Source organism: Sminthopsis crassicaudata, chromosome 4, assembly GCF_048593235.1.
Source record: "Sminthopsis crassicaudata isolate SCR6 chromosome 4, ASM4859323v1, whole genome shotgun sequence".
NCBI classification, from domain to species: domain Eukaryota; kingdom Metazoa; phylum Chordata; class Mammalia; order Dasyuromorphia; family Dasyuridae; genus Sminthopsis; species Sminthopsis crassicaudata.
Genome location: NC_133620.1, coordinates 227,335,353 through 227,604,935, shown reverse-complemented (window position 1 = coordinate 227,604,935; position 269,583 = coordinate 227,335,353). Strand labels below are relative to the sequence as shown.

Sequence of the window (269,583 nt, the reverse complement as noted above, 5' to 3'; positions counted from 1 at the left end):
GGTAGGACTTAGTTGGGATACAGTCTCACAAGTCACTTATGACTTACCAGAGAAATTCTAAAAACTGAAGTTTAGTTAAGTGACTTTTTTAGGGTCACATGATTAATAAGTGTCAGAGACAGGATTTGAATCCAGGTCTCCTGACTCCATTCCAGAACAATATCTATTCCACTAGGTTGTATGAAAGATGGAGCTGAATTTTAGCTGGCAAACCATATGCTCTTCATTTAAAAGACTTGGCCTCGCTCCAATAAAATGCAGAACATACCCACCCACCTTATCTTTCCCTAAAGATAATAGACTGTGAGAAGGGATTTGCAAAACAGCCAAAAAAAAAAAATTCAATTTGCCTAGAGTTAAATCCTTTCTTCCTCCATAAATATGAGCCGGTTGAACTAGATGGGATCCGTAAGGTACCTTCCAGTTCTGCTAATCTCTAATTCTATGAAATCTATCTCTGCCTACAGTATCAAATTTCAGATTTTAGGCCTTCATGCTATTCTCATTTGTCAGTATTTGAAATTTAGTTATTGCTTGCCCCTTATCACTAATGCTCAGGAAAGTAAAATATTCAATCCCAAAGAGAAAGAAAAAAAGAAATACTGATTCACTGGAATCTTTTAAGGTCACCCAGGTGATTTTCTTTAAGCTTCACCTTAAAGTTGAGCCTAAGGCAAAGGAGGTAAGGGCTTTCAGGATATTACTGTAATAGTAATATTACAGTCATCAAAAAGAGACAAAATTGTAAAAGTAATGATCTGTGATCTTTTAAGTCCCTTCCAGTTCCAAATCCCATGATCTTCAGATCACTGGTTGTCATTTCTTTATCTTGTTCATTTGTAGAGAGACCCCCACTGCCTTGAAGCATTATTTTGAGTCCTAGGTAGAATAAGGAAATAGGCCTAGTTCTGCATAAGTCTCTGATTTATGGTCCTTGGCTCATAACAATATGAAAAAACGAGAATTTTCATTTTGCTCATTTTATTATATGGATAATGTTATGAGGCTATATCATAGGATCCCAGAATGAGAGATTTTGAATTGTAGAAGTCACTGTACAGAGAAGAAAACTGAAGCTCTGGGAGGTATAATCACTTGCTTGAGATCCTGGAAGTAGTAAATGGCAGACCTAAAAGTAGTAAATGGCAGAGTCAGAATTTGAACCCAAGTCTTCTGATACTAATCAAAAATTATTTTTTTCTATATCAGTTTGTTTCCCTAGGAAGCATGGTTAAGTTCTTTAATTCTGAAACTTTTTAGTTTTAAGATTCCTTTGCACTATTAAAATTTATTGAGGGGTTTTGTTTCTATAATATATATTTACATATATGTATATATATATATATACATAAACACACTTATATATGTGTATCTCTGTACATACACACACATATATGTATATGTTGCTGTTTGCTCATTTCAAGTGTTTCCAACTCTTCATGGGGTTTTCTTGGCAAAGATACTGAAATGGTTTACCATTTCCTTCTCTAGCTCTCTTTACAGATGAGAAAACTGAGGCAAACAATAAAGTGATTCGGGGTTCCAAGCCCAGTTCTTTAATTACTATATCATTTAGCTGCCTCCACACAATTATAGACATATATTGGGATGTATGGTTATTTAATAAGGACTAACATCTCTGGGTAAAGGCTTATCTAGTCCTTTTCAGGGCAATTCACCCACTTTTGGTCTCTATCAAGCACTCAGCTCTCTCACCTGTGGCTCCAATAAGTTGTAGCAGGTACAGCAGCCACTCCCCAGTAAAATCATTTCAAGCTAACCCAGCTTGAGAGTCACCTATCAGTGATTTAGTGGGGTATCCATCCCAGGCATGTGACTTTTCCCAACAGAATGGCAAGATGAGAGCCATTTATTCCAGTGACCATGAAAGCAGTAGAAACAGGTGCTGTGGAGTATTTAGGGTTGGATCAGGAATCAAAGACACCAAGGTCATCCATTGCATCCCAGGCCATTGCCAGCTATCCTGATTTTTGTTTTATCACTAGATTTTGATGACTCTAGAGGAGACAGTGAGGCTGACCATTTAAACCCAATTTACATATAAGTCAAGACATTGTCCTATGGTGTCCTTAGTCTTCTTAAAAAATGGAAGACTATACATATATATGCTAAAATTGCTTTCTAGGCAGCTCCATAGTACTACAATGGATGGAGTGTCTGGCCTGAAGTCAGGAACACCGAGTTCAAATTTGGCCTCTGATGATTACTAGCTCTGTGATCTTAAGTAAATCACTTCTAGGTTTTCCTCCATTTTCTCATTTGTAAAATGAAGATAATAATAACACCTTACAATTAATACAATACAATTAATGTCAACATTTCCCCTTCATTTACACTCACTGTGGGATCTTTGTGTGAAGCTTCTCAGATTGAAATGCATGAATTTGCCCCCACCAAGAGGGGAGATGAGCTGGTTAAAAAGAACTCTGAACTGGTAGAGTATTTTCCTACTGGGGTCACCACTAGAGAGGAAAATTGGAGACATGATTACATTCGATAATATAGGAAGTGTGTTAATAGTCATTTTGTACCAGGTAAGAGGGCAGTTTATTATATTTCCACATGAATTATGCTGTGAAAGATCAAACAGATCAAAGGGGAAAAATCATGAGAAAGAAAAAACAAATTTAAAAAAAGTGAAAATAGTATGCTTCAATCTGCACTGTCTCCCTAGTTCTTTCTGTGAATGTGGATAACATTTTTGATCACAGAAAGAACTAAGTCTATCAGAGCTGATCATCACATACAGTGTTGTTACTGGGTTCATTGTTCTGGTTCTGCTCACTTTATCAGTTCATGTAAGTCTTTCCGGGTTTTTCTGAAATTTACCTGCTTGTCATTTCTTATAGAATAATAATATTCCATTGCAATCATATACCAAAGGAGTCTGTTTTACAACAATGATAAAAAACACACATTTCTATAGCACTTTAAGGATTGCAAAATTCCCAGGAGACTTGTTTTCTCCCCTTGAGAGGTAGCTAAGCAGTAAAGTAAACAGAGCACAGGGAACTAGAGTCAGAAGTCCTGATTCTGATATTTACTTGCTATATGGCTCAGCGCAAGTCACCTAATCATTTTCTACCTGTTTCCTCCTATGTAAAATGGGGATTATATAGCACCAACTCCCAGGATTGTTGTGAGGACCAAAGGAATAACCAGTGACTGGTATATAGCTAGTAGGCATTTAATAAATGTTTGTTTCCTTACCCTTTTGTCTCCAAAATATCCCCAATATGCACGCCTGTCTTGTACAACTAATCTTCATGTGCTTCTTATGAGTAGGAGTTGTTTTATTCTTTTTATTTGAATCCCTAGTGCCTAATACACAGTAGCACATAATAAATTCTTGTTGATTGATGGATTGCTGATTGCAACTTTTGTATAACCAAAGTACTGTTCTTTTTTGTGAGATTGTCATGACAAGGCCTATCTTGATTGAATATTTCATCCCTTGTAGTTTTTTTTGTTTTTTGTTTTTTAATATTGATGATGGAGGGTTCCTATAGATCAGGCAAACCAAATTGTCTTTCATGGCTCATTCTCAAGTCTGCCTTTTCAAAAAAAAAAAAAATACAACACTGGGAATATTGTGAATTTCTGAGCCAAGTTCCTATTTGGGGGTGTAGGTATGGTTGTGTGTTCTTCTGAAAATAGCTTTCTTGCTATGAATGCATAGTGTTTAATTCTGTGTCTTCTTGACCACTTATAAAATCAAGCATTATTAGGACTGGTGGATTTTTACTAAGGAATGGAAGGACTGACCCGTTTTCCAAAGTTCCTCCACCAGACCTGCCTAGTACGTGACTACTGGACAATTAACCATTTGGGTTCCATAAAATCAAAGGAAAAGTTATTCTGGTCTCAGCTTGTCTTTTGGGACAACTTTCCTGATCTATGTCTTTGGTGGCTATTGCTTTCTAGTTCAGTGAAAAGCATGTGGCTTTAGTGTCCCCAAACCTGGATTCTAATCCCTTTTTTTGATTCTGCCTGTATGCCTTTGGGCAAGTAAATTTATTTTATCACCTCTAGGATTAAATATAAAATCATCTGTTTGGCTTTTAAAGCTCTTCACAACTTGATATTTTCCCATCATTTCAATGTTCTCCACAAACTACAATCTAACAATAGTGGCATTTTTCTTATTCTCCACACGTGTCACTTTATCTCTCAATGCCTTTTCCGTCTTCCTCTTCTCGTTCCTCCTTCTTTTCTTCTTCCCCATCCCCTTTCCCTTCCTCCCCCTCCCCCTCCCTCTTTTTTTTTTTTTTTTCTTTTTCTCCTTCTCCCTCTTCTCCCTCTTTACTTCTGTCTTCTGGCTCAAAAGGTTAGCTTCAAAACTAAGCTCAGATCCTATTTCTACAAAATGCCTTTCCTAGTATCTTCCCAATGTTAATGCCTTCCCTCTGAGATAACCATCTATTTTGTGGCTCAGTCGAATCCTTTGTTCTCAAGGAGGTCCATCAAACTGTACAAATAAGTTTTGGTGTTGTTCAGTTGTTTTAGTTCTGTCTGACTCTTCATGACCTCATTTAGACAAATTCTTTTTCCTGCTCATTTTACAGATGAGAAAACTTAGGCAAGAACAGTGAAGTGTCTTATCTAAGGGCACACAGTTAGTAAGTCAGATTTGAAATCAAGAAGATAAAAGTCTTCCTGACTCTAAGACCTGTGCCCCATCAACTATATCACCTAGCTACCCACCTCCTATTTATTCTGAATATATCATGTTTGTGCAACTAGATGGCATAGTGGATAAGGCATCTGTTTGCTTCAATTTCTTCACCTGTAAAATGAGCTGGAGAAGAAAATGGCAAAACATTTTAGTATTTTTGCCAAAAAAAACCCCAAATAGGGTCATTAAAAGTAGGACATAGCTAAAACAATAGAACACCACCACAGATATCTTGTTTGCATAGATTTCAAGGCATATTGTTTTCCCTATTCAAATGTGACCTCCTTGAGGACAAGGACAAGGCTGAAATGACTGAAGAACAAATAGGAGAACAAGTACAGTGTTTTTGACTTTCTTTTTATCTCCATCATTTAGTATACTGACTGACAACTATGCTTGCAAATAGTTGGTTGATTCTCTGGTTTCAGTTTCTTATCTGAAAAATGAGACAGTTGAATTTGATGGCTTCTGGAATTTCCTCCTATCATCATCATCTTCCCATCTCTGCTGCCTTCCTAGAGTATAAAGTCTAAAAAGCTAATTTGCTGTTGGTCTTGGTTTTAGTATCCACATGAACTGAATTTGGAAATATTTAAAAATTCACAAATGCATGAATTTCCCTTCATGGATCTCAACTATGATTCGCAAAATTAACCTGGTAATAGTCACGAATCATTCCAAAGGAAGACAGCTTCATGTTGGCTTTAGCGTACTAAGATCTCCACAAAGTAACTTTTTATATGATATTTTATTTTCCCCATTACATGTTAAAATTATTTTTAAACTTTTTTTTTCAGTTTTGAATTCCAAATTCTTTTCCTTTCTTTCCCCCACTTTAAGATGGTAAGCAATTTGATATAGGTCATACATGTGCAATCATATAAAGCATTTCCATATTAGCCATGTACAAGAAAATTCAATTTTAAAAAGAGAGAAAGAAAGAAAGTGAAAAATATCATGCTTCAGTCTAATTTCAGACTGCATCAGTTCTTTCTCTGGAGGCAGATAGCACGCTTCATCATGAGTGCTTTGGGATTGTCTTGGCTCATTGTATTGCTGAGAATAGTTTAGGTCACCATTGATCATCATACGGTATTGCTTTTACTATGTACAACTTCCCAACTTTCTCCTGATTCGGCTCACTTCACTTTGCATCAGTTCATGTATCTTTCCAGGTTCAAAGTAACTCTTAATACAATGAATTTCAACTAACATTTGTTAAGACACCTAAATTCAAGGTAATGTACTAAGAGATGGAGGACTGGAGGGGAGCTATAACTAACACTTTTTACACCTGGGGAAAATAAGGTGTGAGTTTCACCTAGTTTGGTTCACCTAGGAATGGTTGGAGGGAAATTAGCTACACTCTATTGTAACAGAAGTTTCTATGTTGCTGAAGGGTTGCTTTGTGCTCAAGAGTGGGAAGGAGTGTAGGAACAACTCAGCCTGCAATGTGCCCCCAGACAAAGCCAATGCCCCACTGTAAGATAATGAGGCTCATTAAGGAAGAAACTCAAAATGGTGTTTCAGTTGCCCTAAAAATTTCCTGGCCTCAAGGGGTGAAGAGCATGTAACAGATCAAGATCACTACCCCAAAGATATTGGAAGAGCTAACAGGTAAGTGAGCCCATCTTAATGGTTTTGTCAGCATCTTAAGATCCCAGCTCTTGGATAAAACTCTAATAGTCCTAGATAACTATTCAGTTGACTACAGAGACAAAAGATGAATAAAGCACTTTGATTCTCTTTGAGAAAGGATTAAAAACTAGAGGAAAACAAACCAGCTGCTTATAGACACATGCAATCCCAGGTTTGATTGCTGCAAACCCAAGGAAGATAATTATAGATAACATTTACACAACACCTGTTATTGGCAAGTATTGTGCTAAGCATTTTATAACCATTAATTCTTTAGATCCTCACAACAACCCTCTGAGTTGGGTCTAATTATTATCTTCATTTTTCAGAAGAGGAAACTGAAGCAAGTTGAGGGTAAGTCACTTTCTCACAGAACTGGTAAGGGTCTGGCCATATTTGAATGCAGATTTTTTTAACTCCAGGCCTGGCACTCTTTACTGTACAATTTAGGTGTTAGGCAATAGCAAGTAATAAATGGAATAAAATTAGATATACAAAATTAGATATAAACTAGATATAAAATTAAATATCTATTATATATTTTTGATATATTTTATATAATATACAATTATGTTATATATTAAATATCTATATTATATATTATTTTATAATAAAAATTTATTTTTTAAAAAATTATAAATTTTTTGTATTACCTTTAATTTTTGATATTTTCTATCTGCTTCTTCTCCCTAGATATCTGTACTAATCTTCCTATCAAAGAATAAAAAAAGAGAGAGAAAAATTCAATAAAGTTAAGCAACTGGTCAACCAAGTTGAAGTTATATGGAATATATGTCTTTAGATCCCCTATATCTACAAAGAAGATATGGAATCACATTGTCTCCTTTCTTCATTATATAGGAATCATTTTCATTGGAAAAAAACCCAATGAAAATATTTTAAAATAATAATTTAATCAGGAGAAAAAGCACAGGACTAATTAGTTTAGTTGGCATATGTGGCATCTCCCAGGATCCCTACTTGCAATGAAAATATACTCCATGTAGCTGCTTTTTTCTCAGTATGCTGGGCACCAATTTCCCCTCTTGTGAGTTTTACAGAAGCATGAGCTTTGCATCTGGCATTGAGCTTTTCACACACCTTCTGCCCAGACAGCTGAAAGCCTGGAGAGCTCACAAATCACAGTTGATTACAGCTTCATGATTGGCATCTGATCCTGTCCCCAAATCCTAGGGAACTCTCATCAGCACTTGGCAGCAATCTCTGGCATTCTCATCGGGATCCTGGTCATGAATCTGTCTCAGAAGCTGGAAGAAATAAGAATTGATTTTTAAACAATCTATTTTTTTTTTTTTTGGTCTAGAAAACAATCCCTCCAAGTTTGTCTGACTTATGAGTTAAATGATTCTGCTTGGCTCTCTAGGGAAAAGAGATCTCTATCAGTTTTCTGGTTTTGTCTGTGTACTTCCAAATTTGGGTATTTTTGGTAACTGCAGTAGGCAGGAGCACATTGACTTCTGGGTTTAATCAAGAGAAGGCTCTACTTGAGTTAGAAAAAACACTGACTATTCATGCCTTTGAATTGTGCTAGTGGTGTCTCTGGGGAAGAATAAAGAGAAACTAATCATTATAAGGGCAAAGAAGAAACTTTTTATAAATTTTGAATTTTATCTTAGAATAAAGAAAAATAATACAGCATAGAAAAAAAGAACTAAACTTAGAGGCAAAAGGCCAAGATCCATCCATTACAGGCTGTGGCACATTAAGCAAATCATTTAACCTCTAAAGAGCCTCAATTTCCTCATTTGTAAAATGGAGATAAGAACTCTTGAATTAGGCAATGTGGGGAGAACTTAACATTTGATATTAAAACATCTAGGTCCAATGACCATTTCTGCCAATATTTTTAAACTGTGTGAACTTGAGTAAACCATAGGGATGGATCATAGATTCAGGAGGAATCATAGATCTATGGAAAAGGATGAGAGAGACCATATATTCTAACCATTTCCTTTTATAAATTAGGAAAATGGAGTCCAGAGAAGTAAAGTCATTCAGTAAGTTTTAGAGGTTCAAATCTATAAGTTCTGATTCTAAAACTCAATGTTCTCATGTGTAAAATGGGGAGAACGATACCTACACAAAAGATTCTCCAAGGTTTCTTTGAGCAACAAATGAAGTGATGCATGCTAAATACATTATAACCTTAAAGCATAAAATTGTTTTTTATTGTTATTAACACAATTAATTACTATCGTTTTAAATTACATTATTACTTATTTTTCAGTGTTATTATGTTATGAGGAAAGCACTCTACAGATATTATAAACAAATTAGAAGAACATAGGATAGTTTACCTCTTAGATCTGTGGAGAAGGAAAAAATTTGTGACCAAAGAACTAGAACTCATTATTGAATATTATTTTGATTATATTAAGTTGAAAAGTTGTTGTACCAACAAAACTAATGCAGACAAGGTTAGAAGGGAAACAATAAATTGGGAAAACATTTTTACATTTAAGGGTTCTGATAAAAGTCTCATTTCTAAAATATAGAGAAAATTCAAACTTATAAGAATTCTAGACATTCTCCAATTGACAAATTGTCAAAGGTTATGAACAGTTTTCAGATGAAGAAACTGAAACCATTTCTACTCATATGAAAGAGTGTTCCAAATCACTACTGATTAGAGAAATGCAAATTAAGACAACTCTAGATACTACTATACACCTCTCAGATTGGCTAAGATGATAGTAAAAGATAATGACGGATGTGGGAGGAGATGTAGGAAAACTGGGACACTGATACATTGCTGGTGGAGTTATGAAATGATTCAATCATTCTGGAGAGCAATTGAAACTATGCTCAAAAAATTATATCCCAAAGAGATCTTAAAGGAAGGAAAGAGACCCACATGTGCAAAAATGTTTGTAGCATCCCTTTTTATAGTGGCAAGAAATTAAAAACTGAGTGGATGCCCATCAGTTGGAGGATGGCTGAATAAGTTATGGTGTATGAATGTTATTGTTCTATAAGAAATGACCAGCAGGATGATTTCAGAGAGGCCTGGAGAGACTTACATGAAATGATGCGTAGTGAAATGCACAGAACCAGGAGATCATTTTACATGGCAACAAGATTATATAATGATCAATTCTGATGGACCTGGCTCTTTACAACAATGAGATGATTCAGATCAGTTCCAATGATCTTGTGATGAAGAGAGCTATCTACACTCAGAGAGAGGACTGTAGAAACTGAGTGTGGACCACAACATAGCATTTTCACTCTTTCTCTTGTTTGCTTACATTTTGTTTTCTTTCTCATTTTTTCCCTTCTTTATCCAATTTTTCTTGTGCAGCAATATAACTGTATAAATATGTATACATATATTGGAATTAACATATATTTTAACATATTTAATATGTATTGGATTATCTGCCATCTAGAAGAGAGGGTAGGGGAAGGAAAGGAAAATTTGGAACACAAGGTTTTTGCAAGGGTCATTGTTGAAAAATTACCCAAGCATATGTTTTGTAAATAAAAGACTTTAATAAAAAAGAAAATAAAAAAATAAATAATGACATTATGATGACCCTACCAAAAAAAAAGTACTTCACAGACTGTAAAATGAAAGATATTAAAAATATGTGTGTAATTTTTTTGCACTCTTTTGTGCTTTTGGAACTTTTGGAAAGAATTTCATTGTCCAATCTTCATCTAATCTGATAGCCTGGAATAATGGATAAACCACAAAAACAAAGCAAAAACCTTATGACACAATATAGCCATAAAGAGTTGCTTCCAGTTTTTATCAAGTCAGATCTCTCATCAAGTCAGATTCTTTCTTGTAGCGAGCTGTCGTCTCCAGAAGCTGCTGGATCGCTCTCTGGGAAGAGATCTGCTGTGTCTACTCAAATCTCTCAGACAGATTCTTCTTCTTGTAGTGAACCGTTGTCTCCAGGCAGTTGCTGTTAACTCTTGTCCAGAGAAGTGACTTCCCTTCCTGCAGAGAGCCCTGTCAGGCCTGATGTAATGCAGAGACCTCTTCTATCTCTGGGTGTCCTCTCTTTTATCCTCCCAGAGAATGGGCGTGGGATAATGCAAGGGCTTCTGGGAAGAACCACTTCAGCCAATGAGCTTGCTCCTTCTATCAAGTCAACCTGAGTTCTCACCTTGTAATTGTCCAGACAACCTGAATTCTCACCTTGTCACTATCCAGACAACCTGAGTTCTCACCTAATAATCCTAACACTTTCTAGTTTTAAAATGATGCTTATCTTAATTGGACAAATGTGTTAGCCTGTGCAACCAAGAGTTGGTGTACGACAAGCCTGTCCATTGGAACCCATGATGATAAAAAAAAATTCTCCATATCTTTAATTACATTTCCATGAGTGTAATTAGGAAAGGGAAAAAAAAGATATCCTATCTTACTCATAGGACTAAACAAAAGCCTTAATAAATTAAGAGAATTAGTGTGCTAGAATCAGGACTAGAATGTAAGTTATAGACTACAAATTTTGTGTGTGTGTGATCCATGAGATGAAGGCTGTGCTGTGAGGATGTCAAAACATTTGGTTAACATAATTGTCTTTTGTTCTACAAAATATTCATATACATAACAAAATTTGATTAAATTGTTTCATTTACTTGATTGAATTGAAATTACAGATCTAGAAAGGACTTCAGAGGCAATCTAAGTGAGTAATATATAGATGAGGAAACTGAGGCATAGAATGAGTGACTTAACCAACATTATACAACCATACAGAGATGAACTTTAACTCAAGTTTTTCAAATCTACAGTTAGAGCTCATTCCTGGTATCATGCTATTTTGACAATATATAGATGCCTATGTATCTGAAAGGGCTTGAGTGATCTTTTACTCCATAAACACATTTAAAGTCCCTGAGATCTACTCTGCAGTGCAATATAAATTTTTAAAAATAACTTACATGTATATATATCATGTTAAGTTTACAAAATATTTTATTTCCATTTTCTTATTTGTTTTTCCTGGGTCTTCCAATTTACTCAAGAATGCATAGGTAATATTTATTTTCACAGGATACATTGGATTGATTATATTTTTGTTGTTCTGCTCAGGAATTATGATTTAACTAATATGAGCTACCATTACATGCAGATGAATATCAAATCTTTACCTCTAATTTTGTTCTCTTTTTCTGAACTCCAGGCTCATATTTCAATTTTATTACAAGCTATCCATCCTTGGATGTCCCATTGGCACCTCAAACTCAACATATCCCCAACCAAGTACAACAATTTTCCTTCTGAATCTTCTTCTTGTAATTTTATTTTTTCTATCTTGATATCATGGGATAGTGAGGTGGAATAGTGGATAGAAAGCAGGATGAAGAAAGATCTAGGACTTACCTCTGACTGTAAAGCACTGGATTAGAAGTCTTGAAATACCAGATGAAGAAGTTTAGACTTTGCTCAGGATGTAATGGAAAGTTGATGGAAATTTTGAGCAAAAGAACAAAATTCCCTTCTTGTATACTTTCCAGTTCAACTGGACCATTCTCTGTCTCTTATATTTGAATTGTGCCTCCCCCTTTCACCCCACTAGGCCTCTCATGAGGTCATTCCCTGTACTTGTAATTTTCTGCTTTTCAATTATTACTTATTGAACTCTTAACCATTTTCAAAACCTAAGTCAAATACCGTCTGCCCCAGGAAGTCTCCATTTATTACTATTCTTCCTTCCTGCCTCTTTTAGAGGTAGCTAGAAGCAAAGTAGACAAAGTATTGAGCCTGAAGTCAAGAAGACCTGACTTCAAATCTGACTTCAGATAATTGATAATTGATGTGTAGCAAATTAACCTCTTTTTGCCTGTTTCCTGAGGCAAATTGTAAAATGAAAATTAAAAAAAAAAAAAAAAACATAGTTGACAAGATTGTTGTGAGGATTAAGTGAGATAATAATTTAATAATTTAAAGTACCTTAGCACGGTGTCTAGCACATAGTACTATATAAATGTTAGTTAATATTATTATTAAAAGCATAATGCATGTACACAGTAGGTACTACATAAATAAATGCTTAATCCTTTTTCATTTTCCCTCTTCCTCACCCATATTTCCGACATTTAATTTTGTAATCTTGTATATAACTATAGTTCTCTGCAATGAAGTCATATCCTTATTAAAGTCTAAGTTGTTTTGAGTAAAGGATTATTATATGTTATCTAAACTTCTTATTTATCCTAAATCTTGCATAGTACTCTTCACAAAGTAGATATGCACAATAAATGCTTAGTAAATATTTGCTGGTTTTATTTACTGCTAAAACACTTTGGTCAAATTCTTATCTTACTATTCTTTTTGTTATCCTGGCATATGAAAATGTTTCCTCTGTTTTAGACCCAACTTGACTTTGCTCCCCAATGAGACAAGCTTGAAACACATAAGAATAAGATTATCTTTCTTATTAACTCTCCCCCTCACCCCATCACCCTGAAAACCAGACATTAGGAAAAGGAAAGTTAAGAAGTATGAGCCTCATCATTGATAAATATGACTCACCATTTTTCTGGTATTTGTTTTTTTTCATTTGCAAGTGCTGAAGCTGTTTGCACATTTCATAAGATGGTTCTTCATTTGCATAAGAAAAATTCAGTGATTATACTGATCAGCCAAGTTATATCACAGGAAAAAAATCCCAACTAAACTCTTAGGAAAAAAACCACCTAAACTCATAATGGAATTAGAGAAAATGCAAGGATGTTTCAAGGCTCTGGCACACTTTAGTATTCTGTGAAACAAAGAAAAAATTATATGCTCATTATAAAAAACACCCTATCTTTTAAAATAAAAAATAATTACTGCTGTATGGTTTTGAGAAAGTTACTAGACTTAGTTTCCAGCTTTTAAATGCTATGAATTTGATTTTAAGCCAGATAGCTTTAGTCTATTTCCCTAAAATAATCTGCAAAGTATACTAAACCACATAGACAAAGTAGTTATGTTAGAAATGGGAAAGGTATTTTCCCCTAATGTTTCATTCAGTTTTAAGGAATGAGATATCATAATCTAAAGTGATTTTTTATCTTTCTGGGGCAGTATTGATATTTAACAGAAAATAATATGATTTCACAGAAATAACAAGCTTTGGATATATGTTCTAGGAAAGTTATGTGATTTCATGATTTATAATTAAATTATTAATTTTGAAATAAGAACTGAATTTGGTGTTTTATAGTTTGATACAATTTGGGAAAAGAAATTTATCTTTAGAGAGATGTCATTCTCTAGTAACATGGGATTCCCTCTCTTTTTGTGGGGAACAGATTTTTAAAGAGGTATAAGAAGAGACCATCTCATAAGTGTTTCCTACATAAAATATTTTTAGCAGTTGCCTCTTCTCACTTGAAAGCTCTCCTTTTCTAAATTCTCTTTAAATTCTTAAGATTGCAACTGGGGGAAGCTTCACATGAGTTCTAATCTAACTTTAACACCGACTAATCTTTTTTCTAACAAACAGGGTATCTGGGAGCAGGCTCATGACCCTCTGTAGGCAGGAACAGCAGCAGTTTGTGTATATAATGGTAATTTCAAATATTTTCCATAATACAGTTAAATCTGCCAAAAACATGTTCCCCAGCTGTTTTCTCTTTTTGTTAACACAGTGTTCTGGGCTGAATCAGCATAAATGAATAGGCAGGAGATGAATTTTTCATGTTCAGCCAGGTTCACCTGAGCTGCTAAATATTTGGAATCAGGTGACAGGTTTAGTCTGCCTATGTAAATGCATGATTATAAGAAAGTCATTTAAATTTTCTTAATCTCAATTTCCTCATTGAAAAATAATACTATCACTGCCTCCTTACACTGGGCATGAGGAAACCACTTAGAATTTACAAAGTTCCATTTTAGCATCAGCTAGCCACAAGAATTATAATTCCCATCATACAGATGAGGAAATAGTGGGCACATAGCTAGTAAGTGTCAGAACTGGGCACTATGACTTTAAATTGAGCAGCCTTCCCACTATATCATGATGCTTTTGTTAAACCTTAGTTACATGTTTCTCAAGACTTTCAAGATGGCATTGCCTTTGCTCATCCCTTCCTGAAATCTGGAGTTGCATATCCACATGACCTCCCACAAACAAGACCATGAGGGACAGAAGATAAGGAAAAACACATGTTCTTAGCTGTTTTTTTTTTTCCCCTGAGAATCAGTGCCCTAGAAGAATACCCTGATATAGAGAGGTACATATTCCTATTCAATACTGATTATGTTGGCCATACTGCCTCCTTGTCCAAAATGCTATCTACTTTCTTTTTCTTCTCACTTTTTATTTCTTCATTAGTAGAATTGTAAGATTTCATATTCTTGAAAAGATCTGCAACTAATTCATTAAAACAAATAGATAAGTACAGAATACCAGAATAGGTCTTCATATACAGAAAGTTATATTTAGGAGTGCACTTGAGCCAGTTTGTTAAGTCTAACATAAGCTGACAGTTAAATTTTCAGTGTGAGCATTTATATGTCAGAAATAAACTACAAACCAGAGCCTGATTTATTGTTTTGTTGATTGTCTAGATCTAAGAAAATGATAGAGAAAGTGTTAATAATTCAAATTAAACTTAAAAATATGTTGCATAGAAATTGCTTTCCCCCAGGAGCTGGTTGTTAAATATTCTCCAGCACAGTGCTGACATTCATCTGCTTCCTTCCTACCATGTTCAAGTGGTCCTTTCCCACTAACAGAAACTATTCAAGAGAACATATAAAGCATTCGGAGTTTTGAGTCTTGAATTCTTGAATCCAGAGTAGGGAGTTTTAACCTGGGATATCCAAGTAGATTTTAGGGATCTATGAATATGAATGGAGAAAAATGACATCTTTATTTCCACTAATCTCATTTAGCTATACGTTCAATGAATTAAAAACAGTATTCTAAGAAAGGCATTACCAAACTACCAAAGGGATTCATGTTATTTAAAAAAAAAAAAAAAGAAAAAGAAAAAAGATTGAGAATCCCTGATCTAGTGGGCACTCAGCTCTCACCTGTGACTCCAAAAAGCTGTAGTTTTTGCAATAGCCATTTATCCCAATAAACCATCTCAGCAGATGGACTAAACTAGGTTGATGGTAACATGTAACCACAAACCTGTCAGTGAGTTAAGGGGGTCTTTACTCCAAATATATGAAAACTTCCCATGGCTATGCTCATTCCTTTGCTTTCCTATCTCCCAAAGGAATATCGAATTAGAATTATATATAAACTACCATCCTGGAATTAACTGCTAAATTTTGTGGTTTAGAATAAAAGGCATTTTTCTTTAGTAAGCTGAAAGAGAACTTACTCTGTTCAGCTTAGCTCCCTTCCAACAAACCCTGATTATACAAAAGACAATCATGAATAGCTAGTAAATCACTTTACCAAAAAAAAAAAAAAAGTAATAAAGAGAAATTGGATAAATTATACAGATTAGAGTAGATGAATGAAGATGCAAAAGTAAATGAATCCTTTTTTGGATTGAGATGAGGTCTCAATTTAAATGACAAAGAAAGTTAGATTGGGGAAGGCAAAGTCTGCATAGAGCAGTTTCTAAGGTTGCAAATACTGGAAGCTAAAGGACATGATTAGGGATAGAATAGCTTCCCCACATGTTTATGGCTCCAGGGAGATCTCCCCTCCACTATTAGCTTCTCTTCTTAAATTCCTTCTTTACTTTCTAGCAATCTCTCTGAATCTGAAATACTACTCAAAGCTCTCCACCAATCAGAAGTCATAATTTTCTATTCTCCTTACCTCAAGAAGCATAGAGAGAACAGGATTATCCTTTAGGAAACTATCTCACACTTGGGGGCTATGAAATTTGTTGCTCTTATTTTCAGTCAAGTCCAATCCTTTGTTTTGGGGATTTTCTTGACAAAGGTATTGGAGTGATTCGTCATTTCCTTCTCCAGCTCATTTTACAAATTGAAGAATTGAAGCAAACATTAAATGACTAGCCCATACAGCTAATAAATGCCATTATAAATTGAATCCAGTTATAATCAAATATCTCAGATCAACAGAGTTAAAAATTAAGGACTTCTGGTTAAAGGAAGTGAGTATGTATCACTGAAATGAACACTGGCTGAGTACTCTAAGAACCTGGGTTCAAATATGATTCTTCTACTCCCCACATGAGCCTAGGCAAATCGCAATCTCCTCAGGCCAGTTTCCTTACCTGTAAAATGAGAGTTTTGGATCAGATGAGTTTTAAGGTCTTTTCTAGTTCTGCTTCAACAATTGTATGTTGTTGGAAAACACAAATATTGCTACGGGTTGGCTTTTTGATGATCAAATAATTCAAAGTCATGCCCATTGTAATAAAATGGATGCCTTCTGTAACATTAATAGATTGGCATTATGATTCCCATCATTTTTTTGTCTTTTTTTTTTGTTGTTGTTGATTCAAATTTTATTTTTCAGACATCAAATTAAACTTAAAATGTAATAATTATATTGCAAAAGATAGGGAGCAAGCCAGCCCTGATGTCTTGGGGTCCAGTCCTTCCTCTAACTAGCTTCTAGTTGTACAACCCTCAGAAAGTGCCCTCAGTGTAGGTATATGTCTAAGAGAGTAAGTTGTAAAAAAAAAAAAAAAAAAAAAAAAAAAGGTATACTATTCAATGGTAAAAGGAGTTTCTTCCCTCAGAAGTCCCATATACTAATAAAATGACCTGATCATATGGTGAAATCTGTCTCATTAGAGTTTCACTCTCTCCTCATAAATAAGTGTCACACATTGCCAGAGAGCCTAAAGATTTGTAGAGTACTTTCCTTCTAATCACCTTGAGAGATTGGGAGTTCAATGATTAAAATCTTTATTTTATAGATGAGTCTAAATGAAAATCAAAGAAGGAAAATGGGAAAAACAGATAATAAGTGTTCAAGCCAGGAGGGCAGCGTGATTCAAGGGAAAGAGCACTGACTCTGGAATCAGAGGACCGCTGATATTTATTACCTGAGTGACAGGCAAATTACAACTTCTCTGGCCCACAGTTTCTTCATCTGTAAAATGATGAAGTTCAACTCAATGACTCCTGCGATCCTTTATAGGCTGAGATCTATAAATTCTAGGAGTAGAATCCAGATCTTCTAGCTATTAAACATGATGTTCTTTCTACTACACTTTTTTAGCTTCTTTCCTTAGACATTCTAGTGGTCCCACCAGTGATCAGGTGACGGTGTATAGATGGATTGGTAGAAATGGATCATCTAAACTAAGAAAAAGCTTAAATTCAAATGACAAAAATGTATTAAGCAATGCCAGGCAAAGATAGTTCTCAAAGAGCTTACAATCTAATAGGAGAAGACAATACAGAAAAGTAAACTGAAAAGCCGGGGGAAGAAGTTAAGGAACATACCTGATGGAGGGGAGGGGATGCTGAAGGCCCAAATTGTGCAGCCAAAAGAGAAATGAAGAGATAAATGAAGGCTTTGGGAGAAACTCTTCATTTAGCTCTCCATCTAGAGAAGTGAAAATGAACTCCTTACTGGAGACAAGAACATAATTCTCCTTGGAAGCTACAGAGTGTCATTTATCTTTGAGACTGAACAAAAATCCAAAGAAGCATCTTCCAAAATTGCCATTGACCTATGATTTGTGGGTAAACTTTGAAAGAAAATTTTTTTTTCTAAACTGGTTATCAAAGGTCCCCTTCCCAAGGAAATGGAAACAAAATATTTGAATCATAGAATCATAGACCATCTTGTGCAACCCTCTCCTTTCACACTGCTGCTGGTTATTTGATTCTTTGTAACCCCCTCAGGGGTGAAAGCATGCCAGGCTCTTCTATCATCCATCATCTCTCAGAGTCTATCTAAGCCCATATTCACTGTTTCCATGACATTAACTTTCTATCTATGTATCCTCTGCTGTGCCCTTCTTTTCCCTTCAATCTTTCCCAATAGGAGGGTCTTTTACAATGAGTCATGTTTTCTTATTAAATGATTCAATTATTTAAGCTTCAGATTCAGTACTTGACCTTCCAGTGAATAGTCTGAATTAATTTCTTTAAGTACTGCCTGATTTGACCTCCTAGCTATTCAAGGGACTCTCAAAAGTCTTCTCTAGCACCACAATTCAAGTGTTGATTCTACAGCACTCAGTTTTCCTTGTAGTTCCACTCTCACAATCATATATTACTACTGGAAAAATGATAGCTTTGACTACATGGTCAGACTGCTATTTTGTCACATAGATGATATTTTTTTAGTATGCTGTCCAGATTTGCCATGGTTTTCCTTCCAAGGAACAAGGGTTTTTTAATTTCATGGCCACAGTTGCTGCTTATAGTGATCTCTCGTATATAAAATCTCATACTGTCTATTTGCCAGGAAGTAATGGGACCAATTGCCATGAGCTTAGTTTTTTTAATATTAAGCTTCAAGCAAGCTTACACTTTACACTCTCCTCTTTCACCATCATCAAAAGTCATCCTAATTCTTCTCACTTTGTGCCATTAGAATGAAATCATCTGCATATCTGACATTGTTGATATATCTCCCACCATCCTTAATTCCAGTGTTTTATTTGTCTAGACTAACATTTCATATGAAGTGGTCTGTGGAAAACAGTACAAGGGGAAGTCAGAGTAGAGGGAGACATGACCTTAGCTTTAAACTTCTTTTTGAAACAAGAATGCCTTCTAAGAATTAGTGGCTTCATCACACTACAAGAAAAATAGGTTGATTACAAGACAAATGAAAAGGTGCTCTAAATCACTGTTAATCAGAGAAATGCAAATTAAGACAACTCTGAGGTATCACTACACACTTTTCAGATTGGCTGAGATGACAGGAAAAAATAATGATGAATGTTGGAGGGGATGTGGGAAAACTGGGACACTGATACATTGTTGGTAGAACTGTGAACGGATCCAACCATTCTGGAGAGTAGTTTGGAACTATGCTCAAAAAGTTACCAAACTATACCTACCTTTTGATCCAGCAGTGTTACTACTGGGTTTATATCCCAAAGAGATCTTAAAGAAGGAAAAGGGACCTGTATGTGCAAGAATGTTTATGGCAGCCCTCTTTGTAGTGGCCAGAAACTGGAAACTGAGTGGAGAATGGCTGAATAAGTTATGATATATGAATGTTATGTGTGTTTCTTATGAAACGACCAATGTGATGATTTCAGAAAGGCCTGGAGAAACTTACATGAACTGATGCTGAGTGAAATGAGCAGGACCAGAAGATCATTATATACTTCAACAACAAGATTATACAGTGATCAATTCTGATGGATGGGGCTCTCTTCAACAGTGAGATGATTGATGCCAGTTCCAATGATCTTGTGATGAAGAGAACTATCTACACCCAGAGAGAGGACTATGGGAATGGAGTGTGGATCACAACATAATAGTTTCACTCCTTTAGTTGTTGTTTGCTTGCATTTTGTTTTCTTTCGCTTTTTTTCCTTTTTGATCTGATTTTTTCTTTTGCAGCAAGATAATTGTAGAAATATGTATATATACATTGGACTTAACACATATTTTTAACATGTTTAACATATATTGGATTACTTACCATTAGGGGAGGAGTTGGAGGAAGGGGGAAAATATAGAACACAAAGTTTTATAAGGTTCAAAGATGAAAAATTATCCATGCATATTTTTTGAAAATAAAAATCCTTATTTTAAAAAAATTAAGTAAACTTTCATACCCTTTGACCCCAAAATACTACTATAAGTAGTTTTTGTTTTGTTTTTAAAGGAAAAGGATCCACAAAGAGACAAACATTTTTAGCAGCTTGTTGTAGTGGAAAAGAATTGAAAATTAAAGTGAAGTAGTTTAAAAAAAAAAGAAAGAAAAAGAAAAATAGGTTGGATCTTTACCAACACCAACCTCATTATTTTATGGTCAAATGGCTACTCTTGCTTATAGGTGTAGTGACAGATGGAGGAGTTACTGGCACTACCTATTGGTAGGAAGCTGAAAAGATTTAGCTAATTTGAAATAAACATTTAAAGGTCTACAAAGAATAACCACTATTTTTGGTTAAAAGATTTGTAGAGCTAGAAGGGATCACAGGGGTCATCTAATTGCCTTTGGACTATATTGGTATTTATTAATATTGAATGCCTTCCTTTTACATTAAAGAAAATGTCTTTGATTTTTACACCATATACAGTTTCCAATACAATTTACCCCTTTCCCTCAAGCTTATATAGAACTCTCTTGTCACAAACACTTAAGCAATCAAACATAGCAAAAAGGTTCACAGTGCATGGAACATTTGTACCTGTAGCTCCACTCCACTCCTATCCAACTGTTCTCCTAAAATTATATCTTCTATTTACTATTTCTCTCTCTCCCCCCTTTTTCTCCCTTCTTCCTTCCTCCTTTCCTCTCCCTCCCTCTCTCCCTCTTTCTCCCCCTCCATCCCTCTCTCTATCTCTCTCCATTCCTCCTTCCCTCCTTCCCCCTCCCCCTCTCTTATCTTCTCCTCTCCCTCTCCTTTCCTTCTTCCTCCCCTCTCCTCTTCTCTCTCTCTCTCTCTCTCTCTCTCTCTCTCTCTCTCTCCCTCCTTTTCTCCTCTCTCCCTCTCTCCCTGTCCCTCTCTTTTCCTCTCCCTCTTCCATTCCCTTTTCCTCTCCCTTTCCCATTCCCTTATTCCTCTCCTTTTCCCTCTCTTCTCCCATTTCCTCTTTCTCTCTTCCTCACTCACTCTCTCCCTCCCTCTTCATTCCTCCCTCCCTTTTTCCTTTCTTCCCTCCTTCTTTTCCTCCCTCCCTCCCTCCCCCTCACCCACACACATACACAGGTATACACAAACATACACACACACACTTAATAGACTCAGACAGCATAGTACTAAAACTTGTCAGTTTGTAAGTAAACAGAATTTGAGAAAATGGAATGGAGAGGGAATTTCAGAAATTGGACTGTGCTGCTAACTTATATGACTTGGTGTTTTTCTAAATTTAATCTTTCAGGTTCTAAGTTTCTTCATTTTTCAAATGAGGGACTCTGATGAATGTTTTAAATCCCTAACACTATTAGAACTCAGTAAGATATCTAAACTCAAGACCATTCTGTTTTCCTGTGTTGATGCCAAGGTTCTCTGTATTTTGGAGAATAGAAACTCATATGTCAGACTTAGGGAGAAAAAGATACAAGAAGAATAAGAAAAAGAGATTTTAAAATGTTTGCAGAAGGACTATGATAATAAAAGTTTTGGATTACACAATATCTATTTATTTATACTTGATAGTGTTTAATTATTTTTATAATAAAGATAGTTTTCAACATTCATTTTGGTGAGATTTTGAGTTCCAAATTTTTCTCCCTTCCTTTCTTCCCTCTCCCCTCCCTGAGAAAGCAAATATCCAGCATAGGTTATATATATTCAATCATGTTAAACATATTTCCATATTAATAATGTTGTGGAAGAAGTATCAGAACTAAAGGGAAAAATCATGAGAAAGAAAAAGCAAAAAACTAATTAAAATAAAGAAAAAAGAAAATAGTATGCTTCAATCTGCATTCAGACTCCATAGTTCTTTCTCTGGATGTAGATGGCATTTTCCAACACAAATCTTTTGGAAATGCCTTGGATCACTGTATTGTTGAGAAAAGCTAAGTCTATCACAGTTGATCATTATACAATGTTGCTGTTACCGTGTACAATGTTCATTTGGTTTTCCTCACTTTACTTAGAATTTATATACATTCTTTTACAGATTATCTTCTCCCATACATTTTGCAGTTAGAACACATAGAAACATCTAAGAAAATGATGTTCCTTTTCTTAATTCTTGCTTGTTTCCTGAGAATTCTGGAGCCACTGCTGTATCTAACACACACACAAAAGGAATGGGCTTATTTGTTTCTCAAGGAAAGAAATATTTGAGTGTTGGAACACAAGGCTGATCGAATGGGTCATTTCTCACTTTCTGTTATAGATTCTAAATGTTTTTTTTAACTGACATATCAGAGCGGTTCACAAATATATCTTCCTGACTAAATGTAAAATACAAGAAAAATTGCATTAGGTGTTTTGGCTGACTAGTGCCAAGCTTGTGGGTAGAGGCCTGCATAATTTCATTCTTGAAGGAATAAGATTAGCAGCAGAAGAGAAGCAGATGAATGCTCTGGAATGGGTAAGAAAGTCAGATGAGTATATATGCACAACTCTGAGGCATTTTGTGTGTGTGTGTTTGTACTTTGAAGCAGAGAAGGGAAGCTCAGAAATAAAAGACTAAAATTCATTCAGTGTTATGCTTATTTTTGAAAAAGCAGGAATAAAAAAAAAAATCCAATTCAATAAGATGGTCCAAAGAGCTCTTCAGACAGTGAACTTGGGTTTAAATTCTGCCTTTCACATTTACTACTGAAGGCATTGGACAAAATCGATTTAATAATAATAATAATATAGCACTTAATAGCACTTTAAGATTTACAAAACACTTTACAAATGTCTTTTTTTCAACTTCAAATTCAATATGCACTTATTATGCATTATTATATTATGTTACTAAATTATCAGATACAAAAACAAAACAATTCTTGAATTCAAAGAGTTTAAATTCTACTTCAAAGTAATCACTTTGGAGAAGTAAAAACTCATCTCTCCCTTTCTATTGGCCATTTTTAAGTCATTTAGGGTTCTCTTCTTTGGGAACTTCCAGCAGAGGTTGGGGAATAGGCTTTTTTTTTTTTTTTTTTTTTTTTTTTTTTTTTTTTTTAAGACAAAGCTCTTTATTACTACTACTCTATAGCTATTCACCAGTTACATGTAAAAAACAATTTTTAACATTCATTTCTAAACTTTTGAGTTCCAGAGTCTTTCCTTTCCTCCTTCCCCATCCCCTCATTGAGAATGCAAGCAATTTAACAAGATTATATGATGATCAACCGTGACGAACTTGGTTCTTTTCAACAATAATTCAAGACAGTTCCAATAGACGTGATGAAAAGCACCATCTACATCCAGGGAGAGAACTATGGAGACTGACTGTGAATCAAAGCATTGGATTTTTACCTTTTGTTGTTGTTGGTGGTGTTTGCTTTCTTTTTTTCTCTCTGGTCTTTTTTTCCCTTTTGATCTGCATTTTTTTTTTTTTTTTTTTAAGCAGCTTGACAAATATGGAATTTTTGTTTGGAATAATTGTACATGTTTAACCTATATTGGGTTGCTTGCTATCTGGGAGAGGAAGAGAAATTTGGAATACAAGGTTTTGCAGAGGTGAATGTTGTAAACTATCTTTGCCTGTTTTTGGCAATTATTAAAATTATTTTAAAAAGAATGCAAACAATTCAATATAGGTTATATATGTGTAGCCATGCAAAACATTTTAATAAAAGTCATGTTGTAAAAGAAAACAGACAAAAAAACCCTTAAGAAAAATAAAATTTAAATTAAAAAAAGAACCACTTTACAAATGTTAACTCAATTTATTAGGACAACCACTCTTTGAGGTAGATACTATTATTCTTATTTTACATATGAAGAAACTGAGGCTGAAAGATTAAAGTGATTTTCCCAGATCCACAAAGCTAATAAATGTGGAGGCAGGATATGATTTCAGGTCTTCCTAATTTCAAATCTAGCACTCTTTCCACAAGTTGCCACATTGTTTCCTCAGTTTCCTCATTGTAAAAACAAGAGGAAGTTGAACTAGACCTTTGAGGTTCATTCTAACCTTAGCTTTTTTGTGTTACACAACCCTTTGATTTTATGGAGGAATCTGTGGATGCTTTACAATGGGGGAATAAACATTTATTTAGCACCCACAGGCACTATTAAATGCTTTACAAACATTATTTCATTTGATTCTCTCGATATTCTAGGAGGTAGGTGCTTCCCTGACCTCCACTTTACATTTTAGGAAACTGAAGTAGATAATATTTGAACGACTTATCCAGAGTCACAGAATGATGTTTTTAAATATGCATAGAATAAAACATATAAGATTACAGAGAAAACCAATAATGAAATATACTTGTTGAAATTAAAAAAAAAAATCTTCATAGAATTCAGGTTTAGAACTGCTACTTTGTGATATATTATTGTGATTATATTTGTGATCCTATGCAGTGGGATTTATTAATTAATAAGAAATTATCTCTGAGAAATGAGTTATCTCCATAGTTTAGTCAGATAACAAAAACTGGCTACATGCGTACTTTAGATTTTAGTGTTGCATGATTAAGTTTGTATTCCCAATTGGATATAGATTTAAAGTGAGTAGCCATCTTAAAGACCACCTAGTCCAGTTACTTCATTTGCAGATGGAGATCTCCAGAAACTTGTTCAATGTCATCCAGGTTATATGTGACAAATTTGGGATTCAAATCTTCTGACTGAATTTAGTATTGTTTCCCCCAGGAAATGTCACTCTCTGGAATGCTATAGAATTGGATCCACTTGTGAGTAAGACTCTATGTAGCCTAAGAAGAAAAGCTTTCAAAACAGAGACTATTCAGATATATTTTAATATATAGATAATGTTATTGTTCTTCCTTCTGCTTATTTTCTTGTCTGATCTTTCTGCTTCTATAGGACTTGCTAAAAAAAGCAGTTTTCTCCTAGACCTTCTCCTAATCACCTCAGCAGTTCCTCATGTAATCTTCCCTGAGGCAGGACTGAATTTTGTAATCCATTTTGTAAGACAATTCTGGCACTGATCCTAATGACCTGAGAGTGGGGTGGGGCACACAGTTAAACCGATGAAGTCCCAAAATGGAGTACTCTGATTTTCTAATCTGCTCAGTGCCTGCTGGTGGGCTTCTAGCCAATAGGCCTGTGCCAAAGCCAAGGGCACTCTTTTCACTTTCCTTCTCAGCCCCTGTTTCGTCCTTTCCTTTGTAGTATTTCTTCCTGTTTTCCCAGAATATTCTATCAGTGCTACTAGTTTTTCCTCCCTCCCCCCCTCCACCCTTCCCAATTGCCAAAGCCTGAATTTCTTGACAGCCAGAACACCTGGGGGAATCAATTCTGAGGTTTTGTGGGATTTTATTTTATACCCCCCCACACACATATATGTATACATACACTCACACACACACATATATATACAACTCATATGTATATGTGTTTTTGTATAATTTATTTTCTCATTCCCAGTGAAAAAACTCATTTATATTTTCAACAAAAAAAAGTTCTTTCACTGTTCCTTTAATGTTGTCTTAAAACACTATGGTCTCTAAGGTATTAAAAGTCACCAGTGAAGCAAAGGACAAAGGGGAGACAAATGGTGGGCACAAATATTCTGTAGCTAATTTCCAGTAATTACCTAAAATTAACACAAGGTGTAAAGGGTACCTAGGAGGCAGAGGCATGCCAGAATCAACTCATAATGGTATTCCAGAATTTATTGTTATATTTTCAATGTGAGTATTAACACCTCAGAATTTGGAAATGCTACAAATGGGGTCTTTAATGTTTTGTTGATTGCTGAGACTTAAGAAAACTACAGTAAAAATGTTAATGATGCAGATTAAATTTAAAAGTATGTTTTGCATATATCTCCCCAACACCCCCCAGCCATTTGCTAAATATTTAGCAACAGAGTCCTTTGATGAATAAATGTAGCAACAGAAAAGTCTGTGAGCCAGTGTATATGTGTGTATATGTATATGTATGTGTACATATACACATCTTATCTTCCCAATTAGAATATAAATTTGTGGTATTAGATATTATTTCATTCTTTGTCTTTATATCCCAGGTCATAGCACAGTGTCTGGCATATAGTAAATTTTTAATAAATGCTTATTGATTGATTGACTGAAATATATTTTGCAATTGTGTTCAAAAAGCATAGAATAGCTAGTCTTAGCTTGAAGGGGTTGATGACAGTGTGATGAATTTTCCAATTAAAGTATAACTTCTAGAGGGCAAAGTCAATGTCTTACATTGCTTTTGAATCCCTCTCAGGGCCTAACATAATGAGGATGGAGCTATTTTTTTCTGTAACTTCTACATGGAGACTATAACATTGGGGAAGTTTCACCTTAATGGATCCAGGACCTTATTGGTGATCTCTTCTCTGTTGATGATCCCTCCATCAGACCTGTTATGCTTTTTCATGTATGTTTCTCTGTAGGTCCTTCAAAGGTTCCACCCAATGTCATGGAGACCTTGCTCTACATCTTTTACATTCATTGGTACAAATGGAGCTCTTAGGCTATTCTCTCTCATTGTGGAGGCTTTGTAAGAATTTAATACACAATAATTAAGTACCTAAAATATAGAATTCAAATAAAATTTTAAAAACAGCACGCTGGGAAGAAATGATATGGTTAAAAAAGAAAAAAGAAAAAAAAGAGTACTGGCCTTAGAATCATAAGAAAACCTGAATCTAAAGACTAAAGGGTCACAAAGCTAGAAAGTATTTAGTGTCTGAGGTCAGATTTGAACTCAGGTCCTCCTGAATTCAGGGCTGGTACTCTACTGCACCACCTAGCTGCCCCTAAAGACTTAAATTTCACACTTAATCACATAACATGTATATAACAAATCCCTTTTAGGTGCTAGGCTATGGGAATACAAAGACAAAAGACAAGGTTTCCATTAAAAAAAGGCATTTTTCAAATCTTAAAACAATATACAAGTAGTCTCTGCCCTTAGGAAACTTATATTCTCCCAGAAAAAATAATATGCAGAGTTACTAGTTCTAATACTGTGGACAAGTCATTTTGATGAAGTTTGAATCCCCTCCATTCCTGGTGGAATAAAATAAAAGAGTTGTTAAACTCTAATTTTAATCGGCCACAGGTTTAGAGTGAAAAAATTCACTTATTCCGGAATTATTAATTGCAAAATGAAAGTTTATTGTTGGATAGAAACTAGTTTGTCAAGAGACTGACTTCTATAGTGGCAAAGACCTATTAGGGAAATGGAATCTTATGCTAAGACAATAAGTGGGCAGGGTCCTAGCAAATTGCTTGGACCTTTTGCAAGGAGCTGAGCCGAAGAAGCCTGCTAGATGGGCATCGTGGTGGGGGGTTGGGACAGCCTGGGCTGATCATACCAGGATTTCTCAACTGAATGAGAATTTAGAATTTCAAAAAGATCTATGGGAGTTGATTTGCCCTTGAATAGTTTTGTTTTTCTTATCCTGGGAAGATGGGCCTTCTCTAGATTCCTTGAAGCTTGGGAGATCCTGAGCTCTGAGATCAGAAAGGAGACACAGTCTCACAGTGATAATCTTAAAGGGAATACAGCTTCAGTAAAGGGAACAGTTTCCCTCCCTTTTCAGTTTCAACCTCTCTGATTTGGGAGGGTGATAAATAATAGCAAAAACAATAACAGGTTTGGATACAAATTAATTTGTAAAATCTTATAAAGAAGGATGACATATTAACAAAAGCAGCATTTTCTCATAAAGAGAAGCTATGGAGAGTAAAAACCAGTTTAAAAAAAAAACAAAAACAAACCTAAGCTAGGAAAATACTCAACTGAGTTTTCCAGTAGTATTTAGGGATAAAAATGGAAAGCTAACTATAAACTAAAGAAAAAAGGAAAAGATTTGTAAAAAAAAGAAAATCACTTTACTAAACTGTTTTCTGCATCAAAAACTATGGATTCATCAAATTTGGACCTTGAATTCATATGTCCAGATGTGTTTTTAGAGACAAATGATATAAAAGAGAAGAAAAAGGGAAAAGTAGCCAAAACAAATCAACTATAGGAATATGTATATCTCTATATATACATATATGCACATATATATTAATACATTCATATGCACCTTTACATGCATATATAATGTTTAATTTCATATATATATATATATACATACATGAGAATGTGATAAAATTATGAGAGCACAGAGAGACTTATATATAAAGTATCTGAAACATAATATCACCAAAAATAAAACAAAATAAGACCCAGGTGTCAGAGAAAACATTAAAACCACTGTCTTATAAGCCTAGTGTCCTAATATCTTTATGAAAGTTATCAATACCAAAAATTGAGGACATTCTCAGTGGGATCATTAGTAGGTAGAAATAAGGCTTTCACAAATAATATTGAACAATGGACCACGTTTTTGTAATTTCACAATTAACTGAAAGCTACAGAAAATATAAGATCTCAGATGTGTTTATAATTAAAGCATTTGATTAAGTAGAGGAAAATTCTACCTTAAAGGTTCTTTAACAACAAGGAGTCTCCCATTTATACATCAAGATCATTCAGGAAGTTGTATGTTCATTGATTTTGATAACAAACATTTAACAAGATATAAAACAAGTCAATGTATGATTACCAAATGGATTTGCCACCATGATGGAGGAGATCCAACATTCAAATTGAAGAGGGATTCTTTTTAGAGGGTAAAGTCATTTAATAACTTTTCAAAGCTTTACTTTTCTTATTAGTAAAATGAAGACAATAATTTTTTTATTCTCTACTTCACAAGATTTTTGTAAAGAAGGCACTTTGCAAAGCTTAAAGCAATTCTGAGCTATTTCTTGTTGAATTTTTTTATGTTGGTTTTCAGGAAGGCTTGCTTTAAAGTTCAAGGGGGTTGCAGAGGTCTTAGGTCAATAGGTACATTTGCTCTTATGTAAATGGCTAGTATCAGCTGAAAAGATTGGGAAATGGGCTACCTCAACCAGAGGGCTACTAATGAAACTTATGACTAAGAAACTTCATAACCTGAAAACTTGAATGCCTTCACAAAAGTCTCAGTGATAAAAGAAGTGTATACACTTGTTCTGTCTCTCTTCTTTCCTGAAAAAAGCACAGGATAATTCAATTCTATTGAATTGAAAGTCTATTTCAATTCTATCTTTGACTCTGAAGCAACTAGCCTAGTGCCAGGTATGGCTTAGTGAATATTTTCTGAATGAGTTGAGTGAATGAATAGTTATGGGAGAAAGAATAAAGGGTGGCCAGAGGAGGGCACTATCCAAGTAGAAGGGACAGTGAAATTGAAAAAGATCTTCCCTCATGTTCAAAGAAGGGCACTATGTAATATTGTAATGCTATGTAATGCTCTGTTAGGCAAATGTGGACAATGAAACTTCTTGAGATCTATAAGTAGAGATGTCAGGCTCTGTGACTTTGCAACTACTGTCCACCCCCTCCATTTTTTCTGTCATCTTTCTGTCTCTGTTTCCTTTTCTCTTGTTAGAAAATGGTTTCAAGAGTCAATCTGTGTTCTATATAGATTATATTTAAACTCATTATTTATCACCCTGCAAGTATGAATAAGTTCATGGAAATTACTCTTCATTGACAGCCCCACACGTATAACTCTATCCTTGTCCAAATAGTCAGTCTTCTAGTTTGTTACATAAGGTAAAAAGATCATAGATTTGCAGCTAGAAAAGACCCTCTGAGGCTATCTAACTTGTTTCATCTCACACATGAGAAAACTGGCCTGGGGAGGAAAAGTAACTTGCCCCAAATCACAAAGGTAGGAAGCAACCGAAGTGGTATTTAAACTCAGGTCACCTGATTCTAGTGTCTGCAGCCTTATTGAACTCTCAGCCTCCTGATTGGTTACTTATGTCTGGATGGGTCCGTTATGATAGTTTTCAGAGAAGGTGGGAGAAATCTATCTGTTTTATTCTAGGTCCTTTTCATTCTTCTTCCAAATAGAACATTTTCTCCTGAGATCTCTGATTATTCTCTTTCCATCATACAGTCTACAACCTTCTCATCTTTCTGTCTTGAGGATCAATATTCTGAGATGACTTTAGGTTATCATTGTGGATGATAGAGATCAAGACTTTGTTGTTATTTTTGTTGTTCATATCTTTATAATTCTCTCTTCAGTGGCCAAAAGTGTATGGATGTGGTTGAAACCAATCCAAACCATTGTGACAAATGAATTTTGGCCTCTAGTGCTATTAACATTGATTCAGGGACCCAAGGCATGCTTCTTGCTGATAAATGAATGAATGTGGCTTTCAGCCAAAAACACTGCTATCAGGAAGTGCCTGATCGTACAAAGAGGAGAACATCCAGGACTTGGAAAGTGATTGCCTGTTATATTCAGCTTTGATCAGACTACATCTGGAATTTTGTGTTTACTGATGGGTGACACCTTTTAAGAAATATAATGATAAATTGAAGAACATCCAAAAGGATGTGACTATGGTAGTCTAGCAAGTGTATTTGATGAGGGCTTGGCTTTTTTCTTCTTGCTTTTATATCTATTTTTTTTTTCAATGAACAAAAACCTACTTTCCCTCCTTTTTATTCCCCATTGGAAAAAGAAAAAGAAAATTATTGTTAACACATATTCATAGTCAAGAAAAACAAATTCATTCAAAAGCCAAGTCAAAAAAAATACATGTCTAATTATGTACCTCAAGTCTATCACTTCTCTGTCAAGAAGTGACTAATACTTTTCAATGTCAGTTCTCCAGAATGGTGGTTGGTCATTGAAATAATGTAGAATGAGACTTACATTTTGTTAAAACTATTGAGAGAACACATATCCCCAAATAAAGAGCAAATAAATTGGGGAAGTTATAAAGATTAGAATAAACCAAAAAATAAGCTCTAGTGAATGAGCTCTTTCTTGGGGATTAAGAAAAATTCCCTGAAGTCTTTTCTTTTTGTTCAGTTGTGAAGAATAGAAGGGAAAGAAAATAAATACTTGTAAAAACAAATTTAAATTTCAAAAATTAAAAAAAATTAAAAGAGATAGAATTGAACAAGTCTGTTCAAGGTCCCTTACAATTATCATGCCACTCTTTTTTAACTCCTCTCAACAACAACAATAAATTCTGAAATAAAGCTATCTCTTATAATATATAACACATAGAATTACCTGACTAGGTTGGAAGCAGTAATCAAATAGAGAAGTTATATATGAATACAAAGAAGTAAAATAATTGTTCACATACTATTATCATATATTTTAAAAGTGTAGCATACTATTTAGAAAAATATGCTACATATCACATATAAGAATATATGCCTTGGTTACATACAAGGTATACATTATATGTATTTTAGCAATAAGAATTTTCTGGTTCTGGTTTAAATAATTTATTGTACCCATCAAAATAAGTCATGGTCTAGTAGTCCATCTGAGATTGGGGAAGGGGCCATTCTTGCAGCTCTCTTTGCAGACTTTCCACAATTTTTTACCTTGGTAATCAGGTAGTCTGATGAACTTTTCATTAAGCAATAGATAGAATGATACATTGAATTGTTAGGGTTCCAATCACTCTGATTTTTTTGTAGTTTTGTAGTCTGAGTCATCCAATCTGTCAACAAGTGGCTTTCCTTAGGGTTACTGCCATGTATATTTTTTGTACACTAAGATTTCTTAGCAGAATCTTATCTTATTCTGGAATTCCTGATAACAAATTTAGCATGATGGCATGATTTGCTTTTCTCTGAGTCAAAGTCAAAGTCAAAATAAGTAGTAGGTTTCCTTTGGAAAATCTTTCTAAATTTCAGCTAAAAGACATCCTAGTCATCTCTTCCATCTTCTGAAGCTTCAAAGCATAAATCAGTAGGTAAAAATGGCTCTCTTCAACACTGTCAGGTGTCATGATTCTAATCTTGGCATTATTACAGGTGTCTCTCCTTCACTCTCTCTGTCTAAGAATATGTCTCTATCATACCCTTAACTATGGATACTCTGAAAAACTTTTTCTTTTTTTGCATGGCTAAACCCTCCCAAGATATCTTGGGGATTTCCTGGCTAGATTTCTTTCTTAAGGACTATTCCTTAAACTCAAACCATTCTGATTTTCATTGATTGGGCAACAACAGGTCAAGCCCCAGTAAATCTTTGACTCAGAGTGACTGTAAATAGCAATAATATTGTTTTTACCAGAAACCTTGAGGGTCTTCCCCTTCCAGATTTATTTATTTTGGATATTTTTTTGACTAGGTGAACAAACCTATTCTTTGCCTCAATTGTTGAAGTCTATAAATTGTTACCTGTTAAAGACTTTATCTTTAAAAGGCTAAGGTCTCCTATTGCATTCAGGGTCATCTTCAGTCGTCTTGACCTATGTCTGATCACTGAACCCAGATGGCTGTGGAGGAGAAAGTGAAGCTAGTGTCTTTGCACAACCTCACTTAAACCCAAATCATTTACATGTCATGGTATCACCACCTTGATGTCTTGAAGGACAAACACTAACAACTAAAAATGCCATATGTTAATCCTGCTGAGTCATCATGTTCAGAAGAGTTCCATTAAAACCCTCAGTTTACTGATGTCTTTGGGTTGAGAAGGTGTGGTAACCCTCTTCTTTGTTATTGCCAAAATAAACACCTTCCTTAAGTAGTGTACTCTCCTAGTCTCTTTTGTGGTCACCACTAAGGACATTGCTCATTTCCTCCTTTCTTCTTCCAAAAATTAAAAGGTCTTTATTTAGAAATAAAAAAGACTCTTGAAATCTACTCTCTTAAAGTGTGAAATATGACTTGGTAATATTTTATTTTGAGCATGTCAAGCACAAAACTTGTATTTTTTTAGAGAAATTGGCTACCATATTGGGTCAGTAAAAATCTATTTCTTAGCAGTTCTGGATTTCTCTTGAGAGTATGAAATAATCTTGTAGGCTTCCCTGGAGGTTTTGTTTAGCTTCTGCTATTTCTATCCATCAATTTCTCGTCACTCTATATTACTTCAATATTATATACATATACAACTGTAATGGGAATTTGGTGCATCTTTCACTTGCATAATGCCATTAAGTGGTCTGGGTATGTACATGCTAAGTCCCTATTACAGATGACTTAAATTATCTCTTCCCAGAAGAACACAGAGACAGCCCCATATAATACTCCAGAAAAATTATTAATTTCATTCAGTAAATTCCTTGAATTTGTCCTTGCAGGTATAGAGTCTGATCTTCATTTAAACTACTATGCCAGGTTTTGTCTCTTTTTAATATTCAGCTCACTTCATCTTCATTCCATCTTTCTCTGCCTAGGAAGTTTTTAAGCCATCTTGCTAAGTCTCATTTTCCTTAAAGGCTCTAGCAACCAATTTACAGACATCCTCTTCAATCTTTACCTCTTTAGGGACGCTAGAGAGTTCTGCTGCATCAGACAATTAATAATACCAATGCTGTTTTATCTTCATTATCTTATGCACTCTACCTAATACTGTATAGTTTTCTAGCCTGTCCATACTACTTCAATAATTTCACTGTAATTTTAAATACACTGAAATTAACAGTCCTTGACTAGAAAATCTCACTAATACATATCAATTTTCTAAAATAGCATAGTTATTTCAGGATAGCCCTGTTCCAATCACGTGTCATACAATATAATAATGATCAACAATAACAATAGTTATGCTTTATATATCACACTAAAGACTTGCAAAGTATTTTATAAATCTTCACAACAATCCTAACATATAGATGCTATTATTATCTCCATTTCACAAATGAGGAAACTGAGACAAACAGGTTAAGTGATTTGCCCAGGATTACATGGTTAATAAGGGTATGAGACTGGATTTGAATTCATGTTTTCTTGACTCTAGGTCCAGTACTCTATTACTCCACTAAGTTGCATATATGTACCCAGCATAAAAAAAAAAAAAAAATCACTATTGTTTGACATTAGGGAGGTGATGCCATGAATCCTGGCCAGGGAGTTTAACTACAATAAACAAAATTAAACTTGTCCAATAATATGGAATTGGCTGCTGCCTCAAAAAATGCTATGTCAAAGTATCAATAATCACACTAAAAAGTTGAATCTCACTGAATGATAATGAGATGACAAAATTCCCTCATGCAATAGATATGGAAATATACTGTAAGAAAAGTTGTGCATTAGTCCAAGTACAATGGAAAATAATGCAAATATACAAGTTAAAAACCCCCCAAAACTTTTACACTTTTGATTCAAGAAGTCTTACTATTTGGATTATATCCGAAGAAGGTTATTGACAAGATTTTTAAAAATTCCTCTTGGAATGAAAATAGTCTTACTTGGAAGTCTTATTTGCTAGATCCTAAGCTGTGCTGAATCTAATAAGCTCTTCAATAAAGTACTCTTTATATAAGATAACAAGAACACAATTTAATGAAGATTGATTTGCTGTTAACACACCCAAATTTATACATCACTTTTTTTTGCCTTTTATGAAAACAATGAATACATCCCTTAATGCTAAAAGTAGCCCTCATTCTAAGTACATTTTGTCTTTATTTTCATTTTGTAGATAAAAACATAATATTGGATTGTAAAAGGCATCATGAATACTAAAAATTCTTGACATCTCATAGGATTTGTAGTGATTTGTTTCGAAAAGGGGCACCCAGAGAGAATGAGATCGACAGACAGACAGACAGACAGAGGGAAGAAAAGGGAGAAGGATGGAGGGAGGGGGAGAGAAATGATCTGTCACTTATAATCTATAAACAAAATCCAAAACAATTTCTGGGTACTAACTCAATACTCAAGTAGGCTTTCTCTGGCTGTCCCATATATAGATCCATGCATAAAGAAATACACATTTAAAAAAAAAAAAAGAAAAGAAAAAAATTCTAAAAATAAACTTCCACAAATAATAAATTCTGCAGGTTTATGGACTATCTCATTTTTCCTGTTATTTCTGGATTCAAGATACTCTGATTGATGGTGCCATTACCCATAAAAAATCACTGCTTCCTTTTTGATCCAGTTATTATTAATAAACCACTTAATCTTCACATTATAGTTAAAAATGAACAGTTTACTTCAAATAATGAGCATCAAGAAAATTCACCAGTGTCCAACTCTCCAGCTCTCATGCTGTTTAAGCTAATCACTTTTTTTTTTTTTAACTCCCAAACATCAACCGATAAAAAGTTGTGAGTCCAGTTTAGTCACAGTTCTGCAGCATTTTCCTAATTCTCTGAAACTAGGAAAACTAGAAACTTTTGTGGCAACAACTTTTCTATTACCACAGAAACTTCCCTCAGCACAGGAAAGTTTGCCCCATTATGAGGATGGGTGGGATCTACACGGAAACAGCATGGCATAATAGATAACATGATAGGCTTGGAGTCAAGAGAACTTAGATTTTTAATCCTATCTTATGATCAATTCTGACAAATGTGGCTTTTTTCAACAATGAGGTCATTCAGGCCAGTTCCAATGGTCTTGTGATGAAGAGAGCTATTTGTACCCAGAGAGAGGACTGTGGGAAATGAGTGTGGATTACAGCACAGTTTTTGCTTGATTTTGTTTTCTTTCTCATTTTTCCCTTTTTGATCTGATTTCTTTTTTTGTGCAGCATAATTGTGGCAATATGTATAGAAAAATTGCATGTGTTTAACATATATTAGATTATGCAGGGAAGGAAAAAAATTCAAATTGCTTAGCCTGGTATTTTAAACTCTTCCCAATCTGATTTCCTCCTATCCTTCCAGACATACCTTATTATTTCTCTTCCTGCTCTTTATACATTATTTGTCTTAGTCAAATTGGTTGACTAAATATTCTAGGAACTCATCATACTACCTCCCATATCTGTGCTTTTGCATAGGTGATCATCCTGTTTGCTTCAATTCTCAGATTCCACCTCCTACATGAAGAATTTATTTAAACTCAGTGTACTTTCTGTGGCATCAATATGGCACATTCTTTATTTTATTTTTTTTTTATTAAAGCTTTTTATTTACAAAGTATATGCATAGGTAATTATTCAATATTGACCCTTGCAAAACCTTCTGTTCCAATTTTGGAACTGGTTTGAATCATCTCATTGTTGAAGAGAGCCATATCCATCAGAATTGATCATCATATAGTCTTCTTCTTATGTATAATGATCTCCTGGTTCTGCTCATTTTACTTAGTATCAGTTCATGGAGGTCTCTCAAAATCTCTCTGATATCATCCTGTTGGTCATTTCTTATAGAACAATAATATTCCATAATATTCATCTATCATAATTTATCCAGCCATTCTCCAATTGATGGGCATCCATTCAGTTTGCAGTTTCTAGCCACTACAAAAAGAGCTACCACAAACATTTTTTACACATGGGAAGATCTCTTTGGGATATAAGCCCACTAGAAACACTACTTGGTCAAAGGGTATGCACAGTTTTATAACCCTTTGAGCATAGTTCCAAATTGCTCTCCAGAATGGTTGGATCCTCACAATTCCACCAACAATGTACCAGTGTCCCAGTTTTCCCACATCTTCTCCGACATTTGTCATTATCTTTTCCTGTCATCTTAGCCAATCTGACAGGTATGTAGTGGTACCTCAGAGTTGTCTTAATTTGCATTTCTCTGATCAATAGTGATTTGGAGCACCTTTTCATATACTAGAATATAACTAGAAATAGTTTCAATTTCTTCATCTGAGAATTGTCTGTTCATATCCTTTGAGCATTTATCAATTGGAGAATGGCTTGAATTCTTATAAATTTGAATTAATTCTCTCTATATTATAGAAATGAGGCCTTTAAGGGAACTTTTGAATTATCTATTTTATGATCAATAATGATCTCTAGTTCTTCTTTGGTCACAAATTCCTTCCTCCTCCACAGATCTGAGAGGTAAACTATCCTAGTTCTTCTAATTTGTTTATAATATCATTCTTTATGTCTAGATCATGAATTCATTTTGACTTTATCTTGGTATACAGTGTTAGATGTGGGTCAATGTCTAGTTTTTGCCACAACTAGTTTCTAATTTTCCCAGAAGTTTTTGTCAAATAGTGAGTTCTTATCCTAAAAGCTGGGGGTTTGTCAAATACTAGATTATTATAGTCATTGACTATTTTGTTCTGTGAACCTAACCTATTCTACTGATCAAATACTGTGTTTTTTTTTTTAAGCCAATACCAAATGGTTTTAATAACTGCTGCTTTATAATACAGTTTTAGATCTGATACAACTAGGCCACCTTCATTTGATTTTTTTTTTCATTAATTCCCTTGAAATTCTTGACCTTTTGTTTTTGCAGATGAATTTTGTTGCTATTTTTTCTAGGTTAGTAAAATAATTTCTTGGGAGTTTGATTGGTATAGCACTAAATAAATATATTAATTTAGATAGTATTGTCATTTTTATTATATTTGCTCGATCTATCCAAGAGCACTTAATATTTTTCCAATTAGTTAGATCTAACTGTATTTGTGTGGAAAGTATTTTGCTTATATAGTTTCTGACTTTCCCTTGGCAGATAGATTCCCAAATATTTTATACTATAAACAGTTATTTTAAATGTAATTTCTCTTTGTATCTCTTGTGTTGGATTTTGTTAGTGATGTATAAAAATGCAACTTTGCTAAAGTTGTGGATTATTTCTAATAGTTTTTTAGTTGATTCTCTAGGGTTCTCTAAGAACACCATCATATCATCTGATATTTTCTAATTCCTTTAATTCCTTTAATCTCTTTTTCTTCTCTTATTGTCAAAACTAGTATTTCTAATAAAATATTGTATAATAGTGGGCAATCTTGTTTCACCCCGATCTTAGTGGGAATGGTTCCAGTTTATCACCATTGCATATGATGCTTGCTTATCGGTTTTAAATAGATGCTACTGACTATTTTAAGGAAAAGTCCATTTATTCCTATACTCTCCAGTGTTTTTAATAGGAATGAATGTTAGATTTTATCAAATGCTTTTTCTGCATCTATTGAAATAATCATGTGGTTTTTTGTTAATTTGGGTTATTGATATAGTCAGTTATGCTAATAGTTTTTCTAATATTGAACCAGCCCTGCATTCCTGGTATAAATCCTACTTGGTGATGGTGTATTATCCTGGGGATGATTTTCTGTAATCTCTTTCCTAATTTTATTTAAGATTTTTGCATCAATTAAGGAGATTGGTCTATAATTTTCTTGCTCTGTTTTCATCCTACCTGGTTTAAGTATCAGTACCATGTCTGTGTCATAAAAGGAATTTGGTAGGAGTCCTTCATTACCTGTTTTTTCAAATAGTTTATATAGTATTGGAGTTAATTGTTCTTTAAATGTTTGGTAGAATTCACATGTAACTTCATATAGTCCTGGGGATTTTTTCTTAGGGAATTGATTAATAGCATGCTCTATTTCTTTTTCTAAAATGGGACTATTTAAGTAATTTATTTCCTTTTCTGTTAATCTGGGTGATCTATATTTTTGTAGGCATTTCTCCATTTCACTTAGGTTATTTATTGGCATAAAGTTGGGCAAAGTAACTCCTCATTGTTGCTCTAATTTCCTCTTCATTGGTGGAAAGTTTTCCCTTTTCATTTTTAAGACTAACAATTTGATTTTCCTCTTTCCTTTTTCTAATCAAATTAGCTAAAGGTTTATCTATTTTGTTGGTTTTTTCATAAAACCAACTTTTAGTTTATTTATTAATTCAATCATTTTTTTACTTTTAGTTTTATTAATCTCTCCTTTTATTTTTAGGATTTCAAGTTTGGTATTTGATTGGGGATTTTTAATTTGTTCCTTTTCTAGCTTTTTTAATTGCAAGCCCAATTCATTGATTTTCTCTTTCTCTACTTTATGCAAGTAAACATTGATTTTTAGGTTTTTATGCCCTAACACATGGTCAGTTTTTGTGTAAGTTTCATGAACCACTGAGAAAAACTACACTTCTTTCTGTTTCCATTTAATTTTCTCCAAAGATCTATCATACTTAACTTTTCTGAAATTTTGTCTACCTCCTTAACTTCTTTATTATTTACTTTGTGGTTCAATTTATCTAGTTCTGAGAGAGCAAGGCTGAGATCCTCCATTAATATAGTTTTGCTATCTATTTCTTCTTACATCTCTCTTAACTTCTCCTCTAGAAATTTCCATGCTATATACCACGTGGTACATATATGTTTAGTATTGATATTGCTTCATTATCTTTGGTACCCTTTAGTAAGATATAATTTCCTTCCTTATTTCTTTTAATTAGATCTATCTTTTCTTTTACTTGATCTGAGATCAGGATTGCTACCACTGCTTTTTTTTTTCTCACCTGAAGCATAATATATTCTGCTCCAACCCTTTACCTTTCACTATGCTTTAAATGTATTTCTTGTAAACAACATACTGTAGGATTCTGGCTTTTAATCCAGTCTGCTATCTGCTTCTGTTTTATGGGAGAGTTCATCCCATTCATATTCACAGTTAAAATAACTATTTCTGTATTTCCTGCCATCTTATTTACCCTAAGTTATGCTTTTCTCTTTCCTATCCTCTTTCCCTCCTCCCCAGTATTTTGCTTTTGATGACCACCTTCCTCAAACAGTGCTCCTCCTTTAGAGTCCCTCCCTCTTCTTACACCTTTCCCCTAACTCTTGTTTTTTTTTCTATTAGTCTTTCTCTTTCTTCCCCCCCTTTCCTTCTTTCTTTCCTATAAGCTGAGACAAGTTTCTTTATGACACCATATATGTTTGATAATCTCTCTTAGAGCTAAATCTGATGAAAGTAAGATTCACACCCCCTCCGTTTTCCCTCAATTAATAATAGGCTTTCTTTGCCTTTTCATGAGATGTAATTTCCCTTATTTTATCTCCTTTTTCCTCTTCTTCCAGCATGATTCCCCTTTCCACCTCTAGTTTCTTTTTCATATTATCATAATAAAATTAAATTATACCTGCATTCTCTAAGTATATCCATAACAGAAATATAGTTCTCAAGAGTTCTTTCCTTTTTACCTTTTTATGCTTCTCTTGAGTTCTGTGCTTGGAAATCAAATTTTTTTGTTCAGTTTTGGTCTTTTCATTAGAAATAGGTGAAATTCACCTGTATCATTGAATGTCCATCTTCTTTCCTGAATAGAATAAGCTGTCCAGCTAAAAACTATATTGAAAGATAATGTTCATTTTAGCTGGATATTTTATTCTTGGCTATAGTCCAAATACCTTTGCCCTTCAGAATATCAGATTCCAGCCTCTTTGATCTTTTATTATAGAAGCAGCTAGGTCCTGGGTAATCCTAATTGTAGCTCCTTGATATTTAAATTGTTTCTTTCAGGCTGCTTGCAATATCTTTTATTTGTCACGATAATTCTGAAATTTAGACCTGATATTCCTTGGTGATATAATTTTGGGATCTCTTTCAGGAGGTGATTGGTGGATTCTTTTGATAGCTATTTTACTTTCCAATTCTAAAGTCAGTTTATGATTCCTGTAAGATAATGTCTAGGTTATTTTTTTCATCATGGGTTTCAGGAAGCCCAATAATCCTTAGATTGTCTCTCCTACATCTACTTTCCAGGTCAGTTGTTTTTCCTAGGAGATATTTCATATTTTCTTCTATTTTTTCATTTTTTTGTTTTTGTTTGATTCTTGAAGTCTTATTGAATTATTCACTTCCATTTATTCAATTCTAATTTTTAGTATATTATTTTCTTCAGTTACCTTTTTTAGCTCCTTTTGCAATTGACCAATTAAATGTTTTTGTTCATTACATTCTTTTTCTATTTTTCCCATTCCTTCTTTCAATGATCTCATTTCATTTCCCAATTTTTCTTCTAACTCTCTTTTAAGATCCTTTATGCAATCTTCCAAGAAAGCCTTGTGAAATGGGGACCAGCTCATGTCTTTCTCTGAGACTTCTTCTGGAGTAGCTTTGCCCTTAGCCACCTCGGAATTTTAGGTCTGTTCTCTCTCTCTATAAAAGTTCTATAAAGAGTTCTTTTTTGTTTGGTTGGTTTTTTTTTTACATTTTTTTAAGGTTTGAGTTCTGTTCAATGAAAAGGAGTGACAGCTGCTTTTAATTTGCCCTGGGGCAGTTCTGCTGATTGATTTCCAGTGCTGGGTAATGGCAGCTAGGTTCAGCATTCTTTCAGGGCTCTGTGGTTCACAATTTGTCTGTTACAAAAGGCAAATCTGTTAAACTACCTGCTTGCAACCAGGACAGAGTGGCCTACGAGGCTCACAGAAGGATTTCCAGGTGCATGGAATCTACAGCGCTCTGACTCTCCACTCCAGCTTCTTGCCCTGGTCTCTCTATGCTGCAGTCTGGGTTTGGCAGACTGTGCCTCTGCTGGATTGAAACAGACCTGTTCTGAAGTTCTTCTAAGGTATCTTCTTCTAGAAGTGTGTTGTACTCCAAAGATTTGTGGATTCTTTGACTTCAAAACCAGTTTAGAGGCTTAATCTGCTGTTGTTTTGAGAGAAGGTTAGAGGAGGTTAGAGGAGTGTCTGCTCTTCGCCATCTTGGCTCCTGGGCACATTCTTTAGAGCACTGGACCTGGAGTCAATCCAGATGTCAGAAATTTACCAGCTGTGTGACCCTGGGCAAGTCTCTTAGTCCAATTTGCCTCAGTTTCCTCATCTGTAAAATGAGCTGGAGAAGGAAATGTCTTTTTAGTATCTTTGCCAACAAAATCCAAATGGAGTCACAAAGAATTGAACGTGACTAAAATGACTATTTCTTTCTGCCCTGAAATTACTTTGAATTTATTTATCTATGTATCCCTCCCTTATTTGGCTGTTGTAACTCTACAATAGAATACAAGTTCCTTGAGACTGTCTTATTTTTAATTTGGCATTCCCATAATCTAACACAGTGCCTGGCACAGAGAGACAATTAAATAATATTTGTTCTGCTGAACTGAAATAGAGCATGGAAAAAATGATATTGTTATTGTAAGTTCTATAGACATATGACATTATTTAGAAAGAAAGAGATGGAGATGAGGCAATAAGTTATAAACACTTGCTGAAAACACCATTTATAAAAGCTTTTATCCTAAGTGGGATTTGAGAACTTCCTCAAGATTAATCCAAAATAGTCTCTTGAAAAATAAATGGTTTGGTAAGACACAGACATGCTCAGAAAAGATAAAATAGACTATCAATTGCATGAAATTGACAAGGCTTTGTGCTAATAAAGTGAATGCAATTAATATTAGAAGGAAATATCTGTTGAGATTCTAATATCCAAAATATGTGACCAAAAGCCATTCCCTAATGAATGTGTTGTTAAAAGGATATAAATAAATGATTCTTAAAAGGCCTGCTACTCTTGGTAGCCATGTGAAAAGTTGATCCAGGTCACTATTTAAAAAAAGTGCAAATGAAAACAATTCTAAAGTATTTACCACAACCCCCAAATTGGTGAAATGATAAAAGAGGTAAATAGTTAACTATTATATGTTATATAATAATTGTTACTGAAGGAGTTGTGGAAAGATTGACACATTCCTATACTATTGGAGCTGTGAATTGATCCAACCATTCTTGAAAACAATTTGGAATTATGGGACAAAAATGACTAAAATGTTTATGCCCTTTGACCAAACGGTCATACTACTAGTCACATACTTTAAAGATGTAAAAGATAGAAAAGTCTAATGTATACTAAAATATTCCTAGCAACACATTTTTTAGTTAAAAAAAAAGAATTGGGAAAAAGTAGATGACAACTGACAGGGGGATGTTAAACAAATTGTGGCAAGTGAACATAACAGCACATTATTATACTAATGGGAAACAATCAACCCGAAGATTATAAGGAGACATGAGAAGACAGATAAACTAATGCAAAATGAAGAACAATAACATATACAATGACCACAACTATGTAAATGGAAAGAAGAGCAACAACGGAATTAAAACTGAATGGCATGTAATTGTAATGTTCAGTTGTAATATCCTGAAGAGATAAAAGGTTACACTTTCTGCTTTTTAGCAGAAGTGAAAACTGAATATATAAAGGTCACTGAGCCATCCCTGGCATTCCCATAAAGCACTGTGCATACTTCTGGGAATGTTGATATATTTGTTAGTTTTGCTTCTTTTTCTTTTTTATTCTGTATTTTAAGGGATGGTTTTCTGCTTGGGGGTGGGATATATTGGGGAATAAAGATAATGTAAATTTGAAAGATACCAGTTTTAAAGAAAAAAAAGAAAATAAGTATTTGTATGTGTGGGTATGTGTGGGTGGGTGGGTTGTCTGGTATTGTTATTGATCGATAGAACCAAGAATATAAGAAAACTTGAATTACACAATCTATTCTACTCCAAAGGAATAGAAAAAGAAGCCTTTGGTAAATAATGTCCATAATTTATATTAAGGAAGGAAAGACAGACTATGATTCTTTGACTTTCTGAAAATCACAATGCAGTGTTGATAGTAGAACAAGAAAGTGGAGGAGGGAATAGATTATATGGTATTTTGGAAAAGGAACTATAGCAGAGTGGAAAGATATTAGTTTGGACTCAGGAATACCAATTAGCTTTGTAATCTTGGGCAAGTCATTTAAACTTCTTTGAGTTTCTTAATTTGTAAAATGGAATTGATAGTGTTTGACACCTCCTCCCCCAATCTAGATGTGCAAGGTATATTTAATTAGTATGTACTAGAGAATTTTATTTATTTTTACTTTTCAAAGGGTTTATTGAACAATCATAAAGCATTTTTTCTTTGTCAAACAAATCAAAGAAACCAGAACTTAACTAAATTGAATTTTAAAAAATTAACTGACATTTACTTAGAATAAACATGAAATATAAAATATTCATTAGGGGAAGGCACTAGAGTACACCTTGCCATAAACTATTCTTGCCTATAACAATCTACCTCACAAGGTTCCTATGGCTGAGCCACACACTGGAGCACACAAACTACACACACATTTGCAGAAAGGTCAGCTTTCTCCCCCCACCTCCTCCAGCAGGAATATTTCCATCACTGTTTATTTACCTTACTTCTAGTAAGAGCTGAAAGTGTGTGTGTGTGTGTGTGTGTGTGTGTGTGTGCTATTTTAGCCTTATTTAACTAAGTATTATTACTTCTACCTTGTAAGGGAATTGGGGAGAGAGAAATAATGAGATAAAATGTTAAGGTTTTTATGGTTTGTTGACAGCTCTTTTGGGGCTGACTACGAAAAAAAGCTGAGCTTAGTGACAAAAATGGGAATTTGGGGCTTGGTTTATCTATGAATTTCAATTTTCTACATAGTTGGCTTTCATGCCCCTCCTTTTAGATCAGATCTAAAATTGACCAAGCAGACACATTGCAGAGCTAGGGGGGACAGAAAAAGAGACAGAGACACACATCTGCAGATTGTAGCTCTGAAAGTGAGTCAATCTATCACTGAAGCTTTTTTAAATTTCCTTTCCTTTTTTTTTTTTTTTTTTTTTTTTTTTTTTCTTTTCTTCTTCCCTCCTTCTGCTCCTATCTTTGACCAAAGAGGAGGTATCTCTGCAAAAGAGGTGAGTGAACAAGCTTTGGGCTACATTTTCTTCTACTGCCTTTCCTACCCCCCGGGAATCCGAGGGGTTCTCAAGGCTCAGCAGCTTGGGATAATAGTCCCCTCAGCTGGAAGATCTCCCCTTTCATCCTTATCTCCTACTTCACAGCAGGCGGCTCCCTGACTCTCTGGAGGTTAGAGGTGCCTACTGACCTCCCAATTCGCGCTTCTTTCTTGTCTTGCTCCATCTCTCCATCTCTCCAACCCCCAGCCATCCCCCGCCCTCCGCCCTCCATCCTCCCCTCCCTCCACTGCGGCTCGGAAGCGCGCACCTCCCCTGGCCGGGAACAACTTGCTCAAGGCAGCCCGCTAGAGCAGCGGAGGCAGCAGCAGCAGGCGATCACATCTGGAGAAAGCCAGCAGACTAGCAGGTAGGTCCGGCAGCCCAGCTCTGACAGCTCTTACTGTTGCAGACAGCAGTGCGAGGGACCTGCCGCCTAGGGATGGGGGCACAAGTGCCGGGGTACTGGGAGCTAGTGCAGGCGTTTCCGGATTTAGGGGCAGTAGGTTGGCTTTTGTAACATTAAGGATGTGTTTTTTTTTTTTGTTTGTTTTTTTTTTTGGAAAGCAGGTTGTCTCCTTTTTTGATGGGAGCAGAATGGGCTAGAGTGGAAGGGGAACCAAGTTGACATTCATCCCTTTCAGCCCGAGATTTGCATTTATACACTTCAGGCCTTCGGGGAAATAGGCTGGAGAAGGAACCCTAGGGCTCTAAGTCCAGGGCTTCGGGTGTCCGTGGTCCCCCCACACACGGAAAGAACTTTTCCTGCCTTTCCGGCCTTCGCTTTTAAGGGACATGGCTTAGCGGTTCCAGAGGACCCCTTGTGTGGCTACCTCGGCCCTCAGAAAGTGAAATGACCCAAGGTGGAAAGGCGGGCGTGGGTCACTCGCCCTCTGCGGCGGTCCTGGCCAGTGGCCTCCAGGCTATCGACTGCAACTCTTTCGGGACGCCTGCTCCGTGGGTGATTAAACTTTGGAACTCCCTGAGATTTCCCTGACTTGACCGTGCACATTTGTTTATTTCTTTTGGGAAGCCTTTGGGAGGGGGCGGTGCTGAAGTCTGCTAGTCATTCTTAATGATCTTTTAAAAACAGATTGTGGGCTTCATCTAATTTTTTATGGAGGGAAGTAAGGAGAGCAGTCTCCGAAGGCTCAATTAAGAAGAAATCGTAGAATTTGAATCTGGAAGGGAATTTAGTATTCAATCATCCGAGTCCAAACCCTGATTTATTTTATTTTATGTATTTTTATATTTATTTATTTATTTTTACGGATATAAGCTTCATCCCGAAGAGTAAAGGGACTAATACAAGCTGATAGAATATGAGCAGCAGCACGGCTGGATTCGAAATCCAGGACTCTTTCCACTCTCCTGCAGACAGGCAATGTGATTGCTTTCTGGAATAAGCTACTGATCTGGAGGAAATACATTGAATTTATGGTTTTCTCCTTGGAAACAACTTTTCCATTTCTTAGGGTTCAACACTAAGGATGCAATGTAAAAATCAGAACAGAATAAGACAAGTCATACTGTGATACAAATATAAGTTTTTTGAAATTGTAGAGCTTTTTGCTTTTCTAAATTTATGATGGCAGCTAAGCAATAGACATATATTAAGCATCTACTGAATGCCAGGCATTGTGCTAAGTACTTTAAATTTAAACTATTTAAAAATATCTCATTTTATTCTCACAACAACTCTAAGAAGTAGGTCCATTTTACAGATGAGGAAACTGAGGCGGATTTGCCTTAAGTTAAGTGACTTGCCACTAATCTGAGGTCACTTTTGTATCATTCTTATCCCAAGTCCTCCAAGGCTCCAGCTATTCGCAGCCATCTACTTCAATCTTAACAAAAAATCTTAGTGGCACCCTCTTGCCAAAGGGGATTGTGGAGAATGAGACAGAATTGAAATGACTCAACAACAAAAACATATTACCTTGAATATAAAATATAAATATGGTATTTAATGACCACCGGAAGGGAGCAAATTATCTAGTTTCAAATATTGGTTCCTTCTTTTATTCCTTTTATGACTTTGTGCAAACCACTTCACTTCTCTGACTTTTACTTTTCTTATCTATAAAATGTGGGTGAGGGATTGACTATGATCTCCAAGATCCCTTTCAGCTCTAAGTCCATGATCTTTATTTTGCTTCAAGACACATATTGGCAATGTGACCTTGAACAAGCCTTTTACTCATTTATGTACTAGATCACTCTCTAAGAATATAAATGGCAGAAAAGGTACTGATCTACATTAGTAGTGGAGATTCTTCACCAGGACTTCCACACACAAACAAAATCCAAGTATAAATAAACAAAACAAAACAAAATAACAAGATGAGACTACAAAGTTAAGATTTTCAGATTTGGAAATAGAACTAAAGACCTCCTGACTAGACAGCCAATACTATCTCTATTAAACCATTCCTTTCAATAAATGATTAATCTTGCATTATTATTATATCTTACATAGTATAATATATATTATGGCATATAATTTATAGTATATTACCATGTAATAGTACTTATTTAATATATAGTATATAATATGCTAATATATAGTATATACTATATTCACATATAATGTAATAATGTTATGCTAATATAATACAGTATGCTAATATTATATTACATATTAGCTTATAAATTAGTATATCCTTTAGCTTAAAATTTAAGGATAGAAAACAAAATTCCATTTCCTCTTCTTTTCAATCACATTTAAAGTGTCACTTTATCTAAAAAATTGAATACCTTTCTAGGTGAGAGATATAGCTAGGTTTTTGGATTAGGCAGTTTATCCAAAATGTTTCTAAAATAATTAGGAAAGAAACATCCCTCAGGTAAAAGAACTAATTCAGTAAGTCTCCCCCAAATCTGAAGAGGCAGAGGGGAATAAAATCAGTGTCAACAGGTTAGAAGAACTTAACACAAAAGGTTATAGATTTAAAGCTGGAAGGAATTTTAGAGATCACCTCTTATATTGTATTTGAGGAATTTGAAGCTCTGAGGAGTGATTTGTAACTTGTCCAATGTCACATAATTGCTATCAGAGTTGGCATTTGAACTGAAATCCTCCATTTTCTTTTCCAACTGTTCATGGTCTTTCCACTTTCCCATTCATGAGAAGAATAAGAAGAAACCCTATCCAGCTAGAACTCTGCAACATATGTGATGGTCTTTCCATATGAACCTTTTGAAGGGAGCAGAGTTCATGAATTCAAATCTCAAGTCTTACTACTTACTAGCTTTATGACTGAAAAAATTACCTAAGTAGTTAAGGCCTCCACTTACTCATCTATAAATGGAAGGGGGTGGACAAGATGAAATCTAAGGAACTTTCCTGGATCCTGCTGTAAGCATCAACTCTGGTTTTAGGGAACAATAATAATTATAATCAACAAACATTTATTTAGCACCTGCTAAATGTCATGCATTGTGCTGGAGATACAAAAAGAGGCAAAAGCAATAAGGATTCACAGATTGGAAGCCTATTTCTGACCACAGACTGGAGGAAAAACCCAATGGTAGTTGATGACTCCTATTCAAATGTATGGAATTGTTTGTATGTAACTTTCTGGGATATGCACTCCACAGGTAAGAAAGATTCATCAAACCCAGTGACTAACAACACTCTTTATTTCTGTTGATTTCCTTGGAAATGAATGACATCAGCAGCAGAAACTTGGGATATATCTTCAATGACTTTGAAGCTCTCGGTGAGAAATTACAGGCTTGGGACACACTAGTAGGTGTTCTTGTTGAAACAAAAGAATTTTGATGGGAAAAGGATAAGAGATATAGATGTCTGACTGTCTAGATTTTATTTTTCTTGACCATGATTTATGATGGGTACCTGGAAAAAAACCCAGAGCACATTATATGACTGGCTGAAAATTTTATTTGGCAGGAGATGCTTAAATTAATTAGGATAGCTAGAAACTGAATTTGAGAGGACCACCAACATTTAACCCTTCCCATATAAACCCAGAATCAGTTATAAAACTATCACAGTACCCTGAAGAACCCTCACCTCTTGATTAGGAATTCCTTCTTTGAAACCAGCATTTTAGGAAGGATTCCCAACATATTTCACCTCACTCATACATTATTTCTCTCCCAGGATTTCTTAATCTTTTCCTTCCTAATTATACTCTATGCCTTCCCTCTTCCAAGTTCCTTTTCATTTATTGTCTTTTTCAGAATGGAAGTTTTTTGAGGGCAGGGACAGACTTACTTATATGCAGATCTCTAGGATTTAGCAAAGTACCTGGCATATAGTAAGTTCTTAATAAGAACTCTATGTATGTATTCACCTTTTCTAGTATCTTCTATCTAACTGTCTATCTATCTATCTGCCTATTTATCTATCGATTATTGGAATATGGCAATAAAAGGGTATAACTTATTTAAAGAAACAAATCCAAAGGGAATGTTGGGAAAGTAGCATTAATATTGAGTGAAATAATTTTTTCTCACTTATTAACAACTAGTTATTAAATTAGGATGAAGTTTTTTCCCCTTTTTGCTTTCTTATTCAAAAATCAGTCCTTGTAGGTTGTACTGGCAACCTTGTAAGTGCAGGGCTGATACTGAAAGGAAGAACTGAGATCTGTTTAAAAGGTAAAGACAGGTGAATTGTTGGTTTGTGGCCCATTATGTTTTACTCAGATAGGTGATATGATTATAGATAAGTCCCTTTGACCAAGATTGAATGATCAAAGTCACCTACCTCAGATCCACCTTAGAATAGGTCTACCTCTCCTCATAATATTTATTCTTTCATTAATTGTCAACCAATCAGAGTTGATTTCTACCCTCTGGAACAACCACTCTTCAAAAGGACTATAAGCATTGAGTGAATTCCATGAGGAGGTCTCATTTGAGAATGACCTTCTTTTATTAATTATATACTAGCATCATTAATAAAGTGATCAATTACACAGAAAATATGTCTCTTAAACTTTTTATTATATTACGATATTAGGAAAATTATAATTGTGTAGAAATCCCTGAGTTTGAGGATGAACATTTTAGAAAGAATTTGGATAAAGATAAATGAAGTGACAGAAATGATATTGTTACACAGAAATAGAAGTGTATTGTAGATTATTCAGTTATATGGAGAATGTGGATCATGCTTCCTAATTACAGATTATTATAATAGCATAGTGGCAGGATAATTATCAAAACAGAGGGCTTCAACTAGAACATCTGATTCTTTTACTTGACATATTTCATCTTTCAAAACACACCAGAAGCAACCAGGGAAACTGTTACTCTGTACTTAATCTTTACCAATAAGAAAGATTTTGGTGACATATATAGCACTTTTCAATTTATTCATTCACTGAGAATTATTAAATGTCTGTTCTACATGAGAGGTAGCTAGGTGACATAGTTGCTAGAGTGCTGGGTTCGAAAGTCAGGAAGACTCACCTTTCTGAGTTCAAATCTGGCCTCAACCACGTAAGTTTGATTCTGAGCAAGTCACTTAATCCTTTTTACCTCAGTTTCTTCATCTGTAAAGTGAGCTGAAGAAGGAAATGGCCAATCACTCTAGTACTTTTACTAAGAAAACCCCAAATGGGGGTCATAAGGAATAATAAATGACTAAAAGGACAACCATAATTAATCTATATTTGAGACATATAATAGGCATTTCATTAAGTGCCTGCTGATCACTGCCTATTGGTTTATTGACTAATTGATTCACATTCTATTTGTAATCATGAATAACTTTTAAAAATAGGATTACCATATTTAACAATTAATCATATATAATATCATTTTTGTTTTTATTTTATTTTAGACTTGTACTAATTTTGACCATGGTCTAATTGACTGCTGCATTAGGAATAAATTAACTCCTGTCTTTTCAAATATAACCAATTTCATTTTCGTGACATTATTCAGTACTTAACACATCCAACATCTACTAGTTTTCTTCTGAAAAGAAAATTGTTCATGATAATAGGCATGAAGCTTGTTTGTAATCTGTCTTTATTTTTTATTTTTCCTTTTTCCTAATCCATATGTGATGAAATTGAGCAGGGATAAATGCTTCACCTAAATAAATTGAATGATGTTTATAAAGAATTGAGGAGACGCAGATTACTAGCCATTCATGGAAAAAAAAGTCTTGGAATCTTTGTATATAAATTCAAAATGAAAAAAAAAGTGTCATAGAACAGCTAAAATGTTACTAAAGTTTTAGGCTGTATTAACAGAAGTAGAGTCTTCAAATTAAAGGACAAAACTGTTTCCCTTTCCCTCTGTGTAGCTAGCATACTACCTGCAGAATTTAATAGTTTTTGAGCACAGCCCTTGAGAAGGAATGTTGGCAAACAAGAGAAGTTAGCCAAATGCAAACAAGATAGAGGAAAATTTGGAAACTCTGATATATAAGTTTAGTCTGAGAAAGAAAAAATGGAATAGGGTATCTCACATTCATCTAACACTTTAAAGTTTGCAAATTACTTTTCATGTTTTTTCATATGATACCATGACTATCTTCAAATATTTGAAGGAATGTCATAAAAAGATGAAAATGTGGTCTTTGTTGCTTTCGTGGGCAAAATTAGGGTAAATGACTAAAAATTATAGACTGGAAAGAAGTTTTATCTCTCCATATGGAAGAACTTTGTAACTTTTAGATCTGTCTAAACTAGAGTATATGTTTTCAAAAAGAATAAATATTATCTCTCTGGAAATTCACAGTTGCCTAGCAGATTGATGACAACTAAGCAACCCCTAAAGTTTCTTCCAATTCTGACCTCTTATTTTATGGTTCTTAATGAAAAATATGAAAAAAAATTGGGTAGGTGTCTTGATAGTTTTCTCCAAATATAGGAAGTTTTAGAATCTTGGATTTTAATGTCAGAATACACTAATACTCTCAAATGATATAACACTTACCCCATTGTACACAGAAGAAAATTTTGTGCATCTTAGTATAGCTGGGAAGTATGTGAAGGAGCTTAATCTCTCTGGAACAAAAATTATTTGATGGTTTGAATTAGGTAATTCTTAGACACATTTTATAATTTAATTTTATCATATTTAATTTAGTTATCTAGATTTATGTCGTCACAATCCATACAACTTTGCTTCTCTAAATATTTGTTAATACAAAAAGAAACCACCATGTTCAAAAAATTTTTCAGCTTCATATTTTATTTCTTTCTTAAGAGAGATAATATGCTGTAGTAGTCTCGGAATCAGGAAGTTATGAATTCAAATCCTGCGTCTGATACATACTGACTGTGACCTTGTGTAAGTTACTTAACATCTTAACATCCTGGGCATATTTCTGTAAATTACAGAGAAGATGCTGACTTGCATTGACATGGGGAGTTTTCTTATCTGAAAGTTCCTTATATCAATAAAATGACAGTTCAAGTCTTCATACTTGAACAGTAAAATTTGCTTTCTTTTAACATTGCCTGGGCAACAGCTAGCCACCTCAAGCCAAAACAAAAGAACAAACAAAAAATAGCTGGAAAAGCATATAAAAGGACAGTGATTCTTTTAATTAGTTTATTGGCCTGCAGTGTTTTCTGGTGCAAAGAGACAGAGCAGGAATTGAGAAAGAGGACACATGTAGACAGCTGTAAGGTTAATGGTAATTATACTACGAGGTTGGCATTTGCTTGCAAATATTGTGCCAGGAAATAGTTTTCTCTTCTATGAAATACTGAAAGGAGGATATGGAGAGAGAATCAGTTTATGGTGTAAAGTAATAGAAATTATACAGTGTGAGTAACTAAGAGAATAGAATGATAATATAGGTACTTGGTTTTTATATTTAAGGTTTTTTAAAAAATCTGTTTTAAGAGACCTGAGAAATATGTCCTTTCTATCCATTTTTCTTGTCTGTTATGAAAATGACAGCTCACAATTGTAAGGCAACTGAAATATAAATCTATTTTTAAGTTTAAAATCAAGGCTAGACCACGTCAGTATTGAAGACATAATTTGCCCGTGTACATGTCTTGTTTTACGCAGCCATGTACTTATTATGTTCACATTCAGTCAACAAGCATTTATTAAACATTTACCATGTTCCAGGTACTATGGTAAATGATGGGGATGCAAAAAAAAGACAAAAGTGGTTCCTGTTCTGAAAGAGCTTGCATTCTAGTGGGGGCAATCCACAAATAACTGTTTACAAAGAAGATAAATGGAGAATATACTGGAGACAATCTCTGGGGGAAGATTAAGATTCAGATTCAGACTAAAACTAAGGAAGATTGGAAAAGGTTTCTTGCAATAGGTGAAACTTTATTTACTTTTAGAATAATGCAGAACACATTTCTGCATTAAATATACTTCCCCCCCCTTCCCAAAGGAAAACAAAACAAAACAAAACAAAACATGCTTCAATCTACATTCTGAGTCTATCAGTTCTGTTTCTGGAAGTATATAGCATTTTATATTGTGAGTTCTTTGGAATTGTGGTGGTTCATTGTAAAGATTAGTTAGTAAATCTTTCAAAGTTGATTATCCTCTCAATATTGCTGTTACTGTGTAGATTGTTCTCCTGGTTCTGCTTGCTTCACTTTTGTATCATTTCATAAATGTCTTCCACTCTCTTTAGCTGGGACTTGAAGGAATCCAGGGAATCAGTGAATCAGAGAATAGGCTAGCCAGTAAAAATGCCTAGAGGCAAGGGATAGAGTGTCTTTTGCAAAGAACAAGGATGTCACTAGATTTCAAAATACATGGAGGGATGTAAGGGATTAAAACTAGTTCTGGTCCTGGAGTCAAGAGGATTTGAATTCAAATTTAAGTCGTTTAATCTTGATTGCTTCAAAAAAGAATAATATTGGCAGTATAGGAAGTACCAGATTATGAAGTATTTTAGAAAGAAAATAGCAGGTAAAGATAATGAGGACCTACTGGTGTTTATTGAATAGAGTGTGACATGATCAGATCTGTGCTGTAAGAAAATCCTTTTGATAGCTGAGTAGGTGATGGAGAAACTTTGGGAGAAACTTGAAGAAGGTTCAACAATCTGAAGTCTATTGCAGTAGTCCAAGCATGAAATTTTAAGGGTCAATACAAAGACAGTAGCAGTGTCAGAGGAGAGAAAAGACGGTACATGAGAGATGTTATAAAGGTAGAATCCACAAGATTTGACAACAGATTGCATATGAGGATGAAAGAGAGTGAGGCACTGAAGACAACACCTAGTTTTTGAGCCTGGGTGACTGGGATAATGGCGGTGCCTTCAAAGGTAATATAGAATTAGGGGAAAATTAATGAGTTCAGTTTTGAAATAAGTTGAGTTTGAGATATATATATATATATATATATGTAACAACCAGTTCTCCTGATGTCCAATAGGTAGTAGTAGATAAAAGATCTGAGGTTAGTAGAAAGGCTAGGAATAAATAGACCAGAGGATTATTAGAATAGAGATTATAATGGATTCCATGGGATGTTATGTAATTACCAAGTAAAAAAAGAACACTAAGAGAGGAAAAAAGGCCTAGGGCAGAGCCTTAGGGGACAACTATGGTTAGTGAGCTTTCCTTAAAAGGCAAGAAGTGAGAGGAATCAACCAATCAAAAGAAGGGGCTCCAAAGGTTAAAGGATACTTCCAGTATGAAAAATCTATGGAAGAAATGAGCATCCAGGGAAGAGATGCAGAGAATTGGTAGTAGAACCTTCAGGAGAATGAAGATATAACTTGGTCAGGTTAGGAAGGAACAGGACTGAGAAAAAGCCAATTAGATTTGACAATTAGGAGATAATTGTTATTGTTGGAAAGAGCATTTTCAGGGATGAGATAGGAAAATAAATGAATCCAAGACCCTGTATTTTAAAGAACAAATAGGAAATAAAAATAAAGAAGAAAATCCTGACAACTGGAACTGACCCTCTCTGGAATGAGGTGCTTCAGGGAAGTTTCTTTTCTCCAGAAATCTTCAGGCGGAGATTGGATGACCACTTGTCAGTGAAGATGAGTCTTGTTACATGTGGGTTGTAGTGGCTGATATATCTAAGGCTCCTCACTCTGAGATTTTATAAGACTCTAGAGTATTTTGAAAAACATCCTGAAGATAATTTGTTTTTATACCTGCATTTTCCTTGATTTCATTGCAACGTTATACACTCTGTAGTTTTCTGTGGTTATACATGAATGCAAACAATAAAATTATGGAATTCTAAGGTATTTCATTGCTTTATTATTTTTACAATAGCAAATACATAGGAAGACTATATTCATGCAATAACAAAGATTGGGATTTGGGTCTCATTACTTTGGCTAGACATTTCATTTTCTGATACATTTATTTACTCATTCAACAAAAATTTAATATAGAACTTTTACAAGGTATCCTACTAGTCATTGTGTCTGACAGACAAAGATGAGTAAGATATAGTTCTTCAGATTCAATTACTTTACAATTTCTGTAGTGGAAAAAAATACACCACAATGGCAGAGAAGTTCCATACAAATCTTTTTATAAGTCTGCAGTCAAAAAGGCACAAAGAATTATGGGAGCTCAGGGGAGGCAAAAATAACCTCTGGTTGAGGATTCAGAGAAAACTCCATGGAGTAGACATCATTTGAACTAATTATACTTAAATAATTTAGGAAGAGATAGTATGAGAGAGACCATTCCAGATGCGATGCACAGTGTGAGGAAAGGTATTGAACCATTTATTTGTGGGCAGGCAAACAGGGAATCAAAGGACAATAAATAGTTCATTTTCCACTTTCCTGTATTACAAGGTAAATGAAAAGGAGGATTGTAGATTTAAAGTTATGAGGAATCCCAGAGGTCATCTAGTTCAGCTCTTCTATTTTACAGATGAAGAAACTGAGACTCAAAGATATTAAGTAATTTGTTCAGAGAATGATAGAACCTGGATTATAATCCAAGTCTGCAACAACAACAACAACAGTCCGCCCTCAGAGCCTCTGGTCTTTTTACGGAAAAAGTAGGAGCTAACACCATAGCGTTTGGCAGTGATCTGAAGGCAATTCTAGAGAAATTTTCTATTTGTTCAACATCACACAGCTTTAATGAAGGATGCTGTCTCTCTCTCCTAAAAGCCCAATTCTACTGATAATGAGTGGCATAACTAGTGGTGTGCCTGTGCAAGGAAGTTGCCATCTTTGGCACCCGGTACAACTTGAGAAGGGCCTAAAGATAATATCATACTGAATGTGAAAACTCCACTTCGTCCTATTTGTGTGATAGGATAATTATTCATCAGGGTGACTTGTTAACTTTTCTGGACCTCAGTTATTTCATTTGTAAAACGAGGGAGTTGGCTTTAGATGAACCTCTGGCATCTCTTTCATCTTGGGAATTTGAATTTTTTAAGGTAGTTCTAAAGGAACTGTTGAATATATTGGAGCAGGTTAGCAACATGATTAGAACCAAATACATCATTTATCTTGTCTCATCTTGGTTCATTTCCCTACTTTTTTTTTCTTTTCCAAATACTACTCATTCTTGAGAGACTAGACAAAAAAAAATTCCTCCATGAAGTTTCTCCATAGTATTCTAGTCTACACTGATCTCTTCCTTATGCATCGTATAAAACTGGGTATGGGTATCTTTTTTGAGGGACTATTTAAGCATAACTGACTTTGTTGCTAAGTGCTTCTTGTGTACATTGATTGACTTTCAATAAAGCAATAAACTCTGAAGTTGGGAATGCTAACTCTGTTATCTTCCCTACTAAACCTAGCACAGAATCAGCTCATGGTAAATTGAGGGAATTGTGCGGATTGAGTGAATCACATTGACTCCATTTTGTGACTTAATTTTAGATCTAGTTCAGTTTTCTTCCTTTTGAATTATAGATGTAATCCAATTTCTGTCTTGTGAGAAAACTTTATTTCATTGTTTGAACCTAGCCTGTGTAGCTGACAAGCTAGATCACCTCTATCTGTTGCTTAGAGACCCTTAACTAAGAACCTATTTTTTCTTCCTGACAAGAAATTTAATGAGATCTGAAGATTTAGCAAAGAGTATATTCAAAATTATACATCGCAAGCAACTCACATCTTATCTGAAAACTGGTTAACTCTTAGTGGGTCAATAAGTCACTGTTTCCATGTTCCTTTTATTGAATATGTATACTTGGAGGGAATGGAACACCTCTTTTTTTTGGTGTCAGGGAATTGTACCAGTTAGCTCATCTCCTTCCCAAATCAGAAATCCCCAAATCTTCCCTCAAATTAGAAATCAGATTACCTAATTTTGTATACTGGCTAATTGTTTACTTTAATTAATTGGCCTTCTTTGATTAATTATTTTTAATGAATAAATTTGTATTCAAGCTCCAGTGCCAAACTTGAGGAGGTCCAATTTGTATGCCATTGGCATGCATTATTTAATAAATGATTGAAGAAACAAAAGTTCAAGCTTCCAAGCATATCTGTTTATTAAATAATGCAGTTTCCTCATCTTTAAAATATCTCTCAGGATTGGCACGAGGATCAATTGAGTAGATTATTTGTAAATATAATCTTAGTATAGTGCCTGGCATTCAGTAGCTACTATAAAAATGATACTTATCATCATCATTATTATTTTAATTATAAGAATTAATTATTATGCAACATTATTATGTTATATATTATATATCATATTATATCATTATATAATATAATACATTATAACAATAATTATTATTAATTACTATTATTACTTACCCTAAAGCTAAACTCTCCTACATGTTTTGCCTTTGTCTATTAGAATATGATTGAGCTCCTTGAAGACTCTCTAACTTTTCTATTTGTACTCATAATAAGCTTAGTATAGGACTTCGCACAAAATAAACACTTAATGAATTTTCTTATTAATTTTCCCATTCATTTATTCACTACAATGTCAAGGAGTAGTTTCTCTAGCAACCCTAAACGGACATGACAAAAAGTGGGAATAGTCAATGTTAGAGGAACTTGGGAGACAAAGGCATATAAATACACTGTTGGAGGAATTGTGAAGTTATTCAACGAGTCTGATTATCAATTTGGAAGAAAAATGGCCACACTGTCCACTTGCAAAGCATTTACTCTAAGGAAATTTATATGGAAAATATCTAAATATTCATGACTGTACTCTTTATGGTAGCAAAGAACTGGAAATAGTGAATGCTCATCAATTGGGAAATGGATGAAAATGTTACAGTATGTGAATGGAATAGCAAATTATTATGCATTAAGAAATGGCAAATATGAAGAATTCAGAGAAACAAGAGAGAACCTGTATATCGACCGAAGGAGAATGAAACAACCAGAACCAATAAAACAATATACATAGTGGCTTTTTTCCCTATTCTGGGTTACATCTATGTTTCATTGATATTGGCAACTAACTTCTGGTGAAATGCTCTATACTTATGCAGACTGATACCCACTCTGAAGTTTATCACCTTCCAGGATTGCAATGACACCGAGAAATTAAATAATTTGACTAATTGATGTGAATCAAATATAGGATTTGAATCTAGGTTTTTCTGACTTCAATTAAGGCTCTTTAGCATTTTATCATATTACCTTTATATGGAATGTAAATGAAAAGATCATGAAAAAGAGGTCAAATTGTGAGTAGTTTTAAAAATATAAAAATTATATCTGCATATAACACATAGGCATAAATGCAGACATGTAGATATGTATAGACATATATAACATGTGGATACATCTACATAATACACATGTGAATATTTCGTGTGTATGTGTATATGTACATGTATATACATAATTTGTTACATAATTTACATTATATATGTGTATAATATGTTATATATATGAATATATTTTGTGTGTATGTACATATGTAATATGTATACATACTCATTATCCTCATTTCTCCCACAATAGTATGTTTTTTTCTTTGTCATTTCTATTTTGAATGGCCACCAGAGGAAGACTTGGGCCTTACTCTGCATCATTTATTGCAAAATAAATTATTATTTTTATTATTATTTTATTTATATTATTGCAAATAAATTATTATTGTTTATCCAGAAGCCCATTTGGTGAAATGGACCTGCCTCCTCCTGGCAGAAAGGTGAAGGATTAGGAGAGAATATTGTCCATATCGACAAATGTGGTCTTTATCAGATTTTATTTTTTTCATAATTATTTTCCTTTGTCACAAGGATGAAATGACAAAATGTGCCAGCATAGTGTTTTGTTTTTCAGAGAAGATGCTTTGGGAGGTGTTTCATCCTCCTTTGCAGTATCTTTTCTTCCATTCTTGTCTCCAAACATTTATAGGGCATCCTTCTTCAGCATTAGCTCCCCTTGCTAACCTCAACAGGGTTAACTGGCTCTTCACCAGGCCTTTGGATGTCACAGCTTCGATTATCTGAATCGAAGAATGACCTCAAGAGGCCCCCCACAGAACACCTGGTACACACGAATATGCAGCAACAAGTCTTTATTCTATTACTTCACTATATTCAGTTCCCTCTCTAGAATCCTAAGGAATAATGAATCTAATGAATCCCTCCCCTTTCTGCAACCCCTTTTTCTACAGGTCACATGTCAGAGAGTGTCAGAGCCAGGTGCATAATCAATCAAGAGTGAGGAGGGCTTCCATCTCGTTGGATGTTGTGATAGGGGTACAGTATCTCCTCTTTCATGAGCTTTCCCTTCATCTATTTATTTCATTGCTATTGCAGGTTCATTTGTTTCAGTCATGGCTGACTCTTTGTGACCCCATTTGAGGTTTTCTTGGTGAAGAGATTGTAGTGATTTGCCATTTCCTTCTCAGCTCAATTTATGGATAATGAAATAGGAACAAACAGGGTTAAGTGATTTATTCAGGATTACCCAGCCATTAAGTGTCTGAGGCCAGATCTCTGAACTGAGGAAGATGAGTCTCTCTGACTCCAGGCCCAGCTCTCTACCCATTTTGCCACCTAGCTGCTGTATTCATTTCATTAGCCTTGACCTTTATCTATTCTTAATAATGTTATTTACACTAAAGTAAACCATGAAAAGACATGAAAGAGACCAATAAAAAGTCCCTTGCTTCTGTGATTGTAGAGTATTTTAATGTTGATATTGAGTTAATTTTCATTCTTTAGTTCAGATCAATCCTATGGGGAAAATTGATATGATTATACCTTTGATGGCCTATGTGATGGGGTTTACACATACATACAGTGTGGGAAGTTTAGACACTTCAAGCTGTTTATCCATGTCAATAAATGTGAATCATGACAAATTTCAAATATGAAGCACAAAAATATAAAATCAGAGCATGCTAGATTGGAAGGAGTCTTAGTTTTAAGTCTTAAGCTAAATCCTAGGTAAGGCAGATAGAGAAAGAATTTGCTCAAGAACACACAGCAAATTACATGGTGTCTTCATGTGGTGAATGGGCAGCTGGGTGGCACAGTGTATAAAGCACTGGGCTTAGAATCAGGAAGATTCATCTTCATGAATTCAAATCTGACCTCAGACACTCACTAGCTGTGTGATGCCGGGCAAATCACTTAACCCAATTTATGGCAGTTTCCTCATCTGTAAAATGAGCTGGAGAAGGAAATGGCAAACCACTCCAGTATCTTTGTCAAGAAAACTCCAAAATGAAGTTGTAAAGAGTTGTAGCCAACAACTGAAAAACAAAATTCTGTGGTGAACAGAACATTGGGCTTGGAGGGGAGAGAACACAGGAGCTATGCTTATTTTTATAGGATACTGCTTAGACAGAGCACCACCATCTTCATCTTCCCCATGATTCTACATATACATAATATGTGTGTGTGTGTCTTTTTTTTGGTCATTTCTATTTTAAATGCTTACTAGATGAAGACTTGGGCCTTATTCTGAACCATTTATTACATTAGCCACATTAGTGATGCTGAATATATAATTATATATTCAGAGTTTAGTTCATTTTTCTTTTTTAAAACATGAAATCATTAGAAAATTTTTGACAGTTGTGATTTTCAAATAAGTCTAAATTATAAGACATAGGTTCTGGCAACAAAGGTTTATAAAAGAGAAAAATTATATCTTTTAAAATTAGACATTATTTTTCTGACTTTTTGAAAGGACATAGAGTCCTGTTTTCTATGAAGACTAATCCATATCACAATTTGATTGGGGAATGGGGAGTATTGCTGGATGAACGAAGGAGTAGGGTAAACAGAAGGACAAATTTAAGTCTTATTGTCTAGTTTTTCCTTGAATTGCATGTTTATTCATAAAGTCTGTAAAAGCACAGAATGATAGCATTGGAATACAGGTTAGCTGTCCTATTCAATGTAAAGCTCTGGAAGCAGGGAATGTTGTTGAGTCATTTTCCAGTTATGTCTGGCTCTTTGTAACCCCGTTTGGGGTTTTCTTGGTAAACATACTGGAGTGCTTTGCCATTTCTTTCTCCAGATAATTTTTGTCACAGTTCAGTCATTTTTCAATTGTGTCCAACTCTACATTGATCCCATTCAGGCTTTTCATGGCAAAGGTATTAAAGTGGTTTGCCATTTCCTTCTCCAACTCATTTTATAGATGAGGAAATGGAGGCAAGCAAGGTTAAGTGACTTGTCTAAGGTCACACAGCTAGTAAGTGTCTGAGGCCAGATCTGAAATCAGAAAGATGAATCTTCCTGATTCAAAGCCCAGTACTTTCCCTGCTGCACCACCTTGCTTCCCTTTGGGCAAGTCACTCAGCCAGCCTCCAGAGTATCCTGCTCTACAAAATGAGGAGATTGTAGTAGAGTGTCTCTAGGAGTCCCTTTTGGCATTAAATCTCTGATATTGATCCTATGACCATCAATTCCACACTTATACCTCAACCCAAATAATGGAGTAATGTTCCACTTCAACATTCCCAGTAAGTGTTCATCTAGCCTTGGCTTAAACCTTTCCAAGGATGACTCATGAGACAGTTCATTCACAGTGAATTTTTCAAAGTCCAAACAGCTTCTCTGGATTCCCTTAAGTTCTATTCAGATCTCAGGTAAAGATAAATTTTTAATCTTTGGTTCAGTTCTATTACTTAAACTAAATAGTTACTTTTCTCTCTCTTAAAATTCTTTTCCTTCTAGGAGAAAAGGATTTGGAAAAGATGATAAAAGCCCCATACTACTTGAGCTCTCAGTTTTTCATTTCTTTAGGTGACTGAGCCTGTTGAAGTTGGGGAGAACTTCTAGTTCAAAAGATAAAAATATCTGTGGTTATGCTGTCATAATAATTGCTAAATTGGAAATTTTTAATATAGATAGAATGATTGAAGATAGATATTCAAAGCAAAGAGGAGCTTTCCTTATCCAATCTTGAGGCTTCTATTTTCCAGATCTTATGAATCAGTAAATTAGTTTATCTTCCCAAAGGAGGCCATTTTCCTACTAATGCTCAGCTTTACACGCTGGTACTTTCTACACTGACTCAGCTTTTTTAACCAGGGCTCAAAATCTATTGAAAAGTTCCAAGTCAAATTGGAAACTTTTATTCTTCTCTTGTTCTGGATGGACAGAATGGGCAGTGGGTGGTAACTCTCACAAAGGATGAGATAGCAGTATACAGTATTTTTCATAAGTGATAGGTAAGAGTCCATTGCAGCAATGATTGTTTTCTGTGCCAATGGAAACTGGTCCAGGTTAGTATTTTTGGCTATAGGTTTTTGACTTTTTCTTTTTTTTCTCCCTGAGGCAATTGGGGTTAAGTGACTTGCTCAGGGTCACACAGTTAGGAAGTGTTATGTGCCTAAGGTCATATTTGAACTCAGGTCCTCCTGACTTCAGGGCTGGTGCTCCAACTACTCTGCCACTTACCTGCTCCAGACTTACTCTTTAAAAAAAAATTGTAGTATTATAGTATAAAAGGAATAATAGTTGCCAGAGGAAGTGTATGGAAAGCTTTCAAAATATGGAAGAGTTGAGTATTGTCTCTGATATGGAGAGTAAGGTAAGCAATTCCAAGAGAAGGCTTATTTTAATAATAATAATAATAATAGATTATATAATACTTTAAAGTTTGCAAAGTGTTTACATATGATCTCATTTTACCTTCACAACAACCCTTGGAGGAAGGTGCTATTATAATCCCCATTTTACAGATCAGAAAACAGAAGTTAGGCTGACCCATGTCCAAGGCTGGATGTGAACTGTTGTCTTCTTGTCTCCAGGTCAACTTCTCTATCTACTGCCTAGACATCTCTCACCTTGGCACTTGTTTGGCATTTTGATGTTTGCAAAGTATTGTCTATATGCTATTTCACGTTGTCTTCACAACACTCTGTGAGGTGGATGTTATTATTATTTCCATTTTACAGATGAGGACACTGAACTTGAGAGAGATCAAATGACTTTCCTGGGATCATGTAGTTAATAAGTTAGTAATCCTTGGGCAAGATTTGAACTCAGGTCTTATCCCAAGTCCGGCATTTCACTAGTTGGTCCTTTCACCGTGGAACTTGCAATGTCTATTCATTTTCTTTTGCAAGTCTTATTGATGTCTTTTGTTTTAATACCATACAGATTATCTATTTGCCCCTGTCTCTTATCACAAAGAAAAACAATGATATAAAACTGATATAATAATAACCAGTAGTTATATAGTGCCTACTATGTATCAGGCACTGTGTTAAATGATTTATGTTTACTATCTCATTTGATCTTTACAAGCCCCCTGGAAGATGAGTTGCTATTATAATTTTCATTTTACAGATGAGGAAACTGAGGCATCTATATGACTTGCCCAAGTTACAGTTCTTATAAGTGAGTGAAGCCAGATTTGAGTTCTTCTTCACTTCAGGTCTTGTGCTGTATCTGCTAGCAGCTGGTAATGACCATGTCTTGGAGTGCAGGCAATATCAGCCTTCTTAGTCCTCTACTTCTCTGCTTAAGATGAGACTAGTACATTTGATCGCTTGTCCTCTGAAATCAATCTCAGACATTGCCTTTAACTATCTTTAGGCAGCCTTTTGGTGTTTTCATTTCATTACATTATTGTAGCTGTTATACATGACATTCTCCTGGTTCTACATTCGTTGGTTTATGTCAGTTCATACAAGTCTTCCCACGTTTCTCTGAATTCTGTGAGGAATTTGTCATTGGCACAATATTTCATTACTCTCATGTACCGCAATTTGTTCAGCCATTCCCCAACTGATGGCAACTTTGAATCCCAACTTTTTGCTTCCATTAGAAATGACTTCTATTAATATTTTTGTACATGTAGTAACTTTTTTCTGTAATCTAGAAGTTTGACATTGATGCAAAGGACTATGATTAAATTAGATATTGGTATTCTAGGACAATATGGATTTTGCCATGGAAAAGTTGACTTTTTTTCTTAATAGATTAATAGAAACGCTTGTACTGCTTGATATAATTAACTTTTTGTGAGACTATCTCAATAATTTATTCTCTCCTAGGGAAGTTATTGAAATTCAGTGATTCTATTTCGCACATCTCCATTATTTTATCTACTTTAATTCACCCTTTAAACTCTCAACTTCTTAAACCCTTATTAATCTGATCTAACATTTTTATTTGATTTTTTCCTTTCAAAAGTATAACAATTTTTAGCCTTCTGCAATGGAATGAGAAACATCTCCTCAGTATTTCTTTGTGTTTAAGTGCTTTCTCCTCTTTGGCCAAAAGTAATAAAACTATGCTTTGATTAAGCTGAAAATCAACTACTTTGAGTTAATTGTTCACCAACTGCTTAATTATGAATTTTACTTTCAAGGTCCCATCTTTTATGATCCTCTACTATTTTTAGATATGATCTTTTAAATTTCGATCACTTGTTTATTTGGTGCTTGATGTAGTTTAATGGAATAATATTCTGGTCTAAACATAATTTCATTTAAATTGGTTTCTAATTTCACCAAAATCTTGCTGAATAGGGAGGCCTTGCCTCAAGAGTTTACGTTAATGAACATGGTTTTATGTATGTGAGTTTACTTCTTTCTTTTCTAGTCCATAAGTAGAATATTGGTTCCTTGTCAATGGAGACTAGTCTTAGTTTAATGTGCATATTCTTTCTTCATAGCAGGTGATAAATATTTGTTGGATTGGATTGTTCTACCCATCTTTTTATATTTAGTTAAGTACCTGGTAATTTTAATAATCATTACTTTATAATCAAGTTTGATATTTCATTGTACTAGACCATTTTAATTCTTACTCTTTCCCCCATTATTTCCTTTTAAATCCTTGACTTTTAATTCCTGAAAGCTATCTATGTTAGCCTTCCTACAAAACATATTTTGTTTGTTTTATATGAAATATAAATATGCTTGCTTTATTTATATGATTCATACTTTATTACGCAATTATAAATTCAGTCGCTATTATTAGTTTTAATTATTGTTCATTTTTCTGTATGCTCTTGACATGTGGAAGAGGTTTTTTTTTTGGGTCTCTCAGAGAGCAGGGACATTGTGTAACAGAATTTGTAAAGTACCTTGAATCACTGAGTTACCTCATCAATGATTCAAGAAGATAACCTTTTTGAATTAAGTAAAAAATACAGAGAGTTTATTCTTTGCTATTGCTGATGACTTAATAGATCCTGTATTCATTTTTATTCATTTGCACAGGTAAGAGATGTCTGTACAGAGGTTAATTTCCAACAGAACATCCCAGCCATCTTCATCCAGTTCTGATTATACTTGGGAATATGAATATTATGAAATTGGACCAGTTTCATTTGAAGGCCTGAAAGCCCATAAATGTAAGTCTTGCTTGAAGGATCTACATTGTAAATATAAAAGGCATTTTCATGTCTTTCCTTCTACTTCCCCAGTCTGTGAAATAGCTTATTTTCATTCTTATTTATTATGACTGCTTTTTTCATTTCTAATTTGGGTGATGTGTTTTCTCTTCTCTGTTTTTTACTAGTACAAGAAAATCTATTAAAGTGTAAATAATCATGAATGTGTATCTAATTGGTTTTGTTGTTGTTTAAAGTTAAATGCATGATCAATTCATTAAGTGAAATAGCTCATTACTGAATTCTTTCATATAATGTTGTTTCTCTTCTCTTCATCTCCGTCCACCAGCCCCTAAACAAATTTTTAAACAATCTGATAAAGAAATAAAACCCAGACCTGTAATTGGTCCTATAAAATATTTTTGAAATGAAACATAAAACATTGTGTTCTACTCTGAACAATGGAATTGTCAAGCCAGTTCAGGTTTTTTGCAAGAAGCCTGTAGTGTATAGATCTTGGGGCATGGGGGGAGGAACTTATTTATTTATTTATTTTTGCATCTTCAGAGTCTGGAACATTGGAGACACTTAATACGTGGTGGTTAAATGATCCTTTAAAGGATAAACTTATTAATGACAATTCACATTTGCACAGTGTTTTAATGTTTGCAAAATACTTTTTTTGGTGCAAAGCTTTTTTTAATTTTCATTTTACAGATGAGAAAACTGAAGCTTAGATAGATTGAGTAACATGCCCATGGGCACACACTTATTAAACATAGGAGACAAGGATAGGAACTCAGGTTTAGCGCTGTCGTCATGCATGTAAAATCTGCTGAAATGATATCCCCTTGAATATCATAAAATTTCAGATTTAGAACCGGAAGGGGTTCAGGGACCATCTTTTTCAACATCATTTTTTGATGAAGAAAGTGAGGTCTAAAGTCACAGAGATGGTGTCAGAATTGAGATGTAAACCAACCTACTCTGACTACAGCCATTGTTTTTTCTACTGCATTGACTTCTTAGAGTATAAAAGGAAGATACCTCCAGGGGACAGAGAGCAAAAGTAAAGCATTTTCTGTGCTTCTTGTCCAACCTTAAGCCAAGAACACAGCCTAGTATTTGGCAGCCTGCCTGATTCGAGATCATTTTGTCAGCTGATAGCCAGGAAACAGTTGTATGAAGCTAGGTAACAAAATCCACACAGAAAAAGACTGGGAGCCCATAACTTGAAGGGATTTTTGCTTCTTGTATATAATGTCTGACCTTGAACATCCTCTCAGAGAAAAAAGTCTGTGTGTGTGTGTGTGTGTGTGTGTGTGTGTGTGTGTGCGTGTGTGTGTGTGTGATTGGAATGACTGGCTGAGATTTCTTTCTCTGTGCTACAACCATGAATTGTTAAGGGAGATATTGGTATAATTAATGATCCAGCACATAGCATGGAATGCCATCCAATGAAAACACAACCACTCCACAGCCTGATCCTAAATGAGCCCTGGCTGCCAAGAGGAAACATTATCCTTGTTTCATTAAGCACAATTGTGGTAGCAGAGGAGGACCCCCAAGCTGCAGAGAGAAATAATCATCATCTTGTGCCCTTCCTGGTTTCTTCAATAAGAACCGCTCAAATGTTTGAGATGATGCTTGCAGCTGGCTGCAGCTGGAATTCACATTCATACTGTGCACCAAGGGTTTACAAAGAGCAACCCTGTGGAGGAGACAGACGCCATTAGAGCCTGCCTGCCTCACAACTTGCTGGAGTTGTGCATAAAGGCATATTCTAGGAAATCTGAAAGAGATGCCAGGGGCAGATGGAAAGATGGAAATGTGGTCTTCCTGACTCAGTGGGGCTATTTAACAGCTGATTCTTGGGCGATGTCTATGTTGGGAGTAGATATCTGATATGAATTTCCTAATGGAAAGTATTTCTTCAAAAACAAAGCATAAATCTCTCAAATTAATGCTGGGGCTGCTAAAAAAAAGTAATGTAGGATACTAGAAGTAGGACTTGCCCTGAAATCCTTATTTCATCATTAATTACCATAGACAGGTCACAATTAACCTAATGAAAGGACAACAATTAAAAAACAAAAACTTTGAAAGAAAAACCTCAGAACTCTAACCAAAGCAGTGAGTACTGGTGACTTCAAAAAACTGGAATTCGTTTTTCTCATTTATATAATAAAGTAATTATACTAATAATCTCAAAGGTTACTTACATCTCTGAATCTATATTCATGCATACCAATTCTAAAATGAAGAATTTAGAATTCCCTATTTTACTAAGAAGGGATACAAAGATAAAACCTGAGCTTGCTGTTTTCAAAAGTCATTGTTCACATACATGTATATGTGTGCATATATACGTGTGTGTATAACTCCTAACTAAAATTCCATCTCAAAGTTTCTGGCCAGAACATTGACTTTTTTCAAGAAGGAAGGAAAAACAACAGAAGAACAATATCCTGCCTTATACCTGAAGCCTTTCTTAACCTCTCAATTCCAGTGTCTTTTCTCTTGATTATTTCCTATTTATCCTGAATATAGCTTCTTTGTATATATTGGTTTGCATGCTTATCTTTCCTGTAAGTTCTTTGAGGTCTGAAACTGTCTTTTGTCTCTTTTAGTATCCCTAGAGCTTAACAATGCTTCTGGCACTCAGTAGGTGCTTAGTAAATGTGCGTTGATTGATAATTACTGGTTGCTAGGTGAGAGGTAGTGGAGTTGTAGTGGTTAGGAAGTACTTTGTTAGGATACATCTTATTGCATCAGAAGAGGAAAGCTTGGGAGTTCAGGTCTTGACTGAACACATATTGGCTGTGTGGCTCACAGAAAATCACTTAAACTCTAGGGGGCAACTAACTCTTTAAGATTACAAACTACATGTGGACCACAACATAGCATTTACATTCTTTCTGTTATTGTTTGCTTGCATTTTGTTTACATTCTTTCTAAATCTGATTTTTCTTATGCAACAAGACAACTGTATAAATATGTATACATGTACTGTATTTAACATATAATTTAACATATTTAACATGTATGGGACTACCTGCCATCTAGGGGAAGAGATGGAGGGAAGGAGGGGAAAAGTTGGAACAGAAGTTTTTGCAAGGGTCAATGTTGAACAATTACCCATGCATATGTTTTGTCAATAAAAAGCTATAATTAAAAAAAAACAACACATATCTATAGTTATCCTCTTAGTTTCCTCTTTAGGAAGCTAAGATGTACTTTATAGAAATAAAGAAAAATACTTTATCCTCTTTTTTTAAAAAAATTACAAACTACAAAAGAATTGCTTTTCTATGTTGGTAAAAGGAATTTTCTCAATTAGAACTTCCCACACTAATGAAATCACAGGTACAGATTACCTCTCCTCTTAAAAAAAAAAAAAAAAAAAAAAAAAAGGTTATAAAAAAACAGTCTCTGCTCTTAAAGAACTTCCAGGTGAGGGAATATAGCTTGAACACAGGCATAAAAATCTGATAAGTTAAATGTAATAAGTCAAAAGAGAAATTAGTATTTTAAAAAATTTAGAAGAAAAAGATCAGTTTCAGTAAGAGTATGTCTGTGTGGGATGTGGGGCATGATATCAAAAAGACTTCATGAAAGAGATGGTACCGGAGCAGGATTTTGAAGGAGGAGAAGGGTTTCCAATAGACAGAGATGCGGGAGTGAGATGAGATCAGGGAATTAGAGTTCACCTGAAATATACAATATTGTCAAGGAATGCAAAATAATTATATAAAGGTAATCCAGAGCCAGACAGTGGAGAGGCTTGAATTTCAGCTTAAGGGGTTTATATTTTATCCTGTAGCAATGGGGAGCAGTTAAAGGCTTTTGAGTAAAAAAATGGTATAGTCTGATCTGTGCCCAGGCATACTGATTTTGGCAATTATGTGAAGGATGAATTAGAGAGAGAAGAGTCTCTGAGTAGAAAGACCGGCTAGGAGACTATTCCAATAGCCTAGACAAAATGAGTTTGGGTAATGTGATTAGGGAGAAGGGAACAAATACAAAAGATATTATTGAGGTAGAACTGATTGGCCTTGGGAAATGATTGGATGTGGATAATGGAAAGAGAGAAGAATCAAAAAAATTTATGATTTGAACCTTATCTCTATCTTTTATGTAGGTCATTCCATGTCCAAGCTAAATACTTATGCTCTTTACCCATCTCCCTGCTAGAAATATATACCTGAATATCCAGATAGTTCCTCAAACTCACATGTCCCAAACTGAACCTACCATCTTTTAGAAATTTTTTTTCTTTTTTATACTTAATAGTATTTTCCTAAACTACGTGTAAAGATAGTTTTCAACATTCATTTTTGTAAGATTTTGAGTTACAAATTTTTTTCCTCCCTCCCTCTCTCCCCTCCTTATCCCTACCACAATACAGCAATTGACAGACAACAATCTGACTTAGTTTATACATGTACAATTACATTAAACATATTTCCATATTAGTCATGTTGTGAAAGAAGAATCAGAACAAAAGGGAAAAACCATGAGAAAGAAAAAGCAAAGTGAAAATAGTATGCTTCAATCTGCGTTCAGTCTCCATAATGCTTTCTCTGGATGAGAGAAATTTTTCACCGAGGCCCTTGGAAATGTTTTGGATCATTGTATTGCTGAGAAGATTAAAGTTTATTATAGTTTATCATTGTACAAGGTTGCTGTTACTGTGTTAACTCCCACACCTGCCCCTGCTTCCAAGTTCCCCTATTTCTTTGAATGCTACCACATTTTCTTAGCCACTCAAGCTTACAGTCTGGCCTAGGAAAAGTATTGGCTTTGTGATCATTTTCCCTATTTTGAAAAATAAAAATATAAAAAGGTGAAACATAATTAAATTCTATGTCTGGTCTGGGGCTTATGAGAGGAAGAAGGAGGATCTGAAGAAACACTAAAATCCAGTAGAATAGAAATGAATAAGTAATAAAGAGAGAAAACTCAGAATTATTAGACACTTGAAACTATAGAGCTGTCATTTTTTTTCATTTATGTCTCTTTTTATTCCATTCAGTTGAAAGTTAGAGTAAAGGAAAATAAATGATTTTGTCATGATCCATTCCTCTTGAAATTCGTCAGGGCCATTTCTCTCATTCTCTCCAATTACACTGTACAAGCATGTTTCAATATTTCATTTTTAAAGCTGATGAGGTGAACTGATTTGGATCTCATATCAGGAACATTGTGAGTGCTTTATTTGCTTAAAACCAGAATATATAAATTGTTAGAACTGGAAAAATCCTTAGAAATTCTTTAGTCTAATTCCCTTAAGATCCTTGACCTTTCTGCTTCACTTAAGTTCCATGGCTCAGGATATTGTACAATTTCACTTGAGACAATATAGTCAATCAATATCCAGGGACAATTTGTAAGGGACAAACTACGTGCCAGACCCAGTGGAGCTTACTTACTTAGCTAGGAATCAAGAAACTTGATTTGTATCTCCAGGTCTATGAACTAGTTGTGTGACATTGGGGAAAAGTCATTTGACCTTGTTATTCCTTAGTTTCTTTATATAATGAGAGGTTTGACTAAATGATCTCTAATGTCTCTGCGGGCTCTCCCATTCTGTGGAGAGGAATTACTAACTGGGAATCCAGTGGCCTTGGCTATCCATTTATTCTTGTGGTATTTCTGCTTTTGATTCATTTTATGACTGAGAGTATCATGTAGTATGGCCTCTCTTGTTTGGCTTCAAAAACTCTTTCTAATCTCTAGCCAACTGTTCCAGGCTTTTTTACATCACTTTCTGTCTTTTGTATATTCTGCATTCCAACCAAACTGCTTTCCTTGCTGTTGCCCACATGTAACATTCCCATCTCCTCTCCCTGCCTAGAGTATACTCCTTTTTTACCTCTACCTCTTAAGCTACTCATGTTGTTGTTTAGTCATTTCAGACTCTTGGGGTTTTCTTGGCAAAGATATTGTAATGATTCGTCATTTCCTTTTCCAGCTCATTTTATACATGAGGAAACTCAGTTGAATCTGATAAAATGTTTTATTTGATGAAAACAAAAATAAAGAAAGCATCTAAACAAGTATGAAATATTGTAGGAGCATTAAGTAAACAGCTAGAGAGTGTTTGAAGTTCAGATTTGAATTTAGGAAGTTAAGTGTTCTTTACTCCAGGTTCACCACTCTATCTGGATGAATCTCTTAAGCTCCTTACTTCTTTTAAAGCTCATGTCACATGCTACAATCTACCTAAGGCTAATATTTCTAAAGGTTAATGATTCCCTGAGGGGCAGCTAGGTGGCACAGTGGATAGAGCACCAGCCCTGAAATTCAGGAGGACCTGAGTTCAAATCTGCTCTCAGACACTTAACACTTCCTAGCTGTGTGACCCTGGGCAAGTCATCTAACCCCAGACTCAGAAAAAGAAAAAAAATGATTCCCTGAAGTTACTTCAAACACAGTTAGTTTGTGTGCATGTTGCCTCTCCGATAGCCAGTATGTCCCTTGAAGGTGGAATGATTTCATTCCTCTTATCTAACAGTATCTAGTACATAGTACATGCTAAATATATGCTTGTGGATTGGTATGCCTGTTTTTCATGAACTTCTTAGGAGCTAAAAGATGGTAAAGTCAAAATTAAGGCAGTGGAATGGAAGAGAAGACCAAGGGGGAATAAATGCAGTCTTTGGACTTAGAGTTTAATGGTGAGCCTACTAAGCGGTTAAATGACTTGTCCAATATATGTTAAAAGTACAATTTGAACCCAGTCTTCTTGATTGTGAGGTTAGCTCTTTATCTTCCATGTCATTCTGCTTCTAATAGTAATAATCATGGCAAAAATGGAAATTGAAATTTGCTGCCAATCCAGAGGTCAACAATAAAATAGTAATATTGTTATGTAGCATTGAATCTCAAACATCAATCTCAAATCTTGAAAGTCCCTAGAAAGCTTTTAGTGCATATGTGTGTGTGTGTGTGTGTGTGTGTGTGTGTGTGTGTGTGTGTGTGTACATATATCACTAAAGTAAGTCCCTGTGATTTTTTTTTCTTTCTTTTTTGCTTTAGGGAGTTTATGGAAAAGTTAGGAATACCTAGGCTCCATTTCTGATAGGGTTATTTTTAAAAATTCCTTTAACTCTAAGGACATGATTAAGAATCTTAGACACAACTTCCATGCATACGGTAGGAACATGAACCAGGAAACAGTTGTTCTTATTGCTCTATGCCACTGGTCACAGAATTTAGTCCATTCCTCTCCTTCAACAAAAAGTCCTATGCAACCGTGGACTGCCAGGAATAAAGCCCATCCCTTACTATGACTAAGGTAAAGAATTCTGATAAAAACAGATATAAAGAAAGCATGTGAACAGTTATGAAATATGAAGGAGCTTCAGTCTAATTCTAGTGTGTCATTTCAGAATATTCTTCATGATCTAGTTAATCAACAATATTTACTGAACACCCACTGGGTACAGAGCATTGTGTGCTGAGCTATATCATTTATCTCTGTGACATTTCTTTGCAATCTCTGTTTCCTTTAATGACTGCTCATTTTTCTTTCCTAGGAAGAAAACCTTATTTCCATCCGTCTTGTTAAACTTCATAGAATTTGAGGATTGAATTTTGTTGTTTAGTATTTTTTCAATCATGTCTGACTCTGTGACTCCATTTGTGGTTTTCTTGACAAAGATATTTGCCATTTTCCCCACTAACTCATTTTAAAGATGAGCAAGCTAAAGAAATCAGTTATATGCTCTGCCCCAGGTCACACAGTTAGGAGGTGTCTGCAACTGGATTTGGACTCAGGAAGATGAATCTTCCTAAATCTAGGCCCAGTGCTGTAGAATTTTAAAGATCACCTAATGCAGCCCCTCATTATTTTGTGGTTGGAGAATGAAATGATCAGTCCCAGATAACCAAGACAGCCAGTGGGAAAATTAATGACCATTCAACTTTCAGGCCAGAGTTCTTTTCACTAGTTATTCTGTCTAAATCTTTGTAGCATCTCCCCTCTTGTCTCTTGGATCCTCATCTGAGGCTGTGGATTGGGTGAGCATCCACTCCAACCCATAGTTCTCCCAAGAGTTTCCAACCTCCCCATCCAGTATGCTTACTTGTACCAGTCAATAAGAAGATATGTTTAATCAAACAGTGTGGCAAATTGTAGTGAGCTGTCGTCTCCAGAAGCTGCCGGATCAGAGAGCCCCGTCAAGCCTGATGCAATGCAGAGTCTTTCTTCTTGAATCCTGGCTCTGAATCTCCTCCAGCTCTTATCCTTCTCCAGGCCGATCTGCTCTCTGAGCCCAATGCTCTCTCTTTTATCCTCCCAGAGAATGGGCATGGGATAATGCAAGGGCTTCTGGGAAGAACCACCCCAGCCAATGAGCTTGCCCCCTCTATCAAGTCAACCTGAGTTCTCACCTTGTAATTGTCCAACCTGAATTCTCACCTTGTCACTATCCAGACAACCTGAGTTCTCACTTAGTAATCCTAACATCTCCCCCTTTCTTTTGATTTAGAACATAGGACAGTCATGACCTTGAAACATAAATCCATCAATATGGGAAGTATTACAGATAATTACATAAATGACCTTGAAACATAAATCCATCAATATGGGAAGTATTACAGATAATTACATAAATTACATAAGCATATAGTAACATAGTAACATAACGCATGCTAGAAGTATATAACATAATCAAATAATCATAAATTGAAAATTTATAAATGTCCATAAGTCCATTGTCCATTAGTCTCATCTTGTGTGAGGAAGTCCAATGATTCCTGCTGGTTTTAAAGTTCTTTAACAGTCTTTTTATTAGCCATGCTCTTTCGGTGTAAGATGTTTCTTAGATCTTCTCCTTTATTTTGAGGTCTTTCTCTTTTTCTGTCTCTCTCTGATGGACAAGGCGAATATGACTCGTTGGCACCCATCTGATTCCTTCTCCTGCTGAAGAAATACAAGCAAACCCTCTCCCCCAGGCAGTTAACCTATCTAATTACCTTCTATTTACCACTTTCTAAATCTCTTCTCATCATCTGGCAATTACATTGGAATTGTTTGCACTGGACACAGCCCTGTTGGTTTAAAAGGCCTGTATTCTCCCCAAGTGTAATCCATTTTTGCAATCTGATTGCCTTTTGGCTCACTTATCAGGTAATCCCTTTCTGCCATGTGATTGCTTTTCTGCTGGTTGATTAAATCAGAGTCCTGGCCTTCTAAAGGCTCTTTGGGTTTAACATCAGCTGCCATCATGCCCCAAGTCTTTTTTGCCTGGGGCCCTGGATCTGGGCCCCTCATCCCATTTCCCTGAATTAGTTTATACTCTGATGCCCAATGGAGTCCTCTATTGCATTTTGGACATGGGGTTTTAGGTCTTCTTTCACCCTGTCTTCTCACTGTATCTCCATATCTACACTGAGCTCTTAGATGTCCAATTTTTCCACATTGAAAACATCGCTGAGTTTCTCTAGAAGTCCCTTGCCAGGAGGGACCCTGTCTTTCCACATTCATCATTGTCCGGGTGTAAAAAGCATTTGTTCCCACTGTAGCACAATGTCTTATGATCTACTCTAAAGGAGCATCTTTGTCTAATCCCCATATAATTCTTTTGCAAATCTCATTGGCATTTTCCTTAGCCAGATGTCTGGTCATTATTTCTGTAGCTGCATTTTCTCCAATGGTTCTTTTGACAGCAGTTTGCAAACGTCCCACAAAATCTGCAAAAAGTTCATTGGGACCTTGCTGTATTTTAGTGAAAGCCTCTCCCCGATCTTTCTGTCCAGGGAGGACACCCCAAGCTTTTATTGCAGCCTTAGCAATTTGTTCATATATTGTCATGGTATAATGAATCTGTTCCGAATTCTCTCCATACTGACCTTCACCAGCTAAGTGCTCAAAAGTGAATTGTGTGTAAACTTCTATTTCCAAATTGCATCTGACTTGAATTTTACATAATTCATGAAATTCCGCAAGCCATAATAAATTTTCTCCAGGTTCCAGACATGTCCTTGCTATGGATTTCCAATCATTCGGGGTTAGGACTTCATAAGACAAACCATCTAGTAACATTTTGACATAAGCTGATGTAGCCCCATAAAGGGTACAACCTTTTTTCAAATCCTTAATTTTATTCAAATCTAAAGGTGCATATCTTCTCCTTTTTTTACCTACAGAGTCAATCTCTTCAATCACAGGATATGCATGTATAAAATCACTTATATCCTGTCCTTCTCTCTTAGCTTTAACCAATGCTTTTTCTAATCTTGTCATAGGCTTAGGCTTCTTCACAGGCAATTCTGTTTGTGTTTCTGCCTCTTCCCCTCTTTCTTCCTCCATCTCTGAAGGTGGGGTTGATGTGGGCCTGTCAATAATCTGTTCTCTAGGCAGGGTTGAAGCTTCTTCAAGAGAATCATACCATAATTCCTCATTTAAATCCTCTTGCTCTAGGGAAAGATCTTGATCTTTCCTTTTTTCCTCACACTTCCTCCTCTGTTCATTTTTAGAACTTTTCCTTCTCCTACAACTTGCTTGATAGTTTAAGGCTAATTGAACTATGTTGTAGATATAAAATACTTCTGCAGAAATTGAACGAGGCCCATTTTTTGCTTGAAATTCTTTCATTTCATATCCCACTAGCTTCCATTTATCTACATCTATCTTTTCTTCCTCTAAGAACCAAGGGGATGTGCGTCTTAATGCAGCCAAGAGTTTAGCAATCTGTACCCAGGTTACAAGTAAACTCTGCTCCTCAATTATCTTGATTATACTCTCTATAGTACCACTCCTGAATGGGGGTGGAGCTGAGGTTGCTTCTGGGGCTGGGGTTGAGTCGGCTGAGGTCCAGGGATTGAATATAGCTAACATCTGCCCCATTTCAGCTATAAGAGATTCCTGGTTTATCCCTTAACAAGTTAAGTTCCTTATTTATCTATTAGCACGCTCACTTAATCTTTAACAAAGTTTCCTCGTTACTCACGGTTCTGGGTCAGAGAGACTGAGATCTGGATGGGAGGCTTTTCCACTGGAATCAGGACTGTGTCTGTCCCTGTTCGGGCGCCAAATTGCAAAGGTCTGGTCTAGCTCCTCTTGTCAGGATAAGCAAAAGTCCTTGCCCCACGTTGGGCGCCAAATGTAGCGAGCTGTCGTCTCCAGAAGCTGCCGGATCGCTCTCTGGGAAGAGATCTGCTGTGTCTACTCAAATCTCTCCGACAGATTCTTCTTCCTGTAACGAACCGTTGTCTCCAGGCAGTTGCTGTTAACTCTTGTCCAGAGAAGTGACTTCCCTTCCTGCAGAGAGCCCCGTCAAGCCTGATGCAATGCAGAGTCTTTCTTCTTGAATCCTGGCTCTGAATCTCCTCCAGCTCTTATCCTTCTCCAGGCCGATCTGCTCTCTGAGCCCAATGCTCTCTCTTTTATCCTCCCAGAGAATGGGCATGGGATAATGCAAGGGCTTCTGGGAAGAACCACCCCAGCCAATGAGCTTGCCCCCTCTATCAAGTCAACCTGAGTTCTCACCTTGTAATTGTCCAACCTGAATTCTCACCTTGTCACTATCCAGACAACCTGAGTTCTCACTTAGTAATCCTAACAGCAAATGAAAGACAAAGAAATTCTTTTCATTTCCCATCCCCAATCCATCATGGACTCAGAGACCATTTTCACATAGGTCGACATATCATCAGCGGGGGAAGGCACACATGAAAAGAACATACAAAGCCAGGGAACATACATAAAACACACACACAAAAACACATGACCAAGGGGAGTGCATAAAGAAGAGCTTGTCAGGAACTTGTATTAGCAAGGCATTCATGAAAATGCACACATATTGAGATGTGTCTAGGGATCATATATGGAGAATATAGAACAAACACACTGAAAAGTTTGTGTCTGAGGCATAATAATGGCTGGGGCAGTTCATCGTTCTAAGAGTAAAGAGCTAACCATTGTACTCTATTGATGCTTTTGGGATGTTTTAGGTCAGAATGGCATCTGGGAAAGATTATTTTAGCAGTTTCACAAAAGGTAAAAGAGATCACTTGGATTACATGAAATAGAAAAAATTTGGTCCAAACCAAACCAACCCATCTAGAATAGAATTCTGGCATAGCTATCAAATGAGAGGGAAAAACCTTGGCATTAAGGGTCTCCCATAGTATCTGATAGGAATACATTTTCATTGGTGTGAAGAGAGCCTGAGAGACCTCCCTCTGCCAATGCAGGTTGGCACCTGTTCTGAGGTTTATAATCTTAAGAGTCTGTCTTGAGTATGGTCAGACTCAGTATTTCAACCTAGATCTTTCTAGCTCCAAAGTTGTCTCTGTATTCACTGTGCCATCTTACTTGTCTGAAATCCAAAATATAAAGAAAAATAAAACAAATATCTAAGATGAAGAGTTATTCTTCAATAGTTAGTTAAAATATGAATACATAATTATTAATTATATAATTATTAATTAGGATATTAATAACCATAGAAAACATTATTCCAAATCACTAAAAATAAGAGAAATTAAAATTAAAATAAATCCAAATCTTCATTTTATAAGTCACAAATTGGGAATAATAACAAAAGATGAGAATAGCAATATTTGGAGGTGTCAATAGAAAACCAAGCTCATTAACAGTTGGTGAAATTATGAATTAGTCCTACCATTTACCATAGCAGTTTGTAATTATTCTAAGAAAAAGACAATTTCCATATTCTTTCACTCCAGTAAGACTGAGTTTTCTTGTCCTTCCAACTTATAATGAACTGGAGAACTGCTTCATTCCATCTCTTCATAGGCTCTATCATTTGAAACTCTGTTCAGAGGCTCAGCTTCATATAGTTTTTGAGGGAAAATGGGGGAACTTAAGCAGCTTCACTCCACCATCTTGGCTATGCTCTGAAACTGAACCAATTTCCATATTCTTTCACTGAACTTTTTATGTTCCAGGGAAGTTCCATATATGTCCAAATATTTACAGTATCATTTATTGTTGCAGTTGGAAACAAAATAAATGCCCATCCATTATGGAATGAATAAACAAATTGTGGTATTTAATATAACGAAATAATACTGTGCTCTAGGAAAAAAAAACTTCTTAACTGTGGTTCATAGCCTCACATAGGGTCACAGCTGAATGTAGGGGTCTTGAAATTATGATTTATTATCAGCAAATGTTTGATTTGTATATTTATATATATTTTATATATTTATATAACCAACATCTTGTAAAAATTTCTCAGGTAAAAAGTGGATAAAGTTTAAGAAGCCCTCCAATAGGAAATTATGCATATGAAGAATCCAGAAAAGCATAGAGACATTTATATCAACTCATATAAAATGCAGTAAGAAGAATCAAGAAAATAATGTGCATAATGACTACAACAAGATATCTATGTATCTATGTATCTATCTAATTATATCTCCCTTCCCCTCCCTAAACAACAAAGAATTATGAGGCCATGAAGGATAGTGTGCAAAGGAGTGCAGAGACAGGGAGAGATGTGAGATATTCTATGGAGGTGAAACTGATAAGACTAGTTGGTTATAGGAAAACACCTCCTATTTTAAAGAAATTCTTCCTTCTATTGAGCTGAACTCGGTAATTTCCACTTATTGGTCCTTGCTCTGCTCTATAGGGCAGAACAGAACAAATGTAATCTGTCTTCTATGTTAAATCTGTTTGCTATAGCATCCCTTTAGGCACTTGTAAACAAAGTTTTAGAAGCAATAAAAACCTGGCTTATTTAGAAACCAACCAACTAGAAATCCCTTTATTCACTGAATCTTTTTCTATGTTTGACTTTGGAGAAAGAGGTTAAATGACAGGAAGACAAACTGATATAAGGGATTCATTCAAATGAAACAAATAAACAAATCAAATCAGAACTTTCTAGGGCCTATCTATAAGGAGAATCGATTTTCATTATCATGACCCAAAGTAGTCATTGAAGGACTTTTTCCAATATGGTAGCAAAGCAAACTAATATATTGTGTTTTTGTTGAGTAACAGAGGTCACAACAAAACAAAACAAAAAAGAGTTTTAAGGACAGCTCTTATTAATTGAAAAATCCAGTGAAACAGAGAATTTTGCCATCTGAATATTCCAGTTAATTGATGTTTTCCTTTATTTTAACATTTGTACTTATGTAAACTCTTTGTAATCTAATTCCCTCCTCCTACCTTTGCATTCTCCTTACTCTCTACTCCTCAAAACACTCTCCTCTATGTGGAATCTGGGCTTGTTACACATAACACCCCTTTACCTGTTCCAATTGATTACATCCCATCTCCTATCTCGATGGTTTTGCGTGGGTTGTCTCTCTCTCTCTAATTCCTCATGCCTGAAATCCACTTCTTTCCTCAGTGCCATCTCTTGGAAATCCTAGCTGCTTTCAAAACTCAGCTCAAGATTTATCTTCTCCAAGAGGTCTGTCCTTATCCTTACAATTGCTAATACTTTTCCCTAAAATTACCTTGAATTTAAATCTGTGATTCTGGGTAAATTTGTTTTCAAAGATTAATCCTGTCCCTTTCTCTTGCCTTTCATTTCTTCCTTTACTGAAAAGCCTATTTATCAGTCTTTAGTTTGCTTTTCATTCTGCCATTTATAGGAAACTGTTGTCTTCAAAATATAGCAGTTTAGAGGCTGTTTCTTCCTGTATTGATATGTTTGTATGCCCTTTAAAATTAAATTGAGGTGGGTGAAAGCCTGAAGTATGGTTAAGCATACAGAAGAGAAAGTAAGAGATTTTATACTGTAATATATTCATCTGATAAATTGTTTGACATCAGCTGGGGACTCAAAATTAACAAAATAAATTTTATTCATATTCATATAAACTTCCACAGTGGAGAATAGGTGGGCCTGGGTTCTACTGGACAAAAATTCTAATAGTTCTGTTGAAGAGGCAATAGAGAGATAGATAGATAGAAAAATAGATGATAGATAAACAGATAGATGGATTCATAGATAGAAAAATAGATAATAGATAAACAGACAGAAAGATGGATGATGGATAGATAGAAAAGTATAATGATGATAGATAGATAGATAGATAGATAGATAGATAGATAGATAAGAGCAAACATTTTAAGTCCTGTGTGTCAGTAACTATCTTAACTGCTAGCGATATAAATACATGAAAATTTCTTTTTTCAATACTACATTGTAATAAGTGAAGAAAAAACATAAAGAGGAGATGGAAAAGAGGAGGTAGGAAGATACTTGGTCCTGAGGGAGAAGGGTCAAGGCTGCAACAATCCAGAGAGAGTTGAGTTCAGAAAAATGAGGACAAATATAGCTCCTCAGAGGTCCCTTTGACACTTCTGATTTTCTCAGCCTTTAATTTTGTAAGATTTAAGGATTTTATCTCCTTGTCCTCCACTGGGAGGAAACTAAACTGGTAATTGGTAAAGAATAGTCCTTTGCTAAAATGAGGAGTAGAGAACAAAAGTCACAAAGGTGGGGCAGCTAAAAAGCTACTGTCTAGTTGTAACCTTCTTATCTCAAGGTATATTGCCACAATTTCTTTTATTTTAAAAAATCGAACTTCATTTACTCATTTTTAAGATAGCCACACTCAGAATTACTGCCTTGGCTGGAAATGTTATTTTCTAAATTGTAGGATTCCATAGTATTGAACTTATTGAAGCTGGACTTAATGTGAATTCAGAGTCAGTAGATCTGACATAAAGTAGAAAATCCAAAACAAAGAACAATTTCTATAATAATTAGAACTATTCAAAAATAGAATGTAGAAGATGGAATGTGAGGAGGTGGTGGGCTCCCTCTCTTTGACCATTGGGTATGTTATTGTTCTAGGGTAAAGGCAGCTAGATAGCACAGTGGAAAGCATGGTAGACCTGGAGTCAGGAATACCCAAGTTCAAATATGGCCTTAGACCTTAAGCAAATCATTTAATGTCATTTTCCTCGTCTGTAATCTGGGGACAGTAATAGTCTCTGCTTCCCAGGCTTGTCTTGAGTATAAAATGAGATATTTGTAAAGTACTTTGTAAATCTTAAAGTTCTATATAAATGTCAGCTATTATTATATTATCAAGGCCAACCCAATGCATATGAGTTGGACTAGATGTCTTCTACGATCTACCTCTCAAATTCTGTTATTCTTTTTGTCCCCAAGGCTGCCATTTGATGACAGCGGGTAAATGGTAAATATAATTATAGCTTGGATTTCAAGAGGATGTGACCTCCAAAAATGTCATAGCAAGTCAGGGATGGGGCTGGAAATAAAATAATTATCGATTCCTTATTAGACCAGTATGCCATACTACTGGTAAATCATGAAAATAGTCATAAAGAACTAAAACCAAAGCATTTAGTGGTGTTTACTGAGAATTTAATGGCCTCATATGCAGCCAGCTCACACAAACAACACATTTAATTCCAAAGAAATGATCTGTGGGAAGATGAAGAATTGAGGAAATATCTTTTCAAAATTTCATTAATTTTTTTTTACTTTTCATGCTTTGGTCATAGGCAGACAGTACTAGAAGTGGTCTAGCAATGCATCTTTAACAGCTAACCTTATTATGTTTGTATTATCATTTTGCTAATATTATCTCATTGTGTTTTCACATTAACCCTTGTGAAGAAGACATGTTAAGCTTTTTTTTTTTTTTTAAATCTCCTTATCACAGATGAGGAAATTGAAACTCATTGAGGTTAAGATACTTCTCCTGAGTCAGACAGTTAGTGGCAGAGCCAGGACTAGAATCAAGGTGTTCCTATGCTTTTTCTATTACCAGTAATGATGATTATTCTCCATTAAAAAGTTGAGATGAAATATTAATTCATTTATCAACTGTCTTACAGATTCCATTGTCATTGGATTTTGGGTTGGTCTCGCTGTCTTCGTGATATTCATGTTTTTTGTATTGACCTTGCTGACCAAAACAGGAGCACCACACCAAGAGTAAGTCTGAATGTTATATAGAATAAACCATATGCCACAGGTTGCAATCTGCCTCATTGGAGGGGGTTCCCATGTAAGGAATTCCCTATGTAAACCTTAAGAATGCTTTCTTTTGTTGTACTTCTTTGTCTAGCACTTAACATAATGCTTGATACATAAGTGCTTATTACAAAATTATTTTTCTTATCAAACATCTGCTAAATTTTCCTTTCTCCAGTAACTAAAGTCTTTTCTTCTTTTAAAAAATTTTAAATAGTATTTTATTTTTCCAAATACATGCAAAGATAGGTTTCAACATTCACATTTGCAAAACATTGTGTTCCAAATTTTTCTCTGCCTCTCCCCACAAGTTATCCAATATAGGTTAAATACACTCAATTCTTCTCAACACATTTCCATATTTGTCATGCTGCACAAGAAAAATGAGATCAAAGTGGGTAAAAATATCTGAAGTCTTTAATGGGTAGCTATATGGCAGAATGGATAGAATGCAGGGCTTGAAGTCAAGAAGACTCATCTTCCCGAGTCCAAATTTGGCCTCAGACACTTACACAGTAGCTGTTTGACCTTGGCCAAGCCAATTAACCTTATTTGCTTCAATTTCCTTATCTGTAAAATAGGTTTGAGAAGAAAATGGCAAAGCACTACAGTATCTTTGCCAAGAAGACCCCAAATGGGGTCAAAAGAGTTGTACACAACTGGAAAATGACTTATGCAACAAAGAAGTCTTTAACATTTTGGAACAATCTTCTCTTTTCAGAACTATCTCATATTACTCCCTTGTAGGTACTCTGTACCTACGAGGTTAAATTCAACTATGCTTTCCCCAACTCCACTCCTGAACATATCCTCTACTTTCCAATGCAACTTTGCACATTGTATCTATGCCTGCAGTGTGCTCCTTCCACTTTTTTAAATGCTGAATTATTGATGGTTCATAGTTGTTAGTCCTTTGTTTGTGAAGAGAAGCAGATATCAAGGAGATGATGCCATGACATGGATAGGGTGAGAGATTGTGGCCTTTTAAAGCTAAGATTTTTAATAGCCTTAGTTTGCCTGAGGCAATGCCAATTTAGTGATAAAGACTAGTGAGGCAAAGAACTGAGTGATTTGGGTTTAAGACATGGTCCTTAAAGAAATCTAGCTGCTAAATTCCAAGATATTTTGGAAGGTTTCAGCATTCAAAAAAAAAAATACACTCATTTGGGCAGAACACCAGCAGGGAAGGGTATGATACTCTATGTGGATGGAAGGGAGGAAAAGAAAGGGAGAGAGGGGGAGAGAGAGAGAGAAAGAGAGAGAGAGAGAGAGAGAGAGAGAGAGAGAGAGAGAGAGAGAGAGAGAGAGAGAGAGAGAGAGAGAGAGAGAGAGAGAGAGAGAGAAGAAGAAGAAGAAGAAGAAGAAGAAAGAAAGAAAGAAAGAAAGAAAGAAAGAAAGAAAGAAAGAAAGAAAGAAAGAAAGAAAGAAAGAAAGAAAGAAAAAAAAGAAGGAAGGAAGAAAGAAAGAAAGAAAGAAAGAAAAAGAAAGAAAAAAAAGGAAGGAAGGAAGGAAGGAAAGATGGAAGGAAGGAAGGAAGGAAAGATGGAAAGACAGAAAGACGGAAAGGAAGAAAAAGTCACTGTATTGTCCAACTGAGCAGTTCATTTGGGTCTCCAGTACTCATAAAGGTTGTTGCTTGTCCTTTGTTCTTGAAGAGGACTATGATAACAGAGAGTGATGCTATGACACTCCCTCCTCAAGCCTCACATAGACTCTAGACCAGTCCTGGAGTCAGGAAGACCATGGTTCACAACATTCTAGCCAAATTGCCTCAGTGCCCCAGGCAGCTCTCTAAGGCTATATATATATAAATTGAAGAAAAAAAGTACCAAAATGATAGAAGATATTTTCACATTGGAAATTATTTATACAGATTTGGTTAACTCTCTCCTTTTTGTGTCTCCACTCTCCCAGTAACCCATTTAATTTAAAAAAAATCATTCTGATACTCAAATAGATCAATAATTTCATTGATGGAACATTGATGGAATGATTCAAAATGTTATCTAACTGTACCTGTCCGTGTCCTCCTATAACTGTTACCAGGGATCTATCCAACCTCTTTCACTTTCTTCTGATACCAGTGGATCCAAGGATCCACTTTCTCCAAAAATTTTAGTGAAAGTTAGAGTCCATCAATTCAGAAATTATGCTACCTTTCTGAATAACACAGTCACATATTGACTTTCAGTAGGCTAATTTAAGGTTATATTTGAGAAGTAATATCCAGATACACAATGGAAAGAGACTGCTAGAGTATCACCTCATTTTATAATTGACAAGCTTGAAGTCTAGAAACATTAAACCACTTGCCCAAGTCACCCTACTAATTATTGATAAAGCTAGGACTTGAGCCCAAGTCTTCTTGGTTCTAAATATAAGCTTATTCCTTTCTACCACGCTGCAGCCTTCCAATTCTAAAGTTATTGCTGTTTTATTTTATTGTAATGTGCAACCAGCCAATGAAATGATCTTCTATTCCAAGGTCTAGTAGATTAATTGAATTCCAAGCACCAGTGGATTCTGGGAATCTTTCAGTTTATCTCATTGATCACAATACAGGCAGTTTTAGGAGTGACACAATTACTGAAAACTAAGTGATCCTTGGCAAGGCAGGAGAGAGAGAGAGAGAAAGACTGCTACTATAAAGTTAATGTTGCTTTCTATAAAGCTATTAAGCAAAGGAAACTGCAGACATGGTAGTTTTTTGCCATTATACAGGAAAATACTTTTCTGGGAGATTTTATGGAAAATGAAGAAGTAGCATTTTTCTCTCTCCTTTTTCATCAAGAATTCTCGTGATGTATATAAAAGAAAGGGGCTGGGATAGTTTTTTCATTCTTTAGATTTCATATCTGAAAAATAAAACCACCCGCTTCCCAATTCATAGTACCATAGACAGCAAGCTGGAAAGCACTCCAGCTGTCATCAGTTATGAACCTCCTATTTTACAGCTGAGGAAACAGGTCCAGGAAGGCCAAATGACTAATCAAACATTTATCATACCCTCTCTCAGTTTTGAGCACTGAGATTTTGTCCACAACAAAATAAATTAATATTATTTAATTGCATCTCATCCTTGATTTGGAGTACTGGACTCTAGTTCTTATGAACATTGATAGATATGAAACCAAACTTCTGTATTTATTTCTCCATAAGCTGTCATTTAGCTAAACATCCCTTTCCTTCATCCCAAAGTCTAAGGAAATCCATCCCTGGAAGCCTTGATGAGGAAGACGTGCATTCCAGAAAAGAGAAATACAGAAAAAATGCTTGGAGTTTTGTTTAAGGAATAGCAAGAAGGTCAATGTCAAAGTGAATCACTGTATGTAAGTGTGTGTGTGTGTGTGTGTGTGTGTGTGTGTGTGTGTGTATGCGCACGCGCGTGTGTGAGTGAATGAGTGAGTGAGGAAATATATTCCAGACATGAGGAATACAGACAAATTGACTGTAGTCATTTAAGAAACAGCAGGAAGGCCAATTTCAATGAATCACTGTATGTAAGGGTGTGTGTGTGTGTGTGTGTGTGTGTGTGTGGTTGGGGAAATGGATTTAAGATGTCAGGAGACTGAAAATGTATTTGGTATTGGAGGGAGGCAGTTCATGAAGATCTTTAAATATCAAGTAGAAAATTTTATTTTTTGATTTAAGAATTTATTTAGAATTTATTTTTGAAATTATAGGGAACTAGGTAGAGGGTGCATAGAGATAAATGCTTTGGAAAATGTTTATTATGTCTACCATTTCCTTTCTCTACTTCTGAAATCATATTCAAACCAATTTTGCCATTTTTCTTTTAAGGGGGGTTTACCAATTAACTTCCCTACAACTCACTCTCCTTGTAAGTTTTAGGACCAAAATATTGTCATGGCGACCATTTCCCTATAGTGGTTGTCTCCCCCAACTAGAATGTAAGTTCCTTGAGAGTAGGGACTATTTTTACTTTTTAAATTTATATTCTCTTACTTTGTGCTAGTAAATATTTCATAAATGCTTTTTTCATTTATTAATTTTTATTGAATCAAATGTTCCTACCCAAGAGCTCTGGTAAGACAGTTGTGGAAGTGAACTCCCTGATGAACAGAAATGCCCCTGAGTGGAAGCCAGTTGGTCCTTGAGAAGGCTTCATCATACCCCAGTGTACAAACAACCATTAAGACCGATGTGTGAACTGTTCTTGTAGATGGGCAGCTAAGTGGTGCAGTGGATAGAATTTGGATATAGAGTCATGAAGAGAGCTTCAGATACTTCATAGTTGTATGACTTTGGGCAAATCACTTCACACTCTTTGCCTCAGTTTTTTCATCTATAAAATGACCTGGAGAAGGAAATGGCAAATCACTCACTTTGCCCAGAAACCTCCCAAAAAGAGTAACAAAAAGCCAGATACAACTGACAACTAAACCACCACAACAACCTCCTAACAGTAGTCATCAAAAGTAATGTGTGTCTAGAAGCATGCTTTTAGCATAAGACATGACCTTGACCTCAAGGAACCTTGTTGAAGAGAGACTAAATTTGAGTAAGCATTCAAAATGAGAGAATAATAAAACTGTCTATGTTTGGTGTATTATTAATTTTTGTTAATATTTTTCATCAGTCATTAAAATAACAGAAAATTCCTGGACAAAAAGTTTTCTATATGTTTTTGAATTTTCATTGAACCAAGAAATCTCCAAAGTGCACAGGAAAGCTGAAGTCCTTAGAGATGATGGTTCAGGAAACTCAGGTTCTGCTCAATCACCACCCATCTTATGTTGGTTGCATTAATTGTCAGCATGATGAAACTTTTCTCTCCTAAAATCCTTCTCTGATATTTTACCATGTGGAGATAACCTTTGGGGCCTCAAAGACTATGCCAAGAAATCACAAGCTCTGGCAAGACCCACCAAACTGGAAAGCCTTCATGGATGGGCCTGTAATGGATTGTTTGTCTATATCCCACAAAGACTCAAGTCTAATTATGCTCAGAAAAGCTTATCACAAGAAAGTTAGCTGAAAGATGACGGATTATTATTCTTATTATGGTCACACCAAATCATGAATATGATATACCATGGTTTAAAGAATTGCAATTTGCCCTATTGATGTGAGTACTAGCATTGTTGAAATTGTGCTTTTCTAATTAGTGAAGCATAGGAAGAATAATAATACATATTTGGCAGGGATGATTGTATTAGTGCATTGAACTCCTGACATAGAAAGTCTCTCCATTAATGGGCTCAACAAATTATCTATGACTTAAAGGTTGTTGTTTTTTTTAAATTTAGTTATTTTTAATAATAGTTTTTTATTTTCAAAATATATACAAAGGTAGTTTTCAACATTCACCTTTGCAAAACCTTGTGTTCCAAATTTTTCCCCTTTTGTTGCCCCCACTCTCTTCCCTAGACTGTAAATAATCCAATATATTTGGATTATTACATGTTAAACATGTGCAATTCTCTACATTCCACAAATATTCCACAAATATCATGCTGCATAAGAATAATCATATTAAAAAGAAAAAAAATGAGAAAGAAAACAAAAAGCAAGCAAATCATAATAAAAAGGTGAAAATATTATGTTGTGATCCACATTTAATCCCCACAGTTCTGTCCCTGGATACAAATGACTCTCACAAATCTGATGGAATTGGTCTAAATCACCTCGTTTAAAAAAGTCACATCCTTCAGAATTTATCGTTACATAATTTTGTTGTTGTTTTGTACAATGTTCCCTTGGTTCTATTCACTTTACTTAGCATACAACTTAGAGTTTTAAAAGTTGCCCAGGAGAAAATGAGAATTTAAATGATTTATCTACTGTTGATCAATAATTTAATCAGCATGTATTTATTGGCTCACCATGTGCCAGTTATTTATGCTAGAATCTAGGGAATATAAAAAGAAAAATGATTTCCCTCAAGAAATTTACTTCTGTTGGGTGAAATGTATACACATAAGAATATACAAAAGAATTAAAGGTCATTTTTTGGGGGGGGTGAGAGGCAAGGCACTAGGAACTTGTGGGTCATGTAGAAGATAGTGCTTGAGCTGAGTCTTGAAGAAAATTAGGGATTTTAAGAAGCAGAAGTGAGCAGGAGCAGATTTCAGCAAGAGACTCAGCAGCCTTTGTAAGGGTATAGTGAGGTCCAAGAGACTGAGAATCACTTTCCAGGAACTTTACAAAGGACATTTTGCCACAGCTTAAGAATGTGTGTTAGCCATGAGATCAGTCAACTCTTCACATGGAATTAGTTTTTAAATTTTTCATAGCAAAGTTGTAATTCAAAAAGCTGGAAACTGTGGGAAGATTAAATAAGGAAACTTGTGTTCATAATTGCAGAAAATATAGATTTCTTTTTTCCCTCTTAAGGGAAATATGCAAAAATTTGCTCTGAGACACCACTGATAGAGAAGAAAAATCATTTGAGAAGAAGCTAAATGTAAACAAATAATCTGGAAAGTAAATTAGCAGGAAGAATTCAGCTACTGATTGGAAAAGAGACATAGCTTTGTGAACTTTATCTCACAATGAGAGTTGAATTCTGTATCAATTTGAATTTATTGCCTGCCAGCATCCTCTAAACTAAAGCTTGGCAGAGATGCCTTGTTCTTTGCTCCCTCTTACCGTTTGAGAGGGAGAACTGGGGTGGGAGTGGGAGGCAGAATAACAGAGTACAGGTTTTGCATAATTTTGCAGTCAACTCTGTTATAAGAAGAGGTTCGGAGATAATTGGACAAAGTTGAATCCCATCAAGTGAAAGAGTTGTCTGGACTTATCTTCAATATTCAAGTGGTTTTGCATGAGCTTTCCTTTCCTTTCCTTTCCTTTCCTTTAAAGAGACCTGACTGGAAAGAAATGATTAAACCCAGAAGAATCCTCATTTGTCTAGATGGATAGTAAATCTGACAAGGAAAGCTTGACAATTTTTGTGATTTACAGGGAACTGCTGGTTACTACAATAGTGTAACAATTTCTCTGCACCTTGTTAAGGGTAAAGAACTTGTTACTACCCCATCAACTGATAGAAAACAAAAGGGAAGTTAATTCTCATATTTTGAGAAGACTAGCAGAGAAGTAGTAGGGAAGTGGTTCTGTGGAGTACAGATTATTCCTGAAAGCCTTGCTATCAAAACATTGTGAGTTGTCTCAGCTATGTGGGTTTCCCCAATCATGACCTTCCTGCTAATATGTGCCCATTCTTTTTCATGGATACTGTGCAACTGGTAGGAGAGTTTGATTCAGGTTTATGGATGGACTGTGACTATTTCTGCCTTATATAATAACTTTTGCTTTTAACATTAAGTAAATATTTTGAGGTAATTATGTTGGGTAATTGAATCTGTATAAAGAAGCAGCTCAGGAACTACAATGGTAAGTAGTAATAGTAATAAATAGGAATAGTAACAGTGTACCTCTCCCCCACCCAAGCCCTTAGTAGAGTAAACCCTGGCTGTCTGAAAGAATAGCCAGTAATTACTGCATAGCACTAATCCTTCTCTGGTAAGCCTAGATCTACAAGTGTGAGGGAGGTTGAATTGAGCCAGTCAATTCAGAGTGAGGATTACTAAATTGTACCATTGTGGTTCAGCAGGTAGGTGGCACAATGGGTAGAGCCCTGTGCCTGGACTCAGGTATTCAAATTTGGTCTTAGACGTGTAATAGCTGTGTGACCCCCGGCAAAGCATTTAACTCTGCTTGCCTCAGTTTCCTCATCTGTAAAAAGCTGGAGAAGGAAATAGCAAACTACTCAGGTATCTTTGGAAACTCCAAATGGGGTCACAAAGAGTTGGATGGGTAGAACAACAAAATGTAGCCATTTGCATTTGCACTTTTAGGACATTAGTAATCAATGGTTTTACCCTGGTCTCAACAAGAAAAGGGAAAAAATAGGTCCATCTTTTATACTCTTAAAGTGATGTTTCTTTCTAAGGGGTTTTAAGAGAGGCATTTCATAATTCTCAGTGACAAAATGAGCCATATAGCTGAAATACACAGTCAAAGCTCTATCTGAAAAGCAGAGAATTTGATTATCTGATTTTTTTATACTCCTATGACTCCATCAGCCAGAACAGAAAATGTCAGATCAGAGGAAGATCTCTTATTGAAAAGAGTGATCAATACTCAGTCTGCTATAGCCTTCTAGCAATGAGGAATTATGTGGACCTAAGTACTTTAAATATGTCTTTCATCAAGACTCTCAAGGTTCACTTTTTTCCCCAGGTATGATCTTATCTCATTAACTCATGGGGAGACTAGCTACTCAGCCCCTGTGTTTCAGAAGCTTTTAACCACCTAGGAGAGGATATGAGTAGAAAAATTCACTTTTAACAGGGACAAAAAAACCCCTACTTTCATTTACCTTAGAGCACACAATTTATTGGCATTTCCCCTCAATGATTTTCTTCATACTTTTAGAGCTGATTCATCCAATGATTATTGCAGGGCCCAAGAAAATATTCAGTGACAGGGGCTGAAAACACGTTGATGAATGGAGAAACTGAGGCTTCTGGGGAAAAGTATTAATTCACATTTACCCAGCTAATCATCTTGGTGTAGTGGATCAATTCTTATTCATCCTTCAAGATTAGCTCAAATGCCACCTCTTCCATAAAGCCTGCTTTAATTTTCTCTCCTACTCTCAGTCAGCATCAGGAGTTATCTTTGTCTCTCTCCTTCCTTCCCTCCTTTTTTTCTCTCCTTTCTCCCCTCACCTTTTTTTTTTTTTTTTTTTTTTTTTTTTTAACTTCCTTTCACTCCTTCTCTCTCTCTCCCTTTTTCCTCTTTCAGCCATTTAATCAAAAGGTAGGTGGCTGAATGAACAGAGCATTGGGCCTGGAGTCAGGAAGATCTGAGTTCAAATCCAGTCTCAGATGTTCACTAATTTTGTGAGTCTGGGAAAGTCATTTAATCTGGGTCTGTCTTAATCCAGTGGAGAAGGAAATGGCAAACCACTTCAGTGTCTTTACCAGGAAAACCTTATGAACACAATACTAGTGTGCTATGATCCATTGGGATACAAAGAGTCAGAAATGATTGAACAACAATAGCTGCTATGCAGTGCATTATGGTTTCTTAGTCAGCTTGGTATTTGTTTTTGTATTCCCAGTGATCCAGGAAAGCCTCCTTTTCACATAGTAATACTAATAGTTAATTATATATAGCACTTAGTAGGTGCTAGGCACTGTGCTAAATGGTTATCTCATTTATCCTTACAACAATGAGTTAGATTACTTTCAAGCTATTATCATCTCCATTTTATAGAGTAAATTGCTTCCTGTTTTGAAAAGAGTAACTTGCAGGGACTTTAGCTTTCATTTTCTTGTTTTTCAATCAACCAATAATGAATAAGCATGTATTAAGCACCTACAATAAGCCAGCATGAACCTGAGGATACAAAGGAAGGTAAAAGTATGATCCCTGCCCCCTATAAGTTCACTTTCTAATGGAGAAGACAACATGCAAAAAGTGTACATTAAAGATTTTTGCAGTGTAAATGAAAGCTAAACTCAAGAGTCCAAGCACTGAGGATACAAAATGTGGAAAGGAATGATATTAATAGTATAAATGATTTTGCCTTTTCTTTTTCTTTTTAGAAATGCAGAACCTCCTGAAAAGCATTTTCAAATGAAGAGCTTTGTTACAGACTTTGGAAGGCCTCGGGAGCCAGATAAGGTATTTTCTCGTCCAGCAACTGCTGAATCCAGATCTCTCTTCCATTGCTACATCAATGAAGTGGAACAGTTGGACATGCCAAAGATAAGTCACAAAGCAACTGCTGTGGATGCTGATGAACTCTTTCAGGAGGGGTCCAGAAGTAGCGGGAGACCAGAGGAAGACGACCTGACCCAGATGACCAAATTCAACATCCCCAACTTTGTGAACACTGACCAAAATTCCTCCTTTGGGGAGGATGATCTCCTGATTTCTGAGACACCAGTTCTAGAAAACAAACCAATAGTTCAGACCTCCCATGAAGTCCTAGATTAAGAAAGATTCTCTATAGGACAGAGTCTTTATAATATCATGGATCCAAGTACTGCTTAGCAAGGGATTTTCTTCACAGGCAGCTTCAGATTTGTTTCAGGGTTGTGTGTGTGTGTGTGTGTGTGTGTGTGTGTGTGTGTGTGTGTGTGTGCACGCGTGCTTGTGGGTGCACATATGGCTAAAGTAGAAGTCACTGCTTTTTGAACTTTTTTGGGGGGAAAGTATTGAGACTATCCCATTTGGTGGGTTGGAAATTGTTTAATCCCATATATACTGAGGCAGTCTACATAGTGGAAAGGGAATTGGTTGTGGAATCAAGAAGCGAATTTAGGGTTAGGGTTAGGGTTAGGGTTTTCAAGTGCTCCCTCTGACATATACTGGCAGTTAACTTATTATTCCAGACAACCCTAGAAAACTGTGAATCTCAGAAAGTACCATTCTGCTTTGGTAGGAGTTTCTCATCCAGGAATTCATCCCTTTTATGAAATCACAGATCTATTTCTTATCCTATATATTATACCAGTTGGTTTAAGTCCTTATAGGTAGGGCTGTGTTAAGCCAGTGTGAATGAATGAATACCCTGTCTGAGAGTCTAGCAAAAGGGCCTTACCGCTGTGGGCCCTTTGACCCTTCTGCCCAATTATTAAGCATAGCTCTTTGTGTAGAGGTATAGCACAAGGCAGAAGGAATACGCCTGAGTGATGAGAATCCATTTTCTAAGAACATCTCAGTTGGTCATTAACCAGAGTCAACTGCCTTGTGGTACACCAGGTGTTCTTATGCAATTGGATATACTTGTAGTAATTTCCCTAAAGAAAGAATGGAGCTGGGTGATGGAGTGGCTGATATGGAGCTTTGTGACCATGATATAAACATAATCCTGCCTCAGACACTTGTTAGTTGTGTGAATCCGGACAAGGAATTAAACTCAGTACCTCGTTTTGCTCATCTGTAAAACGGACTGATGATGATTATAGGAACTACTTCACAGGATTGTTGTGAGAATCTAATGAAGTAATATATGTAAAGTAATTTGCACACCTTAAAGTGCTTTATAAATGTCAGCTACTATTATAACTACTGTTGCTATTATTATATTATTAAATGGCCTTTAGGATACACCTGACCAGCATTCCTCCTTCCAAGAAGGTGCTCAAGCTTAGTTTGTATGGCTTTTAATAGGGCTGTTTTCTGCTTTTAACCCTACTTAGTACCACTGTTTTCTCATCACTATTGCCATTTTCTATAAATTAATGGAAAGCATTCTTCATGGGTCAGTTTTCCTTATGTGGCTAAAGCAAGAAGTTGGGTATTGTTGCCAGGGCAGAGATTTTTGACCCAGACTATCATGGATGCTCTACACAATACCAACAGCAATTCCTTCATATCCCAAAATATCCTGCATGTGGAAAGCAAGCCTGAAACCTGGAACAGAAAGCAATTCAGCTCATTCAGTGGCCTGGGAGGCTGGCTGCTAATTTGTAAGGACATTTTTGTTATGAAATTTTTCACCGCCTGTGATGAAAAACAACCCTTTCCTGCCTTGTACTGAGTGTAAAATAAACGAGTTCAATTGCATATTACTTTGCTGCTTGGCTATGACACCTCTGTGTTTTTTAATATGTTGTTGGGACATGATGCCTCTCTCTTGGCTCTTTATTATTTATTTCTTTTGCTGGTCAACTGGTGAAAAAACATAATGTTTTATACCAACTCATTTTCCTGACTTTTTTTTTAAACAGGGGAAGCAAGATGGCACAGCATATATAGAGTGCTGGGCCAGGAATCAGAAAGATTCATCTTCCTTCAAATCAAGTCTCAGAAACTTATTAGCTATTGTGACCCTAGGCAAGTCACTTAACCTGGTTGTCTCAGTTTCCTCATCTGTAAAATGAGCTAGAGAAAGAAATGGCAAACCTCTCCAACATCTTTGCCAAGAAAACCACAAATGGCATCTCAAAGAATTGAAAACAATTGAATAATAATAAACATTTCCTTTTAATAAAACAAAAAAAAACTCCCCCCAAAAACCCCTACATTTCCTCTTCCCAATATCCTTGAGACAAACATTATTCTTGAGGATACAAAGTACCCTATAATACATCCAGATAATACATCCAGACTTGAAATCTCTTTGTTTAAGATAAATTGCACTGGTGAATTCTTGCCCATAGCTTTACCCTGGAAGTCAAATGCCCCAAAGAGGAATCAAGACTGATTCAAGCAATTAGAGCATTTTTACTAACAAAATACTACTTGGATGTGGAATAGGCAGGTTAAAAAAAGAAAAGCCTTTGGCCTTCTTTTAAAAATATTTCAATATTATTTTAGTACTCTTTAATTATACATACATTAATAAAGTTTTAGAAAATGAAAGAATTTTTAAAACACGGGGCACATACTTAAAATTACTTAAGGCAAAGCTTTTTTAAAGTCTGTGATTTCCCAAAGAATCAATGGATAGGCTTAGAAAAGGGGTGGTTTTGGGGAGAGGGATGAGAAAAACATTTCCATTTTTATTTTTCGTAACTTTGATGTTCTTTGTAATGATACATATTTCATTTTATATATTTAGAATGTTTTGTGAAGGGGTTCATAATCTTCACCAGATTGACAAAGAGGTCTTCCACACATAAGAAATTAAGAACCCCTGATCTAGAGAATGTTTTTCTCCACCTTTTAATTCAAGAATTTGGGAGTGGGGGAGATAGGGTAAAATAAAGATAACCTGTTCCTGTAGCTAAATCATCTGTGTGGGGAGCTCAGGGACTGGGAACTTACTCCATCCCTGCAATTTGGTAACCTATCTGTACAAGCTAATCCTAAGAGTGTTGCCTAGCCCACTGAAAAGTTAAGTCATTTGCCCAAGATAACATAGCTTTTTATGTGAGAGAATCTAGGATCTTGAATCCAAGTCTTTCTCATTCTAAGGCTAGCTCTTTATATAATACTGGCATTCATCATTTCAATATAAAATGTAAGATAAAATTAACAACATTGTGAATCTATTGAAAGATATATTGCTTTTTAGTTATCTTTAAAACAAATCTTGAAAAAAAACCAGTCCCAATTAGTGTTGGTTTTGGGATTGTTTTGTCTCTACTTGCTCTCTAAAATAATTGCCATTTCATTTGAATAAATGGGGGTTCATTCCTTCTGAAAATTGCAAGAGGTCCATTCCATTCCACCCAAACCTTCCCTTAGTGGATAAATGCTATTTAATAATCCTGGAACACTTTGTCTGCCAGAAATCACTGTTGCTGAGACCCAGAGGACTAAGACAGGGTCAGCCAAGTCTGGATAAGATGGTGGAATAGTTTAGCACAGATAAGAGGGGCAGCCCAGAAACATCCACTTAAAACTCCTGAGGTAGGTAGGCTCTAGGAGATATGACCAAGAGTACAGAATTATAGAAAACAAACAAATAAACCAACAACAATGGACCAGGGGGCAGCTGCTCCAGTTTTTTATCTCATCTCTGTCATTTTTTACCCTTGTGATCTTAGGCAATTCACAATCTTCCTGAGCCTCAGTTTTCTAATTAATAAACAAGTTGGTTTCAATAGCCTTTATTCATTCTTTTGATTTACCTTCTTATGATGTTTCTCTGTTCTTTTAATCCTATCATCTCTTTCAGCTTTTGAGCTTATCTCAAAAACTCTCTCTAGACAGCAGAAGCAGGACAGTCACCATGCAGGGACAGAGCATACTTGTTTTACTAAGTTTTGCCTCCGTGAGTCATAGGGAAGCAAGTGGGAGTTTGCAAGCACTAGTTGATCTGGGTAGAGTGTGTGTGATGGTGGGTTGCATTAGAAAAGGTTAGTTATTATTTGTTATTATATTAGAAAAAAAGGTAGTTATAATCCTCTGAGAAATGAATTTTGATCATTAATAGAGCTTCCACTTTAGAAATTCTTTTCCCTTCTGTAATTTCCCTGAGGTGACAGTGATTTTTACTCAGACTCCTGCCTGCTCTGGGTGGTCCACTGAGCTCAAGAGAGGCAAGCTTCTATAGTCAGAAAGAACTGAGTTCAAATCCAGCTTCTGATACTAGCAGTGTGACTCTGGGCAAATAATTTGATTCTGTTTGCCTCTGTTTCCTCCCCTGTAAAATGAACTGGAGAAGGAAATGGAAAAGCAATATTCAATATATTTGGCAAGAAAATTCCAAATGGAGTCCAAAGAGTTGAGGTGACCGAATACCACCACTACCACAACCACCACCAACCACAACAAATTTTAGTCCCATATTCTCATTAATTGAATCTTGAAGGTGACTCAAAAACAAGATGAGAGCCAGAATTTTGGTAGGGTACTAGAGAGAAGCCAAATGTCTGGGGTCTAAGAGCTCCTGATAATAGTTTTGTTGGGTAGGTCATTTGTCCCATTTCTATCATACTGCTCTTCTCACTTGGGTGAGAACATCCTTGGTGGAAGCCTTACAGGTTCATAGGAGCCTCACAGGGCATGTAGTTTGCTCTCTTCCTCTATTTCAGTTGAGAAAATTAAGGTCCATGAAAGTGGAAAGACTTTCCCAAGTTGAGGGTAAATACTACAGATGGGAGTTGAGCCAACCTTTCCAATATACCATGCTTCTATGATGCAGGGAAGCTTTTAGGTCCAAATCAGCTCAAAAATCAGCACAATGAATCAGCACAAGTTTGAACAGGATTGCTGGTTAACTGTTGTGGAGCTAAAGAGACTGGGCCTGGAGTCAGAGAGAAGTAAGTTCAAATCCAGCCTCAGACTCTTACTAGCTGTGTGACTCCAGGTGAATCTCTTTACCTCTGTCCGTCTTGGTCTACAAAATCGGTATAATAGCAACACCTGTTTCCCTGGATTGGTTATGAGGGTAAAATAGATAATATTTATCAAGCACTCTAAACCTTAGAACAGTATATAAATCCTAGCTACTATTATTTTAACTGACAGAGGTTGAGGAATAGGAGAAGTGTAAGTTATTCTTTTGACCTATTGCCAAAGGAGAAATATTGTAATATTTGAAATTGAAATATTGAAATATTTGTAGGATATTCCATGCCAGATGAGGGGTATAATCCTGGAACACTTTGTCTGCCAGAAATCACTGTTGCTGAGACCCAGCAACAAGTCCAAAGGACTTCTCGGATGGGTTTCTTTAATCTTGATCATGATAAAATCCCAGTTAAATGCTGATCTGAACCTGAAATAACTGAAAAATATTAAAAAAGAAAAAAAAGGATTTTAAAAAAAGATCTCAGGAAATTTTGGGATTTACTCCGACACTACAGAACTACTTCTTTCCTCCCTACTTCCATAACATACTATAAACAGTTGTACTCATGAGTTAGCTCTCCTAGAATAGCAGCATTGAAGTCACCTAATAATAGCATAGTCAGATAATAATAAATAACCAAGCCTGGGAGAGGGGTCACCTAATTTAATACCACTGTGTTAGAAAAGATAAAACTGAGAGCCAGGGAGATTTAAATAACTTACCCCAAATCATCCAGGGAGTAAATATTGGAGGGGGGAAATTATGAAATCAGCTCCTCTGATTCCCAAGTGGAGTATTCTTTCCAATATAGTCTCCCAGATGGCTCATCTTCCATTTAGGGAGGACAGCACCAGACTTACTGTTACCTATTCTGTTTTTATTTATGGTTGAAAATATTTCAGTCTCCCTCAGGTCTGTGTACCCAGAGCAATGGTTCATGCATATCTGATGAACAAACCAGAGCTGCAATTATAGAGATAAAAAGTGGACAGAATGCTGAGTCAGGAGATTCATGATTTGAATCTTGCTTCTTATCCTGATAAGCTTTGTCACTCCTAGGCAAGTGACTTAAACTTCCTGAGCCTCAATTTTCCCCATTGTATAATAGAATAGCAACCCCCTATAGTATTTACTTTGTGACTATTGTGAACACTGAAATAAAATAATAGCAGCTAAGTTTATATAATACTTTGGGGTTTGTAAAAATGCTTTATATACATTATCTAATTTGATCCTCATTTCCCCCATTTTGCAGATAAGGAAACTGAGATAAGTGAGTTTAAGTCACTTGCTTAGCACCACTGTTAAGTGTCCAAGGTGGAATTTTAATTTAGGCATTCCTGAATCAAAATATAGTATTCATGTGTAGAAATCACTTTTTCCAGTTTGAATATTTTATTTTTCCTCAGTTATATGTAAAAACAATTTTTAACATAATTATATTCTTTAGATATTTGTATATGGAAATATATATGTAAACACATAAACAATATGTGTTTACATATATATTTCCATATACAAATACATATAATATAAATTGACTATGTATAATGAATGTGACTTGTATCTATAATATGAATGTATTTTTCTATACAAACACATAAACACATTTTATATATATATATATATATATATATATGTATGTATAAGAATGTATATAGTTACTTTTGAATGTGCATATGTACACACACCAACACTTGTGTGTGTATATCTGTCTGTCTGTCTATCTATCTGAAGATCTGTTGAACACATTAGTTTAAAAAGACCTGACTCTCCCATTGCAACCAGGGCAATCTGATCTCTTATCTGGTCACTGGACCCAGATGATCTTCAGGGGAAAGTAAGGCAGGTGACCTTGCCCAGCCTTTCCTCACTTAAATCCAATCACTTGCATGTCACGGCATCATCTCTCTAATATTGTAGTCCTTTTCAAGAAGGAAGGACAAACAATATCTATCTAACTAACATGATTATGGCTTATCTGTTATGTGCAAAGTAATTAGATATAACTAGGGACTTGCTATTAATAATTGACTTTCCAGGAAAAAACCCCCACAAAACTAAATGCAACATACTTTTAAGTTTGATATACATTAACATTTTCTCCATCATTTTTTAAAAGACATTTTTGAAGTCTAGACAGTCAACAAAACAATAAGTCGAGCCCTGATTTGTTGATTCCAAGGTGAAATGCTAACAATGAAAATTTAATAATTGGAAGCACATTTAATTTGCTCTTAACAAAAAGGAGCTGGCACCAGCCTACCCATGATTATAACAAACATTTATTAAGCACATACTATATTCAAAGCACTATGATAGACACTAGGGAGATATATTTGGTCTGTGCCCTTAGGATCTAATAGGGGAAAAATAAACAGACATATGCCAAGGAGTAGATGCTTAATAAATGGATGTCAAATTGAATAGAATTTCTTTGCCAGGTCTGAGATCTCATTCATCTGAATTTTCTGTTTATATAATTCATGTCTGTCTTTCCATAAATCTTTCACAGAGAATTTACCCAATTCACTTGAAAACTCCTATTATTCTTTTAATACCATGAAGGTATCAATGTATCACTCAGACTGTCCGATATAATTTTCCTTGTATTTGTCTGTATTCTTTTTGTATGATATCCTTGTACTGTCTTTTATGATATTTTAGGCATGCAGCTAATCTTTGGTAATGTTTCAGTCTTCAGATACCTCTTATGCATTTTTAGAAGACCTACAATTTTGATTCTTTTTATGTCCCATAATTTATAATCATATAACATCATCAGAGAATATGGTAATTAAAGAGGTAGATTTTTATAGTAGTGAGATGCTTAGGATGACTGAAAATGCAAAGCAATTTCTCATATATAATTCTCCTCAACTCTGGACTAAGCTCATCATCCACTTGAAATACCTGTCCATGTTAAACATGGGTGCATATATTAAGTGAGTGGGCTTTCCATCTGTATATCATAATCAAGACAATACGTTTCTTATCTACTTTTCTGTGTAATTTCTGTATGCACTATCAAACTGATCTCTGAATAATTATAGATTTTCTCAAGGAGGCTTTGTATTCTCCTTAGTCTCAATGGAATAAGTGTAGCATAATATACAAATAGGAATATTTGGAGAACCTTCCCCCAATGATAAGATAAACCTTTTTGTTCAGATTCATGACAATGCCAAATTCTTAGTGTCTTAAGTACACATAGGACTTTGAACTTTTTTACAAATGCATTGAAAACACTTTTCTCTGAGAAGAGACTATAAAGTAGCATTTTGTCCTATATAGTTAAATACTTTAAAAATTCAATAACTGATGCTATGGGGTTTTATATCATCTGTATCTCTCAGTCAGTCGTATAACTGTAAAAATGTGTTCTTATATGAATCTCTCTCTCTCTCTCTCTATATATATCTATATATAGATCTACATGTATATATATATATAGATATCTTTTTATCTGTAATTACTTGGCAATATAATTCATTTTTTCACCCAGTTCACCCTCAATGACCATTTTCAATTAATATAAAAGATGACAAAGTAAGCATGTAGCAAACTTGCCAATAAAGCCTCATTGGTTGCTTTGAAAAATAAAGCTTAATATGGGACTTTTATGATTGTTTCTATTCTTTTGGAAACTTCTCCCTTTGAAGCACTTTGAAAATTAATTCCCTGAAACTTTTAGAAACTTTGTTGTTCCAACATAAAAAATTCTTTCGTATGTACTTACTCTGGTGCTGATGAAAAAGATTACTTTTTCTTCTTAAGCAGCATACATTGGAATTGCTACGATAATACAACGTTCCCATCTTTCTCTTTAATGTATTTACTTTGCTCTAACCAAGTCAATGATCTGATTACATCCAATTGATTCTCAAATGATTTCAAGTCAGTAGCCAGGCATTTCCTATCTATTAAGATGTGGTAAATTTCAATAAGTGTGCTATACAACAAGATTATGTGATGATTAACTGAATTTAGCTCTTTTTAACAATGAGGTGATTAAGGTCATTCCAAAAGACTTGTGATGGAGAGAGCTATCTGCATCTAGAAAGAGGACCACAGGGACTGAAAGTGGATTGCAACATAGTATTCAGCATTTTTGTTGGTTTTTTTTTTTCTTATTTTTTTCTTTTTGATCTTATTTTTCTTGTACAGCTTGATAAACATGGAAATACATTTGGAAGAATTGCATGTTTAACCTATATTGGATTATTTGCTCTCTAGGAGATGGGGGTAGCGGAAAAATTTGGAACATAAGGTTTTGCAAAGGTGAATGTTGAAAACTATTTTTGCATGTATTTTGAAAATAAAAAGCTATTATTAAAATAATTATTATGCTGTTTGATGATAACTATGTTCAGTGCTTCCAGACCTTTCTCAATGAACTTATTCATGATATACAGGGCAGGAAACTTATGACTCACTATCCAAGTTTTTATGTGGATTTTATGCATATAATCTCATTTATTTATCCATCTATTATTTATTTGTTTTGTTTGTTTATTCATTCATTCACTTAGTATTTTTTTAATTAAAGATTTTTATTTACAAAACATATGCATGGGTAATTTTTTCAACATTGACCCTTGCAAAACCTTTTGTTCCAACTTTTCCCCTTTCCTCCCACCCCCTCCCCTAGCTGGCAGGTAGGCATGTTAAATATGTTGAAATACATATTATATCCAACATATATATATATGTATATATATATATATATATATACATATTTATACAGTAATCTTGCTGCACAAGAAAAATCAGATCAAAAAGAAAAAGAAAAACTGAAAAATAAAAAATGCAAGCAACAACAGAGAGAATGAGAATGCTATGTTGTGGTATACACTCAGCTCTCATGGTTCTCTCTCTGGGTGTAGATGGCTCTCTTTCTCACTGAACAATTGGAACTGGTTTGAATCATCTCATTGTTGAAGAAAACCATGTCCATCAGAATTGATCGTCATATAGTCTTCTTGTTGCTGTGTATAATGATCTTCTGGTTCTACTCATTTCATTTAAGTCTCTCCAGGCATCTCTGAAATCATCCTACTGGTCTTTTTTTTTTTTTTTTTTTTTTTTTTCTGACGCAGGGGTTAAGTGACTTGCCCAGGGTCACACAGCTAGGAAGTCTTAAGTGTCTGAGGTCATATTTGAACTCGGGTCCTCCTGAATTCAAGGCTGGTGCTCTAACCACTATGCCACCTAGCTGCCCCCTACTGGTCTTTTCTTATAGAAAAATAATATTCCATAACATTCATACACTATAATTTATTCAGCCATTCTTCAACTGATGAGCATCCACTTAGTTTTCAGTTTCTGGCCACTACAAAAAGGGCTGCCACAAATATTTTTGCACATGTGGGTCCCTTTCCTTCCTTTATGATTTCTTTGGGATATAATCCCAGTAGAAATACTGCTGGATCAAAGGGTATGCACAGTTTGATAACTTTTTGAGCATAATTCCAAATTGCTCTCCAGAATGGCTGGATGTATTCACAACTCCACCAACAATGCATCAGTGTCCCAGTTTTCTCACATCCCCTCCAACATTGGTCATTATTGTTTCCTGTCTTCTTAGCCAATCTGACAGGTGTGAAACTCTGAGAAGTTGTCTTAATTTGCATTTCTTTGATCAATAGTGAGTTGGAGCATTTTTTTCTACAAATAGTTTCAATTTCTTCATCTGAAAAATTGTCTGTTCATATCCTTTCACAATTTGTTAATTGGAGAATGACTTTAACTATTATAAATTTGAGTCAATTATATATTTTGGGAATGAGGCCTTTATCAGAACCTTTGACTGTAAAAAGTTTTCCCAGTTTATTGCTTCCCTTCTCATCTTGTCTGCATTAGTTTTGTTTGTACAAAAACTTTTCAATTTGATATAATCAAAATTTTTCTATTTTCTGATCAATAATGATCTCTAGTTCTTCTTTGTTCATAAATTTTTTCCTGTTCCACAGATCTGAGAGGTAAACTATCCTATATTCTTCGAATTTGTTTATAATCTCATTCTTTAGTCTAGATCCTGAACTCATTTTGACCTTATCTTGATATATGGTGTTAGGTGTGGGTCAATGCCTAGTTTCTGCCATATTAATTTCCAATTTTCCTAGCAATTTTTGTCAAATAGTGATTATCCCAAAAGTGGGAGTCTTGGGGCTTGTCAAATACTAGATTGCTATCGTCATTGATTATTCTGAGAATCTAACCTACTCTACTAATCATCTTCTCTATTTCTTAGCCAATCTCAAATGGTTTTTCATAACTGCTGCTTTATAATATAGATTTAAATCTGGTACAGCTAGGCCACATTCATTTGATTTTTTTTTTCATTAATTCCCTTGAAATTCTTGACCTTTTTTTCTTCCAGATGAATTTTGTTATTTTTTCTAGGTCAATAAAATAGTTTCTTGGGAGTCTGATTGGTATAGCACTAAATAAATAGATTAGTTTAGGGAGTATTGGCATCTTTATTATATTTGCTCAGCCTATCCAAGAGCACTTAATGTCTTTCCAATTATTTAAATCTGACTTTATTTGTGTGGAAAGTGTTTTGCAATTTTGCTCATATAATTCCTAACTTTCCTTTGGTAAATATATTCCCAAATATTCTATCCGATCGACAGTTATTTTAAATGGAATTTCTCTTTGTATCTCTTGCTGTTGGATTTTGTTAGTGATATATAAAAATGCTGATGATTTATTCTATATCCTGCAACTTTTCTAAAGTTGTAGATTACTTCTAATAGTTTGAGTCTCTAGGCTGTGCAGATAATCTTGAAAAGACTTTGCCAGATTTTCTCTATTTCTTCCCCTTGTGCAACTCTATTCATTATCTTCATGGTCATTTGTTGGCTTCCATTAGTTATTAGGTAACATATGATAAGCAAGTATCTTATGGAATGATGTATCTTTAGACACATAATGAAAATGACATGTTCCGTGTTTAGTACAAGTACTTATTTTCCTGTCTGTCCGTCCGTCCATCCATTCATCCATCCATCTAAAACAAACCATCCCTTTCTAGCCATCACTCCTATTTATTACAAAAGTTTGCAGGTTTGTTTGCCTGCCACAATTCTTTCCTTTTCCTTACTACAGTCTATCCTACATTTAGTTGCCCAAGTGATTTTTCTATCATATCATTTCAATATTTAATAAACTCCAGTGTTTCCTATAACATCCAGCATCACAAACTGGTATTCAATTGTAGGAAAATATATTTGAATACTTTGAAGAAATGAAAAATATCATCAGGGAACTGCATGATAAAAAAAAAAAAATGATGCCTACACGTACCTTAATCACTTTAAGTTACCCGATCCAGACAAATCTACTTAAGGACTAAAAAAAAACAAAAAACTGCAAGTGATTATTGAGTTATTATTAGGGCTATTTGAAAGACCACAGAGAATCTTTTCCACTGAAATCATTGTGTATATTGTTCTTCTGATTATGCTTACCTTACTCTCCCCATCAATCTGTATACATTTCTTTGAATCTCTCATATTCTTTGCTTTTATAAAAAATTTCAACATTCATTTAAAAAGTTATGTTTTGTATTTTTCCTCTCCTACTGTTTCCCCTTCCAGAGAGAAAGCAATATGCTATTCAATATACATATGAAATTATGCAAAACATATTTTCATGAGCTATGTTGCAAAAAAAAAAAAAAAGCAAGAAAAATAAAATGAAAAAAAATATGCTTCAATTTGAATTCAGACTCCATCAGTTGTCTCTCTGGAGGTGGACTGCATTTTTCATCATTAAGGCCTCTGAAATTGTCTTGGGATGATTGTATTGATCAGAATAATTGTCATTCACTGTTGTTCATCATATAATATTGCTGGTATTGTGTACAATGTTTTCCTGGTTCTTCACTTCACTTTGCATCAGTTTATGTAAATCTTCTCAAATTTTTCTGAAATCATCCTGCTTGTCATTTCTTATAATACAAGTATTCCATCACAACATATCATTACCTATCTATCTCCATTCCCTAACTCAGAGCTTCTTATATCTTTCCCACTTCTGATCTCTTTTCACCTAAGACATTTTTATGTGACCTTGGCTATATATGTGACTGATAACAAATCATTTGTGACTCTCGCATTTAGTTACTAGACCCGTATTTGGGGTTGTGAACCACCTTTTAAGAAACCAAGCCCTAATAGTCATCCTCACAATTTCCAATTTTTTTGCCAGCACAAGAGAAATTTGCAGTTTTGTACATATATTTCCTTTTTTTAGGGGATTCTTTGGGATGTAAGACCTACTGGATCCAAAAGGGATGCCTAGTTTTATAGTCCTTTGGGCATAGTTCCAAATTTGTTTTCTAGATGAGTTGAACTAATTTACAACTCCATAAAGAATGCATTAATGGCCCAATTTTTCCACATCCTCTCCAACATCTGCCATTTTCTTTTATCTGATAAGTATGAGATGGTGCTTCAGAATGCTCTAGTTTAGAGCATTTTTTCCCATATGACTAAAGATAGCTTTGATTTTTTTCCTGAAAACTGTCTGTTCACATTTTCTTTGACCATTTATCAGCTGGGGAATAGCTGTATTTTTATGTTTGGCTCAATTACCTATATGAGAAATTAGGCCTTTATCAGAGAAATTTACTGTAAATCCTTTCCCCTGCCCTCACCAGTTCCATTTTCCTTCTAATTTTGACTACGTTGGTTTTGTTTATGCAAAAACTTTTTAATATAATCAAAATTATCCACTTTATTTTTTCCGGTCCTATTTCTTTTTTTATCATAAATTCTTCCCTCATCCATAGATGGCATAAAACTTTTGATATTATCATATTGTATTTAAATTTAAATTTTTCTATCTTCCCATTGGATTTTGTTTTTAATACATAGAAATAATGTGGGTTTAATTTATATCCTGCCCCTGTAGTCCCTATTTTATAGATGAAAGGAAAACCAATACAATTCCAATATATGTTTGTGTCTCATGCAAAAGACGTGTTGCTGTAAAAAATAAGACCAGCCTAAAAATCCTTTATGTTCCCAGGAAGAAAGGAAACGGCCTACTTAATGCTTCTGATCCAGAGGGTCTTGCAACATAGCACCCACCATCAGGGGTTTTTGCGGATGGCTCAAACTCTAGGCTCAAGTGGAGTACTAGCTAGAAAAACTCTCTTTTGGTTTTATAGGATGACTGGAAATCAGAATGATCACTCTGATGAAAAGGAAAGAGGTCTCCTGATCAACCTGAAGATGGGGCAGTTTAGATTAACTTCCTATTCACAGCTTTTCTAAAACACTTCCATTCATATTTTATATTTTTCGTGTAACCAAAGGTGAATCCTAAAAATGGCTCTGATATCAAAGGCATTTGTCACAGAAACCTAAGCTGAGGATGATTCAATAGCTCTCCAGTTTCATGAACTCCAGACAATGTCTTTGATGTATTGCAGCAACCATGCTTGTTCTTTGGATGACTTTGCTAAGTGTGGATAGCAGGTAAATGGATAGAAATACCAAATAGATGAATTTCGACAAAAACAAACCTTAGAGACTCATACCAAACAATAACAAAAGTAGAAAATTTTATTGTTATTTTATGGTACAATTCTTTCATACAAACATAAATAAAATGATAAATTAGAAGATTCACAACCTCTTTTGGAAAACAATGAGAATATATATATATACATATATATATATATATATATATATATATATATATATATATATATATATATATATATATATATATACACACACACACACACACACACATACACATACATACATAAATTCCTTATATTTTTTTCTCTGTTTCCAAATGTGCACATTTGATTTCATCTAGTTTTCATAACATACAGTGCTGCCAAAAATTTGGTTTAAAATAAAAACATCTCTTCCACAGAGGAGAAAACTTTAAGTTAAACATAAAGACATACATTACCTGAATTTGATAATCAATCTCAACTTTAGGAAATGCTCAACATCACATTTCATTTGAATTATTCATAGCTAAATTTGAGCTTGTAATGCTTGTTCTACAAAAGCTATAAACTCAGCTGTGACCACTTGAATTTATTTATGAACTTCACTCTATTCATCTATCTCCTAACCTTAAAAAAGGAATCATTACAAATAATATAGAAATATAACTGGTATTTGGGATTTGTTGGTTTAAACATAATCTCATGTTCTAAAGTCACAGTTTTAAACAAATGATAGTTTTAACTACTTTTTATTTGGAAGGTAGGGTTGGGAAAAGCCGCCTTAATGAAGGACATGTGAAACTGGAAGAGAGAAATAAAAAATTCTGAACACTGAGAAAAACCTGTTCTCTTCCAAATAATAGGGAAAGCTGTCCTATCTGATTGGCTATCTCAGGGTACTCATTTAAGAATTTCACAAGAAAAACAGAAATTGCTTTCTTGGCACAAAGAAAATGAACCATGTTAAATAACAATGTAATCATACAAGACTTTTTCTCTAAAGCTTTTTCATTTTTACTACATGAAGAACAGTTTATGTAATAAATTAAGTTACTTATATAACCATTCGATACAGGTGTTTTCTTCTAGATAATTTAGTATGAAATCAGTTGACATTTTCTCTACAAACAAAATGTGGTACCATGGCGTTATTTCCTGTTATCCATCAAAAATAATTTATCTTCCATCATCCTTGCTTGTTTGAATAGTTTGTGAAAATCGCAGGCATACAGACTCCTGTCCCTTGAAGCCCTAATACTCATCTGAGAAAGGAACCGGAACAACAACTCCTTGGCGGTGGAGCTCTCGGAGAACGTCTAATATGGAGTCTAATTCTACCCGGAATTTTTCTAGTTCCTGATTCTTTAGCTGCGCCAGCCTTTTCCATTTTTCCACTTCCTTTTCTTGTTCAGTTTCAACCACCTGGCGTGTCTGTTGTATTATCTACAATGAAGCATTTTCAAGTTATATCCATACATCCAAACAACCTTTTGGGCTTGTTCTGAATCATTAAAGCAGGCAGCACATAATACAGAGAACCTGCTATTCCCAAGCAGATCTTAGGTGGAAGGGGAAACTGCAACAGTTCAACACTGGTAAATGAATTTCAGTTTTCCTCATCAAAACAGCACTTAGGTGGGGACATTTACTTTATGTCATTGATATATGGGGATTTAAATACTAACTTGCATCAAATATTACCTAACTTTCTGAAACAATTTAAGAAGTTGTAAATTGCTCATGTATTAAGGCATTCTCTTGTTTTTTTTAAGAACTTTAACACCTGGAGACAAAGGTCAGAAAGCCAGGGAATGGAAGAGAAGAAAATGCATATATTTAACCAGGCACTGGTCTAAGTGCTTTATGAATATTATCTCATGACAATTCTGGGAGATAGATGTTATTATCTCAACATCAGTTGAAGAAACTCATCAGAGATTATTAGGTGATTTGGCCAAAGTCACACAGCTAGTAACTGTCTGTGATGGGATCTGAATTCAGTTGTCCTAACTTCAGCCCCAGCTCTCGATCCACTGTGCCATTTAACTGCCCTAGAACCAAATTCTGGAGGCAGGGAGCTTAGGATAGTGTTTACATTTGTAAATAAAATTTTACTGTATTTAAAAAATGAAAAATAAAACAAAAACAAAATTCCTGTAACTGGGCCCTGAGGATGTGGTTAGAAAGTAGTCTGTCAGTCTCTGGAACCAGAAAATGGTAGTTTCTGCTTTCCATGAATATGCTGAAATATAGTTAAGAAATATTTAGCAGAATGACTACACTAGGCATTTTCTAAGATGGATCTTTGTTTTCTGTTCTGCAAAACATGGTTGCTAGATTTGATTATTTTTAAGATCCTCTTCTAGTTCTGTTATTACTTAAGTGACAAGGGAGCTTACCAGCTTCAAAATGCTTCATGATGATCTTATACTAAGTAAGATACATATTACCTACTATGAAGTACTAGCAGAGGAAATCTTCCCTGGTTAAAAGAATAGATCTTCCTAAATATGACATATTGTAGGCCTGGCACAGATAGTTTATGTGTGTTTACCTGGATTCTAATAGTTAACATTACAATTCCATTACAATTCTTTCAATTCAATTAAATCAAATCAAAGTTTATTGTTTCACTTGTTTGCAAAGGCACCATGTTAGATGTTGTAGTAGACACAGAGGAAACATAAAATAGAGCAAGATGGAACTATAATTTTTAATTTATTGCAAATATATTTATATGATGCTAAATGATTCATTCAGGATTCAGTATTTTCATTAATTATTTAAAATTATTTAAGCATGAAGAATTACTGTTGCTCTGTATAAATATGTATACATATATTGCATTTAACATATACTTTAACATATTTAACAGGTAGGGGAGGGGATGGAGGGAAGGAGGGGAAAAGTTGGAACAGAAGTTTTTGCAAGAGTTAATGTTGAAAAATTACCCATGTATATGTTTTGTCAATAAAAAGCTATTTAAAAAAGAATTACTGTTGTTTAGAATTATCAGCTTTTTGCTGATCTGGCACGAGCCATTTAAATATTTAATATAAACAAGTACAGTGTATTCCTCTGGATTTTCAGCAATGTTTCTATGTGTCTGGGTGCAGTCTTGAAAGTGCTGTAACAGGAGGCAGAGGTAGACAATAAAATACAAATCTCTATACAGTTTCATTCAAACTCTAATTCAGGAGCCTGGGTCATGAACTTGGTTTTTTTTTTTAAGTATTTTGATAACCATATTTCAAAGTAATTGGTTTCCTTGGGAATCTAATGTATTTTATACATTAAACAAGACACTTTAAAAAAACAAAAAGAAAAACATAATTATTCCGAGAAGAGGCCCACAGCCTTTGCCAGATTGTAAAAAGGAGTTCATGACAGAAGAAAGGCTAAAAAAACTTTACTCTGATTTTATTTAGATTCATGTCCAGAATTAATTGGCGGCTTGCTATATGGTATATGTAAATGATTTATGAAAGTCTCTTCAGGTAAAATTCTACAATTATATGAAATATTTTGGGCTCATTATTTCAACCAAAAGTGTCCCAACAAGTCCTATTTTTTTTTTTTTTTTTTGGTTATAAGTACTACATTTACAGCACAGATTCTGTAGTAATCAAATGTTTACTTGTAATGAAAATTGTGATGTCAAAATGTAGGTTAAGGAAGTAAATGTTTAAAACATTGACTATCCACTAGGACACATTACTAATAACACTACATCATAGCATGACATAATAGAGCTTTCTGGTGACATTTCAGTACAACTTAATTTAATGGGACACACTAATGATGCAGTGTTGATCAGTTTTTAGTAATATGATAATTTCTGAGTACCTGAGAAACAAGTCTAATGTGAGATCAGAAAAATAGAGAAGTGATTCTGCTTTTTTTCTTTTTCTTATCCATCTTCCTGAATTATCTCTTAGTTTCTGGATCACTGAAATGCCCAAATGTGACTTTATAATATCATTTGCCTCAATTTTACCATATAACCTTAAATTGGTAATACTTGTGTGATTCTGCCAAATTATGGTCATGTGTTCAATGGCTTTATAACTCATTAACATTTTTATTTTCCATTAGCACTTAAAAATTTGTATGACTATAAGATGAAATTCTATTTATTTAACTAACTATAATCATATGACATTCCTAGTTATAATAGTGATAAATTAGAGGCTATTGCTGTAAATGTAATCTTATCATTATTTCTAATCTAAATTTTTAAGACTTGCAAAATGCTTTACAAGTATTATCATTATCATTATGATCCTTACAACAAAGCAGGTGTTTTATCTCCATTTTTACAGATAAAGAAATTTAGGCCCAAAAAAATATAAAGTAGATTGCTCAGGGTTGCACAGTTAGTTAAATGTGTGAGGTGGAATTTGAATGCAGGTGTTTCTGACCCCAGATCCAAAGCTCAGCACCACATAACTGCCTCTACAGCTGCACATGTCTGATATACATTCAAACTATACATATATATATTACTAAAGTGACTTGTATGTAACTATACCAAAGGCTGTGCCTACATGATCTATTGGCATGAATAAAAATTTGTTAAGAATGGGCAAAATGACATAAACTGTTTCCTGACTCAACCAAAGAACTGGACTTTTTTTGAAAAATGAAATTAAGTTAATCCTATTTTCCCTATTAGAGAGAGAACAATCACATCAACTAAGAGAAATCCCACTCTGGCCCCTTAGACCAATCAGTGCAGTTTTAATGCAATTACAGGACCTATAATTTTACCTGTTGTAGCTCTTGCTCTCTTTGCACATGCCTCATTTCCATGTGTTTGATTTTCCTTTCTAGACCCATAAAATGTTTCATTTCTGGAGTATGGCTTTCTTTAGCTTCTTGCAATTCTTCCAACAGTTTGGAAATCTATAATCAGATGTACAGACCAAAGAAGTGAAATACTATTTTATCACATTACATACAAAAGTTGTTTCAACAGTACACAATCTGAATGACGAACAGACCCTTTTATCTTTTTTTAAAAAATGTTTAGGATAAGAAAGTGCCTTCTTCTTAGAATAAATGTGGAATTACTTGGGTAACCGACACCTTGCTCTTTTTTCCTCCCATTCCTAGAACTTTATCTTGGTGTGTAAAGCTGTAAGTGGGGGTAGATAAAATCATTGCCTTTACTATATGAAACCTTGCCAGTTCTGATGCTCACTTTTGTGGGCTCTGTTCAGCCACCATATTTCCCCCTCTTCTGTGAAAGCCTTGAGAAGGCTACAAATCAATCTTGAGTGAAACTGAGACTTTTTGCATCAGAAAGCTTACAGCTATTATCCTTTACTTGCATCTACTTAAATACTTATGCTCCAGAACCAGGAGAACGTTGCACACAATAACAACAGCAAGATTATGTGATCATCAACTATGATAGACGTGGCTCTTCTCAGTAATGCGGTGATCCTGGACAATTCCAATAGACTTGGGATAGAAAATGCCATCTGCAGAGTATTTTTACCTTTTTTTGTTTGCTTTTTACTTTCAAAGGGTTTCTTTCCCCTTTTGGTCTGATTTTTCTTGTGCAACATGAAAAATAAAGAAACATGTTTAAAAGGAAACATATTGGATTGCTTGCTATCTTAGGAAGAGATGATTTAAGGGAGGGAGAAAAAATCTGGAACACAATCTTATAAAAGTGAATTTTGAAAACTATTTTACATGTATTTGGGAAAATAAAATACCACTGAGAAAAAAACCCAAAAACTTATGTTCCAGATTAATAGAAAGTTGAGAGAATAAACATTGAACGGTGGTAAAACAAATAAGGTAAAAATTTGGAAAATGATTTATTTCTTAGGAAATGAAACGATAAGTTACCTCTAAGCTCTAGTGAGAAGTCTGAGGACAGTTTGCATGAAGCACATCACTAAAATATGGACTAAGTAAGGTGCCATGTGCATAGCTGTTACTTAGTAATAAACACTTGTACTCTTTAAAAAGTAGGTATTTAATAAAAGCACTAAATTGAGAGCAATAAATTAATGAGCATTTATTCAGTATTTACTATGTGCTAGCACTGAGCTGAGCACTGGAGGTTAGGGGAGGGGAGTTTGTCCATCCATGTCCTTAAAGAGCTTACATTCCAGAATGAGAAATATGTCCATATATAGGTACATATACAATTCATAAGAGTTGATGAAGCCTAATGAGGTCTGAGGTCATTGGCCTTTAGTGATTTTAGAGAGATATTATAGTCATTCAAATAATGAGGTTAGAAACCAGATTGCAGAGTGTAGAACTGATTAAGAAAAGGAAGGGGGGGGGGGAACTCATTTTACAGGCCTTTCTCATGTTTAACTGAGAAGGAAATAAGAAGATGACCACTAGCAGAGATATTGAGTTTCTTTTAAAAGGGATATTATTGTAAACAACCTGGAAGAAATCAATACACAGAGAATAATTAAAGATTAGAATGAGAAAAGGGATGATAGAATGAGAGAAGGGAAAAACTGTTGGAGATGGGATGGAATCAAGGATGTATGTAATGGGCCTTCCTTTGACAAGAAACGCTACCTTCTTTATGAAGGAGAAGATAGTGGGGGAAGACATCTAAGTGGTTTGAGGTCAGATGGAAGGAAGAAGAGGGAGTTTTCAGTGATTAGCCTTATTTGGGCAAGAAAGGCTACCTTTTTATGAAGATAGATGAAGGAGGACATAAAAGAGGAAGATATTTAAGTAATTGGAGATCAACTAGAATGAAGAAGAGGGAGTTCTCAGTGATTAGTCTCAATTTTGTGTGTGTGTGTGTGTGTGTGTGTGTGTGTGTGTGTGTGTGTGTGTGAAATGTGACAAGGTTCTTAGTTCAGAGAATAAAGAAAAGGGTACTGTGGAGAGAAATTTAAGTTTGGAATAGCTATTGTGGCAAAAGGGGAAGTCAAATATTTGGGGAGCTCTATTCATCAGCATATGAAGAGGAACAAGGTGATGGATGGAGGGAGTCATCCAAGGTTAGGGTTTGACAAGGCATGATCAGTAACAGGACAAAGAAGTAAAGAATTTGAGTGTAAGAGATAATGTAACATTTCACTGATCACCAAGCATTGGGATAATGAAGAGAGTAAAGTGTGGTAAACGTAGGGATGATGACTTGGGAAATAATGAGATTGGAAGGATTGGAGGTCAGAATAAGGATGAAGAACCAAATTTAGGGATCATAAGAAAAGAATGACTAAGGGTTATGACCAGATAAAACAGGTTTAGTTCTGTCACCTTGGAAGTGGAACATTTGTGAATGAACGCAAGATCAAAGGAATTACCTACAAACAGATGTGTGGTTGATGTAAGGTGGAGGTACAGCTCATAGGAATTGAGTAGGTTGAGAACTGAGAAGTTAGGGAATATCAACATGCATATTGGGTCCTCTAATATGAAGGCAGGGGTTGTGGAGAAGAGAAAAACTGTGAGCCACATATCGCATTGCTTGAAGAGAACATCTTGGTGATGTTTAAATAGTGTGAACACCTCAAAGGAAGAGATGTTACTGAGTTGGGAGAGGAGGATCTGGAAGTGGCAATGGGGAAGAAAGTGCCTTCTGATTTCTTGACCACAACCCCGGAGTCAGGGGGGTTTAAGTGAAAGTGCAGATGTATTGGGAAAGATAGTGTCATCAGGAGGGAGCTAGTTCTCACTGCAGTGTCAGAAATAGGAGATGTGAGAAAGGCAAAGTTTTAAGAGGAAAGTAAGTTTGTTATTATTCTTCAGGTATTTTAGAAAGCACAGGGGAAAAAATTGGGTAGATCTGGAGTGGGATATGTGGGAGAGTAGGGCTGAAAAGGATGGGAGTGAAGGTGGATATTTGAAGAGAACAAAAGGATTTGTACTTTAACAGTTGGTTCAGAGTACTTTTGAAGTATAAGAATGGGGAACAACCCCCAACCTCCCAAATGTAGACTCCCTATCATTTGTTGGAGCTGCTTTCACAAAGATTACCAACAATTTTTTAAGTAATAGATCCAATGTTCCTTTCTTAAGACTTCAATACCTGACCTTCCTGAAAATGAGAAGTATCTCCAGAAGTAGTTGATTCTCCCTCATTGATCTTCAGGTATGGGTTACTCAGGTTCCTTCTGATTTTCAAATTCTATAATACTTCTACTTGTAGACTAGGTACACATGTGTGTATAAACATTATGCTAAAGATGATAAGCTTATCTTCATTGGCATGTATTTTAAGTTTTTATTTTAAAAGAGAGGACATTTATTTCAATGTTCCAATTAACACTGAATAATTAGATCACTTTTTAGTTTTTTTCTATACTGCTAAATTCACTGGTAAAAATAAAAATTGCCCCAAAAGCAAAATTTGTACCTTCTAAAAATAAAAAAAACAGGACTTGTTCAGAATACATATTGAGATTATGTGTGTGTGTGTGTATGTATGTGTATAATTAGCTTTTAGGAAAAAAAATAGCTATTTCTTCCTTATCTGTAACTTATATTCTCTTTCTAAAAATTTAATTAAAATCCAAATTGCAAAGAGAAGGATTGGGATTTATAAGTCCATAGCCTGTAGCTTCTCTTTGTTTCTTGACTAGCAAATATGAACACTTCCCTGATTTTTAAATTCATCCAAGTTTAGATTTTAGATACTCAAAAAAGTTAATTTTTCTTTCTCCAGTTAATTTTTTTTTTCTTAGTAGTATTAAAGATCATTATAGAAACTATTCTTGGAAAAGGACAAATGACAAAATATTTTTAAGGGCAAATAAGCTGTTTATATGGTAAAGAAAACTTTAAAAGATCTTAAATGCAAGAATGGGATCTGGACATAAAACAGAAAAAGCCATGCATGGCTCACTGAAAACCACCTAACAATGATAATCACATTTTGAATAACTTGGGGTCATAAAATTTCTATTTTTCAACATGATAGCTAAAAAATTTAATACAGTCATAGAAGTAGCACGTAAAAAAATGTACTTCTCAGAGTAACACTATACAAAACTCTTGAGGAGTGGAAAGAAAGATCATTACCAGAAGATGAGATATTTCTGTCTTTTAGAAACTAAAGGCTATTTGGACATTAGTATAGAAAGCCATAATTGCAAAATCCTTGGGGAGAGAATATAGTCCCTATATATTGATCTGCTATGTTACTTGTTGAAGTCATTATTTTATACATTTAAAAACAATATGTACTTTCATGTTGGGGTGGAAGTGTCAAATGTAAACATACGGTGAGTCAGATTTGATAGTTGCAATACTCTTTGAAACATTAAACAAAGGTAATAAAAGAGATCCTAACATATGAAAGGGAATAGTTAACTCCCTATCATTTGTTGGAGCTGCTTTCACAAAGATTACCAACAATTTTTAAAGTAATAGATCCAATGTTCCTTTCTTAAGACTCCAATGCCTGACCTATTGCTGTATTTTCTGCCAGTTTTCCTTCTTTTCCTCTTCACTCCAACCTTCTCAAGAGGTTCTTCCTTCACTTGATTCCTTCCTCAGTTTCTTTTGCTGGAACATAATTCTTCTTTTAAGCACTGTATAAGCCATAGCTCAATATTGTCTTTTTTTCTGATATTGTTAGAATTTCACCTTGTTTACTATTCTGTTGATGTGAATTTCTGTTCACTTCTTTTTAATAAGATTGGCTAAAGACTTACCAATTTTATTAATTTTTTCATAGAAACTGCTTTTAGTTATATTAATCACGTCTATAGTTTTTTGGTTTTCAGTTTGTTCATTCATATATATGTGTGTGTATGTGCATGGTATGTATATACGTATAGATATGTATATATACATATACATATACCTTTATACATATTTTATATGTGTATGTAAAATATGTACTTTTGCTATCTCCACTTTTGTGCTTATTTTAAACTTATTTATTTGTTGACTTTTTAATTCTTTAAATGCCCATTCAGATCATTGTATCCACAAAGGGGAGAAGTTAATCCTGCTTTAATCTACTCTGGCTAAATCCACTTTCGAAATAATGAGTTCAGTTCTGAGTACCACATTTTATAAAGTATGACTGTGAACTTAGAGACCATCCAGAGGAGTATGAATTGTTAAAGCTGTTACTGTTGGTCCTTGATTTTTGAAGAGGACCACTGATATCATCATTGATGTGTTGACTCATATGTGAACTGGATTTAAGTGAGGCAGAATAGCACAGTCATTCGCTTCTTTCTCTCCCAGAGTCATCAAAGTCTAGGGGCAAGACAAAAGTCAAGAAGACTAATAATGGCCTGGAATGCAGTGGAAGGCATGGGATTAAACTCTTAAGCTCTCCACATCACCTGCTTCAGCCATCTTTAGTCATTTGAACAAATTGTTCTCATCTACTCATCTCAAGTGTAAACTGGATAGTAAGTAACCTCTCAAGATATAAATAAATGCATATCAGTATAGAGAATTGAGGATATATATAGCCTGAACAAAAGACTTGAATTGAAGGGGATGGACAGAACATGATAACCCTCTTTTCATCTATTTTAAAGGATTAACATGTGGAAAAGAATGAAACTTATTCTGTTTGGCTTTGGAGGGTAGAACTGGGAAAAATTTGAAAAGTTCCAGAAAGGTAGATTTTTAGCTCAAAATATGAGTAACCATCTAATAATCATAGCTACCAAAAACTGAAATGGTTCTTTCCTCTCATTAGAAATGCTCAAATGAAAGCTAGAATATTTAGAGGGAAGTATTATATTATTAATATATTTGGGCTCTGAGATCACTCCTGGAATTTTGTGATTCAAATCCATGTGATTTATGATTTTATTTTATAATATTTAGACCCATTCCTAAATGAAGCAACTGTTATATCATGGATTCTGCCTATCACTGACAATTTATAAAGATAGACATGTCATTAAAGAAAGATGATACGTGCATCTTTAAACTCTGTTTTGAAATTTCTCTAAGTATTTTTGCCTTTTTACTTGGTAATGAGAAAAATAAATCATAATTCAGTTTGTAAAAATCTCACATTTTATTGATTTATATGTTCTTCCACTATTAAATTAATCATTTGTTAACTGGGGGAAAAGTTAAGGTTAGTATCTATTTTATATGAGAATACTTTTGTGCATCCAATCATTAACATTTTGAGGGTAGATTGGGAAAAGAATAAATATTAGACATCGGTTCACAACATGGATAGTTTGCTGAGGCATCTGACATGTAGTTGTATTTTCCTGATTACTTATATTTAGCTTTTTGTTTACAAAACACACACAGAAAGAAGGATCTGACAGACAATGCAGAAATAACAAAATCACTATAGATCATTTCCATCTCTCTTACCTCTTTTTGAAGGATTTCCTCTCGAACCTGAGAAATTGCTAAAGATTCTTTATTTCCCTGAAGCTCATTAACTTGTGTTTGGAGATGTTTTATAAGGACCTAGGGAAATGGGCCAAACATGATACATTAAAAACAAAACAAAACAAAACAAAAAAACCTCCCAAATCTCTATTTTGAATGGTTATTTGAAAAATACAAAAAAAAAGTATTTCATAATCATTTTGACTACTATTTTTACTGCATTATAGCCAATTTGAGGGATCAAAATTAAAATATACAATTATCTTGTGTTGAATGGACTAACTGAACAGAATTATATCCCTTTCCCTTACATTCAGCACTTTAAAATAAAATTTACTTTAAGGACAATTTGGAAACTTTGAATACATTTGGTTTCTACCAATCTTTAAGGCTCAAAACCTTTATTACTCAACTGGTTTCTGATTAATCCTAGGCATTTTGAAATGGCAGATGTCTAAATCTAGGCATTATAAGCTGAACTGTTTATTATATTGTTAGTTACAAAGCAGTGTGAAAACTTCCTTTTGTGCTTTGATTCTCTTGAATTGAAATTTTAAAAAAAAGTTTAAATTTTACTCAAACATTACTTTTAAAATATATTAATGCATCTGTCTTAAGAGTATGACATACTAGATATTTAACATAGTATACATCAACTGGCAAAAGATACAATACCATAGAGCTATAATGTTAAAGGCTTATAAGTTGTCAGCATGTTAAAGCATATTACAAGAAAAAAAAGGTAATGGAGTCAGACAATTGACTAAATGATTTTGATCCAAAAGAAACATGACCTCACATTTAAGAGTTTAAAAATCATCCTAAGTTCAACTAATCAAAACTTTATCTAATATGAATTTACTACATATGTTTAGTAAAAGCCTTAATTAAGGAAAAGTTTATTTCAGAAACCTGGGGATAAATCTGCACAAAACTATGGTATAGGTCCAAATATATTTTATCCCATAAAAACAACATGTTTTGTATTAAATTAAAATGACAGTTTTGTATTAAAATGAATGAAATGGAAAATAACAGTTATTTAAGCCTGATTTTTTTGTGTGTGTCTGTGTGGGGAAGTATTGAGATCAATACAATTTTTCAGTTTTTTTTCAGGGCTGATTTTTTAAAATAGAAAAGCTAAAATTAGAACATTACTTTCCACAAAAAAAATTAACTTTCCATTCCTATTCTACAGACTAAAAATATTTTTCAATTCTTCAAAAATTAAATGGTGTTCTATAGTAGCCACTAAAAATATCAGACTTGATAAAGTAAAAACAGAATTATTTTCATGTACCTCTTGTGTTGAGATTTTGCGATTTAGTTCAGCTATTTTGGAAGAAGAATTTTCTATAGCATGCTGGCAGAGAAGTTTTTCTACTTCCCTCTGGTGAGCGGCTTTGAGGGCAGCAATGTGTTCTGCTGCATCTTCTTTGGTTCTAGAAAGATAAGAAAAGAAGCCTTGATTAGATCTAACTATTCTAGTTTCTATCCACACCGAATTAACAAAGAACTATTTCATGGGACCTCATATTATTGATGTGAATATCGTTCTGTCTGGTTACAAAACAAAATTCCCAACCTCTAATCATTTAAAATGTACCTAAATCTTTTCATTGGATTTTGAGAACAATTAAAGTTTTATCTTATTGAAGTTCCCAATAATAGTGGCTAGCATGTATGTATGTATTTCTATATATCTATACGTCACTTTAAAATGTGATAAAAGCTATACATGTGCTACCTCATTTGACAGTCACAATGTTGGGATATAGGAGCTATTATTATTTCCATTTTGCAGATAAGAAAACTAAGGCAGACAGGGTAAATGACTTATGCAGGTTCATACAGCTAGTAAATATCTGACAGAAGATTCAAACTCTAGTCTCCTTGACTCTATATTCCATGCTCTATCCGCTGCTTCATCTACATGTCTTTATTCCAATTTTAACAGAAACCGTACCCATCACTTTTTGTTCCATAATTTCTTCCTGTGCTATATTAGAAATAGATTCATGTTTGTGGAGTTGAACTGATCTTTATACTAATTCTGGATGCTGACTATGAGCATCAGAGGTAATTTACTAAATGACAATATTGTCAAAGAATTGACACCCTTACCATAAATAAACAATTTTCCATACTATTAAAATAATCATAAAGAAGTATAATATAAATGAAAAAAATCACTAAAAAGGTCTCAGATTCTCTAACTTATTTACAATCTTCTGACAGTATTATAATGTACTATTTTACTAAGTTCATTTACTATTTACCTTTTCACATTATTTTCAGAGTGGGCAAGTGCTGCTTCAGATTTTGTTCTCTGCTCATTCATTTCAGAAGTCAGTCTTTCCACCTCTTTTTTTAATCTGGAGTTTTCTTGTAAAACTTCTGAAGGGTGGGAATCTGCAAAGGCATGTGGTTCATACAATTTGCTATCCAAAGTTTCTGGGAAAGACTCAGTATTCCTTTTATTAGAGACCAAAAGATCCTTCTTCACCTTTTTGGCAGATCTTTCTTCATTTCCAGGTTTATCAACTGGATTTTGATTGGACAACATCAATCGTCTTTCTTTTTGAAGTTTTTCTATGGTTTTTGTAAGATCTTGTATTTCTCTTCCTTTTGCAGCCAGTTCCTGATTAAGTCTTACCAATTTGGCTTTTGTGTGAGCTTGTTCTACTTGGAATTCTAATGACTGGAAGTCTTTATCATCTCTTTCATTATTTCTGAGTTCTAACTGGGCATTTTTATTTTTAAGAATTTCTATTTCACCTTCAAGAGTTTTCACAGTAACCTGATAGGTCTCTTTCATGTCACAAAGTTCTTGTTCCAGGATCTTCATATTTGCTGAGTTTTCATCTTTCTTTTGCTCATCTGTTAATTTAATGGCAAGATGCTGTTCAAGCTCCATCAGGCGTTGTTCATATTGAATCTGGAAAAAAATTAATATGATGCCCAACAGGTTCTCTAAGTTCATTAATAGAATGCTATAGCTTATATATTTTTCAGAATAAAAACCAAAAAAATTCTCCCTATGAAAAAATGCCTTTTCATTTACTTATTCATCTATTTATTGTCTCATATACATATAACACTAAGATCCAATAACTCCTCTTGCTCAGGAACCCTATGATTAGCAAACAGATAAATGAATACTTAATAGTGTACTGTGCTTTGAATACTTGTTTCACAATTGTGAGCTGCTGATAGGCTGTTTTCTAAATTGTTTTTTCAAGTCTTTTAAACTATATTATAAATTATTTAAAGAATATGATTAATTTTTCTCTTTGAAACTTATCCAGAGCACCATCTATTGGTAAGGCTTTCTGCACAATATAGTATAAATAACTTTTACTATTAGGAAGCAATCTCTGAGTGAATCTGGTTACTAATTCTATTATAGAAATTGGGATATCTCATAGGAGAAAAGGGAGTCAGCTGGGAATTTGCCAATGGGATGTTCAATAGGATAGAAAATAGATAACTTGAATAGGCCACTATTAGTCATGGAAATTCCAAATATGCTTCATACTTTCAAAATTAAATTCTTTCATTTCCCAATGCTTTTCTGCTTGAGAAATTGGTAGCTTTTACTTTTCTCGTTCATTTAACAAACATCTAAATTCAAGGCAGCTAGGTGGTGCAGTGGAGAGAGTCAGGAAGAATCATCTGAGGAGCTCAAATCTGGCCTCAGACACTCTTGGATTCCAATGTTACCACAATGCTAATCTGCACCTTGGTTATGGTCTTCTGATTGTGGTCTGACTTAATGGTTAACTCAACTTCCTATTAAGTTTTGTGGTGAGTGAATTCTGTTACTATGAATGACCTACTCTTTCACCACCTTAGACATTACTGCTGCATATTATTCCATCTAGACCTTGTCAGCCTACTCTGAGGGACTCTTAGACACAGTCCCTGGCTACTCTTGGGCCTGTATCAATGTGGGGCTAAGAGGAACAGATGTGGGCAAAAATTGACAATGTTGACAGCTGCAAAAAAGGTTAGATAAGATGTTTAGGTAATAAGGGAAGTATTAGCTAAAGTGAGTACTAGGAGTTTCTCTAGATCTTCATTATCTGTGCCATCCTGTCCTTTTATCAGAAATAATATATTCTTACCTTTACTTTTTGAAATTGCTGTTCCATAGTACGAAGACTTTTTTTTGCTTCTTCATCTTTACCCTCAAGCTCAGTTTCTAATTTTTTTATGCGTTTTTCCATAAATTCAACTGTATTTTTAGATGAAATATCTGTATCACCTGCTGCCGATGCAGCCAATATTAAAGCAGGCAAAGAATTAGGATACCTTCTTTTTATAATTCCTTCCATTTCTTTAACCTATTAAAATGATTGAGAACATGGAAATTAACAAGTATAGCAAATTACTTAATATAAGTATAGCTTTGACTATAATTCATCAAATCTGTTTATAAAAAAAAAAAATTATGAATTGAGAATTTGTTGTGGACCTGTGGAAGACAGGCAAGAAAGAGGCTGGCACATGCTTCAAGGATAGATATGGAGATGGGCATAGAGAAGCAAGAACAGGAGAAGGAACACCCAGGGGCCTGCCTGGAACTGAGAGGGAGAAGATGTGGGGCAAGATTTGGAAGTGAAAGGGCAGACATGTGAGGGCCAGATATGGACACAGAAACTGAGAGAAGACATAGAGGAGAGGACAGATGATATGCAGGGGCTAGAGATGAGGCAGATGTAGGGAAAGGTGGGCAGAATGAGGCAAAGGTCCCCTCTCAACACAGGGAGGTCTCCAAGTCAAGCCCTGAATCTAGCTGTGTGGGCAGCCCCTTCTTTCATCCCTTCTTTGGCTTTCACAGGGAGGTTTTTATTGGTTTTTTTTTTGTTTTTTTTTGGGGGGGGTGTTGAAGGGTAGGGTAAGATCTGAGAGAGCGAGCACAGAACTGTACGGTAAAGTTAACATAGGTGGTGGTGTAGTTTTTTTTTTAATGTGAATTTTTTTCAGAATTCTTTACATAAAAGTTAAATATGCATACTGTGAATTTATAATATAGATTGTATTGTCTTTGTCTTCCTCAGAGTTGATGATTAAAGAACCATAGCAGTTCAGAGTCTAAATTGTTCAAATGTCAAAGAGTGGTAGTAGAAAAAGTGTGGAATTTGAAACCAGGTGAGTACAATCCTGACTCTGTCATTTATTTCTTGTATGATTTTTTGTCAAATAATTTCAATTTTCTGGATATCAATTTTCTCATCTGTAAAATGATGGAACTGGACTGGATAGATGGATCTCCAAGGGCTCTTTCAACTCTATCTGTAATCCTTTTGCATTAACAGGAACTATATCTAATATTTTTCCTAACTCAATATTGTAGCAGCATTAAAAATACTTGACATTTATGTAGAGCTAAATAGTTTACAAGAATGTTTCATATCTAATTTTTTTTGTAGTATCTTTGAAAATTCACTAACCTACTAAAATTGAAGCAATTCAAAATACCTTCTCACACTTAGAGGAAAGAACTAAATGACTCATTAAATCAGCTTCATAAAAGGCTATTTTCAGTTAATCTATGGAATCTAGGCAAAGATTATGCACTGTTTCTTTAATTAATTCTTTGGAAAAGAACTAAAAACAAGATCGCATATTAAGAAAGGACAATTCAAATTATAACATGCATGTACATGTGAAGACAATGAATAGATTAAAGGGACAGCATAAATGGCATGATTTTATTTTCTATTTAGAATGAAAATTTAAAAGAAAGTTCTATATTCTTATTTTAAAAACAAATCCTATAATGTTGTATAGTATATTCTTCAACTTTTTTATGTTTACTCAATGGTATCTTTATTTTACAGATGAGGAAGCAATGCCTAGAAGGGTAGTATTACTTGCCCAGAGTAAGAATTTATTTTAAAATAGGCAGTTTTTTCTTAAATGTTACATACATAGTATTTTCATGTGGATCAAAATAGCATTACATGAACTTCTGGCTAAGAAGAAAAAGTATTTTTCCCCTTAAGTAACTTAAATTTGTTGTTTTTCAATCCAGTGAAAGTGTGTAATACATACAGATCAAACTTAGATTAATTACAATGTCTCTATAGAAAAAAACTAACAAGATTAAAAATACATGTAACACAAAGTAGAAGAAAACATAAGAAAATTATGAATGCAATTTTTAAAAGGAATAATTAGACAAAACAAAATATTCTGAAAAATGAGAAATTCACTGAGTTGATTATTTTATATTACTAGCTACAGTTTATTTTTAAATTTCATTTTCTTATTAGATATACTTTAATTTAAACACACAACTATGATTATTTGTTTTCTCCCTATTTGAAGATAATCTCATATGATGTTTACAAATGGATATAAAGTTCTTCAATTTTCATTTTTCCCAACAATCTAGTTTGATGTGGATAACTCAACTAAAATAGGCAGAGCACTGAAACTCTTCACAAAGTCTACTTTTGATATCTATCATGGCTTATTGTGATAGAGAATATAGGTTTGCAAAGACTATACCAGTGAGATACAAGTTATGAACAGTTCTATTATGCTGAAAAATTTCAAGTACAATTCTAATTCTTTGGCTACGGGGACCCATGAAACTACGGAAAATGTAAAATGGCTTTCAATTCTATTTCAATTCTCCTCAACTTCTGTAGTGATAAAATAGTGGAAGAGAAGCCAGAAGATGCTAAGAGTTACATAGTTTTTAGCCCATCTATAAACATTAACTCCTAGAATTTGAATGTTATAAGATAGAACCACAAAGCTGTTTTAATTAGCATTTTTCTTATTTTTAGTGATTTGTAACATTTTTAATATGGTCATTATCCTTTGACAAATGGTATATGAATGTAATGGAATATTAATATGCTATAAAGAAATGACAAAAAATGATGGCTTCAAAGAAATCTGGGAAGACTTGTATGAAATGATGCAGAGAAATTGGCAGAACCAAGAAAACAATTTATATACCATCATCATGAACACTGATTAATGCAATGATCTACATGATTCCAGAAGACAGAAGATGAAGCATAATACCCTACTTTCTAACAGAGAAGTGATGAATTAAATTGTAGAATGAGACAAATGTTTTTGGATACAGATAATGGGATTATTTCTTTTGCTTAACTATATTTGTTACAAAGAGAAAGAAAATAGTTTTTCTTTGAATGATTATTGGAATTTACTTGTAAATCTATTTGATCCTGGGTTTTTTCCTTTGGGAGGTTTTTTTTGACTTGTCAGGTTTTTTTTTTTGTTTTTGTTTTTGTTTTTGTTTTGTTTTGTTTTGTTTTTTGCTTTGTTTTTTTGTTTTGGTGTTGGATACTTATAATTTTTCAAATGTTCATTTCGCTTATTACTTAGAGGGCATATAATGAGGCAAAAGTTTCTAATCATTTCCTCTGTGTTGTGATTTCTTTTTCAATTTTATACTGCTTATTTAGCTAGTAGCTTATCTCTTTTATTAGTCTGTTAAATAACTCTTTGTTTTTATCAATTCCATGTTTTTTGTTTTAACTTATGACTTTCCCACTGATTTTCAGTATTTATATTTTTTGTTTGTTGAGGGTTTTTCATTTCTTACTCTTCTAATTTTTAGCTTCATTTCCAAGTAGCTGAGTTGTTTTCTCTCTCTCTCTCTTTTTTTTTTTTTTTTGCTAATGAAAAAAAGAATTATTTTTTCTGTAATCTGTAATTTGGTTGAATCTCAAATTTTGGGTATGCTATCTGTTGTTAATGTTTTTTGTGAAATTCTATTATTTGTTCTTTGATGTACAAATTCTTTATGATAAAATTATTCAGTTTTCACTTAAGTTTGAATCCTTTTTTCCCTCATTGATAATAACATTTTACTTTATGGTTAATAAGGGAGTATTTAATATTTCTTTTTGCTTTTTTATTGCCTTAGTGCAGGGTTATTATTATTATTTTTTTTTTTGTAAAGGTGCTATAGACAGATGAGAACTATGCATACTCTATTCTATTTTCTTTTGTTAAGCACCAAACAACTACCAGAGCTAACTTTCTAAAGTCCTACTCAGGTCCTCAACTTCTTTCTTGCTTATATTTTTAAGAGGTTTGTCAATCATATGTATTGTTGCTGTTCAGTCATTTCAGTCATATTTGACATCATTTGGCAAAGATAGTAGAGTGGTTTGCCATTTCTTTCTCCAGTTCATTTGAAAGATGACTAAATTTTAAGCAAACAGGGTTAAGTTACTTGTACAGAGTTACAAAACTAGTAAGTGTCTAAGGATGGACTTGAATTGAGGAAGATGAATCTTCCTGAATCCAAGCCTAATATGTTTTTCCGGGCATTTGATGATTCTTAAATCTCCTCTGTTTTTTAGACAGTAGAAACTAACTTGTTCTTCTAACTCTTAGACTTTTGGCTCTGTTTTAATTTGTTTTGGTGTCTTACAGAATCACTGTGTTTTGTTCACTTAATTTTATTTTTTAGAATCCACTACCTGGGTAAAGTTTTCCATCTTCTGTTTTATTATTTTTCTGTTTTTTTTTAGGGGCTCTAATTTCATTAAAAAATTTCCTTGCCTCAAGCTATTCTTTTCTTTGAGAGTCTACTTGTTAAGTGTGTCTTATTCAATTTTTCTGGGTTTACCTCTTAGGCTGTTCTTAAGCTGCTATAGTTTTTCATTGATTTCAGTGTTTTTACTTTACTCATATTTGCATCCTTGTGTCTTAGATTGGGATTTTGTGCTTGGACTTTTATTTTTGGAAATCTTTACTTTTTAACCGAACACTCATTTCAAATATACATTCTCTGCCCTCCCTTAAGCATTCTTAAAAAAAAACAAAACAAAAAAAAAAAACAGTTCAGAAAAATTAATCAACACATTAACTGTCTCTGATAGTAAATTTCACCATCCAAAGCCTTCTAGGTCTCTAATTAATCAACTGACAATCATTTATTAAGCATTTACTTAGGCATTATGATGTGTGCTAGGAATACAAATTTTAAAAAAATAAACAATCCCTACTTTCAATGAATTACATTTTAGTGGGACAGAAAATTACTTATACAAAATATCCCAAAAATCTTGGTTCCATTGGCAATAATAAATAATGTAGTTACAAAGTTTAAAATTGCACTAAGGCTTTTGGGACACACTGTATAAATACAGAAATAATATAAAGAGAATAAATGTAAATAAATAAAAATAGTAAACTATCACAGAGTTTAGGAAGGTGGACATAAGCTGTTGGGGGTAGTAGTGGTCACAAAAGGCTTCACATAAATAGTGCTTGAGCTGAATCTTTAAGGAATAAAGAGAGTTTATTTGTTGAAGTGAGGAAAAGAATATATTCTAGGCACGACTGTCCAGTATAGAGACCCATATATAGGAGATAGGAATTTGGTGTGTGATGGAAGGAGGAGTGGGAGAGAGAAAAAGAAAGGATGGATTATAGATGAGAAAGAAGGAGGGGGGAATTAGTGAGGATAAAGGAGAGCACAGATTACAAGAGGGGAGTTAGTAATTAAAGCTATTCATTAGATCAAATATGATCATTACATTATATTTAAAACATAGCATTCTATTACGTTTTTGTTGTTCTTATTTAGATCACAGCTTATTAAACTGTGGATCATAGCCCTTATGGGATCATGGAAGTGAATGTGGGGGGGGAGGGAATCACAAAAAATTTGGCAACAGTAAAAAGTTTCAGAGAGTAATGACCAAAAATTAATTCCAAATCAAGAACAAAATGAATCTGAGCTGTTTCTGGCAACCCTTGTCTGTATTGCATTATGCAACTTCACTACATACATGGACATTTTGCATTGAGAATGCACGAATGCTGCTAGAAACCCCTCAGCTCAGATTTGAGATGGGAGAGCATAACATTTTCTTGGGCAACAAGGAGTCATGAGTGAGAAAAGTTTAAGTATCCCTGATTTAGATGACTGTAGGTACTGTGAATATTGACTTCTTGGTCTACTTATCTCACCTGTCATTCATTCGTATAGGTTTTCCTATGCTTCTCTGAGTTCTCCATTTATTAGTCACTTCTTATGATGATTCAAAATATAAGAACCTATTTATTTTTGTAATGGTACCATAAGTACTTAGGTGTATATGAAAACTTTCTATCTTTGACTTTCTTGGCATATACACTTCCCAGTAGAATATACAGGTCAAGGAATATGGACTCTCTAGTCATCACTTTTAAAAAGTATTATTTTAAACTTCTTTTTAAAACAGGGTAGATGAATTTGCAGTTAACCTACAGTTTGTTAGTTTATTTGTCTTAAAATAGTACATCCAATATCCAATATTGAATACCTCTCTCTTTTGCCATCTTTGCTAATTTGCTGGGTATGAGGTGAAACCTTAAGAGATTTTAAAATATGCATTTCTCTTATTATTAGCAATTTGGAACAATTTTTATGTGATTGCTAACAGTATACAATTCTATTTATGAGTTGTTTATATCCATTGACCACTTACCCATTGGAGAATTACACTTGATTTCCTATTTTTTGTGTTAATTGCATACACACACACATAGAGAGACAGACAAACATAGTTCACTACTTTGTTATGTTTTCTTAAATTCTATACCACAAATATTTTAACCATATAGAGAGCCATGTTAAAATATACCAATGAAAATTATACATCTAAAATAATATCATTAGTGTTTTCCAAAGAAAAACAAAATTATTTTTCCTCAGAGAGCCAAAAAAATTACATTGATTAAAAATATTTTAAATATGAAATCAAATCTAATACGTACTTGTCGTTCAAGATCCTGAATCTTTTTAGCATCAACTGCTCTGTCTTTCAGACGTGACTTCTGTTGTGCAGACTGATTCCCAGCTTCTGTTTTCAATTTCTCAACCTGTTTAACCACAAGAAAATAGCATACTGAAAAAACAGTTTTGTTAATATGTAAAATATGCATATGGTGTATAGCCCCTGGAAGAACACTTCAGCTGGTTTCAATAGGCAATAGTTCTGGAAACTGCCTGCTTTTTTTCTTTGCTGGTGGTGAATGGACTAGGTAGCAATTTAATTCAACAAACATTTATGGGTCTACAAATGGGCTACATCTTCTACTTTAGAACACAATGAAATGTCTATTGAAACAAAGATATGAAGGAGTTAGCAGTAAATTAAGAATCGAGAGCTTAACTGAAATCAGTAGGCATTGTGGTAAGCCCTAAGAATTTAATGATGAAACTAGAGATAAGGGTTTGTAATCTAATAAGGAAAATAAATATATAAATAAGTAAATCTATCTATCTATATATCACATAGATTGAAAATAAAAGAGCCCCATCAAAGTGTCATGGGGAATTCAATGGGGGAGAGATCATATTCTGGTAAGGAATTAAGGAGGTCAATAAAAAGGGTAAAACTTATTTTTAGGATTGAAGGAAGGAAAGGAATTCATTTAGTCATGGAAAGGAGGAAAGAGTCTGTTTCAAGACAAGACTATAAATAAAAGCAAGGAGATCCAAAAAGTATATTAGGCTAAACAGAAAACATGATGAAAGATGAAATTTAGGAGGGGAGTGTAAAGGGCTAGAACTGAGCAATGCACTTGGATAATGGAGCATGTAAGACTAATTGCCAATTGGACAGTTCCCTATTAACTTGTTTGAAGGTTGACCCTCCCCAGCTATTCTGTGCTGACTTGATTGGTGGGACAAAGAGGGGGAAGTGACGTGTGTGGGAGGAGTAGGAGGAAGAGGAATTGAAACGAGATGCTGAGTCAGTCTCTCTGGGTGTTTGAGGGAGGAAGGTGTGTGTGAGGTTGCTAGGCCTAAGCCCCTGACCTTGATCGTAAAAGATCAAGAATAAAGACGTTTAGTGATCCTGATTCCAGCTGATTTCTGGGAAGAAAGAGTCCCAGCAGGGGAGAAAGTGGTAGTAGGAATCTAAGTGAGAAGACTATTACAAAAGTACTGTTGAAATGTAACTGGAGACCAAATTACAATGGTGATAACGAAAGAGGGAGGAAAGTACACAGATTTGTAAGCTATAGTAAAACTGCAATCAACAAAACTTGACACTAGATGAAGAGATATGGGGGTAGGGTGAAGAATAGTTAAAGAACATTGCTGTTGAGTCTAGGTAGTTAGAAGGATCATCACAAGATCCACAAAAATGGATTTGTTTAGAGAAAGGGCTAGTTGTGCAATAAAAATGACAATTCAGTTCTTAATATATAGACATATTTAGTGGGATATCCTTAGGGATAGCTATTAGATTCCAGGAAATATAAGACTTAAGGTTTGGAGTGAAACTGAGAAAATTTTGGAGGCATAGGAGAAGGAGAGAAAAAGATAAAGATGGGGGAGAGAGAGAAGAGAGGAGAGGAGATAAGAGGAGAGGGAAAAGGAAAGGAGAGTAGACAAGAGGAAAGGAAAGAGAAGAAGGATGAGAAAAGAAGGGGGAAGGGAAGAGAGGGAAGTGAGAGAGAAGATGAAAGGAGAGGGATGAGAGCTGTCAAGAGAAGCATTTGGGAAAAGTATCTTTCCCATCTTCCTCTTTCACCCCTCTGCCCTTGTATTAGAACAATCAAATATCAGTGCATTATTTTGCAAAAACGAACATTACTACAACTAAGACTTGTGCTCTTCTATATGTGTATATCGCTTGAGTTAAGAATCAAAGATTTGAGATAAACACAAAAATCTTGTTCATACCTAGCAATATATGATTACATCCAGGCATGAAAAACTACTTGTTACAAATTGAAGAATCAGAGAAAAATAGTATATTAGAAGTGCTACAGAAGCAAACTAAATTATAACTACTACCTGGAGTTTGAGTTTCTCAATTTCTTCATTTGCCTCTCTAAGCCGAATAGCATCTTTATCCAAAAGTTCTTGATTTTCTGCATACCACTGTAATCTTTTCTGCAAGCGACTGATTTCTTGTTTGTGAGTTTCTTCTATGAGCTTTATCTCATGTGATTTCTCACCTATAAAATAAAACACTCCTAAACACAGTGGAACATTTTAAAATGCAAAAAACAGAATAACAGAATATTACAAATTGGAGAGAACCTCAGAGATTATGTGGGCCTTCCTAAACAGATATCTATCTACAGCAAGAATTCATTATCTATTTCTTGAATTCTCACCAAATTTGTTTTCAGTCACTTGTTATCTCTGCCTTCCCTTAAATAATTTAAAAAAACAAACCCTCATAACAAAATGCATACTCCTGTAAAACAAATTCTATATAATTATAATCTATGCTATTAAGAAAGCTTAAATTGATAAGATAATTTGTATTTGGGAGTTCTGAACTGCAAAAGGGGTAAAGGCAATCAGTTGTCCACATTAAGTCTGGAACCACTGTGGTCAGCACTGAGGAGCTAGTAGGCTACCTTCAGAAAGATGAACTGGTTCCTAGGTGAAAAATGAGCAGGTCAAGATTTCTGGGCAAACACAGTGGAGAAGGAAGGGCCCATAGGTGGCTGTTGCACTTCCAGCCTGGGAGTAACAGATCTATTTTCTTTATTTTTCATTATTATTTTTATATAGCTTTTTATTATAAGATAAATGCATGGGTAATTTTTTTCAGCATTGACAATTGCCTTTTGTTCTAAATTTTCCCCTTTTCCCCCCCATCCCCTCCCTCAGGTGGCAGGTAGACCAATATATGTTAAATATATTAAAGTATATGTTAAATACAATATATGTATACATATCCATACAGTTATTTTGCTGCACAAGAAGAATCGGACTTTGAAATAATGTACAATTAACCTGTGAAGGAAATAAAAAATGCAAGTGGACAAAAACAGAGGGACTGGAAATGCTATGTAGTGGTTCATACTTATTTCCCAGAGTTTTTTCGCTGGGGATAGCTGGTTCTATTCATTACTGAACAAAAGGAACTGATTTGGTTCATCTCATTGTTAAAGAGAACCACATCCATCAGAATTGATCATCATATAGTATTGTTGTTGAAGTATATAATAATCTCCTGGTCCTGCTCACTTCACTCACCATCAGTTCATGTAAGTCTCTCCAGGCCTTTTTAAAATACTCCCGCTGTTCATTTCTTACTTTATAATAACATTCCATAACATTCATATACCACAATTTATTCAGCCATTCTCCAATTGATGGGCATCTACTCAGTTTCTGGCCACTACAAAGAGGGCTGCCACAAACATTTTTGCACATACGGGTCCCTTTCCCTTCTTTAAAATCTCTTTGGGATATAAGCCCAGTAGCACTGCTAGATCAAAGGGTATGCATAATTTGATAATTTTTTGAGCATTGTTCCAAATTGCTCTCCAGAATGGCTAGATGTATTCACAATTCCACCAACAATGGATCAGTGTCCCAATTTTCCCACATCCCCTCCAACATTCAGCATTTTATTTTCCTGTTATTCTAGCCAATCTGACAGGTGTATAGTGGCATCTCAGAGTTGTCTTAATTTGCATTTCTCTGATTAATAATGACTTGGAGCATCTTTTCATATGGCTAGAAATAATTTCAATTTCTTCATCTGAAAATTATCTGTTCATATTCTTCTACCATTTAAGAATTGGAGAATGGCTTGATTTCTTATAAATTAGATTAAATTCTCTATGTATTTTGGAAATGAGACTTTTATCAGAACCTTTGATTGTAAAAATGTTTTCCCAGTTTGTTGCTTCCCTTCTAACTTGTCTGTACTAGTTTTATTTGTTCAAAAGCTTTTCAATTGGTATAATCAAAATTTTCTATTTTGTGATCTTTGTGATAGTTGTTCTTTGGTCACAAATTTCTTCCTCCTCCACAGGTCTGAGAGGTAAACTATCCTATGTTTTTCTAATTTATTTATCATCCCATTCTTTATGCCTAGATCATGAACCCATTTTGACCTTATCTTTGTGTACAATGTTAATTGTGGGTCAATGCCTAGTTTCTGCCATACTAATTTCCAATTTTCCCAGCAGTTTTTGAGCAAACCTATTTTATGGAAAAAATTCTATACTAGGGGTTCTTAACCTTTTTTGTTCCAGGGACTATTTTGGTAGTTTGGTGAAACTTATGGACCTTTCCACAAAGTAACGTTCTTAAATGCATAAAATAAAATAATGAAGATTACAAAAAACAAACAGGTTCTCTCTCAGATACCAGGATAAGAACTCTTTTTTTTATTATAACACTGAGAAATGATCATTCATTTTCTGTTTATAGATCTCCAGGGATAGGGATCCCAGTATGCTTGAAGGAACTCTAATTGTGAAGAACTTTTTTTCCCATTGATTCTAAACTTGCTTGCCTGCTATTTCGACCCATTGTTTCTTTTTAAAATTTTAAATATTTTATTTTCCAATTGAATGAAAAAAGTTTTTAAAATTAGTTTTTTAAAATTTTAAGTTCCAAATGATTTCATTCTCGTTTTCCCTTACTCCTTCTTCCATGAGATGGCAAACAATTTGATATAGGTGATACATATTCACTTGTGCAAAATATATTTACACATCAAATATGTTGTGAAAGAAAACAGAATTCACAAAAATAAACCATCAAAAAAACCAAACCCTGAAAAAAAAAAAAAGAAAAAAGTAAAAAATAGTGTGCTTTTATCTATATTCAAACTCTATCACTTTTTTTTCTGGGCAGAGGGTTATCATTTTTCATCATACTACCCATTCTAATATAATTTCCGTTTGGCTTCAGAAGCCAAGTGGAAAATTTCTATACATTCTTTTAAATAATGATCCCTTAAATACTTAAGATGTCCCCCCAATAAAGTGTTATCTTCTCCAGTATAATCCTTATCAATAACACGGTAGAATGTGAAGTGTTTCAAGTGCCTTCTCCACAGCAATTACCCTCTGAATTTATCCCAGCTTGTCAATATATCCCCCTTCTTCTGGACACCATAATGAGGTTACCCATAATTAAAATAATACTTATAGAGCACTTTTAGGTTTGCAAATCAATACATGTTTTATTCCATTTGATTCTCGCAACTACCTTGTTGGGTAAGTGCATTTATTATGGCCATTTTACAGAGAAGACCAGCTGGAAAGGTTAGATGATTGCCCAAAAGATTAGAGACAGTTAAATATCTGAGCAAGGATTGAACTCAATTCTTCCTGGCTTACGTTATGGTCTCTTATTAATCCCTTTATTTCCTTAATGTTTGCACCCTTTTGTAAAAATTGTAAGTTTTACTCATATGTAAACTACTTCTAGATATTTTTATTAACTTCTTGGAAATTTTCCCACTTATTACGTCCAGGACTTTGCTTATACATTTATAGGTTTCTAGCCATTTACCTCACAAGACACCTCTGATACATGAAGGGATCTAGAATAAGCTTTCTAAATACTATAAAATTCACAGCATTTATCTGTATCATCTGAGATACCCTCATGTAGAAATGATAAAAGATCCAAGGTACCTATCGATTAATATGGGATAGTAATGAGAACTTATAATACTGGGGTAAGCAAAATTCAAGGACAGCCTTTCACAGGACTACTACTGAATCCATATTCTCCACTGGTGTGATCTGAAGATCACTGCAACTGAAGCCAAGTAACTGGGATATGGCGAAATCCTCTGCCTCAATTTTTGCTCTTATAGAAATCAAATAAAAGAAAGACCATTTTACTGATTTCTGTAGTACCGATGGTCTGTTTGTTCTTATTCATCTGCAGTCCCAATGCTGTTGGATGGGACTAATGAAGGACACATCTACTTTTTGGCCACTCTGACAAATTGTTGACAAGCTTGCAGTCCTCTTAAACTCTCAGAACTCTTATATAAAAACACTGTCTAATCATGCCTTCTCCAACCTGGACTTGAGCAATTAATGTTTTGAAGCCCTGATCTGAACTTTAACATCATCCTTAGCAAAAGGTCTTACTCAGTACATAAAAGGTGATTTTTGTGGTAATGGTTGTCTTGTGACATGTCCATCAAATTCTCTTTGATTTCTATAATGCTTTCTATATTGGTTGTTTTCTGTAGTTCTGTACCCTTCCCAGTATGCATATAAGGATATGATTTTGCTTCTTAGATTTTGAAATTGCAACTGTTATCTTTTCTCAATCTGGGGAATGTAAATGAATTAGTATTGCTTGCTATATAGAATATGCATATACACATATATTTATACATTGCTACAGTACATTCATACAAAATGACTCAAAAGTCTTAGTGCAATTTTAGTTTTAATAAACTTAGGTCTTATTTCCCCTTCTTGTGTAATCTATTAAAACTGCAATGTAGAATCTTATAGAACAAAAATGAGCTTCTCCATAAGCCCTTTTGATTTGTTATTTGATTGATAGAACAATTCAAGGCCTTTCTGGCATCTGCCAGATAATTTGGGAGGCAGAATTTCTTATTAATTCTGTTTTACCAAATGACATGCATTAAATTTCCTTGTTTTTGCTTTCACCCCTAGAAATAAGCCTCTTTCTGAAGAATAATTTCACAGATAAAATATTCATCTGGGACTAGATGACATCATAGCTAGGCCATCTCTTTGTTAGCTAACTTGGACAAAGGAGGAATCATTCTAGTTCTATTCTTATTCTCCATAACCAGTGCTCCAAGACCCCAAGACATAGATCTGGAAGGGGTGGTAGAAAATAACTTTGTTTCCTGTTAATCATCATCCTAAAACCTCCTTAAAAGAAAGCAACCATCTCTTACATATATTAGAGATGAGATTTTTTTTTCCTATATAAAAAGAGGAAGCTGGGTAACCATCTTTGAAGCCACCATACCACCATAATCTGGGCAAAGGTCACACCATGGCCCCCAATCTGGTAGTAGAATGTAAGGCCCATAACCATCCCATTCCCATTTCTAGCCTACTGTAAAGACTACAATTGAATAAATCTTTTTGGAATACTTAAATCTTGTGCAAGGGTTTTCTTTTCCTTTGTTTAGGGTAGACATGTGGGTTTAGCAAATAATTACTCAATTAGGGAGGCATTTATAGCCAAATGAAGGAACTACAATGGATAGGAAAAAAAAAAAAAAGACAAGTTCTCTCATCTTTAAATTCACAAAAAGAGGATGTCCTCAGTCCAAATGCTATAGCAGGTGGCCCTAATTTACACCATAATGGTATAAATACTTAAAAGTACTCAGTCTGATGATCTATATGGGATGATTGGAAGAATGGTGGTATCCTTGACAGTAATAGGGAAATTAGGAAGAGGGGAATTTTTAGGGACAGATAATGAATTTAGATTTGGACATGATGAATTACAGTATTTACAAGACAGAATAATAGATGTCTTATACACAGTTGGAGATGTGTAATAGGAGTTAGAGATGTGAAAATACAGATCAGGAGAGAGGTCAAGGCTGGACAAATAGATCTGAGAATCATCTATTGAGAGATGATAATTTAAGCCAGGAGAGTTTATAAGATCATTAAGTAAAACAACATGGGGCAGCTAGATGGGTCTATGGAGATAAGAGCACTGGTCCTGGAGTCAAGAAAGATCTGTGTTCAAATCTGGCTATATACACATATTAGCTGTGTGAACTTGGGCAAATCATTTAACCCTAATTGCCTCACTCCAGTATTGAGAGGGCCTAGGCAAATACTAGGAAGATCCCTATAGTTAGCAGGCACAGTCTTTTCTGAATGAAGATACAGTAAAAATCTAGGAGACAGAGAAAAAGTGGTCAGATAGATAGAATGTGAACTAGGAGAGAGTAATATTACAAAAACATGAGAGACAGAATCAAAGAAAAAAAACGGATGACTGACAGTGTCAAAGACTGCAGAGATGCCAAGAAGGATGAAGATTGAGAAAAGACAATTTAATCCGGCAATTAAGAGATCAGCCAAGGGAGTAGTTTAGTTGAATTATAAGGTCAGAAATAAGATGGTAGAGTTAAGAGAGAGAAAAGGGAAAAGGAAGCACTTATTGTAGACAGTTTAGCCACAAATGGGAGAAAAGATATGGAACACCACCTAATGGAGATAGAAGAATTTTTGAGGAATAAGGAGACATGTGCATATTCATAGGTAGTAGAGAAGCAGCAAGACAGAGATTGATTGATGATTAGTGGGGGAAAAAGAGATGACAGAGGAGGCAATTTGCTAGAGATAATGGCAGAGACAAATCACTTATAGTATGCATACTTATGTATGCATAAGAATTAGCCTTGGCAAGAAAAGAGGGCATCTCTTCATATATGAGATGAGAGTGATAGAAGAGAGTAGTGGAAGACATTTGAGAGGAAGTTCTTGACATTTGAGAGGAAGTTCTTGATAAATCACCTCTTTTTTTTTCCCCAGTGAAATATTAGATAAGGTTTTCAGTTGTGAAGCAGAGGGGATAGAGAAGTATGGCAGGTTTGAGGAGGTATGAAAAAGATTGTAAAAACCATTGTAGTATAGACATAGTGAAGGTCCAGTTGAAATCATCTAGAATAATTTTGAAGTAGACCCAGATAGCAGTTTTGTCGTCCCCCCTCCCCCCTTTGCTCATAAATAAGACAAAAGGAAACAGATGATGTGAATGATTCAAGGTTGAGCTTTGGCAGGATAAGTGATAGGATAAATGGGTAAGGGATTCAAAAGAATAAAGAAGTGGTAGAGTTGTAGGGTTTACTGAAGAGTTAGAAAGGGGAAGGGAGGAAGAGAGTAGATAGTAGTGAATTGGGAAAGAACTTAAAGATGGAGGAATTGGAAGAGTTACAGTGAAGATAAAAAAAACAGTGTCTGGGATTGCAAAGTAGAGGGAAAGGTGGGATACCAACAGATTGTGACCAGCAGAGTTCAAAAACATGAAATTGAACATTTGTGGTATTAAAGATAAAGGATATGATCATCTCTCTGTGTAACTGGTGACAAGAAGTATAATTCATGAAAAATGAATAAGTTGAACTGGGAGACAAGGATGAGTGAGGCTGATAGGATTACTAATTTGATTGTTAAAGACCATGCCTAAGTGAAGGGGCATGTCAATTCTCCGAGAGCTTCCACAGCTGTGAATCATAACATCTGAAGGGGTTGCAAAGCAGCCTTTGCTGACACGGATGTTCCTTGTGGATGGGGAATGAAATAAATTGGAAGGAAGAGGAGAGAGGTCAGAGAACGCAACTGCCTCTCAGTCTCTTTGTATCATCATTCTCTCACATGAAAGGATCCATTCTACAAGTCTGAGTTAGATCTACAGCAGCCACTGCAGGTGGCTCCAGTACCATAACATATGGTGCCCAATGTAGGGCATAAGAAGCACAAGGATTACAAGAAACAGCAGCAACATCCAAGAATGGTGAGTAGGATCCTTCCAGAGTTCCTTCGATTACCCATGGGGAAGGAAAGGGAGAAGAGACCCGGTAAGACTTTTTTTAATTGGGGTAATTAAATGGGCCAACACATCAAAGGGCCAAGCCAGGAGACTGATAAGAGACTTAAATGCCTGTTCTGACTATAGTCCTCTTCTCCGTTTGAAAGTCTGCCTCCATGACATCTCACAAGATCAACACCTGTTATAGTATCTCACCCTACAACCATCCAGAGATGTTAGTGCTGCTTGCATTCCTCAGTGTGCGGACTCAGATAACAGCAAATGCACAAACTTACTGACCATGCTGTGGAGAGGAAATATCCATAAAAAAAAAAACAGGGAATTGTTAAAGACCATGCCTAAGTGAAGGGGCCTGTCAATTCTCTGAGAGCCTCCACAGCTGTGAATCATAACATCTGAAGAAGTTGCAAAGCAACCTTGACTAATGCAGATATTCCTTGTGGATTGGGAATGAAATAAATTGGAGGCAAGAGGGAAGAGGAGAGAGGGTCAGACAACACAACTGCCTCTCAGTCTCCCTGTATCATCATCCTCCTCTCACATGAAGAGATCCATTGTACAGGTGTTAGTTAAACCTCCAGCAGTCACTGGCAGGTGGCCCCCGTATCACAACACAAGATGGCATTCAATTCCATGTGACCATTCTAGTTGTGTGTTAATGGAAGTAGAATGTTGAAAAGGGGAGGGGAGTGGGCAAAGGATAAGTATATAGTTTTAAGAAAGTTTTGTGAAATTCTTGTTTAAGTTGGTGATCTTTATCCTTGTGATAAATAAAACCAAAAGAGAAAAGGAAGAGATAGTTAAATGAAATGATTACTCACAGGTTCTTCTTGGAAGGCAAATAAAGGATATGAAAGGATTTATTTTATCTTGGGTCCCAGTGGCAACAAAAAACTTTTTAATGGAATTATTCGTCATCTGGTATTGCAATAATCATGAAAACCATTTTCAAAAAGACTCCTATGAGGATAATTGCAGCTTACACATTAATGTCTCCTTATAGAAGGGAAGAATTGGAGAAAATCTGATATGAGTTTAATAGATCCTTCAACCAATCAACCTTTTACTTCAAAACTAAGCTATTTCAAAAGAAAGATAGGAATGGGGAGGGAGAGCAAAAAATATTCTGGAAAATCTTGTTCAGGAATAACAAATGATTAACTATCGGAGAGTTAGCTCAGGAATAAAAAATGAGTGAAGCCAAAGCCTATAGATCATTGTATTTTTTTTTTCAAAAGAGAATAGGGAGGAACAAGTCATAGAGAACAACAGACAGACTTATAAAAATCAAACCAATTATATTGTAACAAATAAGTAAAATAAAAACTCATTTGAAAACTTTCATGGAAATGGATGGCAGAAGATCATGAGTATTGCCAGATCCTTAAAAAAGGTTGAGAAACAGTAGAAGAAAAAAGTCTAAAGAAAACTTGGTGAGAGATTCAGTTAAGTCAGATCATTCAAGAGCATTTAACACAATGAAATTGGAGAAAGGAGATTAAACAAATGAAAAATGGAAAGATTTTAAGATTTCTTTAACTAGCTTTTTTCTCATATCAATGACTTCAGAAGAGTTATTACTTTTGGAATGAAATATCATGGTCAATGCTATGCTTCCTAAGGAGGTAGGAAAGACACGAGAGCTGACAAAGATGGGAAGAATGGTAGGGGCTAGACCAAGTATCCACCATACTGGAAGCCTGTACTAGAAGTGTCATGATTTTGTGGGGACTGAGGGGTCAAATGTCACAATATCTGAAAAAGGGACAGATTCCAAGTGCTTGGGGAAAAAATATAAAGGCTTTATTACTTTTTTTTTAAGTTAGTTGACAAAATACCAATAAATACTGGCCTAAATGATTGCTTTATTTCTAAACTTTACAAAATCCTCAGAAGAATAATTTGCAGATATATTGAAGATACAGTTGTTCAAACTATGAGAAAGGCTTTCACACATAACACTTTATAAGAGATCACACATTTAGTCGGAAAGTAACTTAAAAACAGAAAACATAAGAGTACTGTCTGTATAGGTTTTTGACTATCAAAAAACTCCCATTTGAATCAATGGAGCAAAATGTCACCTTAAAGGCTTTTCTTCCAACAGGATATATTTTCTGTATATGCCAATCATTCAACAAGTACTGGTAAAGTCCTTACTTTGTCAGGTCCTGGTGTTTTACTAGATTGAAAAGATCAGTAACAAAGTGATAATGCTGTAGCAAAAACAAGAGTATCTAATGCTATCTTAAGCTGCAATAGTTCACCTATAGGAGGGAAGTAGTGATCTTGCTAGAAATTGATAGTCACACCACAAACTGGAACATTTGGTTTGGTTTATAGTGTCTTTTATAAATATAAATATAAAATCTTATATAGTTAGAATCAAGATTATATTCCAATGAGGGGAAAAAAGATCCTTAGAGGATTGGAGATCATAGCATGAGAGGACTGATAGAGGGACATGGCTGGAAAAGAAAAAGCTTAGGGGAATTATAATAATAGGTAGAAAAAAAGGGCTACATTGTAGAAGAATTGAAGTTGTTCTGTTTACTTACAGGAGGAAGAGCTGGAAAAAGTTTCAGTTTCAGAAAGGCAGATGTAGGCTTGATGTAAAAGAAAACTTCCTGACAATACAGCTATTCCAAAGTGAGCTGAGCTATTTCAGGCAGTAATGGAAGTAATAAGACTTCCCTGGAGGTCTCTATGCAGAGATTAGCAGTGTTGGAGAGGCCAATTTTAGTCAGGCGATGGTGGTGGGTTAGGCTATAGGGACTCTAAAGTCCTTTCTAAATCTTAGATTTCATATACTTGACTAAACAGTACAAGTATTTTTTTTTAAACATTTGAGCCTTAGTTTCTTCATGTATAACATGGATAAATGCCTACTTAGGTCAACACACACACCACATAGTTTCTTCTAAGACTTAGAATTATCCAAATATCTTAAATTATAGTTATAAATAGCTCTTTGATGCATATTGTAAACTCACCTAGAAATTGGCAAATCAAAAAAGTAGTTATTACTCAGATTCCAATGATTTAGAATAATACAGGTGCTATGACAAATATGAGTGCAAAGAACAGATACCAAACAAGGGTTCCACTATTAATAGTATTTCTGATAATTAGGGATGGGATAATCTGGGCAATAAAATAGGTTTACTTACTAGATCATTTGAATGGATAACAAATTATACTACGAGACATCCAGAAATAACAGAAATGTCATTTTAATGGCATTTACAAAATGGTCAAATTCTTATTGTATATTTTTGGGACAGGGATTCATTTCTGAGAATCTGATTTTAATTCTTAAGAATAACATTTCAGTCAATCAACTAAAAGACAATTGTATATCATCTTCATGACAAAGGGCTTGATGTAAAGGTTTAATGAAACTCAGAAAGGAATGATAAAGACTTATGGGGATAAATATTCTAATGACTGGGATAATAAGTTATTAATCAATTACCACTATTAACAAGTTTACTTATAATTCCAAGAAGGGAAACTCAGAGAGCACAAAACTGTAGAATCCGACTAAGTACTGTGTCAGGGTAAAACTGAATAAGATTATTATTATGATGAAGGAAAACAAATTCAGGTGTGATAAAATGCATTTTTTAGAAGAAACAATAAATAAGATAACATTCCTGCTCTTATGCAACAATAAGTTGAAAGCTGAACTCTGCTACTTAAAAATAAGTTACATCTTCCAAAAAATTGTCTCCAAGATGTCTTTTAGAAAACATTTAATGTGAAGAACTATATTAAGAACAATTCATGGTATATGACAGTAAGAGGCCAAAAAAGACATGTTCCTTCCTGGCTAATAAGACCAAATCAAAGATTAGTTATGAATATCATTTTAAGATTCTTATAATAGAGGAAACCAGAATTTTAAAGAGCATGGTCATTAATATGTTTGCTCAATGCCAAAAACATTTATACTAAGGAACTGGTATTGGAAGAGTAATATATTAAATTTATATATATATGAAACTAGTTTTATGATAAAATTTAGAAAATGTCATTTTGAACAGGGTCCATCATTTAGCACAAAAAAATAGAAGCTAATAAAAAACAAATGGAATATACTTGCCAATAGTATTCTACTCTGTGATTATGCCTGGCTCAAAACATTGACATGTATCTATCTATCTGCTTGAAAGAAGAAGTGCTTTTTATGTTCCATCCAATTTCAAAAGTTTTATCATAAAGAAAATACTTGATCCAAAATTGTTAATGGATTCTATAAAAACATATTACATGAAATAGTAGAAAATATTTTATTTCCTTATGAAAATTGTTGTAAATGGACAATCGGAGAATTGTGTTATATTAGGACTCAGTGATGATTTATTAATGATATTCTTTCTTTTTTTTTGCAAACAAAGCTATTTTCAGACAGAGTAGCCTATGATAGGGTTAGGAGTTGGCAGTATTTTAAGGAATAAAATTTCTAATGCATTATTCAAGTATCTAAGGTTTTACCTGAAGTATAAATAATCTGATCCTTAGCAAGGTCTCTCTCTTTCTTCGTTTTTTCCAAGTCCACTTCAAGAGCTTGTTTGTCTTGCTTCAGTATTTTAATTTCTTCTAATAACTTATTTTTTTCTTTCTTGATATTCAGAGAAAAAAATTATGTCAAAGTTATTTTTTGATGTCATTTTAATTTCCCCTAATTATATGTAAAACAATTTCTAACATTTATTTTTAAAATTTTTGAGTTCCATATTCTCTCCCCCATTCCACTTTCAAACTTCCCTCATTGAGAAGGCAAGCAATTTAAAATATTATACATATGAAATTATGCAAAACATATCTCCATGTTAGTTACATTGTGACAGAAAACAGACAAAAAATAAATAAAAAGTTTGCTTTGATCTAAATTTAGATTCTCTCCCTTCTATGGAGATGGTTAGCATATTTCATCACTAGTCCTTCAAAATTATCTTGGATCATTGCATTGGTAAGAATAACTAATTCCTTCTCAGTTGATCATCATACAATATTGCTATTACTTTGTACAATGCTCTCTTGGTTTTGCTCATTTCACTTTGCCTCAGTTCACATATATCTTTCTGAGAGCATGCTGTTCATCATTTCTTATAAAAAAAATTATTCCATCACAATAATATATAACAATCTGTTCAGCCATTCCCCAATTGATAAACAGCCCCTCAGTTTCTAATTCTTTCTCATCATTAAAAAAGCTGCCATAAATATTTTTGCATATATGGACCCTTTACTTTTTGTTTTTTTATTTCTTTAGGATACAGACCTAGTAGTGGTACTGCTTGGTCAAAGGGTATGAATGGTTTTATAGCCTTTGGGATATAGTTCCAAATTGTTCTTCAGAATAGCTGAATCATTAAACAATTTTATCAATTTACCCACTTCCCCTTCAACATTTGTAATTTTCCTTTTCTATCATATTAGGCAATTTGATAGATGTGGGTTGTAATTTGCATTTTAATCAATAGTGATTTAAAAAGTGATTGGATGACTACAGATAGCTTTGATTCCTTTGTCTGAAAACTTCATATTTTTTGATCATTTATCAATGAAAAAGAATGGCTTTTTTTCCTTCTAAATTTGACTCAGTTTTCTATATATCTGAGAAATGAATCCTTTACTAGAGAAACTTGTAATAAATTTTTTTTCCGTTATAATTACTATTTTTCCTCTAACCTATTTCCCTTTATCCTCTCTCTGTCTTTCTTTTTCTGTTTTTCTCCCCCTACTCTGTCTATCCTCAAAAAGCCTTTGTTTCTTTTACCTATCCCAATCTTTTCTCTTTTCTATCACCCCCTTTCCCTTTCCTTCCTACTTTTTCTGTAGGATAAGAAAGATTTCTGTATTCAACAGTATATACATTATTCTTAGTCTGAGTCAATTCTGATAACAGTATGGTTCACTTCCTTCCCGTCACTTCCCATCTTTCCATCAACTGTAATAACTTTCTCCTCTTTCATTTAAAATAATGTACTCTATTCTACCTCCCCCTATCCTCCTCTTCCAGGGTATTCCTCTTTCTTACCTCATTTTTTTTTTTTTAGATAACTATTCTATCATATTCAACTTATATCCATGCCCTCTATTTATGTAATCTCCTTCTAACTGCTTTAATAATAAAAAAAGTTTTTAGGAGTTACAAATATTTTCCCATACAGGAATGTAAAATGTTTTAATCTTATTGAAACCTTGTGATTTCTCTTTCTTGTTTACCTTTTTATGCTTCTCTTGAATTTTGTATTTGAAAGTCAAATTTTCTATTCAGCTCTGGTCTTTCCATCAGGAATGTTTAAAAGTCCTCTATTTCATAGAATCTTCATTTACTCCTCCTGAAGGATTATAATCCGTCTTGCTGGGTAGATGACTCTTGGTTGTAATCCTAGGTTTTTTTACCCTCTGGAAAATCTTATTTCAATCTCTTTGGTTCTTTAATGGAGAAATGGCTAAATCTTCTTTTATTCTCATTGTGATTCTATAATATTTGATGGTTGCTTATAATATTTCTTCCTTGACCTGGAAAGTCTGGAATTTAGCTATGATATTACTGAGAGTTTTCATGTGGTGATCTCTTTCAGGAAGTGACTAGTAGATTCAGTTTTTTAATTTACCCTCTAGTTATATATATCAGGGCACAGATTTCCTTGATAATTACTTGAAAGATGATGTCTAGACTCTTTTCCCCCCCATTTTTGTAGTAGTTCAATAATTTAAAAATTATTCTTCCTGGATCTATTTCTCAAATGAGTTGTTTTTTCAATGACATTATATTTTCTTATATATTTTTCATTCTTTTGATTTTCTTTTGTTTTTTTGATGTCTCATAAATCATTAGCTTTTACTTGCTGAATTCTAATATTAAGGAATTATTTCTTCAGGGAGCTTTTAAACCTTCTTTTCCATTTAGCCCTTTCTGTTTTTTTAAAGAAGTTTTTCTCTTCAGTGAATTTTTGAACATCTTTTCCCATTTGGCCAATTCTGCTTTTCAAGGCATTCTTCTCTTCATTGGATATAAGAACCTCTAATTTAGTATCATTTGACCTAAAGGTATTATTTTCTTCATTTTTTTTTTTTTTTTGTATATGTGTGTGCCTCCTTTACTACTCTGTTGACTCTTTTTTCATTGAGTTATTTCTCACTCTAACTTCTTAATTTCTTCTCTACTTCTCTTATTTGATGTTTAAAATTCTTTCTGATTTCTTCAATGACCTAAAACCAATTCATATTTTTCTTTGAGGCTTTGAATGTGACAATTTTGACTTTGTTGTCTTCTTCTGAATGTGTTTTAATCTTTGTCACCATAATATCTTTTTATAATAAGAATTTTCTTTTCTGCTGTTTGTTCATTTTTCCAGCCTATTTTTAACTTTTCACTATATGTTAAACTGAGCTCTGCTTCTGGGGTGAAGAACGGGTGAAGAACATACTGTTCCAAGCCTCAAGGTTTTTGGGCAGCTGTTTCAGGATAATTTTAAGACCTGTAAGTTTTTAGTTCTTCCAAGGTGGTATGGTCTAGGGAAAGGTGTGCTTACAACTTTCTTGGCCTGTACTCTGGTCTGTGAATGACCATAAGTGCTCTCTTCTGTCTTGAAATTGTGACCAGGGTCGCCATTCCCCTGTGGCTGCAAGCTCTGGTGTGCTAGGGCTCCTTCTTGCTTCTGTCACCCAAGACTGTCATCCAGATCTCAGTATGAGCAATGCAACAAAATACTGCTCCCAAGGGCCAGCAAAGGAACTCCTATAATCTTCTGATTAGCAGTCCAACTCCTTTACTGTCTGTAGGCTTGGAGTTCCAGAAGCAGCTGCTATTGCTGCTGCTGCTGAGTCAGTTTCTCTCAAGGCCTGCTCCTACTTTGCTAGACTTGGTCTGTACTGCTGTGGCCTGCACAGGATTATACTCTAATCTTACCTCTGCATAACAGACTTTCTAAGTTTTCTTGGGCTGGAAAATTTTTTCCCCATTCTTTTGTGGGTTTTTATTTGAGGTATCATTTAAAGTTATTTGGGGAAGAATTTGGAGGAACTCAGGTGAGTCCCTGCCTTATCTCTATCTTAGGTCCTCCCCCTGTCCAAGTTATTTCAAAGTACAGAATCTTCAGAATAAATTCTTATAGTGCCAAAGTAACTTCCTTACCAGATGGTAGTATTTTTATATAATTTGTAATTTAAAAAAGAATACATTGTTAAACTGTTATTTGAATCATCTAGCATAATTCAATAGGTTATTTTTTCAGTTTTAAAACTCCATAGGTCCATTAATAAACACACAATAAAACCTTGTTTGATAGGCCTTATCTGGGTGAAGTCCCAAGCTAAGGAAGAAAAAGTACTGGATTTGTACTGGGACCTAAGTTTGAATATTTATTCTACTATTTACTGACTCTAAGACTCTGGAAAAATCATTACAACCTCTCAGGCTCATTTCCCGCATCCATAAAATGAGGTGATTGGACTATGTATGGTCCCTTCTTCTAGTTCTAAACCCAATACTTCCCTGATATTTTTTAAGCTGGACCATTTGTATGTACAAACTTGTGAGTGTAGGCTCTCTCTCTCCAAAAGAGTAGTATGTATAAAAGGAGAGAGAGACTTAAATTTCTTAGATACCTTTCTTCAATTACAAACATACACTTATGTATATGTATAGAATCAACATGGTAATGGTTACTCTGAATCTCTAATCAGCTTCTTAGAAAGAAGGCTTAGATCGCATATGAATAACGAATGGCAGGACAGCTGCCGGCTGCTTCATGTCCCTTCTTTACTGAAGAAGACTTTACTATGAAGAAGGGAAGAAGCATAAGAAGTGAGGGTTGGCAAGAACCCTCCTTGTTCTATTTCTGAGTTGATGGCTGGAGTACCTCAGCACCATCTCTTTTCCCAAAGTGGTATATCAAAAAGCAGAACTTAAGTTTATAGTTTAAAAAGCTTGCTAACACCTTCTGTAGATGGTATACTGTACTTGGAGAACATGACCATTTTTGTTGAAATTCTCCTCTAGTTGTCAGTATTTATTTGGGGGGAGATAACACAATCTCTATACAAATAGGATTTTCTCATATTTGGTTTCTTCTAGTACTGATTTATCCATATATGAAGTTATATATAAACATATATCTGGCAACCAAATGAGACAGATTTCAGTTCAAGTCTTGCCTTTGCTACAGACTGGCTGCATGACTGAACAAATTCACATACCCTGAACCCATCCCCACCTAACTCTGGAAAACTACAAGGGCAGTGCAATGACTGAGCTACACTGGGAGAAGATGTTTGCTTTGCTGCTCCTTCTATCAATGAAATTGTAGATCTGAACATTTAAAAAAAGCACAGCATTCATATGGAAATACTCATACAGAAAGCTAGATACAGTAGTAGTGCCTTGCTTTATGTTACAAAAATAAAAGCTAACATTTATAGAGGCTTTAAGGATTTCAAACACTTATATTGATAATATATGAATTCCTAAAAAGCTACATGTAAATCTACATTTTTGTAAGTTTCATTTAACTTAAAATCATAAAAACATGTTAGGTAAGATTATTTTAATGAACTTCATGGAGAGTCTTTTTGCAAAACAATATCACTGTGTAACTTACTTTTTTGTGTAGTAAATCTCGATTGCCAAAGATTAGATTTCCTTAAATTGAGATAAACATGTACTGTAAGCTTTGTCTACCAAAATATAATTTCTACATATAGAAAAAAATCTGATATAACTATGTATATAAAGCATTAATCCTGTTGTCTCAAATTAGCATAAAAAATTTCTAAGTCACTAATTTTATACATGCCATGAATTCAAAATGGTCAATGTGCATTTCATGACTAAGAACTACTTGGTTTTATTTCAACAATTTGTTGAGGGATTTCTTTTTTTATCCTATTATTATTTCCCAATGCATTCTTAATTGTTCCTCCCTCCCCTGCCACAACCATTCTTTGTAACAAAGAAAAACACCTAAGCAAAACCCACTCAATAAAGTAACATCATCTGACAATATTTTTGCAGCATTTCACACTCACTGTTTCCCATTTCTCTACTAAGAGGCTGAAAGTGTTGTTACCTCTTTTCTGAGATGAAGATTGTAATAGCAATTAGAGTTTTGCTATTCTTTTAGTATTGTTTTCAATTACATTCCTGTAATCATTATGCATAGAGTACTCCCAGTTCTACCTTCTTTGCTCTGCAACAGTTCATGAGTCTTTCTGTATTTCTATTACTTCTTCATACTCATGACTTACCATATCATAATAGCCCACAACATATAAGAGTCACAATTTGTTTAGTCATTCCCCAATTGAAAGAAACCTATTTTTCTCACCATTTTCTTTTAACTACCAGAATAAACAGATATTCTCCATTGAGTATTTTCACATGCATGAGACCCTTCTTTCTGATTCTGAACTTTTGGGGTTTATGCCCAATAATGAGATCACTGGATCAAATATCTAGTAATAGAATTCAAAAATATTTTCCAGAAGAGTTGAACCAATTTTCACAAATCTACTTACAGTGCTATAACATTCTTATCTTCTCAAAATCATTCTGATGATACTCACTATATCTTTTATATTATCCTTGCCAAATTGCTGAGTATGAAGTAAAACCTCAGAATTGTTTTAATTTTATTAATAATGATGTGAAGCATTTTATATGGTTGCTAATCATTTACACTTATCATTTTTTAAATTGTTCATATATTTTGAATACTTATATCTCTTGGTCTTAAATTTTTGTATTAATTTACTATTCTAGATATCAGTCTTTTATCTGATATAGCTTTTCCCCCCATTTATCAGTTTCACTTGTTATTCTAGAGTTGCCATGTTCTAGCAAAAGTCTTTTTAATTTTGTATAGGTAAATTGTTCTCTTTTGTCTTTTATAATTTCATTTCTCTCTCATTTTCTAATGAATTCTCACCCTAACGATAGAGCAGAATGGTCCCTTTTTCTATCCTCCATAATTTTTAAAAATGATATGACTGTTTTTGTTTGCGTCACTTATCCATTTGAAATTAGTTGTGACATATAGTATAACATGCTAAATGAAATAATTTTTAGCCAAACTGCTGTCCAGTTTTCCCAATGTTTCTTGTCAAATGGAATGTTCTCCCCCTAATAATTCATGTTCTTTAGTTTAATGAACATTAGGTTATTATGTTTGTTTCTGGATCTTGATAATCTGGCTTATTCTACTGATCTACTTTTCTAAATACTATCAAATAATTTTCATCTTTATAACACAATGAAAAATCTGGTAATGCTAGGCCCCTTTCATTTTTCATTATTTTTCCTTATAGCTATTGAGGATATAAAACTCAAAGGTTTGAATCTTTAGTTCCAATTATACCAGAATCTATGTGAATTTTTAATACAATCTTGACTATTTGTAATTGGGTTGATTCTCAGGCTACTTACCAATGTTGTTCGAAGTTCTGCTAGCAATTCTGTAAAACTCTGGTTTTTGTTTGGTTCTGAATCTTGGACTACTTGAGACGGGAAACTACTTTTATTCAGCTGTTCTCTAATTTAATTTGAAAATATATAATTTTAATTTTTTTTTATAAAACCACTATCATTTCATTATTAAACAAAGGTTTTTATTTAGTAAGAAAACTATGAAAAGTAAAAAACTCAAAAAAGAATCTCAGTTCATAATGAATAAGACATATATTTAAACTAAGGTTTAAATTAAAACAATTTCACTTTTTAAGGGGAATGCCTTGACCTTAAATGTTTTCAAAATTACAATAAAGACTTTTCTATATATTCTGTCATAAACATTACATCTATAGAATTTATTTTAATAATTTAATTATTAACTTGCCCTTTGTTTCAGTTATACTGAGAGCATACATTGGTGCTAATAAAGACAGACATACATATTTATGGGATGAAAGAAAAAAAAGTTATCCTGGAGTCTAAAAAAACCAGAAAGGATTAAAAACAATATATTTTGCATTCATTTTTATAAGATATATAAAATAAATAATCTGCTAATAAAGTTTTATTTTTAAAAAGAAACACTAAAAGTTACATCTTGGAGACATTAAAGACTAAGTCTACTTTTTATGTTTATATTACAGTAGAGGAGCTAATATTCAGGAGATTATATCAACAAATTATATTAATTATAACATATTAGAGTATCTTATGATACATAAGAAGATTAAATTATGTAAAACAAATTTAAATACTAAATATATTATTTTATTTTGATTTTTTTTAGCTGAAAATCCACATATTTTACATGGCAAGTCTCAGTTAGTAAAAATAACCAATTTATCAGAATGCTCTTATTCCCCCTAGTTTCTGGTTTTTAAATTTAGAAATTTATAATCAGCTTACTTCCAAAAGAATATGATTAACATTAAAAAATTATAAGACATGAAACAAAGATAAAATGAAATAATATCTATTTAAAGAAATACAAAGAAAGGCTATTCTCAGGTATTAGAATTAAGAAGATCTTAATACTATAGCAATAAATGCAGCTTTAATTTTAGTGTACTTTAGAATAACTGATCATGAGACTGAGTTAAAGGGCTGTCATATTTGCTCAAATGATTCCTTTCTTTCATATTCTTTTTTTCCTTTCCATATTTTGAAAAGTAAATATGACTAAAAACTCTACTCTTTTTCCCATAAGCTCCTGAAGAGCTGGTGGTAGACAAATAAGAAGAGCTGAAAAATACTTTAATAATGATCTTACAAGGCTTCTAGAGATTTCCTTCCAAGCTTCCAAAAAAAAATAGTCCCAAGGGCTTCTAAGATTTCTTGTCCAAAAAGGAAGCATTTATCCTATAAATTTCTTTAACTGCCCTTCCAAATACTGATGAATAACAGGCTGGAAAAACTATGTGAATATTGGAACACTACTGTATTTAATGGTTGTTAATATTGATGCTGACAGGCAGTGTTGCCATACAAGTGAATGTATAATTACAAATAACAATTTTTGATGAGCACTCATTTCTAGAAGGGAAGAGGGAAGCTTTGAATGCTAATATACAGAGAGGCCTGGCTTCTTTGCCTTTGCTCAAAAGGTTGAAGTTGAGATAAACTGATAATTTCAAATAAATTACAACTTAAAATATGAATTCAAGATATAAGAAGCAGATTCCATATGAAAGAGTGGGGCTAGATTGAGTAAATAAATCAGAGCTTTTTGTCCTACTTAAGAGTGATAAGAGGCCAAGCTTGACGAGAACAAGTTTCCCATCCATCCATCCAAGACTTTAAACAATGTGTGAAAAGTCTTTGACCATTTTAAGATGTCTCTGAAAGCCACGGGAGGAAGAGAAATAATGTCAGACAGGAAGTCTGTTTTGATTGGCTGAGAAAATTTGGCAAAATCTTTGGAACTTATAAAAAAATGAGGGAGATAGAACTAGAGATTCCAGCAAGTAGATACAGGAGAGAGTATTCCAGCTAAATGCATGAGAAGAAATCCATATTTTATGGCTTGGGGTAGAAATTGGGGGCTGAATTTCTGATCTTGCTCTGCCTTCCATCCTCCCCATCCCCCTAAATCCAAAACAACCCATACATAAGAGGAATCTGAAACAGCTCATTGCAATATCTGTATTGGGATCTAAGGACAGGTTAGATGGCTCTACATAAAGCCCCAAAGAAAATTCTAACTAATTAAAGTTCAGAAGAACATTTTGAGGACTCTAGCAAAAGAGGTCTTTTAGATGCCAAATTACCCCTCTTTGTTACATATGCTCTTTAAGTCTGGGACCACTTTCTTCTTAGCCTCTGTATACACTTGTGAGAGAGCGTGTCAGAGATAAGGAGACATTTTGTTCCAAAAAAGATAATTAAGTTTAACTGACAAAGTGATAATCAACTGATGAGCATGTTGAAGATACAGGTTGAGGGTCAGGAGCTTCAGCATTAGACAAAACGACTCCTAGAATCAGGATACAGCCAGCATTGCTAGCGCACTATCAGCAGGAATGGGAGTTGGGATAGTAGTTTCAGAGGCATCTGTTACAATGTGCTATAGAGAAAAAAATGTTATTACTAAAAAAAAAAAATAAAATAAAATAAAATAGCATGGGTTTTTAGAAGTTATTCAATTATTTCAGGATTTAAAAACACATCTATTTTCTCAGGAGTTAACACAAACTCAAATATTAATATGCTATACTAAAACAATAACGTTCTAAACTTTAAAATACTAGAGGCAAAACGAATTAACTATTCATATTTAGAGTTTCATTCAGCATTAAACTGATTAGTCAGATTCCAATAGGAATCTAAGAATTTACAAAATACTTACTTTAACGAAGCTAACTCCGTCAATAAGCACTGGTTTTCTTTAAACAATCTTTCTTCATTTTTCTTATTTTGTACTTGAAGTTCTTTTACTTGTTTATATAATCTTTCATTTTCCTATTTAACAATATAAAAAATCAAATATTGCTTAAATCCAATTGCAATTACAGAGGCGTTACAATACTTTTTAAACTTTAAGGTGTTTTTTTTCTATTAATAGTGATTGTGACACTCTTTGAATAAGCATAAACATGTATTTAAAAATCTCAGGTCTCTGATGATTAGTGAAATGAGCAGAACCAGGGGGATATTGTACACATTAATAACAGGATTATATGATGATCAGCCATGAGGGACTTGGCTCTTCTCAACAAGGTGGTGATACAAGGCAATTCCAATAGACTTTGGATGAATATTGCCATCAGCATCCAGAAAGAGAACTATGCACACTGAATGTGAATTGAAACACAGCATTTTCACCAATTTTTTTTGTTTGTTTTCTCATGGCTTTTTCCCTTTTGGTTTGATCTTTCTTGAACAACACGACAAATATGGAAGTATGTTCAAAAGGATTGCACATATTTAATCTATATCGGATTGCTTGCTCTTTGGGGGACAGGGCAGAGAGGGAAGAAGGGTGAAAAACTTGGAACACAAAATCTTAGAAAAATGAATGTTGAAAAATATTTTTGCATATATTTGGAAAAATAAAATACTATTGTGGAAAAAAATTATAAAAGTCTCTAAAGAACCACAATTAAAATTCTGAATCCTAGAGTTTTGATTTTTAATTGGAACTGTGATTTCACCAGTACAGGAGAATGCAAATCAGCATCTGCTCTGTATATCTTAGAGAGTAAACTAGAGCACTAAGAGATCAAATGACTTGCCTAGAGTCACAGTCAGCTTGTATCAAATTGAACTGAAGTCATGCTGATCAAAGCCGGCTCTCTATCCCCTATGTCACTGTCTCAAATAATTTGTTCACTTCTCTCAAATCAAGAAAAAGTACAATTAAATTTGAAAAAAAAAGTTCTATAACTGTTAAAGGGCCTCTAGTATAATGATTCATGATAATCTATTTACCACTATTCATTATTCCCAATTGTTATTTTGAAAAATCTTTGAATATACCATTTAGGAGATTTTGTGTCTTAGTTTAGGAGAAAAAATGAAGCAGTATGATCAACAATAATGGATAGTTTCTCAATGATGCTGCACTGTGTTTATAGACCATTATAAGTGAATACTTGTCTATCTAGTTCAAAAGATGATGGTAACTCATATTTATTTATCTCTAAGTTTTGCAAGATGATTGAAAACTTCACAGGGGAAGTTCTAAGCATTTATGTTAGTTATAAAGGTATCTGAAATGGGAATCAAATTCAAGATTCAGGATTCCAAGTCTATCATTCTTTCTATTAATCCATGACATAAAATGTCAGGACCTAAGAGTTAGAATGATTATCTAGTAAAATCTTTTATTTTATGAATGAACTGAAGCTTGAGCCTAAGTGGCTTGAACAATCTCTCGGAATTTATGGAATACCTAGAACTTAAGTTCCAGGCTTCAGAAGCCTCTATTTCTAATATATCACCCTTTAATTTAGCAGAATGCTTCAGTGACTTTAATAAGTCAGTGTGGAAAACATCATTTGTTCAGAGTAGAAAGCTAATTGGAAAAATCCAGAATTATAAGGCTGAAATAGAAGTAAAAGATGGACATTTAAAGCAAAAGAGTTATTGGGCCTGCTATGAGCTTCAAAGGAAAAAGAGCTGGAGACTAATAGTTGTACCTCTATCTCAACTAAGAGAGAATCAAAGAGCTGGACATAAAAGGACTCAAATATGATTTCCCATCCCCCAAACAAGTTTTCTGTTTATAGCTTGAAGGAATAAAAATCAGAGCTGGAAAATCATTTCTGGAAGCTCAGTCAAGGAAACTTTCAAGATGTATAATTAGCCTTAATATCTCTAAAGCTAAAGAACTCACCTTGTTTGTATTAAACCAAGTTTACCCTCATTTATTAGCTTTGTAGCCTTGGCACACTGGCTCACTATTTTCAAATTATTTGCAAATGAGAAAATTAGGCTAGAGGATTTTTAAAGTGCCTTCCAGCTCTAAAATTCAGAGCCTCAGTTCTAGGAAAAAATTGTGTTACAAGCAAAGAGGGAAAGAATAAGGCTTCAGATGCTAAAAGTGATATCAGAAGTGACAGCAGGTTATAAGTGAGCCTACTATGTTGCAAGTAGGAAATATAGGATATATAAGTGCCTAAGAACTGTATTTTTTTTAAGTAATAGCTTATTATTTTCAAGATATATGTAGATTGTTTTCAAAATTTACCCTTACAAAACCTTGTAGAACTGTATTTCTTTTATCTTCAAGTTGTATTTTTCTTTAATATTGCTAGATTAACATATAATTAGAACTTAATAGATGTTACTAATTTAACTTTATATAATTATGATTTTATATAATAAAAGTCCAGTTGATCTCATGATGTGCTAAATGACTGGAGAAGAGTTGAAGGCAGTTAAATAAATTATGAGCACAGTGCCTAAGGAGAACTTAATAGCTTCAGGGCCATATCTTGTATAGTCAAGTTCATTTCTAATGTAATAAAGACTGTAGTCATATATGGGACAAATGGTATTATACCAGTATTACTAAACAAGTATTACTATGTGACTTAGCATCTCTTGTAGGTTTCATCCATAGTCAGGGAGAAGAACAGAAGAAAAGGTAAGAAATGAGAGAATAAAAGAAAGCAAAAAAAGAAAAATGGAAAGAAACCATTAGAAATAACAGAATGTCAATCATTAAATGCCTCAGTGGACACTTCAGTACATCAAGCATTTCTCATAAAATCCAATGATTTTTCCCCCCCTATGGAATAGATATTGGAAATTTAGTTAACTATTAAAATCATATTTCATTACAAAAACTCAAGCATAAAATTAAATTCTCCTTTCAAAAGGTCTTTAGAATGTTAAGATTTCTCTCTTCTACCACACTTTCTAAGAAATATTTTAAAACAATTTTACTGGAGCCATTGCTCTAGTATACTTTTGCAAAATAACATATACATATTTTAAGGTACTTTATTTTAACAAAAAGTGAAAAGAGAAATCCACCATTATAAGAATTACCATACTTGCTGATATCCTTGAAGAAGGGTCTCCTGTTCTTGGATTTCTTTTTGGATTTGCTTTACTTTTTCTTCAGACATGGGACCAATTGGTTCTCCACTGTTTAACCATTTTAGCTTTTTACTCGTCTCTTCAAAGCTATTTAACTTTGGAAAAAAAAAAAAAAAGCACAAAACCTGTTATATTTGGGGAGTGACTGAAAGGAGAAGGAGAGAAATGGATAAAAAGTACAATAATCTTGCACTGACCTTTACATTATTTGATTATGTTATTGCAGTAAGGTTTTGTTATAATTAAAACAATAATTCTTTAGTCTTAAGCCACTTATAAAATTAACTGTTTTATTATGTGGATGTTCTAAATGAGTTCTCCCCTAGTTTGTATGACTTTTTAAAAAAAAAGAATATACTTCATTGTTTCAATCAATATGTATATAAAAAGGGCTGGAACTCTGGAGAAATATACTTGAAACAAGGATGTTTACAACAAGGTGTTAACTCAGTATGATGGATGAGATGATGGTTCTTTAGTATACATATACTTAGTACTTAGTATAGTGGTGTAATGGTTCTACAATTGACACATGCTCAGTGTGCTGATGTGATGTAATTGTACTAAAGTATATAAGAGCTGAGAGGATTTGAAATAAGCACACTCGAGAGACTTGAGTATGTGCTTGACCTCGATCTCAGAGGCCAGACTCCAGAGACATCCTCAAGAAAGCTAGCCTGGACATTACATGTATATATGAAGAATCTACTATCTTTAAAGCACTCAGCTGTAATTTGCTTATAAGGCTTTGTTATGATGTCCTGAAAAAAAGTTAGGTGGTAGAGTGGATAGAGCACCAGGTCTGAAGTCAAAAAGACCTGAATTCAAAATTGGTCTCAGGCATTTACTAGCTATATGACTCTGTGAAAATCACTTAATCCTGACTGCCTCAATTTCCTCATCTGTAAAATGAGCTGGAGAAGGAAAAAGGCAAACCACTTCAATATCTTCACCAAGAGAATCTTAAAAGGGATCATAAAGCATTGGGCATGATTGAAAAATAACTTAACAACCACCACAATAAAAAACAAAGTTCTGAATTAACAAGATAATACTTGGAGTCCAGGTCATGAAACCGTACTATTGATAAGACAACGTTATATCAAAACATTTCTGACACTTCTAACACTCTGTTTTGTTAGGGCTATTATTTCTCCCATTTTAAAGATGAGGAGATAAGGGCTTTGGAGAGTTTAAGTGACTTGCTTAGGGTTCCATTGGCAACTAAATTACGAGGCTAGATTTTAACTTTTTTTTGGTTAAAATTTTATTAAGAATTTATAGAAGATAGGAGAAAATTAACTAAATTTAGATTATTCAGGCTTTAAAAAGGATTCCCATTAAATCTGTGTAAAGGATTCCTATTAAAATTTAAATGCACTATCATTGGCCTGAATGAAAAGACCTCGTTGTATATGAATGCATATTAATGAAATGGTTTTGATTAAATACATAACTGATTTTTAGGCCCTAAGGTACCTTCGGTTCTCTACCTCTGATGGGAACCAATTTCAGTGAATTGTAAAATAACAAAATTAACATGACTAGTTTGTTAGACTTGAGAGCAAGTCATAAAGGAGACAGAAATTATGTTTTCTAGATAGTGAGAGTTGATTCTACTATTAATAAGTAAGATGTCATTAGAATTGAGCCAATTTGGACTTTTTAAGAAGGGGAAGTTTCTTAGTATATTTTTGGAAGTTTTATGAGGAAAATTTACTATATATATCAAGCAATCCTAAGCAAAAAAGCACTAGGATAGACAATAAATGGAGTACACTGAATATTTGATGGGAAAAAAACAGCCCATAGCTACAATACCTTGGCTTGAAGTATATAATTATCTTGATTCACTCTAAAAAGTTCTTTTTCCTGTTTTTTCTTTATTTCTTCCATCTTATTTTCAAGTTCTTTCTCTTTCTCTGAGAAGGTAGCTTTAATTTGTTCAATTACAGTTTGAGCTCCACTCCACTTTTCTTCTGCCTCTTGAACCTTTTTGAGCCAAAACAATTCTCTTTCTTGGTTTTCTGAAGGGCTTAAGATGGAATCCTACTTAAAAAAAAAAAAATCATCTTATTGTGGTAGACATACATATATGGTTTGAATACTTAAAACAATACAATACTAATTTTTCATTTTAAAACAAATGCTAAATGATAATTATTCTCATTTTTATTTTAATAGGTTTTTTTAAGAATGATAAAGTGTCATGACTTACATCTGGACATAGTAGTCGGGAGTCTGCTCCTGGAGGAACTTGACGCTGAGGATCATTAGCAACTGATTTATTAGGAGTAGTCAGACCACTTTCAGTTTTGGTCACTTGTTTACCTGCAGCTCCAGATTTTATTACTTTTGTTGCAAATAAATTTCCTAAATTTTGGGAAAAAATAAAAAAGCACTTAGATACAATGTTACCAAATATAAGGAACTAGGATAAAAATATCTTCCCACTCTAAATTATAAGACTCTGATACAGGTAAAATGAATCAGGTGACAAAGGTTAAATTATTTAAGCACTGATGTCATGTCTTTTTTGGGAAGAATCCTTATTAATTCTCAACAGACTGAGTCAATTTATTGAAATAAATGGCTTTCAAGGATATAATTTCATTGGACATTAAAAAACAACAAAAACAGGACAGTCAAATGGATTGTAAAAGTGAGGCCACATAAAACCATTAATATGTATATTGATTTCTATCAATTCTTACTATAATGCCTCATCACGATTCACAAATATTGTATCAGAAAAGCTCAAGCTTATTGGAAGGGCTTCAGATATTGTTCTAAAAGTAGACCAAGGCTACTTTTGTGGTACCATCTTTCCTAAAGTACAAGGTCACTGTCAGTAGGATGAATAAGGTGATAAATTCTTTGGTCATGACAACCCATTAAATAAAGAAAAATACAAAATTACACTCAGTATTGTACAATTCCTCATTCCTTCCAAAACTACCTTGTATTTTATTATATACTTGTTTGTGTAAATTGTCTCTTCTGAAATAAATGTAAGCTTGTAAATACAAATGATTAAAGTATCATAACCTATTACCTTTTTGCCTGATTTTATATGGAGGGGACTTGGATTTTAAATTTTCCTTTTTCATAATCTCCTTTGATGTTTTCTTTTCAACAGTAGAAAAAGCTTTTATTGGTGAATATGATTTTCCATATCCTGAGCTTCTCACAGATGCATAGGGTCCATTCTGAGATTTTCTCTTAAGTAAAGGAGGTGTACTTCTTGTTTTCTTGGATGTTGTCTGTTTAGTGATGATAGGACTGATATCCTCTCCAGAGCTCAGTTGAGGTAACTGGGGTCTGATGGCCTGTATGAATAAGAATTTGAAAGGAGCACATATTACTCAAGCTATTAGAATTTAATAAGTAAAGTAAAGGAGTAAGTGAAGTAAAACCATGGCTAAGTCACAATAATCATTAAAAGATGCATTTTTAAGAGAATACAACCTAACAAGGACAAGAAAGAGTTCTCCAAGTACCCTACTAAATTCTTAATAGTCTTACCCATATTACAAAGTAAGCCTTGCATAGAAAATCTCATTTTCACTGACCAACAAACAGAAATGTGAATGAAACTGGAAAGCCTTAAATTTAACCTAACTAAACACCTTTTCTTTCCTTATTCAGCCTATTCAATGATACACCTCTGAAGTGCCCTATTCATATATTTCTGCAGCCTTAATAGGAGTGAATAAGCCACTATGGGAACATGATTTTTCATACTTTATAAAACCTAAATGGGTGAACACAGCATAAAAGATGCAAAATAGGATTAAAAATTTCTGGTTTACAAATATAGAGTAAGAATGATTATTAAATCTAATTTTGCTTACTAATCAAATTCTTTTAAGAGGGCCTGCCAACCCCCTGCCAGCCTTGGACATTGCACAGGACACAGCTCAGGTAATCTTGTAAGGATGAACAAGATGGTACTGGGAGGAAGGGAGGACTTTGAAAATCCTTAATAGGAAAGGATGCACACATCATATCTATGTGTAGCTTCCGTAGAGAATCATGTATCTACTATAGGTTAGGATGTGATTACGTATGAAGTAGTAACTAGAAACAAACACCAAGATGATAAAAGCACCTGCAGTTTTTGTAATAAACGGAGTCTCACACCACCCTGGCTCTCGTCCCTCATTGCTCACAATCTTTGCCATTTCAGGTAGACAGGCAGTGCTGGTCACATAAGGCCTGGGCCACTAGGGAGTTAGGGCTGTGACCCCAAACAAATTCCATGTCCAATTTTTTCAAGTAAGCATTTGGCACACAATAAGCAGTCAGCCCATACTACTGATTATAAGATTCTATTAAACTCTAATATAAAGGACTTATTTTTGTACTCACCAAACTTAATAATTTTCTAATAAATTCATTATTTGTTACATTATTGTTTATTATTGATTGATGGTTCAGGGGTTTCAGCTATTTACGTAGATCAGAAGAAGTTCAGAAACGGAAAGAATCTCTGGAGTTGTTTAAGCTAAAAGATTTTACACATAAGAAAAGTAGGTGAAAACTAAAGGTCTTATACTCCTAGTCTAAATGACACAGATCACATATGTAATCAGTAGCAGAACTGGGATGTAAATCCATTCTTTCTGACTCTACAACCAGTATATTTTCCAGGATAACAAGTATTGCAATTAAGATGAGCTATATTGTTTGTAATTTCTATAATATTTCTGATTAAAACTTTTAATGAGGGGGCAGCTAGGTGGTGCAGTAGATAGAGCACCAGCCTTGAATTCAGGAGGACCCCAGTTCAAATCTGGTCTCAGACACTTAACACTTCCTAGCTGTGTGATCCTGGGCAAGTCACTTAACCCCAGCCTCAGGGGGGGGAAAAAAAAATTTAATGATCTGAAATAATACTTACTTGGTTAATTTTATTATCATGAAATAAGGGTGAAGAATCTTGATACAGTTTTTTTCTTAAAACATCAAGTTGCGTTTTATCTATATGTTCTTCAGTAGAAGTCACTCTTGGCAAACTACTTTCATTAATTTTGTTTGTAGTCTTCTGCAAAAAAATCTTCTCATTCTTTTCAAAAAATTGGTCCAAATGCTGCTGCTGTTCCTGAGATATTACAGGTGGTTGTTTCTTAAGAGGTAGAGGGCTAACAAATTCAGTTGTCTTATTATCAATCAATTTTTTTGTGCTATAAAAAGATGAATACAGACAATTTAATTTTTATTGGCCTTTTTGAGATTGTTAGCTCAAGTCTTTTAACTTTATTACTTATAAACATTTCTTTTAATGTAAGCACTTCAATATTATAATGTAATTTATTTTTATTCATTTACTCTTTTTAGTCTTTCATTCAAAAACATGTTAGCCCACTCATCAGCTTTGTATATGGCATTACAATATAAAGAAATAATTTTACTTAGCTCTATCTTTTTAATAGTGACCCAAACTAACAAGATTTATATTATTTTATATAAGAAAAAAATATAGGGGGCAGCTAGGTGGCGCAGTGATAGAGCACCAGCCCTGAATTCAGGAAGACTCAAGTTCAAATCTGGTCTCAGACACTTAACACTTCCTGGCTGTGTGACCCTGGGCAAATCACTTAACCCCAGTCTCAGGGGAAAAAAAAAAAGAAAAAAAAAAGAAAAAAATATATATATATCCATTCTTTCCTTCAAAGTTAGCAAAAGATTCAAGTAGAAAGATAATTTTGTAAACAGAAAAAAATTATGTAATTTTTTTTAAAAAATGGGACATTCCTCTCTCCTGGTTCAATGCCTGTCTATTAACTCTTTCTTGGTCTCCTTTACTAGCTTATTATTATTCATTGCATGATCGTCTAACTGAGTAATTTTACATTATCTTGTCCTGGGCCCTCTTCTCCATTCTCCACATAATTCTATCTCAATAGCTCATTAGCTTCTATGGTTTAACTATCATCTCTAAGTAGATGACTCTCATATACACATAATATAATCTCAGTCTCTCCCTTAAGCTTCATTCCATAACACTAATTGCTGATCAGACATTTTAAGATGGATGGAAAGAACAAGCTCAATGTGTCTAAAACTCTTCAAAACTTCCCAATTTCTGTTGAAGGTACCATCATATTTTTAGTCCATGGTACATAATTCTCAACATCATGACTCCATATAACTTGTTAGGTACTAAATCTTGCCATTCCTTTCTTTACAATATTTCTTGCATTTTGTACCTTCTGTCTATCACATAACTATTTTCTTTAGTTCAGACATTCATGACCTCTCTATAGATTATTGCAACTTCTTATCATTGGGTCTTCATGTCTCAAGTGACTCACCACTCCAATCCATTCTATACCCTGCGGCCAAAGTAACTTTGTTAAAATCTGGAACTGACCATTTCACTCTCCTATCTAACCAACTCCAGTGATCCTATTACCTTTAGAAAAGAATATAAGTTCCTCTGTTTAGCTTTTAAAGCCATTTAAAAAAACGCGGTCCCAATCTACTTTTCCAGTCTCACTGAACATTTCCCTCCTTTTGCACATTGAAATTTAATTCAAATGGCCTTCTCTTTGTTCCTCATTTGTAACACTCAGTATTTTATATCTGTGCCTTTGTACTAGCTATTCTCCCATGCATGGCATGTACTCCTTCTAATTTGGTCCTCAAAGAGTTCCCCTCTCTCTTCCATTGATATGTAGTTGAAGGGGTCAGTAACTGCCCTGGGGTCAGGAGTATAACTTCCAGCTCAGACATTTAATAGTTACTAGCCATTTGACCTAGGCAATTCACTTAACCCCCAGGTGCTCCCCCCTGCAAAAAAGTTTACTGGTCTCCTCAAGTCCAAGTACCCTTTCTCCCAAACTATTTTGTATTTAACATTTTGTGTGTTTATGTTTGTATTTCTTAACTTTATGCTATATATTTTTATATTCGTGTGTATATTTATTAGTGCTATCTCCAAGTGTTTTATATGCAGTTTTATATGCATTAATTGCCTCCTCTATTATGAATAGGAATTGTTTTGGTTTTTTGTCCTTGTTTCCTCTGTACCTAGATTAATGTAAGGCACACAATGGAAATTTAATGAACATTTGCTGACTGATCAAAACTAAAGCAGTTCTCAAAAAAATTTAAATTTACCACAGTATATGACAGCATTCTAATCTAAAAAAAATTTACTATTGTTATGAATCATAATTATCTCTGTATTTCAAAATGCTTTCATGCAAAATGACATTGGAGTAAGTAAACAACATTTTAAATTTTTAAATTTTCCATAGGAAAACAACATTTAAAAAATATCCAGAAATTTGATCATACATCAGATCTATTAAGGATTTCCCAATTAAATATATTACCATTTAATTCTTAAACTGATTTAGGCAACTAATAAATAAACAAAATTCCAAATTATCAGAAATCAATTCCAGGAAATCAGAGCACATAAAAATCTAACTGATTTTGAACTTGATAATGCTAGCATAAAACAATAATAAATAAATGGAAATATTTTTGGATGAGAGGAAATTGCTTTAAAATTGCCCAGAGCCTTTATTTTAAAAATAGAACATATATCAAGAAATTGCTACCTGACAGGCTGCCCAGCAAAACAGTTGCCAAGTAATGAATCCATTCTAATAGGCTTCATCAACTCCTCTACAGTATGCAGGTCTAGGAGAATAAAAGAATTACATGAATTGTTAAAAATACAGATCAGTTCTGAGAAAATTAGAATCAAAATTACATTTTCTTTATATGGCCTGTCAGCATAATATAAACAATACCCTACAACTGCAGAGACAGCTGTCTTTCTACATCATAAACAGAACTTCCTTTTTCTACAAATGAAAATCAGATCTATATACTGACCCTCTGCAGCAGTAGTCCTCAAACTTTTTAAATAGGAGGCCAGTTCACTGTCCCTCAGACTGTAGGAAGGCCGGACTATAGTAAAAACAAAAACTCACACTTGTCTCCTCCCCTCAGCCCATTTCCCATAACCTGGCGGACCACATAAACATCCTCAGCAGGCCGCATGTGGCCCATGGGAGCCCCTGCTCTATAGGTTTGTTGATAAGTCATTTTTCAGTCATAGCTGATCCTCTATGATCCCTATTTGGAGTTTTCTTGGAAGAGATACTGAAGTGTTTTTCCATTTCCATCTTTAGCTCATCTTACAGCTGAGGAACTGAGGCAAACAGATTAAATGACCTGCCCAGGATCACACAGTTTTAGTAAGTAATTTGAGGCTAGATATTAACTCAGAAAAATGAGTCTCCCTGATTGCAGGCTCAATGCTCTATCCACTGTATCACCTAGCTGCCCTTTATCATGGGTTAAGAACATGTAAAAAAGAAAATTCATTAATCAAAAAATTTTTTAAACATTTAAAATTCTTTTTGTTCAGTATATATTTTTGGAAATTGAAATTTTACTCCATTTGATGGTTGAAACTTTAGCTAAACCTATGATGCCTAGTATAGATTTTGAGTTAATCCTTTAACTAAGAAGATAGACATAATAAAAGACATACAGTGAATTACATGTAAATTATATATTATCCAAAAGTATCCCATTAAAAACAAAGGGCTACCATTGCTTAAAGCTGTATTTCTATATCCTAGGAGCATAAGAGGACTTCAATTTTGTTCTACCAAATAAAGCAATAATCACATCACACTGTTATTAACATTTTACCAGATTCAGAAGTAGAAATGTTTTTTGAACATTCCTCCATTTCCTGAGGAGCATCCTGCAACAAGCTCTTGCTACTCTCAATTTTTGGCTCATCTGTGTCTCCCAAAGATTGATCGATATGATGATAAGCATGATGCAGAGCTTCTAAGTCACTGTTGCTTTGTCCACAAGACATACCTAGTGGAAATATAATTGTAATTTTACTAGAAATCTATTATAAACAGATTATCACCTGATGTCTGTTGGGAGTTCAACATAGAATAATATTAAGTTATAGATAAGTTTACTTCAAGAAGATAGGTGATGAATTTATGTAGTTTCTAAATGTTATTTTCAATGCAATTCAAAAAACAGTTAAATCTAAAACGTGCCAATCTCTCATAAACCAAAATCTATCATAGTATATGACAGCATTTACTTTTAAAATTTTCTAGATACTAGAGATACAAATATAAAAATAAAAATAGTCCCTCCTGTAAAAAGCTTATATTCTATTGGAGAAGAAATAACCTGTATAAGAAGAGATATATAAATACAAGTAATTTAGAGGGAAGGTGCTAACATGTGGGAGATCACTTAGTCACTGAGCATTTATTAAGTTTTAGTAGGCTTTGGGATAAGGAGTGGAGACACTGATACTGACTGGCTCATTGTAACTCCATTTGGGGTTTTCTTGGCAAAGACAGTGGTTTTGCACTTCTTATAGCTCATTTTACAGGGCGGGAACTGAGGCAAAATAGGGTTAAATGACTTGCCCAGGGTTACACAGATAGTAGTGTTTGAGGCCAGATTTAAAACTCATGAAAATGAGTCTTACTGACTTCAGGCCTAGCATTCTATCCACTGTACCAATTAGCTGTCCCCAAATCCAACAGCACCCAATATTCCCAGGAGACCTCCTATCCAAGTACTAAGCAGATTCAACCCTGCTTAGTTTCCACAGATCAAAGGAGATCAGGAAGGTTCAGGGTGGTAGGGATACAAAGAAATATTAAAAATGTGGCTTTGACTTTTAAATTTTAATTGTCCCTATAGCTCTCACTTTAATGGGGGAAGACAAAGAAAAAAAATCACAATATAAACAGAATAGATAGAAGGTAATCTCAGAGAGGAAAGCATTAACAAGGAAGGGTACACTGGTAGGGGAGGAAAGTGCAATAAAGTCAGTAGATTTAAGTCTTGAAGGAAACCAACAATGCATTAGTGTACCAGTTTTCCCAGATCCCCTCCAACATTTGTCATTATCTTTTTCTGTCATCTTGGCCAATCTGAGATGTGAAATGGTATCTCAAAGTTGTCTTAATTTGCATTTCTCTAATCCAGAATGATTTAGATCATTTTTTAAAAATATGAGTAGAAATGACTTCAAGGTCATCATCTGAAAATTGTCTGTTCATATCTTCTGACCATTTATCAGAATTGGGGAATGGCTTGTATTCTTATAAATTTGAGTCAATTTTCTATATAAATGAGGCCTTTATCAGAAATGCTGATGTAAATTTTTTCCCCCAGCTTTCTACTTCTTTTCTAATTTTTGCTGCATTGGTTTTGTTTGTACAAAACTTTTTGATTTAATGTAACCAAAATTATCCATTTTGTATTTCTTAATGTTCTCTAGTTCTTCTTTGGCCATAAATTCTTTCCTTTTCCACTGAGACCTACTGATCTGAGAGATAGACTATCCCTTGTTATATTTAAATCATGAACTTATTTCAAATTTATCTTGGTAGAGGGTGTTAGATGTTTGTCAATATCTATTTTCTTTGTATATTTGTAATTGTGTTCATTTAGTTCCTGGCTTTGTTTTGGCAGGTAGATTTCCAAACACTTTATATTACCTACAGTTATTTTAAATGGGATTTCTTTTTCCATCTCTTGCTGTTGGACTTTGTTGATAACATAGAGAAATAGCAATGATTAATGTAGGTTTATTTTATATGCTGTAACTTTGCTAACGTTGTTGTTTCTAGTAGTTTTTATAAGTGATTTTCTATGATTCTCAAAGTACCATCATATCACACCTGCAAAGAGTGATAGTTTTGTTTCCTCATTATCTGCTCTAATTCTTTCAATTTGTTTTTCTTCTCTTACTGCTAAAGTTAACATCTATTTTGTTGGCTTTTGCATAAAACCAACTTTTAGTTTTATTAGGTCAATAATTTTCTTACTTTCAATTTTATTAATCTCTCCTTTTGTTTTTAGAATTTCTAATTTGATATTTAATTGGGTTTAAATTTTTTTCTATAATTTTAGTTGCATGCCCAATTCATTGATCTTCTCTTTCCCTATTTTATTTCTATAAACATCTAATGATATAAAATTTCCCCAAGAATTGCTTTGTGTCCTAGAAGTTTATTTATTTATTTTAATGTTGTCTCGTTATTGTCATCCTTTTGGATGAAATTATTGTTTCTATGTTTTGTTGTTTTACCCACTCATTCTTCAGGATTGGATTTTATTAAATTTCCAATTATTTTTTGGTCTATTTTCCCATGGCTCTTTATTATATGTAATTTTTATTGCATCAAGATCTGAAAAAGATACATTTACTATTTCTGTCTTTCTGCATTTGATTATAAGGTTTTTATGCCCTAATACATGGTCAATTTTTGTGTAGGTGCCATGTACCACTGAGAAAAAGGTATATTTCTTTCTATCCCCATTCAATTTTCTCCAAAGGTCTATCATACCTAACTTTTCTAAAATCTATTCATCTCTTTGACATCTTTATTTTGTGGTTAGGTCTATGTAGGTCTAAAAGAGGAGGATTGAGATCCCCCACTAATATAATTTTGCTGTCTATTTCTTCTTACAACTCATTTAACTTCCTTAAGAATCTGAATGCTATATCACTTGATGAATATATATTTGGTATTGGTATTTCTTCATTGTATATGGCACCCTATTTAGCAAGATGTAGTTTCCTTCCTTATCTCTCTTAATTAGATCCATTTTCTGCTTTTGCTTAATCTGAGATTAGGATCACTACCCCTGTTTTTCTTTCTTTTTTTTTTTTTTTTTTAATTTCAGCTGAAGCATAATAGATTCTGCTCTAACCTTTCACCTTTATTTTGATTGTAACTCTCTGCTTCCAATGTGTTTCTTGTAAACAATATATTGTAGAATTCTGGCTTTTAATCCATTGTCTGCTATCCATTTCCATTTTATGAGAGAGCTTATCCCATTCCCATTCATAGTTAAGATTACTAATTCTTTATCTCCTGCCATCATCATTTCCCTAGTTTATACTTTTCTCGCTCTTTTCCTTTCCCTCACCACCAATGTTTTGCTTTTGCCTACCACCTCTCTCAATCTGCCTTCTCTTTTTTCCAGCCTCCTTCCTATTCCTTTCCCTTTATACTTTTGATTTTTTATTAGCCTCCTTCCTTTCCCCTTCTACTACCCTATAGGATGAGATAAATTTCTATACCAAACTAAGTATGTATGCCATTCCCACTTTGAGCCGTATCTGATGAGATTTAAGATTCAAACAATGCTCTTTCCCCCAACTATACTTTTGTGCCTCTTCAAATGATATAATTATTTACTCCATTTTACCTCCTCCTTCCTATTCTCCCAGCACAATCCTTTTTCTAACCCTAATTTCTTTTTTCTATCACCACACTAAAGTCAATTTATAACTACATCCTCTAAATATACCTCTAACTACTCTGACAAAGTTTTTAAGAGTTACATGTATCTTCTTCCCATATAGAGATGTAAACATTTTAACCTTTTAAAAAAAATATATATGTATATATATATTTTTCTCCCATTTACCTTTTTATGTATCTCTTGAGTCTTATCATATTTTCTGGCATTTTCATCAGAAATAATTGAAAATCTTCTATTTCATTGAATGTCCATCTTTTCCTCTGAAAGATAATGCTTATTTTTGCTGGGTAGTTGATTCTTGGTCCAAACTTCTTTGCCTTCTTGAATATCATATTACAGGTCTTCTGATACTTTAATGTGAAAGCTTATAGGTCTTGGGTAATCCTGGTTTTGGTTCCTTGATATTTGAATTATTTCTTTCTGGCTGCTTGCACTATTTTCTCCTTGATCTGATAATTTAACTACAATATTTCTTGGTATTTTCATTTTGGGTCTGTTTAGGAGCTGATCAGTGTATTCTTTCTATTATTTTACCCTCTGCTTCTAGGATATCAGGGCAGTTTTTCTTCGATTTCTTTATTCCTTGGCATTTTTATTTTGTGTTCTCTTTCAGGAGGTGGTCAGTGGATTCTTTCTATGATTATTTTATCTTCTGATTCTAGGATATCAGGACAGTTTTCTTTGATAATTTCTTGAAAGATGTCTAGGCTTTTTTTTTTTTTTTTTTTTTTTCCCATCATGGCTTTCAAGCATTCCAATAATTCTTAGATTCTCTTTACTTGATCTATTTTTCAGATCAGTTGTTTTTCCAATGAAAAACAACTTCTTCTATTTTTTCATTTTAAAAAAAGTTTTATTTGATTATTGATTACTCATTCAGTCATTCACTTCCATTTGTTCAATTTTTATTTTTAGTGAATTATTTTCTTCCATTGGCTTTTTAAAAATCTTTTTGTATTTGGCCAATTGTACTTTTAACAGAGTTGTTTTGTTCAGTGGATTTTTTTTTCCATTTTGCCAATTCTATTTTTTAAGGAGATATTTTCTTCAGTATATTTTTTTCCCTTTTTACCAAATTTACTTTTAAGACATCGTTTTCTTCAGTTTCTATTCCTCCTTTTCCAAGGTATTCGGTTTTCCTCCCAAACTTTCATAATTTCTGCAATGCTCTCATTTCTTTCCCATTTTTCTTCTGCTCTCATTTAAGATCCTTTTTGAACTTTTCCAAGAGAGCATTGTGAAGTGGAAACTAGTTCATATCCCCTTCTGAGGCATCACCTGAGATAATTTTGCCTTTGCTGTCCTCTTCTGGGTTTGTGTTTTGGTCTTCTCTTGTCTCCACAGTAGCTCTCTAAGGGCAAAGTCTTTTTCACTTTTTAAAATCATTTTTAAAAATTGAGTTCTACTCTTAGGGCACAAGGGAGAGTGTTCTGAGCTTCCTCTGCTGGGTGACAGGGGCTTCTCATGACTGCACTAGGGTCAATGCTGCAGGCTTCCCTTCTTCACTGAATGGGCTGGCCAAGTCCTGCTACTATGCTAGGGTTCAAGGCTCACAGTTTGTCTTCTGTAGTTGTGCTGGAGGACTCACAGCAGGTCTGCTGTTCTACTGACATTCTGAACAAGAACAGAGCAGCCAACACTGCTTTATTTTGGCTAATAGCTTCTTACTAGATTCCCCACACCAGTCTTCTTCACCAAGTCTCTATGCTGGCCACATGTCCCCCTGCCCAATTGAGACAGACCTTTCCTGAAGTAATTCCAAGATACTTAAGCTAGAAAATTATTACATTCTGAATATTTATGAGTTCTGTCATTCCAAAATCCATTCAGAGGCTTGATCTAGTGTTGTTTCTGAAGGAAGCTGGGGAAGAGCTCAGGCAATGTCCTGTTCAGTCTCTACCATCTTGGCTCCACTCCCAGAGATTTATGATTCATGTAAAATTCATCATAGGAATGAAAGTGAAAGAGCTAGAGTTGAATGGAGCCTTGATTTCATCTAGGTCAACTACCTTAAAAATTTTATATATGAAGAAACTGAAGCCCAGAGAGATTAAATCACTTGCTTAAAGTCACACAGATTAAGTCAGTGGTAGGTGTGATTCAAATTCAATTCCTATTACTTCATGTTCAGTGTTCAGAGTTTCAAATTAATTTTTAATCTGTATTTCAAAATGACTTCTCTTCTTTCAATATAAATGTTAAATCTTTGGAGCAAGCTCCCATGGTAAAATAGAAATATTGGATTCATATGTTATAAGTTTAGGTCCTGAACCTGTGACCTACTGTGTTACCCTGGGAAAAGTTACCTTTCTTGGGCCTCAGACTTCAGTAAAGAAGGGATTACATTAGATGGAATGCTAACATTCCTCCATTTTATGGATGTGTTACCTTAGGAATGTAGCCCATCTTTGGATAGTCAGTATTACCCCCATTTTACAGGGGAAATGTTGAAAGATGGAGAGGTGAAATAATCAGTCATTATTAGTGGGAAAGTTCTAAAAATAAGAACTGAACCACAGGTTTCTCCTGACTTCATAGCAAGTGTTCTTTTTTCCACTATAATATGCTGCATCACAAATACTGCAAACATAAGCCAACCCTTATGCAGGGGCCTAAATCACTGTGTTTTTATTGTGAAAAGTACTAAAGGTTAGCAATTGGTTTTTTGTAATGTGCTGTTGTCTCCAGAAGCTGCTGATCGCTCTCTTGAAGGAGAACTGCTGTTTCAACTCAAATCTCTCGGACAGATTCTTCTTCCTGTAGAGAGCCGACTTCCCTTCCTGCAGAGAGCAGCCTGAAGTCTGGTCCAGAAAACAACTCCCTTTTTCCTGAAGAGCTGCCCTCTTTATCCTCCCAGAGAATGGGCGTGGGATAATGCAAGGGCTTCTGGGAAGAATTACTTCAACCAATGAACTTGCTCCTCCTAAGCATTCAAACTCTTCTCCAGGAATTCACAAGTAAAAACTCCCAGTAAAGGCCGGAATTAGAGAATTGTCAAGTACTGACTTAGCACTTAGTAAGAACCTAACATTTTTTTCTAGTCACACATTAACTTAGGCAAAAAAGCCAAAGCTCTAAATTTCAAACATAGTACTACACGAATCTATTCTAGCTCAGATACTAATCCTTTATTGATCTCTGTAGTTCTTGGCAGTTTCTCTTTGTTGAAATAATTCTGCATTAACTTATATGTTCCTGATGATTTACTTACATGAATACATGTAGAAACAAGACTGTTTTTTCTTTTGTTCCAGGGCCATGCATTTCTACTGCTTAATAAATACTTGTTGATAAGAGCTGATGAAATATGTAGCACCTCTGGACATGGCTAACATGGAAATATTTCCCTTTCTTCAGAGATAGAAGAGGATAGAGGGAGAGAAAAAATGCTTGATAATTTAAAGAAATTAAAAACAAATATCTGTTAAACTGAATTGAATCTAGCTAAGCTATTCTATAATATGAAAAAAAATGTTGAAGCTTTGTGTCTAAAATAAAGCAGCACATACTCCCTTTCTTTTTAGAGTATTGTCTTTCATCTTTCAACAATCTGCCTTTTCTCAAGAACCAAGAAAGTTGATGGGGGTGCTCTTCTTTTTTGTTTATCATATGCTAGTGTTATCATAGGCATTTATGCCATGTACCCTATTCTTCTAGTAGAATGTGAGCTCTATCAGAGCTGGAATTATATCTTACTCTGTAAATAGTAGCCACCTGATATAAAACTTAGTTGAGTTGAAGTTAATGAAAATTCTTACTTGACAATAAGGAAGACCAAATAGCCAAATAATGGACATAATATATCAATTTTACAAAAAGTGACTATGCTTCCAGGTGTGAGAGTGGAAGCCTTCTTTATGCACCATCCAGCTGTCTGATGATATCCTTTACACCCTTTCTGGATAATTCTTTTGTGGCAATAGACACCAACATATTCAGGCTCACCATGTTCCTTTCCACTGACCTGTGTATAACCTGTAACTTTTAATTCTTTTGAGACAATTTCACACTTTACAGCCAAACAGCATTGCTCAAGGAGTCCTTGTGTTAAAAAGATGATCCTTTATTTCAAGGAGGCGTTTAGGGAAATTAAAAGATCCTTAAATGCAATCAAGTATGCTCTTATTCAATTTTATAACCAATGTTTATCAAAATAAATGCCAATTCTATGGGTTATCCACTGAAGTAGAGATCAGTTTAAATAAAAGATATTTTTCATCTACTGGTTTTTCCTATGGAATAATCAGGCCTAAGTCTTTTGAGTAACATTGAATCTCATTTAGGAGGCTTCTGTAATCATCAAAATGTTATCCATAAGTAGTATCTGGAGAGCTTTACCATCTCTATAGAATCCTTCTTTCACTTAAAACTCTGCAATGGACATCTTCCATAGGAATGATAAAAATCTTTGGTGATCAGCTGTCTCTCTACTCCTTGTGTGATATTAAAAATTAGTTATGAAACTTGTTTCTCATTTATATCTTTCAATGAATAATCTATGATTGAGACATAAGCATGGGAGACAACTTGTTGGAAAAATAAATCCTTGAAGGCATTGTTTTGCTTTATTGAAATTATGGTTTTTTTTTTTCTATAGTAGACAAATAGCAAGGATGGTGTGAAGAGAAAGTGAATTCTTGGCATAAGGGACAGAGAAGTTGTATAGAGGCATAGAGACTAGATATGGTATGTTGCATGGTATGTGAAAGATAGAAAGTAAACTAGTTCAGCTAGACTACAGGGAATATAGAGGGGTATAATGTACAATAAATGTGGGGATAAAATCAGATTGTGAAAGGTTTTTTAAAATTTCAAATAGAGAACTTTGTGTTGGATCCTAGAAGCAATGAAGAAATCATTGGAGCAAGGAAGTAACAAAGTCACATTTATGCTTTAAGAGTAACACTTTGTGATATTTGTGTGGGTCATAAAGTATGAACTATAATGCTATGATCTGATGTAGACTTATTCCCTTTTTTATAATATGGTGACTTAATTCCTTTCTTATAATCCATTAAGGAAGAAGAAAACAAGTAAAAAATGGTAGAGAGCTGAGGAAAACTGTCTTGTAATTACAGTTGAGATTGTTATATTACATAACTGGTATATTAGTTTTGAAAGTAGTTTCTTCTAAGAGGAGTTCCAGAAATGTTTTGATCAAGATGATTTATCTGAAAGACAGCACTCATCATGGCAATTAAATTCTGCCATGTTTGTGAATGAAAAATCTCAATATTACATGGGAAGTTCTCTTAATCAGTGCTTAAATAACTAACAAATATAAAAATCTCCTAAAGCAACATTCAATAGATTGCATACAAAGAAAAAAAACCTGATAATACAGATTCAGGATCAAACTCAACTCTAAATATATATTTATGAGTTTGGCCATTCAATTACTGGCTTCTTAAGCTTTCTGTCTGACACTGAGAAACAACCATATTAATGGGAAAGGAATGTACTAATGTAGGACCAAAGGGGTTTCACAAAAAAAATTAGATGGTCAATACTAAAATCAGAAGTCTCTCTCTCTCTCTTTTTTTTTTTTTTTTTTTTGGTGTTTGAAAGAGAAGTGACATTGAGTACCTAGGGATACTTGAGTAACCTGAAGACTTTCCCTTGCGAATAACAAGGGAAAGTTGGTGAGTATTCTAATGGATGTTCACATCCATTGAATGTAATGTCCTGATTGGGCTAGCTATATCATATACGACCATTTCATCACTACAGATAATCAAAAGAAATGGGTCCCAAGTTTGCCAGGTTAAGAAACATGGGCCCTGAAAAGTCAAATTTAATACAGTAACAACATTGTTCAGGAAGCAATATTATGATTAGGGACATGCTATCACTCATTATTGTTTCTGGGATAGTAGCATCAAAATTATAACTTACTTAATAGGCCCTTTTATTTGGCATGTTTAAGGAAAGTCTTATAGTTTCACTGGTCCCAAAAGAATAGAAGGTAGTTAAGTACATAATAAGTGAAGTATACAATACAAGGGTATCTCAGTGACTCCTTTGCCAGCCAAAATAGTATAGTCCACCAACTCTATCCCCATGGTACAGAATCTCACACCTCCTAATGGTGGAACTAGGAAGAGTTATACAACTAGTGAAAGCTATATAATGAGAGATGTGACTAGAGAGTATAAGGTATGACTGAATTCAGTAGATGGTAAGTAGAGGGAATCAACAATAGATTCCTGGGTCCATAATTAACAGCATCTAAGAGATTTCAGGAACCATGGCAGGGTTAGAATCTGAGCACCTTTATTATATCGCAGACAAGGGAGGGGTCCTGTTCAAGCAGATCTCATTGGTGTCCCACCTCTGAGGTCATAGGTAGAGATAATGAAATCAGCAAAGAATATGGAAGTTTCTGGCCAGCAGAGTTCCAAGTATAAAAGTTTTAAAGGATAGGGGTTTCAGATAAGGGAGGTGGTCAAAAGGAAAAGGTATAAATATGGGGAAGACAACCTTCTGTGCAGAGAAATAATAGGCCAGAAAGAAAAATAGATGTTTTCCTAGACTATAATAGAGACCAAAGAATGAAAAATTCTATGCCAATGAAACTATGTATTTTAAAGGCGAGTACGCCTTATAAAAGAATAGATTGCAAAGAGAAGCTTCTTATATAGCATATATAAGCAGATCAAAAAAGTAGAAGCTTTCTTGTTTCAAACATAAAAACAAAACAAAAAAAGATCAACTTTAAATTCCTTGCTTTGCAATGTGGAAAATTTTTTTAAAAAGAAGAAGATAGCTAAAGAGGTATTACAGCATGCTGGACTGAATATCGGCCTTTGACTCAGGATGACCTGAGTTCATGTCTAATCTGTGACCAAGATTAGCTATGTCACCCTGGGTTGCCCTCTTTATACACCAGGAAACTCTCTAAAATTCTGACTTGCAAATGTATACTGGAAAAGTGAGTCTTCTTACTGAAAGTACCCCATATCAATGAAATCACAGGCGACAACAAATGAAGAGGGAGCAGCAAAACAAATGTCTGAATCATTTTTTCCAAGATACTTCCAAAGTAGATGCTTATCAAAATTAACTCACGAATTTTATGATCCTGATGAGTCATACATTAAAAGAAAAATAAGGTAAGAATTATGAACACATGAGCTTTGTATATAGCAGGATATGTCTGTTTGGCTTTTTTTGGAAGAAGGGGAAATGTGTAATTTAATTATAGAAAACTCCCAATTTGAAACACTCTTCACTGATACAGTTCAACAACTTATCTATAACTAATCTTAGAGAGCTGCATGGAGAACTCAATGGTTAAATCCTAAATGGTCAGGATACACAAGATATAGTGCTTGAATCCAAGAGATGACTCCAAGGCTGGTTGTCTCTTAAGAAGTCATGAAATTGTGTCACACTAAATATTATTTAAAGGGAAAAGTTAGTGTGTTGCCTTGTTTGAGTCACATAGGTTTTATATAGTATATGGGTACATACTTTATAGCTATTAGGTATGTCATTTTTATTTTTAAAGAGAATATAGGTATAACACTGTTTGTCTTCTAAATGGATGGCAAAGGGATTGAAGGGAAGGAGAGTTGAAAGTCAAGTTGTTTTTTTTTTTAAATAATGAATGTTAAAATGTATAAGATTGGTTAAGATGACAGGAAAAGATAACAAGTACTGAAGGGGATGCGGGAAAACTGGAATGCTAATACATTGTTGGTGGAGTTGTGAATTGATTCAACCATTCTGGAGAACAATTTGGACCTATACTCAAAAAGCTAAAAACTACACAATAATCCAAGTGGTCTAACTACTGGATCTGTATCCCAAAGAAATCATAAAAGAGGAGAAAAAAACTCCTATGCCATAATGTTTATGGTAGTTCTTTTTGTGGTAGCAAGGAACTGGAAATTTAGTGGATCCCACAGATGGGGGAATGGCTGAATAAATTATGGTAAATGAATGTAATGGAATATTATTGTTCTATAAGAAATGATAAGCAGGCTGATTTCAGAAAAGTCTGAAAAGACTTACATGAACTAAATGAGTAAGTGAGCAGAATCAGAAGAAACTGTACAAAGTAACAGCAAGATTATTTGATGATTACTATGACAGACTTAACTCTTTTCAGCAATATAGTGACTGAAGACAATTTCAATAGATCTGGAATAGATATGCTAACAGCATCCAGAGAATTATAGAGACTGAATGTGAATCAAAGTATACCACTTTACCTTTTGTTGTTGCCTGACTTTTTTTCTCATGGTTTTTCCTGTTTGTTCTGATTTTCTTTGTACCACATGGCTAATATGGAAATATGTTTAAAATGATTGTGTGTGTGTGTGTGTATATATATGTGTATATATATATATATATATATATATGTAAAACCTATATTAGACTGCCTGCTGTTTTGGGGAGTGGGAGAGGTAAAGAAGAGAGAAGAAAAAATTAGAACTCAAAATCTTACAAAAATGAATGTTGAAAACCATCTTAATATGTAATTGGAAAAAATACTAAAGTACTTTAAAAAAGAAATGCAAAGTAAAAAAAGAGCATAAAACTTGTTCAAGGACACAATACTCTATTATTCTACTATGAAATAGTTATTTTGGAAAAATCAGAGTCAGCAGCCTTGATTTTTATTTGTACTACTATTTCCAAAAAGTAAATCTGCTATGAGTAGAGGTCTAGGAGTGTGTATTTTTCTCACATAATTTTCACATTCTTAATAAAATTGTAATCACAAAATATAAATAGGAAAAATATTTTATTAAAACAATACATTCTGAATTAAAAAAAATTTAAGCTGCATGTCTGCTTTTTAATCTTGTTATTTCCTTCCTCATAGAGAAATAAAAACTATTCTGTATTATTGGAATTGATTAATCTGCTTGCTATCTTAATACTGGAATAACATAAAAGTGCCAAATTATCAAAAAAAAAAATCTAATGAAAAATGTGTTCTCAAATTCATGCCAAAGTTGTTTGTTTGTTTGTTTTTTGTTTTGTTTTTTAAGCCTGGGGAAAATTCAATTCAATTTTACATTTTTAAAGCATCTACTAAGTGACAGCAACAATGAAAAGTATAATTGTTGTCCTGAAGGAACTTATATTCTATTGAAGTTTGAAAACATACACAGATAAGTACTTAATCTGACATAACATAGGGGAGAGACAGAATATTAACAACTGTTTAACTTAACTAAGCTCTATAGGAAGATAAGAATTTTGGGAGGTGGGGGATCAGGAAAGGAGGAAAACATTCCAAGCACATATAAAGAAAGAAATAAGAAATAGAATGTTGAGTTCAGGTCCTAGCAAGGTCGGTTTGACTAGAATATAAAACCTATGAGAGATAGTGAAAAAAAATTTAAAAATGAGTGTGAACCAGACTGGGATTGCTATAAACTCTAAGCGTTTGTCCTAAAGGCAAGAGGGAAGCACTGAAGACTTCTGAGCAGAGATATTACATGACATTAACAGATCTGTGCCTTAGGAAGATTATTTTGGCAGCTGTGGAAAATGGAATGGAATGGGGAGAATACATCAGGAAGCTTTGGAAATAGTTTTGGGTGACAGTCTAGAGTGGTGGCTGTATTAGTTAATAAAAAGAGGATAGATATGAAACATGTGACAGTAGGAGCAACAATTCCTGGCAACTACTGGAATGATATGGGAGATTAGGAAGAAGAAACATTTAAGAATTGTTAGGTTCTTACTGGGTGCTAAGTCTGTATTTAACAATTCTCTAGCTCAGAGTTCACACTTTTAAAAGGAGTTTACACCTTTAGGCTTCTGAAAAGGAGTTTACACCTTTAAAAGGAGCAAGTACTTCCCACAAGCCCCTGGAGTACCCACAAGCCCATTCTCTGGGAGGATAAAAGGAGAAGGCAGTCTGGATTGGATCAAGGAGAAGACTTCCCATACTCTCAGAGGCAGAGTCTGATTCCCACACTCTAGGAGATTCTACTTTTCCTCTGGCTGGAGGCTCCAGAAGCTTCCCAAGAAACCTGCTCACAGAGAAAAGGATTTACAGAAAAAAAACCTCCGCCCAGAGAAGGATTACAATTGAGAAACAACAGGATACTACAATTTGGCGCCCGAACAGGGAAAGACAAGATCCTGATTCCAGTGGAAAAGCCTCCGATTCAGATCTCAGTGGAAAAGTCTCTCGGATCCAGAAATAAGCATGAGTAACAAGGAAACTTTGGGAAGGAGCTAAAAAAGAATTTCAGGGAAATGGGGCAAATGTTTAGAAAACAGCCTTCTGCTTCTATTCAAGGAAAATGTTTAGAGAGCATTGTCAAGGTTATGAAAAGCTAAGGATTAATTATAATTTTGGAGGAGATCACTAAACTTTTAAAAATTGTGCAGGCCATTATCCTTGTTTTTCTCTGGAAAAAGAATTGGATCTAGAGGAATGGAAATTAGTAGGAGAGGAATTTTGTCAATACTACAACAAAAATGGACCTAACTCAATTTCCAAAGACATACTTTAAACTTACAATATAATTCAACTGGCTTTAGGAAATTAAATAAGTTATAGAATAAGGAAAAAGAAGGAGGAGCAAGAAGGGGAGGTGCCAACTAAATAAGGTGAAAAGGATGAATCAGATAAGAATAGAGTTAAGTACAATTCTAACTCAATTTCCAAAGACATACTTTAAACTTACAATATAATTCAACTGGCTTTAGGAAATTAAATAAGTTATAGAATAAGGAAAAAGAAGGAGGAGCAAGAAGGGGAGGTGCCAACTAAATAAGGTGAAAAGGATGAATCAGATAAGAATAGAGTTAAGTACAATTCTGAGCAACAGGAGCATTTCCTATCTCCTCCCTCAGTTAACCCTTCAGGGGTGGAGGAAGAAGGAGAAGGGGAAAAGGCAGAAACACAAACAGAACTGCCTGTTAAGCAGCCTACGACAAGATTAGAAAAAACATTGATTAAGGCTAAGAGAGAGGGACAGGATGTAAGTGATTTTATACATGCATATCCTGTGATTGAAGAGCTTGACTCTTTAGGTCAAAAAAAGAGAAGATATACTCCTTTAGATTTGAATAAAATTAAGGATTTGAAAAAAGGTTGTGCCCTTTATGGGGCTACATCAGCTTATGTTAAAATGTTACTACTAGATGGTTTGTCTTATGAAATCCTAACCCCGAATGATTGGAAATCTATAGCTAGGACATGTTCAGAACCTGGACAAAACTTGTGGCTTTCAGAGTTTCATGAATTATGTAGAATTCAAGTCAGATGCAATATGGAAACAGGAGTTAACACACAATTCACTTTTGACCAACTAGCAGGTGAAGGTCGGTATGGAGAGAATTCAGAGCAGATTGATTGTCCCATAACAGTATATGAGCAAATTTCTAAGGCTGCAATAAAAGCTTGGGGTTCCTCCCTGGAAAGAAAGATCAAGGGGAAGCTTTCACAAAAATAGAGCAAGGTCCCAATGAACCTTTTGCAGATTTTGTGGAACATCTGCAAACTACTGTCAAAAGAACTACTGGAGAAAATGCAGCTACAGAAATAATGACCAGGCATTTGGCTATGGAAAATGCCAATGAGGTTTGCAAGAGAATTATATGGAGACTAGACAAAAATGCTTCTTTAGAGGAAATCATAAGACGCTGTGCTACAATAGGAACAAATACTTTTTACATCCAGACTATGATGAACATGGAAAGACAGGGTCCCTCCTGGCAAGGGACTTTTAGAGAAACTCGCAGATGTTTTCAATGTGGAAAAGTTGGACATCTAAGAGTTCAATGTAGATATGGAGATAGAGTGAGAAGACAGGCTGAAAGAAGACCTAAAACTCCATGTCCAAAATGTCACAAGGGCTTCCACTGGGCCTCCGAATGTAGATTGACCCAGGGAAATGAGAGGCGAAGCCCAGCTCCAAAATATCAATCAAAAAATAGGTGGGGCATGATGGCAACTAAGAGCCTTTAGAAGGTCAGGACTCTGATTTGATCAACCAGCAGAAAAGCAATCACATGGCAGAAAGAGATTATCTGATAAGTCAGCCAAAAAGCAATCAGATTGCAGAAATGGATTACACTTGGGGAGAATACAGGCCTTTTAAACCAACAGAACTGTGTCCAGTGCAAACAGCTCCAATGTAATTGCCAGATGATGAGAGGAGATTTAGAAAGTGGTAAATAGGAGGAAATTAGATAGGTTAACTGCCTGGGAGAGAGGGTTTGCTTGTATTTTAACAGACAGAAGGAAACAGATGGAGAAGGAAAAAGATGGGTGGCAACAAGCACCTGGAGAGAAGACAGAAAAAGAGAAAAACCTCAAAACAAAGGAGAAGATCTAAGAAACATCTGACACTGAAAGAGCACGGCTGATAAGGAGACTGTTAAAGAACTTTAAAACCAGCAGGAATCATTGGATTTCCTAACACAAAATGAGACTATTGTAGGACTTTAAAACTTGCAGGAATTATTGGCTTTCTGGCACATGAACTAATGGACAATGAACTTATGGACATGTATAAATTCTCAATTTATGATTATTTGATCATGTTATTTATTACATCACTTCTAGCATGTATTATGATACTATGTGTTTATGTAATTTATATAATTATATGTAATATCTCCTATATTGATGGATTATGTATAACTGTTTCAAGGTCATGACCACCCTATATTCTAAATCAAAAGAAAGGGGGAGATGTTAGGTTCTTACTAGGTGCTAAGTCCATACTTAACAATTCTCTAGCTCAGATTTCACACCTTTAGTTCACACCTTTAAAAGGAGTTTACACCTTTAAAAGGAGCAAGTTCATTGGTTGTAAGTAATTCCCACAAAGCCCTGGAGTGCCCACAAGCCCATTCTCTGGGAGGATAAAAGGAGAAGGCAGCCTGGATTGGGTCAAAGAGAAGACTTCCCACACTCTCAGAGGCAGAGTCTGATTCCCACACTCTAGGAGATTCTACCTTTGCTCTGGTTGGAGGCTCCAGAAGCCTCCCAAGAAACCTCACAGAGAAAAGGATTTACAGAAAAGAAACCTCCTCCCAGAGAAGGATTACAATTGAGAGACAACAGGACACTACAAAGAATGATCTCAAGTTTTAAAATTTTAATGACTAGAAGTTGCAGTACCCTTGACAGAAACAGGCAAATTTGGAGAAATGGTAGTTTTAAAGAAAAAGATAATGAGTTTGATTTTGGACATAATGAATTTGAGATAGCAACAGGACACACCAAGATGGAGCTGTCCAGTAATATGGGGCCTGAGCTCATCAGAGAGATTAGAAGAATACAAGCGTCTGATGAGATAAAGGATGGCACAGGGCAATCAACTGCTCTTTCTATAATCAGCATACTACTCTCTCCAAAGTTACTAATGATTCCTTAAAATTTGCTGAATTGAATATCTTAGTCTTCATATTGCTGAACAACTCTATAGCTTTTGACACTGTTGATTACCCTCTTTTCCTAGTTAGTCTTTACTCTCTAAGTTTCCATTACAATGCTTTTTTCCTGGTTCTCCTCTGACCTGCTAGATCAATTCTTTTCTATGTTCTTCACTGACTCTTTACTCACATCACACCTGATGGCCATGAATGTCCCTGAAGTCTCTGTCCTGGGTCCTCTTCTCTTCTTCCTCTACATTACTTAACTTGGTGATCTAATCAGTTACCGTGGTTTCAATTATCTGTATACAAATGATTCAGATCTTACTTATCTAGCCTCAACTTCTCCAGTTTCATATTCCCAAGTATCTTTTAAATATCTTCAACTGAATATCTACGTGCATCTTAAACTAAGCATGTCTAAATCTGAACTAATGATCTTCCCCCCTCAAACTCTCTCCTCTTCCTAATTTGCCCATTGCTAGACTCACAATCTGATAAATCACCTTAAATGAGCACATTCTCTCAACCCCCCCCCCCATGTCAAATCATGGTCAAGTCCTGCTGTTTCTATCTCTTCTGCCCCCCCCCCCCCTTTCATCTGAAACTACCTGTAAAGGGCAGAACTTTGGAGAAATATACTTAAGGCTCAGTATGACTGATTTAAACAAAGTGTTAACTCAGTGGAATTGATAAGATAGATGATGGTTATCTAATTTAGCAAGTGAGTTCTCTAGTTCAGTATGATTGCCCTAGTGATATAATGATTGGTTTATAATTAGTCTACTGTAATGATGTAATTATAATAGAGCATATAAACTGGGACAAACACAGCCAGACAGAGACTGGGAGGAGACAAAGAATTGGAGGCTGGAGCTCAAGCTCAGAGAGACTTCAAGATAGAGACCTTCATGGTGGCTCTACTGCTTCCTCCACTGAGACCAAGTCCCTTCTGAAGGCCCTCCAGAAAGCTAGCCAGGTCCCAGGTGAAGGAGACAGACTGTGAAGGAGATAATAAAGAATTTGGACTTTATCCCTGGCTATTCTTGTGATGATTACTCTCCTGAAACAAAGGCTGGTCCCAAGACCTCCAGAAAGCTAACCAGAACTTTTTAACTACCAATGAGGTCTTGGTCTTGGATAACTAGATGGGGTTGTCAGAGAAAGTCTGACGTGCTGATAAGATTATATTATTTCCTGAAGTAAGCAAGGAAAGGCACTGATGTAGATCTGCTCAGCCTTAATAGCTCTACTCTATGGAGATCTTAGGTAATCCCACCTTATTGTATTCAATCAAAGCCAAGTTATGATGCCAAACCCCCTGAGGTTAAATTTCCATATATCTGTCCATGGCCTATGCCATCTTTGTTGAACTTCTTTTGGGGTTAGCTTGCCATGGTTTTCTGTCCCATGATGTTTTTTTTTCACACCCCTTCCCCCATGTCTTATGGTGACTTTCTCTATGTGAGATAAAATACTTCTTTATTTTGTCCATAACCTCTTCACATAAATATATCTTTTGGCAATGGGAAAGTCATTGCTACCCAGGACTTTATTACTACCACCATCTGGTGAAGTTCCTCATCACCTACAGCATAGACTACTGCAAAAACTGGTTAATTGGTCTCTTTGCTTCAGGTCTCTTCCTACTTTATACTAGCCTCCAGTTAGCTATCAAGTTGACCTTCCTTAAGTACAGATCTACCCCTATTTTCCTCCCTACCCCACCCTGAACCAATTCACCAATTCAGTAAATTCCAGTGGCTCCCCATCAATTTCAAAAATCAAGCATAAAATTCTATTTGCTTTTCAAAGTCCTAAAGCTAGCTACTTCCTACCTGGCTAGTCTTCTTCATCTTAATTACCCCCATTCCCATCCTGACTATATATTATTCAGTCCAGTGGCATTGACCACCTAGCAGTTCCTATAAACTGGACACTGGCATTTTCTCCAGCTGTCCCTCAAGCCTAGAATAATTTCCTTCTTCATCTCTGCTTACAGGCTTCCCTGGTTTCCTTTAACTCTCAGTTATCCTACCTTTTACAGGAACACTTTATCAATAAATTCTAGTGCTTTCCTTCTGTTGATTACTTCCTAATATAGCTAATCTATACATAATTGTTTGCAGCTCTATCAGATTAAGAATTTATAGGGAATAAATATTGTCTTAGATTTTCTTTATATTCCTAGTTCTTAGTACAGTACTTGGCACAGAGGTGCTTAATAAATGTGTATTGACTGACTGAATTTAAAGCTACTTCCACTTCCTGTTATGAGACTAGATTACTATTTTTATTGCATAGTAGTCTGAAAATGTTTACTTCCCTATTGTTAAACCTACCCCCTCAACCATTCCCTTATCCTGTCCCTCAAGCCTTTCCCTTTGCTTTTATTTCTGAATTTCTATCTGAATTTAGAAGACATTTTTAACTTTCCAAATATGTTGTCCTCTTTTTATCCCACTCTCATTAATCTATATACCCTTCTTTACATCCCCAGTTTCCTTCATCCACTTATTGTTCCTTTCTAAATGTATATTGCTGTTCTCTCTTTAACCCAGATCTGATGTGAATAGGGCTCCTTCTAAAAAATCCCTCCCCTTAAACTCTCCCCCCTTCTCTCTCTCCTTACCCTCTTATTTCTTTCTGAATTTAAAAGACTTTTATCTCTCTCTCTCTTTCTGTGTGTGTGTATGTGTGTGTGTGTGTGTGTGTTTGTATGTGTGTGTGTGTGTGTGTGTGTGTGTGTGTAGTGTTTTCTTTTTAATCCATTCCTGATGAATAGGGTTCCAGAATAAATAACTCTCCTCCCCCAGCTAATTCCTCTATATCAATTCTTCCTCTAGCACCTCATTTGCATAAGATAATTACTTTTTACCTTTTCCTATAGGATTTTGCTTTTTAGAATCACACCATACTCAACTTTATCTTAATCTTTCTTTCAAACTACCCAATTATTAATGACAATTAATAGATGGTTTACACTTCCAAGTGTAAAATATAGTTTGCCCTTTATTAAGTCCTCTGAAATCAGTTTCTAATATTTACTTGGACCTTATATGTTAAATTTTCATTAAGTTCAGGTCTTTTTGGAACAAAATTCTGAAAGTTTGTCAATTCAATGAATATATATATTTTTCCCCTACTAAGGATTACATTTAACTTTGCTGGGTATGAGCTGTAATCCCAGTTCCTTTGTTATTTTATATGTAGTGTCCCAAGATCTGGGGTATTTAATATCACTGCTTCTAGGTCTTATATGATTCTAATTTTGGCTCCACCATATTTGAATTACTTTTTTTTTTCTTTTTTGTTCATAATATTTTCTCCTTGACCTATGGGTTTCAGAATTATTTGGTTATGATATTCCTGTAGGTTTTCCTTGTAGATTTCTATCAGGTGGTGATGAGTGAATTTTTTTTTCTATTTCTACTTTTCCCTCTTGTTCCAACACTTCATGACAATTTTCTTGAATTATTTTTTGTACTACTATATCATAACTTTAAATCCGATTTAAGTTTCTCTTTTTGTTCTGTTTTCCACATCAGTTTTTTTAAAATAGCATTTTATTTTCAAAATACATGCAAAGATAGTTTTCAACATTCACCTTTGCAAAATCTTGTGTTCCAAATTTTTCTCCCTCTCTTCCTCCCACACTATTCTCTAGACAAAATATTATGCTTTGATCCACATTCAGTCCCCACAGTCCTCTCTGGTTGAAGATGGCTCTCTCCATTCTCTCCATCATAAGTCTATTGGAATTGGCCTGAATCACCTCACTGTTGAAAAGAGCCAAGTCTATCACAGTTGATCATCACAATCTTGCTGTTGCTGTGTACAATGTTCTCTTGGTTCTGCTCATTTAGCTTAGCTTAGCATCAGTTCATGTAAGTCTCTCCAGGCTTCTCTGAAATCATCCTGCTGATCATTTCTTATAGAACAATAATATTCCATAACATTCATATAACATACCATTCAGCCATTTCCCAACTGATGGACATCCACTCAGTTTCTAGTTCCCTGATAGTACAAAAAGGGCTGTTACAAACATTTTTGTCCACGTGGGTCCTTTTCTCCTTTTTTAATGATCTCTTTGGGATACAGGCCCAATAAAGATTTGATTTTTTTGTGAGATGTTTCACATTACATTTTTTCATTCTTTACTTTTTATTATTTTGTTGTCTCATAACTTTGTTGGCTTCTTCTCCTTGCCCAATTCTAGTTTTCACAATAGGATTTTCTTTTCCTCCAGTTGGTTGAATTTTCTTTCAATAATCTTGTTATTGTATTAAAAAAAAAATGTTTCCTTAATCTCATTTGATTTTTAAAATCTTTGTTGAGTTCCTCTATGAATTCTTTTTGGGTAAGTGAACCTTTGACATTACTCTTTGGCATATCAGAGGCTTTATTTGCTTGAGCATCCTCCTCTGAAGATGGATTTCTCATCTTCTCTACTTCCATAGTATCTTTCTATGGCTGGGTTCTTTCTTTTTTGCTTGCTTATTTTTAAAAATAATAGCAGTCTATTACTGTAATTATCTCCAATTTGGGGGTATAGTGCTTCTTGCCTTAGGGTCCTCCAGTTCTCCCCTCTGGCCTTAACCAAGAATTTCACCCTCTTGTTAAGTGTCCACAGTTAGCAATATCCCTACCCCACTGTTTATGTACTTACAGAGTTGTGTGCTGGTTCCTTCTTCCCTGGTCACCTCTTGGCAGCACAGCAGGGCCTGGTGTTCTTTATCAGCAGAGGTATTCTCAATCTTCTAGGTCCTAAAGTCTTAACTCCCCACACTATCTAGAGATAAAAATTCCTGTGGCTGGGGCCGAGGCTACCTGCCAACCCAGCTAAGATCCAGGGCTCTTGCTGTTTCAGCAAAACTAGACTGGAAGTGTTTACATTTCACAGAGAGCAAACTTCCATATTGGTAAATTCTTTGGATTTTCACCAGTTGTCCCAGAAGGACTACTGTTCTGCAACAACTTTTGTTTATTTTTGCTATTCCATGTTCACCCTGAGTTGCTATTTTATCTTGTTTGTGAAGGAAATCTGGAGAGTTTGGAATTTTCCTCAAGCCTACTACTTTTATTGGATTATTGTATATGTCTTATGACTCAATTAATTTTTCCTTTATGAATTTAGATGCTAAGGCATTTGGAGCACATAAATTTAATTTTGGTATTAGTTGTCTATCTGTATCTCTATACTGTGAATTTTTATTTTGTCTAATAGCAAGATTACAATACCTACTTTTTGTATTTACCTCATGCATGGTAAATTTTATATTAGCTTCTCATTTTTATTCTGTCTTGTGTCTTAGTAGTTTTCTTTTCACTTCTTTTAAGATTCTCATTTCTCTCTCGAATCATTTGGGAACATCTTGTAGCATAGGGACCTCAATTTCAATAGGTGTTGCTTCAATTTTATTTTCCTTTCAATTTTTATTTAGAGATGTTAGAAGTCCTTTAGTTGTTGTGGTAGCCTTCTGGTTTTAATATGTTACCTGTTGATTTATTCACGTATACTTTACCAGAGATTTTCAAGTAAGTTTTCTTTTTCCTGAGATTGTTGGTGATTTTTATTTCATTTCTTCTATTAGCCTATCATTCACTTTCTGACTTTTTTTGTTGGTTATATAATTGAGTATTTTTTTATCTTATTACATCATATATATATATATATGGATCTGAGACTATGTGTGAATATTGCTATCTGTTATAGTTTTCTAAATACAAGAGGACTTCCTACTGAATAGATGAAAAATATTTCAAATTCAAGAACACCTAAAATCATAGTACTGAAATAGGTAGTTTTAGGTAAATTGTTGATTTTTCTTTTTAATCATTTTCTATATGTATCAACCAATTTTTAACTGGGCTTGAGGAAAGCTCACACAATATGTTATAGAAATTTTAATTGGTTTTTTATATTTCAGGTCACAAGAGATTACAGAATTAGATGGAAAATATCTCCAATATCAAAGTAAAAACTATTCCACTTTGTAAGTTAGGAACAGCAATATTTTTAGAGATGAAGTTGCAATCACAAAATGAAAATTTTTTAAAAGCTACTTATTTAGAAAAGAGACAATTTTAAAAACATCATTACCTGTCCCAGTCATTTCATTATCAATGATATCTGCTTGTGCCTGTAATTTGGTTGTTCTTTTATCCTGAGAATCCACTTCGACCTCGCCAACTGAATCTAATGAATCCAGCAACATGACTAAAAGAAAATAAGGGAAAACTGAAATTAAAAAGGACAATTTGTGATTTTCTAGATACTAATATGAGCATTGGGTTACATATTCTGTACATACCAAACAGAATAAAAAGCTTATAGATAGATAAAATATACATATTATTTAACAAACTTGATATGATTATATACATTTATATTTTAGGAATGAGGATAAAATAATGATCGCCTTTTTTCTTTCTATTAATAAATTGGAAATTATTTTTAAAATATATTTAAACTTGAATTAGCTATAAGGAATATATTATTGATAAAATGTACAGAATATCATTTCCCTGTGTTAAAATACTAATTTTTCTAGAATGTTTCATTTGTGGTTCTGTTCATAGGAAGATAAGCAAGCTAATTTTGTTGAACAGTTATATAATCTTAGACAGTAAAAGTTACTCACCATTGGCTAGCATACCAGTTTTCTCTTTTTTCTAAGTTAAAAGAGAAAAAGTACAAATTAAAATATAAATTTAAAAATTAGTATAATATACACTCATCAAAACCTGAACATGATAGAAAAAACTCTTTTTTTCTATTTCTTGGAATATGAATGAATCTGTAGCTAATTATTATAGGAATGCTATGACAGTTAAAATATTTTCTTTAAATATTTTCCTCTTTAACATAAACTAAATTAGTAACTTATAACAAGCATGAATAGACCCCAAGAAAGTGTCCAAAGAATAGAAACATTTAAAATACAGTTATCCCAATTGGAATATGGTTGTATTTCAGTATACTAAAGAGACAGGACAATTATAATGCATCTATGAGAAGGAATCATTGAAATTCAGATTTAATCAAATAATTTCATTTTCAGATGAAGAAATTGAAGTACAAAATAAAGAAGTAATTGTCCAGAGTCATTCAATAAGTTAGCAGAAGAGCTGTGATTAGAAACCATTTCTCTTGGCTTACAAAATTAAGTATTCTTATACTGGAAAAAAAAAATAGGATACTATAATCATAATCCAGTATTCACAGATCACAAGAGAAGGAAATTATCTTAGAAGTCATTTTAATCTAGCTCCTACTTGAGAGAGCCTCCCTACTTACAGCATAGTTGACAGAAGACATTACCTTCCATCAATGGGCATTGACTATCTACTGGAGACAATCTAAAACTTTATAGAAAAGTTCTTCCTTTTGTTGTATCAAAATTTCTTTCTCTTTTTCCAACTCAACAATAACTTGATATATTGAACAACACAGACCAATCTGCTTCCCTCTTCTCTATGACATCCCTTCAAATAATTGACAATCATCATTTCTTTCTCTCCTCTTCTCCAGATAAAGCAAATCAGTTTTTTTTTGAAAAAAAATCATAGGATACAATTTACTAAAATTTTACTACCATGATCACCTTACATCTTCTTTTGTTAGTCTCTCCTAAAAGAATCTGACATGCAAAAGTTGAAGTTATAGATAAAAGGACCAATCCAGAAAATAGTAAAATTATTAAGTTTTTCATTCTAAATATTATAACAAATTAACAAGTACATAACATTTTTAAGTTTGTAAAGCACTTTACATACGTAATGATGATAATCAGGTGAGCCTTCCTGATTTGAACTGGGGAAATTTATGGAACATGTATGAGAATGGGCTAGCATACTGGCACATGCTAAAAAGAATATGCTCAATCAAGCTCTGATTCCTGGATGGTGCCTGTGAATGAGAATTAACACTGAGAAAGGAAGGGTAATTCATTTAGTAAACTTTTAAGAGAAATAACTATATTCGCCATAGTTTTCTCTTTTTTTTATAGTGGGCACCTTGGGGATTATTACAGTCAATTATGCTAAATGGACCACTCACATCTCTCCATGGCCCTGTCGTAACATCTTTTCCAATGGATCATCTTTTGCTTCTGGTTTGCTCAGACTTTCTTTTCTTTTTTTTTTTAAATTTAACTTTATTTTCAGTTCAACATTTTATGCCCTTAAGGGCTCTGAGAAGGGAAGACTATGATACCCATTGTGCCTAAGAAATTAAAAATATTTCTGCATTAACTGTATCTTTCAGGAAAAAAGAAAAATACAGAACAAAATATTCTTCAATCTGCATTCTGATTCTAACAGTTCTCTTCCTGGAGGTAGATTGCATTTTGTATTATAAGTTTTTTGGAGTTGTGCTAAATCATTGTACTGACCAGTTACTAGGCATTTCACAGCTAAATATTTTTGTAATATTGCTATTACTATGTAGTCTCTCCAGGTTTTTCTGAAACTATCCTTTTCATCATTTCTAAGAATACAATATTCCATCACATTCATGTACCATAACATTCCATATAATATACTAATAACATTCTATCACATTCATGTACCATAACTTGTTTAGTCATTTCCCAAATGATGTTGGCCAGACTTTTTCTAGGGACTCTTTCTCACTAGCCCCTTTACTTTTCAAGATTAGAATAAAAGACACTTGGATAATATGTCTCCAGTCAAACTGAAGGTTATCTGAGCTGAATGCAGAATAAAAAGCTTTGTACCAGCAGGAAGGTTCATAGCCTCCTCTCCTTATGATACAGGTTTTTTAAGCCTCTATATGTGTGGCCTATGTGTAAGGCTATGTTGTTTGTCAACTACCCTTTGTAAAAGTTTCAGGAAAATAGAAACATCAGTGTACTGTTTACAAAGCTATGAATTGGTAAAGGCATTTAGAAAGCAATTTGGAACTATGAATTATCAATATAATTTATTAAACTGTGCATAGCTTCTGGCCCAGAGACAATAATAGATTTATAACCCCAGATTTTTTAAAAATAGGAAAAGGATCCATGAGTACAAAAATATTTTTTAGTAATTTTTTTGTAGTGTCAAATAACTAAAAACTAAGGAGGAGTTCATTATTTGGAGGATGACTTTACAAAGTATGAGAGATGAATGTAAAGAGAAAATTACTTCACTATAAGAAATGATGAAAGGGTCAGATCCAAAGATCCATAGGAGAGTTTGCATGAATAATATGAGAATGAGAATGAAGTGAATAGAACCAAAATAATTTATATAAGGAATAAACATTATAAAAACTAACTTTGAAAATGTTCTAAATGACTATTGATTAGAGAAATGCAAATTAAGACAACTTATTTCATACCTCTCAGACTGTCTTTGACAGAACAAAATAATGTTAACTGTTGGAGAGGATGTGGGAAAACTGAACACTAATGCATTGTTGGTGAAGTTGTGAAATGATCCAACTATTCTGGAGAGCAATTTGGAACTATGCCTAAAAACTGTGCATAAATGCACTTCTGGATCAAAATGTCTCTATTGGGTCTATATCCTAAAGAAAACATAAAAGAGGGAAAAGGATCCACATGTGCAAAAATGTTTATAGCAGCTCTTTTTGTGGTGGCAAAGAACTGGAAAATGAGTAGATGCTCTTGGCCCTTTTCAACAAGAGATAATTCAAGTTAATTCCAATAGATTTGCATTCACATGCAGAGAGAGAATAACGGAAATTAAATATAGATCAAAGCACAGTATTTTCATCTTTTTGTTGTTTTTTCTTTTTTTCCCAATTTATGACCTGAGTTTTTTTGTACAGCATGATTATGGAAATATGTTTAGAAGAAATGGACATGTTTAACCTATATTGGATTACTTGCTGTCTTGGGGAAGAGGAAGGGAAGAGAAGGAGAAAAATTGGGACACAAGGATTTGCAAAGGTGAATGTGAAAACTATCTTTGCATGTATTTAGAAAAACAAAATATTTTTTAAAAATCTTTCATGCAAATAAAATCAGATTTAAACAAGTGGAGAACTATTATTTATGGGCAGACAGGGCGAATATAACAAAAATGACAACTTTACCTAAAATAAACAACTAACTTTGAAAAATTAATGAACTCTGATTAATATAATAACATAATCATTATTTTAGAGGATGAATGAATAGTACCTCTTGACAGACAAGTGACAGTCTTAAATAAGGAGAATGAGATACACATTTTTCATCATAATCAATAAGGAAAAAATTTTTGCCTGACTATGCATGTTTTTAAGATGGGTTTCAACTCAGAGGATTCCACTTCTTTGCCATTGTAAATCAATATATTATCTTCCAAACTCATGTAACATGGGTTTCTTTTCTTTTTTTTCTCAGCAGAGAAGGGAGGAAGTGGGAGAGAAAATAAATGTTTGCTAACTTGGAAAAAAATTCAGATTATAAATCCACAACTAAAATAAATGCTTGCTAACTTGGAAAAAAATTCAGATTATAAACCCAAAACTATCTTCTTTAAGCAGTGGCCTTTTTCTTATGTATGTGGGAAATACATTCCACATACAAAAAGTACTTTTTGTTATTTTTAGCTTTTTTCACAAATCTCATTCATTTTGCCTTCCTAGAATTTTAGAGGTTAATAATATTATTTGTGTACTTGTTCTTGATTGTGTTCCTTTTTTCATATTTTGAAATTATTGTTGTGTAACAAATTTGGTTCCTATTGAAGTTTTCCACTTTTGTTTCTCACATAGTTCACATAGTTCTGTCGTCGTTGTTGAGTCAAATTGGGATTAAGTGATTTGCTCAGGGTCACGGAGCTAGTAAGTGCAAAGTGTCTGAAGTCAGATTGAACTCAAGTCCTCATGACTCTAGGACTAGTTCTGTGCCAACAAGTTGTCCCCCACTTTTACACAGGTAAGATTTAACGCTACAAAATCTCTCTTCCCTCATGTAGACTTCTCAGATTAAGTGATTTCACCCATTTTTGCTTTGAAATTTACAGTTAGTTTTATTAAGCCCTGGGCACTAGGATGGGACAATTTAAAGGATTCTACTTTGCCATTGTAAACCAATATATCATCTTACAAGATTCCTGTCACATAAACAATCACAGATTTCTATCTGGGGGGAACTTTGAGAGTAATGGGACTTGACCAAGGTTAAACAAGTAACTGAATTCAAGTCCTTTGACTCCAAATCCAGTGCTCTTTCCATGAAAGCACGTAGACAAATTCTTTATAAATTATATAGGTAAGAACTGAGTCCAGAATACAAATTTCTTTAGTTATTTTCTCTACCTTCTGAAAGGTGAAATTATTAACAAGAAGATCAAATGTTTTACAATAAAAGTATAATTAGACTTCCAGCAAAGATCAGAGATGAAATCTCTTCTGGGGATTATCACTACCTTTGAACAAATTTTACATTCTGTATATGGAAGGCATCATCTAGAATAATTTATATTTATAGAATATTTTATCATTTAAAGTACTTTGCCTACATAACTTAATTTGATCCTCATAAATGACAAGTATAAGTATTATCCTAATTTTACAGAGAAGGAAACAAATTTAAAAATTGGGGTAGGAGAGGAAGTGTCCCTGTTTTTCATAGGCATGCTCTTCAAAATTTCTAGGATGAAGCTACAAAATGGAGTGGAATGGATTTTTTCTTATTTATGTGACGTGATGTAGTAGAAAATATATGGAATTTAGAACAAAGAATCTCCCTTTTCTCATGCGGAGTTCTCAGTTCAAGTCCCAGAGTTCATACTATGTGACTTCTTAAGTCACTCAATCTCTCCTAGCCTCAGTTTATGCAAAAATGGGAACAATGACTTCTAGATTTGGGGTAGAGGGAGAAGGGTAGGGAAAGAGGAAAATGCATTCTACTTTTTCATGGAACTATTATTGTTGGAAACACATTTTGAATCCTTAAAATGCTAGAAGTAAATTTGATTATTATTATAATAATAGTTGTTACTATTATACTGTTATATACTATACACACACACACACACACACACATACACACACGTAATACTATTATAATAATAGTTAGTTGTTACCTGAACAAAATTTGGAACAAATACATCAAGTAACAGCTTTTTAATTATCATTGCTTCACCTTATCAGCTACTGAGAAGAAGTGGGAGTAGATAAGGGAGGTTGGGCAAGAGATGTAGCATAAGGGCTTTTCCTTATGTAATGAAAAGAATTTAATCCATTGGTTTTCTCAAGCATGTTCCAATAGTCCATCTTTCTACCACTATAAATCTCTGGGGCTGGGATGAAGAAGGAATCTGCTTCTGTGCTCTAAAAGCACTGGCTTTGCAAAAAATAAGCAAAAAAAACCCCATATATATATATTTTATAGATGATTTGCAAAATAAATTATTTACATTTCTTTTTTTAAAAAAATCATCTTTCAGTTCCAAATTCTCTCTTTCCTTCTCTTCCCCACGCTTTACATTATCAATTGCAGAATCTACCCTCTCTCCCCCACCTCTTGGAGTCTGGAAGACCTGGGATCAAATCTTCCTTTGATAGTTATTAGCAGTGAACTATTCAGTCAACAAAATTTAGATCTGCCTTCTGGGGCAAGTCTCCTTTTAATAGTTATTAGCAATGAACTATTCAATCAACAAAATTTAAATCTGCCTTCTGGGGTGTTTGCATTAAGGAAGTTCCTTAAGCTGATGAAATAACAGATAATAACTTCATCCTAAATTTCTGAAAATGTTTTCTGGCTCTCAAAGAACCATGGACAGGCTTGGGGAATTTCAAGGATGTGACCATTTCAACATTCTTAAACTGAAAGGCAAGATTCCAAGCTATTAAAAACTCAATAGAAACATACATTGGCTGGAGCATTTATCTCTTCTGAAGATTTGGGATTTTGCTCATATTGATTTTCTTCCTTTTCAGTAAACGACAATACATCAACATCACCCTCATCTTCAAAATCATCACTATAATTTTCTGAAGGAAAAAGAAAAACACACATGACAATACATCAGCATCACCCTCATCTACAAAATTATCACTTTAATTTTCTGAAGGAAAAAGAAAAACACACATAAAAGGAAATTACTTCAAAAAATTTTAAATTACAGAAAATCATTTGATGGACTTCCACATAAAATGAAGCACAATTAATCATAATTTCTTTCAAAGCCAGCATGAAGGTACTTTAAGTTAAATTTGTCCTAATGTAAATGTCTCAATTCTCACTACTACTTTTACTATTTTGGGATTAAAAAAAAAACTTTTTAAATATCTTCAATAGTTTTTCATTTTTTAAACCTTTCATAATTTAAAATTTATTTTTCCCAAACTCTCAACTCTTCCTAACTTCTTTGCTTCTGATTAGTATATCACACCATCCTTTCAGTCACCTAAATTCATGAATGCAGTCAGTCTTTTCTCTCTTCCTCCTCAAATATCTAGTTAGTTATCAAGTTATGTAAATTCTACCTCTGTAATTACCTTTCAGAATCTGTCCCCTTTTCTACTCATAAGTGTAAAGGTCCTTAATTATTATTTAATTATTATTAAATAATTAATAATTAATATTAAATAAATAAAATTAAATAAATTATTTAAATAAAATAATTAAGTAAATAATAGTTAAATTATTATTTATTATGTGTTAATCCTAACACATAAGCATCATCTGTGTGTGTGTGTGTGTGTGTGTGTGTGCGCGCGCGCGTCTGTGTGTGTTTTTAAACTATTGCCACAGCCTCTTATTTGGTCTCCCTGTGTCTTTTCCTTTTTCAATACACCTAATAAAGTGATATTCCTAAAGTCCATATAGAACCATGTCCCTTTCTCCAGTGACTCCCTCTTGCCTTTTAGATAAAATATAACTTCCTCTTAAGGAAAAAGGCAGAAGGGAGAGAATATATAATAGCTGTCAGAACTTTTTGGAGAAATATTAGTGGTAAGAAACCATGGTCACCCCAAATATGGAAAAAAATTACCCCTCTCAGCTGTTAATATTTAAATAAACTATTATGGATCCAAGAAATAAGGTTTAGCTCTCATCTATCAGATTATTATTACGGGAATTAGATACTGAATTGAAATTTTTGGATGAAGACTATGTAAAAGCAATAGTACTTTATGAAAAAAGCAGTATATTGAGTAAAACATCTTCTCTGAAGACATCTTTCTTCTTTTAGAAAAGTTACCTAAAAATTAACACTAAACAAATCTCATAATACTTGAAATATGGTGACAGAAAATGAATAAGTAATAAAAAACTTAAAAAACTAACATTACTCAACCTTATTATAACTCTTCAGTGGTTTATATCGGGCTAAATATTTTAGTTCCAATTTGTATAATAATTCATATTTCAGTGAGCACAAGAAGGTAAATTTAAAAAATACAAATAGGAATTGAAGTCTGAAGATTTAACTAAAATAATTTAATCCTATTTTCTTTTAAATAGAATTCTTTTAGATGAGAGTCAGTATAACATAGTAGTTGAGGGATTTTCTTCATCAGGAGTTCCCTATATAAATAAAATAAAAATCTAAAAGTTTAAAAATATGATATTATACTTAGGGAAGATATCATAATGCTTATGATTCAAAAAAGACCCTAGAATCATAGTGACCAAGACTTCTTAAGAACCTGTCTTTAGCTCTCACTTCTTTTTCCTCTCCCCTTTCGACTAGGTATACTCATTAACCCTATGGGCACTGAATTGAACTTGCCCTGAAATTGGCTCTTTCCTCTAGAAAAAAGAATATAAGAAGCTCCCGGCTAGAAAAGAATTTTATTTTTGATTCAGCAGTTCCTTGGTTGCTAGTGTTATCATACATCTGTTATACTGGCATCATCTCATTCCTTTAATTATGGTGTTATCTCCTGCTTGCCCACCTAGATCCCTTCCCAGTTGCACCTTACTTTCTGACAATTTGACCCTCTTGTCGACTGAATTATCTGAAGGAGATTCAAGATTATCTCCTTTGTAGCAATAAGGTAGCTATAATTTTTCAGTCTTGGTATATCCATTGTTTAGATAAGACTACTGTGTGAGGTATTTTAAAAGATTTGCCTAGGATAACATTAGCAACCAAAACTATAACCTAATATGCCCCTTTGGCAATTCAAAGCTCCTTCCACAAAACCACACTGGTTTTCCTTTTAATCAATGGTACTCTCATCCCATAATGTCTCTTTTAACTTCAAAATGGGAGTTCAAATTACACCTTTAACAATAATGCCTTATGACTAACATGGAATTACCTGGTATTTCTTCATGTTTAGAATCATCCTCATTTTCACCTTCAGTGGATTCCATTTTGGTTTTATTTCTATATGAAACATTTATGTTAATTAGGATTATACTTAAACATAAGCAAAATTCTAGGCATATTTATGTAATCTCTACAACCATTCATTTCCCCAGATATTCTTGTATTAAAACAGTATTAGAGTTTTAGTGATTAATGGAAAATGTCTCAGACTAGGAAGAGAAGTATGAAGTATTTATTAAGTAATTTCTATGGAAATACAAAAACAAAAAAAGGTGTGGATGTTTTTACTTTTTGGAAATAGTCCTGTCCTGAAGGAGCTTTATTTTAATGGGGGAGATAACAGGGAGATGCCAACATTTAGGGAAAATCAGCAAAGTCCCCTTAGAGGAGATATCACTTGAGATGAGCTGTGAAGGAAGCTAAGGATTTTAAGAGGAAGGGTTAATTCCCTGCAGAAACCATGGGCAGTAAAGACCATTAAGAAATTGTCAGAGAGATGCAAAGAGAACTAAGAAAGAGTGTCCCCTCAAAGATGTGTTTTGTTTTGTTTTTTAAACTTCATCTATCAATAAAAACATACAAATAAATTGTAACTGTTTTCAGAAAATTAACACAAGGTAATATCTAATTCAAATAGAACCTTGTAATTTTAAGGAAAAAAAGTAAATTTAAGGAAAGGCTGACCCAAGAAAAATCAAGGAACAGTCACAAGCATGTAAAATCTTGCAAATCCAATCAATATTTAAAACAGTGAAAGTGCTTAATAAATGTCTGGTGAATAATAAGGACAGATATCAGTCAATCAATGAACTTTTATTAAATGCCTACTACTATGTGTCAGGCACTATATTTAGTACTGGGGATACAAAGAAAGGGAAAAGACAGTTCTTACTCTCAAGAAGCTTCCTCATTGTAATGGGGAAGGTAACATGCAAATAACTAGGTATAAAACAAGCTATATACAGCATATATCCAAAAAAAAAAAAAAATGAACAGAGAGAATACTATAATTAAGAGGAATTGTAAAAGACTTCTTGTAGAAATAGAATTTTAGTGAGGACTTGAAAGAAGCCATGGAATCCAGGAGGCTAAAATGAGGAGAGAGAACATTCCAGAATGAAGGACAGCCAATGAAAATATTTACCCAGAGTTGGGAGATGGAGTGCCTTGTTGAGGAAGATCAAGGAAATCAATGTTATTAGATCTAAAAGTATGAGAGAGACGTACATAAGTGACAGGTGTTACAAAACTAGAAAGGGAGAAGGCCAGATTATGAAGAGGATAGCAAATAAAGGATTTGATATTTGATCCTGGAAGTTATAGGGAAATTTATTGTTTAATAGTTTTGAGTTGTGTCAAACTCTGTTTGTCCCTATAGGCTATAGGTTTTTTTTTTTTTTTTTTGGTTTGTTTGTTTGTTTTTTGGTAAAGATATTGATATGGTTTGCCATCTCCTTCTCCAAATGAGGAACTGAGGCCTGGTGCTCTATCCAAGGTGCTCCCCACCTGTCCCATGTAGGAAAATACTGGAGTTTATTAGAGTAGATGGTATTCTATAGTCAGGCGCCTGCCCTTAAGGAAGATTATTCTGACAAATAGAAGATGGTCTATGGGGAGAGCCATGAGGCAGATGGATTCAGCAGCAGGCTAGTGTAATAGTTTGCAAGGGAGATAAGGGCCCACACCAGGGGAGTGACAGTGTCAGAGGAGAGAAAGGGGCCTACATGAGAGATGCTATGAGTCTTTGGCAATAGACTGGATGTGAGGGATTAGAGAAAGTGTGGTGTTGGGCATGACACTGAGATTGGGAGCCTGAGAGGATGGGGGGGTAGGGTCATCCAATAAGGTAATATCTAATAAAAAGTGGTCAGAGTTCAGCAGAGAGGTTAGGGTTGGATAAGCATATTTGAGTATCATCAGCATAGAAAGGGTAATTGAATTAATGGAAGATGATGAGATCAACACATGAAATAATATGGAGGAAAAGAAGAGGACAAGGGCAGAGATCTTGAACACCTCTGGTTACATAGTAGGTGCTAAACTAATCCTAGGCTGCAAGCTAAAGATGGGCTGCAAAAATTAAAGGTTCATTAAAAGGGCAGAAGGATTTTAGGCAAGCCTTAATTCTAACAAATAAAATGCATCAAAAGTGAAATAGTATCTGTCACTTGTGTTTATGATAGCCAATCACTTCTGTTTTTCTCAAGTCCATGGGAGTTGCATTTTCCAGGTGGCAGGACTTCAGGCAGGCAGGAGAGTGACAGCAATATCAATATAATCTGAACCAGAATCATTCATTATGGTCAGAAGATGGTGCAGCCAGTCTCGTTTTTAACATTCTCTCTTAAGATCTTATCATCTTCTCCATTAATTTTCCTTCTTCTTTTTGTCATTCCTACCACAATTTTAAAATGTCAAGAAAAAAATAAAATGGTCATATTTTGGAAAGGATTTACATATTCCTGACCATTCTCTTTAATATGTTTTTTGAAAAAACTAACCAACAAACCAAACAAACAAAAAAAACCCCAATAACAAACCCATAGAAATGTTACCTTTCTTCTTTTTTAGGTTAAAAATGCTATTTTTATATTAAATATATTTTGTATCTAAAACAGTGTGTTGATATATAATGATATTTTCTATTCTCTCAATCCTAAACAAAATTAAATTTCTGCTTTTGTTGGAAAAAAAAAAAAACCTACTTGAAGGGAGATATTATAATAGAAACCAGAATCCTTGGTAATTGTCAAGTATATATATCTTTATGAGTACCTGGCAAGAACATTTCATTTCCAAGTTTATTAAAAATTTTGTTATATATGGTATTCATTATTTACTAGATTAACTATTGACTATTATTATTGACTCTACCCTGGACTTGATTGCTGGTAATATCAGTATTTATTATAATATTAATGTAACATACCTGAAATATTAATAATTTAAAGTTGGTGCCTGATTTTTCTAGGACAGATAAGATGGTAAACATGCCAAAAGGAGCATAAGATTTTCAATAGCACCATGGCCTTTGATAAACCTATAAAGTAGGGGGGAAAAAAAACAAAACACTTCTAGTAAGAAGTGTCAGAAATGAAATCTGAAGCTAGGTCTTCCTGATAACCACATCTAGAATTGTAAACATGACACCAAACTGCCAATTCCATTTATAGAAGATATGAAACAATGGTTTTCATAGGTATTAGCCTCAGGAAATTATGCATTCTACAATCTGAAATGTGTGAATATTTTTTAAAGTTCCTACAAACTATCTTGATTTTTGGTCATTTGCTTCCTTCTATAAAACTGAATGATAGATGTTCAGATAAATGATTTCCAATATATTATGGTACAGTAATATTTCATCAGAATTTAAGTCACTGAATTAAATGATGGCAGCTTCTCTAAACTGTTTTCTTGCCTTATTGAAAATCTTTTTAAATATCCTCTTAGAAGTTAGCAGTACATAAAACATTTATTATGTTCCCCACATTAAACACCACTTTCTACTTCTGTCATCTTTTTGGATTATTGATTGCTATTATAACGATACTCAGGAACTCCATGTTGCCTCTCATTATGAAAAATGGGTCTGATAAACTAATTCATAATAATGTTTTAGTGACCTAATGTCATATTCTACCATATTTTCTTCATATAAAGAGTCCTGTGGAATGAAGAATAATTTCCTCAAAAGAATGGGTAATTTCACTTTAGGCAGAATTTCAGATAAACTGGATAAATAGGTAGAGCAGGATGGCCTTTCTAATGCCTCTCCAGTTATATAATACAGCCAATTTTCTATTCACTAATATACAAGAAGAGTCCTTATAATATTGAGCACAGAACTGAGTAGTGATCTACTTTCTATTTTTCAAATGTGAGCAAATCTTTGGTCTGTTCACTCTACATACTTGTCCTTACTAATAAAATATAAAAACAATATATTTAAATTTTCTCTTTGGACATGTTTTGACATTACCTGAATAAATCTTTTAATTGTGCAGACTCATTTGAATCCAATTCTTTATTTAATTTTGAATAATCAATGGTTGATGTTAGGCCTTTTTCAAGACTAGCAAAAAATCTTTCCTTTTCTTCTTGTTCTTCTAATGTGTCCAATCCAAAAATGCCAAGATTAGGTCCAGAAGCAACAACTGAATCTAAATTATAAATAAATGTTTAGCAATGCACAAAGTTTCAGTAAGTTTATTTCAATATTAAATATACCCATGTAAAAACTTAAGAAAATTATAAAAATAACCTCAACTCTTTTTTTTTACCTATTTTTCTCTTCTCTCTCCCTTGCCACATTATAGACAAATGAAATGTAAAATTAGACATCACATGCTGGGGCATAAGGGCTCCATAGAGGTCATCTAAAGCTTCAAGAAAATCTACTAAATCATTCTGGAAACATAGCTCATTCAATCAAACTCCTGTAGGGGCAGAGATTCCAAAATATTTCTGTAATTTGGAAAAATTATTTCCAAAATAATCCCACTTGAAATGTGAATATAGTTTTAATAACTAGTTTCTGAACTTATCCTAACCCACATTCCTATAACTGTTCCCTCCCCCGCAAAAAAGCCCCTTATCGCTTACCATTTGTTTCTAAACTGTCTCTGCTTATCACAGAAGTCCCACTGCTCTTGCAGGGGTGTACCTTGCCAGCAGCTTCTTCTATCTCAATAGGCTGGGAAACTTTTTGTGATTTCAAAAAGCTTACATTCGTTCCAAATGCTCCTAGGAATGAGGATAAAGGCAGTTGAATACTTATATTCAGAAAATGATTTAGGGCACAATGGAGTATTTTTAATAAACAATTGCAACAAAATTTTGTGTTGAAGTCAAGGAAAAAGCAGTTATGTGATACTCCATTAAAACTCACTAAGAAAAAAAAAAGTATGACAATATAATTTCATTGCTCACTCAAAATATAGCTTCTTTAAAAGATTGTACTGAAAAAATGATTTCAACATGCTGTTTCATGATTTGTAGTTACATGGAAAATCACAATCTCCAAAGAATCAAAATAACATATAAAACAATGGTACTTCCTTATGATAAACATTAGCATATCATTAAAGAAAGCCAATTGTATAAAAATTATATAAAGTTTTTTGGTAAATATCTACTTGGAAAAAAAAGTTGGGCAAGCTATATAGCAAGAATGAAGAATAACATATAGAATGCTAAGATGGTATCCACAAAACAGTAGAAGATCTTAAAGGGAAAATTTCCAAGGCATTGGGTAGATCTTCTATGGAGTACTTTTAGAAGGAAGTAAATAAGAAGTAACTAAATGAGAACATACTGAGAGATGGCACACTGCATCAATGAAGGAAGTGCCCACAGAAATGAGCAAGTCCAGTACACATTTAAAAAAGAAAATCCAAACATTTACTATGATATTATATGTGTGTGTATATCTGTACTATGTAACACACACACACTCTTACCATGTAGCCATATCTATATTTCATTTTTAGAACAAATGCTTCTTATTTATGGAATCATAAGCATGATCTCTATGCTATGAAAAGTTTAGGAAAAACTTTTTGTCCTGATCTCTTTGTACTTCACTTCCTATTTTTAAAGACCTTGGGTGAGACTTACATCAATTGTGTTCAATGATCTTTGGGATTATAAAACAATAGGAAAAAGCTAGAAGTAAATCAGATGATAATTTTTTTTTACAACTAAGGATTATTACAGAATAGATCTTTTATCATATGTTTCATCAAGAATGTTCTTGATGAAAAATATTATTTTTAAAGATACCATTTTCCTCTATATACTCATTTCCTAGTGAAAACTTATTACACTAAATAAGCTTAACTAATATAAATGAACTGACATAATTGGAAAGGCCTAAAAATTATCTCAGCCATAAACATGTGCCAAGAAAAGAGATACCATAACTAAAGGTTATAGAGAAGATTGTGTGTTTGTATATTCTATCATACAGAATTATACATGTACATACATATGCATGTATAGATATACATATACAAATACATGTAATTCTATACAAAAGATGATTTATATGAGCAGTATTGTTTCAAAATTAAGAGAAGCAAAGAAGCTTGATGAGAGACTCGGTTAAGCAGTCACAGAACTAGTGAGGGGTCGGAAGAACCTTAATTGTTGTCTACTCCAACCTATGCCCAGTTCTAATTGTCAGAAAAGTTTTTTCCTGACATTAACACTAAACTGATCTCTTTGAAACTTCCACTCACTGATTTTAAAGGAGGGAAAGGGACCTATATGTGCAAGAATGTTTGTGGCAGCCCTCTTTGTAGTGGCCAGAAACTGGAAACTAAGTGGATGCCCATCAATTGGAGAATGGCTGAATAAATTGTTATATATGAATATTATGGAATATTATTGTTCTGTAAGAAATTACCAACAGAATGACTTCAGAAAGGCCTAGAGAGACTTACATGAACCAATGCTGAGTGAAATGAGCAGATCCACGAGATTGTTGTATACTTCAACAACAATACCATATGATGATCAATTCTGATGGATGTGGCCATCTTCAACAATGAGATGAATCAAATCAATTCCAATAGAGCAGTAATGAACGAAACAACTATACCCAGCGAAAGAACTCTGAGAGATGACTATGAACCACTACCTAGAATTCCCAATCCCTCTATTTTTGTCCACCTGCATTTTGGATTTCCTTCACAGGCTAATTGTACACTATTTCAAAGTCTGATTCTTTTTGTACAGCAAAACAATTGTTTGGACATGTATACATATATTGTATTTAATTTACACTTTAACATATTTAACACGTATTGGTCAACCTGCCATCTGGGGGGGGGAGGGGGAAGTAGGGGAAAAATTAGAACCAAGAGATTTGGCAATTGTCAATGCTGTAAAATTACTCATGCATATATCTGGTAAATAAAAACTACTTAAAAAAAAGAAAAGAAAAGAAAAGAAAAGAAAAGAAAAGAAAAGAAAAGAAAAGAAAAGAAAAGAAAAGAAAAGAAAAGAAAAGAAAAGAAAAGAAAAGAAAAGAAAAGAAAAGAAAAGAAACTTCCATTCACTGTTCCCAGTTCTGCCCCTGAGGGCCAGAAAGAACAAGTCATACAAGGGCACTGATGGATAAAATGGGAAGGATGCCAAACATTAAAAAAAAAGAGGCCTGCAAAATGGTTTTTTTTGGCCAAACTCTTCAATATAAAAGACAGTGAAAATGAAACAGTTGGATTTTATCATCAGTCATAGACATACTAAATGGGGAACTAGAAAGAAAACAAAAAAGCTATTATTTTTAAAAAAGCATTTAAAAAAGCAAAAGCAACTAGAGGCAACAAAAGTTTGAGGACATTGATTTCCAAAGTATCTGCAAAAAAAGGAAAAATACCAAAGGCATAGGAAAAAAATCTAATCTTATTTTCATTAATGTGAAAAGACAATCAAAAGAATATCAAGAATTATATACTCATTTGTCTATTTTGATATCTTTAAATAATTTTATGATGATCTATCAATGTGTTGAGAGCATCCTTGATGAAAGTATAGGAAAAGAACAAATTCTCATAAATGATACTATATAGTTGACATCTTTACAAAATCACACAACTATCTGAAAGGCTAAAGAACACAAACACACATGGTACTTATTTGTTGACTATAAAAAAAGTAATTGCTTTGGTAAAACAAAGAAAGCCTTCAAGGCTTTCCATTAATGCCAGATTTCTCCCCTATAATATGTCAAAGCTATAAGACTCTCTGAAAGTTCTAATTTAGTGCACTACCTTCTAATGTTATAAAAGAAATAAAAAAGGTAAACATATTTAGTCAATAAGCATTTATTAAGTGCTTACTAAGTACTAGCCAGTACACTAATGTTGTCTCACTAATATTTGTTTGCAATTTTGGGGAGGGCTTATGGTGTGTAAGAATAGACATATTGCAAGAGAAGAACTACAAAGAAAAGATATAAAGGATGCCATTTGAGAAATTTAGAATCAAAATAAAAGATGCACGAGGCACAGTGGAAGCATGGGATAACCAATGAACAAGTCACAAGCTCTATTGTGTATCCACAGAATGTTAAGAAACAGAGAAAAAGACACTATGCATATTGGAAGTATCTCTCTGAAGCAAATTTATATGAAGATAAAAGTGGCATAGGACATGCAAGCATGGAAAGTTTCTGATCTACAATATGGAAGAGACTAGTCAAACTAATGAAACCACAGATCATAGATTCAATAGAATATTTTTTTCTCTCAACTTTAACTATAGAATTCTAAAAAGTAAAAAAAAAAAAAAAAATTGATGATCCTACGTTACAACTTAATGGTTATAATTGTAATATATATCTAATACCTTCCTTTTTGCTTAAAACTTAAGGGATTTACATTTTTAAAAATGTAAATACTCTGTACCCTTTTAATCTTAACTTTTATGTAATGTTATTCTTAAAACATTAGATAAAATTATTACTAAGAAATAGAAATAAGAATTCCTGTGCAATTATTTTTATTTGTTATAAATGCCTTGTGAGTACAATTGATATCAAATAAACCATAGAATAATCTCTAGTTATTGGTTTTGGATGACAGAATAAATAAATGGCTGTCCCCAGAAATGCAATTTGATTCCTGAACGGGCAAAAAAGCCTTGGTTCCAATCAAATTGAATGCTAATATACTGAAGAAGAGTTACCACATTTTGTTCTAAACTTCAAGCTTTGTCAGTTTGAACATGGATAGAGTAATAAATTCAGAACATAATGAGCAGCTCACCAGTTGGTTGATAAAGCATGATGGATCAAAAGAAAGTCAGAAGAAGAAATTAAATACTTTTTCTGTAAACATATGTATTCCTTCAACAACAATGAAAATTCTTCAAAGATTGAATATTTTTTGGTAATATTCAAGGAGACCAATACAATGATAACAAATAATACTGAGTAAAAAAAACTAAATTTAGTTAATAATTATTAAGTGTCTGCCATGTCATAGGTATTGTACTGAGTGCTGGGGCTATAAATAAAATAAACAATTCCTTAAATGCAAGAAGAAAGTATTCTTAATCTTTAAGCCTTAATCTGTTTTCTTAGCCACTTCTACTACTAAATAGATGTGTGATATAGCAATATCACTAAATTTAAATGACATTAACATGAAACAATAGATCTTTAGAAATAATGAAACAAAGAAAAATCTCAATGACTGAAGGGCATTCTTTTTTTTTTAATTATTATCTTAATCTGTTTTCTTAGCCACTTCTACTACTAAATAGATGTGTGATATAGCAATATCACTAAATTTAAATGACATTAACATGAAACAATAGATCTTTAGAAATAATGAAACAAAGAAAAATCTCAATGACTGAAGGGCATTCTTTTTTTTTTAATTATTATTTTAATAGTTTTTATTTACCAGATATATGTATGGGTAATTTTACAACATTGACAATTGCCAAACCTTTTGTTCTAATTTTTCCCCTCCTTTCCCCCCCCTCAGATGGCAGATTGACCAATACATGTTAAATATGTTAAAGTATAAATTAAATACAATATATATATATACACACATGTCCAAACAGTTGTTTTGCTGTACAAAAAGAATAGGACTTTGAAATAGTGTACAATTAGCCTGTGAAGGAAATCCAAAATGCAGGTGGACAAAATTAGAGGGATTGGGAATTCCATGTAGTGGTTCATAGTCATCTCCCAGCGTTCTTTCGCTGGGTGTAGCTGGTTCAGTTCATTACTGCCCTATTGGAACTGATTTAGTTCATCCCATTGTTGAAAATGGACACATCCATCAGAATTGATCATCATATGGTATTGTTGTTGAAGTATACAACAATCTCGTGGATCTGCTCATTTCACTCAGCATTGGTTCATGTAAGTCTCTCCAGGCCTTTCAGAAGTCATACTGTTGGTCATTTCTTACAGAACAATAATATTCCATAATATTCATATATCACAATTTTTTCAGCCATTCTCTAATTGATGGACATCCACGCAGTTTCCAGTTTCTGGCCACCACAAAGAGGGCTGCCACAAATATTCTTGCACATACAGGTCCCTTTCCCTTCTTTAAGATCTCTTTGGCATATAAGCCCAGTAGTAACACTGCTGGGTCATAGGGTATGTACAGTTTGATAACTTTTTGAGCATAGTTCCAAATTGCTGTCCAGAATGGCTGGATGTATTCACAATTCCACCAACAATGTATCAGTGTTCCTGTTTTCCCACATCCCCTGAAGGGCATTTTTAAGAAAAGTTTTCTTAACTTGTATTTTTCAAGGCTTGGTGAACATGACTATTACAATTCATCTGCCTCAAGAATAGAGTGAAATTATTCTTTGATTAGGACCAAAAAAAGTAGTAAGAGCCATAGACCAGAGGAACTGTGAACTCCAACCAAAGAAATGATATAGCCTTAGAAACATAGATATCTCTGAATTTTGTTGTTGATACTTCTTTCACATTCTTATCAGCATAGCAAATCTGAATTGGGACATAGGAGACACAAAACAACAAAATGCACCTTTTCATGAAGTAATTAATTTTACTTATTTAACTGTAGCAATAAATATCCAATGAGGTGCTTCATCAGTTCTACAGATTCTTCTTTATTATTTATTGTGAATTAAAATTGAAGGAGAATTTGTGAGGACATACATGAAAATTTTGCTGAGTAAAAAAATGGCCAAGCACCATACTTTCAAATTAGTGAACCTTCTGTTTTTCTTTTATGTTTTGACATCGGGCTTTGCCATTTTTAAAAATTAATTTTAAAAAAATTTTGAACTTACTAATTATCAACATGAACAGATACAAAACACAAGAGATAAGAGGTTAAAATGTTGTGTGCAATTCACTTTTTTAAAAGTGCACATACAGGCCAATAGGGAAATATTCTGCATTTCTAAACACTTATTTTTTGTTGTTTTTGAATCATTTCAGTCGTGTTCAGATCTTCATGAATTCATATGGGATTTTCTTGGCAAAGATTCTGGAGTGGTTTGCCCTTTCCTTCTTCAGCTTTTTTTACATAGGAGGAAACCAGGGCAACAAGGGTTAAGTGACTTGCCCTCAAGGAAGTGTGAAACTCAAAATTTTTGTATTATAATTAATGAGGAATAAAAACAACATAACAAGAATTGTTATAATTAAGAAAAAAATAAAAATAAAAATAAACAAAAAGTGCACATATGCCTATTTTGTTTTTTATCTCCGAAATAGTTTTTCTCCTGTGACTTAAGTTTTTCTGATGCTTTTTTGCATTTCTATCACTACTTTACAATCTACTACTTTCTCCTCAACCACAGTAGAAAGAATCCTTCCCATGTAATAAATACATTTAGTCAAGCAAAATAAATTAATATATTGTGTATGTCTGAGAATTCTAGACTTTTAGTCCATTAGTGAGGAGTATGTCTCAAAGCTTTACTTTTCTTCAACTCTACCCCTTGCTTGATACTGAAAGTCAAAAAACTGAATATTATCTCTTGTTCCATCATTCAAAAGAATTTTGTGTAATTTTTTTCATTTATGAGGGAGAAACCTTAGTAGAAGAGATCCTCAAAAGCAACAAATAAGAATAGGGTGCCTTTAATTTTAAACTTTATATATGTGTAATTTTTGTTGTTTTTCAGACATATCCTACTCTTTGTGACTCCATTTGGGGTTTTCTTGGCAGAGATACTAGAGTGGTTTGCTATTTCCTTATCTAAAACTTTATAGATGAAGAAATTGAAGCATAGAGACTTAAGTGACTTGTCCAGGGTCACACAGCTAATACATGTCAGAAGCCATATTTGAAGTCAAGATGATGAGTCTTTCAGACTCAAGCCCTGCACACTATCTACTGTGTCAAATAACTACGAACCTGCACACCTATGTGTAAAGCAAGTTACATAAAACTAATTCTGGTTGTAGAGACAGAAATCAACCAAATAAACAAGGTTTATATATAAAACATTAAATTAAAATTAATAGAGGGCAAAATACTCCTCTCTTTCCCTACCTCATTTTTAATATATAGACATCATCACTATGAACATCTTGATAAAAATTAAAAAGAGATATTTTTGTGTATTAACAATAAAACTCATTATTTTGTTATTGGCACAGATAATATTATAAAAAAATAAAACAGAAGAACGTGAGCATACAAAAAAAAATTAAACAAATAAAATCAATGCAGTTAAAAAAGAAAACATAAAAATCTTTTCATTAAACATCTCTGGCAAAAGTCTAACATCCAAAATCAGTAGGCAATTGAAACAAATCTATAAAATTAAGAGTCAAACCCTGACAAGTGGTCAAAAAAATATGAATGATTTTCAAAAGAAGAAACAAACTGTCAACAACAATCCAGAAAAATGTTCAAAATTAGTCACAAGTGAAATGCAAATTAAAATATCTTAGAGGTTTCACTTCATATCAACCAATTTGGCAAAGATGGAAAAATTCAACATTGGAAAGACTGAGAAAAAGAAAATTTATAGTTGGTGGAACTGAACTGATCAACATTTTGAGGGAAAAAATTTAAGTTATGCAATAAGTAAAAACCCTATTTGCTATTTTCTTTTGTTTTGTTTGAGAGTTTAATCCCTTCACATTTTCTTTAATAACCTTCTTTTCCTCAGTGAGCTTCAATCCATGTGAGTTGTAGCTTTAAATCTTCCCTCTCACATTCCGTTATCCAATATCTTGCATTACATTCATTTGTGTGGCTTTTTTCAAAAGAATGTTAACTTCATTCCTATACTTCTTTAAGGCCTCCTAAAACAATATAGAAGATTAACTTCTGCTTACACATTTTATTTTTTATTCTCTGTGCCTCAAACAGCACAAGAACTTTGAAATACAACACTTGCTCCCTCTTCTATCCAGCTCATACAGCAATGCAATGATAACATATTTTCTCTTTCTCATTCAAAAGACACATGCAAGCCTTACCCACTTTAAGTAATGAGTATGGCATGGTGGAAATTCCTCATTATCCTGTGTCACAGGGCTCCATCCTATTGCATCCAGTCTTAATTCCCTAAGATCAGAAATCAAATTCCCATGTCCATGCACTCAGAAATTCCCTCAGTGAGCCAGCAAACTCCCTCCCTTCAAGTGCAATGTAGTTTTTGGGTTTTTTTTTGTACTTTCAATCACCAGTGTAATGTATGTCAGTGACAGTGCTAAACAAGGAGAATGATACAGTCTCTATTCTCAAGGAGCTTGCATTCTACTTCCATTCATTTTTCTCAATAGTACTTTATTTTTCCAGTACATGTAAAAATAATTTTCAATATTCATTTCTGCAAGATTTTGTGTACCAAATTTTTTCTCCTTCCCTTATCATCTCCTTCCCCAAGAAGCAAGTAATTGGATAATAGGCTATATATGTATAATAATTTTAAACATGTTCCCATATTTGTCATTGTTGTGACAGAAAAATCAGGCCAAATGGGGAAAAGCCATGAGAAAGAAAAAACAAACAAAAAAAAAGGTGAAAATATTATGTATCAGTTCAGAGTCAGACTCCATAGTTCTCTCATTGGATGCAGATGGAATTGTCTTAGATCACTGTATTCCTGAAAAGAGTTAAAGTCTATCATAGTTGATCATCACATAATCTTGCCATTTACTCTCTACAATGTTCTTCTGGTTCTACTCTATTCACTTAGTATTAGTTCAGGCAAGTCTTTCCAGGCTTTCTAGAAACCATCATCATTTCTTATAGAACAATAACAATCCATTATTTATTCATATATATTACAATTTACTCAGCCATTCCCCAACTGATGGCCATCCACTCAATTTCTAATTTTCTGCCACTGCAAAAAGAGCTGCTACAAATATTTTGTAATATAGTTTTAAGAAACCCCACTGGTAGTAGATTTTCTGAGGTCCTTTCTCATCCTTGAAACAACTCAAAGTAAGGCCTGTATTGTAGATCTCTACCTCCAGAAGAATAGATCTTGATATCTTTCAAGCTTTTCCCTGTCTCTGGTGGCATCTGACTCCTGTCTCTCCCTTGCTTTTCCATACCTAGTGTTCTTTTCTTATTTTTCCAAAGTCCCAGAAATAGAAAAAGAAAGAAAAATTACTTCCTTTTCTTGAACTCAAGTTTTACTGCATTCCCTGATTCTCCTTCCTCACCTCCTCCAACCCCAAGCAACTTTTTTCCTGCAATCTCAAAATATTCCTTCAGTTATGAGACAACATGGATTTTAATCTGTGATATACTCACTAATTCAATTTTTCCTGCTTTGAATGAATGAAGCATTTCTTAAATACTATATTAAAGAGAAACTCTTTGTCTTTCTCTCAGGGTATTCTTGCTGCTTTGGTTAGCCTACTTTGCCACACTTTTCAATTTCTGGTTTTTTACTCCCTTAAGATCTTTCTGACTCAATAATATGTTCTCTGATTTCTCACTAGTTTCATAAATGAAATTTAAAAAACAAAATAACTTTTCCTTTTCTTAAAAGCATGAAAAAATTTTGTTACTTAGGCCATTCTTGTTTACTTTCTTCTTAGTGTCTCATTTGTTTGGTGTACTTGCATGTCAAAAACCCTGAACATTTCTGCTTCTTTTTCAAATAATGACTCATATTCCTCTCTTCTTCTATATAAGAATCTAATTTGTTCTCTGGTTTCTCAAAGAAAAGTACCAATATTAGGGACAGCTAGATGGCACAGTCTATGATAGAGCACCAGCCCTTAAGTCAAAAGGACCTGAGTTCAAATCTTATCTCAGACACTTAACCTGTCTTAGCTGTGTGACCCTGGGCAAGTCACTTAATCCCAATTGCCTCAGGGGGGAAAAAGCTATTTAGCTAATTTAGCTATTGGAATTGACTATTTCTGAAGATAAAGAATTTCTCCTGATTAGATTCACATATGTAAACACACACATAGATACACATATGCAAATATATGTGTGTATTTACACACATATACATATTCATATAGTGACACATATTTCAAAAAGTGAAATCTTGGAGTTTGGTCAAGGTATTTCTTGGTGAGTTTAAATTGAGGTTTCTTTCAATCAGTAACCCAACAATCCTGTATATAGAAGCACTTAAAAAAAAATGGTTAAAATGAGATAGTCTGAATATAACAACATACTTTTCCACTATGCAGAATCTTTATTAACCATTCCTTTGTGGAACCGCCTTTGCCCTTATGCTCACTCAGGCTAGTACCTTTGCATTGTGTTTACAAGGCTTTGTAGGGTTATTTTAAAACAATGCAGTATGTAATCACCAGAATAGACATTTCTGATACAATTATTGGTATATGGCACATCCTTGTAATTTAACTGTTCACATATCCATACCATTTCCTATGATATGAATTTCATAATTCAGAATTCAGCAAAGAACATAGATATACACAGTCTGAAATGTAATCTACATTAAATTTACACTTTGTTCAACAGCAATACTATATGATGATCAATTCTGTTGGACAAGGCCCTCTTCAACAATGAACCAATTAATTGCAATAGAGCAGTAATGAACTGAACCAGCTACACCCAGCTAAAGAACTTTGAGAGATGACTATGAATCACTACATAGAATTCCCAATCCCTCTATTTTTGTCCACCTTCATTTCTGATTTCCTTCACAAGACAATTGTACACTATTTCAAAGTCTGATTCTTTTTGTACAGCAAAACAACTGTTTGGACATGTATACATATATTGTATTTAACTTACATTTTAACATATTTAACATGTATTGGTCAACCTGCATCTGGGGAAAAGGGTGGGGGGAAGGAGAGGAAAAGTTGGAACAAATGGTTTTGCAATTGCCAATGCTGAAAAATTACCCATGCATATATCTTGTAAATAAAAAGCTATCGTAATAAATAAATAAATAAATAAATAAATAAATAAATTTACATTTTAGTTCATGTGCCTCCCCCTCTATTTCTCTTTCTTGTTTTTTCTTCCATCCTCCATGAGATTCAGTGACTTTATTTTCCAGGCCCCCAAGTGTTATCTGGGAGTTGTGGTCATGTGCTAAAATTATTTCTTGTTTCACTCTGACAAGGAAAAAAAAAAAAAAAAGAAAACTTCTAACTTAAGTTCATCAATCTGTCAGGAAGACATCTGAAATGAATTTATATCAGTACTTTCAAGGACAAGATTCAGAAACTTAAAAGACAGATGTTTCTGTGAAACATTTCAGGCAAAATTTGGCTGAAAATTCTGCTATGATGTCACTAGTTTCTGCCAATCACTTCACAATTATCTAAAATATAATCTATATTATTCAGCTCCTTTTCAAGTTCAAAATTATCTAATAATGCTACTGAGAATAGCTCAATGTTACTTTATACAATAAATTCGAGACTATTCACTTGAAAAATTTTGAAAAAAAAACAAATCACATTTTAAACATATTAAGAAATATTATTTAAAAGAAACTTTACTTTTGTAAATCCAAGAAGTCTCTTGTAATATGAACAATCACACCTCATCTTTTCTGTAAGGGTCTTAAATAACTTTAGCAGAAGAGGTAGTTAAACACTCCAAAAATTAGCTACTGATATTATAGGGAAAGAAACGAGCTAAAAGACTTACAAATTCAACATTAAAAAAGGAATTTTTATATTATGTCAAAAAATACCCCAAATCTAAAACCAACCCTAATCTCAATAAGTAAAAGTAACCACTACACATTTTCTATTTGAGATAAAGAAGGACCTAATACCCAACAAAAGGAGAAAAAAAAGGGACCAATTGACCAATTGACTAATCAAGTTTTCTTAAAAGTTGGAACAATTTATACTTTATAATGGTTAAAATGTTTTTAAATATTCTAATGTTTATAAATTAAAAACTGCTATTGGAACTAAAATAACTAATTTCACTTGGATAGTGAATCACACAGAGGTGATTTTTAAAAAATCTTCGATGACACACAAAATTTAATTTAAACAAAAATTTAATTATATCATCAATGTTCCAGTTATGGGCCAGAACTCTTACAGTGGAGTTGATAAAGACAATGGTTATCTAGTTTAGCATGGTGCTTAATAGTTCTTTAGTTCAGTACATGGACTTAGTACTTAATATAGTTCTACGAGATTCATACCTATGATAATGTAATTATAAGACAGCATATGAGCTGGGAGCCTCAGCCAGAGTCAGAGCCAGAGAAGACAAGAGGACAGGAGGCAGGAGCTTAAGCCCTCGGACTCAGAGCCAGATTCATTCCCTCCATCTCACTCCTGCACTGCCCCCACTGAGACCAAGACCAGTCTGAAGGGCTCTCCTCCTTAGCTTCTCTACTGAAACCAAGACTCAGGAAGGCCTCTAAGAAAGTTAGCCTAGGCCATAGGCAAGGAAACTAGATTGTGAAGGAGATAATAAAGGATTTAGACTTTTAACACCTGGCTATTCTTGTGGTGATTACTGAAAAGAAGGCTGCCCCAGCGATCTCCAGAAAACCACCAAGAACTTTACATGTTCCCAACATTTTTATTTAGCAAGGAGTACTAAATGAAAATCTTCATAAGGTATTACTCAACAGTATTATGTGATGATCAACTGTGATGGACCTGGGGTGTTTTTTTTTGTTTTTTTTTAAATAATGAGGTGACTCAAGGCAATTCCAAAAAATTGGTTATGGAAAGTGCCATCCACATCCAGAGAGAGAACCATGGAGACTGAATGTAGATCAAAGCATAGTATTTTTCCCTTTTGATGTTATTTGTTTGCTTTCTTTTCTCCTTATTTGTATTTTTTTTTTACACAGCATGATGAATATGGAAATACTTCAGAAGAATTGCACATTTTTAACCTACATCATATTACTTGTCTTAGGAAAGGGGGAAGAAAGGGATAAAAATCTGGAATATGTAGTTTTGCACAAAGATGAACACTAAAAACTATCTTTGCATGTATTTGGAAAAATAAAATTATTATTATTATTATTATTATTATTTTACTAAGACAATTGGGCTTAAATGACTTGCCCAGGGTCACATAGCTAGGGAGTGTTAAGTGTCTGAGTCTAGATTTGAACTCAGGTTCTTGACTTCAGGGTTGGTGCTCTATCCACTGCGCCACCTAGCCATTATTAAAATTAAAATTAAAATATTTTCCTCTAATTTCTGTAATGATATAATGTCAAGTTTTTATACTTGCTATTTTAAGGGAACTTTTCAAACTGGCTTATTTTATTTACAGACCAAGGGAGATTACTCAGCATTAGAATGAATAACCAAATACCCATTGACAGTTCAAACTAGGCAGAGGAAGTCAAAAGATGTTTCCAACAGAATATGGCACAGCAAAACAAAAGACTCAACGCTCTAGAAATAGATAGGCTTCTTCTTCTTCAGGAAACATTGTTGCAAATGGACCAGAAAAGGAATTTCTGAGCTATCTAATATATAATGCAATCACAGAATGAATGATAAAGCTCGAGCTAATTCCCATTTTACAGGTGAGATAACTGATATATCGGAAGAGAGGGGGCTTGCTAATTAGCAACTCAGCTGGAACTAAGTTCCAAATCAAGCATTATTTCCATTCTAAAATAATGTTGTGCAGCAAACCTCTGCTGAACCATTTTTAATGTGATGTGCTTTAGATAAATAAAAGCTGACAATTATATAATGCTTTAAGGTTTGTAAAGTACTTTAAATAAATAGGTACACTGACTAGAGAAGGAACCATCTAGTACACTTTTTCCCATTTTATATTCCTTTACTATAATTTATTCAACTATCCCTTATTTATGGGATCTCATATCTCACTTTGTTTTCAGTTCTGTTATACAAAAAGTGCTGCTACAAATATTTTTCTACATATGAATCCGTTCTCCCTCATCTGATCTTTTTTTGTTGTTGTATTGTTGTTTTTAAAAGCAGTCATTATCCTCATCTTCTCTTTTCAAATATTCTTGAGAATGGATTCCTTAACACTTTTCAAAAATCACTGCTTTCAGCACTGACCATCTCTATTTATACTAGGTCTAGTCCAGAGACTCTTCTCCTATATGTGTCACATATTTGTGCCTTTTGTAGTACGCAGGAAATTGTACAAATAAGATTATGCCGTAGTCAATAAAAGAGAAAAGATTTTGCTAAAATGATAAAAAAAAAGTCACATATCTCTAATCCATACTCATTCCATAAACTGTTTACCCTGGTGATATGCTTGATATATACATGTACATATATGCACATACATAACATATAGATATGTGTATACACTCGCCCACATATATCAATTAAAATAAGTAATATTATAAGACAATGATTTTTTTAAAAAGCACTTGATTTGGTAAAGAAAATTTTTTCTTCAAGGCTTCCTTCAATAAAGTATTTCCAATATATGAGTGTGCATATATTATGTATATATGTCTATATGTGCCCATAGGAATAAACACTGTATACACACATATACACTTATACATATATATCTTTGAGAAAGCCACATATACACACATGGTATACAGGCCCATTATTTTAACATATGTATACACACATATATATGGCTCCATCAAAGATACTTTACCACCTATTGTTAAATGGAGATAACTTTGATGTATAAAAAAGAGACACATATGTTCATCAAAGGTATTTTAGCACTTTGATGGAATCTTTCCTATACAAGGTCTAAGTGGAAGAGAGATTTCCCATTGACAGAGACATGTTGAGTTTAAGATGTCTACAGAATATCCTATATAAGTGCAAAAGTCAACTGGAGTGGAGAATCTGGAGCTCAGGAGAAAGTTCAGGGTTGGATAAGCAGACCTGGGAATCATCAACTCAGATGACAGTGTTATACAATGTAAATCATGTGATATTACTGTTTCTGAACAATTAATGTATCAAGCAACAGATAAAGAGTCACATGATGGGTGGCAGAAGCTTTAATATATTATGAATAATAAACTATGCACAACTTGCACAAAAGGCATTAGAAAGAAAGCAGGGTGAGTGGATGGGTGATTTTGAGATTCCAAGTGAGAACTTAGTATACTTATCTTCCTATCCATGCAATATCAAGAGACATAGAGAATTTTAGAGTTAATGACTGGGTGAATTTACTGTAGAATAAAATGATAAAAGAATCATATATCTCTAATCTACATTCATTCTATAAACTGGTTTACCCTGGTGATATGCTTTCTATATACATACATACACATACATAATATATAGATATATGTGTACACACAGACATATATATATCAATTAAAATAAGTAATATTGCAAATCAATGATAAAAAAAGTATTTGATTTGATAAACAAAATAAGAGTTATGAAGGATGAGAACACATGAACTAATGTGCTACATATAATATGTACTATTAGAAAAAATATCCAGAGCAAAAAGGTCAAGTTAAATAAGCATGACTATATATACATAAAGTATTAATATCTAAATTTATAAGATTTATAAAGCATTTGAATATATGACAGAGGAATTACAACAACCCTTCAAAGAAACATGTTCAACTGTGTGCACATTGTCACAGAGCAAATAAATGTCCAAAGTGGAATTCAAATTTGGATCTCTTATGACTCCCACTCCACTATAATCAGCATCAATTATACTATGGCTCATCTATAATTTTTATTTTTCTCAGAAAGGGACACCCTATGACTCACAATCTTAAAGCTTCATTGGGAGAATAAAAGTGACTTAGCCTTCTATCTTCGCTCTAGCCCAAGTTCATTATTCATTCATAATACTCCTCCAAAAGAGAGAGGCTTCTATCTATATATTTAGAGATACTTAATGAAAGGGATATTTAATGAAAACCATCTATAATTACACTCGTAACATACATAAATTTTTCATCTCTTTTTTTTCAGCATGGATGATTAAACTAGTATCTTTGGAGTTTCTTGGGAAGGCTTTGTAGTATTCTGGGACTTAGTAAAAGTCAATGCAATAGCATCAGCAAATAAAGGCATCTGGAGAACTTTTCCATCAATAAGGAATTCTTTTTACATCATTCTCTTCTTGAAACACTTTCACATTTCCTCTAGTTATGGTCTTCCAAAGCTAAAGAATAACTCAGAACAAACATCTATTTATCTGAATATTATAAATCTACAAAGATACAGCTGAAAGTTATGTGGAATAAAACTGGTGTGAATACAGACTCTAAATTCTTCTAATCTTCTAATCATCTGAAAACATAACATCATATGCTACATTCCACTCTCCACCTACTGGTGCTTAAAGGCATAATTTCTTCTTTGCTCCTTTCCAAATGTCATTCATTCATCTGTTCCACGTAGAAAATCTATTACTCCAATTTTCAGTCTTATAAACTTTAATTCAAGTCTAAACTCCTTTGTCTTGTAAACCATACTATCAAACCTGTACATCACTTGTTAGTTCATCCTAATTTCATTTCATCTTGGATTCTACTGAAGCCAATAATTTTTGTATGTATATTTCTCCACTTAGCATCCTTCTTTCAAGTGTTGGGTGTAATTCAAATTTCTAAGATATAGATTCTTATAATCTTGTCTTGTATTTTCCTTTGTATCCTAATAATAGCATGTTAAAAAAAAAAAACACCACCACAATACATGCTGAACATGGAAACAGCTAAATTATTCTACATTGCATGGAGGAATCTTTCTTCATATTCTGCTTTGGAATTAGCCTTTATTTAACACAGACCTCTCTTCCCAATGTTTTCAACAGTTTGATTCTTAGTTATTCCATCTTTTAATTAAATAATTTAATTAATCTAGTAAAACAGGTTTCCCCCCTTTTCTTTCTATGGACCTATCGTTTTGCTCTAAGAAATTCAAGAATCCAGGACACCAAGAAAAATTTTTCTTTAAGCAACAAAATACAGGTTTCAAAATTCTCTTTCTATGAGAATACAAGAGAGGAAACAATGGCACCTTGGTTGTAATTCCCAAATCAAGTATCCTAGTACAAGTAGTAAAAGTCTCAACAGTATAGAATCCTCTTCTCTCAGTGTTCCCAACTTCTTCTCCACTCTGTCTTATTCAATGTTTGAAGTTCAGTAGAATAGGGAACTTATAGTATGGAAATTATTTCCCTCTCTGGCATTTCTCTACCCTCTTCAATATAAATTATAACTCCCTTATTTGAGGATGATCTGAGATATATACCATAGTTACTCATTTCTTATCCAACATATACCCCCTGTATTTATTTGTGCCTCCATATTGTTGTCAGAACTGGAGCAGCCAAATTCCAGTCTGGATCAAGAATGGCCTTTTATCAAGCACCAGATAAACATTTTGTCCATAGAATCTCCAAAAATACAGACCATTCCCACCAGCAATTGTACCAGTGCAATTAGAATGTTAATATGTATGATCCAGAATACAGTACTAAATCATGTCAATCCTACTTTTCCTCTCCCATTCCCAGTTTCAAAAGCAGTCCAACAACCCGTTAATTTCTTTAGCAAATTCAACTGCCCTGTGGATAAAAGTGTCTGAATTATTGTGTAATCAAAAGATCCTGCTATTTTAAAAGTCCATAGCATTAATATTCCAGTTTCCTCTCAATTCAATTTGGGAGTTCTATCCCATCTCTAGATTCTTTACCCACTTCACTGAATTCGTGCAAGTGATATAGCCTCTACTCTCTCATGCATATGGCACTTTACATTTGTAAGATAGTTCACTACACAAAATTCATGGTCTTGATTTTGTTTCCTATGCTCTTTACAGATAAAGAAGATATACTATCCTCTTTAACTCCCAAGAAATTACTAAATCTATACTTAAATTTACTTCACAAAATCTAGATTTTAGGCTACCTCAATCCCTTGCTTTGCAATCTAATAAATTTGTAGTCTCTGTTACCCAGGAAAGGTTTCTCACATATTTCCTCTTTTCTTTGAGAGAATTTCAGAGAACACTGCTTAAATTCTCTTTTTTATGGAAAAATCCACACCTGTATCTTGAGGAACCAAAGAGATCTATTCTTATTATGATCTCTTCCTACTTGCCTAACTTTCCTTAAGGCACAAATCTTTGGTCTCTGTCCAATAAGGCTTTTAGGAGTCTAAGTCACTAAGCTTACTATGTGTTAAATGCTCCTAATTTATTACTACTTCTTTTTTTTTCCCCCCTGAGGCTGGGGTTAAGTGATTTGCCCAGAGTCACACAGCTAGGAAGTGTTAAGTGTCTGAGACCAGATTTGAACTTGGGTCCTCCTGAATTCAGGGCTGGTGCTCTTATCCACTGCGCCACCTAGCTGACCCCCTAATTCATTATACAAATGAGTTTATACTTATTGCTTTGACAAACTCTCCTATAATGCCTCATGTTCTTCTTGTAACAGCTAATGTTTGTCAGTAGTTATCTAATTATATAAGCTATCCTCAACTCCTGACTGCGTTTTTATTCCTGTTCCTCCTCAGTGAACCTGTATTTTTGAACAGCTCATTTTAATAGCTTATATTCTTGTTCTAGGTAGCTTAATGCTCTCTGTAACCTTTCCAAGTACTGCTCTCCTCTTTTTTTTTTTTTTTTTTTCAAATTTCCTTCTTTTCAATTTATCTGTAAATATCCTCACGACTAATTCTCAAAGTTTTCCAAAGCAGTCATGGTACATCAAAAGTTCTTCTCTTCTTATTCAATTAAAGATTTAAATATTTATTAAATATAATTATCTTATATTTTTCTGTCATTCCTGAGGCACAATATTCTCTTCCCAAGCACAATGATCATATTCTACATAGAAAATGTCTCAAGACATTTATTCCCTCTGAAATTCTAATCTCTAGTCTTACTGCTTGCCCCCCAAATAAATATTTATTCAAGCCTTTTTGAGAGATTTTAGCAACTCACAAGCCTCTAAAATCTTCCTATACATCTACCATATAATCAGCTCCCAGATGATCCAATAATGATGCATAATGAACAATGCCAAGATACATTCTATCACCTTAAAATCCACCACCTACTATATTTATTCTTCCATCCCATAAGACTTTCCAAGGCTTCAGAATAACTTCAAGTAAAAGTGCATTTAAGTACTTTTAAAAACTTATATAACTTTAGATAACAGATACGAGGAATGGTCTTGATATGTACATATAGTCTAAATCAAACTTAGCAAACACACAAAGGCATATTTCATTCTCTTCCCAGTTCAGGGAATAATGTGATGATGACAACAATAATAATAATGCCAATTTTTCCATAGTGATTTAAGGTTTGTAAAATGTTTTACATATCTTATCTCATATGATTCTCATAACACTTATTTGTTGTTATTATTATTATTATCCCCATTTTACAGATGAAGAAATTGAAGCAGGCAAAAGTTAAATGACTTGTCCCTGGTTTTACAGCTATTAAAAATCATCAAACTGACAAAAGAGTTCATGACACAAAAAAAGATTAAGGTCCTTTGCTCTAGGGAAGTCATAGAAAGGCACGAACAAAAATGGCATCAGATGATAAATCATGTTGAAATCTGAAACCAGTAGAAGAAATCACACCAATGAAATCACAGCTCCACTAAAAATAGCAACTGGAATCATATTAAAAAACATAAATATTTCTATATTACCTGACACACACCAAGGTCATTTTTTATATCTTTTTTCTAAAAATATATATATTTATCATAATAGATTCAGTAAAATGTTTTAAGAAAATAGGAATCATCCCAAAACAAAGCCTCACAAAATAGAAATAAAATCACAATTATACATCATATATATAAAATTTTATATAAAGTAGAAAAAATCAGTTATGAACATTAATGACAAAATCTCACTTGTCTATGATTTTCTTATACATTTATATTTATTTTTCAAAAATTCAGAACAGAAGAAAGGTCTTGACTGACCCCTTGTGGTCAAAATAGTTTATATTATGAAATTTAAGTATTTACCATTATCTTCAAAATCATCATCTTTTAACCACCAGGGTGTGGAATTTTTCTTCTTCAAATCTTTTTTTCTATGACGTCTATATTTCTTCTCTGAGTTTTCAAATGAATCATCTGAAAGAGACTAAAACAACAGAGTAAGTTTTTTAAAAATTATTTATACTATTATCACTTTTAAAAAGTCTCTATAGTAGTGGCTAGAATGCTGAATGTACAGTCAGGAAGGGTCTATATCCAGCCTCTGTCACTAACTCTGTGACCTTAAATGGCTACTTAACCTTTTATTTGTCTCAAACAACTCCCTAAAACTTAGCTAAATAATCACAATCTGCTCTGGTAGAAGTTTTCCTAGCAGATGTATCCCTAAGAAATCACAGCTTCTTAAAGCATTACATTTATATCTATATTTACAAAAACAACATTAAAATTGTTAATTCCTTTGACTGTTAATTGGAAACTGATCTCTTAATCGATAAAATATTTAAAATCTTTCCTTCTAAAACATAGTATTTCATTAAATGGTTCCATTCTTAATTTAAACTACCATAATGAATGATTTCAAATTATTGTTTTTAATCAACTAAAAAAGAACATTTTTAAATTGAAGTCTGTAGTTTACTAAAAATACATAAAAACCTAGCAAAAATGACTTACATCAACTGAGTTACAAATACCCAACTCCATTACATTATTTTGAAAAATATCCTTAGAAAGGTGAATCCTAAATGTGTTTACATGTAATGCTGAAAGTTATATTACTGAGGGAAAAAATAGATAACTACTAATGACAGATATATATTATAGATATATATTATAGTGAAGATAAACTTTTAGGTACTCTAAGACACATTTGTACTTATAAGTGAGTTATCTTATACCCCTATTACAATTGGGAATTGAAATTATGGCTATAGCAAGAACAACTAAAAAATAATCAATGAAATAGTTCTTTGACATTTTTTAACTGTGAAAAAAAAAAATTTATTGGGGCAGCTAGGTGGCGCAGTGGATAGAGCATCAGCCCAGAAGTCAGGAGGACCTGAGTTCAAATTTGACCTCAGACATAACACTTTCTAGCTGTGTGACCTTAAGCAAGTCACTTAATCCCCATTGTCTCAGGGAAAAAGAAAAGAAAAGAAACATGTATTACTAAGCATTCCTAATAGTTAATATCTCTATTACCAGTATCAAAACATACAACTTCTTACTTATGCTCAAATTCTTTTTGAGAAATTTTAAACATAGTTATGAAATTCAAACATAATTAATCACTTGTGGAATCTGAGAACATTAAGGTCAGGAGAAAAAAAAAATCTTACTTAGCTAAACTGATTCCTGGATAAATGAACAAAAGTTTGCAAATGGGAATACTTGAAACTTTTGTTGTTAGATAAGCAATTAAAACTGACAAGAAAGAGGGGAAAAAAGATGCCTGGCCATAGCTGGCCCAGGTTTAAATATGGTCTCCTTTAATATTTTTTTATGCATTTCTTACACATAACTTTACAGGTTGAGTTTAATTTGACTTCAATATTTTTTGTAAGCAGCACTTTCTCCCAGATATACGTGCACTGCTCTTTGCAAAAAGCTCTTGAAATAAACGGGCATGTTTAAACATTCCTCGATATTTCTAGAACAGTAGCTATCCATAGGACAAAAGTAACAAAGCTGAAGTGTTCATATTCACAGAATATGAATATAAAGAAATATTAGGTATCAAGAAACTCCATTATTAAAAACTACCACAACAAATAATAAAGTTTGAGCTTGATATATAGGGCCCTAGGACATATCATTGTTTCCTAAATCATGGCTGGACTTTCAGAGGTTACCAATCCACAACTCACTAGGTCCTACTCATGCCTGCTACAAGGTAGGCCCAGGGAATATATCAGCTCTTGCGTTTAGCTAGAAACATATCACTTCTGTTTCAGTCTATCTCCCCTAAGACACAAGAATATAGCCTGCCACAAAGCTGCCCAGTTGAGGGCCTTTGTTGTTGTTGTTAAGTAGTTTAGTCATGTTCTACTCTTCCTGACTTTGTGGATTTTGGCATGTTGATTCTGTACATAAAGTCTTCTTGGCAAAGGTACTGGAGTGCTTTGCCATTTTCTTTTCCACTGGATTAAAGCAAATTGAGGTTAAGTAACTTGCCCAGTGATGCAGAGCTAGTATCTGAGCCTCTCTTTGAGCTCAGCTCTTCCTAATTCCAGACCCTGCACCAGGATCCACTGATCCCTTTTGGACTTACTTTGAATTTTCTGGTTACTTGCCTAGTCTATGGGCCTCTTCTCACTTGCTGACAGTCTACCTGGACCTATAGTCCAATGATTATCATACTCTAAACCCCTCCTCCTTTCCTTATCTCAATGATAATGAAAGTCAGATTTGTGAATGATCCACCATTCCCAACTCAACTGTGTCCATATTTCTATCTATCTCTATCCCAAACTTCCATACTCTTTTCCAGAATCTCCATCCCACTGTAGCTTCTCTTTGGAGGAACAGAGTCCACATCTATCCCTTGATTGATAATGAGTAAATGGCCATCATCTACTGACATCCAGAACATTTTCCCTCCTTTCTTAATGAGTTTAATGCCTAACTTGGACTACTTCTCCATCCCAACTCCTGCCCACAAACTAAGTTCTTCATCATCATAATACTTAATAACAACAATAATAGCTATCACTTAGTATTTTAAGTTTTGCAAAGCACTTTAAATCTGTTATGTCACTTGATCCACAGAACAACTCTCTTAGATAGATGCTTTATTATCTCCACTTTACAGAAACTAACCTGATGTTTGAGCGATTTGCCCAGAGGCTCACAACAGCAAACAGAGAGGAGGCTTGCATCTAGGTCTTCCTAGCTCTGAAGCTAACTCTCTATCCACTTATACTGCAATACTTTATTCTCCCTCAAACACCTTAACTTCTCAGTTGCTTAGACTATTCAACTCCCATAACTTATTATTTTCATTCCACCTTATACACTTATTATAGCATCATCCACAAGTGTTAGAATTTCTATGTTCATGACCTCTGAATTTCCTGTCTAATCATAATTTTTTTCTCTTAGCTCCCCCCTTTCCCCTTATTCCAAATTCTTCCTCACTATGACCACCAATCCCCACAACTTTCAGTACTTTCTACAATTTTTCCAGGAGTTAGTCAATTTCATTAGACTATGATGTGCAATTGTTGATTCTCTCTTTTGGAAAATCAGAACAACATTTATTCTTTTCCAATTCTGTGGTACCTTTCCCATTTTTTCATGACTTTTAAATACCACTGATAGTGCAATTTCACTGTCAGTTCTTTCAATACTTGAGGATGGAAGTCATCTGTGCTAGGTGACCTGAATTCACCAAAGACAGCCAGGAACTCCTAGTTCCTAACTTACCTTTCATATATCAATATTCTGTTATGTATTTTCTCTTTTGTAATTTCTAATGTTTGTTGTAAATGTTATTATAAGCTGATAAAAAAAAAAAAAAAGCAGAATGAAGACTGAACAATTCTGCCTTGTCTCTGTTGTTAATCTTATCATTAATGGTATCTACAAAATAGCAGGATAAAAATACATATCAGCATGTTTACTAACAAAACAAAACCCAATAAAAATTCAAAATTATGATTACAACACACAGGAAATAACTTTTAAAGAAACATTAAAATTTTATTTAAATGGAATAAAAGTATCTTAACAAATAAAAAAAGAAATTAAGTAATTGAAAAACCACTGCTCAAGGTTACATCTTGCCTGCATACTAAAAAATACAACCTCTTAAAATAATTTACATATATATTCCTATATCTATCAAACTGCCTAGGAAATACTTTATAGAAAATAACTAACTTGATTTTGAAAAACAAAAGTCCAGAATCTCAAGGAAAAGAAGAAAAAGAATGACAAAAGGCACAATATTACCATACTTCAAACTATATTATAAAACAGTTGTCATCAAAGCTACTTTTTAAAGTAGCTTTTTTTTTTTTAATTAAAAATCAGAAAAGCAAATCTACTAAATAGACTAGATAAGCAGGAAAGAAAGTAATCAAAAATAGTAGCCTAGTAGTTAGTAAACCCCAAAACATTAGTTAATGGATAAAGCATTCCCTTTTTGGTAAGAACTACAAGGAAAACTGAAAAGCAACCAGGATGAAATGAGTTTTGGAGCAACATCTTTTACCATGAATAAGCTATAAAGGGAAACAGTAACAACAACAATTAATACTTAAATAGCAATTTAAGATTTGTTCAGCACTTTACAACTATTATCTCATTTTATCCCCATAAGAACACTGGAGATAGGACCTTTGATTATCATTCCCACATTATAAAGAAATTGAGGCATACAGAAATTAAGTGACTTGCCCAGTATCACAAAGCTAATAATTCTCAGAGAGAAAATCTGAATTCAAGTTTTCCTGATTCCTGTTTCAGCTCTGTTCATTGTGCCATCTAGCTGCCCTCTGCAGATGACTGAACATAAAAGTATACATCATTTAAAAAAAAAAAAAAAAAAAAAAAAAAAAAAGAAAATACAACTAGGTATTCAAGTTCTAAGTGTCAGTAGATGGCAGTGATACTCCAAGAACAAACACTTTTTCCTAATTAAAAAAAATAAAGGAGAAGGTTCTAAAATCTTGTACTTTAAAGGAAAGCTTACAGACCTAAGGGCAAAGTGGGCTATGGACAGATTAGTAGAGTCTCTGAACATGAATGAGAAAAAAATTAAATCTTTATTTCAAAATAATTGGTTTGTCTCACTTCCGGTTGATCGATGATGGACGGAAACAACTACACCCAGAAAAGGAACACTGGGAAATGAATGTAAATTTTTGGCACTACTGTCTATCTACCCAGGTTACTTATACCTTCGGAATCTAATACTTAACGTGCAACAAGACAATTGGATTTACACACATATATTGTATCTAGGTTATACTGTAACACATGTAAAATGTATGGGATTGCCTGTCATCTAGGGGAGGGAGTAGAGGGAGGGAGGGGATAATTTGGAGAAATGATTACAAGGGATAATGTTACATATATTATAAAAAAAAATTACTCATGCATATATACTGTCAAAAAAAATTGGTTTGTTTTTTAATCTTATGTATCTTATTTTGTACATTTAAAAAGGGATTCTGAGAAGGGATCTGTAGGCTCCATGAACTGCCAAAAGCATTTATGCCCTCAAAAAGGTCAAGAACCCTGGCTTTAAAGTAAGGATTTTTAGTAGTTGGAATTAAAGAATAAATAGTACTTTAAAAGCATAAGTTAATTATCCTTATTCAAAAAAAAAAAAAAAAAAAAAAAAAAGCTTTTAGACTTAACATTTTCCAAATACTACATAACACTATGTCAGAAACATATTATGTATTAAACATCATTTAGAATCTAACACACTATCCCCTTCCCCTCTCCTCTATCCCATATAGAAAGGATGTATTTTTATACTTATGAGAAGCTCTGTAAGTCCCATGAAGATATGAATGTTATATCATCCTAAAGAAAAGTGAGGAAGTTCTTTGTGTCTCCTTTGTGCCAAACTACCACTACTACTCTGTCCGCTTCAGCCCATGGTGGAGGCATCTCAGAACCTTGAACCAAAAGCTCAAGCATTTCTAGACTACTGGGCTTACTTCAAGTCTAAGCCCTACAGCCAGCCTTAAGGCAAGCAATCCATATGAAAGAAGGGCTGAACATTTTCACCAACAGCAACACTTACTACTAACTAACAGCTAAAGATGAGTATGTAAATACAAAAGCCCCAGAAATAGCATCCTCTACAATCCAACTTCTTACGACTAGTGACCCCCATATGAGATCTTATAACTGAAAGGGGGTAGCAAAATTATGTTTTATCAGTTAATTTTTGATTAGTATACTTATTTTACATACCTATATACTTGAGGTCATGTAAAAGTATCTTAGGTGAAAAGGGGTTGTGAATGAAAAAAGTTTAAGAAGCCTTGCTTTAGACTATTGGCCTTGTTTGCAGCCCAGTATTTATAGCCATTATCCAAGCAAACAAAATTTGTGGAGATGTGATCTGGTAACTGCCCCCAAAGGTGCTTCCGTCTCTATTCCCTCAGCAGTTATAATTACTGAACATCCTGAAAAAAAGTTCTGGTCAGTTAACTTACTTGTCACTGACAAATGGTTCAACAAAAGAACAAACATGATTTTATTAATGGAAATTACAGTTTAAAAAGTGCTTTATTTTCTGCTTTGAACCACACCTTAAAACATCACTGGATCTTTCCATATGACTTAGAAGCTGAAATCTCCTCCTATTTTTTGTTGTCTCCCTGTGAGAAGGTAAGCTCCTTAAAGGCAAGTCTGGTCTATTTTTTCTCTTTGTATCCCAAGTGCTTAGAACACACAGTGATCACTTAAGAAATGCTTTTTAGTGAATTCATTCATTTTCCTATTAGAAAAGTTCATAGCACATTTATGTTTTGGGAATCTAATAATTATTCTATAGTTAGCTATGGTATAATCACAGCAAACAAAGTAAACCATTAACCTAATTAATAAACTAAATATTTGATATATTGTCTCAATCTGGTTCACATTTCCAAGTTTTTAGGATTAGTTATGTCAAACATACCTGGAAAAAGGCTTGCCCATCCAAATTTATGGGTAAGGTAGTATTTTACATTAGGATTTCCAAAAAAGTCCAAATAATTTTCTTCTTGACTATGAAAGAAAAAGGTAGTATTTGCAGTCATAAGACCTGGCTTCTAAACTCATGACTTTATTCCTTACTTTCAGGAAAATCCTGAATAAAGTCATTTAATTTTGAGATTCCATTTTCAAAATGAGGCCATTAAAACAGATGGGTCTTTTCTCTTTCAACTCTAAAGCCTATCTTGCATTTTGAATATTTTGGAGGCCAAAGAATAATTACTTTGGAGTGTTCATCTAGGCAAACAGACCTAGAGCTTCCCTAGATTAAATGGAATTTGAGGGAATGTTCCCATAATGGTTTAGAAGAGCTAAAATACAAACATATTTATGATAGGAAATTTTTTGGTAATTTTCTTTTGGTTAGATCAACAATCTTCTACTTGTTAGGGAAGGTACTTCCCCAACTATGTCCCAGTCTATCTTCTTTCTATACTCTCCCTGGATGAGGTCACCTATTGTTATGGACCAGAACTCTGAACTTGAAACAAAGGATTCTTACAAGGTACTAAGTCAGTGGAATTAATAGAGACAATGGTTATCTAATTTAACAAGGTTCAGCATGATTGATTTAATCCCAACAAGGAGATGTTATAGGCCAGAACTCAAAACAAGGTGCTAAGTGGAATTGAGGAGACAAAGGTTAAATCTAATTTAGCACTGATTTAATCCTATAACAAATGATGGTTTCCTAGTGATGTAATGATTGGTTTGTACTCCTTGTAGAGCAATGGTTCTCAAACTTTTAAAATAGGGGGCCAGTTCACAGTCCCTCAGATTGTTGGAGGGCCAGATTATAGTAAAAATAAAAACTCACATTGTCTCTGCACCTCAGCCCATTTGCCATAATCCGGCAGGCTGCATAAACTTCCTCAGTGGGCCACATCTGGCCTGAGGGCTGTGATTTGAGAACCCCTGGTGTACAGCATAAAAGCTAGAAACCTCAGCCAAGGAGATTCAGAGACATTCCAGATTACTTTACAATTTACACAATCTTTCACAATTTCTCTCTTATAAACTAATCCCACATAAGGCTCCCCCCTACCTTAAACTAAGCATGTATCAAAATGAACTCATCTTTTTCTGAAAAACTTTGTTTACTCTAAACTTCCCTATTTCTGCTTTATGCACAACAGTCTCTCCAGATTTGTAACCTTGGAAGATATGCTTCCCTCCTCCCTCACCCTTAGTTCCCTACATCCCATCAATCTCTGAGTCCTAGAAATTCAATCTTTATAACAGTTAGTGTCTCTGTCCTTATTTTCCATTCACACAACCCATTATCTTATTTAAGATCCCATCAACCATTCAATTGGAGTATGACAACAGCCTCCTAATTAGTTTCCCTACTTTCATTCTTTCACTTCTACCATCCTTCATATAGCACCCAAAATTATATTCCTAAGACACAGGTCTGACCATATTACTTCCAGGCTCAAAACTTTTCAGTGGTTCCCAAATGACCATTATTTCTAAAATAAAATACAAATTTCTTAGCAGATTATAGCTTTCTATAATTTCAACTTGTCTTTCTGGCTGTACTTTACATTATAGATCTAAATAAATTCCACAATTCAGACAAACTACACAGCTGGTTGTTCCCCAAACTAAATGTTCCACCTCTCTCCTTCATCTCTATGCCTAGAATATGCTCTTTCCTCATCTCTATCTTTCAGGATCTTTATCTTTGATAAAGGTATAGCTCAATCAGCACTTTCCTGAAGGAAACCTTTTTTTGTCAGTTATTCTCACGCTTCCTCAAATTTTCTTTCTTTGTCTCATCTCTCTTCTGCCCTCCTTAACTCCTAGTTGGTATTATAATTATCTATGTACATGTTACATTCTCATAGTATAAATGTCTCAACTAAAATCCAAACTTTTATAGGAAGCTTTTCTTAACTCTTCTTACTTCTATGTCTTCCCTCTGCTAATTATTTCTTATTTATTCTATATATAATTTGCATATAGTTCTTTCCATGTTGTCTCTTTTGCTAGGTTGCAAGCTCCTTGAGGGCAAGAACTGTCTTTTTCCTCTTTTTTGCATCCTGGTACTTAGCATAGAGCCTGATACATAGTAGACAGCTAACAAAATGTTTATGGATTACAATGTAGTATCATTTCCAATAGGAGATACTTTGTTTTTGTCCTTGTTTTCCTATTACCCATAGTTGGCCCATAGTAATAAAGACTCAACAATTATTTATTAAATGCCTAATATGAACCTGCCACTGCATCACATGCTGAGATGAAAAAAAAAAATTTCAGCTATCCAAAAGAAGAGGTCTAATGATGTAGGTGAGACAGGAACAGCTACATATAAACAAGGTACATAAATGTGACATAAACATACATATGATAAAATGGAGAGAAGCTCAGAAAAATCAGATTAAGGAGGATTGGGGAAAACTTCTTGCTGAAAGCTAGGAGGCAGAGGTAAAGAGGGAAAGATTTTTAGACACGGAGTCAGTAAAAATGCAGGGAATAGAGATATGCAGTGTCTTGGTTCAAGGAATAGCAAAGAAGTCAGTGTTACTGGATGGCAAAGCAAGCGGAAGGTAATAAGGATAAGAAGACTGGAAAGAAAGGAAGAGGCTAGAATAGAAGGGTTTCAAAACAGAGAGGATCCTCAAAGAGAGGATCATCATAAGAGATAATGGGGAACTATGGGAGTTTACTGAATAAGGAGATGATCAGACCTGCCAGGAAGATTATTTTGACAGTTGAATAGAGGAAGAACTGGAATGGGGAGAGACTTGAAGCATAGAGACCAAAAGATTGTTATAACAGTTTAGGCCAGTAGTTGCATTAGTGGGAAGAAGGGGGTAAAATTTATAAGAGAAATTTTAAAGGGGCAGCTAGGTAGCGCAGTGGATAGAGCACTAGCCCTAAATTCAGGAGAAATTTTAAAGATAGAATTGACAGGATTTGACAAATGATTCAATATGGAAGGGTAAGACAGAATGAGGAGTTGGGATGACATCTGAATTGTGAACCTGGGAGACTGAGAAGGTGGTGCCTTTGACAGTAATATGGAATTCTACAAGTGGAAGGAATAGGGGAAAAAAGATGAGTCTAGTTTGAGATACAATGAATTTAATATATTTATGGGATATCATATAGTAGTTGGAGATGACCATAGTTAGTAGACATAGTTTGGATGATTATCCAGCAAAAAATAATGAGAAAGAATGCTTTACTTTACCCTTACCCTTAATCCCCTACATCCAATCAGTCCCTAAGTCCCAATAATTTTACCTTTATACATCTCTCCTTTTCTTTCCATTCACATAGCCATCATCCCAGTCAGGGATTTTGAATCAATTATTCAGTGGACCAAGGAGGGAAAGGGTGAGTTCCAATACTTGGAGGTCAACCAATAAGGCTTTGGGCTTTCTTAGTAAATTTTAAGACAATTAAAGAGTTAAGATGGAGCCTGAGGCAGAGACATGATGGTTGCTATAGGTGAATTCCACACAATGAGACATAATTTTCCACTACTTCAACCAGTGAGCTTTCAGGTCTTCTAAACTTGGCTTTTCCTGCCAAAGTTTGATATACTAGTGATAATAACTGGTATTTACTTAATAATTAACATTCATTGTTTCATTTAGACCCCTACCAACAACCCCATGAAATGTTGTAGAAGTAATAGTACCAGAGAAGAGAGCGTCAAGGAGATGAGGGTGATCAGAAGTGTCAAACTTATAGAGAGGTCAAGGATAGAAGATTGAGAACATTAGTAAATATTGGTTGAATCAAACGAAACGTTCGTAACTATTAACTTATTCAAACACATTCAAAACACATTTTTCATGTCGATGGATTTAAACTTGTATTTATTTGTACTTTATTAAGAATTAAAAGCCAAATAAAATTACAGAATAAAATCAAACAATTATTAGAGATAGAAGGAATATTAAAATTTGATTCAACCTCTCATTGAAGGGATTTTCCCAATGTTAAAGAACTACACCAAGGACCCAGATCTTCTTTATCTGTCCAGCTTTCTTTGTATATCAACCTGCTCCTCAAAAGGTAATGACTAGCTCATCAGGAAGCATATAAAACCAAATTCAAGATATAATTGTTCAGGCACTGAGCTAGAACCATAGACAGGACAGAGAAAGGGGAAGAATATAAAAAGAAGGCTGCTGATTTCCTGAATTAAGACTATATTCCAGCTTATCAGCCTCTTAAAAATACAAACTTACCTCTTTCATAAATTGTTCAAACTCTTCATCTAGCTTTTCCTTTGAATAATGATGAGCCATAATCAGCAAGTAGTTTTCAACTCCCAAAGCAAATATTCACAAATTATTTACACAAATGGAAACACTAAAAGAAAAAAAAGATACACAGCTTTTGAACCATTTTATATTTCAGAAAGCAAACAAGCATATAATGACAAATTTTGCAATTAGCATATTTAGAAAGTGCCTAAATTCAACCTCATTCTCTTATGAATTTACCATATATTCAAGTACTAACCATTCAATACAATTTAAACAGCAATCAACACAGTATCTCCAATTCCTTGAGCTATCTGTTTAGGAATAATTTCCAACAATTTTCTTTTCTTATATTCTGTCTCGTTTTTACTTCAATGATCCAGAATGTATTTCACTTTTGAAACACTATTTTTAAACAGTAGTCTTTAAAGTAATTTCTCAATTTATACAGATAATTAGTGAGGAAAAAAACCAAGCAATTATAAATTGTACAGATACAAGATCTTTTACAAATGTATCTAAGAAACACCTTTCAGTTACAAAAACTTTTTATACAAAGACAAAACAAGGCTTCACTTGACAAGTTGTTAGGATACTGGGAAGCAAATACAGATATATAACATTTTTGCTAAGTCTCCTGATGGGTGTCTCTCTTCATTCAAGTCTTTTTAAAAATTTTTATTTATTTTTGTTTCTTTTTAAATTTATTTTTGCTTTTTTAAAAAAAAATTTTCAAAAGTATTTTAGGCAAATTTACTATTTTATATTTATATTTTATAAATATTTACAAATATTACTATTTGCACATAGTAAGTGTAAAACATAGTGTCTCCCGTTGCTGGTGAAAATACAAAACTATCTCACGCAGAAGTAATAAGCATAATCACATAATTATATAAAATTAACATACATAGTAATATTTTCACCTTTAGAAACACTAGGTGACAGCTAACGGTGGATCTTTTGCTTTTAGTCTTTTTTGGGTCAATTAACCATTCACTGTTAAATGAATACGTGTATAAATCTAGTGACACTTTGATACGGAAGACCTACGAAGGAATAGTCCGCGCCGGTTTGTTCTGATTTCCTAATTTAATACTGACTGGCCTTTGAGGCCCTGCCCGCCTCCCCGAGCATTCAGGACGGGACTGGAGGGAAGAGCTCTAGTCTCTGGTAATTCAGTAAGGCACTTCCGCAAAGCACTAAGACTCTACTACGGATCACCGGGTCGGAGTTTTATACACACATGCGTACACGAGTTCAACATACAGACTTTCGGCTGCTTATTCACAAGCCTCGCATGTGTCACTCTCACATACACATACACTGGATCCCATCATGCAATTTTACACACTCCCCAATGTCTGCAAAGGGTGGCACACTGACGTGACCCCTTCTGCCTCTCACGCACAGTCACTGGCGTGTACACGCACACACACACACACACACACACACACACACACACACACACACACACTATTCACTCACTCTTAAGACTCCTCCTCCTCCAGGTAGCGCTTGTAGCAGGAAGGGGAACAGCCCTTTCTGCTCGGGGCGGCTCTGCCCGCTTAGGGACTCGCCGGCGGTTTCCTGGAAGCGGGAGAAAGAGAAGGCGGGCGGGAAAGCCGAGTTCTAAGACCACAGGTTGGGGCGCAGCCGAGGGAGGGCAAGGAAGCGGGGCGCCAGCGAGTCCAGACACCGAGGACCTCAAAAAAGGGTTGGGCTAGACTCGCGAGCTGGGAAGGACAAAGGAGATCGGGACGCGGCTCTGCAGCTCCAGGAGCCACTCAAAACGGGTACCCCACAGTTACTAAGGGAACCGACCGGCGCCACGGAACTCTTGAGATCAGCTGACCAAACACTGGGTTACAATCACGTGACACAAGAGCCAACACCTCCCCGCTCCCTCCTGGCGCGCTCTTGTAATGGGTTGGTTCAGACTCCGAAGGGACCTTTGAATCCACATGAAGTTTGTCCTCTTAGGGGAAGAGCTTGAGAAACTTTGAAGCAATTAACTCAGTGGCCTATGAAGGGGTAGGGTGGGATCCAGAATCTACTAATAAGGTCAACCAATAAGGCGCTGAGTTGTCTTTAATAAATTGTGAGACAATTAAGGGGTTAATATAGAATCTGAGACAGAGGCATGATGGTCTTTATAGGTGAATCCCAACGCCTCATGGGAAATGTAGTTTTTGTACTCCTCAAACCGAGTGCACCTAGGGATCTTCCCACCAAAGTTTGATGGACGAGGGATAATAATTGGGATTTACTTACGGATTTACATCATTTCATTTAGACACAGCTCTGTGAATTAATTATTACAGATTTAAGCATATAGATTTTATGATAAAAATCATTCAATTTCATATGCATTTATAAAATATTTGCTTATTATGTGCCAGATACAAATACAAACAGCACTTGCTCTCGAGGAACTCACAGTCTGACAGGAAGCCATTAAACAACTAAATTACAAAATGTATATATAAAATAAATGTACACGTATGTGTATATATTCATGTTTCTATGGATAGGTGGAGTTTGTATATTAAATATAACATGAATATTAAATATATCTGAGAAATACATATATAAATAGAGATACATATTTAATAATGCATTTTGTTTACAAAAAGCACTATATCTATAAATATAAACAAGTGCATACATGCTTGAATATATATATGAAAGTAGATTATACATATATTTCCTTCCTCTGTCTGCCTACCTCTCTGATAATGGCTATAATAGTTTAGGCCAGTAGTTATATCAGAGGGAAGAAGGGGGTCAAATTTATAAGAGAAATTATAAAGATAGAATTGACAGGACTTGAATCTTGAAGGAAGCAAGAACTCGAAACAAAGAGAAGGAAGAATAATCCAAAGATGATTCAGCCAGTGTGAAATAAGGGAGAGGGGAAATTGAGTGACAAATCATTTTCTCAGGAACAGAAAGAGAGCTAATGTCACTAAATATTAGAATATATGAAAGAAATTAAAATCCGGGAGACAGGAAAGGCAGAGAAGTTGGCAAAGGCCAAACAGAGAATTGAATCCTGACAGTAATGGAGAGTCACTGAAGTTTATTGGATTACTGGGAGAGTATGTGACACTAAGGCCTCTTCCAGAAGAGAGTGATAAATAATGTCAAAGGTTACAGAGAAATCAAGAAAAATGGTGATTTAGAAATAGATATTATATTTGACAATTGAAAAAATATTTGTAACTTTGCACACAACAAACCATATAATATACATTTATTAAGTATGAACTGTGCGTCAGGCATTGTACTAAGCAATGGGGATATGAATGAGAAAAAAATTAGTTTCTGCCTTAAAGGAATTAACATTCTAATGGGGAAAAGATAATATGAAAAAGAAAATTGTAAAGGAGGTTAGTGCCCAGAGGATACCTGTTACGGGGCCATATTGATCATGTTAAGAGTTTAAACTAAACTAAACAGAGTGGTTGGCAATTGAAGAAAACATACTCAGTTGAATAATGATATTTGAATCCAAACTACAACAGAGAGGACAGATATGGGATATTAGCTGGCAAGGTAATCTGACCCATAACTGAAAAGAGACTTAGAGTAAATTATTTGTTCATGATAATATATTAATTGCCAGAGGTTGGATTTGAGCTTCAGCTTTTCCAAAAAGCAAATCCAGTGATTTATCTAATGGGCTATATGTTGTCAGAGTTTAAAGGGCTTTGCAATTTAGCTAATTCAATCCCATCATTTTGTATACAAAGAAACATGTCCTCTTAGTTCAGTACTCTGTGCAATAAAGAAAGAATGGCTTTTCAATTCAACTAAACACATGTATTTTGTGTGAAGCAAAGCATTTTTTCCTCAAGGAAAAAGAACTAGCAGAAAATCTTGAGTTCAGCCTTTGTTAGTACTGGCTTTGTGACCTTGGATAAATCAGTGCAACTCTTAATTTAGTAAGCAGGTTATTAAATGCGTATTGACTACCAGGCAATGTTATTTGTTTTGTTTGCTTTTCCTGGCAGTGTTCTAATAGCTAGCAATATAAATACAAAAACAAACCCAGCTGTTGTCCATTATCTAAATTATCTTTATCTGGGATCCATTGAATATGTGGCTAGTGAATAATATAAATGAAGTATTTGCCTCCATAAATTCATAGTAGTTAGCAGAAGGACCAGATAAATGGGAGGTAACTGGCTCTGTCCTGTTCAAGGTTAGGAGACAGTTAAGTAGGATAAAGATTAAGCTTTGCTTGAAGTGCTTATGCACAATTAACTCATAAATATTAACTTCTCCTCCTTAGGAGGAGCTAAGGCTCATTTTAATGATTATGCAATGTATATGGTGGGAACATATCTATGGGTAAATATATAATAGTCATACTGGGAAGTTGTAACCCTAGAGTACCCAGAAAATGAAGAAACAGGGGAGGGACTTTGTGGTTGGGAATAGGGACGTAATGCTTGATCCTCCTCTCTCCTGGTATGTGACTATTCACACACCCACTTCTGCAGTTGTGTGCAATTAAACAAACTTTTAAGTTCACCCTATTCTGAATCCAATAGGTTTATTTCTCACAACTAGATTTCAGCAGGAGCTTTGGATTGACATGGAGAAAAAATATATATTTTTATTTTCTTTAACCTGTGACTGAAATTTAGCATTTCCTTCAATTATGAATGTGGGCAATAAACCTCAGTGATATTAGCAGTATCTTGTAACTGTCAAAGGGATCCCTGACACACACAAAAAGGTTGGGAACCCCTACTCTTAATTCTAAATCTCAGAATAGGTATTAATTATTGGTAAATGTAATAAGCTCATTATATAGATGAAATCACAGGTTCACTATGCAAACCACCACTCCATCCAATACATATGTGCATATAAATATATACATATACATACATACATATATGTATAAATATGTAATACATATACAGATAAATATATACATATGAATTAATAGCTATACATATGAACACAAATAATATATTTAAGGCACCATGGTAGATCTTTATTCAACAAGCATTTATTTGTGTCTACTATGTATAACATAATAAAACTGATAAAAAGATAAAAACAAAATAAACATAGCTTTCAAAGAGATTACATTTTCCTGCTGGGAGAATACAATATATACAAGAGATTACAATACATATATATATATAAGGATTAAGTCATTTAATTTCATTGAAACTTAATTTCTTCATTTATAAAAAAAACATTCCTCTGCTAGCTCTAGTTTTCTTGAAGAAATCACTTGTCTTTTCCATTCTATTGCTTTCTTCTATTTCTTTGTATTTCTCATTAAAAAACAAATAATAAAAAAAAAAAAGATCTTTCCTTGCTCTTCTCTTGAATTCTAAATTCAATTGACTATAGCTTTCCCTTTCTTCTTTTCCTTTTGCTTTTCTTCTTTATACAGCTATTTGTAAAGCCTCATCAGATAACAATTTTGCTTTTTCTGCTATTCTTTTTTTTGGGGATTTTGTTGTTGATGATGATGTTGAGGAAAACCTCTATCCATAGTTCTTCAGGCAGGTCTTACCTACCAGGTCTAATCTTTAAATCTATTCATCACTTCCACATCATATTCATAAAGGATGTTACGTCAGATCTATAGGATCTGATGATTTTCCTTACTTTCTTCCAATTTAAATTTTGCATTAAGAAGCTCATGATTTGTGATATGGTCAGCTCCAGGTCTCATTTTGACTGAATTGTATAGAGCTTCTCCTTGATGTTCTAATTTTTCCTGCTGGGAGTTCTCCTTTTAGACTGTTGAAAAAGATCAGTGAGGGAATTGAATGTAAACTGTTTGCACTATTGTCTTTCTACCCAGGTTACTTATACCTTCAAAATCCAATTCTTACCATGCAACAAGAAATTTGGTTTTACACACATATATTGTATCTAGGATATGCTGTAATACATTTAACATGTATGGGATTACCTGTCATCTAGAGGAGGGAGTAGAGGGAGGGAGGGGAAAATTTGGAAAAATGAATACAAGGGATAATGTTGTTAAAAAAAAAAAATTACTCATGCATATGTACTGTCAAAAAAAATTGTAATTATAAAATTAATTTAAAAAAAAAGAAAAAGATCAGTGAAAAAGCTATGATCAGTGAGTTATCTTTATAAAACTCTTAGTTTCTATCCCATTTTATTTTATACTCTTAAGGCCAAACTTGCCTATTATTCCAATTATCTTTTGATTTCCATAGGAACAAATAAAGGAACTCTGTGCTTTCAAAAAGTATAAGTCTTTCAGAAGTGAGTCTGAGTAAATAGAACAATACAACCAAAGCAAATATGCCCAATTGTGGGCTGTGCTATATATAGTTTAATAGATCAAAAAATGTTCCCTTTGTTACCTGTGTCACTCTTATAAATAAATAATGTAGCACTGAGGATGAATGTTTAAATTGGAAAAGAGAAAATCTGGTAGAAACATGTGAACTATGTTTTTAAAAGGTTGTCATTTCAAAAAGATTTGTCCTGCATATTTCTATAAGACAAAAACTAGGACCAAGAAGCAGGAATAACAAAAACAGTGCTTTTGTTCAATATCAATTTGACAATTATCAAAAAAATAGACCAGGCTTCCACTGAAGTATTGAAGTCTCATTAAGTGGAAGTGTTAGAAGAGACAGGCTGCATGTACATAGTATTCCCCTCTAGCTTAATCTCCTTCCAGACAATCTGGCCAATAGGCCAGTAAATATACTGTTCACTGTAACATTCTATTTCTCACCTCATATCTTTGTATGAGCCATACTTCATTTCTGGAACACATTCCTTCCTTCAGCTACTTAGAATCTCTCCCTCCTTCAAAATTGGTTTAAAAACTACCTCCCACACAAAATCTTTCCTAATTATTACCAGTTGTAAGTTCCCTCTTTTCTTCCTTTGCTTGTGTTTATTTTGTATATTTTCTCCCTAAATATGTCAATCATTCAGCCAACAAGCATTTATTAAGCACTTACTGTATGCTTACCGTGCTAAGCACTTGATTACAAAGAAAGACAACAAAGTACTGCCTGTGTACTTAAAGATCTCACATTCTAAGAAGACAGACAGCATATAAATAATTAGATATAAACAGAGAGTATGGAAAGTAATCTCAGAGGGGAAGGTACTAGTGATGAGATCCTGAGTCACTAGATGGAGTTGGCAGGGAAAGCCTGATAAGGTTATACTTTGAGGCAAGCAGAGAAGAGCACTGATGGGGATCAACCCAACCTTGTGGAGATTTTGGGTAACTCCACCTAACTGTATCCAATCAGAAGGCCAAGTTACAAAGTCCACCCCACCCCCAAGTCCCTCCCTTCCTCCCTTCCCCTCTTCCTCTCTTTTTTCTCCCCCCCTTCCCCTCTTCCTCTCTTTTCCCTTCCCCCTTATTAAATTTCCCCTATAAATCTATTCATGCCACAAGCCATCTTTGCTGAATCTCTTTTAGGTTAGTCAGTTACAGTATTCTGCCTTCTGGTGTCTTTCTTCCCATCACCTCCTCCATGCCTTATGGTCTCTTTCTCTCACCCTATTCTTCCCCCAAGTCTCATACCACCCTGGTTAATTATGAGTTCCACTACAGAACTTGTCTTTTCCATTGTTAATTGTTAAAAACCCTTTCCTTTCCTATCCTTTTCCTTTTCCTTTCCTTTCCTTTTTCCTTTCCTTTTCCTTTCCTTTCCTTTTTCCTTTCCTTTTTCCTTTCCTTTTTCCTTTCCTTTCCTTTTTCCTTTCCTTTCCTTTCCTTTCCTTTCCTTTCCTTTCCTTTCCTTTTTCCTTTCCTTTCCTTTCCTTTCCTTTTTCCTTTCCTTTTTCCTTTCCTTTCCTTTCCTTTCCTTTCCTTTTTCCTTTCCTTTTTCCTTTCCTTTCCTTTCCTTTCCTTTCCTTTCCTTTCCTTTCCTTTCCTTTCCTTTCCTTTCCTTTCCTTTCCTTTTTCCATAAGGCATGGAGGAGGTGATGGGAAGAAAGACACCAATCTGACAGGTGTATAGTGGTATCTCAGAGTTGTCTTAATTTGCATTTCTTTAATCAATAGTAATTCGGAACACCTTTTCATACGAGTAGAAATAATTTCAATTTCATCATCTGAAAATTGTTCATATCCTTTGACCATTTATCAATTAGAAAATGGCTTGACTTCTTACAAATTAGAGTCAATTCTCTATATATATTTTGGAAATGAACCTTTATTTGTACTTTTATCAGAAGGTTTAGGGGGCAGCTAGGTGGCACAGTGGATAAGAGCACCAGCCCTGAATTCAGGAGGACCGGAGTTCAAATCTGATCTCAGACACTTAACACTTCCTAGCTGTGTGACCCTGAGCAAGTCACTTAACCCCAGCCTCAAAGGGGAGGGGGGGAAATCTTACTTTGCTATAAAAAAAAAAAGGTTTATCTGTCAGATATTTTTATCAGAATCTTTAACTGTAAAAATGTTTTCCTAGCTTATTGCTTCTCTTCTAATCTTGTCTGCATTAGTTTTGTAAAAACCCTTTTCTTGCTAACACTCCAAAATCTATTTCATATTTACCATTCCTGGTGCCTATTTTATCTCTTCATTTTATCTATAACCTCTTCTCATAAATAAAAGTACCTTTTGGCAAAAAGAAAGGCCATTGTGAATTCATCACATAACCAAATTCCAACATTTGGTGCCTATACCAATACCATCATTTGGTGCCAATTACTCTCCTAAATGTCATCATTAGCACCTGAGGGGAATGGGACAGACCTCCTAAAGAATTTGATCTGAATCTTGAAGCCAAGGAAATCAGGAAATGGAAGTGAAAGGCATAGCATTCCAAGCATGGAGGGCAGAGAAAGGCATGAAGACAGAAGATGTGTTGTCATCTAAAAGCAACAGTAGATAGACTAGTGTAAATTCATTTTAGAATACATGGAGGTAAGTGAAGTATAAGAATACTGGAAAGAGATGAAGGGTATAGTTTATTAAGAATTTTAAATGCCAGTTAGAGGAGTTTATATTTGATCCTATAGGTTATAGGGAGCCATGGACTGTCTTTGAATGGAGAAAGGGAGAGTAATAGGATTAAAGCTGCTTTTCAGAAAAAAAGGAAACTCCCAAAGCAAAATAAAACAAAACCCAAACACCTTGGTAGCTGAGTGGAAGATGGTTTAAAATGGAGAAATTTAGGAAGCAGTAGATCTATTATTAGGCAAATAAGCAAGAGATGAATTTGAGGTGTATTAATGTGAATGGAGAAAAAAGGATATATATGTGAAGAGAGAGAGAGAGGAGGGAAATCAGAATTTATATATCAATTACTGCCTGCCAATTACTGTTAAGCATTTTACAAATATAACCTCATTTGATCCCTATAATAAACTAACAATATTCTTATCCCTATTCTATAGTTGAAAAAACTGAAACAGAGGTTAAATGATGTGCCAAGTATCACAGTGTCTGTTTGAATTCAGGTCTTTCAGACTCTAAACCCAAAGCTCTATCTATTGTGCCACTGATATGTGAAAAAAGTTGTGATAGCAGAAATGACTGAATTTGGCAAAAGACAGAATAGTAGAGTGACAGAGCACAAAGTCAAAAATAATAATGAGATTCTGAGCACACATGACTAAGAAGGTAGCATTGTTCTCAATGGTGACAAAAAAATTAGAAGGTGATTTTGGAGGAAAGAGAATAAGCTGAATTTGGGGCATGATGACTTTGAAATGCTTACAGGACCCCCAGTTTAAGATGTCCCTAGAGGAATTTGCTGATGTCAAGAGCAAGGAAATCATCTGCACAAATAATAGAATACATGAGAACTGATAAGATCACCACATGAGATAGGATTAAAGAAATAAAAAGAAGAGAAACTAGGATAAAGTCCTAGGGGGAAGTCCAAAGTAGGGAGCATGATATAGGTGAAGGCTAGGAAAAAGAGACCAAAAAAGAGCAATTAGCAGGAGGATAATGAGAAGGACACATTGACACAAAAACTTAGTGGAGATAGAGTTCACAAAGAGGTGACCAACAGGGTCAAATGCTGCAGAATAGCCAAGAGAAATGAAATTTGGGAAAAGGTAATTACCTTGGATAATTAAGAAATCATTTTTTTCTATGGAAATGGCAGTTTCAATTTCACGGTGAGGTTATAAACCAGATTGTAGAAGGTTTCAAAGAAAATTAGAATGTAGGAAATGGAAGCACCTTATTCAAATGGCTTTCTCAAGGATTTAGGGCAATGTCTAGTAGAGATGTTAGGATCAAATGAAGATTTTTGTTTGTTTAACTGATGGAGGAAACAAAAATGTTTGGAGGCATTAGAAAAGAATCTAGTAGATACTAAGAGATTTAAGATAAGATAGTAGGAAGTATAGTGAAGGAATTTTTTTTTTTTTTTTTTTTTGAGAAATCTGGAGGGGAATGGGATAAAGAATTTATGTAAAGGGCCTTGGCAAAGAGAAGAGCCAGCTCTTCATTAGTGTGAAGAAGGATATACTTAGGGGCGGGGAGTGTAGGTGGGGAAATGTCTGAGTTATGTGAGATGAGGAATATAAGCTCCTTGAGAGTAGGGAACTATGTCTTTATCCCCATTATTTGATCTATAGTAGGCACTTGGGGTAACTAGATGGCACAGTGGACAGAGGTCCAGATCTGGAATAGGAAGACCTGAGTTCAAATGTGTTCTTAGACACTTATTAACTGTGTGACCCCAGGCAAGTCACTTTACCCTATTTGACTAAGTTTTCTCATCTGTAAAATGAGCTGGAGAACTATTCTAGTATTTTTGCTAAGACCACCAAGAGTTGAATATGACTGAAAAACAACCAAAAAAATTCATTTAATAAATATAGAGAGAACTCTTACATTGAATTGGATATTGGACTTTATGACTTCTATCCCATCTAGATTTTAAGATTTTAGAATGGATGGGAATAGTTTTGCTTTTATCAATTCACCAGTTCATTTGTTTAACCCAATTGTATTTCCATCCTTCATATGTGCACTTAAATGATATCTTTCTTGCACTGTGAAGATTTAAAGGAAAACAATCATGTGACTTTGCTTTTAGGTATATGATACCTAGAGCAGCAGTATGACACAAGGGTTAGAATTTCCTTAGGAACCCAAAAGACCTATTATGTTCGAAACACATCTTTGAAATATTGTGTGATCCTGAACAAGCCACTTAACCTAAGGCTCTAAATTGCAGAAAAGATACTGACCTAAATTTAGAAGTAGTTTTATTATCTAGTTGTTTTCTCTGATGCAGTTAGTGGCAGGGCAGAGTTGAGGTATGAGAATTGGCATAGGTTCAATGTGAAAGAATTCACAAATCTGAAATATTAGTAGCAAAAAAGGAAGTTTTATTGGCACTGAGAAGTCAGTCCTGTCAGGAGATAAAGGTCCTAGCAGAGAAATCCTGGCAGAGAAATGAACAGAGTTATTAACCCTGAGAAGAGGATGTCTCTTCACAGTGGGCAGGGGTCCTGGTAGGCAGCTGTGCCACTTCGGACCTCTGCAAAGAGATGAGTTTAAAAATTGCCCTTTTGTAGGAAATCTGAGACTGAAGTTTCAATTAAATGAGATTATTGCCCCCAAGCCTAGATTTCCAATAGAATGAGACCACTTAAGTTCAAGCTAAGTAAGAGTAGTCCTGGACTAATTGTCAACTCAATAGAGGGTGCAGCTAGTCCCACCAAAATAACAAAATGAAACCATTTTATCTTGATTCCCTGAGGCAGAGCTCTCTTAGAGGAGAATTTCTCAAGAGTTCAAGGAGAGTTTCTCAAGAGTTTATCCCATGGCTTACCCCCCAAAGTCAGAGGATAGTTTCAAGGTCCCCCCATCATTTCCTCCCTTTCAAGCAGCCACTCCTAAATTCATTTGGGGTTAAGGGGCAAAGGTCTCTTTTTCTGTAACTGCTTCAAGCTAGCAAGGGTTGTAGAGCTGTCCTGAGTTCACTGGGGGTTCATGCCAGGAGGGAAGACAGCCGCAGGGCATCTAAGGGGTCTTGTGAGTCCTAATCAGTGGTCCTGTGATCTTCATACTGAAGAGGCTGAAGGGCAGTTGAAAATTCACAGCTTGAAGCCTAGAGGAAACAAATCTCAAGAGCAGAATAAAGTGGGGTGTCATCTAGGGTTGAGATGGTGATGTTTGGGAATGGGACCTTTTGCCAAAAATGCAGCGTTAACCAAAGAAAATTTTCCCCAAATCCCTGTTTTTGTCTCCTTGAAGAGGTGGGATCTATGTTTGAGATGCTGGCCTTGTATGCAGTGAAAGGAACATTTAAGTAGCCTAGATATAAGACCAATAGTGCTTAAAAGGTGTCAATAAAGACTAGAAGCAATTTGAAATCTCTATAAGAAGGCATTGCCAATCTTCCTCTGGATTCTCTGAATTGGCTTCAGGTTTGGGGGAGGTTTACTCCCTTAGGATTCACTTGGGCACAAGTTGGGCAGGCCTGGCAGACCTGTTTGTTACCCAGCTTGTGACCAATGAAAATGTGTTTTATCACTCTCATTCCTTTCCCTGTTCTAAAGCTCTGGTTAGGGCAATGAGTTCAGCCTTCCCAGGAGGCAGTGGCTTAGCCTCCAGGGTACTAGTAAGAGTCAGCACAGAATAGCCTGCCTTTCTTTCCCCATTTTCAGGGATCAGAGTAGGAGGGTCAAGAGTGTGACACACTCAGAGAGTCAGGCCAGGTAGAAGAGTGTGATATCTATTAAGTCTCCCACCAAGCCACTGATGTCTTTTGGCTTTTAAAATGCTCTGGACCCCTGAGGTTAAAACCTCTAATGGCTGGCCTAAAGTTAATTTTGAGGCCTCTTCAATTAAAAGGACTTTGGCAGCCATGCTCTAAGGCAGGATGGCTATACCAGGGAAACCGAGTCCAGTTTTTTTTTTTTTTTTTTTTTTTTTTTTGAAAAGTAGACAATCAGTCTGGGATCGATCAGGCTGTGGCCCTGGCTGTTAGGACTGCAGATTTAAGATAAGAATGCAGTTAAACTTCTCAAGATCTCTTAACTCTCTAACTAAAAATTCGTGCTTAAACAATTTCTCTGAAGGTCTGAGAAGAGAGAATTGGGTTCACATTTCCACCATTAAATCCCCAAGCAGGCTAGGCAGAGGAGAGGTCTCAAGACAGGGTCTGAGTTCCCTTGCAATCCCCACTCTATGGGGGGAGGGGTAGGAGAGACAAGAGGGTCAGAGGGAGAGTGAAGGAGAAGCCCCTCCTATAGTAAATTTACTGGCCTCCAGGTGCTGGGCTGTTGTGGTGGGGTGAGGGGGAACTTGACCAAGCCCTAAACTTCTGCTGGAGGGCAGGGCATTGGGGGGGGGGGACTCAACCCCCATAGGCAGTTGCCTCTCCAGTGCTCTTCCTGCTGAAACTCAGGAAATGTAGGGACATTTCTCCAAATCTCGCTTTAATTCTGTGACCACTCTCCTAGGCTAAAGCCTGATTCCCATCATTAAAGACTTTAACAGCTGTTTTTAAGGAAGAAATTTGAGAGACCAAATCTATCTTCTGCAGCTTCCTCCATATATCTGGGGCAGATTCATTAACTTCTTCCCAGGACAGATCAAGGAGGGTGTTGGCCTTGGCTCCTTCAAAAACTGGGTGGGGTCCCCAGAGTAATGGCCAGGTTTTTCTGCAGTCTGGGAGGCATTTGACATTGGAAGAGGTATTTTTGCTCTGAGTGTTTCTCTCAGAAGACAGAAATTACCCTGAGAAGAAGAAAAAAATCTGGGAGCCCCAGGTTCAGGTGAGTTCAGGTGAGAGAGATAGAGTTAAAGAGACAGGTGCAGAACACAAGATCCTGTTCTGAAAGGGATTCAAAAGTCTCCTGATAAGGGCTGCACAGAGATGCACAGGGAGGCACCCTTGTCCCTAGAGGGACTGGAAGGAGGGAGTTTGATTTCCTTCCAGCATTTTAAGCAGTACCCTACAATGATATTTTAATTTAAGCTTTTTAGGTTTGATATTTTTCACCTTAGAAACAGGTGTTATGCCACATTTTGCCAGAAAAAAAAAAAAAAGCCTTAGTTACCCTGATTCTATAGTGCCTCATCCATCTCTAGATGCTTCTAGAGATGGAGAAATAACAAAATGCTCCCTGAGTAAGGGGGCCTTTTTGTGAGAATGCAGATATTCCCAAGCAAGTGTCTCCTGAGAGAATTCTGCTCAAGCCTGATGACTCAAATCTTCTTGGGTATTTGAGTTTTCAGCTATAGGATAAACAAGAAGAAAGGCTTTACCTTGTCCAGATTTTTGGGAATCCTGTTGGTGAGGAAACCAAAGATGCGCTTAGTGGCAGTGCAGAGAGTTGAGGTGTGAGAATCCCTTTTTGGTGGGCACAAGTTCAACATGAAAGAATTCTCGAACCCGAAATATTAATGGCAAAAGTTTTAGGGTTTCCCCCGTCATTTCTATGAATGAAATCACAAATTCAGTCTCTATCCTTATCCCTATATAGTAACTTAACAAAGCTGTATCCACACTTAACTTTTAATGGATTTTGAGCACAATATTCCCATCTCAGATGGTAGCTGGAGAGCTGATGGAGATCAAGGGAAAAATAATTTTGATAACATAAAAACTTTAAAGGCAGCAAGCAATCTTGGATGTTCAGTATCCAAAAACCCTTTTCTCTTTATTAAGCTCATCTCCTGAACTTTGCAGAGAAAAAGGAACAGGACAACTTTTTTTCCCCTCCTGAGCTTCAGCCAGAGTAAACCATGAGTAGTTTGATGATTAAAAGAAGAAGAAAAGAACAGCAAGAAAATTCTGGAGCCTGTATTAGTAAAATGTAGAAGGGGTGATTGACCTTGGGCAAGAAAGGGAGGGTGAAACAATTCCCATAAAAGTCTAAAGAGAGTTGTTTGTAGCTATAGGAAATAAGCCAGCCAGCCATTCCCTTTAATCTGTAGTTTAGAGCAACTGGTCTTTTGTATTTGTGTAGCAGATAGCTTATGTTGTAGTGACATAGGTGTTTACCCTAAACTAGAATCTGACCTGTAGTGCCAACCACAGAGTTTAATCCCCTTTTTTGTACATAGCTAAGGGCTATGATTTCAGAGTAGGGGGTAGAGAGTGTGTTTTATTGTGACTGAGTAAAGGATATTTATTTTTTTGTCTCCTTGGGCAAAAATCCATGAATGCTGTATTTCTAGGAATACAGTTTTGGCTGTTCTGACCTGTGTTTCTGAGAGTCAGTATCTTTTTTGTATTTAATCTGATAAATATATTATGTAAAAATCTGATATAAAATATAAACTTAAGAGCAGAGAAGGCCAACATTTTGGGAAATTAATTTGCCATGATATTCATGATTTAATGTAATCCTTATTAAATTCCGTTTTATAAGGAATAATTATAGTGAGGTTCCAGTGTAATTTACCCCATCTTTGGTTTTGATAAGTGGAGGGTTGGCATTTTTTAATCAGATGGAAATTTTGGGGAAGTTTTGAAGGCTCTGCAGACAATACTCAAAGGTTAGCAAACAACAGAAAAACAATTTAGTTATTAAAAAATGTATAAAATATTTGTATAGTAGTGTATAATATCAATTCATATTTTACATTAAAGTATTGTAAACACCTCATAAAAGAAATAAGAAAAGAAATCATACTTCTTTGGTATGAAGGAAAAATCAAAAAAATTTTATGTGGAGTTTCCAGATGCAGGGGGTACCATGCCCCTAACTTTTTAGTGTAAAAGGGATAACTATTGGGTTTAACATTATTTGAAAGTCAATTCTGGTGTCCAGAGAAGTAAGAATGGGAACTTGGAATCAGATATCCTCAAAAGCATTATGCTACAGAGAAAAGATCACTGGTTTTGGAGCTGAAGAATCATCTTCATTTTGAAACTTAATAACCCCAGGCCTCAGTTTCCTCAACTATAAAATAGAGAGATTTGACTGTAGGGCCTTTGGGGCTTTTTAGAGCTTTGATTTATATGAACTCTAGGCTAGCTCCCCGAAGGCCTCAGGATCAGCCAGAGTCAGAATAAGTAAAAGTCTTTGGTCTTTAGAGGGAGAAGTGAAAGAAACAGGTAAAACTGCCAGGAGGCTCACCAAAGATGATTCCTGGATTCTTGAGTCCAAAGTCACCAACTTCTCTCCTCCTCCTCCTGCTGCACAGTGACTTTCTCTGGCCCCTCTCTCATCCCTCCCTTAAGTCCTCAAATTACTCCCCTCTATGTATTCCATCTCAATATTCCTCACACATATTTCTTCCACTCCTGACTCCCTACTATTTCACAAGCTGTCCCTTGTGTTTGGAATGCTCTCACTCATTACCCTTGCTTCTTAGAGTCCTTGGTTTCCTTCAAACAGTACCTTCTGCAAAAGGCCTTATCTGAATCTCTCGGGTGCTAATGTCTTTCTCAATAAGTTTATGTTGTGTCTGTTTTGCATCTGTTTTACATCTAAGTATGTAGGTGTATGTAGTCTCCTTTATTAAAATTAACTGCATTAAAGGAAGGGATGAGGATATTAATGCCTGTCACACCTTTTCCTTAGCGTTGTTGTGATGCAATATGTGTAAATAACACCTGTAAAAGGGAAAATTCTATTCAAATCTTAATGATGGTGTTGGTGATGATGATGATGATGATTATGATGGTGTTTCTTCACATAGTGGATTAGGTATATGGATCTAGTCTTCTTTCCTCAGGCTATAAGTTTCTTGAGGGTAAGAATTGGTGCATCTTTTTTAGAACTAGAAAAACCTTAGAATTTATCTTGTCCATTTAGAAAATAAAAAAGGTTAAATGACCTCAAGTCACAGGCATTATGTAACAGAGTGGATCCTCTAATGTCCACTATGACATATTGCTTCTCACCTCATCATCTGACAGATAAGTAAACAGTCTGGGTAGATAGATAGATAGACAGATGACAGATAGATAGATAAAAAAAATAGATAGATAGATAGATGATGGAGTTATGGGACCTGCAGTAAATTACTTAACCTCTATTTTCCTCAGTTTCTTCTTCTGCAAAATGGGAATAATAATTGTTGGGAGAATCAAATAAGATGATAATTGTTAAGTGACTGGCACATAGTAAATGATATATTAATGTTAATTTTTATTAGTAAATGGATAGATAGATAGATGGATGGATAGAAAGACAGAAAAAAATAGCAATTGTATTAGGCACTGGGGATATAACCAAACCTGTCCTCAAGAAACTTATATTCTCTTTGGGGAGGGTCAAAGCTCAGTGGTAGAGTTTGGATACCCAGAGGTAAAAGTTTGAACCAAGGTTCTAGTAAGAGAGAAATTAAGATAATAGCCACGGAACAGAATCTTTCACATCAACTTATTGTTTTTTCAGCTTTAGAGCTATTTTAGCATGTTCATAACTTTTAAAAAATTTTTCTTTTAAAAATATACAAGTAGAATAGATAAAACATTTTTCAAGCTATTTTAATTTTTAATATAAATTTATTTTACTGTAACAGTGAGAAATGGAAGAGATATGCAATCATCCTATTAATAAAAATAACTTATTGAAATACATGGAAAAGGATATTTCCCTGCACTAGGATGACCAACCCAAAACAATTACCTTGTGAGAATCTGGATGGTAAGTTAAGTTATGAATTTCTTTTGCAGTTTATAAACATTTTGAATTAAAAATAATGATTGGTTTAAAGAAATAGGCCCTCCTTAGTATATATTGCTTGAGCCCAGAATTGCTTTCTGTTTTGTTTCAAGCTAAATATTTGTCTCTTTAAGAAATCCAAACAAACAATATTTTGATGTTGGTAAATAAAATAAAATAATCAATTATCAAGCAGTCAGCATTTTAAAACATCTACTTTGTGTAGGTACCATGGCAGGTACTGAATCTTTTCCCTAACTTTCAGATGCTAATGCCTTTTCTTCCTCTAAGGTTACCTGATATTTCTTGTAACTGATTTTTTCTTATATTTATCTTCTAGATATCTATTTATGTACACATTGCCCCCTTTATTAGAATGTGAATTCCTTAAAGATAGGAATTTTCTAAGTTTTATTTAAAGCCTCAATTTAGGAAAATGTCTTGCAAAATAATAAATACTTTATAAGTATTTGCTTGTTGAATCTTTCAATGGTGATATAGAGACAGAAACATAATAATCTCTGACCTAGAGAAGTTTACTTTGTATAATAAGTATAGAAGAGAAATATTAATTTAGGTTTAAGTTATAAGTTTGTTAATCTAGTGAACTTTTGTATCCAGGATATATTGTCAACTTGTATTTGCAAAACACTCAACAATTTTATTGCTTGGTTACAATCATTGAATTAATAAATTATATTTTAATATATTTAGTATAGGCAAATTGCTTACCCTGCATGTATCTCAGGTAATTGTTTATCTAGGACACACTGTTATGATCTATATCAGGGAGAAAACTTTTCCTTCCTCCCCAGAAGTCATTTAAACTGATTTAACAATATCACAGATATTTAAGATATATATTGGTTCAAAATCTAGGTTGTGAAAAAGTACAGAAATATTGTATTGTTTATGTGATCTTCTTGACAAATTCAATGTTTGTTTGTTCAACCCAAATTAACAAATAAAAGTAAACCTTACAGGTCAGTCAGTCATCTAGCATTTTATTAAGTACCTGTTATGTGCTAGGCACTATGCTAAGTGTTGAGAATGCAAAAAAAAAAAAAGGCAAAAAAATGACCAGTCCCTTCTTTCAAGGACTTCACAGTCTAAATGATCTCAAATCATTTTGTATATATTATGATTCGTTTCTAGAAACTAAGCCTATAGTTTTAAAAAATGTGTCATGATTATTTCTAAAAAATACTGAAGATGGTGCCTAAAAGTTACTCTTAGTAATCTGAATAAATGTTCCTGTGAGATGAGAGGTCTAGCATAATCAATGTACAACTTAAAATGGTGACTTTGGTATAGAGTAAAGAATTTTATTGTGACTGAGCATTTCTATTCTATTTCTATTGATAAAATTTCATCCCATACTAGGTCTGGCAGTTAGTATCTTTCATTTATTTAGTTTGACTGCTGTGCTTCCTTCCAGTGATAAAATTATGATATATAAAGTTTGTTATAAAATGCAAGTTAATAAATAGTGCAAGGTTGGAGTTTTGCTAAGCTAAATCTTCTCTTATGGGATTTAGGATATATATATATATATATATATATATATATATATATATATATATATATATATATATATATATATCTTAAGGAATACTGTTCTATAAAGAACAATCACAGTGAAGTTCCACTGTAGCTGTATCAGTTTTAAAATTCCTTGAGAATTTTATACCAAGTAGTGATTTCCAAGTTGCTTGGGTATATGATTCTGTGATCTTTGCCCAGATCAACATTAACCCTTTAATTCAAGTTAATTTATATTTGAGACTATGTTGCAACAGTTTTATGATAATAAAAATTAAATTTCTTGACTTCCAACATTTCTCCATCTAGCTCAAAATAAAACAGATGTAACAACAGGCAATATAATATACAGGTAAATACAACTAGGAAATATATACATTTGGCTATGTCATGTATGAGAGTTGCAGAATATATTTTCTTTTCTTTAGTACTTGGTTCCTAAGGAAAATATTACCATTTCACTTTAGAGAATGCCCTCTAATCATAAAAGCATCTAAATTTGTAATGCAAGCTAGAAGTAATTCATTAAATTACATCCTCTAGAGCAAAATGACAAAGTGTTTCAGCCAGAACTCCAGAGAAAGCAGATGAAACATTTTTTTCTGTTGGTATGTGTAACTTCAGTTTACACTTCCACCATGAGAGGTCATGAAAGGACAGTGTAGAGAAGAATTTGTGTTTTGTTGGGAGAAATAGGGGGAAAAAACTTAAGTATAAAACCATAACTAAGTTTGATGAGATTTAAAAAAATAATAATTCAGATTTCCTAATGAGCCATTTATGAATTAAACAGTTAATTTGTTTTTTTTAAAAATCATATATTCTGCATGTTATAGGGATACATCTCTGAGGAGGATTTTGAGGAGACACTTTCATATTAGATGCTCTTTGTCTATAGGAAAGAAACTAGTTTTAGTTCATAATAGGCTAAAGTTTCAAAAAAGCAAAACATTAACTTTTACAGATTGAGTATCTTGCCTTATAGATAGAAAAATTCCATTTCATTGCAGGACAAGATGTGGGCTTTATTTAATATAGGACTGAAACTGAAAAGGAAAATAATAAATAAAATTAGAATTTGTATCTCTTTCTTTTTAGAAATAAAATCATTTACTTATTTTAAACAAATACAAAACAGAAACAGAAAAGAAAAACATTGTCATGTGTAATAGTAGAACATGAGAGGATTCAAAATATGAAATAACAAATTTCTATTTCAAGAAAGTTTATATAATAAATATTAGTCATTGTGTTTAGATCTCCCTATCTTATCTTTCTTTCCTTGTGTTTTGTTTTCTGCTGTGCATGTAGCCACTTTTAAAAGCACAGTAGAAGTTATCATATTTCATGTCCTTCCTCAGCTACTGTCACATATGCAAATATTTCATCTGAAGAAATATTTTCAGGCCTTATCTTTACGATGATAATCATTATTGGTAGAGAAAAAAACATCTCAAAGAAAAGACATTTACTAAAATGGCAAGTAACAAAAGCAATAGCTAAAAACAGCACCCTCCCTCCCCCCAATTTGGAGGTAGGCACTGTTATTATTCCCATTTTACAACTGAGGAATTTGAGGCAAAGAGGTAAAATGTGCTGATTGTTCTTAGAAAGGTAAATAATATTGATAACAATAAATCATATGGTTTAACATCAATATAATCTTAATTTTTTGACAGGATCTTAGTGGTGAAACAGACTCCAAAAGCCAACTAACTCAATCCCCATATTTTATATAGAAGAAATTGAAGCTCCAAGAAGTTAACAGCTCAAAGTCCCACATCATTTTGGTCAGTAGGAGAATGAGGAGTTGTACCTCTATCTTCTGCTTCTCTTTCCCCTTTACTATGCCTTACAGTTACTTCTTATTGTTGATATAACATAGAATGGCCAAGTAAAAATCATCAACTAGTCATACTGTTAAAAATATAGAAGCAATCACAATTAAGGAAATATTCCTTTGCAACTGCATTACCAAAAGACAGGTATAATGCTTTGTGATCTTTTTTTAAAAATTGTATTTATGATTTCATTGATGTAGAGTATCTCCTAATAAGGAATTTCTTCTATTAGTACAGGTTGTCATTTTCTCAGATGCTTTTCTTCTTAGAAAGTTCTCAGACATTAATTAAGTGACTTGCTCAGTGTCACACAGATAGACCATATGTACAGTGGACCCCTGAACTCCAGTCTTCTGGTTCAGAGACCAATTTTTAAGCCTTTTGCTGGTGTTGCTTATCATTCATTACCATAACTTTGACTCTATTATCAAAAGAACAGAGTAGCACTTACTAAGTTGTGTTCATTAAAATTTTGCTTAAATTTTTTCTCAGGTAAATAACATATTTGCATTTGTTCCATGTGTTTTCAGGGCCATGTTTGTCAGCTAATCATCAAGCTTTTAGGGAGCTACTTAGCTGGGTTGGTGTTATTCAGTAGGCTTAGGCTATTTCTAGAACCCTTCTATAAACTTCACTTTCTTCTGGGTTTGAACCCTGGGTTACCTGCATGAAGGATTAGTTTAAAATTTATCATTTGACTTTGGAAATTAAAGACAAAAAAAAAAATCTAAAAAAAATTATTTCCTCAAATTGGGGACAGCTCATGTCATGAACAATTGAACATTCAAATGAAACAGCACTTAGTAATCACATCTATGGTTATCAAAGTTTTACCTTTACAATCTGGTAAAGCAACTGTCAAATGACTCTTGAGTAACAGTAGCATATTAAATTGGTTTGACCTTCTTTCATCAGAAGTAGGATCTGAGTAAACATACAAAAAAAATAGTGTGAAACTAACGTTTTTATATTGAGCAATGCAATATACCCTACATCTGGGCATTTTGCTCGTATTCATGGACTTGAAGGGAACATCATAATAATCCCTTTATTTCTCCCATCTTTTGTTAATTGGATCAGTTTTCACGGGAACTCCAGACTTTCCTTATTCCCCCAATTTTTTTTGTAAAGTAGAAATTTTGTTATTTTAATCAATGGAACCAAAAGCTTGTTCAGTATTCAGCTATAAATGTCTCTCCCAAACTTTTTACCTCTCTTTGTGGGCCTGTACCTAGATGAGGACTACTTTTTTAAAGGTACTTTCCTGATTATTAAAATTTTCTTTGATTTTCTATTGGTCAACTCTTTTGAATTCATCAGAAGCTTTGGGATCCTTTAGTTGATGAATGGCATCTAGACACTAAAATAAGTTCTTTCTATTCCTTAAGAAAAATACAATACATTCTAACTGGTCTCTTGTAATGAAATTATTTCTAACTACAAAGTTAATTCATTTTAGAAGGAAAGAAAAAAAATTAACATTTATACTATGAAAGTAATAAAAATATTTTTCTTCTATTTGTCATCTTCTGAAGAACTACTTTACAGAAGATGGAAACACATATATTAATTTACACAGCAGATAGGCAATCTTTAGGCTGAGAGGAAAAGGGACAGTGAATTTAAAGGATCTTTGAAGACATTTTGTTGTTCAGTCATGTTCAGTTCTCTATGGCCCTATTTGGGGATTCCTTAGCAAAAATACTGGACTTATTAACTATTTCCTCCTCCAGATGAGGATTGAGGCAAACAGAATTAAGTGACTTGTCTCACGGGTCAATCAGCTATTAAGTGACTAAGGCCAGATTTGAATTCAGGAAGATATGTCTTTCTAATTGTAGGCCTGATGCTTTGTCCCTTGCACCATTATCCCCTTAAGGATATTGATATTTTCAAGAAGTAGAGTAGACTGATCACAGTTATAACTAGCATTTATATACCACTTTAAGTTTACATATGATATCTCATTTGAATTTTATTTAAAAAAAATCTTTGAAATTAAATATTATCTCCATTTTGTGAATGAGGAAACTGAAGCAAAAAGAGCTGTCACGTGAATTGTGTGAAATTGCTAGTAAGTATATAAGGCATGATTCAAACCAGGTCTTCCTCATTTCAAATACAACATTCAATGTGGCCCATGGGTGGTCATATAGCAAGGTCAAGCAGAGCATAAAAATACAACGTCCACAGAATTCTGAAGTCCACAGAATATTAGAAGGCTCAGCAAAATACTTTTGAGGAGGGACAGAGTAAAAGAAGAGAGAAAAGAAAAAAAGGGGGGAAATAGGATAGAGGGAAATAAGTTACCAATCATAATTGTGAAAAAAAAAAATTTGAAGCAAATTTCTCTGAGAAAGACTTTATTTCTTAAACATGTAGAGAAATGAGTAAATTTATAAAAAATAAGAGACATTCCCCAAATGACAAATGATTAAAAATATGAAGTCAATTTTTAGACGAAGTGGTCCAACCTATCTATAGTCATATGAAAAAATTCTCTAAATCACTATTGATTAGAGAAAAGCAAAACAATACCTTGCATTTATTAGATTGGCTAATATGACAGAAAAGAAGAATGATAACTATTGGAAAGGATGTGGAAAAATTGAGACACTGATGCACCATTGTGGAATTGTGAACTGATTCAGCCATTATGTAGAGCAATTTGGAACTATGCTTAAGCATTTATAGCAGCTTTCTTCTAGTGAGGAAGAATTGGAAAGTGAGGGGATGCCCATCAATTGGGTAATGGTTGAACAATTTTGTGGCATATAGTTGTGATGTAATATTATTGTGATATAACAAATGATGGGCTTGATGCTTTCAGAAAAATTTGGAGAGACTTAGATGAACTGATGCAAAGTAAAAGGAGTAGAACTAGGAGAACATTATATACAACAATAGCAATATTGTAAGATGATCAACCATGAATGACTTAACTATTCTAAACAATACCATGATCCAAGACAGCTCTGAGGAGCTTATCAATTTTATCTTCTACCCATCCCCATAGAAAAAATCTAAATGCAAATTGAAGTATACTTTTTAAACTTTATTTTTCTTGAATTTTAAATTTTGGTCCATGCTTTCTTTTACAACATGACTAATATGGAAATATATTTTGCATTTATAACCTCTATCAAAATGCTTGCCTTCTAAATGAGACATGGGATTGAAGGGATAGAATTTGGAACTCTATTTTTAAAGTGAATGTTGAAAATGTTTTTTAAATATAATTGGGGAAAAGAATGATATAGGATGAGAAGTTTGTGATCTGCCCTGGTGAGCTATGTATTCACAAGGATTCATTTGACTATCAAAGTAAAGCTATTTCTTTGTCTGCAAGGCTTTTGACCAGTGCTGCCAAACAATAGTACATTGGATTTATTTGTGTTTTATCTTTTTATGCCTTCTTCTTGACTTTTTGCAGAAAGTTTTAGTAAGCTAAGAGAAGGAACTAATGTTATAAAAAAGGAAAAACCAATGCAATCCACCAGCTAGATTATTAGCTTCTGTCAGTCAATAAACATTAAGTACCTATGTGTCAGACACTTTGCTCAGCACTTAAGGAAAAGAAAGGCAAAAGGACAGGTCATGTTCTCAAAGTCTAATATTCTAATTTGACTATTTGAGGAATTGGATGAACATAATGCCAATACCTTTTAGAAGAAAGTAGCATACCCTAGGGTTAAAAATAGAGGCAGCATGGTTTGGGGGATGCAGTTATGAATTTGAAGTCAGAAGACCTGAATTCAAGTTGTGACTGTGCTACTTATTGTGGTGACCACATTAGCACTCTGGATACCTTAGAATCAGCCGGAGTCAGGATAAGCAAAAGTCTTTATTCTTGGTCTTTAGCGGTAGGAAATGAAGAGAGTGGACAAGTAGGATCTCTGCAATTTTACCTCCTTGTCTCTCTCTCCAAAGTGTCCCTGGCTAGTCTCACTATACCTCCTACTCCCTCCCACAATTCTTTGTATACACCAAATGATTGGGCCCACAGGATAGTGGGAAAGGCCATTTTCTAAGCATGTTCTTATAGAGTATTGTCCAATCAGTAACTAGCCTCAAGTGCTTGATCGTCCAACCTCAGTGCATTGACTCAAGAGTTTCAGCCTCTTATTATCTATGTATCTATTGAAAAAAAATTCTATTTTCTAAGCCTCTGTTGCCACATTTATATAGAATCTATATAAAATCTTACTTAGTCTAACCACTGGAATCACTTCTTCACATACATAGTAGAAAGATAATCCCCTCTCTATATCTATCAGTTTTGTTGTTCATCCTTTGTTCTCAAAGAGGATAAATGACATCATGAGGGTGATGTCTTGACTTGCAAATAGATTGGATTTAAATGAGACAGAGCTGTACAAAGTCATCAGCCTCAGTATCTACTCCAGAGTCGTGGGGTCCAGTAGCAAGGCATAAGTCAGGAAATTTCTATCAAAAGTTTCTGGGGAAGGAGAATTTATTAGTCTTTGAGATATCTCATCCCACTTTGAATGACTTCTACTAGGAATTTTATTCTTATATCAAACTTATATCATCTCTTTTCAATTTTTACCCAGTGTATGTAGTTTTATCTCCTGGGACCCAGTAGAATAAATCAAATGCCTTTTAGATGCAGTAGTCCTTAAAATACATAAAGCCATTCATCATATCCTTATAAGCCTTCTTTTCTCTTGAGTGAACATAACCCAAAGCTTTCAACCAAATCTCATTTGGCATAATCTCCATTCCTGTAACTACTTATCCAAATCCTGAAGGATATGTTCTGTTTTTTCTCCCAGTAACTTAATACTTTAATGAGTATTATATTGTTCATGATTTAAAACTTTAATGAGTGTTGAAGCCATGTGCATAGTAATAGTAGCTCACACTTATATAGCACTTCATAATTTAAAGAATGTTTTCTTCCCTATGAGGTAGGTAGTGCAAATATTATTAGTCCCATTTTACAGGTGAGAAAATTGAGGTTTATAAAGTTTAAGATGCTCACCTAGGGACATATAACTAATCATTGGTGGAAACAGGACTGGAACTCAGATTTTTTTAATTGAAAAATTTTTATTATATTTTCAATTAACACTTCCCTAACCTATGCTTCAAGAAAGGGAAACACAACTTTGTAACAAATATGCATTGTTAAAGGAAACAAAATTTATACATAATAACAATACTGTAAATATAAAACTCAGATTTTTCTGATTGTAATTTGGTGCTTACTTTATTATAACATGTTTCTACAGGAATTGGTGAGCTTGATACCACTTCCATATGTAGAGATATCTAGTTAAATACTAAAGCTGTGAAGGGGAAGTCCATCCTTTGCTACACATGGGTATATAATTTCCAGACAGTGATATCTTACTCTAGAGTTTGTCAAGGAAGTGTCCATTTCAAAAAGATTGTAGGGATTCTTTGCTATTTTGTGACAATAAGACTGCAAATGCATATGTAACATGGATTTAAAACTAGCCCATTTGGTTCTGGTGCTTTGATCAAATTAAAATACTTTAAAAAATTGAGTCATGCAATCAGAACTGTGTACAGTACCTATCTACCTCCTTGAATCCATCAAAATAATTGTGTGAAATATAAAATTCTACAAGAATTTTGTATAAAAGAGAGAAGTTAGTCTAGAATTGAAGAAGTAATTATGAGCTTCTCCTTTTGAAAGGTTGGAAAAAGCATGGAGCAAAGGGAGAATAAGCAGAGAAGACAATTATCAGGGATTGTCCTTGACTTGTGAGATATCACATACAGGAGGACCCAGTCTGAGGGAAGTTCCAAGGAAAGGTCACTTCTTCCAAATGAATTGTGTCACTATTTTTTTCTAATTCCACAGAATATTTTTGGTAATGTAATTGGGATGCATTGGATATATAAATTAGTTTGTGTGAAATTGTCTTTTTATTATATTGGCCTTGACAAGCAAGTTGTACATAATAGATTTGCAATTTAATATGCAAGTATTGTGTTGTGGATATGCTTGTTGTATTCCATAATTTAAAATAAAATAAATTATTAAAAAAAATGAAAGACTCAGATTAGTTTCTCAAATTCTTCATCTATTCTCCTTCTATTCCAGTAGTTTGTAATTAAAAGAAAAATTAGGTCTTTCTCAAGTTTCCTCTTCAAATATTTGTCTATTCTTATATTATCTGCTCTTCTATTGCCCAAATATTTCCAGCAAACAGATTTTTGCATCGACCATAAAGAGTCTAGGAGTTAACTAGAATAAGTAAAGTTTATAGAGAACCCAACCTCTTTCTAGATATTATGATTTTTTTTTCTCACTATGGTCTAGGAGTAATTGTGACTGAACTAAGAATTTTTCATTTAAAATTAACTCATTAAACTCAAAGTGGACTGTATGGGCCATTATATTGCCTTATTGGAAACCTACAACAGCAGTCTCTTAGGCTAGGTTCAATATAAAGGCAAAATGAGGCACTTTTAAGTTATTGATCACTTAATTGAAGGATGTTTATTTGCTTTAGCAAAGGGATACAAAGGCACTTGGATTTTCTAGACTCCCCTCAACAACATATGGAAATTTAATTGGCCAATTAGGTAGGTTAAGGTGACTTGATGGGCTTCAAAAATCCACCAAATCCAAAAGGCCTAAATACTTTGTGGCTGAAACTTTTTAATGTCCTTAGATGATTAGGAAGCTTCAAAGAAGCCATGCATACAAGCTGATCAGGCCCCTAGGGTTAGTTTTATCCTCTTTTAGGTAAAACTCCTCCATGTTGTGATTGAAAGGAAGAAAAATTGCATTAGGTAAATGCTGATCTTATTGCAAACTGCTAAAGTTAAAACAGTTTAATTATTGTAATGGAATGTTATACACAAAAGGATAAATTTTAGGGATAATTATATAGATGGCATAATTTAGTTTCTAAATTCATAAAGCATTTATTAGTCAGTGGCTTCATCCTGGACAGTCTACCAGAACTGTAGCTGTGAAAATAAAAGCAAAACAATTCTTGGCCTCAGGGAGCTTACACTGAGGTCAGTTTTTACACTGAGGTAGTTTTCCCAGTAGCCTTAGATAACCTTCATATAAATATGGGATCAAGATTTAGATCTGGCAGAAATGTTTAACCACATAAGTAGTCACTAAATATATTGCATATGGTCTCTTCCTGGCTACAGAAGAGCATTTTCTGACTGTTAAAAAGGAATCATTTTTCAAGGAAACAAATATAAATTTTCAAATTCTTATTTTACCTTTTTTTTTTTTTTAATATATTTCAAGAGCATGAAACCTATTTGTTGAAATTATAAAATACACAGGGGTTTCCACATGTCATAGGTTTGTTTCTGGGACTGGATATGATTTGAAAATGAAATAGTTTTTTTTTTTTTTTTTTTTTTTTTTTTTTTAACCCACTAAATGTAATATGGAGATTGCTAACAAACACAATGAGGAAATGAAATCATGATGTGATCTTATAAATGTCAGTAGTATGTTGGGAAAAAAAGAAATGAATTTTTCAGATCAATTTCATTTCTGGATAGTAGTAACACTTTTGAGGTTGTTGCCTTACTCTAATTTTTCTTTGTGGGAGTGACCATTTTGATACGAGGTTGGAAACTTCTATGTTAAAGATGAACTAATTTGAATTGAAGCTACTTTTGGTCTTATTTTAACACAGAAGGTAGAAAGACCAAGTGTTCAGAGTTATCTACAGTCACAGAGGATAAAATTGGACTGTCCATTATGTCTTAGGCAACTCTGTAGTGATGCCATTAGATGGTGAATCATGAGGTTGGGGAGGCGCTACTAGTAAGAAAACCCTTGGAAATAACTGGAGAACAATTAGAAACAGGCTACTAGGAAAAGCAAGATTTAAAAACTTTAAACAATAATACCCTTTTGGCTCAGATTGACTTAATTTTATGTCTTGAATAACATAACTAGCAATATTCATCTAACTTCCTTTGACATTCTGCTGTTGATCCTCCCAGGTACAGAAACTTTTTTTTTTTTTTTTTTTTTGTATTTGTATGTGTGTGTGTGTGTGTGTGTGTGTGTGTGTGTGTGTGTGTGTGTGTGTTTTAAGTTTTCTAGCTCTTGAAGAAGGTTAGAATCCAAGCTTTTAATAGAATAGCTAAAATGTAGTTTTGTTTTCTGAGGTATTATTTTTCACTTACTTGTCAATTTGGATATCTGATCAAATTCTCCAAGCCCTGTTCTTGCCAATATACTAGCTTAAGTCAAGGAGCTTGAACTTTTTGAAGCTGTGGAAATTTAGAAGGAAAAAATACCCTAGATCCATGATTATATGACTAAAGTTTTAATGATATACACAAGGAAGATGATAATAAAGTGAAATTTATACTGGTTGGTAGCCAACAACTTATATTGCAGGCTATGAGGAAATCGGTTTTGAAATATTACCCCTACTGATAAGAATAAAATAAGTAAAAACTAGGGTAAGTTTGGAAATGTAGAGTAGAGGATATAAGGAAGATTTTCTCTTTTCCTTCTTAGGTTCCTTATCTAGTTCATGGTAAAACAAATGCAATCGATTCCCTGCCTAATGGAAGTTACACTTATACCAATCATTGCTGGTGTTTTGAAGCCTAGGCAAGGGTACAGGGAGATGGTGATTTGAAGACAGAGCAAGAGAAAAGAACTTAATTCAAAAACGATACTTTTACAAGAATCCAGAAATAACAACCTCACATAAACTTAACGTATGAAAAAAAGTACAATGATTTGACAATAAACATGAGGAAGCCTACGACTGCTTGCAAAATATCCCAGCAAATATTTAGCAAGTGTCTGTAGCTTCCAAGGGTCCCCTGAGATACATTTTTAAAAACTCTGCCATAGAGCATCTTCTTAAGGGTTGTCAAAATTTCTGACACACTGCTAACAAATATCACTTAAGTAAAGACAAAATAAATTTCAGTCCATGTAGACACAGAATAGAAAATTACTCCTACAGATCTGACTGCCTTAGTAAGTTGTGATTTCTTTCTCTAGTTTATGCAAATTTATTTCCAGGCACTCTCTTTCTACTTTCTTGAGCATTTTTTCTATTCCTTCAGTTTCCTTTTCTTTTAGCAAGATTGCTGAATGTTGGTAGAATAATTACCATGTCTTCTTGACCACTATCTCTCAAGTGTCTTTGGAACAATAGTGCTCTGTGCTGACATGAGCTATCCTGCTGACAACTGCATTTCTTTTAAGAGTCACATTGCTTGGAGGATTTTGTGCCAGCATCTACACCAAAACCAAAATAAAAAAAATCACTCCAAAACAAATGTACATTGTTCACCCATATGCATTTTATTATCTCCTAGGTGATATTCATAATAACTGTATAATCAGTTACTATTGACACTAAAAGGCTATTGGTTGAAAGTTAAAATTGTGATTTACTTATACAACCGAATCTTGTGAATTTAATCATCATGTAAAAACTAGACATTTATATAGTGATAATGCCTTATGATAGGCAGCTCCTTTACAGAGCTCAAAGCTTTTAAAACGTTTCCTCCTTATACAATAGTTAGAGTAACTTATTACCCTGCCTAAAACAGAGGTTTTAGGTATTATTTGGTCAACATCTGCCAATGTTGACAGCAAAACACTGTTCCACATTTAGCTTAGATAATGGTCAAAACAACTTTCTAGATGCCACACTGCAAATAAGTTGTTAGAATTGGTCATAAAATATGGGTCTGCCGATTACGAAGCTATATCTATCTTGTATATACTTTTCCAGCTATTATAACCCAAGAATATATATATATATATATTTAAGTTTCTGAGAATATTTGCCAGAAATAGGATTAGGGATGGGGGAAAATTGGATAACTGCCTAGGGTACGGTATGCAAGAGTTGTGTGTCTAAAACTCAAAGTTCAAAGTGAAAATGCTCATTCTTAACTGTCTATCCAAATTTCTTACACACATGCCCAGATAGGATAGAGGATATATTAGACTGGATTGGACTTGACCTATGAGTTCTTTGGCATAGAGAAGTCACAGATGAGAAAATTTCACTAAAGTAGACTAACACTTTTTCTGTAATTTATACTCTTTATTAGAGTGTCTAAAGCACTAAGTTATGCTTCATCTTATACACAAATTTTCTCCCTTTCCCTTAACTTTCTTCCTGTATCTTTTTCACACACACACACACACACACACACACACACACACACACACACACACACGATAAAAACACATATTTTAATGTCAGAAATTTCCATTTTCCACGGTATGTATCTATATACTTTGTAACATCAAATTGCATGTATAAAAGTGAAAGGTCATAGCCTCTGGTTTGTGTAATAAGCAGGGAATTTCAAATTTCAAATTTTGTCCAAGGTATAAAAATGCTTATTTAGTCACTTTATGAAATTTAAAACCATTAAAGGTTTTTTAAACCATTATCAGGTTCAATGATAGACTTATTTGGAACACAGTAGGTACTTAGTGAATGCTTGCTGATTGATTGACCCACATTGACTTCCAAGGGAGTCACAAAATTCATAATTAAAATTATCATTTCACCAAGTGATTTTGACACCCCATAGCACCTTATGTCTTTCAATCCCAAAGTATTATAATACAACATATAACTGGGTAGTCAAACTGTGTTTTGATTTAAACACTCTGTAAGACTTCAGAAAATAGGTTTGACAAATGATAATTAAACAAAAGTGGGAACATTTATTATACATACAACAAATGGTTCTTTAATCCCTTTTACCTTCTTCTTTTACAAGATCTATCACTGCTGCTTCCCAACCTAGGAAACAGAAACCCTCAAGGCATAAAATAAGTTTGTCTAGAATTACAGGGAATATTTGTTTGTGTTCTGATAAGCATTTAACAATTTATAATGTTAAAAATCTTTCCACCTATTTGAAAATCATGTTTTCTATATGGAAAATTAATTAAATTATTTTACTTTTTATATGTATATATATGTATATATAGATGCATGATAAACTACAATTTATTTTCTTTTATATTGAGAAGAGAGTAGGGAAGTTTAATGAAAATCAAGAGGCATGGGGGTTTAAAACATTGGAAACGCTTGTAATATTTTAGAGAGACATCAAAGATGAAAATATTGATATACAAATGTCCCACTCATTGCAAGGAAAAGAGCATAATAATATCAGACTTAGGAAATACAATTCCTCTCCTATTGCTCCTCCCTTTCTGTACCACTGACTTACCCTCTACCCTGTGGCTATCTTTCTATCTACTTGTCTATCTGTCTGTCTATCTCTCTGCCTCCACCTTTCTGTCTCTGTCTCTCTGTCTCAGTCTCTGTCTCTCTCTCTTTTTTTTTTTTTCAAGAACACGTGTATGGACAGGAGCCTACTCCATAAGAACTGTAACTATGCAAACGTTTGAAAGTTTTCCAGTAGTCAGTCTGCGAGAAACAGCTGACCCCTGAACAGGCTTGCAAAAAGTGTTTGGCTATTACTGCTACAAAACGAACATTTGTTTCATCACTTGGGTTGAAGCAAACTTTTATGTTTTAGAAACATTTGCCAGTAAAATAAACTTTTGGAATTGAAATAAGTACCCTGACTATTAGGCATGGCAGGAATAAAGCAGATGGTACCGTTTTTCTTTGAATGTCATATTGTCCATGTTCCTGTGACCTAAAAAGAGCATTTGCTTTCTTTTCACTTCTTCATTTGTAGGTGGGATTACACAGATCACTTAATCATATCAGATTTAGAAGATATGGTTTTTTTACCTCCCTTATTGTTCCTTTCTTTCCCCACCACTGATTCCCATAACTCCTGTCTCTGTAAATATACATCTCTTTCCCTTCTCCTCTCCCCTGCTTTGTCTCCATCCCTCTGTTCATCTCTCCTTTTCTCTTTTCCTTTTCATTTCTTCTTTCTATGACTTCTTGTCTCTCCCCCTGTCCTGTGAAATTATGCAAAAGTATAGTCATCATCTCTAATGATGATCTTCTGTTTCTGGGAATACTTTAGCAACAAATAACATAGGTGATTCAACTGAAAAAGTCGAGATTTGCAAACTGGTAAATCAAAACAAGAGCTTAAAGTGAAACCTTTCACCAAAACACTATTTGCATTTTAATATTTAAAAGATCTTAGAACACAGTGAAATAGCTCTGATTTAACCATATAACTTAAAATCCTTAAAGACAGGAAACTGTAATGCTTCTCAAGGACCACAGAAAGTACACCAACATTTCTAAAGGTAACTCTGACCTGGAGGAAGCACCAGAAAATTTTCAAATGATAACCTTCCTACTGCAATCCTAGCACTTGAATGACATCAAAAATAAAACAGCAATTTTAAGATCATCACATATAGCATTCAATAAAGTGTTTTCTTTGCTTGTTCTTTGCTTGTTTTTGCTTCTTCCTATTTCCTCCTGTCCTGGAAAGCAATTCAGTTTCTTCCAGTCATTTTATATCTAAGGAGCCAAATAAAGAAAGGATAAATTTACTAGCTCTTCTAAGATTCCTTACAAGCTATAATTAAACAAGAACTAAAATTCAGATATTTCTTATGGTCTTATATTAAATATGTTTCACTTGTCATTTAAAAAAATTCTTATTTTGTAAATTAGACTATTTCTAGTAACTACTACATAATAATTTTGGGAACAGTGTGAAAAAAATCTTATCTTTCTGTTTTTTATTGACTAGACATGTAAAAGGATATTAACGCTGAGTATAAGAGAGAGAGTCGTTTAAGGAAGGTTCTCAATTCATCAACGTTTGTTTGCTTTCTCCTCAATAAAAAAAAATCGTTAACCTTTACAAAAAAGACAACCAAGAATGCTGCTAAATATTTATTTTCATAATCTCCAATTTCACATATTTGCAAGTTCAGTACTGAAATCCAATCTCTAGTGTGATGCCTCAGCCAAAGTAGATGGTGCTGACTTCTGGTTGAAACTTTTTCTTCTTCCTAACTTAGTCCTTTTAAAAATGAATCTTAAAAATAAACTATGAAAAAACAAGGTGGTGGGGCAGGATGTGTATGTGTGGAAATGTAAAAACAGTGATGGCCTCCAAAAAAGAAAAGAAAGAAGAGAGTGTTAATGGAATTCTTGTAAAATACACAGAAGAAAGGAGTTCAAAAAGAGAAAAATACAGAGAGGAAAAACATTGGAATTACTGTGTCAAAATATTGTATGCATAACCCTCTCCTCCAAAGTTATATATAATAGAGATGAACAGTCATCTTATTTTCTGTTCTTTGAATGTTCAAGTGATCATGTTGGTTGCTGTCTGTGAGATATTAACAAAACAAATTATTTTTTTTAAATGTCAAAGCTGCTTATTTTTCATATATGTTAGGTATTCTGTCAACAAAGATTCATTAACATAACATGCTTGTAGAAAACTGGAATTGATGTTTTCATCAACGAAGCAACAAGAAACATGACTTTTATATCTTGATTTTGCTTTTATAACCCTAGCATGTAGGATAGTTCCTCATACTTGGTAATTATCAAAAATTTACTAAGCTTTCACTATTGATTTGGCACTATGGTTGTCTCTGGGAATTTGTTGAATTGAAACTAATTTAATCAACAAACATTTCCTATAGATGATTAAGGCCATGATATCTTTCCCTTTTTCAATACAGCTAATGTTGGAAAGTGGAAAAATTAAGCATAAGGTTCAATTGTAGTAAATAACCATTATTGTGTAAATGGAAAAGGATACTATCTGGTTTGAACACATGGTCTGCTAGTTCTATTTTTAAATTACTTTATACAATTTTGAAATTGTTATTACTAAGCATGAGTTGAAGGGCAGATATGCCTCTGAGCTCCATGTCCTAATTTTCAGATATTCAGAGAAGTGTAAGTCTGAAGACAAATATTTTCATTGGACAATTAGGGGAAAAAGTAAGTTTGTTAAATCCGGACATAAAACAAACTGAAGGTGCTCCACTACTGAACTGGAATCAGATAAAAAACAGGCTTTAATCACCACAGCATAGCATATTTGTGCTATCTTTTGGTTAAACCTGACAACATCTCCTCAAAATACTGGAAGAAATAGCAGCTTTGCATTTCAGATTTTCACTTGGTTATTTTTAGTTCTTCTGAAGCCTGGGAAATAAGAAATATAACCTCCTTGAAAAGTCCAAAGCAGCCAACTATAGCAGAGCCTCTGAATCTGATTAGATAAAACAACAAAGAGGTTCTGTTAGGGCAGAGACAGGAAGAACTAAGGTGGGTGGCAATATCTGTCATAACTCAGGGGAAATGTAGCCTCAAAGCAGTCAAAAGTGGGTGAAAAAAATAACATAAGCAATAGACAACTTTCCCACATCTCAGGTCATTCTTCCAGTGCTGCTAGAAACACTTTTTCTTCACTCAACTTTTTATTATTTGTAAAGTATAATAAACAGTATGTGAATGTGTATTTATTTTAAGCACCATGCTGAGGGGACTTATAGGCACTTTAGTAAACTGAGCACCTTAAATTAATCACTTACAATCACTGTTATTACCCTAGAACCTTAATGAAGATGATCTGGAATTACAAATAAGGTTCCCATTTAAAATATTTCTATTAAAAATAGAGCCAGTTAATGTGGTCTTTTCTATCACTCATTAAAGTTGTAAGGAAAGGAGACAGTAGTACATTGTCTAGGACAGTGAGCTGGCAGTTAAAGGTTTTCCACCTTGCCTTTTATTCCTTGGTTAGATTTTCAAGGATTCAGATCTGGTGATCCAAGATCTGTTCTAACTAGGAAGATGGGGTTCCCCATATACATGTGTCAGCAACAGTCATCAATAGAATCATAGATCTGGAGTTGTAATGGAATTTAGAAATCATTGATTCTAATTTGATACAGATAAAGAAACAGTCACAGATAAGTTAATTAATTTGCTGAGTCACACAGCTCCTAGGTGTCTGAGTCAGTATTTAGAGCAGAGTCTGATTCTAGATACAGTGCTCTCTAGAGTAGGAATTTAATTTTTTTTTTTTCATGTCATGAATCTTTCTTGCCATGTGAAAAAGCCTATTAACCCTCTTCTCAGAATAATATATCCATTTAAAATTTCCAATAGTATTTTGTTTTTCCAAATACATGTAAAGATAGTTTTCAAAATTCATTTTTCTAAGACTTTGTGCTCCAAATTTTTCTCCCTCTCTCCTTTATCTCTCCCCTCCCAAAGACAGCAAGTAACCTGATGTAGGTTAAATATATGCAATTCTTTAAACATATTTCCATATTTGTCATGCTGTGCAAGAAAAATCAGATCAAAGGAACAAACCCCACAGACAAAACAAAAAAGGTGGATATGCTATGCTTCGATCCATATTCAGTCTCCATAGTTCTCTCCCTGGATATGGATGGCATTTTCCATCCCAAATCTCTTAGAATTGCCTTGAATCACCACATTGTTAAGAAAAGCCAAGTCCATCACAGCTGATCATAACATAATCTTGTTGTTGATATGTACAATATTCTATTGATTCTACTTGCTTCACTCAGCATTAATTCATGTAAGTTTTTCCAGGCATTTCTGAAACCATCCTTTCTTATAGAACAATAATATTCCATTACATTTATATACCACAACTTATTCAGATATACCTCAATTGATGGGCATCCACTTAATTTTCAGTTCAGAATAATATTTTTAAATAATCAAAATAAAACCTAAACCTAAACTTAAACTAATCATGTTGAAATAAAGATATATTTTTCCCCATCTAAGTTTGCAGAGCGCCAGAAATCTATCCATGGATTCCTTGAGAGTACCCCAGGTTAAGAACTGCTGCTCTAGGGGTAAAGGGACTTGAGCACACAATTATTATGCATTCCTCAATAAAACTTTAAAAATGGTACCAGAACCTCAAATGTAAAATTATTTTATACACTATAGAGATATCCTTGAGTAATGCAAGGAAAAAAATATTCAGCCCTATATGTCGGAGCATCTATTTAAAAGGAATGCTAATGTCATTTCCTCCTTATATAGTAGTTTGGTAAGAAGCTTACTTTCTATTATTGTAGAATAAAGAGAATGAGGATTTATTAAATGCTTACAATGTGTCAAGCACTGTAGTACATGTTTTTTTTTTTTTTTTTTTGCAAATATTAGATTATTTGATCTTTACCACAATGTGAGGTGTAGGCCATATTGTGAGGAAGGTAATATTGATGTATATTTGAAGAAACTGACATTAAATGATTTGTCCAGGATCATAGAGCTAGGGACTGAAAATTTCCTGACTCCAGGCTCCATTCACTAAACCATAAGCTGTATCTAGACTATTCTGTATTATAAATGTGTAGGTCTAGAGTTGAACCAAGGAGGGAAGAGAGAGAGAAAAAGAGAGAGAGAGAGAGGCAGGTACAGGGAGAGAGAAACAAACATAGAGAAAGAGAGAGACAGAGACATAAGAGATCCAGAGACAGAGAAATAGAGATAGAGACAGACACAGGCACAGAAAGACAGAGACAAACAGAGGAGACAGAGACACACGCAGAGAGGCAGAGACACAAAGAG

The 269,583-nt window shown here is 34.2% G+C and overlaps 2 protein-coding genes across 9 annotated transcripts; one reads left to right on the top strand and one right to left on the bottom strand.

The window, feature by feature from the left end:
• The first annotated feature begins 44,687 nt into the window (after positions 1-44,687).
• On the top strand, positions 44,688-93,585 carry MRAP2 (melanocortin 2 receptor accessory protein 2). 2 transcript variants are annotated; one of them, XM_074310386.1, is made up of 4 exons: positions 44,688-44,797; positions 64,971-65,104; positions 81,894-81,993; positions 91,614-93,585. In XM_074310386.1, exons 2-4 carry the CDS (start codon positions 64,978-64,980, stop codon positions 92,005-92,007), a joined length of 621 nt encoding a protein of 206 aa, XP_074166487.1. In that variant the 5' UTR covers positions 44,688-44,797; positions 64,971-64,977; the 3' UTR covers positions 92,008-93,585. The 2 variants fall into 2 exon arrangements, with proteins under 2 accessions (XP_074166487.1, XP_074166488.1); XM_074310387.1 differs by lacking the exon at positions 44,688-44,797 and adding an exon at positions 58,945-59,031.
• A 12,928-nt stretch (positions 93,586-106,513) lies between these two features.
• Positions 106,514-234,198, bottom strand: CEP162 (centrosomal protein 162). Of its 7 annotated transcripts, none has more exons than XM_074310379.1 (28): positions 233,577-234,198; positions 232,071-232,194; positions 221,161-221,281; positions 200,888-201,028; positions 200,265-200,445; positions 197,427-197,486; positions 196,272-196,339; positions 193,870-193,991; positions 187,672-187,702; positions 187,131-187,247; positions 164,051-164,227; positions 162,943-163,024; positions 160,272-160,554; positions 158,424-158,697; positions 157,587-157,741; positions 157,190-157,417; positions 155,323-155,463; positions 152,169-152,281; positions 149,300-149,405; positions 142,357-142,483; positions 130,363-130,529; positions 128,334-128,438; positions 121,694-121,912; positions 119,846-120,504; positions 118,867-119,008; positions 117,546-117,644; positions 111,012-111,146; positions 106,514-107,684 (listed from the first exon to the last, which is right to left on the bottom strand). In XM_074310379.1, the coding sequence occupies exons 2-28, from the start codon at positions 232,128-232,130 to the stop codon at positions 107,493-107,495; spliced, it is 4,305 nt and encodes a 1,434-aa protein (XP_074166480.1). In that variant the 5' UTR covers positions 232,131-232,194; positions 233,577-234,198; the 3' UTR covers positions 106,514-107,492. The 7 variants fall into 7 exon arrangements, with proteins under 7 accessions (XP_074166480.1, XP_074166481.1, XP_074166482.1 ...); XM_074310380.1 differs by having other exon boundaries at positions 130,366-130,529; XM_074310381.1 differs by lacking the exon at positions 197,427-197,486.
• Between the last annotated feature and the right edge of the window lie 35,385 nt (positions 234,199-269,583).

Coding starts and splice junctions, on each gene's coding strand:
- MRAP2 (XM_074310386.1), top strand. CDS start 64,978: ATGTCTGTACAGAGGTTAATTTCCAACAGAACATCCCAGCCATCTTCA. Junction 65,105..81,893: donor AGGCCTGAAAGCCCATAAAT/GTAAGTCTTGCT, acceptor ACTGTCTTACAG/ATTCCATTGTCATTGGATTT. Junction 81,994..91,613: donor ACAGGAGCACCACACCAAGA/GTAAGTCTGAAT, acceptor TTTTCTTTTTAG/AAATGCAGAACCTCCTGAAA.
- CEP162 (XM_074310379.1), bottom strand. CDS start 232,130: ATGGCTCATCATTATTCAAAGGAAAAGCTAGATGAAGAGTTTGAACAA. Junction 221,282..232,070: donor TTGAACAATTTATGAAAGAG/GTAAGTTTGTAT, acceptor CTGTTGTTTTAG/TCTCTTTCAGATGATTCATT. Junction 155,464..157,189: donor ATTATATACTTCAAGCCAAG/GTATTGTAGCTA, acceptor TTTTTTCCAAAG/TTAAATAGCTTTGAAGAGAC.